Source organism: Tinamus guttatus, unplaced genomic scaffold, assembly GCF_059628265.1.
Source record: "Tinamus guttatus ecotype Peru unplaced genomic scaffold, ASM5962826v1 Tinamus_guttatus_pri_ptg000044l, whole genome shotgun sequence".
NCBI lineage: Eukaryota > Metazoa > Chordata > Aves > Tinamiformes > Tinamidae > Tinamus > Tinamus guttatus.
The window spans coordinates 3739598-3999972 of record NW_028288578.1 but is presented as its reverse complement, the minus strand read 5'-3'; the positions used below and the strand labels follow the sequence as shown (position 1 = coordinate 3999972).

At 44.3% G+C, this 260375-nt stretch overlaps 12 protein-coding genes across 15 annotated transcripts; 8 read left to right on the top strand and 4 right to left on the bottom strand.

Annotated features, from left to right (window-relative positions):
• Positions 1-3687: 3687 nt before the first annotated feature.
• On the bottom strand, positions 3688-7734 carry MRPL37 (mitochondrial ribosomal protein L37). Its single transcript, XM_088536462.1, has 7 exons — positions 7338-7734; positions 6574-6757; positions 5913-6028; positions 5264-5449; positions 4844-5001; positions 4149-4352; positions 3688-3861 (listed from the first exon to the last, which is right to left on the bottom strand). Exons 1-7 carry the CDS (start codon positions 7732-7734, stop codon positions 3784-3786), a joined length of 1323 nt encoding a protein of 440 aa, XP_088392588.1. The 3' UTR covers positions 3688-3783.
• Positions 7735-12286: 4552 nt separating this feature from the next.
• CYB5RL (cytochrome b5 reductase like) lies at positions 12287-18784 on the top strand. The gene is made up of 5 exons (XM_088537137.1): positions 12287-12294; positions 12497-12548; positions 14367-14471; positions 16371-16574; positions 18250-18784. Exons 3-5 carry the CDS (start codon positions 14385-14387, stop codon positions 18451-18453), a joined length of 495 nt encoding a protein of 164 aa, XP_088393263.1. The 5' UTR covers positions 12287-12294; positions 12497-12548; positions 14367-14384; the 3' UTR covers positions 18454-18784.
• A 2364-nt stretch (positions 18785-21148) lies between these two features.
• CDCP2 (CUB domain containing protein 2) lies at positions 21149-24516 on the top strand. Its single transcript, XM_088537130.1, has 6 exons — positions 21149-21275; positions 22078-22425; positions 22719-23060; positions 23362-23715; positions 23950-24128; positions 24205-24516. The coding sequence occupies exons 1-6, from the start codon at positions 21197-21199 to the stop codon at positions 24514-24516; spliced, it is 1614 nt and encodes a 537-aa protein (XP_088393256.1). The 5' UTR covers positions 21149-21196.
• A 1963-nt stretch (positions 24517-26479) lies between these two features.
• On the bottom strand, positions 26480-31392 carry TCEANC2 (transcription elongation factor A N-terminal and central domain containing 2). The gene is made up of 4 exons (XM_088537108.1): positions 31270-31392; positions 31057-31194; positions 28958-29151; positions 26480-27123 (listed from the first exon to the last, which is right to left on the bottom strand). The coding sequence occupies exons 1-4, from the start codon at positions 31370-31372 to the stop codon at positions 26935-26937; spliced, it is 624 nt and encodes a 207-aa protein (XP_088393234.1). The 5' UTR covers positions 31373-31392; the 3' UTR covers positions 26480-26934.
• Positions 31393-31560: 168 nt separating this feature from the next.
• TMEM59 (transmembrane protein 59) lies at positions 31561-40112 on the top strand. Of its 2 annotated transcripts, none has more exons than XM_088537098.1 (8): positions 31561-31772; positions 34084-34189; positions 36274-36368; positions 36562-36714; positions 37000-37084; positions 37408-37489; positions 38291-38399; positions 39144-40112. In XM_088537098.1, the coding sequence occupies exons 1-8, from the start codon at positions 31587-31589 to the stop codon at positions 39297-39299; spliced, it is 972 nt and encodes a 323-aa protein (XP_088393224.1). In that variant the 5' UTR covers positions 31561-31586; the 3' UTR covers positions 39300-40112. The 2 variants fall into 2 exon arrangements, with proteins under 2 accessions (XP_088393224.1, XP_088393218.1); XM_088537092.1 differs by having other exon boundaries at positions 37405-37489.
• A 3471-nt stretch (positions 40113-43583) lies between these two features.
• LDLRAD1 (low density lipoprotein receptor class A domain containing 1) lies at positions 43584-47587 on the top strand. The gene is given in 7 exon segments (XM_088536452.1): positions 43584-43764; positions 44160-44214; positions 45806-45937; positions 45940-46101; positions 46379-46516; positions 46636-46764; positions 47442-47587. Coding segments are annotated over 7 exon segments (783 nt in total). The 5' UTR covers positions 43584-43743.
• Positions 47588-49532: 1945 nt separating this feature from the next.
• Positions 49533-55703, bottom strand: LRRC42 (leucine rich repeat containing 42). The gene is made up of 8 exons (XM_088537082.1): positions 55678-55703; positions 54724-55197; positions 52979-53110; positions 51878-51996; positions 50819-50907; positions 50623-50736; positions 50390-50474; positions 49533-50016 (listed from the first exon to the last, which is right to left on the bottom strand). The coding sequence occupies exons 2-8, from the start codon at positions 55182-55184 to the stop codon at positions 49760-49762; spliced, it is 1257 nt and encodes a 418-aa protein (XP_088393208.1). The 5' UTR covers positions 55185-55197; positions 55678-55703; the 3' UTR covers positions 49533-49759.
• A 118-nt stretch (positions 55704-55821) lies between these two features.
• IFT25 (intraflagellar transport 25) lies at positions 55822-59436 on the top strand. Of its 2 annotated transcripts, XM_088537073.1 has the most exons (6): positions 55822-56004; positions 56143-56249; positions 56743-56811; positions 57694-57737; positions 58168-58281; positions 59278-59436. In XM_088537073.1, the coding sequence occupies exons 1-5, from the start codon at positions 55907-55909 to the stop codon at positions 58273-58275; spliced, it is 426 nt and encodes a 141-aa protein (XP_088393199.1). In that variant the 5' UTR covers positions 55822-55906; the 3' UTR covers positions 58276-58281; positions 59278-59436. The 2 variants fall into 2 exon arrangements, with proteins under 2 accessions (XP_088393199.1, XP_010211433.2); XM_010213131.2 differs by lacking the exon at positions 59278-59436 and having other exon boundaries at positions 55823-56004; positions 58168-58315.
• Positions 59315-63092, bottom strand: DIO1 (iodothyronine deiodinase 1). Its single transcript, XM_088537057.1, has 4 exons — positions 62761-63092; positions 61235-61378; positions 59835-60034; positions 59315-59415 (listed from the first exon to the last, which is right to left on the bottom strand). The coding sequence occupies exons 1-4, from the start codon at positions 63089-63091 to the stop codon at positions 59350-59352; spliced, it is 741 nt and encodes a 246-aa protein (XP_088393183.1). The 5' UTR covers position 63092; the 3' UTR covers positions 59315-59349.
• Positions 63093-63973: 881 nt separating this feature from the next.
• Positions 63974-68410, top strand: YIPF1 (Yip1 domain family member 1). Its single transcript, XM_088537046.1, has 8 exons — positions 63974-64025; positions 64578-64741; positions 64885-64965; positions 65075-65162; positions 65305-65421; positions 66496-66662; positions 67161-67343; positions 68316-68410. Exons 1-8 carry the CDS (start codon positions 63995-63997, stop codon positions 68403-68405), a joined length of 921 nt encoding a protein of 306 aa, XP_088393172.1. The 5' UTR covers positions 63974-63994; the 3' UTR covers positions 68406-68410.
• Positions 68411-70089: 1679 nt separating this feature from the next.
• On the top strand, positions 70090-83559 carry NDC1 (NDC1 transmembrane nucleoporin). Of its 2 annotated transcripts, none has more exons than XR_015914037.1 (18): positions 70090-70157; positions 70269-70389; positions 71685-71786; positions 72205-72379; positions 72863-73001; positions 73999-74107; positions 75217-75268; positions 75609-75741; positions 76416-76508; positions 76915-76996; positions 77891-78046; positions 78459-78713; positions 78836-78954; positions 79215-79265; positions 80280-80343; positions 81210-81310; positions 82272-82394; positions 83257-83559. XR_015914037.1 is itself a non-coding variant. In XM_088537032.1 (18 exons), the coding sequence occupies exons 1-18, from the start codon at positions 70116-70118 to the stop codon at positions 83318-83320; spliced, it is 2019 nt and encodes a 672-aa protein (XP_088393158.1). In that variant the 5' UTR covers positions 70090-70115; the 3' UTR covers positions 83321-83559. The 2 variants fall into 2 exon arrangements, 1 of the variants encoding a protein (XP_088393158.1); XM_088537032.1 differs by having other exon boundaries at positions 82234-82394.
• Positions 83560-92575: 9016 nt separating this feature from the next.
• Positions 92576-260137, top strand: GLIS1 (GLIS family zinc finger 1). Its single transcript, XM_088537118.1, has 10 exons — positions 92576-92942; positions 168318-168516; positions 174913-176014; positions 226409-226570; positions 229741-229851; positions 233572-233704; positions 238776-238926; positions 250378-250562; positions 256679-256846; positions 259497-260137. Exons 1-10 carry the CDS (start codon positions 92576-92578, stop codon positions 259631-259633), a joined length of 2715 nt encoding a protein of 904 aa, XP_088393244.1. The 3' UTR covers positions 259634-260137.
• Positions 260138-260375: the final 238 nt, after the last annotated feature.

Sequence of the window (260375 nt, the reverse complement as noted above, 5' to 3'; positions counted from 1 at the left end):
TCGATCTGTAACACAAAATAAAAGGAATTAAAGTCAAAGCCGCTTCCTTCTCGTGGGAGAGGTGGCCACGAGAAGCCATGGGGAAGCCCTGGGAAGTGGCGCCCGCCGGAGTCTGGGCATCTCTGTACATTACACTACCCCGTAGCTGCTCTTTGTTTTTCTGAATCTCCATTTCTGCTCCATGTATATCATATTATGTAAAATATTATCTCCCTGGATTGACCCTTGTGCGGATTATTGAAAGCATTGTATCTTGTTTCAGTGTTTTTTCTTACCTTGTAGTCTGGTTCTAAAATAAGAGGGGGAAAAAAAAGTAATTATTATACATTGTAGTTTGTGTACGATATTTGTTGATAATGTTTTATTAAAGGGATGTCTTTTTTCCGCACCCCTTCATTGAAATGTTTTGGGGGACATTTGGCTTGTTTTTATTATTCTGACTGCGAGACATGAGATGACAAACTTTTTTTAGTGTGTAATATGAATTTTTTTAAATGTTTGCCTTCTTTTTCCTAGGCATTTTAATTGTGCTTACCCTATAGAAAGTTGCTGGGGAGGGAGGGAGGGAGAGGGCGGGCGGGACGGGGGTCTGCGGGTGTCAGTCTCATAGTTACAGTCAGGTTCATATTTTTAAAGGAACCATAAGAAATGACCAAGCGAAGGTTTGTTGCATTGCAGATAGGCCCATGGGCTCCAGAAGGGGTCGACGATTTTCATTTTCTGCCTTCCATCTTGTTCAGTTTTTCTCTTCCTTTCTTTTTTTTTGTTCTGTGTGGGGAAGCGAAAGGACCGGTTTTAATGTATTTTAAAAAAATGAATAGCTAAATTATTGTCTTCATTGGTATGGGATGGGTTTTTTTGAATGAAACGGTTCTCCTCCCACCCCCCCGTCCCCATGCTGTAATAAATATCGCCATAAACATTTGATTTCAGTTCTCCGCAGTTTGTTGCTGGCGTTGGCCGGGATTGGGGCGCGTTGGGGGCAGCAGGAGCAGCGGGGGCACCCGAGGGCTGCAGGGCAGCTCTGCACCCTGCGGGTCTCGGGTTGTCGGGAAGCACCCGGCACCGGGACGCGCTGCCCGCAGCGCTCCTGCCCGCGCTCTTCCCCGCTCCTTTTACCTGCACGGCCTCAAGAAGCCGGGCCTGGAGGTTCCTAGCCCATTACGAGCTAATTTTATTAAACATGGCAATGAGAAATGGCCAAGCTCCCTCCTCGGGAAGTCTCCGGAGCCCAGCCTAAGGATAATCGTCTCCCACATTGTTTCCGTTAAAGCAATCGCGGGAGGAGGATACGACCGAGCCGCGGTTCCGGCTTGGGGACGGTGCGTTCTTGCTAGCGCTGTGAACGTGGCCGGGGCGCTGCGGCTGGTGGCAGGAGTGACTCAAGGCTGTGTGGCCTTCAACCTGTCACCGTGGTGTGACACTGCTGGAGGGGGCATTTGCCTCCGATCCCAATGGAGGGGAGCAAGGGGAAGCGGGAACATGTTGGGAAGGCTGATCCCTTATCAGCCCCAGGGATCAGCCGCTTCCTCCGCGCGGCTTGGAGGAGGAATTTGCCCCTGCCCCAGGGCCCCGCGTGCCCTCTGCAGCTGCGCAGCCCGGAGCCGCCCTGGGCCGGCCTTCATCACCTCGTCCCTTTGCTGTCCTTGCCGCGGGTCCCAAAGGGCCCAGCCTGGCGGCCGTGGCAGCTCTCGGGGGCTTCGGTGGGCGAGCGGCCGTCTCGGCAGCTCTGGAGCCGTCCTGTGCCCGTTGTGCTCCCGACTGCGCTCGCTCAGTGGCACTGCCTGGCTCAGCGCGGAGGTGACGCCACTCTCCACTGACACCTCTCTGTAACTTACTGACGCTGACCCAAATGTGCCTCTGCCGCCCGGCGTGCTCTCCCATCCACAGCACCGGGCTGTGCTCGTTCTGGAGGTCACGCGGGAGGACTGAGCGGGGGAACTTCCCCGCGTGCAACGCGCTTGGGGAGAGCGGAGCAACCCCGGGCATGCGGCCCTCTGCGCTGGGGACTGCTCTGCAGCAAGACCAGCCATGTCTCAAGCCAGGGCCGCGCCGCCCCGCGTGTGTCTGCAGCCCTCCTGTCTCCAGGGACCTCCTGAGGCTTCCTGGAACCAGCGCGAGCAGCTGGAGGGAGCTTGTTCCCCACCGACCATCCCTTGTCTCTGCCTTCCTGCTGCCCTCGGAGGCCGCCCGTTCGCCCTCCCGTCATCCGGCCTCTCCATGCCCAGCTCTGCGGCTGCACAGCCTTGGGCAAGCAGAACTGCAGCTTCACTTATTGCCTCCTGCTCTATTGCCTGGCCCGTGGCCCTTCCGCGCTGGAGAGGGAAAAGCATCCCGCGGGATTTGGCTCTTAGCTGTGCGACCATCCTCACAGCTTTCCCGCCTGCTCGAAGGGCCAGAGGCGGCTGGTTCCGGCAGCGCAGCCTCTCGAGCCGTGGACCTTTCCACACTTCTGCACCGACACGAGACCCTGCGCACGGGACGGCCCGGGGAGGCCCCGCGGCTCCGAGGGCAGCGCTGCCTCCCGCCCCGCGCGGAAGGGCCAAGGGCTGCTCCACACAGCCAAAACGAAACACCCCCTGCAACAGCCTCAGCAAGCGCCGAGCGGCCTCGCCCACCTCTTGGAATGTATTCCCAAATAACTAGGTGCAGATTTAAACATTTGAGTAGGCAGCTCTCGCACAGGCAGAATTAACATCACGTAGATTGATAGGACCTACTAGATTATTTCTCTCTCCTAAAAGACTTTCTCTTGGCTATTGAGTGTTTTTAATTTACAGGAGATGCATCCCAATTCACAGGGTACAATTGCTGGCTACATAAACTTGGTTTCTGAAAGCAGTGGGTAGAGCTGTTTGGTGGCTTCCGAGACTGGAGCAGGGAGCTGGGGTGTCTATTCTGACAGACTAAGATCACATAGCACAAACCAGTCTCTCATATAAGACACTAAAGCCCCACAAATTCCTTGGAAATTTCTCCTCCCCACCTCAGGATTGCTCAGGCTGCCCCCTTCCTCCCTCCTTGCTGAAGGGCAGCAGTGCAGAACCGCAAAATATTTCACATGGAGCTGGAGGCGATTTGCCCTGTGTTTACAAAAAACACACTAATCCCCCCTCTTAAAGGAACACGCTACCCGCTCAGTTAACTCCATACGCAGGAAGAAATTCTTCTGCTGTTTTGCTAGTGGCAAATAGCAGGCGCTAGGCCAGACAGCTCCCTGCCACGTGCTCCATCACTTCGCCAAAGCGAGCAGGTCTCTTCTCCAGAGCTGGGGAAGAGCTGCAGCTCTCCAGCTCCAAAAAAGCCCTCTCGCTGATTAAGCCCTTTGGGAAGCAGGAGCGTGGGCCAGCACACCTTCCAAAAACGGATAGAAAAGCAAGAGCCAGGCAGAAGGACAAAGTGTTGGACCCCCCTCTTTAAGTTTTATGGAGGATGCCCCTACGGAACAGAGGAGGCGACAGCAAACTCACAAAACGGGTGTGAGTGGAGCTCTGCAGAGCCCGTGGTGAGCAGAACCCGTGCAGGGCAGCAATGGGGGCTCTGGGCTCCTTTCCGGTCACACTGGGACAGTCCAGAAGGAAGAACGTGATGACTCTCTAGCTGCATACAAGAGATGAGCCCCTAAAATAAAAGGTTTCTTCAGGCACAATTTGATTTTTAAAAAATTTACTTTAGAGCAACAACATAATTTATTTTGGAAAGTAAATGAATCCACCTTTCTTTAGGTATGTGGTGTTCTGGCAAAGAGAAGCAGCAGGTACAGTCTTTCATTCGAGTGGAATTTCACACAGTTCCGTGCAAATACAGTGCCAGAAACTTCTTGAATGTGTCTGGCTGGAAGCCATATATTCCAGCGGGCTTCTGCAGAGGAAAGACACGGACACTCAGCTCCCAAAGTGATTAATGCAGACTAACAACAGCTAAACACGCTGCAATCAGACCTGGAACACGGCAGCCTCCACGTTGTGCTCCCCGGCCCCACGCAGGAGGCCCTGCAGCAGCTGCCTCCCTGGGCACAAATCTTAAACTGCCTGAACTCCCCTCTCAGCCCCAGCTCTGCCCCAGCTTCCCCCCCAGCACAGTAACATTTCCAGGAGCTTTTATCCCCCACCACCACCAAATTGGTCTTTTCCTTCCCGTTTCCTTACCGTAACAACTCTCTTCTTGATTTCTGGGACACACTGGGCTTTTTCATACAGCGGCTGATCAGAGTCAATCCAGACGAGATTCTTAATGCCATCACTGGAGACCAAGTCTGTTGTATTTAGCTGGAACACCATAAACTGGAAAACCTCGCCGTCCGTGCCAACGCTTTGCACCACTATCGGCTGCTCCAAAACCTTGGGATCGTTCTAGGAAAGAAGGTGGGGAGAAAGCAGGGAGGGAAGCATTTGAAAAGCCAGTTACCACTGAAATTGTACAAGTAGCTGCTGATTCTGCACCTTCTACTTGGCTCAAAGCCAAGATTTTAATAAGTTTATTGCTACCTTGCCCAGAAAATTACTCTAGTCAAACAAGTTCTGAATGTAGATTTTGTATTTTAATTAAAATTCCTCCTTTGACCAGCAATGAAGTATCAATTTAAATACTGAGATGTGGGATGGGTTAGAGTTTTCTGCCAGACCTACTCCCTGCTTCCTACCTTTTGGCATTCCAACACACACTGCACCATGAACGTGCTCACAGCTGCACTGGGAAGTCACTATTCAGCAAAGCCAGTAGGGCAGACAGCAGAACTGCTGCAACCCTCCAGGGAAAGGGAATTTTGCAGCTTTATCCACGAGCTGCAACACTCCAGGAAGACCAAGGGCCTGGTGAGCGAGCAGCAGCCGCAGTTACCTACCCCGTAGAGCATCTTGGCCTTCGCCAGCGCGTTGCCAAACGCAAACATCATCATCTTGGCCCGAAGCTGCTCTGGTCTGAACCTGTTGGTGCGAATGTTGGCTGACTCCAGGAAGTACAGGGTGTGAGGATGACAGTATGGATAACCAGCCCTAAAACCTGGACAAAAAAAAAAAAAAATCAGTAAGAGACAACACAGCCACGTTTGCTCCTGCATCTTCAGGAACTATTAAAACCATTTGCCTGAATCTAAGCTTTTCTCCACGGCAGCCTCACCACCATCCTGCGCCCAGCTCCTCTGCACCTCATCCCCACCCACCTCTCACCACAGCCCTTTGGCAGAAAGGCAAGGCCTATATGTTAACCTGAACAAAAGTTCAGTATCTCATCTAACAAAACACTGCCCAACTGCTAGACTTACCCGTATCATTGAGCTCCTTGTACACAGTCACCTCCTGAAGATCAATCGTGGGCAAGATGGGATAGAAGGTCTCCAGAGCGTGTTCTGCAGTGGCTGCGACCTCGTCCTTGGAGGCTACTGGAGGTATTGGGGCCATGGAGTTGAGGAGGATCCCGTTCAGGCCACGGACCTGAAGGAGAAATGATTCTGGGGAGGGAATGAGAGGCTGCATTCAGACACCACTGAGTAGAAGCTGGCAGATGTAGCCTCCCTCGGGGGAGCAGCAGTCCAGCAGCTCCTGTTCTGCAGGGCTCACTGCCCCGCTCACAGCACCAGCCAGCCCCAGGTAGCAACATGTCACCTGTAGGCTCTTCCACATGAAACACCTACACTGTTTGCTGGAGTTATTCCCCTAACTAAAGGCACTCAGGAGGGACAGCAGTACACGTTTTGGACACACGCTAGTTAAGCAATTGGGTCTAAGATGCAGATACAACCACCCTGTGGCAAGGATCCGTCATCCTACGCTTACAGCGCTATTTAAAACCAAAATAATTGGTTCCAGAAATTGCCTCATTTTGTCCAAGCCCCCAGCTTTCACGCTGGTGACTTTGCTGTCCCTCTCACGCTAACGAAGGGCTTAACGCTCTCCAGCCCAGCAACCACTGACCTCTTTCCCACGTAGCTGCTATCCTGTAGTCTCTGGTCAACATCCTCTTAGCCAGAGAAGGATGCTTCATCGTCATTATCCGACATAAATGCAGCAACTCTTCAAAGAGCACCGGGCTTTAGAAGGAGAGGAAAAAAAAAAGGAATAGTTACATAAAATAAAAGTGTTACCATAATGGGGGACAGATTATTCTGGGTCACAAACACTATAAAACATTATGGTGTGTAAAATATTTTATAATAGCGTAACATTTCCAAACAGTTAATACAGATTTGAGATTAATAGGCAACACACCAGCCCTGTTCCAAGTTGGCAAAGGTAGCGCTTCCCATTAGTTACTTAAAAAAATGATATTCTGCATCAGCTAGAATTAGATTTCAAACAGCAACAGGGATCTGCGAGCCAGGAGGAGTCTTTCTATAAAGAACATGTTCGGATTTGCGCTACTGTCAATACCCAGAACTGTGTGGGGTTTGGGGGGTTATCTTGATGTTGTTTTGAGGCTCACAACTTGACACACGGGCAGGGACAGCTCTGCACTGTATCTGCCAGCAGCACTTCAACGGAATAATTTCTTTTATGGCTTTAAACCCTCCGCCCTTCTCTTGCCCGCGGGACGCCCCCGGGCGCAGCGGACGGTATCCCAGGAGCGGGCGCTCACCAGTAGCTCTCCCTCTTGGGAGCCACCTCGGTGGTGTCCCAGAAGCGCGCGCGGGACACGGCGCGCTGGGCCCTCTCGTCCTGGTCGTCGAGCAGGTTGGCCGGCTCCTCGGCGATGCGCAGCACGCGGGCGGGCAGCCCCGGCACCAGCTGCGCCTTGGTGAGCCACAGCGCCTGGCGCACGCCTGCGGGCACGGGCGGCGGGTGCGCAGCGCGCCTGGGGACCCAGCGCGGCTCCCCCGGGCGCTGCTTGTCCATGTCACGCACGGGGAAATGGAGGTGCGGTGCTTAAATGTGCCTGGAACCCCCCAGGGCACTGAGGAGAGGAAAAGTAGCGGGGGGAAAAGAAGGGGGAAAGGGAGGAGGGGAAGGAGACTGCAGGGCTGAAGGGAAGGGAAAGACACGGTGACCAGACTACAGCCAAGAGGGAAAACGGGGTGAGGAGGAAAAGAGGGGGCCTCCAGGTCGAGGAGAAAATGGGAGTCCTGACTTGGGGGAGGTCCTTGGCCCAGGAGGAAAGACTTGATGGGGATGCTAGGCCAAGAGAAGGTCCCAGCCTGGAGGGATGGGGTCCTGGGGGGTCTCAGGCTGGAATCTCTGCCCGGGGCGGGGGCCTGGACGTGGGACGAAGGGTCCGGGCCCGGGGAGGAGGCCCCAGACCAGGGAGTCCGTCCTGTCCCAACTCGTGGGGTCCGGCCAAGGCCCGGGGCAGGGGGTCCCGGCCAGGAGGGGGGTCCGGCCCGGCCCGGCGGTCCCGGGCGGTACCTTCGATCATGCGGACCCACTGGTGGCAGATGTGGCAGGGCCGCTCGCGGCGCAGCGGCATGTCCTCGTAGCGCGGGCCCGGCGAGTGCCAGGGGTGCCTCCAGCCGCGCTCCCAGGGCGGGAAGCGCGGCCGGGCCAGGCCGGGCACGAAGTGCTGCCGCGCCGCGTACGTGATGCTGTCCAGCTCCACCTGCTCGCGCACGGGCCGCCGCTCCACGGCGCGCGCCAGCACCTCGGGCGGCGGCCCCCGCGTGGTCCAGGGCGTGCGCGGCGGCGGCCCGCGGCGCCGCAGGGACCCGGGCCGCGTGATGAGGCCGCGGCCGCGCGGCGGCACCGGCGCCGCCCGCCGCAGCAGCAGCAGCGACGCCGCCATCCCGGCCCCGGCGCGCGCCGCCATCTTGGCGCGGGGCTCCCCGGGAGCGCGGCCCGCCGGCGGGCGGCGGCCAATGGCGGCGCGCGGAGCGGCCGCCCTCGCCCCGCCGGGCCCGCCCCCCGGGACGCGCTGAGGGAGCGTCGCCAAAGTGCGGCCGGGGAGGGCGCGGGGTGAAGGGCGCATGGCGGTAAGTGGAGGGGTGCGGGGTTCTGTGCGACGGGGAGGGGAGTTGGGGGACGGCCCCTCACGGGGGCCGGGGGCGCTGCCCGGACCCCAGAGGGACCCGGGCGGGGGGTCCCTGTGTCCTCCAGCCCGCCCCCCGCCCCGCTCCGGTCCCGGGTCCTTAGGGGCGAGGGAAAAACGCGTGAAAAAACGCGGGCGAATCCCAGTCCCTGTGAAAAAGGCGGTGATTCCCGAGCTCTTGGCTTGGCTCTGACCTTGGCTTTGCTCAAATCTCCCCAAAATGTCTGTTAAACTGCTCTCCCGAACAGAAAACGGCCCCGAAAGCCGTGGTGTGCCTCAGGGACAAGTGTGGCCCCCAGCCTGTGTGAAACCGGGTTCCGCTTGGGCAAAACCTCCCAGGGGAAATAAGAGCACAGACACACACACACACACACACACACACACACACACAAAAAAAAAAAAAAAAAGTGTTTTTTGCCCTTTCCCACTTGTTTGAGCACTAAACCCAGCCTTGAACCCAACGATAAGGCAGAACGTTCATGGCCTGCCAGGTCACCCGTTTTGTGCTGATTTCTCTGATTTCTCACCTCACTTGGCTCTAATGGCAGGTACAGTGTCCCCGCATTGGTACGACAGTCCCACACTGGTACAATATTCCCAGACCTGTACAGTATTCCCGCACCAACACAATATTCCTGGGCCAGTACAACATTCCCGCCCTGGGAGGCCCGGATGCTTGGGCCCAGTGTAGAGTGATAAAAGGTGCTTAAGGGGTGGGAGCGTCTATGGTATGAGGGAAGACTAAGCGAGCGGGGCCTGTTTAGCCTGGAGAAGAGACTAAGAGGGGATCCGATCAGTCCTTACGAGTACCTGAGGGGAGAATGTAGGGAGGATGGGGCCAGGCTCTTCTCAGTGGTGGCTGGTGGCAGGAGAAGGGATAATGGGTACAAATTGAAACACATGCAGTTTCATCTCCATGTGAGGAAGAACTTCTTTCCTGTGAGGGTGACACAGCCCTGGCACAGGCTGCCCCTGGATGCCACCCTGTGCTCTGGGTGTCCCTGCTGGAGCAGGGGGCTGGGCTGGATGATCTCTAGGGGTCCCGTCCAACCTCAGCCATTCTGTGGTGCCCGTTCGTGTGTTGCAGGCGCCGGGCAGCGCCGAGGACGCGGCGTGGCTGGCGTTGGCACCGCAGGAGCCGGCACCGGGGCAGTGCTGCGGCGGCGGCTGCAGGCCCTGCATCCACGACACCTACGCGGCCGCCCTGGCGCGATGGCAGCGGGCCAGGGCCGCGGGCAACATGGAGCTGCTGGTAGCCCACGAGGCACAGGTTGGTTCCTCTTGGTCCCCACAATGCCGGTGCCCTGGGGGACCCTCTCCTGTGCGCGCTCCCTCCTTGTCATGAGGATCTCCCGGTGCCCCCAGGTATCCCTGGAGCTGCAGCTGCTCCTGCCAGACCCCATTCCCTGGGCACATCCCCCAGTCAGACAGAGCCAACCTCAGGGAAAACTGGGAATAGGTCACAAGGACAGTCACAATTTTCTCTGCTGCCAATATCCTTAGAGAATTTCATTTTTTTTCCTGAGATTTTCCATTTATTCTCCCTGCCCCCCCCCTTTTCTTTAAGATTCATAGTCTGAGGATGAAAAGAGTTATTATTTAATGCAGTGGAGCATCGTCTTTGCAGTGCAATTTTGGGATTGTCAGTGCCTTTCTGCATAAGATTAACAATATCGGATAAAGAAAAAATGATTAGTGGTGAAACAGCTAATGATGTTTCCTATCTAAAATGGCCATCAGTAGGTTTGGAAGTTGCCCCCAAAGCAGCGCTCAGCTCTGTGAGCCGTATTACTTTTGTTTGTTTCCAGGCATGAGAAAATGATTGTAACGAGCCATAATAGGCTGACCAGGCTGTAAGGTGTAAAAATGTAATTTAACAAAAGGGGAAAAGAAGTCAGAGCTCCCAAATCATGTACCAAAGGACCTAATAATGAATCTGCAGAGAGCTGAAATTTGTGCTGGGCCCTGGCATTTAATGCACGTTCTTCTGGAGTGCTGAGTATCTCTAGCACCAAATTAGCACACACATTTGCTTCAAAAGAAAAATGAAATAATAAAATACATCGTCTAACCGAGTAATTATTTATTGTTGTTCTTGCAGAGCAATAATTCAGAACTAAATCCAGATTCATTTACTGCATTCAGCTTGAGCTCAGTGGAGCAGCTAACAGAGGACACCTACCAGTACAGATTTGAATTACCAGGAAATAGCAGCCTGCGATTGAGTTTAGGACAACATATCGTATTAAGGTATTGTTCTCCATGCTAGTTAAACAGGCCACATTATATAACCTAATATGTAGGTTTTTGCTAATAGAAAACAGCTTCATGCCAAGGAAATCATAATTTCTATACCTCCACAATGATGCAGATGAAAGAACTCGTGAGCTCGTTAGCGTTGCTAATTCTATGGTAAAAGCCATTCCAAAGCTATATTTTTCTTTAGTATTGGTGGGTCAGAAAGAACTAGGTGGGATTAAGAAAACCCATTTGGGGAAAGAAAGCACCAAAGAATGGGTGTTTAAAAGAGTTGATTGACTCCAGCACATTGGGATGAAAGCAGTGAGCTGCTCTAAGCCCGGGGCCTGGGGATTTGGGTCCCGGATCTCAGGGTAACTCTGCACCCGGGGTGTCGCATCGAGTATCCAGGTGTTTCACAACTGATTTCTTAGCAAAACAGCTCCCTTGGGTGGTTTATGGCTTGCCAGAAAGAAGCCTCTTGGGAGAATTTTATGTCTCCCTTGACCATCTGTGGTCAGATAGAAAAGGCCGCGTCACGATGCTGTTGATCTGTATCTCTCTGTTGACGCTATTTGCACGTTAGCAGCTCATGCTTCCAGCTGGTGGAAGTGCTGGCTTCTTGATCCAGCCATTTCGTAACACAGCAGCAGGAAAGCTTGGGTCACTTCAATCAATTACCATTGCCAGCAGCGCAGCACAGGGTGCATAGGCCCTGTGGGAAGAGAAGACTTACAGTAAAGTACAGAGTGTATTCACACAACCTCAAGGCTGTGCCCAGGTTTCCTTATTTACCAGGTGCTGTCCAAACAGAGCAAGTCAGGCAGCCCAAAAGGGACAGTGAAGTCAGCAATAAAGCGTCTTCTCTTTCCTTTGCCATTCCTGCTCATTTGGCTGCTCCTTACGAAGCAGCTCAGACGTCCTTCTGCTGGTGTGTCCAACAGCCAGGGCCACCACGAGGAGAACAGAAGGTGCCTTTAGCTCTTACGTCCCACCTCGATGTTTGCTGCCCCAGGGGGGTGTTTTGCATCTGTGCACAGCCCGTGCTGCCAGGGAGAGCTCCTGCTGCCTCCCACGGACGCTGGACATGGCCACTGTCCCCAGGGAGGAGCTGAGCGCTGGCACTAACGTTGCAGGGGCTGCCTGTGTTTTTCTCCTCAGAGGAGTGGTGAACGGTTTGGAAGTCCAGAGAGCCTATACTCCAATTAGCCCGGGGAATGCAGAAGGCTACTTTGACGTCTTAATAAAAGTAAGTGAGCCCATATGATATAGATTGGTGTATATGGTGCTGGGGACTGTTTTCTTTCAGGAGCTGAGCATGCTCTCAGCACATCAAGTGAGACTCCATCAAATCCCTCATGGACTGTTTCTGAAGCAGTTGTGCTGCTTTGCTGATAAAAATTGCATTTTTCCCCTCCACAGAAGAGAAAGCAGGGGAAGGTGACACACAAACAAGTGCTCTGCAGCCCGGCCCTGCTAAGCACTTGAGCGAGCCCCTGGGGAGCCTTCCTATTGCCACCGTGGAAAGAGGCGCCCATTCCACCTCCCTGGTTTCATTTTACCTTCTCAATCTGTCATTAAAATCGCACCCAGTTGTCAGCCCAGCTAAACCACCGAGTTGGGGAAATCTCTGCCTGCTCTGCTTACCCTCCCTGTTTTGCCTAAAGCAAAAGACACCCCTTGAAGCAAAGGTTTGGGTGAAAAGCGGGGTGGCCCATGGAGCAAAGATGTAGCCTGTGGCCATGACGGGGGACATGGGGTGTCAGATCCCCATGCTGGGCAAGTGTCCTGGCCCTGCTGGATGCCACCACATAGATGAGTGTGGCTAGAAATTTTGCTTGAATGCAGCCTGCAGGACACTTATTTTGTGTGGAAAATATCAGATCTGGGAAAATTTTTCTGTTACTGTGTTTGTATGTCTTTTGGGGAGCAGACACACACGCCGGTTGAGGTGTGAATTTCAGAGTATTGGGTGTCCCAAGCAGCTTGCAGAGCCTGGCCATGCATCCTCCCCCTGCTTTCCAGGATTTCCCATTTTGAGGGTTTATTATTCATTGCACAATTAGATGCAAACCCTGTTCTTTAGAAATGTGTACAGTGCCTGTGAGTCACCTGTGGGAGGGTCATTCCACCATTCTTATGGCAATTGGTGTGTGGTAGGGGAGAGAAATGCTGCCTTTGAGGTGCATTGATAGGATACACGTGCAGGATGACTGTGAAATTCATGTATACTTGCTTATTACTCGTAGGTTTTGCATTTCAATAATAATAGTAATGATTGTAATGATACCTTTCCTTTATATAGAACCTTTCATCCCAAAGGGAGCTGTAGTTATTCTCTGGCAGTGACAAAAGAGGTTGGTAACACTAGTGTAAAGCAGCCATTTTTATAACTCACTCTGTAGGTTGTGCTATATTTCACACTATTCAGGCAATTTTGGAAAGTACTATATTATTATTATTACTATGCAATCCAAGCACTGTTCAGACCCTTCTGTCTCCTGTTATTATAGCACTGCATTTGTGATACTACAGTTAAGAGTGAGGGAGTTGCCATTTGAAGAGCATAACCCTCTTTTTGAGTGATTTTATAATGTTAGGGTTTTTTCTGTGTGTAAAGCTGGGTGTAGAAGTTTTTCCCCCAGGAGATATATTTTTTTTTCTTTTTATTTAGAAAAAAAAATCATTTAAAACCCATTCTATCACCTCTCACTTCAATTTTTGGAAATCATTTTGGTGAAAGAAAGATTGTTTTAGTTTCCAATCTACTTGATCCATTGGGAATAGGCAATAAGTGGGGCTGACTTTTCTGTTGTTGTCTTGGTTTTCCATGTGTATTTGAAGAAGGTAGGTATAAAATCCATATGTATTTGAAGAAGCTAGGTGTAAAATACTGCTGTGTGATGTCCTGTGCACTCTTTGCATAAGCCTGGGTACCTGCCCAAGGCCCTCTGAATAAGAAATATTGCTGACTAGCTCAGAGCATCTTATCTAAGGGAGGTGAGGAGCACCTATGGCTTTAATAGTTGGCACTGCTTGCAAGCACAGAAACATCCTCTCACGTGCCCTTCTCCTCGCCTCTCTGCACTTTACCAGTTTCTTTTGCCTGCAGTGCTGTTCAGTGGCCAGCCAAGGCACTGGGCTAGTGAGATGGGCCTCTATACAACATGCATTAAGTACCCCCAAAACCCTCTTCTTTAATGGGGTCAGGTTTCTTTGAAGGCTTTTATCTCACCCCATCTTCCCACCTGCAGCTGGGCTGCTCTTTTCTCGGTGTTTTCGTGGCTCTGCTGCGGGCACAGCTGCTTTGCTGCTGCTCTCTCCTCTTGTCCTGCCAACCACGCTCTGTTTCATGCTCCTTTGCTGTCACTAGCCGTAAGTGGTCCCAGCAATTAAATGCAGCAACACGGCTGCTGGGGTGGTCCCTTCATCTGGGGGCCTCTCCCTGCTCCTCCGTTTCTGGCACGCACGGACTCTTTCTCGTTAGTCACGAGTTAGGTTAGCATTCCTGCAGCAAAAGCCTGGATAATATTCTTGGTGCCTGGCAGAAAGCAAGGCAGTTTTCTGCTAATGTCTTTCTTCTGTGAGGCCAGAATACATATGTATTTTGGGGGGAAAAAATTGGAGGAATAGCTCAACATCCAGATGCTCCGTTCTGAAAACAGAGTATTATAAATGAGAAAGCTGGCTGTGGGTCACTAATTGTATCAACACAGCATCTGAGAGACTGAAATAAAGCAGCAGCTATGCAGTGTTTATACAACTATCAGTACCCAGAGGGCATTTGCAGACCCCATACTCTGAGATTTGGAGAACGCTTGAAGGCTTGGGCTGTGATTTGCATTCAAGACACTCTTCTCTGCGTGCTTTGTAAGCAAGAGCTCTGCTATGCTTTTTCCAGTTTTGGAAAATTCAGACTGCATGAGAGTGGATTATGTTTACATTATAGTCAAGCTGGAATGAATCCAATATGATTTAATTTAAATGTCTTTGTTTGGGGTATAACTTTGAATTATTTTTCAAATAGAATGATCTTTCTTTCTTTTAAAACGCATGAAATGTTTTTTTGCCCCCTTCTTGTTTAAATGTAGATAACTTTATAATTGACTTTAAGCTGGGAAACTTTCCAACAGAGTATAATTATTCTTTTCTTTTCTGCAATGTTTTTTTATTAGTGCTATGAAGCTGGGCTAATGTCACAATACATAAAAACCTGGAAAAAAGGAGACATGATCTTTTGGCGTGGGCCATTTGGAGGGTTCCCATACCAACCTAATAAGGTTAGTTCCCTAACAGACATAGGCAGCTTGCAGCAGTTGGCTTATTCCAAAGGAAAGACATCGAGTGATTACTGTTTTCATGGTTACTTTAGGGACTTCCCAGGTTGTTGCACAGTAGTACAGTTGGAAAAAAATACAAACCTTGTTGGACTGCAGAATATTTAAGAAATAAGAGGAGAAGGAGGTGGGCACTAGAAAATATTAGCAAGGATCTTTGGGCCTCACTTGCATTAGAAGTTCTTGCTGTGTTAAACTACAGGAGCTTATTTTGCTCCAGCAAGGAGTGCAGATTGGCTTTTTGCCTTGTTTGGATCCTGGTGTTTTGTAACTGAACCTGAGTGGACAAGAGGCGTTGAACTTCCAGCCTCCTGGATGTTCCCGGAGCTGCAGCAGCTCCAGGGAGGTGTCACATCACCCAGTGGCTCTGCAAGTTCTGGTCCCACCTGCTGATAGGAGGTTTGCTGCAAAGAAAGGAGATCCAGTTTCAGGGGATCGTTTCTCACACACAGTAATTTGTTTACTTAATTCTGACCTTTAAAATGGGAAGGAGAATTGAAATACTTATCATTTAATATTAAAGTGCCCTCTTCCCCCCACCTCTTTTGTTTTGTTTTTAATTAAAAATAGAACTGTAAAATCCCAGTGGCCAAACTCCCTGCAAAGTAATTGTGTTGTGATTCCTGAAATACTCTCCCTGCAGTTTTGGGCTATTGTTCCCTTCTGTTTTTAAGCCTTGAGCTACTCTTTGGGACAGAACAGAATTGCCATGCGCAGAAGCAGCTGCGTTGAGGGGCTCGCAGGTGATCCTCGTTCATGAAGTTTGTAAGTCACCTCGCAGTAGCTTGTTGTAGAAGAACTGCTTGTTGTTTATAAGCTGTAGTGGAGGTCCTGCATATGAGTTTCCTGGTAGAATTTCCCCAACAGGCTCCTGCTCATCAGGGCAGGTGGGGTGGACCTGAGCCCATCTCCTGGTGAGGGGGCCATGCTTAGGGCTTGCACATGTGGGCTTTTACAGGCTGCTAGTTCTCACTGACTCTGAATTGTTAAACCTTGGGGTAGTATAAAGGAAATCATTTCAAGCTTGGATGGATATGCACATAAAAGATGTGCTCTAGTCTCAGTGAATGTAGTAGGAGTTTGCCACGTATGTAGCAAATCCGGACATTTTTTATGCCAATAGCTCCTCTGTTGCATGTGGCTGCATCCCGATTCTGGAGACTTCTTTGACTCCAGCACTACAAGAGGTTGTATCTGACTGCATAGGGTTGGGGTTACCCAAACCTTGGCAACAATGAATAGGTACAAAATAGTTCAGGCAACGAGACCTCAGAATAGGGGTGTAATTCCCAGTTCAGGCCCTGGAATCTTGGCTGAGCTGGAGAAGGGGTATGAAGGGTATGAAATGTTGGGTATTGCTGGTAGTTCTTTGAGGAGGGTCAGACAATGCACCAGGGTGATGAACGGATTGAGGTGGGAAAGAAAGCATTCCCCCAGGGAACATTCAGGATTGTGCTTTAGAACATCCAAGATTAAGCCAGGGGTCATTTCCAATGGGAAAACAACCCGCAGTGGGTCAGCAAAGGGTGCTGCTGAATTGGAACTGAAACACAGGTGAGTGAAATCAAGGCTAAAATTTGTTAAAAAAATGTTTGTATTTGGATAAAGTCCTTTTTCATTACATTTGCTGTATAAATCCTGAAACTGTTATCTTTACCCATGGATGGGTTTTGCAGAAAGATACATTTTGAGATCTGAATGTACTGATTCATGTCCTTCAGATATCTGATATGTTTGCTCATGAGGGACCCTCTATCAGGGTGGCAGCAGGCAGGAATGGAGAATGAGGGCATTCGTGTGCAAGCAGGATGGTTCATTCAAAATCCTCTGCTTCGTTTTCAGTATGGAGAACTGCTGCTGCTGGCTTCTGGGACCGGCCTCGCACCAATGCTTCCCATCCTCCAGTCCATAACAGAAAATGAAGAGGATGAGACCTTTGTTACTCTTGTTTGCTGCTTCCGTTCGTTTGGAAACATTTACCTGAAACCTCTTCTCCAGGAGCTGGCTCGGTACTGGAACGTCAGGATATTTTATGTCCTAAGCCAGGTAAATAAACAGATAGGAAGTACATTGATGCAGGGATTCTGGGTGCTGAATGAAGCTCTGTTGCCTCTGTTTTTATGTCAGCATGATCTTATTTCTTCCCAGCCAACGAGGCAATTCTGAGATCCAGTCACTCCAGTTCTTAAATCTACATGTTTTGACATGGCTATGAATCTGGAGAATTTCATGGAAGTGATCATCATTGCTTGTTCCTTTTCCCTTGCCTTGGTCATGGTCCTCTTGGGAAGGAACCACTGATTGATATTTGCCATCGATCATGATCCTCCCCCACTGCTGCTGCACTTAGACATTTACTCAAAGAAAACTCAACTCACAGCAAACAGAGTGCTCCTTTCTTAATGCCAGTGCCTAAATCTGTCCTTATCTTTCATTCATTGCTCTTGGCTACAGCTCTGCTTCTATGTAGGTTACCACCGACTTTTCAGAAATTATTTTTCCCAGCTGACCCATTTTCAAACTTCTTAAAGTTGTGTCCCCCTCTGTAAAATTGTTTTCTATGCCAAATCCATGAGATGAGGGCATACCTCTCAATGGTCTTATACTTTGAGCAGTCTTTTTCCTTTTCATTTGGTCCCAAAGTTGCCTGTGTTCTGCACAGATTTGGTAGTTGAAAATTATTTCCCTCAGAAATGAGTGTTCATTGCAGAGAGGTTATAGAAAGAATTATTTATGCTGAGGGAATGAATCCCATTGCATTTTTAGTTTCTCAGATGAATCTTTTTTTTTTTTTTTGTATCTCTTGTGGTGGATCTGCCTCATACATTTTGTTCCATATATGGCTTTGACAAGTTGAGGATACTGGGTGTGAAGAAAAGTACTTGTGAATTGGGCAACCCCTCAGCTGATCTATAGGATCAGCTATAGATTAGTTGTCTCTGGTGAAATAGATACCCTGTTCAGGACAGAGCTGGCTCAAGAGCATAAGGAGGTCCTGAACTTCCACCCAGTGGAGAGCAAGAAGCCCATCTCACCCTTTCAGCACCGTCCTCCCCTCACTTCTATCCCTTTCCATCCCATTTCTTTTCTTAAGAGGTTTGTCGTAGCCCAGCATTGAGTTATGGATCTTCCCTTTTAGGATCACATACCTGTCTGTCCATCTGTCTTGGTGTCTCACTCTGCTGTCTGTCACCATCACATCTCACCACTATCTGCTTCTCATTAACAGCGAAGGGGGAGTCCCCACTGGATCTAGCAGCATGGGATCTAACATTTCTCCTGCCAAAGGATCAGAATGGTGTTTGGAGCAGGGTGGACTTCTTTCAGTTGTTTTATCTGTGGGAGATGAGACTGAAAAAGACTTGGGAATGGAAGAGGCGGGAGAGAGGAATAGACTTGGGACTTAGGACTTGGCATGGAAGAGGCATGGTGGGAAGTTGTTCTCAAAGGAGAAAGTTTTGCAGTGTTTCTTAGCACTAGTTACTCCCTGAGTTTGTTACATCCCCTCTGAGTGAGCAGACAGATCCCTTGGCAGAGAAGGGTTTAATCTGGGTTTTGTAATAGGAACACAGCTCTTGGGATGGGCCAGGTCTACACAGAGACCCTGATCCATGAGGGTGAAAACCTCCTCTGAAGTACTGTGAGGGGAGCTTAGAGAAGGGCCTGTGAGCCATTGGTTGTCCTTTTTACTGTGGCACCCTGCAACCTTCTGCTTTTTCAGGAAAGTTCACTGGAAAAACTTCCTTGGAGCTACCAGGAAAACACGTACACTGGTCGGTTAAATGAAGACTTGATGAGGACAATAATAAATTCCTGTCGAAGAAAGCCATTTGTATTAATATGTGGCTCCTCTGCCTTCAATGAAGATATGAGCAGATATTTGAAATCAGCGGGACTTGAAGAAAATTCGTGTTTTATCTTTTAGCAGGATATCCCTCCCATGAGAAACCTCAGACCGAGCCTTGGATGTCCTTGTTTCCCTGCAGACACTGCTTCGAATGAGCTCTCTCAATAACTAGAATTTTCTGAGCATGTACCTTCATAGACTGATGGATCAAATATTTCTTTCTAGCATTATTTCCACTCTTATGAGTGTTTTAAACATTGGGTGACATTCCAGACTGGCTGCTACAATCACCCATATCTCAGGGAACAGCATAGTAATTTTAACTGAAGTCTTCAGGTGCAATTTCAAGAGAGGGATCCCCTAAGGGTACTAAAAAGCACCCCAATAAACACTTTTGCTCTCATATGAAGGCCAGTGACGTAAGCTGAGTTCTGTGTTAATGTGCAGTGTTATTGTGCACTGTCAGGTGTCCATTAGAGACATTCAGTCCGTGGTTTGTGCGTTGCTCGGCGTGAGCAGTGTGTGCAGAGGTGATGGCTCTGATCCACGAGCTGGGAGAAAGCAGGGGTGCCTGGACAAGGCTCCCGGTGTAGCAGGGCTCCGTCTTCGCTCCACCTTGACCGAGTTTGGGACTTCTTCACTCACTGGCACAGTGAGGCTGATACTTTTCCGGCTTATATGTAGTATATGCAGGATATTGCACATATACATACGCAATATGTAATATGGTGAGAAAATACCCAGCTATGTACCCTGTCATGGTAGCATTTGTCTGTTAGTTTTTCAGGTGAGATGGAGGGTGACTGGATTCCAAGTGCCTGGAATTCATCTACTGTGGATGCAGCTTTTATTGTAACTTCACCAGAGCAAAGACTTACAAGAAGCTCTTTTCCAGGCGCAAAATGCCATTCTGGCTTTTTAACACAGAGGTACCCAGGAACAGTGCCCACAGTGGATCCGAGGCTAAACCTCAGCCCTGATTCAAGCTGTGTTTCAGCCCCCACAGCCTCTGCTCCGTGGAGGAGTTTCACGTAACATGGGGCTGACAGGTAAGGAGCTGCTTTCTCTGGGAGTGCCCCCTGCTTCGGCCCTAGTCAGGGAGATGGAGAAACTATATTCCTGGGAAATTGCACACCCTGGAAATCTTGCGTGGAAGCCTCTTGTTTGACAAAAGAAAATCTGCCTGTCTGAGATGTCACCAAAAATCCCCAGAGAACTTTTGAAAAGGCAAAACTCGCTGCTCGCTTTGGGAGAGTGGAGGATTTCCAAGGGGGATGAGGAGGATGGAGCAAGCTGCCCCTAAATACCTCCTTAATTTCATCTCATTATTTCCTGACTAAATAATTTCCCCGTTTCTCCTGGGAACCGTATTTAAACCTTTGATCTTCTCCGACGTCTCGCGGTCCTGATCGCCTCCTTTCTGTTTAAATGAATCCAGTGCCTTTCGGGCTCATGATTTATGGATCTGCCCCCGGGGGGACGGCGGGAAGGGGGAGCCCCCATGCAGCACGTCTCTAATGAACCCGCCTGGCTCTGCTCCATAATTACTGCTCCTCTCCTTCCTTCCCCGCTCCTCCCCTCTGCCCTCCAGCCAGGTCCGAACCGGAGCGAGCGCCGATCCCCTTCCCGCCGTCTCTGGAAGTTGCCCCTGTGGCTCCTGCTGGGCTGCGGGCAAGGAGGCTCCGTGTAAATATTGTTGTTGTTGTTATTATGCCCCATAAATATATGCAGGCACTTAATGACCTTGGCACGGAGTGCTTCCCGGGGATTAATGACCAGTTGGTGTTAATGGGCCTTAGCGGCACCTCGGGCCACTGGCTCCTCCCAGCCCATCATTAATCCCCAGGAAACGTCTCAGGCATCGATCCTCGTTGCTTAATTAATAAATGCAACTTGTCTCACCGGCTGAGATTTAGAGATACTTGCTGCTTCTTTGAAGGTGACTCTTTTTCCGCCCCAGTCTCTCAGGCAGCATTTCCTTTTTGAGGCCTTTGCGGGTTTTTTCACTTCCCAGTGTTCATCTCGGTGTCGGATATAGCAGCCAAAGGAGTGGTTTTGCTCTTGGGCAGGAGGCAAGGAGCTGGAAAGCTGATGGATTTGGTGCTTTTCCAGCTAACGCAGCATCTCCTGGTACCATCACCCAGCCTGGAATGACTTCAGCTGATCCCGGCCGCTTTGCGAGCGGGTGAACATCGCGACCCCCTGGGTTCTGCAGAAATTGGTGGCTTTCTGGGTGCTTTTTCCTCTGCTGCCCTCCCGCCCTCGGGCATTTGCAAGGGCTGCAGTCTGTCGGGACAGCCTGGCATCAAGCAAAAGCCCTGGACTGCAAGGCCGTCCCGGCGCCTCCGGCTTTTATCAACAGTTGGCTTTGTGCAGCGAGTGCCGCAGTATAAATCACCTGCGCTCCCGAGCTGCTTTTCCCTGCTCCGCCTGAAATTCCCATTCCAGTTCGCTGTCTCGCCTGGCGAACTAAATTATTTTCATAGCCCCTTAAGGGCATATTGTCAGCCCAGACTTACTGCCATTATACACCATATCTGAAACATTAATATCTCTTCTAAATATAGTGTATTGACAAGGTATCTGGTACAGTGTAAATCCTTGGAACATTTGATCCAGATCATTAAAACTGAGTGAAGGAAGGGAGGAATAGATCAAGTTACCTTGCCGCTCTTAATTCAAACAAGCGATGAATTATTCATCCCGCTATTAATTCTGCAGTCCTTGCGCTTTTTATTTATTCCTGTCTTTAATTTATTTATTTATCTTTCTTTCTCTCTCCAGGATAGGCAGCTCGGGAAGGACGTGGGGGTGCCGGAGGATGGGGTGCCACGGGGCAGGCTGGGTGGCCACGCTGGCCCTCCTGTGCATGGCCTGGCCCACCGCTGGCGGCAGCAGAGGTAAGAGAGGGGCAAAGCGGGGCTCCCTCCTCCTCCTCCTCTTCCTCCTGCTCCTCCTTTCGTGCTCATTTTGCTGGAGGCAGTGGTAGGAGCCGCGCTGCTAAGGCCTGGGGTCACTTTGCTGAAGCGTCTCCTCAATTCTGGAGCTGTGCATGCCCGTAAATGAAATGCAAGCATACATGCGTACACACATCTATGTGCGTGTGTGTGCATGTATGTATGTATGTGTATACATATGCATGCATATGAGTGTGTGTGGAATAACCCCACCCTGCGGATCACGTGTGCTCCGGGTTGGAGGCCGGTCGGGAACAGGCGTCCCGGCGACTCTGGAGCTCGGAGGAGCCTCTCAACCCGGTGGGTCGGCTGGCCAGGAGCCCCCTCCTCTCCCCACATGCTGCCGGGTTTTGGGGCCTGGGGCCCAGTGGTGCTGATGGGTGATGCTGGTGGGTTGTACCGATTCCTGGCCTTCCAGCTCCCTTATGTAGCCCAAAGCCTGATGCCCCCATGGGGCAGGTGTCAGCCAGCCCCCAACTCACCACCTTGTTTTGTGTCAATATACGTAGCACCTTATTTTATACCAACTATGTCTTAGTATAAAGATTTCCTTGGAAAATCGATCCATGCATGCATAACTCATAGGTAAGTGAGCTAGGCCATTGGTGCCTCTCTCAGAGCTCAGACTCAAGTGGAGAAGGGCCCTTTGGAGCCCTTTGGAATGCTTCTTCTCTGCTCCTGGAGCAGGAGCTGGGCATCCCTGGGGTCCCAACGTGCCTCCCATCCAGGCACTGTTTCCCTGCAGGCATCAAATGTGGCGGGGTGCTCTCAGTGCCCTCCGGCAACTTCTCCAGCCCCAACTTCCCTGGGCTCTACCCCTACGACACCGAGTGCACCTGGCTCATCGTGGTGGCCGAGGGCTCCTCCGTCCTGCTCACCTTCAGCCACTTCGACCTGGAGTACCACGACGCCTGTGGCTACGACTACCTGCAGGTCTACAACGGTGTCACCCGCGACCACAGCAACCTGCTGGGCACCTTCTGTGGCCACCACCCGCCTCCCTCCTTCACCTCCTCCTGGCATGTCCTGGCTGTCATCTTCCACTCGGACAAGCACGTGGCCAGCCATGGCTTTGCTGCCGCTTACCGCAGAGGTAGCCCTGGCGGGAGATGCTGCTTGGGGACATGGGGCACTGTGTCCATGGTGGGATGGGCTACGAGAAGGAATGGGGTGGTCATCACCATCACCAACGTCTCATTCCTTCCCTGGAGTGGGATGAGCACTGAGAAGAAACAGAGTGGCCACCATGGTCACCAACCCCCAGCCACAGGAAGGAACATGATGGTCACCGTGGTCGCCAACCACTCATCCTGCCCCTGGGGTGGGAGGGGCCATGAGAAGGAACAAGATAGCCATGATGGTCACCAACCCTGTTCCTCTCCACAGATGTCTGCGGCGGGGAGCTCACGGCACTCTCCGGAGAGATCACCAGCCCCGACTACCCGGAGAACTACCCCAACAACGCGGAGTGCCGCTGGAGCATCCGGGCGGCGGTGGGCACCAGCGTCCGGCTGGTCTTCGCCGACTTCCAGGTGGAGAACGACGAGGAGTGCAGCTTTGACTACGTGGCCCTCTTCGATGGCGCCACGGCGGCGGCCGCCCGCCTGGGCCGCTACTGCGGCAGCAGCAGCCCTCCCCGCACCGTCTCCTCCGGCCACGAGCTCCTCGTCGTCTTCAAGTCCGACTTCAACATCGGCGGCAGGGGCTTCAAAGCCTACTTCTACTCCGGTACGGGCACGGCGCGGGAGCGCGGGCAAGGCGGCCGCGCGGTGCCTGCTGCCTGCCCGCCGCGGAGCCGGAAGGAGGTGGCATTTAAGGGACGTTGGTTGGAGAGAGCTTATGGGTTAGTGGTAGAGGCTGCTGCCCGAGCAAGCATTTCACAGGGCACGGGCAGCGCTATGGCCATCCTGGCACGTAGCACATGCATCCACAAGGATGCAGGGATGCAAGTCCCAGGGACCCCGGGGGTCTCCAGCCAGGTGCCTTGAGATTTGCCCTGTTTTTTTTTTTTTGCTTTATTTCCAAGCAGGTGAGTGCCAGGAGGTGTACACTGCCATCAGAGGGAATTTCTCCAGCCCCCAGTACCCCAACTTCTACCCCAACAACCTCCGGTGCCAGTGGACCATCCAGCTGCCCCTGGGCTATCGAGTCAAAGTCTTCTTCTTGGACTTGGAGCTGGAGGGCCGCAGCAGCCTGACGGGGGGCTGCGACTACGACCACGTGGCCGCCTTCGACGGCGGCGCCGAGGGCGCCCCGCTGCTGGGCGAGCGGTGCGGGCGCGAGCGGCTGCCTCCCATCGTGTCCAGCGGCCACGAGCTGCTGCTGGTGCTGCGCACGGACCGCAGCATGGCCAAGCGGGGCTTCACTGCTGCCTACATCGGAGGTGAGGTGGCGCCTTCATGGAAATTGCCCCGTTTTGCGCAGCCTGACGCAGCGGTTCCTTAAAAAGGGCAGTGGGAGGAAGGGGCTCGTGAGGAGCTGCCCTAGCACAAGCGGGTCCCCATCTTCCTGACGGTGCTCATGGAGCTCCCACCGTCAGGTCCCCTTGAAAAATAACCATTTTGAGGGGGAAAGGCGAGGCGATGGTTCAATGCCCCGTTTCCCCCCATGCCAACAGTGGTGCCCATGAACGTCACCTGCACCCGGACAGACTTCCACATCCAGATCCCTGTGCAGTCGCTGGCCCCACTGGAGAGGCACCAGGTCTACCTGGGCAGCCCGTCCTGCGCCGCCCACGTGGCCGGCTCCAGCTTTAGGATACACGCCAGGTTCGACGCCTGCGGCAGCGAGGCACAGGTAGGGCCGGGCGCATCGCGGCGGGAGGGGAGGGCACCCGCGCCGCCCCGCGCATCACGCTCCCGCCGCCTTGCAGAGGCGGAACGGCACCTCCGTGATCGTTGGCGTCCTCTACCTCAACTTCTCGGCGGGCGGCCGTGAGGACGTGCACCGCTACGAGGTGCAGTGCGAGCCCAAGAGGAAGGAGGCCCGGGCCAACCTGCTGGCGGGCCCCGAGCCGCAGCAGCCCAGCCCGCGTGCGGAAAACCTTGCAGAGGGCCAGCGGCGCGAGCCGGAGCCCCCGCGCGACAGCCGGAGCCAGGACACCAGCGACGTGGTCTTCATCAGCATCTGCGTCCTCGCGGGGCTCCTCATGGTCATCGCTGTGGTGGGGCTGGTGCTGCTCTGAGGCTGCTCTGTCCCAGCCCTCCCGCGGGACACGTGCCAGGGTTTTCCTGCAGATGCCCACCTCCTCCTGGAGAAGCTCCCAGCAGTTTCTGCCTTCCCTGCTTTGCTGCCCAACATCCCTTGGTGTGTCCCTTTGGCAGCTCCCGTGTCTACGGCTCTTCCTGAACCGGCTTCCGCCTGTCCTGCTGTTGGGAGAGCAACGCGGCTCGCCCGGGGCTGTGAATCCTGCTCTTGGTTATTTTGAGCATCCGAGCTGCAACCCAATATAGCAGTATCTTCCGCAAATCTCTTCCTGCCTGGGTTTATGTGGGCACCCTGGAGCTGTGCATGAGGTGGCTGTGGGTGCTGACATCTCCCTTGGGCAAACAGGGATCTATAGCAGTTATGTGGATATTTCCAGTGGTGTTTTCCAACATCCATCTGGAATATTTGCATAGCACCTGCACACTTTTGAGCACCTGATTTGGGTTTATTTTTGCACATAATCTGTTCACCTCTCTCTCTCTACAAACTCACCTAATTGTTTTAACCCTAAAAACCCGTTTCTTTCCATCTATGCTTCCCTCCTTCCTACCCCAGCTTTCCAGCATGTCCTAGTGACCAGCATTAGCTCTGCACTGATGTCGTCCTTGCAGCCCAAAACCAGGAGCAAATTCTGCTGCAGCTTCAGGCTCCCGCGTTGCCTGCACTGAGTTTTGCATGGACAGACAGGGATGAGGCTCCTTGGGGCTGAGGTTTTTGGAGAAAGCAAAGCTTCACCATGTGTTCCTATCCCAGGGTCTCTCTGAGGAGCAGCCTCTGAGCTTCCTGCAGCATCTCACCTGTCTCGAGGATGAGCCCCTGCTGCAGCTCGAGCGAGGCCGAAGGACGGGGAGCTCAGGCCTTGGGGACAGGCTGCTGAACGAAATAAATGCCCAGCACCTGCCAAATGCCATGGCTGAGCTCAGGATTTGCCAGCCCCTGAACCGGGTTAGCAAGAACCTTGTCCAGGCATCCCCTGGGGGCTGCAGGGGAAGCTTTGCTGGGATGATGAGCACTCTGTCTGGAAGGACAGGGTCTTGCCTGCTCCCTCACTCTTTCACCAAGCAATCTCTAGCAAGATAAAGTGCCTCTTAGCTGCGCTTGCTGGTGGGGAAGGGAAAATGCTGGTGCCTTCCAAACCCAGCAGATCTGCCCTTCAGAAGCTACGGTCAAAAACCAGCTTTGGCAGGGACGATTTTCCAGGAGTCACTTCTCCTCTCTCTGCCTCTCCTAGTGCTCATCTCCCCCTCAGGCCCCCACTTCTCAACAGGTACTACTGCTAAGAGGCAAGTTCCACCCGTCCCAATATGCGTCTCTCTCTAGCCAGGTTGATCTCAGTAAATGGTTTGTGAACAGACACTGCTTTTGTTGCTTACCAGTAGGGAAGGACTATGCCTGTCACAGGCTTGGAGAACAAGATGATTTGTGGTACTAAGGAAAGCAGAGTGATAAAATGAAAGGACAGATTTCCAATGTTTAATAACTAGTTTATTTCTGGTTCTGTTTTTCGATTTGCTTAAATTTATTTACAGTCATTCTGAAGCATTTGTTCCCTTTGGAGGAAAAAAAAAAAAGCTGTTAAAAGAAGTATTTTCCTTACGAGCTCATTGTATATAGAAATTTTGCTTCAAGTGTTCTCATATTACAGTACAAACAAGCACCACATTTAAATCATGAACGAGGTATGTAAGTTTGACTGCGCTCTTCGTTAGGTAGCAAAGAGGCACTGGACAGCACCTACATTCCAGGGTGTTTCCACCCCAGAGCTTCAGAAAATGCCCACAATTGTTAGGACACTGAGGCTACGGAATGATGGATAGCAACTCACTGAAACCCATTTCATGTCCAACTTTGGGAATGGGAGCAAAGGGAAGGATAAGCAAAGGGAAACCTGGCTGGTGTGGCTAGACAGCCACCACCCGCCCCATTCAGTACCCAGCTGCAGCAGATATGGCTGATTTAGGGCTAATAAGAGCACACAGTTACCCACTGGTGCTCTCCTCCCTTAGAGGAATCACTCTGAATCCCCAGTACTTCTATTGCTACAGCACAGAGCTGCTCCTTTATGTTTACAGCTGAAGATCCACATCAGGGATGGAGCCAAACTGCAGTAAGACAAACGGTGGTAGAAGTGAGAAACATGCGAGTCAGCGAAGGTGGCTTTGTAGCAGGCAAATATACAGCACAGCAGAAGAAACTTCTCTTGCAGGAAGCCCACGTAGATTTCCCCCAGGTCAGATTTACAGCACTGCCTTCCATCGTTGTGGGCTCCTGTCGTGGTCCTGTTCACGAGGCGGTGCCCAGTGAGCTGCACTGTCAGCACTTCTGTGCTCCTGAGACAGACAGAGGGCTCCCCGCTCCACAGAGACGTGGGAACGCACAGAGCTCGCGCTCAGTGTCACTTTTTATTGCTCTGTACAAACGCAGGGACAGGGAGCGCGCCCGTCTTGACGTGCGCCCGCGTTTCGGGCTTGTGCGTTAACGAGAAGACGAGAGCCCGCACGGTCCTGCGATACGGAGCGCTGATGAGCCGGGAGCAGAGATGAAAAGCTTCCCGCTCGATATTTTCAGCCAGCGGGTGATCAATCTGAGAACAGCAAAGTATAAAATTAGATCTTTACATTTAATAAGGAGACCAACTGATTGAAAGCGGAGTTCAGTGCTTTTCTGAGTCTCTTCATTAATCAGCTGAGATTCAAGGAAATCTACTTCCCATCACAAGTGAAACAGGAATAGCAATTTAATTCTACCCTAGCAATTAAGGAACAAGGCAAGTGGTCAGTAGCAGGGAACACGCTCGTGTCTCCAGCTGGGTGGCAGTACTTTGCCATCACCACAGGAAACTAATCTGCAACTAGCTCTGGGGATCAAGTTCAACCGCAATTATCAGCTGCACCGCGCTGTCTCCATACAGCTACTTTTGATCTTGCTGATATAAGGCACCTTGGATACTATTTTAAACTCAATTCTAACAGCAACCCTAAGACATGCCAAACACTTGGCAACTCAGCCTGGTGCTATAAAGGGAAATGTGGGCTCTGTGTGTGTGGAAGGAGGTGTAATTAAGAATGCAGAAAAGGGATTTGCTAAATGTTAATTATGTAGTTATTGCTTCAACATGCTCTAAAACCTGCAATTTAGCACAGCTTAGGAAAAAAATCCCCTGCCCATCAAGAAAGGGTTCTAATTTCAGCTCTGCCTTTTTAGAATAGGAAGCTCCCATGCTTTTGGATACAGGAGATTCTAGCTTGCCAAGGAGCATTCTTACAAGTCCTTTGCCCTCTCTTACTCTCTTTTTGCTACAGCTTAATTTGTCCCTGTGCTGAGCTGCACTAGAAGCCCTTTTGTCTCCATTCAGCCCTACTCTACCTTTGTCTCAGCCTTCCTCACGTGTCCCTGCCGTCCGTTTGCTGGGCCTCGGTGGCTCCCCTGCCTATATGTGTTGTACATCCTGCTGATGTACACACTCTGTTTGCACACACGGTGGTAGCTGCGAGCCAGAGGAGCAGCTCCTCGCCCCACTTTTAGATGAGCTGTGTTCAGAGGGGATCCTGCCTGGTTCTCACCTAACACCACTCGCTTTAGGGTGACACTATATCCCTCATGTCCCATAGGGCTACACTATCACTCTTGCCTAGACACACTGCCCCAAAACTGGACTTGACCAGCAGCCTGGGATATTCCAGCTCTCCATAAAAATCATTCTGACCTTCCCACCGTTTTGCTCTGCTCAGCCCAGAAGGACTAGAAGTTGCAGAAGTTTCTTTCATTGCTAACAACACACAGGTTTTTAACCTTGCTCTGAAACTGTTGAGTGCCTACCACTTGACTTGCCATTTAAAGGATAATTAATGAATACACTAAATTATATTTATTACAGAGTTTCATAGAACAAGTGAACTGTTCATTAAGCCTTGCAGCAAATCTTGTTTGTTTATGTAAACATACCAGAGGGATCTGGTATTTAGCACCACTTCATATACTGTCAACCTTGCCTCTCTGATTTTGCAATAGTTTTCAAATTACAAGTGCTTAATTACTTAGATGTAAAAGGTCCCAGTGTTGCTGTCACAGCTGTTAAGTAGTGGAGAAAACTATGTTCTACTAATTTCCTTCTTACATAGCCTAGCTGCAGTAGATGTGCAATGTCCCATTTGCTAGACATGCAAGTGAGAGCAATACACACCTCTCCTATAACCATGTTCACTTGGTCAAGAACAACAACAACAATCTACCTTGAAAACAAAGCTCCTTAGAAAACATCCAGGGAATTACAGAAAATGAAAACAGGTCATGCAGCCTTGTCCCGAGCCTGCAGGCAGGAGACCATCTTTATAGCAACTATGTCCAAAAATGGTTTCTCTAACTTGTTCTTACAGAATGTTATTCTTTCAGAGACAAGTGGAATGAACTTGTCCTACCTCTAGATCCAGGGCTTTGCAAAGCAACTTCCGCGCGTTCTTCCTGAAAGCCTCAGTCTTGGGATCACTCCTGACTTCTATGGAGGGTTTGTTTGAATGGTCTTTGATGAAAGTTCGCCACTCCGTGTAAACTCCCTTTGCAAGGCTGGCCACATCCTGGTCTGGATGTTTGCGCATCTTATTCACTGTGTGGCCTGGAAAACAGCAACAGCTCATCCAGCTTTGGTAGGGGAACTCGTGTCTAACAGGCACAAGTGAAGCTCAAGTAGCCTCACACACATTGTAATGCAGGCAACATCAGCAAAATACCCAAGGCACAGATGTAAACATGAAATCACTAGGAGCAAACCCTGAATTCTTATTCATTGATTTCCTACACAGAACAGGTGAGGCCATCTCTGGAAAACAGTGTCCACTTCTGGCATCTCCAGTATGAGAGAGATATGGAGCTACTGGAGCAGGTCTAGCCCACGGCCCTTGAGATGGTCACAGGACATGGAACATCTGAGAAGAGGCTGAGGGACAGGGGACTGCTTAACCTGGAGAAGAGCAGGCTCAAGGGGGACCTTATCAGTGTGTATTAGTATCTGAAGGGAGGGTGTAAAGAAGATTGAGCCAGATTCTTTTGCAGCGGTGCCAGTGACAGGATAAGAGGCAACAGGCACAAACTGAAACATAAATTCCTGAATATAAGAAAAAACTTCTTTACTTTGCGGGTGACTGAGCACTGGAGCAGGCTGCCCAAGGAGGTGGTGGAGCCTCTATCCCTGAAGATATTCAAACCCCAGTGCAACACGGCCCTGGATAACCTGCTCTAGCTGACCCTGCTTGAGCAGGGGAGCAGGAGCAGGTGATCTCCAGAGCTCCTTTCCAACCTCAAAACTTCCGCAACTTTTGCCTGAAAAGGTACCAAGCAACTGAGTTATTCATATGAAAATCACTCTTTCAAGTCCCTAAAGTGTGCAGAGACACATAGTAGGGGCGTATAAACATTTCTACATGGATACTAGATTTGATGCAAATGTTGCAATATCTAAAAGGAATACTTTTTTGACTAAAAAAAAAAAAAAACTACCTTAAGGAGGCCCATGCAGCTAGTGATGTTTACAGTGCTCCATAGCATTTTAATACGAGAACACTGCAATGCCTCCAAGCAGAATCCTTCCTATTGACACGAGTAATTTGTTCTTCATACGGACACCCCAGGTAGTACTCCAGGCTCTGCCAGCACAGAGAGACTTTCCTTCGAGAGGAGGTACAAAGGATCCTTTTCCACCCAGACACTTTCCTGACCTCCTGGCTGGTCACACAAGCAGCAGAGCACACCCTGCACTAACGCTGCTGGCCGGAAGATGTCACTGTTCCTCGACTGCGACTTTCCTGCGGCCCAGCAGCGTTCAGGAGAGCGCGGAGGGAAAACTCGGGGAAAGGCTGAACAAGCTAAAGATGGCAAACTACATGGCAAGTCGAAAGTAAGAAGGAGACAGATCTCATCTCCTTTTCCACAGCAAGGAGGGCTCTTTGAGTAGAGATCCAGCTGCTCTAATGGCTAAGAAAGGTGAGAACAACCTTTTCTCGCTGCGGATGCTCTGTGCCACGTGTGATCTTTGCTGCGGTGAAAGGCAGGGTCCACGGGGTCTCACATTCTTCCTCTCCCCATGTCCCGTGCAGAGGGACAAGCGCAGGGCTGTGCTATGTGCCTGGAGCTGCCCATCTGCTGGGGACTTCTCACCGTGTGGATGCACCAAGCACTTCTGGGCCGTTAGGGGAAGGGACAACACAGGCAGGTGCCCGCGAAGCGCTCTCCAAACACTGCCGCGGGAAGAGCGATACAGTATTTGGTGACGAGCAGGCAAACTTCGTCTACTAGGAGGAACTCCTGGGTTTATTTCAGTACCAGTTATGAAAACTGCTGGACACCGGTAAGTTTTTATTCAGTGTTTGGATAAATCATTTGAGACTGCTGCTACAAAATCACTTCTATACTATTTTTGTTGTTGTTGTTAAGAAATCCACAATGATCAGGTCTCTTTGGCCTGACAACCCCAGCAGCGAGCGCTGGGGATGGCCCGCGCTCTGGAGCGGGCTACGAGACGCACCTATTTTTGTAGAAAGCAGCACCTCCTTGGACGGGATCTTCTTCTTCAGCTCCTCCAGGGCTTCCAGCAGGCTCTCCTTGGGCTGCCCCGGCAGCTCGAGCACAGACTTCCACCGTTTTATGTCCTCCACGACCACCACTCTCTGCGAAAACGGGAAAACCGTTAGAAAGGGGGGGAACAGCCTTGCGGCAGGGAGGGCCCGGACCCCGCCACGTGCCTTGAGCGACTCGAGCGTGACCTGCCGGGTGGCGGCGGCCGCGGCGGCCCCGTGGGGGCGCCCCGGGGCGCGGGCGCTCCGCACCACGAAGCGGTCCATTCCCGCCCCGCCGGAAGTCGACGCCGGAAGTCGACACCACCCCGCCCTCTCCGCCTGGTAGTTCCCGCCCGCGGCGAGGTCCCGCGCGGCGCCTGGCTGCGGACTACAGCTCCCAGCAGGCAGCGCGCCGCGAGAAGGCGGGCGGGATCTCGCGAGATGCCCAGCGACGCTCCGCCCCGCGCGGCCGGGCGTTGCGGGAGGAGGAGGAGGGAAGATGGCGGCGCGGCGGGGCCTGTTCTACCTGCCTCTGGCCGTGGCGCTCCTGGCCGCCGGCCGGGTCCGAGCGGCCGCGCCGCCGCCTCCGCCGGGCTCCTCCGAGGCTTTCGACTCCGTGCTGGGCAACACGGCGTCGTGCCACCGCGCCTGCCAGCTCACCTACTCCCTGCACACCTACCCCAAGGTAGGGGCGGCCGCGGCTCCGGCCCGCGGCCCTGCGCCCCCGCCGCGCCCGCGTCTTGGGTGCAGGGGGCAGCCGGGGGGTCCCCTTGCTGAGAGGGTCCCCGCGCCCCTTGGGAGCCGCGCTGTCCCCCTTAAATAAACAGACACAAGTCCCTGAGCAGCGTAGGACCCCGAGGAGCTCGTAGGCGGCCACTTTAGTGCTTGTCTGGGGACTGTGTCCCCCGCGGTTTGGGTATCCGGCCCCTCGCAGCAAGGAGCGCTGCGGCTCCTGCAAAGATGCTTATTTCCCCACGGGGCGCACACTGGTGGCGGTTACAGTGCATATAAGCCCTCCTTCAGAGTATGGATTAGTGCTTGTGCGACTGGGGTTCTCGTCTCTTTCCCTCTTTCCCTCTTTCTCCTTATTTATTTATTTATTTTTTCCTTCTTCTGTACCCAGAGAGGCAGCTGTAATTTGATGGGGGCTGCCCTGTGTTTTAGGGCACTAAATCAGGACAGTGCCCAAGATGGGCTGTACATCCTGAGCCAGGATACAGGTTTGGCACATGAGACACTAGAAATAACCTCTAATGGCAATGCACCTTCCTTTCCAGAGTTCATTGTTGGTTCCAAACTTTGTACTAGCTGGAAATTGGGTAATAGGGGGTTGTTTTGAACCTCTGAACTTTGTTTGTTTTTTTTTTTTTTTTTGGCTGAGTAGTTTATACTGGTATTTCCGCAGAGGGAAGTAACAGGGAGTTGTGTGGAATAAAAGTAAGCTTCATCTGCACGTATGATGTGTTTTTACGCCTTTTACAGTGATATAGAGAAGGCAAAATAGAACTTTAGGATTAAATTAGGATGAAACATCCTAAAATATTTCCTTGCTTTTTAGGAGTAATTATCTTGTTTCTGTCATAAGATCATTTCAAGTTCAAGAAAAGCTGATTATTGCTGTAGTTTTTTTTTTTTTTTTTTTTTTTTTTACAATACCCTCAAACTCTTTTTGTTGTGTTGGAGCTGTTGAATGATAGTCATCTCTCCCATTTCATTTAGTCTTTGTTCCATTAGTCACAAAGCTATCAGTTAAATTGGAGAAAATTGTCTTAACTGAAGAGCAAGACAAACATTAAGAACTGTGTGCAAGGCTACGATAGAAACATGTCTGCAAAAGTTAATTTGTTGTGATTATTAATGTATGCAATGTTTCCTGCAGCAATGTAACTATCTTAACTGTAAAAACATTGTCAAGATGACTAAATTTTTATCTATGTTCACAATTTTCTGCTTTTCTATATTCAAAAACATGCAGGCTTGTGGTTTCAGAGAAACATAATGGCCAGTTCACTTATGCAGTAAGGTGTGGTATGTTTGTCTTCTCTTTTATGAATTCAGAGTCTCTTTTTTAGCTCTGTGTGTAAAGCAACTGGCTGTGATGTTTTGAGTCACTGTAGGTAATAGGTTTAATGCATTTGGTTTTGCTGACTGGTCGCTAATAGTGTTTGGCAGTTATTAGTTCAGTGGGGTCAGGAGCACCGTGTGTGGGAAGTGCATGTCCTTCCTTTTGATCAGCTGCACTGGCCTCATCTTGATGTTTTTTATAGTTTCATAGTTCCTTAATAATAAAGAATTATTTTCCCTTTCAGTTCAATGTAATAGAAATCCATGTTTGATATTTGTGGAGCTAGTTTGGCAAGGAACCTGTTAACAGGATGTTGATACAGTAGTAAATCAGAAGATGATCTTCTATTTTAACAGCTATTTCTAACAACAGCATGGTAGATATATTGTAGCACTTTGTCAAAATATGTCTTTGTTTTGCATCTCAACTCTTGGGTTCTGATATTAAACTTCTGAGGGGAGGACTGTCAGCTTCTTGTATGATTAGATGAAGACTGTTGGAATATGTAAGGTTTTTTTTTTTTTTTTTTTGCAGCTGGTATCTTTTTTAAATCATAAGTTTTTCAGATATGCAATGCAACTTTGTTCAGAGTTATTGGAGGCTTAAATGCAGTATTGCATTGAATGCAAACCGTACAAAACAGTTTGCTCTTCAAGGTTCCACTGCAGAATAATGAACTTTCTTCCAAATGAAGAAATCAGCAGTTACTACACTGCTATAGAGCTGTGATTTGGTTTTGTTCCGTGTGATCTAGAGTGTCGCGTTTAGCTGGCTGCAGAGGATGGTGATAAGGTGATTTTCCAGAACTCTTCCTCCTGCCTGTCACCTGCCCCCTCTCCCCACAAAAAAAAAAAAAAAAAAAAAAAGTTTTTCTTGACTTTTTTTTTTCCTTGATTGGAGGAACATGAGAGATTTTTTTATGCCTTCCCAGGAAGAGGAACTGTACGCGTGCCAGCGAGGCTGCAGACTGTTTTCCATTTGTCAGTTTGTGGATGATGGCATTGATTTGAATCGGACCAAGCTGGAATGTGACTCTGGTAAGAATTCAGTACATCCTGTAGTTTATAAACAAATGAAGAGAATAGTAGGAATACTGAGGTATTGCCAAGTGGATGGGATTATTTCAGTGAGAGTTTTGTTGTTGTTTATGAAGTTGCAAAAAAAACCCAACGTTGTTTACAGGATATTTTTAAAAAAAGAAACAAACTTTTCTGAAATATTCTTCTTTGTGGGAGTTTCTCCTTAGCTGATATCTTAAATATCACTTGATGTAAATAAATCAGAAATATTTAATTTTACTTTAAAAAGCTTGTCTTAGAAGGTAAGTTATTTTGTTCGGTCTTTAAGTTAATTCTCTTCCTTCAGTTATGCCATGCAACGTCAATCCCATTTACATTCCTAGCAAACTTGGTTATAAAAGTATAAAGGTAAATAAATCAACTGGTCTAAAAATGCAGATCTTGAAGTACTGTCTTGTAATTTGTAGTCCAGGCTGTAGCTGTGGTTTGTCTTTAGCTGTGCGGTTGGGAATGAGGTATATGTTTTGTTTGAAATCGCAGTGAAATACTTGTGACTAATTTTCCCAGATTAGTTGTGTTAGAGCAAAAATCACATAGTGAAGATGAATTGTTTAGCTGTAGCCCATTTAGTTTTTTTCCTTACAGTCATATATAACTTTCTTCCAGTAATGCTGAAGCGCTTGATTAACACTTTTATTCAAAGTATAAATGGGACATAACAGCCTAAAGCGGAAAAGCTGCTGTCTCTCCCTCTGTGTTTCAAATACAATTAAGTACCAAGTCAGCATGGAAAAGAGGCTTTCACTCTCAGTAATTCATGAGAGCAAGAAGACAGGTACTAGCTCAGGGAACTGATGGAAGGTTTGTAGGTAGAAAGCCTGACGTGCAAAGATGCACTAATGTGATAGAAAGCTGCATTAAAATGCTCTAGAAATGGGCTAATGCTCTAGTCTGTCACACACTGTGTCTAGCTGTGATACAGCATGTCAATCTAGTTGTCAAACCACACATGAGAGAGTGCCGTAAAAAGGGTAACGCAGCAATAGACCAAATGTAGAGGTAATTGAACAGTTGCTTACTCTCTGGTTTAACTCTTCTTTCTGAGGCTGTTGTCTTTTGCTGGCTTATGTTCTGTAATCTGTTACATTGGTTGGTGCCCTGACTAATTATTCTGTGCTTGGCAAGATACCTCCTGGCTGGTTTGCTCAGTGCTGTCTTCTGATGTCTCTTTATGAATACGAGCTCTGCTTGGGTGGCGGTTTTACCACAGAATTGCTGCTCAGGTGCTGTGAACTGAACACTCAGATGTTTAGCTGCAGATGCCATGCTTCTCAACAGGGTTTTACATGCCTGTAGCCTTCCTGATAGTGCACTTACTCATTTCCCTTTCCCGTGGGAAGACTGGGAGAGCTGCTGTCCTCCGTTTCCACCTGAATCTTCAGTTCTTGTAGTGTTGTAATAATGTCCATGTAACTTCAGTATTTTGAGGAAGAGCTATTGCCATGTATTGTCTGCCCTCTTTTTTTTTTTTTTTTTCTATGCATAAGCTGTAGACAATTCAGTTTTCTTGTTTTTCATGGTCTCTGATGAGTGAGTGTTAAAGATATTTGTAAAACAAGAAATGAGTAGTCTTTGTTTTGGATAAAAAATGCTCAATAAGACTTTCAGTGCGGTTTCTGTACTCATCACGCTAGCAGGAGAGCACTTCCTTGTTTTGCTCTGATGCCTTAACTTCTGCTGTTGTTTCAAAGGTATTTAATGGACCAATGGCCCTTCTACTAAGTTCTTCTTAGGATATGAGCTCTGTTCTGTGAGGTGAAATTCATATTTCATGTGGTAGGTGTAGAAAAAAATATAGTAGACTATAGCTGCCTTGATTGCATTCAGATTTCAAATACACTGTCAGTCTGAGCTCTTCTCTTCACCTTCACTAGTCCAAAGAGCAAGTGCTCCACTTGGAGTGATTCCTGTATCTTTCTCTACAAGTGGGATTGCCGATTTTCAACCTGCTGCTTTGTTCCTGATCCAAGTTATACTAAAAATGTTTTTCGTAGCTAAAATACAGAAATTATCTTCTCATTTGGGGAACTTCTTCCTTGCAGCCTGTACTGAAGCATACTCCCAATCTGATGAACAATATGCTTGCCATCTTGGATGCCAGAACCAATTGCCATTTGCTGAGTTAAGACAAGAGCAAGTAAGTAGATGACATGTTTTTCAAATACCACCTACTTGTTTTCTGCTCAGTGTGTCTTCTCTCCCTCAAATTTGATCAAATGGAAGATAAATCTTTCTAAGGAGTGAAACTCAGATGTGGGGTGAGGAAGAAAATGCCTTCTGTCTTTGTCATGTAAAAACAAATGGAAAACTCCATAGTGTTGTTTTTGCAGTTGATGTCCCTGATGCCAAGAATTCATCTTCTCTTTCCTCTGACACTGGTGAGATCATTCTGGAGTGACATGATGGATTCAGCTCAGAGCTTCATAACATCCTCATGGACTTTCTACCTTCAAGCAGATGATGGCAAAATTGTCATATTCCAGGTGCTTAACTTTTTTCACTGAAATTAGTGTCCCGGATGCTAAATGTAACTGCTCCTTCCAGTCACAGAAAAGACTGTGGAGTGTTTTCAGAAGCGTGTATATATACATGTATATTTTTTGGATAGCATTTTGTTGCTTTTTTATGGCCAGTGCAGGAAAAAAAGCAAACTTAGGTGAATGGTGCATATTCTAATGTTATCTTCTGTATTAATTCTGAAAATGTGAATGATCAAGATTGGTTGAAACTTGCAAATAGGGTCTCTCTATCTCCTTATTTTGTTTCAGTCAAAGCCAGAAGTGCAGTATGTTCCACAGCTTGATCAGGAAACTGGAGATACAAGAGAATCCTTGTCACTGAGTAAAACAGCCTGTAAGTTGGGGGGGTTTTCTTGTGCTTTGGAAGAACAAATGCAAAAGTTTCATGCTGTGTGAGGGCCGGGGAGGGGTAAGTGAAGTTCCATGTCTTGAAGGCAAATGTTTTAGAAAAAGAAAATGTTTGTCATGTAGACCACCTTGTGCACACTTCCACAAAGTCTGTGGCAGAAACCAAACTGTGCTGGTAACAGAAACATGCAAGCTAGAGCCATATAGAAATCCTCCTTTTATGCTCTCTGTATAGCCAAACTACACAAACACTGGAACCTTCTTTTGTTTTGCTTTCCTGACAACCATTCTGCTGTTGTATTTCAGTAGGCCTACATCCAGGAAGTTCGCAGACGTACAGAGGACTTCTTGAAGAGCGAGAAAATGATAGCTTTTTCAAGTGTCTTTCCACGTATGTATCTTCTAGTATGTAAAAGCCTAATATGGAGGATCATAGTCCTTTGTGCATGTGTACGTGGCCTTGTTGCAAGATTTCCAAGTGCTAGGAAGTCCAGCACTCTGGTGTGGCTATTAAAGTGGTGCTTGTTATTGCTGCTTTTCCATACTAGCCCCATGTTACATGTAGGCTATGTTGCCAACTTTCATTCTCTTTTCAATTCTCTTGGACAAAATATTGATTATTTTTCTGCACTTTTTTGTTTGTTCTTTGAACTATTTGATCAGTTCTGTGTTTTGCCTGTTCTGCTCTTGGCTGTGTTTCGGAGCAAAACAATTTTTCTGTGTGCCTGGATTATCTCATATGAAAGATATTGCTTTGTCTAGGCTGAAAAATCCCTGTGTATCTTTATTGAAGCCTTGCTAAAATTCAGCATCTTGGTTTCTCTTCCTCTTCCTCAATTCTACTTAAAAGTTTATAGACATTAAGGATCAGTGAATTTCACCTTAAGTACATGACAGAAAAATCTGGTTTTAAAATTTGGACTGTGAGGAAGCTTAGGGCCCAACAAACAGTATCCAGGCAGGGTGGTTTTTTTTGTGTGTGTGTGTGTCAGTGGTTTTCACAACAGATAATAAATAGGCATTAGGAGTTACACTGATTACTCAGGAAGTAGACTGCAGTGGGTTAGTAACTGGAAAAGCTGGAGACTAGTGAGTCAGCAGGAAATGCCATGAAAATTGAGCAAAAGTTTTTAGAGAGTCCATCCTATTGTATTCAATGTATTTAAATTTACTATCATTCTTTCCATTTCAGAAATTCCAGTTGGATTTTAACTACTACACTTGTCCTCTCAGTGTTGGTGCTGCTCTGGATTTGTTGTGCAACTGTTGCTACAGCTGTAGAGCAGTATGTTCCATCAGAGGTAACTCTATTTTATAACTTACAATATTTTGCATTTATTCATTGTATTACTTACGTTACAACAGTCTAGGGAGCAAAAAAAGTCTGAAGGCGTGGAGTTTCTTTTTGAAAAGATTTTTTTTAGTTTTCAGGTGGTTTTAGAAAGATGAGTTTAAGTGATTATTGAACATGAGTTAAACAATTCTTCTCAAATTATTATTTTTTTTAAGCTGAACAACTATTACTCATTTTGCAGCAGATAGGAGGTCTGAGTCTTGTAATGTCTTTTGGTTTGTAGTGCTGTCTTCAAATACTCTTACTAGATGGAGGTGGTTTCTTGTGCCTCTGAGAGCAGAGCTATGCCAGGGGTTGTGTGGTGTAGGTGGAAGCCCCTGTGGTTTTAGTCCAAGAGAATGATCACTGGAAGTAGAAACAGCAACATGTCTGAGGGAGCACAGAATCCGGTCAGAGCTGGCTGAACTAGCAGCCCCACTGCTCAGAGACATTCCTGTACTTATGAAATAACCAAGATTCAGTGTTTTCAGCCTAAAGGAGCTGGTACTTGAGCATTGTGTTTACTGTTCTGGCAAATCTAATGCCTTTTGCTTGGACTCAAGTCTAGTTTCAAACATGAATTTCAGATATTATGAAAAGTTTAGATTAGCTTGTGCTGTGTTCCCCCTTTGAAAAAACTTACATAATGAAATACATTTTACCCCCAATTTCAAACACCTTTATCTTAAAGTAAGTTGTTTAAATATTTCAGAAGCTGAGCATTTATGGAGACTTGGAGTACATGAATGAACAAAAAATGAACAGATATCCATCCTCTGCACTTGTTGTGGTTAGATGCAAGACTGAGGAACACGAAGAAGCAGGACCTCTTCCTACAAAAGTTAATTTGGCTCAATCAGCAATCTGAATAAGTCTTCGTTGGATTAAATAGACTAATTCTAACAGTGCTAGCAACTCCTGATTGTGGTGGTTCTTCAGATAAGAAGCTTAACAGCCAGTCTTTAAATGCAAATAAAGCTACAGAATCGACTAATGTCATGGGATTTTGTTTTCAGCTAGCCGTGAAGATTCAGACATCTTGAATTTGTTTCCAGACATAATCACTTCTCACTGGTGTTGGCTCTGTGTCTTTTTGCTTACAAGATCCGTAAGCTTCTTGTACTTTTGCCATGACACTTTCAAACTTATTTGTGTGTTCTAGGGTGTAATGTGTACATTCAGAGTTAGCTTTGTAAAGATAGAAGAAATTCTAAGTAGGCAGGAGATGCATTTTTTTCAGTGTTGCACTTTCTGTTGTAGTTAAAAGAAAATATTATAAAACTATCTGCTGTTTTTTTTGTTTGTTTTGTTTTGTACTTGTTAATGTCTATGCACAAACAACCCTTTCTCCAAAAATAGAAATATACTTTTTTTCTATGGTGTGGTAATATCCAGGATGCAAAACGTTTGTGAGGTACTGTAGATTAGAACTCAGTTTGTCAAAAATGGGAACTTCTAAAACTTGTGCACATATCCTTTCACAGATATAGAACATAACATGCTTAACATGTCAGACTTTAGCCTTCAAGTCTTAAATTGCTTGTAAAGTTAGAGCTTGTGTTTCCTGAAGAAATTCTTCCTTCTGTTTTTGATTAACTCTTCTAGACTTGTAACTTCATTTGCAGAAATGGGTTGATTTCTGAGAAATGAGAACAGACAAATAAAAATGACTGTATGTAAAGTCTTGACTGTATAGCTTTTTGCTATGGTTAATTATTGGCCACAGAACACTTGCTGTGAAGGCCTGTCTGTAGCATTCCTCACATAGACAAGGTGACCTTGCTTTGCTCTGCAAGTCAGTAATATGACAAGACCTAACAGCATCCCCTCATATGCCTGCTATATTTTTTTGCAGTTTTTAAATAAGAGATGCTGGCTGCCATTGCATTCACAGTTTGGAGATTTAGATGTTTTATTGCAGTGTCACTGTAAGTGTTTGAAAGTTTACTCACATTTGTGATTCCCCAGCTCACTGTCATGGAAATATTTTGTTGGTTATAGAAAACTGCCTTAAAGGTTTGGGTGGGAACTTGCGGTAACTGTATTTTAGAGATTGTGGAGGATACAGCATATTGTTCTGCTGCTGTTAAAACTATTTCAATAATCATGCCTAGTTTGGCTGTGATGCTGATGGTTGTGTGACTGAATGATGGTTTACAGGGTTCATTGAGCAGGAATGTATATTAAGTGGTCTGTGTAGTGCTGCTAAAAACTGCACGTAGGCAGAGAGCCTACATGTACTTGAGCAGTTTTTTGTCAACAATGTTTTAAGAGTGTTGAAAAAGTTCGTTTTAACCAGTCTTATATCAAAACACAGAAATCATAATTTGGAGTCTTCAAAGGTTGTTAAATTCTGGATGTTAAATTGTTTTTCAGTGTGGCAGCATTGTGGCCCAGAAATGTGGGTGTCAGCAGCCCTTGACAGGTATCTGTGTAGGCAGCGTTACTGCTGCGACCTGAAACGTGTGTGTTGTTGGGGGGCTTGAGTGGATGGAGTTTTCAGAGCACTGTTTGCTTGCACGATGCAGTGACGAGTCTGCAAGTACTCGTTCCTGCTGCTGTCCTGCAAACGTCACTGTGTGTCACTGTACAGCCCCGTGGGACCAGGGTTCTGCTTCAAGCAGTAACAACTGCAACTTATGCAATGGATGTTCAAAGATCAGTTTGTAAGTAGGAGCTCTGTTTTGGTGATTATTCCTGGAATTTCTTCTGTGTTGCCTTTCCAGAAGAGAAATCCTCATCTAGAAAGCAATCCCCATTTTTTTTCTAACTATACTGCTAACAGTAAATGTTTTTGGAGTCTGCTGAAATATATATATATATTTTCTCTTTTTCTGTTATGTATTGTTACAGGAGTATCTTACAGCTTCCCGAAAACCTTGTTAGTTGCCTGTTTCGTAAGTGTATAGTATAGCTTCTGTTATGTTGATGATTTGACCTCCATGAATCCTTTGTTTTCCAAAACATTTGACTTAAAATACTGCTTGAATTCCTAATTTAGGAGTAAACAACAGCTGCTTTATTTGGAGTTGGATCTGCCTGTACCTTCACAACAAAGGGGTCAAGAAGCAGATCTGAAGGTTTTATGTCTTTTGTTCAGTGCAGTGACTTGTAGCTAGGTAATAAGTCCGGGGGAGGCAGTGATTCAGTGATGTGCTGTTGGGTCACAGGGAGCTGCTTGTACCCTTGTAGCAATCTGTCACTTGGAACTGCTGTTGTCAGAGTGAGCCAGAAGCTGAAGAATTCTGGAAGTTTTGTAGCCGTAAGCTCTTGTCAAACTATCTCACTTCAGTAAGATCAGATACTATTAAGTCTGTAATAATAGAACTTCTAAAGATGTCTAATCTAAACAGAGTATTTAAACTCTCTTGGCACTTGACTTCACAACTTAGATCGATCTATACATATTTTTTAAATGTTTAACTTCTTGAAATCTTCATCTTCCAAGGATGCAGTTTGGGTTAGATCCCTACCCACAGACCGCTGTTTAAATGAAGGGCCTTAAGGTTTTGGAGTTGCAGCAGGAAAGCGTTTTATATTTTCCTTAGGCATGTGGTCACTTGAACTTGTGTCATGTTTTAGGTGGAGGCATCGGGACGCGAGTGAGACGCCTGTCACAACCCATGTGCAGAGCTGAGGTTTGTCTGTTTCTTTTTGAGGCCCTGGAGCTAGTGATTCAGTTGTCCATCGTGCTGGATCTGTGTTCCCTCTTCCACGTCTCGTGTCTTAGGCAAAGATTCTGTGAAATAAACCTATGTATCACAACCGATTAGAAACTTAAACTCTGTCTTCAAAGAGAGACAGAACCGAGATTTAAGGTACGCAGCTTTTAGTCCTCAGTCTGTTCTTCTGTATTGCAGTCAGTGTGCAGAGATGGAGCTTGTTTGCTGCCCACTGTTTTCAGCCAGTGCTCCCCAGCATATTGAGGCACCTGCCTGCTCCTTTCATGGGTGAGGATGCAGTCCAGCAGATCAGAGGTGCCGTGAGGTGGGACTGCCTTCCACAAGCTGGGGTTTTATGGCATGGAGTATTTCTTTAAACCGTTCCGCTGAGTATTTTTGATATCTGGTGCCCTGGTATGTCTGTGTAGCTGATGTTCCTCCCTCTGACCATCTTCTGCAAGCTGTAATTTAGTGCTGGTCAAACCAGGGACTGTATTTTAAGCTTTTAGCCCTGGGTAATGAGTACTGTGCTGTTTGAGACTGGATCGGGGTAGGGGTTTTCAGTGCCAACTTAAAGGCAGTCCAATTGCCAACTTCTCTGCTTGCACCAAAGGTAGTTTAGCTGGTGGTCAGAAAAGAATGTGAGGCAGCAACAACTTAGAGCTACGTGAGTCCTATGGACTTTTTTTCCTGGAAGCAAGAGGAGCACAAGCTACTTGCATCTTTATTCCAATCCTTTCTCTTTCCCTGTCTGTCCCCCCTCCAATGGTAGATTGTTTTATTCTTGAAGGGGTAAAATTCCGCTCTTGTGGTGAAGCCTTCAGCAGTTTGGAAGGGTTTAATCTGTTTTTAGGTCCATATTAGTTGTCCTCAGTTTGGCTGCACTGCAGACCAGATGTGACTGCGTGACTAAAAGGGACCTGGAGAACTTGCTCTGCCTGTGCCCGTTCCTGATGGGGGAAGATACTGCAGCTGGTTGTGTTGTGCCCAGCTTTGCTGGGGCCTGATTTCCTTGCAGGAGTCTGAGCTTTCGTTGCTATGAGGCTGGCATGTTAGTCCAGTGTTGGGGATGAGGAGGAGAGAAGACTCGTGCGTGAAGATGATCTGATCTCCCTTCAACTCGCTCTGCATTTCCTTTTCAAGGAGGGCTTTTCTGACTTGTGCCAAGGTAAATACAAATAAACTTAGGAGAAAGTGAGCCCGGGCTCAGGAACATGGAGCATTCGTCTTTCTAATTGGTGTCAGGAGTAGTGAAGACCCGAGTTTCTGAATCTTCTTAGTCCTTTATCACTTACCTGATACTCCATAGCAGAACAGCCAGGGGAAATGAGCAGCTGCCTGTGGCTGGCTCTGCCTCTTGCCCCGGGCACGGCGGGAGCTGAGTGCGGGGGGCAGCGGGGGGCCGGCAGCCCAGGGCCATCGTGGCCGCGCTCAGCCAGAGCTGCAGAGAGCTCCTGGTGCTGCCTTCCCGTCGCCTCCTGCCCGCTTCCCTTACCTCTGTTTCTGTTTGTAACCAGGTAACTCTGGAGCATGCGGGGCAGTGCTGGCTCGCGTCGGAGCCTGGGTTTCCTGCCAGCCTGCTTGGATTCAAGGGTGCAGGAAACTCCCCGGGGTCCTTCTGCTGCTGTGAGGATTATAGCTCCATGAAGCATGAACAAAACTCACCCCCAGGTATCGTCCTTCCTTTTGGAAAGATCTTAATGTGCAACTGTTTGCTGAAGTGTGTGTATGCCTGCTGATGTTGTTTGTGCAACCTCTTGATCACTTGTTTCTGGGAAATTTCTAGTTGATTCTACTTAGCCTAATTTGATATAAATGCGAAGTAGTAGTAAATGCTGGAGTAGAATTAGTGCTTGTGTTAATGAACAAGTAACTGAGATTTAAAAGTTAATTTGATTGCTTTTGAATCAAATCTTTGTGCTGTTCCCAGAGAAGTGTTTTTTCTTTGTATGTAAAGAATAATGAAAGGAATCATACGTTCTTATGTAAGATGACAAACACTAGAAAGACATCAATTGTGTGATTATCATGTGCTGCTTATGTAAACTGTGTTTTATGTCTTCTAGAGAAGTGTTCATGTAGCTACTTTTGATTCAACAAAGTCTTTCTCTGAAGAAAAAGGTAATAAATGTGTAACTTAATATTTTATTATTGGAAGTGTAAAACAGTGGAAACAATCTCTCTGCTTACAAATAAATGAAATCTATTTAGGTAAGTACAGGCTCAAGTAATGATCCACTGAGACTGGGATTTGTTTTGTTTGTTTGTTTTTGTTACTTGTTGTAAAATATCCAGACTATAAAATGTATAGATTTAAGCTTCTTGTTCCCAGTCTGGAGTTAGCAGTCTTACAGTATTGTAAAGTTGCACGATATATAGTGTTTGGGTCCAGAAAAGACTCAAAGTGAACATCCAGGCTTTCTGTATGTTTGCTACATGTTTTTAATAGCCAAACTTCAGCAGATCTTGTCTGTTTTAGTAATGCGAAGGTGAGATCAAATATAGTCAGTGGCAAACCTGTATATCAAGTTGCAACAGCATTTCATCACGCCATTGTTTTTTAACTCATGTCTGTTTGCAGCTGTTCTGCTTTTTGGTCAAATATATTGTCTTGTAGGTGCAGAGATCCTGTAATTCACTCCTTTTAAGCAGAACAGTTCTGCATTTTGATTCTTGTTCAGACAAGAAGTAGAAGGGAGTGTATGGCCACTGCAGCCAGAATCATTCTGCAGCAGAGCCAAAGGCTGTGACTTTGTACAGCACAGAGCAAGTAGGTAAACAGCTAAGGCAAAAAATTACAGCCTTTTGATCAAAGCTCTTGATGTTCAAAAATACAAAGAACCCATTTGTGCATACAAGGTTATCTTAAGTAACTAGTTACGTAGTTGTGAGTGTTTCTCAGATGACAAAATTAAAATTTTCCTGTTATTTCAGAAATAGAGGAATCCAAGAAAGAGGGGGAAAAAAAAAAAGCGTGGTTTGAACACTGGTGTTGCAGGGAGCTGAGAATAGGATAGCTGATCGGCTTTGCTCTTACAAGTGCTGCCTTTGGGTTGCAGTAGCTGTGGTTTTGGTCTTTCACTTCTGGATTTTGCTTGATTTACATATGTGACTTTCTTAAGGGTAGACGCCCTGGAAAATGGCTGCCCTTTTCACCCTGTGGATATCTACAGACCTTGGGGAAGAGAAGGGCTGCTCTGCAACCAGTTCTCACCATTCTGAACTGTCAGTGGAGCCTCTGTAGGGGAGAGCATTAGACAAAACCACCAATCCAAGTCAGAGCAGACGGCCTTGGTGAAATGAAGTTCTGTCTCTTGGCACGTTTTGCCTTGGGCTCTAGGAGGGCATCCTCCCAAGCTGCCACCAACCAGCTTAATTACCTGCTCTGTTTCCTGTGCTCTCCCCTGTGAGAGCAGTGTTCTTGGCTTGCAGTGCATAGCTGGAGAGCAGTGTTCCTCTTGCTCTCGCAGTGTACTGCAGCTCACCCTCGCTGCGTTGCCTTTCCATCGTTTCAGCAGCTCAGAGGGGCCGCGGGGCAGCTCCCCTGCAGCAGGGCTCTGCAGCGCTGACCTGCTCGCCCTGCTGAGCTGGGCTGTCGTGGGGCTCTGCCTGGGTGGTGCTGCCATGAACTGGGTGCTCCCTGGCCGGGGCTCTGCCTTTGCTCTCCGTGCCCATGCCTGCCCTGATGGAGCAGCACAGGCCTGTTCTGCAGTACCGGCAGGGTGCTTTCCTGTGAGGGGGTGGTTAACATTGCCAGTCCCACACACAGAGCCCCGTGAAACGTCACCCTTGGAGTTTCCTATACTGTTCCCTCCTCAAAACACCCTGGCCCTTCGCAGTGCTCCCAGACCCCCGGCAGCCTTTCCCAGGTGTTGCTCCCTTGCCTCCTGACAGCCTGCTGCACCCGAAGGAGTGTCTGCATCTCTGCTGTGGCCCTGCTCATCCTCGCTGCCGTCGCCACTATGGTGGGCTTGGCAGTCACGCTGGGACTGCTGCTGCGTACGCCAGGTTGGGCTCCCAAGGTTCATTATTTTTTTGTTAATAAGGAGTGGGCGGAAAATCATGTTACACGTGAAGAACCATAGTCCATCTGAGCACAGATCCCTCTGGCCCCCAGTCCTGCTTCCCGCAGGCTGCTGTTCACTGTGAAGTGACTGGGGATAAGTTCTGGCCCCTGGTTATCTCCAGAATGACAAATTCCTGAATCCCCGTCCTTCTTGATCAGCTCCTACTAATGTGAACATGAAAACGTCTGAAAATGAACTATTTCTTGCTTTCTCTTCAGTGAACCGTTTCTGTGCAGCCTCTGGTAACCGGACAGGCTTCTTGTGTGATGACAGAGTGACTTGTGTCCCAGCCAGCCATGTCTGCAACAGAATCCAGGACTGCAGGAATGGAGAGGATGAGCAGGAGAAGCTCTGTGGTGAGCAGTCTTGTTGTGATCATCCTCACAGTGATGCTCTCCTGATAGTGAGGAATCTTTCAGCAGATGCATCTGTACCCTATGGAGTTTCAGCATGTTTCTTGTGCCTGGTTTTGTAGATGACCTGCCCAGTAGCCTTCCAGGATACCTGGTTTTCCACTGCAGTAACCCTAGGTACTGGATCTACAGTGATCAGAGGTGTGATGGGATGAATGACTGTGGGGACTGCTCTGATGAGATGGAGAGCTGTAAGTCTGTCTTCTGGCTACCATTACAGCAAAGGCCTCTGCTGATTGATTGAAATAGCCTTTAAAGGCCATGGGACTCATCAGTAGGGTTGGAGAATTCCCCCATGGAGTCTGGTGTCATCCTCTAATGCAGGAATTAACTAGGGTGTGAGTAAGAAGCATGTACACTCCTTCATGTCACAGAGCCATTTGATGCGTAGCTGTAGCCAGCAACAATAGTTCAGCACTAGCCATTGATTCTTGGTCAGGAGATGGGTATGTCTTGAAGGGCCAGAGAGAAGTGAATGTACCTGTGTGGTAAAATGAACAGGTACAGAGTTGTCTAGGGCATTGGGATGCACCTGTCACTGAATTGAGCATCAGATCTGTGCCTAAGTCACGCGTGGGCTTGAACCTCAGCCAAGACCTGTGTGTATCAGCAGCTTTCTCCAGAATAGCTAATCGTTCTTCCTGGTGTGGTCTATCTGCCACGTAAGTTATCATAATGTCAAGTGGGATTGTCCTGTAGAAGTAGCATCAAGTGAGGATCCTCTGTGGTGGGTTCACACATGCAAGGTTATCACCAGTGGCTGTTCTGTGTTTGCCAAAAGGATGAAACGAGACTTCTAGTGTAGGAAAGGAGGTAACTCGTTAGTGCTACTGAAACACCTATGAGCTCCATTTTTCCTCCCTCCTAGTGGCTGCCTGCCCTCCCTGTGGGTCTGAGTGGTGGAGCTGCACCCCAGTGCTCTACGAGTATTGCACCTGCATCCCAAAGAGGCTGTGCCGGGACAGCATCCAGCACTGTGCAAGCTGGTCCGATGAGTATATCTGCAAGCCATGAAGCCTTGATGCTGAGAGACACTGCATACCTCATGGCACGTTCTGCAGTGTCACCTGTAAGCCTTGTTATCCTCCCACTGGCCACCTGCTCTTGGAGCTCTAGCCTAAGCACAAGCTGATGAGCAGTTCCCCGCTCAGCACGCAGCAGCGCTGAAAGGGGCCGCAGTGCTGTGCTTTCAGTATGTGCTTGGCAGCCCTGCACGTGCTTTCTGGACACCCTCACAGGTCATGTGAAGGTGAGTCTGTTCTAATTTTAATATAGGCAGCACAAATCCAATACATTTGCTAGTTGCAGGTCTCTGTGCTGGCAGCAGCTTGTAACCAGGTCTGGCCATAAAGCACCTGGGCTGAGGTGCTTCTGTATTGAAATGCTGGTGCCTTTAAAGAGTTAGATGAAGGGACTGCCAGGGTGGGCTGAGGTATAGCCTGAACAGTAAATCAGATCAAACTGAGAGACATGAGCTTTCTTGCCCTAAGTTTAGAGTGAGAAAGAAAGGAGGGGGAAAAAAAGGCAGTGATGGTCTCAGAGCAATGAGCAGGAGCAGAGCAGTGAGCAGAGAACCATATCTGGTGCAGGGGCAGCCGTGGGGCATGGCTGGATCCATCCATTGCTGGTTTCATTCCTGTGCAAGCAGAGCAGGATCAGACAGGCAAACCTTCAAAGCAGTCTGCAGGATTAAGATACGGACATGCCATTGAAATTTAAGAAAGATGTGGTCTTTCTCTGTTCCTTCAAAAAACTCATGTATCTAAAAATCTCATGTCTGAAAAACAGATTTACTGTGAGTGCACTTAACATTCCTAGGTCCAAAATAAATTTCAGGCAATATTCTTCCTACCACTGAATCAGGTCATGTATCTTTAAACATAAAAACCAGTTCACTCATTTCCACTCTGTCCTGTGATCTGAAACTTGTCATGTCACTGTGACTTATTTGAACTGTGAATGTTTGTTCTAATTTGTAACTGGGATCCAGCTGTAGCTCTGAACGCTCTTTTAAAAATAGCTTTACTGTTTTCTGACTGATACTTTATTTCATGAGATGGCAAAATTATGCATAATAGATCAGTATGACAGGAACCTTTAAAGTGTTCTCTTCTATACCTAGCTAAGATGGGTGTCTTTTTCTGTATGTGTTAAGTAGTATTGCAGTGTGCTTAGTGCTCAAGCTCAGAAGAGAGGTTGAGTTTTGTAACATTCCTCATTTTCAACCCTTTAGTCTCAATCACATGCAAGGGATGCATGTTTTTTACTAGAAAATCCCAGTCACTTAACACTTTAACAAAGCTGATTTGGAATTGGTAAATAAAGCCTGCTGTTATAATCACTGTGTCTCTCCTGTTACCCCAAAGTATGTTCTGTGGCAGTGGATGAGGAAGAATTGCCCTTTTTTGAAGGATGAGTTCAAGAAGGGCAGATTCAGAGGCAGCATGAAGTCATTCTCTCCTCTCCCTGCCCCCAGAAGAGGTTTCACTGAAAATAGTCTGTCGCCATCATCTTGACACCTTCCCTTAAGGTATTTGTATACACTGATCTGATCCCCTCTCAGTCTTCTCTTCTGCAGGTCCAGCTCTCAGCCTTTCCTCTTGAGAGATGCTCCAGTTCCCTCATCTTCACAGCCCTATGCTCGACCTTCTCCAGCAGTTCTATGTCTTTTAAATCACCTGAGTTTCTGGACAGAAATGCAGGGCTGGAAAGTCAGCATGCCTGGTTTGTGGGTAGTCCTTTTGAGGAAATTTCAGCAATAAAGAAACAGAGTTTTTTCTCCTATCTTCATGTGCTTTTGAATTGAAGTTCCTTGGTGTGGCATCCTTGTGAATTCCCAGGAGCTGCTGCTTTTCCTGCTGCTATGACAAACAACTGTGTAAAAGGAAGATATCCTTTAAATAAGCACTAGTGGAGGAAATCCTTAGTAAACTCTGAACCTCTGTACCAGAAGAATTACTTAAGGATGACAACAAAAACTTTATTTTAAAAATTATGTATTCAAAATATACAGTAGTTTAATTATCCTTCTCTTTGACTTTAGCCTCCCCTCCCCAAGCAGAAGCAACTCGCCAGTAAATCACAGCAGCCAGATTTAACAATCCTGGTCCCCTTTGTTACTCCCTCTCTATATGGCTAAATTCTGTCATCAGCAAGCAAACAAACAAAGACCTGCTTCTTTCTGAGTCAGTAGGTATTCAACAAATCCCAGTCCTCCACAGTGAGGCACAGATGCTTCTGTTTGGAAGTCCTTTCTCTCTCTTGTTCAGCCAAAGCTCTTTTTTTATTGTTCTTTAATTCATGGCTGTCTGCAACCTCCCTTTTCAGAGGTAAAGGGCAATTTTGGTTTTCTTTCTTATAAAACTGCAAGTGTCCAGAAGCTTTTGTTTCTGTCTCCACCAACTTACATTTGACTACGTCCTCTATTCTGTGTGTCTTGCCATCTGTAGGAAATTAAAAAAAAAAAAAAAAAAAGTACGTTTAGATTTGGACAAAGAGAGTCCTGAAAAATGGATGTTCATGTTGCAAATTGCTTTGACCATGGCAGCATGAATTGAGACTACTTTATTGAAATATAAATAGGGAAAAGAATATTTCTATTTCAAACTTAGAATTTTAAGGAGAGGAAAAAAAAGTTTAAATTGTTATTGTCATGCTGTCAAAAATCTATTTGCCTATCTAACAAACAGAAAAAAACAAACATTGTGATACAGCTCCACAGATGGCTGAAGTTACACATCTGAGATGCTGTTTGCACTGACAGAAGATACATGAAGAGATTCCCTGTAGAAAATAAGCTCTCTATGCAGTACATACAGAAGTGCAGAGCTGCTGTTCTGGATCTCAGCTGTTCTTGTGGCTTCATGGCCTCCGTAATTGCCTGCTCCCACTGCAAAACAGTCTGAAACGAAATTTGACAGAATTAAAAATGCTTCTTCTAAAAAGCTTAAAGAAATACCATTGGAAACAACTCATTCTTTACTGTTCAGGGATTTCATACCACACAAGAATGATTTCTAGAGAGTAAAGCAGATCTAAAAGCCACATACCTGCTCTGCCCACCCTTCTGTTCTGCAGCTGCTGTGATCAAATTCTTTCAGAGGCACTTTTGAGTGAACAAGGCCTATGTGCATCTGGAGCCGCTTAATGACTGCATTAACGTCCTAGCAAAAAGACAAAGCAGTAAGTGGGGAGGGTCATTTGGTTATGCTTGGCCAGGAAGCTTGGAGAGAATCTCTGCTTTACCTTGAGACCTGCTCCTGAAATATCCAAACAATTCAACTTCTTGAAAGAAAGGAGGTAGCCAATTCCCACATCTGTGATATTAGGGTTACCTGTAAAGTCAAGTTAGATAAGTTGCAAATGTGCAGAAAGATGGTCACAATGCCAAGAAAGTATTTCTTCCCAAAGCTAATATTTAAACAAGGCATTTTGGGACCACTTTGTAATATGCTTCATGTTGTGAAAGCAGGTCTTTTTTTTCCCCCTCTATTGAAAACGATACGAGATTTATAACAACTTTAAGCTGTTCAAAATTATTGAACAAGTAGTAGGGGGAGTTTGTTAAATTGCAGAAATGCTAATAGTGAATACTGTGGCAAAGGTTCCAGAATGAACTGCAGGATAGGTCAGTTTTGTAGCATGGCTTTTATTAATGTTTTGACCAATATGCAAACAGACCCCCAAGCAGATTGTCCAAGGGCACTCTAGAAATAGCTATTTACACAATGTTGGAGGTTGCAAATACAGGCACCTAACAAGGGTTACTTAAATAACTTTACCTGGGAAGACTTCGTGTTGGTATCATGGTACAGTCGCTAGTTACATATGTTATTTCTGCCCCCGCACCCAAATAAATCCTGTTGCTTTCCAGGCAGATACAGTAGCAACTGTATTAAAGTTTGTGTGTCTTTATAGTCAAACAAAATACTGAACTACCATAAAATATAATTCCATCTTAAAACAGGCAGATGTAAATAATAATAATAATAATAGTTCAGTTATTAATTGAAACAGAAATGGCTAATTTCACCTCTGTTTTGGATTGCAGAGGTAATTTTTTAAAGCATTTTATTTATGCCAGCTAGGAGCCTGGCCCTGTTTCTGCTGCTTCACTGGTAAAAGATTTCAGTGGCAAGTGACTGGTACTATAGAAACAACCTGTGCCTTCTACAAGGCTGGGTCCTGGGGTTGGGTACTTGCCTCATGGGAATCACTAAATTGATTGCATTCCTTCAATATTGAGGAGAAGTTCTTCATTTGAAAGGATAGAGACAGCTTCTAATTAAACAGTGACCCACTTACAAGATAAATCTAGTATCAAAAGATTCTCAAGTCCCTTTTTCAGTACTCGTACGGGCGCTGTCATTCTGCGAAGTCCTGCATCCGATAAAGAGTTGTCTTTCAGGAGAAGCCTTTTTACACTGAGAAGAGAGAAATGCAAATCCACAGTTAACAGACACATTTTTAGATGGTTTTGCAAAGTGTCTTAGAACTCTATGTAGAAAGTATGGGCTCTTCCTGTGCCAACCTCAAGCCTACTCTTTTGTTAGTATTACTAAAAAATACAAAACAAGAAATCTGGGTTTGTAGGGCTAGCAAGGATTTTTCTATTCCCTTTACCTCCCTTTACTCAACAAAGGCAGACAAAACAATCCTAAAGCACAAATGTTGTTTATAAATTAAAGTTATTAACTCAGGGCTGCCAATTTTAAGTCAAAATGAAAAAGAAAAAAAAATTGACAATCAGAGAGGATATATTTGTAAGAGTTATGGTAGTGATATTGAAGGAGACTGAGCTATTATGACATATGAACAAATCTCAGGAAAAAAATATTTTCAGAGCACTTCAAGACAATCTTGATTCGTAACACAGCAGTCTTAATGCTAACTTAATATCTGCTAATTATCAAGCAATTATCCTGCCTATTGATTCCTGCAGTTTTCTACCTGTCAGTCTTTAGTGTGTAAAAAATTACATAATTATTCTCTGAATGTTAATTAAGAAAATATTTAACCTGGTGCTTGCAGCAATCATTTGGCACATAAAGAATTGGCTGATAAATTTCTGCCTAAAAAATAGGAAATAAAAGTCTAGAGCTGTTGAAAACTCCTAAGATGCATTTAGAATGGACAATGGAAATTATAAAAAGTTGATATGAAAGCAGAAGACAGTAGATTTGCATTTCTGTACTTGCATAGTTGTAGGACCTTTTGAGATTTGGATGTTGTAGAATAAATTCTGCACTTTATCTCAAGAACAGATTTTATGAAAGAATCTAAACCTTCAAACTTGTACATTGTTGCCTGTAAAAGTTTCCTTTACAGTTGTAGCCTGATTCTTTGAATTGCTCAGTGATGGGCGAAGAAAATATCACGCTTGATTATATGTCAGGAAATCTGTACCTAGACAGAGCTTCTTTAGTGAGATGTTCTAGCAGTTCATGCTCATCTCCAAGTTTACAACAGGAAAGATCCAAACAAGTCAGCTCCCGGAAAGACTTAATTTCTTCTAGCTTCTCAGAGATGACCAGGTATCTGTGAAATGCAAAAAGCCATTCATGTTTAGATATGTAAGAAGAGTCCTAGATGAGGATCTAGTTGTCACTAGCGTAACGGAGTCATTTCACATCAATACCTCTGTGGAAACTGCCAGAAATTAGCCAGCCAACTGCCCTTCTGTGCTGCAGTCTGTACACCATCTGAGTTCCCAGCCTTCTACCTGAACCAACATCATGGTTCTGCTCTGACTCAAACTACTGCACTGGAAATTAGATATCAAATGGCAAACACCATTTATTTCAAAATAAAGCAGGATATATATTCCAGTTTATTTCACATCAACTTCCCAAATTGCTCCTCCTTGACATCTCAATGCATAAACAGGATTATCTTAATCCAGTGTTAAAATCTACCCTAAATGTAGCAGCATTGCTTGCTAAAGGATAAAGTTTACTTTTTATACCTACATATAAAACACTTAAAATCACAAACTCGTTGAGCTCTCCTTATTTACCTGTTATGGTCACCCTGGCAACACAATCCCTGAGGACACCTAACAGCTTCAGTGCTGAAATGAGATGCCCACAGACTTGTGTCCGCAAGGAAGCTCCTCTCTGCCCATGCAAGTGAGGGGGACTTGAATATCCTCCTGCTGCAAGAACAGCCGATTAACTACCCCAGCACATCCCTTTTTCATGCAGCTCAGTTATGTGGAAGGGGCCTTACGTACAACTGGAGCGCAAGATGACAGTTCCTGATGGATAACACTAACGCAGAAGGTGTGTGAAGAGTGGGCTGTTTGGGGATTAAGATTCATCATCATCGTCATCAAAAAAAAAAAAGCCTAACTATCTCTTTTCCTGGGTTTCAAAGATTTGATACTTAATGCAGCTTCCTGTAATAGCACAAGATGCCAGAGGTAACTTCATTGCAGAATCCAGACCATAAAAAACACTTGTACTAAAGATAAAAAAAGAATAGGTTAAAGGATAAAGCAAAGGATAACTGACCTCTGATCAAACATTTCTACTCTGCTCAAAACACCCTTGGCATTTCAGATGAATATGTTTGTACTTCGATTTTAAGCTGGATAAACCATCCCTTTTTAAAAGTGTACAGATGGAAGACAGACTGGTTATATTACTGGAAAAGACTTGAATAGGATCAAAGCCTTAAAACATACCCAGTTTTAAGTTTGGCAAGTCTCTACTGTACTGAGAAAACACAGACAAGAATAAAACAGAAGAATTATGCTGGATTCTAATTAGAACAAGCCATTAAAGAGTGTTAAATAGGGGGAGAGATACCAAAATAAACTAAACTGAAACATATCCCTCTCTAAAGCCCATAACAAGCCTGTATCTTCTGCTGAACATCCCAAAATGGAATGGGACAGTCAGAGTAAACAGCTCGTCAAGGTGCATTGTATCTGCATGGTCAGCTAAGAACACTGAAATGCTTGTAAACAGCAATTACAAAAACATCCCATGAGGCAAGAAGAATGAATCAAGGCTCGGGTCACTCGATTAAAATCAGGCAGCGTCATACCTTGCACGATTAAAATTATTTTGGGGAGAAAATAATGTCAGGGAGACCTTAAACACGCTTGCACGAAGCAGGTGCTGGCGCTCACCCCTGGGCGCGCTCACCTGTTCCGCAGGCACAGCGAGCACAGCACCAGGTTTCCATACGCTTCCGTGAACTTCTGCAGCGCCCTCAGCCCCGCGACCGGCTCCGTGAACTTCTGCCGCGCTTCCGCGGCGGAGAAGAGCTTCTCCGCAATCTGCTCCGGGAAGCCGATGAGCGAGTCGACGCGATCCACGTTGTCAGAAATATAACCCAGCACGAGGCTGAAGAGCGACTTGGCGGAATAGCGGAGGTTGCCCTCCTTGGTGTAGGTGAAGATGAAGTGGTCGGTCCGCGGGCTCCTGGCGCCGTCGTCCTCCCCGTTCATGCAGAGCTCCACGGAGAAGCCCCTGGGGAAGAGCCTGAAGGGCCTGGCCGCGGGGGCGCCGCCAGCAGCCGGGCTCACCACGTGCAGCCGCCCGTTCTCGCGCACGTAGATGGGCCCCGCGTCCAGGTGGCCTTTGGAGCGGAGCCAGCTCGACATCCCTTGGCCGGCTCTGCGGAGACACGCGGGACACGGGTACGGAGCGGCCGCGGTGCTGGGAAAGGCCCCACATCCTGGCACCCTGGGGGGCAGGCCCTAAATCCCAACACCCCAGAGCGGGATAGGCCCCAAATCCCGGTACCCCAGAGCGGGACAGGCCCCAAATCCGGGCACCCCGGAGCAGGACAGGCCCCATAGTGTGGCCCGGGGTGAGCACAGGAGGATGAAGAGGAGGGTGAGGAAGGCTAATGGCCGCCTGCAGCGCGGCCTGGCAAACGGTGGGGTCCTGACGCCCCCTCCGCACCCAGCCCCGGGGTAGGGGAGTCCTGACGTCCCCTCCGCACCCAGCCCCGGGGAAGGGGAGTCCTGACGCCCTCTCTGCACCCGGCCCCGGTGGCACCGGCGCCTCCCGGGAGGGGGCAGGAGGGGTCGGGTCCCTGCGGGGGACGGTTCCGCCGGGGGGGGCCCGCGAGAGGGACCTGCCGCCACCTACCTGCGCCCGGCTCCGCTGCCACCGGGGCCGGGGCGGGGCCGCGCGGGGGCTGCCGGGAGAGGCGGCAGCGGCGGCGGGGCCGGCCCGCGGGGCGCCGCCGCCGCGAGAAGCGCCGCGGGGCGGAACGGAGCGCGCGGCCGCGCGGCGCGGGGGGACCCGTGTGCGCGTGGCGCGCGGGCGCGCCGGTTGCCTGGCAACGCGGCCGCCTCCTCCTCCTCCGCCCGCAGCCATGAAGGCCGCGGACTGGTGCCTCAGCGCGGCCGGTGCCGCCGTGGTCCTGGCCACCTCCAGCGACGAGCGGCACCCCCCCGAGAACGTGGCCGACGGGTGAGCGCGGGGCATCGCTCATCTGGTGATGTAACTTTTTGTTGGGGGTGGAGTGGGATAAATACCTCCCTCAAGGGAGTTATGAGGGGGAAAAAATGAGGGGAAAAAAAGCGTTGTGGGGTTCTGTTTCCTCCGCAGGAATCCGGAGACCTTCTGGGTAACGACAGGGATGTTCCCCCAGGAGCTGATTGTGGCGCTGCCCACGCGCGTGAGGCTCAGCAAGGTCACGGTGCAGAGCTGCCAGGGTGAGAGCCCGCGGGACGGCGCCGCCGTCCGTCCCGCACCCCGTTTCTCGCAGATGTGTTACAGCCGAGCAAGCAGTCGGTTTGAACACGTGTGTCAGGGGCCAGCTTAGCAACACAGCACCCCTCAAAGCCCGAAGTTCTTCATAAATACACGAGGAAGAAGATGGCAAATCTACCCTGTCCCTGCTTGTCTCCTGTGTTCTTTTAATAGCTTTGTATTGAGATTATTGCCAAAAGGGAGTGTTAGGAGGTCAGAGCAGAGAGGCAGCAGTTTGGCCACTAGCAGGTGTTGAGCAAAAGAAAAAAAAACTTTTATTTGCCCAACCTGGAAAATGCAGGTGATAGTTATGTTAGTCCTGACCCCTAAGTTAGTGATAGAATGAATCAGTTAACGCTGATAAAATACTTTGAGGGTGAAAACTTATGCAATAAAGATTATTGTTGACAAAGAATCAAAATCTGTATCAATATTTGAAATGTATGTGTGTTTTAGTGCGGACCTTGAGGATTGAAAGAAGCGTATCTAAAGAACCAGTAGATTTTGAACACTGCATTGAAAAAGGTAAGATGCTGCCTCTGAAGCAGCTGTGATTTTGTGGGAATTGTGGTTCACTTTGGTATTTCTGGATTTTAGAGTAACAAAGCTAGTATTAGGTAAAGCAACTAAGAAAAAGATGGGTCAAATTGTGAGAATATGAACATACTGAAGAATAGCCAGGCTTCCCATCATTTAGCTTGGTGCTACGCAACACTATTTTCCCAGCTTGCACATTGCATTTTTAGATGGCAAATGATAAACTTAAAAACAATAATGCTTTATTTTAAGGTTAAAACTTAATTTTATGTCTTTGACTATATGTATGTATATGTACACTATGGAAATATAAGGTCTAGAAGATTTAGTTAGATTCTATTGATTTGTATTGAGCTATACAAAAACTACTTTTTGATCACTATTGATATACTTTGTGTTTTGGGTGTGAGTCATTTTAACCCTTGTGTGGTTGGTCTCTTATCATGTGGGGTTTGACAATTATTTTATTATACCTTAATTGAACAGACACTTTTAAGTTTAGGAGGTCTGATCATCTCCTAGTTCTTTGGAGATGTCTAATGCTGTATTAGGGATAAAAGTATTATTTATTCATTTGATTTCATGATCCGAAAATTAAAAACAGACTTGCATATTACAATGTTATTTCCTGTTGATTTATGCCCCTTGGGTGACAGGGTGACATTTTATGAAACTGTGTAATGAGTTACATTTTTACACTGGGATACTGTAAAAAAAAATTGTCCTCTTTAATCACCTTGTGAAGAAAAATTTCTAGATGAAGTGTAAGTTCATGGCCCTTAAACTTCCATGAACTCTGAAGTTCAGTGAAAATACTTTACAGCAGTGAACATTGTTATTCATTATTTTCTGAAAAATATATATTTTTAGATTTGCAATACACAGAAGGAGAGCTTCAAACAGAAGAATTTCCAGTGAGTATTTCCAGCATATACTAGTAGTGTTTCATAGAATGGGTTGTTTAGACTAAATGGGGAGAAAGTATGAAAAAAAAAAAACTTTTTTTGTGATTATTGCTAAGTTGATGTTAGATATAGCAGTCTATAGATCATCGTATGAGTTTGTGCATGTATAAGTAGCTTAGAGCTCTTTCCAGAGGTGTGACATTCTTTCCTCTCAGTTATTGTCTTCGAGGCTGCAGTACGTTGGTGGGGAGGGAAAGCTGTTTGAATCTAAGATTCTGGCTTGATGTATTTTAGATTTTGATTTCTTATGTGTAATTTGAAAACAGACACAGACATATTTAGATAATTCTGTCTAACAAATTTCTGCAAAAGGTGTTTGGTAGTTATGGTACTACAGTGCAGTAAAGATAACGCAATAAACCATTTTCTTCTTTTTCAGCTTCCAGATTTCCAAGCCACTTACTTGCGTTTCATCATCAAATCTGCTTTCGATCATTTTGTGTCTGTGCACAGGGTGATGGCAGAGGGCACAGCAGAAGACAGTTAAGCCCAGGTTAAATTGGTACTTCAGTATGATTTGTAATGAATTTATATTTTGTTATCTGTAGCACAGAGAATATTTATTATTAAAATATTGTCTTCCCATGTTTTTGGAAGATGTCCCTTAAGAGTTTAATGCATATAATTTAGTACTCTTGCTAATTGTAGTACCAACTGCCCAGTTTTACACCTGGGAGTGTTAACACTGCTCACTGCTTGCCCCATAACACTTGAGCATTACTGAGATCATTAAAATTATTACATTTGGGCCAAGCTTTCCTAATATATGAATTAAAACTTGTTTTTCTGTGAAGTGTTTCCCTTGCGCTCTGAGTTAAACAGAAAGAATGCATAATACATAAATAGGAGATATTATTTCCTACTACAAAACAAGTCAGAAATTCTTTAGTTGTAATTTTTCTAATCGGTTAAAAACTAATAGAAATTAATAGGATCATAAATAACAAAGGGAGAAAAAAACTCAAGTCATATGATATTTTTAGTAGGTTTTAATAATTGCAGACGAATCACTTGTTTCTATAAATATTTTCTAAAATCAAGTCACAGCTGCCTCTGCTTTATGCTATGACTATCACGATAAATATTAATAGAAACAAACATTAACAGAAATTGTCCTATTCAGAAGCCTTCTGAAGCTTTTAAGAATGAACATTTGGGGAAATTGTATGTATACAGAGAGAATCATAATAACGTGAAATTGCTTGTTCTGCATGCAAGTGCACTTTCACAAATGTCACCACCCAGAATTCTTTCCTATACAGTGCTCCTTAAAAATCTAAATGGTATCCGATCTTGATAGCTCAATGGACCCAAGTAATATTAATTACTGCATGTGACAGAAACATATTAAAATGCTATAATGCAGTAGCTGGGGTTGTAATAATGAGACTGGAAAGTCTCCAGGCAAATATATGATGAATCACACTACAGATGTTCTTACTTTAGCTCACATTTTCTAGTTGTTTCCATTTTTTCTTTTAACAGTTAGTGTACAAAAGCTTATTCATTGAGCTTTTTCATCCAGGTAGTCTTCACTCTGAAGTCTTCTGGGTTTTCTTATTTACTTCATTTTTTCCAGGATGGCACGTATTTCCGGGGGGTGATAATTCCAAGGTCCTACTCCTCCCTGCAAAGGGAATAAAGTAACGCTGAAATGCACGGAGGCCCTGGAGAGCAGGAGCGCCGCGGCAGATGGTGTGTGCACAGGGCACACCCCGCTCTCACTGGGACCAGGCCAACATCCTCATCCTGCAGCTGAGACCTGTTCCGGGATCCTGCAATTTAGACATACCCCTCTTTTTTTTTTTTTTTTTTTTAAGAGCCAAAGGACAAATATTTGAGCAGGACTAAGATGTACACCTAATACGTACATTAAAAAGGCCCTGGCTGGTTTGGTTGCTAATGCTTTTCTCTGCAAATTTACAGTGAGTTGGGAAATTATTAGCCACTAAAGAGAATGGAACACTGACTGTTAAGTAAAATGAAAGATGTTCTCTATTTATTTTAAAAGTTAAAAATCTGAACATGTTGTCCTTGTTGTTTTACCTTATAGATGATCTTCCCTCCTTGAAGTAGATATAATCTTTCTGGTAATGCAGCGTATTTTGAACTGTTCGGGTTTTCCATAGGGTCTAAAACTACTGGACATAAAGGATTCTTTTCCTGGAGAAATTGTGCAGCAGCTCTTCGATCATCAAGGCTTCTGTGATTTTTAATAACAACATTGTTTTTAAAAGCCCATCCATCTAAAACAAATGAAAGGGATTTAGCAAGGAGCATTTTGAGCAGATGTTTTTAAGAATGGAAATCTAGTGTATATTTGTCTGAAAAATGTGTTAGAAGAATACTGCAATGTATTCCTATCACCAAAACTTGCCATGAAATGAATGCTCTATCTTAGAGTACAGGACCAATACAACTTTCCAAAGAAAAGGCTGTCAGATTTTTTTCCTAACTTATCCCACTTGTCCTCAATTCAGAAATAGTTCATATGTTTTAATTCCAATTTCCCCACATAAATCAAGCCTAAATAAATAGCAGGTTTGGGAGATGCATCACATCTGGATGAAGTTTATCAAGACTGCTGGCATGGAGAAGTGGATTTTAAAATGAGTAAGTAGTGCTATTAGCTCATACCCATTCAGTTAACAGTTGCAGCAACAGAACTGTGTGCTTTGCTTGTTTCTGCTCTGTAAATCTATAAAAACAAATCTTAGGTCTATGAGAACTGAAACGTATTTGGGGAAATGCTCCATCTCCTCTTTTAGAAATCTAGAAATACATATTTGTGTTCAGCTCTTCCTAGTAATAAAGAAACTAGTAAAAGTTTGTGAGAAATGACTTAACTTTTAACTATTGCTGAATTACTGAAAATGCCATAATTTTAAGAGTGCTTGAGAACAATTAATGTTAAATTTTACAAAACGAGCTTAATCTTAGTATAAAAGTCTCTGCCAATGCATTTCCTAAAATCCAGTGTATATAAAATACTCTGTATGTTTTGTTGCACTGGTTGTTTTCAAAAATGTCCTTGAGACACGTTAAAATGATTTATAACTATACTGTTTTTTTAGAATGCTTGATACATGATGTATTGTAAACTTAAACTTTTTTTTTCTTTTCCAAAAGACGTTGCTGTCCAGGACTGAGAAGCATTTTTTTGTAGATTGAAGAAGATTTTTTTGTACTTTTTTTTTTTAAAGATTTAACTATGAGCTTGCGCTTCACTTAAAACACAAGCGTCTTCAGCAGGAGGACCTCACTGCATTGAAGTCAGATGTGTAAGTAAAAAGCTTTGTTGGATGAGGGACTAGAACTGTTTCCTAAATTTGGCATTGTGGCATTTGATTTGAGCAAGGCTTCCTTTTGTTTGCATTTCCCTACATAAAGGGAATGATGTGTGCCTAGGGCCGTGATAGGTGTTAAAATTGATGTTTATACTGTACCTGCTGCATGAGCTTCTTCAATGTAGATTATAAGGAAATCTGCTATAGAGCTGAAATCTTTGACGAGCTCGTTGAACTCATCAAATTTTAACATAAATGAAGGTCAGGTGCAGCTTCCAAAATTCAGGATCAATGGTCGGTTATCTGGAAAACAAAACACATGGGATACTGAATGTGTGGTTAAGTCAGTGGTGGGAAGGAGGACTGCATTAAAACATAGAACTGAACCTCTGCTCATTAACACCTAACTTTCTGCTTAAGCAAGTTGCAATATTGTAATTAGCAAAGTAGCAAAACACCTATATCAGCAGGTTTCTGTGCAAGAAGACGTACTAAATATGACAATGCGTATGGTGACTTCAAAGGACAGTGTTGGGAAGAGCTGGGCCTCTAAGGGCAGGTTCTTAATTCTGCTTAACTTATTGGGCATATCTTGGTTTTCAGAAGTGTCCGGTCTTGCTGCAGCTCTGAGCTGCAAGCTGTTTCAGTCGTGCATAGCAGACTTTCCTGTTTTCAGTATACTTCTGCCATTTCCTTCCCAAACAGAACTCCTGTTAAATATTATCTGTTAAGCTAATATTACACACACTGGCAAAAACACCTATTCAGTAGTTTGCAGATTAACACAATAAATGCCCACATGGGTCAATTACAGTATTCCGAGGCCTCAACCTAAGAGGATGTTTAGAATTCCTAAGCACCTTTTTATTTTACGGTCATGTAAAATTTCCTGAAGTTTGTTCAAGATCTTCCTTCTGACTGGGCTTAACTTCAAAAAGTGGTGCTACCAGTTTCACATCCTAAGAATCTAATAAAATGGATATCCTCCTGTAAAATAATATTTATTTCCAAATTTTCAACTTGATTTTAGATATAAATAGATGTGTGTATATATATATATTTATATATATACATATTTTTAATTGGAAACTTAGAGGTAGAGAAAACTTCACTCCCTCTCATGGGGATGGGAGACTCTAGCTTAATGATTAATTCTACATTCTACAGAGACCTCAGTGGGAGAGGTGGGCAAAGTGCAAAGCAGCTTCCCTTTCCATTTTTATTCTTTCTTGAATCTGGAAATACACAAGATGCTTCCTGGGCTGTAGGTTGACCTAAGGAAGTGGTATGGGGACTTGAAGTATGTACACAGAGTGATAGACAGTGTTCCTGAAATGCTGCACGTGGATTCTGTGCATCCCCTTTCCCTGTAACAGATAATTATTTTGGCTTTTTGGAAAGAGGTATTTCCTGGCAGAGCCAGTTTTCATGGGAGGTTCACAAGCTTCCTGACTTGAATTCCACTGTACCAGGAAGATAAACAGCTTATTTTGGGAAACCAAGACACTGGCAGCTGCCATGAGCTTTATCTTTTCTATCAAATGAAGGCTGTTAATCTGGTTGCACAGGGAGTCTCCAGTCCTGAACCTTTATGGAGGCCACTTGTGCCTGCTCCCCTTTGCGGTGTGTTGTCCTCACTTACCGTTTTAACAAACCAAACCCATCCCTGTGGCTGATGTACTGACCTTGCATGAAATCGAGGAGCTGACGAACTTCTCCATTGGAAGTCACCACTGGTGTGTTGGGAGCAGGATGTCCCTCGTATGCTTCATCCTCCAGCCTTTTCCACCTCACTTTCAGCACAAAGAGTAAATATTTGAAGCTGAAAAAAGTCGGACCCCAGTTCTCATAGCTGAACTTCGGATTGTTGTTCATACTGCTTTTTTCGCCCAGCTTTAGGATATATCTTTTCATAGCTTCAGGGAACAGTATCAGCAGTGTTTTACCAACGACGACACACGCAGTAACGTGCAAAAGAATCAAGATTTTTTGCAGAAATACCCCGATACCGAGCATGGTGGTGGAGATCCGAGTGCTCCGAGAGGGAACGCAGCGAACAGCCTGGGCAAAGGTAGAGGGCAGGGGTGAGGCAGCCGGGCTGCTCACGTGTTGGATCCAACTTGTGTCCCGACCCTCCTCTGCACGGGCTCGAGGGTCCAGCACGAGGGGTAGCGTGAGCTGCAGCGAGTGCCTCGGGCTGCACAAAGGCGTTAATTAAAGCGGGTCTTTCTAAGTTTAACTGGGCCATTCTTATTTGCAATTCCAACTTTATGTCTTGTTTTCTGGAGATTAAATTTGAGAATTGGAGCAACGTTAAGTGTTAACGTGTCTGAAGTTGCATACATACACGTTACACAACTGTCAGGAGTTACATGTATAAACTTTACACGTCCCCGCCTCAGAAGCCACATCTATAAATACGTGACCAGCTGCTTTCACCATGGGGGCGGTCTGGGATGTTTTGCGAGGATTGGCGTGCGGGTAAGGCTCTAGTTCTCCCCGTTTTTCACCAAAACAGTGTGGAGGGGCTGGAAGGCTTCCCCCACCCCCCCGGGTAGGTCTGTGATGCCGGAGCTTCCCCGTGTTCCAGGCGGTAGGGAGGGTGGAAGGAGCGAAGCCTTCTCCCAATTCCCTCCCCAAGTGCGGCGGTCCCTTTAAGGGGGCGGGCGGGGGCGGAGCCGGGGATCTCGGCGCCTGCGATTGGCCGTTGCCGCCAACGTCGCGGGGAGGGTTCGCCTTTTCCAGAGAGGGGCGGGGCAGGGAGCCCGAGGAGCGCAGCTCCTGATTGGCCGGCGCGGCGCGGGGCCCGCGGCCCCTTTAAGGCGGCCGTTGCGCGGGGCAGAGCGGCGCGTTGCGGAGCGGGAGCGGCCGTTGGGGAGCGCCGCGGTGCCGCGCGCCGCTCCCGGGCCACGCGGCCGAATGGCGGCCGCGGACGAGCGCAAGTTCCAGGGTGAGCGCGGCTATTGAGTGCGTTATGGACAGGGAGGGCTGGGGCAGCTGGGAGACGGGCCGAATCCCGGGGGCTCGGGGTGCTCGGAGCCGCGGAGGGGGCTGTCTGCGAGAAAACCTCCCTGAGGCCTCGCAGGGAGCAGCGGGCGTAGCTGTAATCCAGCCCTGAAACTTGGGGTGTGTTTTCTGGCTTAAGTGGCCTTTTCATAAATCATTCTCAGGCCTAATGCAATGAATTTTCGATGGGACTAAAGCTGTGCCTTTCTACGCGTTTTTCTGTGTGACACCATCCCCCCGCCACCAGGGAGACGCATCGGGGGTGGGCGGCTGTGAAAGAAGCCCTTGCGCTTTATCAGTTAAGTGAACATCCCCCTTGGTGACAGTTGGGACTTGAGGAGATGCAGACCACCCTCGCTGCACCTAAACTAGTGAGACGTCCTGCTCTGTGTGCTTGTCGTAATGCAGCTTTCTGAGCTGCCTGAACCAAGGTTTTAAATTCTGATAGCTTGATCACATATATATCTATATTTTTCTATGACGCACTTATTTGCAGAATTTGACGACGCAGCGGACTTGCTTGCAGCGAATCCCGATGCAACCACAATAAGCATCGACGAGCCATCGGACATCCCCAAGAACAAGCACGGCCGCCTGCAGCAGTCGGGGAGAGAAGAGGATGATGAACTGCTGGGGACCGATGACTCCGATAAAACAGAGGTGACGAACGTGCACCCAGGGCTTGTGCTGGGTGGCCTGAGCTCGATTCTTCCCTGTCGTATTCAGTAGCAGAGAGAGGAATGTGCATCTCTGTAAGTAGAGAAATTGCATCTTTATGGTGTTTTTCTTTTCTCACCCCATAGCTGCTTGCCGGTCAGAAGAAAAGTGCCCCTTTCTGGACATTTGAGTACTACCAGACGTTCTTCGATGTGGACACCTATCAGGTTAATAATTTGCTACAGTAGAGAACTACTGTCTGAGCTATGCCTTACAGACAGTTATGTTTTTTCCCTTTTTGCATTTTTAGTCAGAAAAACCTGTCTGTTTTCATAGGTCCTGGACAGAATCAAAGGTTCGGTTTTCCCAGTGCCAGGGAAGAACTTTGTAAGGCTGTATATCCGCAGCAATCCCGACCTTTACGGTGGGTACAAGCTATGAGATGCTCTGTTCATTTGTGTTAAATGTTTTGAGCTTGTAGTCTCTTTTGCTTTAAGAAACAGGAGGGTAGAAGAACTGTTGCTGATACATATATTTTTTTCTTTCTTTTTTTTCCCCCTTTTAAGGGCCCTTTTGGATATGTGCTACACTGGTCTTTGCCATTGCTGTTAGTGGCAATCTTTCAAATTTCTTCATCCATCTGGGCAAGCCAACATACCACTATGTGCCTGAATTCAGAAAAGGTTTGTGAGTACCTGATGCAGTTCTGAAGGTTTTTAGTTTGCTAATGAAGTCACGTAAAAACAGTTGAAAAACAAGACTCTGCTTTAATCTAGCAATGCCTTTTGATTGTATTCTTCAAATTTACAGAGATTAAAAAAATGAGTCCTCAAAGGAGGATGTGGCTGGCAGAGCCCTCATCCTCAGGAACATGAAGTAGTTAAAAAGTAGTTTTAGTGGAGCAGAAAGTAATAATGAGAATAATAAATTAGACAGAAAAGTAAGACAGAAAAATAATTTAGCAATCTCTTTAAAAAAAAAATCAGTACATCCTTGTACAGAGAGCATGAGTCTAGCAATGGCCACTGCTGTGCCATTTTGTGGACACCCTTACGCATCCATTGTCCCGTAGGAGCCTTCAAGCTTCAGTCAGAAAATTACAGAATTAGATTATGACTGCATAAACTGCATTAAACTTGCCAAAAACTAAAGCTTGCTGCCTTCTGGTGAACTCCAAAATAAGCAAAAGATGCTTAATAGATAATGTGCTTAACACTGTCAAGGCAGGAGCCAATTGCTGACTTCTCTTACGTTTTGAAGGAGACTGCCGTGCCTATGGAGGAACGTAATTTTTGTTTGCTTCCAGAATCCACAGTGTACTTGGAAGAACACCGTCATTTGGGAATCCAGTCACTTTATTAATTTCAGATTTGGCACTCGTGTCTGCATTCTCTTCCTTTTTTTTTTTTTTTTTTTTCTTTCGGTAGCTAGTAGTAGCTGAATTTGTGTCTGTAGCTAAATTTTTCTTTCTCAATTGGCTTTTCTGCTCACAGTGAAACTGATACTATTTCCAATTTCTTTTTTACAACTATATATAAAATGTTAAGAGAATACTTCCTGGACTCTATTTTTAAACTAACTTGAATTGCTGATTAAGTAGTGGATGTACCTGCAATGTTCTCAGTTTATTAATAAATGGTACTTTATATTCGAAAACATCGACAAAGATAGCTTTCTAGTTTTAGGTGCAATACTTCAGCACATCTGATTATGGCTGGTATTTTAAGTAGAATGATAAATCTCTTTCATATTTCCAGTGTCCATAGCAGCGACAACAATTTATGCTTATGCTTGGCTTGTTCCCCTTGCTCTCTGGGGATTCCTGATGTGGAGGAACAGTAAAGTTATGAACATCGTCTCCTACTCATTCCTGGAGATAGTGTGTGTTTATGGCTACTCCCTCTTCATTTACATTCCCACAGCGGTATGTATGGCCTGAAGAGCATGTCTGTATTATGTGCCCTGCAAAAAAAGAAGTCGTGGATTTAAAGATTTGCTGTTTCTTGTTAATATTAGTCAAAATCTCGGGGACTGAATAAACCTTGTGCTCCTTTTTCTTAACTAGAGTCAAGTGTAAAAAGGTCTTGTGGGTACTGGAAAAACCCAGGACAAGTCATTTCTCCAGAGGCAGCAAATCCAAGCAGGGGTGTGGGCAGCTTTGGGAATGGGAATGTGCATCCCCTGGGCTATGGATGTTGGTGTGTTGGTGGCAGTGCTGATGGGCAGGCTCTGAAGAGGATTCCCTGGCAGGGACCAGCCTGCCCTGGTGTTACTCCAATGAATGTTACTCCTTCTCTGACAATAAATATGTATCAGATAAAGCATGAGTTAATTTGCTTGCAAGTCAGCTAGAGGTGATAAAATGTCACAGAAGAATGCATCAATAGGCATCTGTTCACAGATGTTTCCTCTCTCTTAATAGATTCTGTGGATCATCCCACAAAGAGTGGTGCGCTGGGTGCTGGTGGTTTTCTCTCTGTGCCTTTCGGGCTCTGTCCTCGTGATGACTTTTTGGCCGGCTGTCCGAGATGACAACCGGAGGATCGCGCTGGCCACCGTGGCGACTATTGTTCTGCTTCATGCCCTGCTGGCTGTGGGCTGTTTGGTAGGACCTGCCTTTCTTCTTTTCTAACGTGTCATTTCCTGCAGTGTGCTGCAGTCCGGGGAAGTCTGGCTAACTGCTTCCTGGAAAATGTTTTTTTCATAAAGTAACAAAAAGACACTACTACTGATACCTCTCCAGAGTAAAATCCCTGATTGTTTCAAACATAGCAAAAATTGATGCAGATCTGATTTTCATAGTACCAGTAACAAACTCAATAATGAATTGAACATCTAGCATAGAGTCACTTGCAGAACAGTCCTAATTTTATCTGGAAGTTATGATAATAGCAGCAAAGCACTGATCTTTATTGTATACAGTAACAACTCATTCTAAGAGATTATATGCTCGGTTAATTGTTTAAAAATGTTCAATGTTCAATATATCGTGTGTGCTTGTCAGTTTTATCTATGAAAACATAAACTTGCTAGGTCTTAGTAAAATATCACTATGAAAGCAGAAAACCATAATGTTTTTGAAACACGTAACAATGAGAACATTTTTTATATATTTATATACTTTGATATATATATTTGTTGTCATCTTTGCACTGAGTAGAATGATACCATCCAGGCTTCAGTTCTGACCCCTCCAGCTTCCACGGCAGATAATTTGGGGTCCCTGCAGCCCCACGTGTAGGGAAGCGCAGGGAGAACGAAGCTCTGGTGTCAGCAGGAGCCTTGCCACCGACTTGGGAGCAGCTCCTGTTACTGCCTGCAGCTTCAGCAGCTAAGCAGCAAGCAGATGCAGAGCAGGTCTTTTCAAAGGTCTTTGCTGCTAATTGTCATTTAAAAAAACACAGCTTAAAGCACCATTTTAATTGACCATTTCTAATCTTCTAAAAATACTTGAAGCAAAGGATGTTTTCCCCCCGCCCCCCATGAACAGTGGGTGGAAAAGGAAGAGCTGAGAGCTGATGAAGCAGAAATATTTGTTTCTTTGTAATCTGTCTTGTTCTCTTTTGTAATTATTCAGGCATACTTTTTTGATGCCCCTGAACTGGATTTTCCTGCACCTATTATCCCTGTTCACAATGGAACAACAGTAATAACAAAGATTCAGTAAATAAGGTAAGAATCAGATCTAAACTTTTTTTCAGTAGTTATGTAAAAGCATAATCCTGTAAATGCTAGAAGACAAACACCTTAGAACTTCCCTCCTGAATATGGTACTGTAGTTGAGTAGAAGAGGATTTAATAGAACAATTTTGCACTAAATATTTATGCCATTTATTAACTTCCCTTCCAGCTTCGAGTTTGAAATACACCCATAAAAACACAAAAGACTTTCAGGAGTCATCTTTGCTGGGGCGGGGTGTGGGAGGAAATACACAGACATTTAAATCTTCTTAGTCCTTGGTCCCATAGATCATTTGAAAGAATTGAGAGAAAATATCTTTGAAGTCTCAAAGTGTTTATTAGAATATACATACAGCACAAATAAAACTCAAAGTAATCATCAATTATACTCCTACATTTTCTTGTTTCTAATGTTAAATTAGATCTCCCCCCCACTCTGATGTTTTTGACAATGTATTTCAAAGCAGCAACTCCGTTTGCACAGGGAGATCCTTGTGCTGTCCAGTCTGGGCTGACTCAGCCCCTGAGCCATCCGTATGGACTGCATTCCATGAGGGAGCCTTTGGGGTTGTGCTTCCTGGGTGTTCCAGAGGTGGATGACATTTGAATCCTGTTCATAAGGAGGTGGAGCCGGTCCAGGGAAGGGCTAATGGCTGTGCAAAGGCCGGGCCTCTGCAAGCACAGCCTCCACAAGCATAAATCCAGAAACTAGAGTGATAGCCTCAGAATGTTTACTAACTGGACACTGTATTTTTTAAAAAGAAAATACAGTCAAATACACTTAGCACAAATGAGCATTTACCAATTTACACAGTCGAATTGTGAATCAGTGCTAGAGCCTTTCCTCCTGGAAATCAGTTTCTCATCCCTGATAGCTATTAGGATTCAAAATGAGAGTAATAACTTTCAGTATTTAGATATAAATGTGCACCTTATTGAGGAACTGCAATATTCATATCAGCTATTTGTCTCTTGCAGATTGCAATGCCTGATTCTCCGTCTGTACAGTAATGTTATTTTAGATTATTTTTTCACTGAAGGACTTGGGAATTTCAAAAATGGGGACTTTTTTTCCTTTTTTCTTTTGTACAAGAAGGGATGGTGAGGGACTGTGAACTTACAGATATCTTGGGCTCAGTAGGGAGCAAGGGCTTACACAAGCAGACTGAAACAGTGACCTGAATTCCTGTGCAGCTTTGTTTATCTTTTTCAGTTAACTGTGTCTGCACTCTCCACCGTTTTGTCTGAATAAAGTGTTTTAAAAGGACTCTGGCATTATTTCATTGATGAAACATTTAATACATGTTTCCCTAAAGCACTACGACACCCTGTTTTACTGGAGCCATGGTGACCTGCTTTGAAAAGACATGTGAAAACGGGGGGGTTAGAAACATCATTTTGCCTCGGTGCTTCAGATCTGCCGCCCGCCGCTAACGGTCATTAACGGTCACTAACGGCCACCCCTCAGCCCCCCCCCCGACGCCATCTTCTCCCGCACCCGGCGCGCGCCGCGGGGCACGCCGGGACTTGTAGTCCTCGTTGCGGCTCGCGCGCCGTCACTTCCGCTCGGGGCGCCGGGAGGGCTGTTCCCGTTGGCTGGCGGCCGCGAGGCCGGGCAGCGGCCGGCGGAAGTGGCGCGCGGCCGGCGGGGGCGGCCGTTGCGCGGCGGAGACTTTGAACGGCGGCGCGGGCGGCTATGGGCGCCGGGCCGGGCCCGCAGCAGGCGCTGCTCCGCCAGGTGGGCGCGGGTCTCGGGCCGAGCCGGGCCCGCAGCAGGCGCTGCTCCGCCACGTGAGCGCGGGGCCGCGGGCCGCGCCGCGGGGCTCGCTCTCACGCTCCGCTCCCGCAGGTGCTGGGCTGGAGGGCGGCGGCCGCCGCCGCCTGGTCCGTGCTGCTGCTGCCGCTCTGCACCGCCGCCTTCGTCGTGCTCAGCGCCGTCGAGCCCTTTCACCCGCTGCGATGGATCTCCAGTAGGTGCCCCCGCTCGGGGCTGCGGGACTGCGCGCGGGGAGCCTCCCTCGAGTCCGTACAGGGGCCGGGAGCCGGCGTTCCCACCCGGGGCCCTTCTCACTCGCTGTTGGGGAGCGCCCCCGTTAGAGACCCCGCGCTTTAACGTGGGGCTTTGCCGCGTGCCGTTCCGCGCCGAGCGCAGGGAAGGCGCGTGTTGAGCCGCGCCAGGCGGGGCGTCCCCTCCCGGGCAGCCCCCAGCACGGGAACGGCTGCCCGCGTTTCTGTTGCCTTTTAGACTCCCTTAACTCCCTGCTCGTGGCAGGCGTTGTTTTAAATACTCTCTTACAGAAAGTATGTTTGAATGTGAAGTGACCCCAGGTTAATGTTTTCAATCAATTTGTAAAAGAAAGCAGTTTTAGTTACAGTCCGTGACTGGATTTCCTTTGACTTTTTTTGTTAATTTGCAGCTCAGTGTTTGCATTTTTCCCTCTAGTGCTTTGGGCTGAGAGAAGGGGGATAATCTGATTACAGCATGATATTTCAGTTTTATTTTGTGCATTTTTAACACTCTTTGAGATGAACGTTTCTGTGTTGCTTGTAATTATGAAGCCCTAAATTTCTGTAAGTAGAAATTACTTTTGCAAGCTGACATAGTTATATTCTTCAGAGAAAAATCCATCTGTATGGCTTAGCTCAATATTTGGAAACGCTTCCCCTTTTCACCTAGGGCACCTGCTGTTTTTATAAAGTGCCAAATGCCCCTCTAGCTTCGGTGCATTGCATCGTAAATGAAACTGCAGAAGTAGCCCAAACTTTTCCTTCAGTGTTTGCACGCAGAGCAGAGAAAACAAAGAAGTGTTTTAATGGAAACGTGATAGCTGGGGTTGTTTAGCTGCCCAAGGCAGAGACTTGATTTCTTTTTCCCACTGAAAGTTTGAAACCCTGAAAAACAACCGAACCAAAACAATTTACTCTGTAGAAGGTTCCTTATCTTTTCAGTGTGTTTGGCTGCAGCTTTTATCAAATGTCACAAAGCTGTGTTAGTTCAGCTGTTGTTTTAAAAACAAAAAAGAACAAAGCTTTCAAATTGAGCTACAAAATTGTTATTGTTCATTTATGATAAACTCGGTTATAGAGTATTTTCTGTGAAATTTAAATCTGGTTTCAACCAGTAGTATTGTACAGCTGGGCTGATCTGGGATGAATTAATTAATTCAGGGTTCATTGCTAACTGCTTAAATGTTGTTCTCCCATATTTAATATATCTGTGTAATGTTCTTATGACCTTGTGATATTGTTTTTTCTTTATTTTTAGATTCTTTCAACGATTTATATACTTCCTATGTCATCTTTTGTATCCTTTTGATGTCTCTGGTGATACTAGTAATAAGTATCTTCAATGTTGAATTTTACACAGGTGGGATATGTGAATTGCTTAAGAGGCTCTGATACCTGAATTACAAATCTTTCTAAACAGTTACCCTTTTTATTTGATGTACACAACCTTCTGCATTGTGTATACTAATTTAAAAATAAATTTACCAAAGTTTATTTTTAAGCAAAGTACTTTGTCAGGGAAGCAATGGGTAAATACAGAGGGGACTGTAACTCTAGTAGATTTGTTTGTGTCAGAAGATAGTGATTTTCAAAACAGAGAACGTTCCAGATTCCTCAAGAGTGTCTTCAGACTCTTTAGCTGAGTTGCTTTATTGGTTTCTTTATCTTCTAGTGACTGATTTCTCCTCTAAAAGCTCCTTTGGTACCAATGTTAGCTCTTTAAAATGAAGCATCTCAGGTGTAGCAAATGAAAATTCACTTTGAGCTTTTATTTGCAGTTGTGCCATCAATACCATGCTCTCGATTAGCGCTGGTAGGAAAAATTATTCACCCCCAGCAAGTTATCCATTCAGTTGTTCATGCTGTCATGGGAATGCTGGTTGCTTGGTGTGCTGCAGTTATGACAAAAGGGAAGTTCCAGTTTCTTGCTGTGCCCTGCACTTCTTCAGACAGGTAATTACTTGTGGGTGTTAGAAGTGAATTATGCAAAGATCTTTTATTGTAAGATACTTTTACTACATCCTTTTTTTGAAGAAAATAGTAAGATTTGAGTACTAAGAAAAAAATGAGTTAATATCCTGTGCTAAAGGATAGGAAATAACGCTAATTTGTTTAGATTTTACAATACATTATAGAAATACTGGGTCAGAAACTCAAAAAAACTGAATTGCCATGATTGTTGATGAAAGCTGAATGATGAAAGTTTAGTTGTCCTTGAACTAGATCTTGGACTTTTGGTCAACATGGCATATTTTAAAAATACTGGTGGCGCCCTCATGCATGAATTACAAAAACAGGTGTAGGGATTCATGCTTTTTTGGGGAAAAAAAAATCTATCATAAATACTGCTCAGGATAGTAAAAACAAATTTGATTACATGAGGCTAGAATAGTTGTGTTTTTCAACTCACAATTAATGTCAAGTTCTTTATTTTAGCCCAGATGCAGCTGTTCCTCAGATATGTCTGAATGAATATCACCTCTTCTTCCTGCTATCTGGAGCTTTCATGGGATACAGTTACAGTCTCTTGTACCTTATTCACAATATGAATTATTTGCCATTTCCAATCATACAGGTAAGAAATTTAAAAGCCTTCAAAAATAAAATGTCTAAACACAACAGTGAACAAAAGCCCCTTGATTATTTATACTTTTGAATAATGCAGTAGCACCTCTCCGTTGACAAGCTTTCGCTAATTGATGAAGCGTCCATGTAGTTAGCTTCAAATGCCAGTAGTTTTCATCTTCCTCTTCCTATCGCACCCTTTCAAATAAGCCTAAAAATTGAGGATGGCAGGACTGTAAAATTTACATTCCTCTCTTAAATGAAAGAGAGGGAGAGACAGTACAAATCCAACTCATTTGGCAAAATGTCTATAAATGAGGTTGCCTCTGTTAATGTAAAATATTTAGATCATGATCATTCCACTTATTATACCCTATTTATTCTGTATTATGATTTTTTGTTTCAAGTAAACTAAGCATCGAGACATAATTGATAGTATTTTTTTTAATAATATTGTTATATATATATTTTTATTCAACCTAGCTGGTTTCATTTGCATATACTTTCAGACAGGTTTCTTTGGTCTTTTGGAAAAACGTTATTTGTGGAATTCTCTCTCTTTTTTTTTTTTTAATGGAGAAATGATGGAGCAGTGCAGTACTGCTTTTAGAATTGGTATCAGCTCACACTTGTTTGAATTTTCTGTATGTTTTAATCAAACACCTGAGTCTAAACAAAATCCAGTGGATGAAATGCTCTCCTCTTGGTTTTCTACTTATTTTGCATTAAAAAAACATTTTTATAAACAAGAAAACAAAGTATAAGTCAGTTTTCCCTGTCCATGCCGATAAAAGGAAGAAGGATGAAAACTAGAGATGGTTATAACACGACAGAAAGAGGCTGGGAGAATAAGTACTAGTTTTAACACCTGGAATTGCCTTAATCTTTTAAATTCATCTAAACTTGAAGTATACTGCATTTAAATTACCGTATCCTTTCTTATCATTTAAAATTATATATTCCGCATACAGAATGCTAAACTTTTTTTTTCTTTTTTTTTTTTTAAGCAATACAAGTACTTACGTTTCAGACGATCGTTGCCTCTTCTTGTTAAACACAGTTGCGTGGAATCGCTCTATTTGGTTAGGAACTTCTGTGTCACGTACTACTTTTTTGGTAAGGATTCCTTAAGTTGTTACTGCTGCTGACACTCGGGCACATTATTTCTCAATCTTCCAATAACTTGCTCAAAACATATAGCCTTGTTTAAAAAGTAGGCAGAGCTAACACTTCTCTCAGGTGGTGATAAAAAGCACAGAGCTTGAACCTGAGTAGTATTTGTGTAACAGCAGTTTTTGCAGCCTCACAGACCCTTGGGCAACATATAAGAAGTGTCTCTTCCCCAAAGAGATTAATACCTTTATAAGAATTCCTAGTCTGGCTGATAACGCTGCCATCGTTTTGTATTTTTCGAGGGTGAAGACAGTGGGGAACACTAGTTTCTTAATGGTAACATAAAGAGGGGTTTCAAAACCTAAAAGGATGATGTTTAACAAGTGTACATTTTCAGGGCATTGTTTAAATGTGAGTCCTGATTTGTGGCAATGTGAGAGAGTAGTGAAATTCAAAAGCTTTATTTTAGTCTGAAATTATATTTTTTCTTCTTTAAATATTCTCTCTATTATAGTAATTCCATTATAATATGCACAAGCATCTCCATGCCTTGGACTGTTCTTTCCATTGCCTGATTTTGGAGTTATAGTCTCACATAGCTGAACCTGAAATATCAACTGTGTGTGTGTGTTTTTATTATATACTAAGTATCTATCTATCTATAGATATGCTGTATATGTTAGAATATGCTAAAATCAGTTCAATTTTATTTACCTTAGGTGATAAGCGATATAGAACATGCCGCATTTTTAACTTTCGATTGATCTCTAGAAAAATCTCTACTGGTACTTGAGCTGTGCTGAAAAATGATTATTAAATTGCTATTAACCTTCTTTTGTCAGTGAATAAATACAAATAGCTCCAGTGTGCTATAAAACAAAACATAAAATTTGTAATAGGATGAACATCTTTCACAGTATAGCTGCTCATCTGAAGTCTTCCTTCATTCCCTTGTTTGAGTTTCTAAAGAAAACAAAAAGATGAATTGTTCTGTTATGTGCACATGAAAAGGCCAGTCCTCGTCTTTATACATTTATTCTACTTCTGACTTGTTCCTGTGTCTGTGTTGGCTGTGTCATATCTGCTTACAGTGTTTCTGTTTGGGCCCACAGGTTACATCCCAAGGGCGTGGATAACCACCACAATGGATCTTCATATAGACAGGTGGGCAGTATATTGTGCTGAGAACTTACAGGACAGTGTTGCCAGCAGCTCCCTCTGTTAAAAGTCTTAGTGACTTATTCTGGCTGTGCCATAGGATCTATGGTGTTCTTAATACTTTAATTGACTGAAACTGTTATCATGGTTACTTACTCATATTTCTTTAATTTTATTAATTCCTAGCTACTGAAAAATTAAAAGGAATAAATGGGATTTTTGTCATGTTTTTTTCAAATAAATGAGAAAAGAAAAATGCATCTCTGTTCTTTAAATTGCTACTATCCTAACACCTTACTATTGGCATCCTCCATAATAAAAACACATTGTCTTGTTTTATCTGCAGTAAATTGCATCCTCTTGACACTCTGAGTGGTTTATTGGATCTCTCTTTGCTCTACCATGCCTGGCTATGTGGGGTATTTCTTCTGATGACCTGGTACATTGCATGGTTACTCTTCAAAATTTATGCTACAGAGGTTAGTACTTGATGACAATGCTAAAGGCCTTTCAGCAGTGTTGCAGAGATAACACTTTTTCAAGTGTGGTTTTACTCAGAATTAGCTTAATTATAAATTCCCTGATTTTGCAAGACTGATATCTGAGAAGCCAAGAGAGTGCTAGGGGTTAAATGACCTTTCTTTTGTCTCCCCTAAATCAAGCAAGGCTGTGCTGCTCACAGAGTTAACGTGTTTGCAGCAGTGCCTTATTTCCACCTTTTCTTGTTACTTCACCTCTGTTTCTGTGTCCCCCTTTTCCTGGTCTTATGACTGATGCTGAGTCCAGGCAGATGCTCCTGGGGCCACCCTAACAGAGAACTTTGTGCAGCTTGAAGTCAGCACAATGCTCATTTAAATATATAGTTGCTCTAGAATAAAGCTGAGACCATGACTTAAGAAAATGAAATCTTACATATGAAGAATTAGAGAAGGCTCTTTTTGACTAATCTAGGTATACTCTTACCAAAATACAGAGGACATAAATTTATTACATCTTGGGAACTACAGGCTAGATTATAGGAAGCTGAAGCATCTGAGCATATGCTTTTGTAGTTGTTCATCATCCTCTGACAAATGTCATCTTGGGTTTGGTCCTTTACCAGTTTTTCTCAGGTTTTGCTCTGTGTAACACAGCTTCTGATGTTTATATTTAGACACATCATTTTCCTGTCCAGCCAACTTTTGCTGAGGAGACGGACCAGTGTCTACCTAAAATTTTAAACAGCAACCCTCCCCTCATTATAAAGGTAATGGCATCACCAAGGTGTTCCCAGCTGGATGTGTGCTGACAGCATCTTTTCCAAAGCCTCTAATCAGATCTTCTGTTCAGCAGCTACTTTAAGGTGTCTGTTCTTCTAAAACGCTTGTCAGATCAGCCAACAAGGGAGTAGCTCTTAGTGGTGAAAACTTGTTTGGTAGTGACATCTGCTGGTGCTTTCCAAGCTCTGTTACTATTACGGTGAAAAGAGACTCGTTTAGTTGGGAGTGAGATGCATTTGATTTGTCTGTAAGTGAGGTATGCTAGTGTAAAACAACATATTAGATTAATATTGAATGAACTCATTTTTTGAGGACTGCATTTGTAAAGATAACTCATTTTTATGAAGAACCGTTGGATCTTTGAATGAACTAAAACTTTTCCTTTCGCTGCAGTTTTTAGCCTTGCAAGATTTGATGTTACTTTCCCAGTACTCTCCTGTTCGTCGCCAGGAAGTCTTTAGTCTTAGTCAGCCAGGTAATTATAAACTGTTCCATAGTGATTCCCTTTTTAAAAAGTGTTAATCGAATATTTTTATAAGTTATAAATGTGAGGCATGCTAGATGAGCCAAGAGACCTTATAAATAAAAATACCCTTATGATGTTTTTTCCGAAAAGAATGCTTAATTATCTGTATTCATATTGTTTCACCCACTAAACTCTGTAACAGATAGTGGTGCCTGTTGTTTGATTTGCATGAAAGGCCTGAGGAGGAGCAGGTCTCGGGGTACTGAGAGCAGAGGGTTCTTGAAGATCACTTGGTCAAACAGTCCAAACTGAATGATCTAGAAGATGTGCATTAAAGCCTAATGTTCTGATGTGACCGAGATAGGAAATAAAGGATAAATTTATGTCACCACTAGAGCTGTGGTGACTGAAACAAACAATGCTGTGATTTCAGTTAGTATACAAGTCTCTTGCCATATGCAAAGATATGACAGAGAGAGTTGGTTGAAACTGCCTAGAGGCCTTGAGGAAGCTTTTGTTGCACTTCATCAGGCATTCCAGTGTTTTTACTACTTCAAAGCTGTTTACCATCACAGTTGACATCATTTTTGTTCATTTTGGTCGTTTAGTAGACTTCAAATCATGTTTTCTGCTTGTTTAGTGGGTTTCACTGAAGTTTGAGTCACTGGAAAATAAACTTTGTCCATGTTTTCATCTTTCCCAGAGTATTTAACTAAACAGAGTGGAAATGCACTGTGCCATTTTAATAAAGGGTATTTAATAAATATTAATAATTTAATAAAGGGACTGTACCTTTTCAAGTTTATGCTGTGGAAGCACTATCAGAATAGCTACAACAATGCACATCTTGATTAAACATGCATTTCATACTGCATTTTATGTCATTTGTGTGTGTACTGCTAGGTGGGCACCCACACAACTGGACTGCAATATCAAAGGAGTGTTTAAGTCTTCTGAGTGATCTGACCCAGAGGCTGATCCTGCAGCAGGAGGCTGCAGCAGCAAATGGGAGAGCAAAGCAGCCAGGAGGAGAACTGAAGATATCTCCACAGACTCCAGGTACGTGAGAAAGGTTCACAACTGTTCGTAAAGCTTGAAAATACCTCTAGATTATAGGCGCATTAGTCTCAGTTTAGTTGAGGGGAGAAACGAATTGCAGGTTTTCCTTCAACTAAACATATATAGATTTAAAAGTGCTACTCCCCCAACCACTGCTTCTTTTTGTGCTCTTGTTGTACAAGCACTAAAATAGCAAACAGTAAACTTGGAAAGAGTGTTATTGAGTTTGTTTACTGTGCATGATGTTTTGTTCAGTACAGTATTTTTTTCACATTTGCATGAATTAGAAAGTCTCCTAATTATGTTTTTTTTTAATGTTTTAAGTGGTAGAACCTGATGCAAGGAGAGCATCAGGTATGCTCTCTATGTATGCGCCAGCCTGTGTGTCTTCAAACAGTGTCCTTTTCATTAGGAGCCATTGCGACAGAAGACGTGTCCTTCCAGCTGCAGAAGTCTGATGTCGTTCCCAGGGCTCCCATGCCTTCCCTGGTTAAATCATCCCTGTTGCCTTTAAAGACATCACCTGGCTCTGATGTTGGTACACCTTTCAGTTCACCTGTTTTAAATTCTAAGGCGGGTATTCTGGATTTAAACTCTCCTTGGCATGGATCAGTCCAAAGTCCCCATGTTATGAGAAGAGGACCGAAGCTGTGGACATCAAATTCAGGTAGAGATTTTTGCAACTCTGCTTGTTTTTAGCCATTTAGTCGTTGGCATAGTAGACATTGGCATAGTGTCAGTAGAGTGACCGTAACCAGTTTTTCTGAAGGTGTTTCATTTCTCTTGTAGATCTGCAAATGAATGGTTCTCGCCAAGAACCCGTCCCGGTGCTCTCTGTTGTGAGGGCCGGCGGTGAGGCAGCACAGCCCAGCTTTATTTACACCTGGCTCCAGAACAAGCAAGAACAGGTAGAGTAAAAGTTGTAGTACAGATGGGTTAGAGCCAGTGCAGCTTAGGTGTTCTTCTTTCTTGAAAGGACTTTCGTTCTGTTGAATAAATACTTCCTTCTCCCGTTAGCTTGCGTAACTTAAGAAACCTTCCCCCACCCTCTCTCCAGTTCCTTTATCTGCTTTTTGTGAGAAGATGTTAAGAGTTGAGAGCCAGTTATGCATGTGCCTTGAGTTGAATAAAGGCAATGCTTTTAATAATCTGCTTTACTTCTTTCCAGATAAAAAACTTCTTATCAAAACGAGTACTGATAATGTATTTCTTCAGCAAGGTAATTCTGATCTTACGTTTTGTGGCTGTACGTGGCCTCCGAATGCATGAGCATATGGTTTCTACTGAGACACCATGTACCTTTCTATACATAGTAGTAATAGTTCGGAAACCTCTGCCTTATTCTAAGGTTTTACAACATTCCTCAGACTCCAAAACTTTATAGTTACTGTGAGTTTCAGTGAGTAGCAGTAGTATCCCATATGTTCATTAAGAAGCGATTCTAGGATCACGTCCTAGAAAAACGGAGCTGAGAGCTTAAATTCAGTTGGTTTTGTATGCTGTTTATTAGATGAAGTGGCCTTTTAGGTGAAATCAGTTAGTTTTTGTCTGGTACTGAGAGGAATTCTTTATAGTTTTTCTCCATGGGTGGAGTAGCAGGATATTGGGAATTACTCCTTACAAAATATTTATACTAATATTACTATTACCTTTCAGGTGAACTTGAACTCTTAAACTTGCTTAGTATTTACACAGAGAAAAAAAATGAGTAGTTCTCTTATAATAGAGTGCTAGCTCAGTTAAGCTTTACAGAGATTTCCCCGTCTACCTCAGATCTTTGTGGTTTTTTTGTACATTTAAATGTTTCCTGCAAGTGAGGATCATGTTTTTACATGCAGGTCTTTTCTGTGCAAGTGAGAATTGTTTGTACTTACATGTGCAGGAGGGTTTTCCAATCAATTGTAGACTGAAGATTGAGTAAGGCAGGAGGATCAAGAAACAAGCATGGGGAAATTACCTAGTCTGTGTAGCCCTTGGAGAGTAATTAGCTAAGCAATACACACTATATTTGGGAAATCCCGGCCATAGTTACAGCTTTGCAGTCTGTTCTGTTCAAAGGGATTTTTTTTTTCTTGAAAGACCAGAATTTTCTGTGTATTCTTGAAGATCTATCAGCCTTGCTCATCTTTTCTGAGGGGAAAACGTGATCTTGTTGTGTGTGTGTTACTTTGAAACCTGTAATTCTGGTGCTGTTTAACTTGAGTGCATTTGGAATTCTTTGGTTTCTTCTCAGCATCCAGAAGCCTCTATCCAAGCTGTTTTCTCTGATGCCCAAATGCACATCTGGGCATTAGAAGGTAAGAAGTTTCTCTTCTTGTGTGTTCTGCTTCTTTACTACTTGGGCTACTGTAACTAAAATGATCTAGTTGCAGATTTGGTGTCCCGCATCTGCTTTGATTAAAACGTGTGGCTGTATTTCAGATACCAACATGAATAAAGACTTAAGTCATTTGATTGCCTTGAGATCCCGTGCAAAATCTTCTCGTTTGTGTACAGTAGACATTAGGCTGCTACATCTGAAGATTCCTATATTTGTTTGTTTCCTTTGGCTTATCTCTCACATGAGTCCATGTATCACTTTTATAGTATTTTCAGTAAGAAATCTATGATGTTTTACAAAACCATTTTTCTGAGTAAAGGCTCTAAATCTTTTCCTGTGAATAATAGACAGTTCAGAGAGAAAATGATACTTTGCTTGGGATTTCAAAATCAAGAGATCCAGCTATATGATAAAGTCTCAGAGATTATGCAGATAATTTTAATGGTTCTTGCATTTTAAAAAGGCAACACAAAAGCACTTGGGTAGTAAGTTACTACCATAGCGATGACAATGTGTGGTTGTACTACAGAATTTGGACTTCTTGTTTTCAAGGTTTTTGTATTAAGTTCACAAAGTGAACTGAAGTGGAAAGAGGAGGCTTTTCAGCTTTTATTTCACATATTATCAACCTTGAGCTATTATACATGTTTCAAACCAGGGACTAATTTAGTCGTGAAGCAAGCCAAAGCTGAGGTAACTAATCTGGCTGCAGTAAGTCCTGAAGAATTCCACCACGCTAGTGAGATCTTCAAGTTAAAATAGCATCTGTCCAATTTTTCAAAGCCTCAGAAGAAATCAAGTAGAAGAATTCAGAAATTATAACAAACTTTTTTTTTTTTAAAGGTCTGTCTCGTTTGGTAGCTGCCTCATTTACTGAAGACCAATTTGGAGTTGTCCAAACCACACTGCCAGCTATTTTGAACACTTTGCTGACTCTTCAGGAGGTAAAAAACATGAATTTTTCTTTATTGAAAAACAAGCTTAGAAAGGAGAAGTCATTCTGTTGATTTTATTTTTTGCCTGTGTTGACCAATTATAAGATTGAAGTTCTCACCACTGTGAATTTTCTGATCTGTGGTTAACTTAAACTACTGATTAACAGATTAAATAGTGGTAATTAGCTAGTTACCACTGTTTTCGGCATGAAACAGCTGAATAAAGTCCTTGCCTTCGTCTATGTAGAGGAGAAAAAAAAAGATTCTTAATGGAATGTTTCATTTCAAAAATAAATGGTACTAAGTGCTCCATCCCTTACTTAAGGGGTATTGCTTAAAATATAGTATTGTAATTGCTTAGTTAGGACTTTAGTTGGCTGTATGCCTGCAACATGACACACGTGGAGACACTGCAAGTCACAGCAGATAAATCGGTGCAGCGTTTCTCTACTACTACTGTGGCGTTGCTCAAATTACTGATGTTTGAGAATGTGTATTTAAAATAAAAATTGTTTCCAGGGCCTATTCATGTCTTATTGATAGAATCATTTTATACTGCCCTAATTGAGATTCTTGGAAAGAGTTTTGAGGTTATTAAAATTCTTCAGTGCAAGTCATCTATTTCAAGAACAGGCACTGAGAAATAAAAACAAATATTTCTAAAAGGTTAGGTTTGTTCTTCTATTGCAGTGTGTTCTGGTTAGCATTTAAGACTTGTTAAAATAGAATCTTATTTCACAGAAGTTGGTTCTCTCTTCATGTTGCTGGCCAGAAAATACAAGGTTAAATTCTGTCTGCAATACACTTGTGAATATCTTGGTGGAATTTCTGAACTTGTGGTTTCTTTTTGCTTTATTTGACATAAACATGTTTTATTATGAAGTAATTGAAATGAACAGAAGAAACAGCTTATTTATGTTTTTCTCTCTCAGGTTGTAGACAGACATTTCAAACTGCCTCATGTTTCTAGCAAACCTCCCAGGATTTCAGGAAGTTTGGTGGACACATCCTACAAAACCTTACGATTTGCACTTAGAGCATCTCTGAAAACAGCACTGTACCGGATAACTACTGTCTTTGGAGAACACTTGAAGTAAGGTCTTTTTCGTAATTGTTTTCTTGCTAAACTTACTTTAAATATTTCTATAGGACCTATGAAAGGGGAAGCCTGTGCAAAAATCCATTCAGGACATTATTTTGAGATGGCATTTTAGTATTTTGATTTGTGGAACCTTCAAAATTTTGGGGTAGTATTATGGTCCCTCTTAAAAGGTCAGTTTTTCACAGATTTCTGGACAGCTTTTCTAACTGACTTTTTATGGGCACTTTAAGAACAATCCATTAAAAAATAATCACTAATAAATTTTAGCAGTTGAATAGAAAGCAAATCAACTAGAGACAATTATCTGTTCCATAGAGAGAATCCTAGGAGGAGCCCAGATAGTCGTATACCCCAGGTTCTTGGTTTTCTGGTGCTGGTTTTTTGTCTGCTGCTATCACAGCAGTGGACTTTCACATTTGGTTTCTGAACACATGGGACTGAGATGCTTCTTCAGCATCTGTCCAACTCTTTCTTTGGGGGTGAATCGTCACTTAGTTTGCAGTGCTAGATATACTATAGATTATTTTTAATGAGGATTTTTCTAACTTGAAAAAAAATCATTTTTACAAGGTAAACAATTGCTTGTGTGTGTTAAATAGTCTGTGTTTCTAGGGACAAATGTCTTTTAATAGTGGAAGGTGTTGAACAATCTTAGAAGCTGAGAAATGATGAGCAATGAGAATGAAGATAAAAATTAGTATTTCTTTTGGTCTTGAAATACAGAATTTGCATGCAACTGGATTTTCTGAATTTCAGCCTCAGTGTACCTTGGTTTCTGTGTGTGCTTGGTTGTGACATGAGGCTTTATTTTTATGGTTTATGTAAAAATCTTATGTTTTGCATTTGTTTTTAGTGCAGTACAAGTATCTGCAGAACATAAGAAAAGACTACAGCAGTTCTTGGAATACAAAGAATAATTCAGATTTTGAATTGTGTTCAGCTTGTGTTCAGCACTCTTGGTAAGAAGCAAATGGGACTAATGGGCCTTTCTATGTTGGCTGTTTGGAAAAGTATGTGGAAGTGCAAGTCACAACAAAACTCGGAATTGTACAGAACCTCTTCTGTTTTTTGAATCAGTTTCTTTTGTATAATAAAACTTTTAAATTAATTTTGCCTTTTTTAATATCACTTACAAATAAAGTCAGTTCTTACTGTATGCAAGATTCCTCTTGACATTTTCCACGATTGGAGTTAAGTGGATTTGCCACTTAAAACCTTCACTTTTTTTTTCACCCTGCTCTTTCCCTACCGTTTCCTGTTAAAGGTGTCAGTGAAGATTTGCATAGATACTTGGTGTGCCCAAGTGTTTCATAAATCTAGCTGATAGCACTTCTTGTGCAGATGCAGTATGTACTTTAAAAGTAGGAAACAGATACCCCATAAAATCAAACATGCTACTCTTAAGATGAAAATACTTTGAGTAAGATAGGGGTTCAGCAGCGCTTTGTGAAGACACAACTAGTGACAGTGTTTTATACAGCTGCTCTTGAAACCTGGCTGCTTGGGTTTTGTCTTTAAGGTGACCTTTGAAACTAAGTTCTGATCTACACCAAAACATGCAGGAAGCATTACAGTATTTAGTAAATCTCTTCCGAGTATGACCTTGTGAGTGAACTCTGAGAAGTTTGGATCAGCAGACTTCTGTTAAGGTAGATGGGGAAAAGGCTGGTTTGTAATAACGTATATTATTTTGATGAAAAATGTGACCTTTTCAAAAGCTTTAAGCGCTTCACTTGGAAGCTACCCATCCAAATTGTTTCAAAATGTGATATATATTTTTTAACCTTGCTTTAGTTATTGTCATAACTCCAGTTGAAAACATGTGAGTAACATAAAGTGTGGAAATACAGCTGCAGTACCTTGCATGAAACTTATCAAGATAAAAGTTAAACAGTCTTAGAAATGGATTTATTGTGATGAGGGGACAGCAAACCTGGATCATTTTCTTTCCATTTTACTTAGAGCTGTTCGTCCTGTGTTTCTCTGGAGTACCAAAGATCTGAAGATGGCTGTGGTGTCAGTTATGTTGGTGTGATGACTTGATCAGCTGATAAGAGTGGTTTGTAATAATTCTATAGTGGCCCTTTATGCTTTAGGAAAAGAGAGAGGAGAGAAGAGAGGAAAACCAAACAAACTGCATGTTGCTTTTGTGCCTCAAACCTGAGGCACTTAATTTTCTTGAAATTCAAGTACTGCACATGTTAGTTCTGATATCCAGACTGAGCTATACTATTCCCTTTAGACTGAGTTAACGTACAGCAAACACTGTAAGGTGATGGACAGCCTTTTATTATATTTAAAGGTTAAACCCAAAGTCTTTTAAAGTTTCCCCGGGCTTAACTTTTACAACAGATTTGACTATTACGTTCAAATCTCTTGCGTGTTGGGCTTATTAAATAATTTAATTTGCTCATGATCACATTTGCAGCGTGCACCTGGAGTTAAAATGGTGCTTTAGCTAGTACCTCAGGTGTAACCAAAATACTTTGGTTGAACATTTTAAATACTTATTTTCATGGATTTAAACAGGTGCAGAATGTTTTTTTTATTGCTGTGGCATTTTGCACAATATTCCCACAACTGTAAGCTGTGAGTTGTAATTAACAGTGTTATGGCTGTCAGCAGGAGGCTTAAAATGCAGACTTCTTTTTGACACCAAAGTGCTTGAGGTCTGTCCCTGTGTTGCAGTGGGGATTTGCACACATCTGCTTATGTGCATGTGATTCATGGCATTCTCAGCGTATGACAGAAGAGCTTTCAAAAGCTGATTGCTTTGTGGTTTCACTAAAGCTACAATTTTAAAAAAGCTGTAGCTGCCTTCTCTGTCCCCCTCCTGCCACACTTTTACTTAAAACCCAAAAGTGCATCTTCTACACCCTTATGAGTATAAGGGCACAAAAATTTGAAGTGTTGGGTGCTCTGTGAAGATGCAGTAACTGATTTACATGATTTGAACAGAAATAATAATATTGTAGTTCTGGCTTTCAGCAAAATTATACTCCTCTGTGGCAAGCAAAGGTAGTATATTGGTATTTTAACACCTCTTCCATACTTAACATGAAAATAATTTCTGTGAAACTTCAGCGAGGTATGAGAAGAGTCTCTAGTTCATCTCTGCATTCTGAGTAGTGAGGAAAGATAGTGTTTAAAAAAAAAAAAAAAAGTAAAACTTCAGTTGAATAGGGTCCCTCAAGCCTGATAATATTTCTAATCTGTTTAATCAGCTTCTCCAAACAAAGCTGCACCTTCTTACTGCGTTGCCTCCTGGATTGCACAAGCGAAACCAATAGCAGCGAGTGCTAGTCTGGTAACCCTGTGAACTACCTGTCTCCCTGCAGGTTAACTCTAATCAAGGATATCTGAAATTATCTTCAGTGCAGCTACAGGAAGGTAGGCAGTTGAGTACTTCAGTCTGTTTTTCCCTTACAGATTTGTAATGAAATAGAGGTTTTTAGTTCTCAAGTGTTGTTTTTTTTATAAAAGACATCTTTCCCGCCTCATTTTTCTGAAACATAACTGCGAAGTCAGGCTGGGGGTAGGCAAACATGGTAGCCTGCCCCAGTCCTAGCACCACCTGTGCACTGTTGTGGCTGAGGGAGCAGGGCAGGATTTGCCCCCTCAGTCTGAGCACTCTGCCCTTTTGGAGAACTGCCTGTGGCAGCTGTTGCTTGGAGCTTGAGTGCACTTCTGAGATGAAGTGACCTCTTGTCTCTGCTGTCTCTGAGCAGACCGTGTATGTAGCTTGGTGTCTTTAAGGCCTCTACTTGCCCAGGGGTTTTTGCAAGGCAGGTGTCTTGCTGCCTCCTGAGATACGTGTGTGGCTCCCAGGTCAGTGTGAGCAGCCCTGCCAGTACATGCAGCCTCAGCCTCTTGCTGATGCTTCTGCTGATACTTTTTGGACACAGCAAGTCCTGCAGTCAGTGTGTTGTGTGCTCAGCAACCCTGCCTGCAGCTGCCCCAGGTGGCCACGTGCCGAGTTCAATGCTGTGCCCGCAGCCTGATGCTTCTGACGGGACAATCCTGATGCTAGGTTCCTCTGCTCAGCAAGGGCGATGCTGTCATTGCACGTCTACTTGTTCCTGCAAATCATCCTGACTCAGGTGAGGAGGGGTGGCAGCTTGCAGAGCCAGTTCCTGGCTGCAGGGCTGCACGCTGATGGCACTGCTGCTATCACAAGCTTTCTACAGCGTTCAAACCAAAAGGTGGCCTGGGTCTACTCACCTCAGAAGTGCACGTGTGCACCTCTCCGTGTAGCCTGGTGCTTGATCATGAGTGTTGTGCCAGTGTGTTTGCTGTGGGCATACGGGGAATGGGCTTTGCCAGGCGCTTGTGTCCTAGGGGGGCATTCCCACATCAGAGTATTGCCTCCCCTCGCTGCAGCCGCAGACCTGCGGTATGGATTTGCATCTGGCACATTGGTTTTGGACAGGCGTGTAGTATAAACAAACTGCAGCCTGCTTGTGTCTGCGAAAACCAGCTGTGAGAGAAAGAGCAAAACCTCCCCTGTACTCTGATTTCAGAAGACAAAAAATGAATTAAAGATGACCTTACCTTTCTGCCCTCGCAAAAACCTCAAGACGACAGTGGAACTAGTGAGACAGGAGCTGGGTGAACGTGGTGTATCTGAAGCCTACCATGAAATCAAAAACATAAATTCAAGGGGTAATAGTTCCCTGGGTGGCCTTCTGGATATACTAGCTGATTCTTCTAATGGATGGTGATGGGGTAGATCTTTCTTTTTTCTTTTTCCTTTAAAATGTAAGCCTGAGTGAGGGTGTATTTCAGAAAAAAAGAGCAGTGGGCTACATGGCATGTGTGTGTGTTCATGTAGCGAGTACATGAGCGAATAGTGAGGTTCTCTTCCCCCAACAAGAGCGGGCTTTGCCTTTTGCCTCTTAACTGACTGAACCTGTAAACCTCTCTTAAGGCTCTAGTGCTGGGGCTGCCCGGTGTGTTTAACTGCATCTTTTCTCACAAATACAGAGATGGCCTTGAGGTGAATTTTGAAGGAAAGGGGAGCAGGATTCTGCAGCCTTCTGCAAGTGTGAAGATTGTTATATGTTACGTGCAAGGATGGTTCTCAACTCCGACTCACTGAGGTCCTGTTCTGGGCTTGTTTTGCCTAAAGGTAGCAAGTTCCAGAGCAAGAGAGGGTGCGAGCCGAGGGTCCTGCAAGCTCTGAAGCCCTGGCAGCTCGGTGAGCTGCTGGGCTCCCTGCTCGGTTGCCAGCAGAGGTCACTGCTCGAAGCGGATTCGGGACGCGCCGGGCTGCAGCCCGCGCTGGCAGCGGCGGTTTCGTTCAAGGTAGGGCTGCAGCTCAAGGGTAAGCACCGAGGGGCAGCTGCTGCTCGACCCCGCAGCAGGCAGGGCTGGGAGAGGCTCCATCAGGACGAGCTGATCGGGGAAGGGCAGGACGGGTCCTGCAGCCGGACGCTGCTGGCAGGAGCCGCGTGTCCCAGGTGTCCTTGGGGTCCTGGGTGCCGCTTGGGCTCCTCAGGGGCGGTCACTACTTGCAAGACTCATTTTCCTCACCCCGTCTGGGACATGAAGAGTTGAATTTAACCGGGGGAACTCGAACTGCACCCTAACGTATACAACGATGGGAAATGCTATATGACCTGCAGCAAGGGGAGGGAGGGAAATATAAAGGCCCAGACTTTCTTGGTCCCAAGTTTAGCACCCAAGCTCAACAGTTGCTTTTGGCTCCTGGGCTTCTGCTGTTAAGTGGGGCTTAACCTACCCAGCAGCACCTACGTATGAAGGTAACTGGCTCTTGTCTGCAAATCGCTAGGCTTCTGTAGTGATAAACATGATAGAAATGCCCTGGAGAAAGTGAATAATTCAGTATTCTGTTCCTGGTTTGGCTGGGGTGAACTAAATACATTCAACGTGTGGTCCAGACCCCATGCCAATAAAGGGAAAGCAGAAGAGCGACTAGCTGCTCACAGAGCAATCGCCATCTCCAGTGCACTGGATATATGGATCCCCAGGCAAAATGACTGTGGGGCCGTGTTGTGTGAGTGAGTGTTACAACTCATTTATAGTGGGTGTGAAGTGAGGTTGCACCAGCAGTTCTAGTTCTGGCACGTCCCGAGTGCCGAGGATTGGATTTTAAACGCAGAATGTTCCTCCCAACTTGTGCTGGCCTGTTTTTTTGTTTGTTTAGGGCTTATGTTTATTTTACCACCTGCGTCCTGTATGCACAGTGTGAGAGATTAATCTATTTATGGGCTCATACAAATAAGCAATAGAGTGTTTGAGGAAGCCGACTGCAGGTGTAAAATGCAGCCTCCTGAGGGGAGACTGGTCGAGCCCTTCTTTAGAGCTGCTCCTGGAAGTCCTCTAGAATAAACTGCCAAATAACTGGAGAGCCAGGAAGGAGAGAAATACACGTAGTTTCTGGAGATAATGGTGGTTTCTTGCAGTCTCTATACACGGTGGATTAAAGATTACCGATAGATTTCCCCCAAATATGCTAGCTATTGAAGAGGGACTTGTTTTTAGAAGATAATTTATACTGATCTGAGGAACTCCTAACTACAAGCAATATAAACAAGTCTCTTAAGTTATGAGGGAACAGTTGAGTACATCCCTAGATAATGTGTGGTCAGTTTGACCCTGCTGTCTTAATTTAGGAGGTCATTTTAAAACCACTATAAAGGAGGGCTTTGTGCTGCCTTTAAGGGATAACGGGCAATCTCTAAGAAATAGGCAGACTTACAGACACAAAACCTCTGGCTAAGTTTTTGTTGTTTCTTTCTTACTATCTGTGTTGCAGTAAATTAAAACAAAAACAAGTCTGGACTTGGCATGCTGTCGTAAATAAACTGCTGTGTGTGAATCGACAGCTCGTTTGCAGCCAGGTTATTTATGATGAAGTTTTTTATTTTTCCCACCAGAGAGGTTGCTTTGCTCTATATGAACAGAGTGCCTATGATTAACACCTCCCATCTCTGTCTATACTGAAGCAGTTACACAAAAGCCTCAATTTTAATTGTGTCCCTTTAAAAGAAAACAAATCAAGCAAAAGTTTATTTTTGTTCAGTTCATGAACTGGAGATGAATGCTTCAACTCTGCTTGTTTGCTCTGCACAACTCACCTTATGTGTATCCGTTCTGCCTCATTCCTCTCCTTCCACAGAACTACTCAGGGGAAGGGAGTTTTCAGCTTCTTAAAGAGTTTCTCAAAGATCCAGTTTGTGACAAACCCTGTTGAGGCCAGTTACAACTGTCTGGTCCTGTGAAGGTAAGGAATACACTTTAAAGACTGGATTTGGTTAACTCATGTCCTTTCCACTTAACACCTTCCCTGCTCTTGTTTCCCTTGCCTTTTACAGATCATCTCCTGTGGTTGTCCTGTGTACTCAGCTCCCAGACTGCAGCACCTCAACCCAAGGCAGCTGTTAACTTTGTTTTTGCAACAGTGATCACAGGGATTCATGCTGTGCGGTGCAGAGATGCTGCAATAGCACCTGCACACTCTGAGGAAAGCCACAGCATGGCATAACCTGATCTTGGCTGATGCGGTACCAGAATTGTTTAAACATGGGGTTTGTCCTCACTGCCTTGTGCAAGTATTTCAAGCTGGGCCTCATGGAATCCTGTGAGGTAGGATTTCACTCCAGTCTGAGTTGGCATTAGGCTACTATCCTTTTCTTCCTTCTTCAGGCACTCATTAGTAATGAATGGGCAGGTGGGCAAGTCTCTGGCCATTTATCATCTATGTCCTGTCCACCTGACCTAGAGAAAGGACATTCAGGCAAGCAGTTGTATTCTCTTGGATGGGTCTTATCCCAACTGCCATCTCACCTTCTACAACTGACTCAGAATGAAGCAACTCCCATGGACTTGATTTAGGGACTGAGAATGTCCTATCTGCGTCAACCAGGGGGTCTGCTGCCAGTGATGGGGTCTTCATGAACAGGGAGCTGAGCCAGCCCTGTGACCACTGCCATCAGCATCTAGGAATGTCAAACAACAAGGCAAATAAGGAGAATTCTCCTCACTACCCCCCAAAACCCTACTTTGCTGTCAGAGGGGAGAGAGGCTAATGCCTGATTTTCACAGGGGAAACAAGGAGAGGAGACACCCATCCAGCTCCTGGATGCAGTGACAACATTGGGCAAAACAGTATTTACTGCACCAGTCCTGCATTCAAAGTCATGGTGACCCAGTGCATAAAACAGTCTTAGCAGCAACGATTGCACTTGCTTGGCCTTTGTTCCAGAGCCGAAACATGATGTCTTCTCATTCAGCAGGGAGGGAGAGCGAACTGCTTAACTCTTTCAACGGGCGGTTGTCTCTCCCAGCCAGGCCCACAGCATTGCTAGAGGAGCCAAGTTGTTGCTTGGAAGAGCTCTGTGTCTCCAGTGTCTGTTGGGCACAGGCAGGTCCAAAAGAGGATGTCCCATCCTGCCAAATGCCTTGCTCGAAAGCTGAGGAAATCATGGTGTGAGAGAAGGTTTGAGTCCACGGGGCCTAGTTTCCTAGTACAAAGGGAAGTGTGTACCTGCAGCCTGAGGTATTTTGTGTCCATCTCCGTGTGACATCTATCATGGAGGCATTTGCCTTGCTGGGAAGCCCTTACCCAAGCCCTGTATGCTGCTGAAGTAAAGATCTGCTTTTGGCCAATCTTCAAGGGTTGACCTGGCACTGAGAGAGCAATGAACGATGACCAGATAACCAAAAGCCATGGCTAATGGCAGGTACTTCATAAGAGAAGGGAGGAATGGGGGAGATGCTGGCGCTCCACAGCATGATCTGAGTAATGGTGCCCAGGCCAACAAGAAGCAGCAGACAGCACACGCGTGCGGCCTGGGGGCCACCATCCACGCTTGTGTGCGCTAAGGAGGTCATAGTGGTCAAGGGGTTCAACCCTATCATTTTTCTTGCTTGCTGGGGTGAGATTCCCCAAACATGAAAGCAAACCCCTCTAGGAAGTCATAAAACGTATCCATTGTTGCTTGTTTTCTAAGAAAAATCCTCCACTTTAGATACACAATGGGGACTGGTATCATGCCCCTGAAGCCAGAGCAGCTGTACAATGTGCTCAGGCTGCGGCCATGTGTTTGACCCACCTCAGTCCATCCTCTGCTGGGACTGACAGCATCACCCTGGTTACACTGCCTTCTCTGGCAGTATTTCCCCCAGCAAGTTTTACTACCTCTTCCCACGTCACTGAGGTTAGACCGTTACTGCTCTGTCTGTGCACTTTAAATCACTGCCATTTCTGGTAGCGCTGCCAGGTGCTGTTGGCGTTTCTCAATGTAAGAGTATCACAGCACTGGCCAAAAGAAGTCGTGGCCTCTTGTCCTGGCCTTGGCTTTACCTCTTGCTAAATCTCTCAGGTCTGCCCCTTAGCTCTGATGGGAACAGAAACAGTTTCCCGTGTCTTCTGATTTATAACTGTATAAAGCGGGGGTGACGCTGTTCTGCTGCCGTCTCTGAGGCTGCACCTGTGGCCGGTCTCCAGCGTGGAGACACTGAGGTACAGACATGTCCCCCGTGCAGAGCTGCGCATCCCGGCTCGGCCTGGGAGCAGATCCCGGCTTGTAAACCCGGCTCCACGGCCTCCAGCGCCGCTGCCAGCGCTGTCGAGGGAGCCTGGGCCAGCGGCGGCACCTGTGCGATAGCCTGGGCCAGCGGCGGGCACCTGTGTGATAGCCTGGGCCAGCGGCGGGCACCTGTGGGCCGGGCCGGGCCGGCCGCGCCGCCGCCAGGGCCGTACCCGCCCCGTGCCCGCCGCGGAGCCGCGGCCGGAGCCCCGCGGGGCGGCCCCGGCGGCACAGCCCTCCCCCTGCCCGCCCCGAGCGGCCCGCGCCCAGCGCCGGCCCCGCCGCCCGCTCCCGCAATGGCCCAGGCCGGCGGTCCCGCGCCGGGGGAGCGCGGCTGAGCGCGGAGCCCGGCGGGGGCGGCGGGACGGGCAGCGCGTGTCCCTCCCTCCCTCCCTCCCGCCCGTCGCCGGGCAGGAGCGCGGCTGTCAGCGCCGCGCCGGGGCTGCCCGCGTCCCCCCGCGCCGCTGTCACGCCGCGCGCCCCGCCGCGTTGCCTGGAGAGGGCGGCGCGCGCCTCAGAGGCGGCCGCGCGCGCGGGCGGGCGGGCGCCGAGGTTTAAACGCCCGTCCCGCGAGCGCGGCGGCTCCCCGAGGGCCGTGGGGCTGCCCTCCGCGCCGACATGCAGTGCGAGGCGGCCGAGTGGCGCAGGGGCGGCGCGGGGCCGCCTCGCGCCCAGGTGCCCGAGCGGCGCCGCGGGGCCGCGCCGAGGGAGCCGCCGCGAGCGAGCTGCGCCGGCGGCGGCGGCGGCAGCGCCCGCGCGCTGCTCAGCCCGGCCGCCTCCTTCGCCATCGCCGTGAGCCGCGGCGCCGAGCAGCCCGCCGAGCCGCAGCAGAGCCCGCCCGACATGTCGGTGCCGCTGCTCGAGTTCGTGCCCAAGAGGCCGAGCATCTTCGAGAGGATCCCCGCGCTCCCCAGGGCGCCCGAGCTGCGCTGCGCCAAGGGCTCCAAAGAGTATTTCCAGCAGCAGAAACACCAGAGCGTGAAGGGTGAGTCTGGAAACGCACGGCCCGAACACCAGCACCTCCCAAAAATCCACCCGACAACCAAAACGTGATTTTTTTTTATTGTTTTCTCTCCTCTCTTTCCAGGTGTCTGTAATTTCTTTATTTAATGCTTTTTATCTATCTATCTATCCATCTGTCCTTTCTTTTTTCCTCTGCAACTTCCACGTGAAAAACCAGACTTTTTTTTTCTTTTTTTCAGATGGGCAGCACGAGTCTAATTTTTTTATTTTTTATTTTATTTTTTAAGAAATCCAGTGGTTTTTGGCAGCTGCCCGGCACGCTCGCCCCCGGCGCGGTGGCCCCGGCGCTGGGCGTCCCGGCCGGTTGTGCGTGCGGGGTTGGTCTCCGCCAGCCGGTTGTGCGCGCGGGTGTTTGTTTGTGCGTGTGCCCGAGCGACGCTCGGCGCCCGGCTCTCGTTCCACAGCCTCACCACGGTTGCCTGGATTTAGAGTTTGTGTTTCAGGGAGGTGTCACAAGCGCTGGGCGCAAGCGGCGAATCCTCAAGCTCGGGATTCCTGGTGCCCAAAAAGCATGGCATAAGGTCAAGTTTGGCTAGTTAACAAATGCCAGGTTTTTGTCTGTCTGCTGGTGTTGAATTTAGGCTAGGAGGTGCCCACTAAGATCTGTTACCCTTTGGAGCTGGAACTTTTTGATGAAAACTTAGATTTAAGGGAATCCCTGCAATCAATGGATGGCTTCCGAGGGGATTCGAGCATTCCTTTACGCTACAAAGCCACTTGCACAGACGTATGCATGTAGGTTACTGATACTAAAGCAGTGTCTTCCGTAGGATTTGATAGCCAATTCCTTTTTTCCCCTCAGTCCTTTCCCAGTTCCCATTTAAAAAATATATGTTTCCACTCGGAGTTTTTCAGTATATGCCCTTCTTTCCCTTCCTTTGAAAAACCAAGCAGGCTGTAATGCTCTCCTTTGTGAGCTGTTACCTAGGGCGATGGGCCCCCTCGGGCCGTAATGCCATGTTAGCGAACACCTCCGCCCGGGCTAGGTCCCACCTACAAACTTTGGGGTGTGTTTATTCATCAGCAGTCAATACAGAGCGGAGCAGCAGGTTGTAAATTAGCTTTTTTTTCATATTTTGACAGAGCTCTGTTACACAGAGTTAGATTGTTTCGGAAGGGGCAATCACGAAGGAATATGAGGGGACAGCTAAAAGCTCCTGTACCGCTGACACTCTTGGGATGTCTGAGTCCCTTGTGGCCCTGGGACTTACATTATGCCACTTAACTCATGTTTGTACCAATTTAAAAACATACCCGTGTGTTGCCCTACCCAAGCTGGCTGGTGAAGCACTAAGGCAATTTCTACTCAGTTGGGGTGTCATAGACAGACATAGATGGGCACTGGGAGAAGGGCACAAATTTGTCTCGTGTGACTGATTGATTTCCTGTTTTTGCTGCTGATGAAAAAGCCTGTATTTTCAATTTTGTTGCTGTTTTTTTGTTTAATACATTTTCCATGGAGTGTGTTACTTTGTGGTTGCTTCAATGTTTGGGTGACCTGATTTATAGGAGTAAGGAATTACGCATAGTCAGAATTAGGCTCAAATACTGAGCCTGGTGTTTTGATGGATAATATCGTGTTTTCTAAAGATGGCAGCACTATTTTTTTTTCCTCAAAGATATTTGCAGGGCAAGTTAGGGAAAATAAAATTTTGAGCTAGATTCTGGTTCAAATGTGTGGGCTGTGCCGCTCGTTCCAACCTGCAGCGTGTCAGCAAGTGCCACTCGGGCATTTTGGGGTCGTCCCACTGATTGCTGATGGCTGCCACGTCCCTGCCCAGCACCCCGGGCCCTTGAGTCAAGTGTGTCAAAACTCTTTGGGCAGAAACAGCCGAAGCTGCTCAGATCTTGCTGGATGATGTGAGCGTGAAGCTGGAGCACGTCGCTCCAAGGAAAGGAGCCGTGCTGCGGATGGGGTCTCAAGGAGTGGCAGGGAGGTGGAGGAAAGGGCCAGGGCCAGCAGCTGGATGTGGGTGGGATATAACGAGAAAGGCTGAGAAGTGGGAATGGGGAGTCCGCGGATTGACCCACTGGAAGGTTTCGAGAAGGCAACTGCTGACAACTTGATTTCACATCATCACCCAGAGCGTCCCCGGGCGCCGAGGACCTCGTACCCAGCGACTCCCTCTGCAGCCTGGGTTACATGACAGAACTGCCTCCTGCTTGGGGTTTATCCACGGTTAAAAGCTGCAAGTAGGGAAGGGGAACAATTCTCTTCACCAAGAGCAAAACCAATTTTTATAGTTGCCTGTAAAAGATATTTCTTTCTAAACACTTTTTTTTGATTTTTTTTTTCTTTTCAAAGAAGAATCAATCAAAATGATACACTGCCCTATTAATAATAAGGGCAGCTTTGAAGTAATCACAGTGGGGGGCAGAGAGTGTCCTGCTGCTGCAGTGTCTCTGCACTGTTACTCTGCCGCTTCACGGCGTTTAAGTCATGATCCCGCAAAATGCTTCCATGCCTGAGCAAATCTTTTTACCCGAAGAATCAAAAACTGAAGAGGTAGTGGTGAGATTATTTCTGGGAATCAGAGCGTTCGGATGTGAAGTTTGCAGGATGGGGCTGCTGTTTGTTTACCAAAAATATCAGTATTCTGGAAGAGTGCTTCGTATCATGTTCTGTTTGGGAGTTTTTTTTTTTATTTTAAACACCCCATTTTCCCCCAGCCTCCCTGTTCTGGCATGATTTGCTCTTGTTTCCCTGTGTGTTGCAAGGCAGAGTATTTGTACCCAAGCACTGCTGCTTAGAACCGTTAGTGGTCCAGCGGGCCCGGAATAATTGTACCAAAAGGTATGAGGTGTATTTTATAAAGTTTCCCGGGATTCTGTGGATTGTGGAGGGTTTTTGTCTTGTTTCATTGAATTTTATGCTAGGCTGTAACATTTTGAGAGCAACGCAGGACAGAATAAATATTGTCAGCAATAAAGAAACTTTGAGGTCTTGGGAAAGAAAGCTCTAGTGACAAAAGTGTAATCTACAAAAATGTCAGATCTCTCCTGCCTCTTTTATTTTATTTTTTTAATGGCATTGATTATGGTCGTTACCAGGAAACGCTTCTCATTTTCATTCTTTTCCAGATTCGCTCAGTGTATCTAATTCATGACTCAGTAGAAATGACGAGATTTATCCTGTTAGTTGTGCCACTTGGAAATCGTCCAAATGGCCCAGACCTTGCAGTAACCACTTCAGATATTAACCTACAGTGGGCAAAACAATAAGCTGTTCGGGTTGCAGTTTCCTTGTTGAGGGTATTTATTATTCAGACAAGGAGGAAGTATTTTTTTTCTTTTTTTTAATTAGAGCTGCCTTTGGCAATCACAGAACTATGAAGTAGTATAAATGTATTAATCTTATTTTGCTGTTCAGAAAGAGGTTTAAATCTTTAGTTTCAACCATGTTGTGGCTATCTCGTCGGCCAGAATGACAGAGCTTGCATAAATAACAGCTCATGGTACTGGGATCTAAAGCGTGTGGTTTTGTTGCGTGACCTATTAGACGTATTGACTGGTCTAGGGCCTGATCCTGCTGTTTTGTTTTGTACCCCTTGTCTGTATTTACCAGGGTCATCCCACCGAAGCAAACGGGACTGCCCGGTGCTTGAGTGCTGCCTGTGCTGATAAGGGGACAGGGAATGAGGCTGCCTGTGTGGTTATCTCTGAACTTCCTCAATTTTGATACAGAGCTGTAGTAATGCATCTTTTTTTCACTGTACTTCTCTTACAAACTTGTTTGTTGCTTCACAGTATTGTGCATTTGAACTCTTCTCTGCAAACAGGATTTTGAGGGTTTAATTGAATTGAAAGTTATATATATATATTTATTTCATGATCTAGATTTTTATGGTCTGCAGGGTTTTTTTTTTTTTATTTTAGGGGGAAGGAGAAAGGGAAGGAAACTGCAGATCAGAGAACATGCTCATGAAATCTTTTGGGGGTAAACTGTAACTATCTCCTCCTCCCTTAAATTAGCTAAAGGGTTTACCCATTTTACAGGGGAAAACAACGTTCGGTTACTTTCTGGTGAAGGAAGTTCTGGTGATTCACGTTGCAAAGCCAGAGTCACTGAATTGAAGATTCCCCTTTCATGCCTTTCCTCAAAAAGGAGATTAATTGTATCAGATCGTTTGTTTGTTTGTTTTATGGATTTCTAGTAGAGAATATTTGGTTAATACGAACCAGAAGAACTAGCAATCGATCTGTTTATATAAAGACACTCAGTACTTGCAGTGTAAAAGCGCAAAAGATCCCGCTTCGGGGAAAAAAAAGCTGTTGGAAAGGGGAAGATAATAGGTATTATATCTGCCTTATTATTGTGTAGAATTGTCTAGAATAGGAAATAATGTTAGATTACAGGAAATGTATCTGACAAGAAAGAGATTTTGTAAGTTATTGAATTTTGCTTGAAGGAATAAGAAATTACACAGGGATTATTATGCACTCCCAAATAGGATGAGAAGAATTTTGAATTTTCTTCTTTCATAGTAAGAAAATGACAAATTAGAACCTAAATCTTGCAGGTTACTGTGTTTCTGTGTGTAGGCTCACTGGCTATAAATACTTGGCATTTTGCATTTTCTAAATTGTCTGCTTAAAGAGCTCTAAATGCTTGTTCCTGTGTTAGAGTTCAACCCTGTAAACACATAAACTGCTAAAGCATATGCTAAAGGATTTTTAGTGGCTGTGAGATTATATTCCAAAAGCGCGGGGCAATTAGTAAAACGGCTAAAAGCAAGTGCCTGCATTCTGGGAGATTAGTACTCCATTATTACTGCAAAGTTTTCGGTTTTACTCTCAGTGAGCAAATATGCTGGGCAGATTTTAACTCTAAATTATTAAAATCAGTGGGAGTCTTGCAACTGCTTTACCTGGATCAGTATCTCAACCCTAATATTGCAGAAAAGCATGTAGAACAAATAACAAGCTAAATCCTTCTGTAAGCTAGGAAGTGGAATAACGTATAGACTATGTAGGAAGGAACATTTAGAGGATGTGAATATCACTCATGCATTCAGTCCAGTGATCACCGTTATTCTGGAAATACGGACCTCTGCCATTTGGTGATTTTAGAACTGTTAAAGGTGTCCATGTAGGATACTTGCAGCAGGAATACGGATGCAAACTGCTCCATTTTGTGCTGCAGCTTTCCATCGTGATGCGTCACCAGGCTCGAGCGAGGCGTGCAATCTAGTAATCGCCTCCCAGTGCACGAGAGCAGCTTTTAACAGGCTGCTGTTTTTGTTTGCTTTATTTCTCAGCCAGCAAACGCCGTTTCCCTGCACACTGATGCAACCCCAAGAATACTGGCTCCCAAAGCACGGGCAGCGCTCGCTAGCTGCGGAACGGCGTCATCCTGCCCCACAAATGTGCAAACAAGAGCCAAAGCACGTGTGTGGGAATACAGCTGCTCTCTGCTCCCGGGAGCAGGGAGCCTTGCAGGGACACAGACCCAAGGACCAGTTCAAACCACCCGCCCCATTTGGTTGCGTTTAAATGCGTTACAAAGCAGGGGCCATCGTTTCTGCTCAGATGAGTATCAGCTCAGGCTACTGCACTACTGCCCCTTCCGCAAAGGCTTCGAAAAACAGAGGCAAAGATTTCCCCCTTTTCCTTCCCCTCCTTTTACCTTTCTGATATCCACTGTGTGCAATCTCCAATGGACCTAGAGCTTTCTGTTCCCAGGGTCCGTGCTTCACCAGTAACCGGGAACAGGGATTTCTCTTTTTTCTTTTTTTTCCTTTTTTTTTTTCTTTTTAATACAGTGTTTTGTTTGGGTACATTAAATGGTTGTTAATCATTAAGATTATTTGCGGGAAGGAGATTATTTGAAAGGCAAAAGAGATGTTTTTCCAGAGCTGTAAAAGGAAACAGGAAATTCTGTATTTTTTATCATTTTATCATTTTGTACATGTAGGAATTGCAAGGTTGAATTCAGTCAAATCATCAAGAAGTGTTTGGGTTATCTTTTTTTTTTTTTTCTGTTGTAATGATTTAAATGTAGTAATCATGTTTGACTTTCCTATTACGTCTGAATGTCTGTGTGATTATTTTGCATAGTGAATTGGTGAGGAGTAATTGAGTACACTCTATCAAGTTTATTTTAAGGGTTAAACAAATGAAAAACATTTTAAACTGTGCTTAATTCTTGCATTTACATGTGTGATAAAAAGAGTTGGTGAATGCTGTAGAGCTGTCGGTCTTTTTAGAATGCAGGGAAAACAAATATATATGTGTATATATATATTTTCATCTTTAGCCAGAGGGAAAAATGACACTAAAGCGACATCATCAAATACTGTAAAACTAACTTTTTAATACAGATCTCCATTGTTGTTTTAAGCGCTTAAGGGGTTGGCGATTTGGTTTATTTTGGAACATTTCTCAACTATATGAAATGTGTCTCCGGGGGCCTGGTATTTTAATACCTAGTAGAAGTTTGTATAACAGTAAATGATGTATTTTGCCTGCCTTCCAACGCCGTAAATAAATTACGTATGCTGGTTTGGGAGAGAGTATCTGATGTGTAAATTATAGCCTAATATAAGAGGAAAAAAACAAGTGATATTTTGTAGCTGACTAGATTTATTTAATCATTTAACATTATCATACCTAATCTTTCTTTTATATCCTATTATAATAGCTAATGTGAGAAGCTTCCCCAAAAGAGATAGAGGGTCTAGGATTATTTAAAATAAGCGCTGTGATTCATTGCTTTTTCACAAATGACTGTGGTTAAGTAGCTTAAATACTGAAGTCAACAATGCCTCAGGCACAGAAAGATAATATAATTCTAAGGATATCATAAAAATGAAATTTGATAGTTTCCACTTTATAATCCTGTCTAAGCCTTGGTTTTAATAAAAGGAAAATACAGATATATGTGTCAACTTCGGAGCATAGTATTATATATTTTCATATATATAAGAAAGAATTTATTAATACGAATGTTTTGTTAAATACTACATGCTTAATGCAATCTCCATTCCTTTATAATAAGTTTAAATATTAATTCTTTGGAATGTCAGATGCCTAAAGCTAGATGTAAATGCTGTGCAGTTTCGGATATCTAGGAGTGGGCTTGTGAAACAGGATCTTTAACTGGGAGAGATGAGTAGCACATTTCAGAGCTACCAGGGCAGAACAACAGTGCTAGAGGATGACTTTGTTAAAAAGTTATAAAACGGCTTTATGCACATGAGATTTCAGTACCTTAGAGTGATTTGTTTGAAAGACCAGTGCAGACTTCCTATGCGGGTAGTAGGATTTGGCCTGTGTTTTTTTTTTGTTGTTGTTATTTTGTTCTTAGCTTCTTTTCACCCGCCTGCGTCTCTGCAAAGCAGCTGGATTTGATTTAACCCGAGTCCTTCACGGAGGGCAAGTGGTCAGTGCCTGAATGCTGTGCTCTTTGCTGGAACATCCCCACAGCACTGAACGCACGAGAGAGAACCAAACGGGGCAGGAAGGGCGCTCGTGTGAAGCGGCCGTTTGGGTTCAGAAGGCCCCATTTCACCCCAAAACAGATCTCCCCACTTACTACTATAGCAAATCCTGGATGTCTGCCTCCCGGCCCTCAGTTGTTGGGCAGAGAAGTTGAGATGAGACAGATAGGAGAGGAAATTCCTGTTTTGTTTCCCGGTATTTTCCAGAGAGGATTACAGCATGAGCTTTTGTAGTCCCTGCTTTGCCCTGCTGCTCGTGCTGAAGCTGCAGGCGGTTACAGTGTCAGGAGGAGGCCGGCCCTGAATCCTGGTGAAATGCCCTCCTGTTCACCACCCTGCGTGTGCCAAAGCCCAGGGAGCCTTGTCACTGTGCGGGAAGCGGGAAGGGACTGGTGAAGGCGGAGAGCGGACTGTGAAGCCACGGCTGCGCTAGCAACCGGTGCTTTGGATGAAGAGGGCTGAAGGGCTTTGACTCTCCTCTGGGCTCTGCTGCTCATTTGTGCTGCTTTGGGGCAAGTCAGGACACCTGTGTGCCAACAGGGTCCAACGGGGAGAAAACCAAGCCAGTTTTGGAGCCCAAAACAGGGCAGTTGTTCAGCGCACCGTGAGGCCCAGCTGGGTGCTAGCCCAGGGCAGAGCTCAGGGGACGTGGCTGGGCCCGGTTTGAGCTCTGCCCCGGGGACAGCTCAGGGTGCTGTGCCGCAGTGCGCGGTGGCACTTGTTTAACCAACGTTGTGGCCCAGTGGGCAGACCGGATTTCTCTTGGCCCACGGGGTACACGCCGCTTGCCCTTGCTAAGCCCTCTTGGGTGTGAGGGGTGAATGGTACAAAACACCTAGGTTTATCTTTGGCAAAACAAGCTTTCTAACTGAACATTTCAGCTGTGCTTTTTATCACACATCTGCTTTACCCTGGCAGTTGCCAGAGAGTTGCTGAGGAGCAAATTCTCCTGTTTATTTCAGTGCGTGCAGGGCTTAGGTGAGGGAAGCGTGGCTACATGAAGAGCCCCGTTTGCTGGCCACTTCTAACAGAGGTCCCCAATGATTTCCTGCTGGGAGGAAAATCTTTCCCTGGTCTGCTGGAGGAAGTGACTTCCACGGTGCCACTGCCTCCCCACACGCGCAGTCTCCTATAGCTGTTTTGGGGCAGCCTTGAGGTGCAGAAAGCTCCAACAAGGTTCCTCAGAGCGTCGTTGCTCTCACAGAGCAGATTCTGTGAGGAAAAGGCAGCGCTGAGTTCTGTTTTCGGGATATCTGATCGCTGTAACGTTCAGATTCCTTCAAGTCATCAGAGCTGGTTTATGTTCAACTAAAACTGACCGAGGTTGATTCCATTATCCCTAACTCTGGTGCAAATCTGAAGCAAGGCCATTTTAAAACTAAGAGTGGATAAAAACAAGGCAGGCTAATGCATAGAAGTTGGTCTTCTAAGTGTGGACTCAGTTCACTTGGCAAATAAGATGTCCCAAGCTTTTAGTCTGAGCAGTTTTGCTGCTTATTTTTCCTCTTGCCAGCTGACCACAAATTGGCTTATATTCTTTTCCTTGGAATTCTCGAGCAATTCGATAAAGTTTGCTGACTTGCCGTATTTTCTTGGGGACAAGCTGCATACTGTGTGTGTGTGACTGGTTCTCTTTCCAAAACAAAGATCCCCCTGCATTTTGCTGGCTCTCCGAGTTGAATGAGTGTGCAGGAAATTTAAGGGGATGTTTACCCCAAGAGCCTACTTGCTCTTTCCCAGCTCATAAGTCTCAATAATTTATTCTTTATACCCTCTCAGTCTCCTGGCCTCTGTCTTTGTGCGTGTTTTCTGATGACTTATTTTTAAGTAATTATAAAGAGATGTAAATTATTTGAATTGTGGGTTGAATATGTGGAAATAATGGCAACTTCTGTAAGATCTTTTGGACTGTTGAATGTGTAGATATTCAAAATCAGTCAGGGTGATACTGGCTAGCTCTTGTTGAAAATGTTCGTCTAAGATCTCCTTTCTCTTACTGCAGGCTGTCAGAAAGCTCTTAAGCAAAGGTTACTCAGATTGCTTTGTCAAAATTCACTTTCTTTGCTTAGAAGTTTGCCACTCCCACAGGTGTTTTTTTTTTACATGTGCCTGTACTTTGCTGGGAAACTGGAGTTGAAAGCTAAAAGGTGGAAAGTGAGAGTGAACCATTGGAATGACTAATCAACATGATGGCAATAAGTTACAAGTAGAGTTTAGTTAGGAAGTTTGGGTTAAAACACTGGGGTTTTGCAGAGGCTTGCTGTTTCAAGGGGCATTCAGTGAAGTTTCTCAAAATGGGATTAACCTGTTTTGGGGAACTTTCCTTGCCAAGAGCTGGTGGTAGTGCCAACAGTGGTGCTTTTATCAGCTGCTGAGAAGCTGTTGGGAGACATGAAAATTAAAAGCAGCAAATGTTAAAGGTGATCAAGATATTTTATGCATGGGAGAGGTGTTTGAGCTGCCAGCAGGGCCTCTGAGAGGACAGGGAGATGGTTTCAGGGACCTGAGAGGAAAGTTGGTGAAGAATAACCTAATCTTATGACAGACTGCAATTCACACAAGTGAGTTATGATGCTAACTGCCACCAAAGGAAGCGATGCAAAAGGTTGGGTACAGCTTGTGAAGTGACTGCAGCGTTTGCTAGTTGAGCAGCCTGGATTTTAAAGTATAAACTGGATATTAAAACGACCTTTTAAGTGTGGAATCTTCTAGTTCATCAGCAGCATCACCAGTATCACCTGGTCAGCTGTAGATCATGAGGCACCAACCACTTTTGTTTTCGTGGTGTGGAAGAAAACCCCTTTTCTTCAAATCATCCCTTCTCGGTAGGTTTTCCCCTTTGGTACTAAGCACTTTGTGAAACGCACCCAATATTCACTTGTATCTCTTCCACACTGGTTTATTCCTCCACGGGTATTACGTGGGCTGGATATTAGGAAAAGCTTTTACCACTGGGATACTTGGCTTTTGGCATGTGTTGTCCATGCAGGCTGTGGGATGTTTCTCAATGGAGCTTTTAAAGGCAGGCGGGATGGAAATTTTACTTTGGGATGTAACTCTTGGGGCCCTACTGTCTTTTAAGCAATGTCTTTCATTCTCATACTCAACTGCTTAGGCACCATGGAGTTAGAAGAGGTCCTATAAATTCCTTAATACTTCAGCTTTCTATTCTCCCTGACTTACGGAACAAAGTTCAAATCCCCCCATGTCTAATGTTAGTGTTTCTGGCCACTTATTTGTTTGTCAAGAAAACCCAGAGAAGTCAAGAAATGAAAACCAGACTGAGCGAAGGGCCCTACGAGCAGCAGTTGGGAAAGCCAACGGTGGGACAGCTGGGCATGGAAAATGATTGATTTTTATGTGCAAAGCAGTTGTGAAATGTTCTGTGGCATTTTGGGGACATGCCATTGCTAACACACGATTGCCTATTGGGGATAGAAAATGCCAACCATTGTTCCACAGAAGGAAATAGCCTTATTGATATTGAATTAGGCTCGGATTGAATTGTATTTATTCATTCTTGGTGCATCCTGTTTTCCAAATATAAAAATTAACTGGCCATTCTGAAGTTCTCTAGCTCTGCTGGTCTTTGCTTGTTGGTCATATCTGAACCAACAACAGAGACCACATCCCTGTGGTCCAGGTGGAATTTAGACTATTTTGGACAGAGGTGAATTGTGGCAGAGTTTTGCATTAACAAAGCAGCCGAAAGAAGCTGTCCTGTTTCTTAGGAGTTGATCTGTTCAAGCTTGGGAATGAGGCCGGTGGAGATAAATGTGTTGGTAGATTAGATTTAAGCTTCTGTGAAACATTTTAAATCATTATGTGTAATGCCCACGAATGAAAAATGTCGTGTCCTTTCAATAGATTAAAAACCGGTTTATCTATAGAAATTGAGAAACACGCTAAACATTTATCAGTGACAGTATTCGGTACGCTGCTCTGAAAGGTGGAGTTTTGATCCCAGTGTTATCTAATATTTTTACTGAAATCCATCAGAAAATAGAGAATCTCTGCCAGTAAAGTTTGTTGCTTCAGATTAATGGAATAATAAATAACAATTAGGAAGTAACTGCCACGTGACATGGATTTCTTAAGCGAAAATCAGCAATTGGACCAAAAAAAGGTTTTCATACAGTCAAACATGCCAGACTATACTTTGGAGTAGAGCATATAAACTCTTTTCCCAAATGAGGGGCTGTGTGTCCTGAAAAGAATGACACTGAAAAGGATGCAGTCTTGTATTCAATTGGTAAGAAAAGGTATTTTCTTCAGGGATACGGGGTAGCATAATTACTAACATTATTAGCAATGATAGGGAAGTGATGATGTCTGTCTCTGTAGCATTATTCTGGTTGATGGAAGACAGGTTTAATGTTCAAACTTTCCTAAATGGCTTTGAAAAATCACAGGATTCAGAGAACTAGAAGATACCAACCCAGACGTGGTACTGATAGTACTAATGTTTGTGGAAGGTAAGAGGTCTGTTCAGGAGATGCACTGGGACAAAAAGCAAAACAACAAACAAAACAACAACTCTGGTAATTAAGGGCTCTCCGATTGAACCTAAATGCAGAACAAGTTATAGTGGCTTGAAACTGAGAATGGCAAAAATGAAATAGGAAGGAAGACCCGAGGTTTTGACAGCAAGGATGACTAACCCTAGCACAAGTTAACAAAGGATGTTGCCAATCTTCTGGTACTTGGAGTTGATGAATCCAGGTTAGATGTTTTTCTTTTAAAAAAAAAAAAAGATCTTCAACCATGGACAGTTACATTCCATGACAGAGTCTCTGGCACTCAAGCTGGATCATCCTGATTGCTGCCATTTGCAATCTGTGAAAAATCTGGCCCCACGTCACCACCTGCAGCCAGGCTGCTCTTCCTGTGTGTGCCCCCTCCATTGCAATCCCTCAGCACCAAACTCCTGCATTTCATGACAAGGAGTAGGGGACAGGCTGGGAAGGATGAGCATTGCAACCACGGAATCGTACAATTTTGACAGAAACGGTGGTGAGGCGATTACTAGCAACTGTTTCCTCTAAATCCGCCCTTTTGTTTCCCCTCTTGTTGTGTGTCTCTTCAGCAAACACCACGGCTCCTTCTTGACTAGACCAGCCTCTATTCAGACATGTTCTGGTGGAACCAACTGTCTACCAGAGCCTGGGCTGCGACCAGCTAAAACGGTTGCTGGGTTTCAAAGCTAGACACCTATGGAAATGGTAACAGCTGTGTTCTCTCTCTTACCAAGTGTTGATTTTCAGCATTAATATCTTCCCTTTCTTTGGTTGTATGATTCTTTGCTTTCTGAAATGAAAACAGCTCTTAGCCTCCTTTCAGCACAGCAATGGTGACACACTAACACAGTTATTACAGCAAACGTTGTGGCCCTCTCTGGTCGTGATATTTTCTTTCTGTGGGGAGACTGAAATACTAACTCACAAATAATGTCTTTAGAAGTCATATTAGTCACACATTTTTAAGACATTCCAAAATCATACCAACCTCCTTCTGAGCCTGTCTGTTGCTACCAATGATTCAAAGTTTTGAAAACTCTCCTTTAGTTTTGATTTACATTTTGGTCTTGGGCACTTGTTATTTCTGGCAAATGCCAGTTCAGTTTCATTAAAGAAAAATCTGTTTTACAGCCATGCAGCTCAGATCTGCTGCGCTTCTAATAATTGATGGCTGGTTTCCTTATTTCCTGCATTGTAGAAAAATAAGGACCTTGTTAGACCCAAACAAGCCTGCATAAAGTCACAGTGTGAAACATCAGGTTGGGGGTGAGCAGTGCAGCTGCGGGCAGGTTTTACAACTTTGGGCCGCAGTCGATCGAGGCAGCCAAGGGAAACTGTCAGATACACGTGACCAAAAATCGGCCGAGCTCTTTGGCTCGCCGGCCTGAGATTTATATTTGTGACACCTTCCCGCTCTGTGGGTCCCCGGGCCAGACACGGCTGTTTCTGTGCGTGCGCGCAGGGCTCCGCGTGCCCGTGGGGCGGCCGCGGCGGGACGTCTCCGCAGCGTCGGAGCACGACGGCCCCTGCGCGTGTGTGCTTTGGAAGGGACCAGCTGCCCTGTGGTGGGGATGAGAAAGCAAGAGCAAACACTTCCAGAATTTCTGCAAGTGGGCAAATTAATTTCAATCCGAGCTGTCATCACAAGGGCTTTTTATTTTTTTTTTTTCCCCCCTTCCTTTGGGTGGTATCTTTGATTTATATTCCTGGATGGTGCAAGTGATTGGCCTTTAGTGCCCAATAAGAGGGTCTTCTGTTTGATGATAGTTTCTTTATTGGTTATCAGTTACAGAATCTTATCAGGTTTTCTGCTTGCATCATATTGTGGTCATATTTCTGGTCTTATTTTAAAGGCTAATAAAATTCAGTGATTCCTACGTAACTGAAAACAAACGGTGAGTTTTAGTGAGGAGCCAATGGCTGTGAGGTGCTCTTCCGTGGTGGAACAACGCTCAGGTGCTTCCCACTTTCTTTTCAGCCAAAAAGGCTTGTGGTAGAGTTGAGGTTCTGCCTTAGAGAATCAAACAGCTTGAGGACTCGCAGGAAGTGAAGCAGTAGCATCTCAACAGTGTCATAAGAGGTTGTTTTCATGCACTTATACGGCCCAGTCCATCTGTTTTGAAAACCGGGTTGTTGTTTTCAGTCAAGACAATCGCATGATGGTTTTCCTAGACCTTCCTCTGGAGGACTCGCTCCTCAGAGGTGCTAAAGCATCTGCAGGAGCTTCAGAACCCCTGAAAAAATGGAGCCTTGAAGTGTGCTCTACTAAAAGTCTGATCCTGAGGGGTATTTAGGCACCTAACTCCCATTGACGTCAGTGGAAATTCAGTGCCTAAATACCTCTGTGGATCTGGCGCTTAGTCTCTGGCATTGAGTGTTACATAGCTCATGCTTTCTATGGGTCTCCTTTTATGGCATCTTCTGCGAGTGGTGAAATAGTATTAATTTTGAATTCTTCCCATAGTGAGTTCCAGCACATGATGCAGATGGCTGCCTAGGAAATTATACCATACGATACGATAATCTACTCCTCCTCCAAGGAGTTGAGGCTGCCTAGATTAGCTGTAGAGCTACTCAGAAAAAATACACAGCCCGTTTATTAATTTAAGGGGAGGATGGGGCTGAGATTGGGATGCTTGGACTTTGTTGAGGGGGAATAAAAGTGACGTGTTTGTTTGTTTGGCTGAAAAAACAGGGAAAAGTGGGAGATTTGTGTTGCATTTCCCACATGCAATGCTGATCTTATCATGCTGGTTTAGCAGTAGAGCTCCTTTGGCTCCTTGCCATATGATGCCATTGGAGTCAGTCTGAGACATGCAAGATAAAGGATCTCAGGAAATTAGGAATATTATGACTTCCCTGTCATACAGTTCTGATGAGTGGAGTCTTCTGACCTAGAAAACTAGCTTTCTTTTAGAAATTTTATTATTGAAAGAAAAAGCAGTACAAGAGCTGGAAAGTGGATCCAGGGGCCTGAGAGCAGCTGTAACTAGTGCGAGTTTTTGGATGTGATTTATCCCTCTGCCAGCAAAGGGTCCGGGTGCTCAGCGAGGTAACGTGTAGCTGGAACCGCAGACCCTGCCCCGATTCTTTGTCTGGCACCGGAGTGTGTGAAGTGTCCTCTCACTTAGCATTTAAATAACTTATTTTGTGTTCTCCCTGTGTCTCGGGAGATGCCCTAGAGCTCTGGATTCCTGCCCAGCCATGTAGATTGGTGCTCCAAGCTCAGACTTGTGGTGGGCAGCACCAGAGGGCTGTGATGGTCTCCCTGCTGAGCGCTGGGATGATGATGGCCCTGCAGGTGCTGTCTCAGACTTGTGGTCCTGTGCAGTGCCCAGCTTTGATAGGGGCCCGTAGGTCTGGCTATACTGTTTCTGACTGATGTGAGAGTGGGGATGTCGGTGCCCCAGCAGGAATCCTCTGGAGAAACTCCCAGCAGTGGTACTCTAAGTCTATTGCGATTATTTTCGGGTAAAATTAGTAGTGATTCTCAGGAATATTGCTCAGTTTTTTCTGGAATACTTTTATGGCTCAACATGAGACACCAGCCACGTCAGACCTCCTGGTATGTGAGACTTTCTCCCTTGACTTTTATTCCTTTGCTTATACCTGCTGGGATCTTCATCCTCCTGTGTTTTCATGCCATGGACGCTTGCTCTGGCCCCCTTATCCCCCAGCCACAGCTTTGGCTGACAGACTGGTACCGTGAAGGTGAGACCCAGAGGAACGCTATCAGAGGGTACATGTCCCAGACATGGTCATGGTGCTGTGAAGATAGCAGAGGCCACAGGGTCTGCTTGCTTTCCTGTGCAGGTAAGAACAGGGAGGTGTCATAAAGCATCTTGGCATCCTTTAGTGCTAGCAGAAGTTCCAGGACAGTGAATATTCCTACAGCAAGGTCATGTCTTCCAGTAGAGTATTCAGCAAGTGAAGGTTGCTAGAGACCTGGGTAAGCAAATGTAGGAGTCTGGTAGCTGTACCAGGAGCGCTGCACACGCTTGGTGTGTGAGTACAGGTCTGTCTTCAGGAGGAGAAGTGGGACCTGCAGGGAGAAAGTGTGTGTGTTTGGTGGGGGTTGTAGGGATGAGAGTGAGCTGTGAGGAAAAAACAGTTGTTCTTTATTTTCTTGATTGGGAACTTCTTGTTCCTCAGAGCTCAGAGCACACGGGAGGAAAACACTTAGGTCTTCCTTTCCTAAGAACTCGAGGCACTCAGCCTGATTTCGCTTCGTTCTCAGGCAGCCATCAGAGCTGTTCACCATTTCCCACTTCCCGCAGAAGTCGGAGGGACCACAGAGTGCTTAAAATATGTGACTTCAGTCGGAAGCAAGTCAGGGGAGCTGCCTCACGAGCAGGCCAGCGCCAGGACACGCTGAGCAGCTTGCTGTGCAGCAAAGGTGTCGGGGACGGACAGGAGCCCTGGGGCAACGTCTGGCCCTTCCCGGCTCCTGCCGAGAAATGAGGACACCCCTGAGCTGGTGGGAGCAGGGGGTTGGGAGGGCAGCGTGAGGCATCGGATGCAGTTTGTGGCTATTGCAGGCACCCATGCAGGGAGCACCCGTTTCTCGCCACCCGCACGCCGCAAGCCACAAAGCGCTCCCCAGACAGCCGGTAACCAACTGGGATTGTTAGTGGAAAATACCAAAAGCCACAAACTGCCATGTGCAATAGAGAGCACCAGGGGTTGAAAGCATTGGCGACTCTGGAAAGGCAGGGAATTTCCTTAAAAATTCCCAAATGACCCAAGAAAGACAAACTGGGGAGAGAAACACCAAATCTGATCTTGGTTTTAATAGATGATGTGTTGGGGAGGCACCTCATATTGCTTGTTTATCCGAACAATCAGAGAAGGGGGGAAAGGGGAGCCCAAATAGTCATTACTTCTTGCACCAAGAAGTGCCCCCAACCCAGGAGCAGAGGGGAGCCCTCCCGGACCCCGCGGGCACGGGTGGCATTTGATGGTGTTCGCAGCAGCCCTGCCTCCCCGCGGCACGCAGAGCAAGGTGCCTTTTCAAAATCTCTCTCCTTTTTTAATAACTGAACCTAACGGCTCCTCTGAGCTATGGGGGAGTTTTACAGCAGAGCTGCGTGGGGAAGGGACCTGGTTTTCATTGTGCGGTTCGGGGTATCAGTTTTAACCCAGAGGCAGAGATGTTATTTAACAGGTGCCTTAAAGGCAGAGTGCTTATTTAATCACCGTCTCCATATCAACATTTATGTAAATTAAAATTGCTTAGGTACGCAATTAATTGTGAGTGTTTTAGGCATTTTTAAAGGTATAAGACAATACCTGAAGTTCCATTTTAAGAATATCCAGGTCAAAGGACACACATGTTTTTATTTTCTTATTTGAGGTATAATGTGTTCAAGGCAGATTTATGGTACAACCTTTGTTTATTGACTTGTACTTTTCCACATGAAACTAATGGGACATGACAGATGATATTTATGAGGCATGTGTTCCTGATTAAATCATGTTAGACATTAAACCTGATAAAAGAACTTATTTTAAAGGGTGGATTAATAGAAAAAGAGGCAACACTGATTGGTGATTTTACACAGAATGAGACACATTGGTCTTAGACTGAATGTTTATAGGTGAGATATGTGGTTCTAAAACTCTAGAAGCTGTGTAGAAAAAGCTTAACAAACTTTTGCTCTTTGGAAATTTTAAATTTTGTTTTTCTCCTTTTGTGAGCCACTGACCACCTCAAATTTCTGGTCTCTCAAGCAAATTTATTCAGTTCCTCTTAAGAACCTGTGAGCCTTTATGGCCTTATGCTTTTCCTTTTGGCTTTGCATGCATTTCGTGTAGGTCAGGGTTCCTGTGGTGCTGCTACCAACTGCTCTGTAAATGTGCTGAATTCTGCTTATGTGGGTGCAGACCGGGTGAATGTGCATGACTTGGATGCAGTTGCTGGTTCCTACCTTGATGTGTTGGGCTTTGCACAGAGTCCTGAGTAATATTGTTAAGGAATCAGCCCGTGTACTATTTCACATGTCAGGATTAGAGGTCTCTGAAGTATTTCCTATGGATGGCCATTGGAGGGTTTTGGTAAACGTAAGAAGGGGGAACATTAGAGATGTAGCTTCCTATGAAAAAGGGTGACTTCTATGAAATGTTGTGTGGTATAATTAAATGAAGCTGTGCTAGAGCAAGACCTTGCACCAAATGTCATTGGAGCAACTGTATCTGAAAATCTGATTGCTGAAGTACAGAGCAGCTTTCTGCTGAATCCCAAGGAAATCCTCCTTTGTGTTGAGGTCCTGTGCCAGCAGGTTGTCCTGAAAATGTCCCCATGAAGAGTTGTCTCAGCAGATGAAGACCTGCCTGCTCGAATTCACGCTGATCACGTGAAGGAAAAGGCCTGAGTCTCCTCCCCCTGAAATGGGGGAAAACACGGAAACTATCACTCATTTTTGAAGCATTAGAATTTTGAAGTATGACATAGGCAGCATGTTCTGCTCTGGATATCACAACAGCTTCTGCAAGTCTAAATCAACCGAACCTTGATCCAAGACCTGTTGGAGTTAAACTGAATATGCAACCTCCCCTTGATACCAATGGCTTTGAACTGGACCCAGTGTGACAGAAAGGATCTTTGTGATGTTCAAGGATTACATTAGAGTTGGGAATGTGATATTTTTTTCCAGTTTGCTCACTAAAATACCCTACCTACCTGAAATTTCAGCATGAGTCTTCATAATGCAGATGTTTTCCCCATAGAGAGTTCAGTCCTTCCCCAGCTGTATGGCCAGTGTGCGGCACAAACCAAAACAACAGATGTTGGAGAGTATAAAGAGGAGAACAGAAAATAACACTGGAAATAATATAATGCTCTTATATTAATATTATGCCTGTACTTGGGATTTGTGTTCATTTCCCATTTCCTAAAGGATTTAGCAGAATTTAAAAAGGCTTCAAAGAGGGGTTGAATAGACCAGAGAAATAAAATTAAAAAAAGGGAGGGGGAGTGAGACAGAAAAGAATGGATTTTTTTTGAAGAATGCAGAGGAGAAGCATAATATTTAAGGAAAAAATAAAGTATTTATTTAGAAAGGTGCTATTTTCAGTTAGGAAACAGGAGGCTGAATATGAAGAACAGGTAGAAGACACCTATGATTTATCTTAATAATGGCCCTCCTGAGCCTCATGAGGGCATCACAACTCTGTCCTCATAGCTGAGGTGTCATATTCTCCTGGAAAAACAGCACATTTCCTCACGGGTAAGAATGGCCGATGATGTTGGCTGGAAGTCAAGAGGGGATGGACATCACCTCCCCAGCCAGAATCAACTGTCCCCAGAGCACTTATTTGCTAAACCTGTTCTGACATGTCACCAAGGGTGGAGGTTCCATGTCCCTTCTCCCTAGCGCGTAGGTGTCTTCACAACTGTGGTCTCCCCTCTCCAAAGTGTCCTGTGCATTCAGCAACAGTGCAGCTCCTGGAAAGCAGCAGCAAATAATTCCACTTTAAGAAACAGCTTCGTTACATTCTTCATCTCCTCTCCACGTTCATTAGCAAACTGTTGTAACTGAGAAGGGCAAGGTTAAGGATGACAAAAAGTGGATGTTGTTCTATTTTTTTTATTTTTAAATGGAAAGGAGTTGAGGAACCTGATGCTGCATAAATGGTGACATAATGCAGTGGATATGAAAATCCTTGCATTTTAAGTACTTGAAAAAATATTTCCAGTGCAATTCTTATTTATAGAAATTATTCTGGGAAGCAGCAATTTTTGGTTCTGGAGATATCAATCCCATACTCAAGTGCATTGTCCTGTGAACTTTAGTAGTCTTGCTGCCCTCGAAGGTCTGCTTGCACAAGTGAGTGATTAGTGAGTTTGGACTGAAAGACCCAGCTTTGAGGTGTTTTGGATATATCTGACTAAGATTCTCGGGTCAGAAGGGCACCAGTGCTGCTGCTTGACTGCATGTACCAGAACTGCAGCCAGGTGACAGCACCGGTGCCTGTCTCAGCTGGGAACCAAGGACATTGCTGGGAATGTCTCATAGGCAGTGTTTGCAAGATGTAGTCTTTAATTTAGCGTTTTCATTTTGCCAGCAAAGGTGATAAATGTTGCCTGCTAATTGCAGAAAAATCTATTATGAATGTGCTGTATATAACCCAGCTGAGTGACATCTGTCTCTGGTTACTGTGTCGGATCTGTCTTCCTGGCTGTGCTGGCCTGTTCTTACAGTCTGGAGCTTCTCGGTGTCCCGCAGAACGAGGATAGGGAGGGATCCTTATCTGCTTTTACAGAGTGCCTAGCGACTACGGGGAGGACATGTGGTCCAGGAGCACAGTGTGTAAGTAAATATTGTAACCCACAAATCCTCAGAGCTCTGCTTCCGAGCAGAGTGGTCAGAAGTCGGTTTTCACTTAATGTGAAACTGATGAAGCTATTGAATGCAACAGCCCTTGAGTGCTACCAAAGCTACGGGCAGGATAAAGAAACTTCTGGTGCCCAGTTCTGCTGATGCCAACCACTACCCATGCCTTTTTTTAAAAGGTTTTGTTGTTCTCCTTTGGAATGAGGTTTTTGAATACTAAGAACTACTCAAAGCTCATAAAAAGTTGGACTTGGAGCTACAATAACAAGTGCTTCTAGGGCACACATCCATCACTGAAGCTGATGCTGGTGAGTGTGGGTGTGAGGACACGGGTGTGATTGCAAAGCCCCAGGGAGTCCCACCAGACGCAGAGCTCTCCGGAGCAAGGCTGAGCTGGGAAACGCACACACGTTTCAGGCACATACTTTAAAAGGCTGCCAACACTGGAAATCTTCATATTTTCATTAAGTTGCTGCCCTAGGGTCTGTATCCTAATGCAGCTCCTCTGAAATGGGAGGACAGAACTTTGTTGTTGTTGTTCGTGCTGTTTATACTTTCATAACTGAGTGGTTTTCACATACTTCAGAAAGGGTAGCACGCCAGCTTAAAAAAAGAAACAGAATCGAGGTTTTGGGCTTTCTTTTTTTCTTCCCCATCCCATTTTGAATTAGGACTTTTTTTTTTTTTACAGTATTGAGAAGGTCAAAGGGGCCTCCTGGCAGAAAGGGAAGGACATGGTGGCAGCCAGGAGAGACCCGGAGGAGCCGTGCGGTGACAGTGGGTGATGTGCTGGGGTTCAGGCAGAGACCGGCTTTCGAGCTACATCTTACAGGTCTTTAAAAAATACCTGATTGAGTTTGAGGGTTTCTCTGTGCCATTTATTCCACCTTAAAGCCTCCCTCTGCCTTATTCTCTTACTCTCACTTTGGAATCACCTTAAGGGACAGGCTCCTTGTCTCAAATCCCTATGCAGGATGACTTGATGTGATGGTTGTATTTCTCCTTCATGTTTTGGGGTTTCCTTCTGGTCTCTGTACAATATCCAGCTCTTCTTTGAGTGCAATCCTGCATATGTTTGTAAGCGATGTAGAGGCTTGGGAAGCTGCTGTGTTGCTCTTAGAGGCTTCTCATACAACCTGGCTGGTGGTTATATGTGCAATATGTTTAGGAAAGGGCTGCATCTGCTTACACAGCACCCAGCATGGAAAGCCTGACCTTGACCACCCCCTGAAACTTCTCTCGTAGTAGGCAAAGTGGAATCCTAGATAATGTCAAAGTTGCTGTTTTGAGGTTGTTTCTTGCTTTCCACATAGGTTATACAGGACCTGATTTAGAAATCTGACTCGGATATTTTAATACTTATGTCTAAATATTCACTGAACCCTTCCTTCCTTCTAACATCATCCCTTTCCTGTCTGCTGCTAGTACTTCTTTGTTAAAGTGGACTAGGAAGTTGTTTGGGTTTGGAAGGGAATTAAAAAAAAAAATAAAGGCAAGCTAATGTTAAAGTGCGGTTACAAAATACTGCAGCACCTTTAAATGTTGGGTACTTACTTATTTTGCAGTATTTGCTAAATGTTAAATGTAACATGAATTTGTCCATGATGTGCCATAGATTTATCAAAGCCAAATTACTCATTAAAACAATGCTGAATTGGAACCATAATGCAGTTAACCGGCATATAAATAAAAGGTTAGCAAAAAGGTAACATGATATATGAAACCATAAAAGAGATTTCAGAATTAATGAGGGAGACAATATTTCTCCTGTAGAGACTTTAAGATTTCGTTGAAACAGTGTAACAGCAACACATTATTTATTTCTCATGTTGCCTTATTCTTAGGCCCATGGGACCAGACAGGAAGGAATTAGAGAGCCCTATATTACAATTTAATTGCTTGAAGGAAAAATATTATTTTTTATTGTTACCCATTAGCTGCTTCTAGTTTTATTAAAGTCGTATACATCCCTGCTGCAGCACCAATGTTTGCAGCAGGCAGTAGGAGCAAAGAAAATAGTTCAATCTCAATAAACTCTGCTTAGAAAAAAAACCAAGTGGGGAGCTGGGGCTAGCCCGGTGACTTTTCAGGTGTTATATATTTAAGAGCTGCATTTTCTTTCATTTAGTGGAAAGCCATGCAAAACTAGTCCTGATCTTTCACTGGAGGTGCTCACATACTAAAAACACTCTTTTCATTGAGTTGAGCCGGTGGGAGCAGCTCATGCTCTTTGTTTTTCTGTTTTCTTTTCTTTGTGTTGGCCTGGGATCTTTGTTTAGTTTAATATTTTTCGGTTGCTTAAAATGTTAAATTTTGTCCACTGTTTAAAATTGTGATTTTTATCTGGCCAGAAACATCCCCGTTTAATGGAGGAATGTTGCCAAGCTTAACGGAGAAACAGGTTTATTTTTTGTGGCAAGGACAGAGCACAATGCAAGGCTGCTGCTGTGACAACTGTTGTTCATTTCTGCAAAGCAGAAATTGTCATGTGTCAGCCACACAGTGATGACTGTCCCCCACTGTGCTCTTGGCCCGCGGCAAGCGGGAGACGATGTAACGTGGTTTGTCCCGCCGTGGAGGGAAGGATTTGAGCCGAATCATCTCACACCTGCTTCAGGCTAGAAGCGCTAACGCTGCGAGCAGACGAGCGGCCCAACTGCCAGGCTGGGGTGATGCGGCCACATGGGCCGATGAGCGCGGCTGGGACGTGACTGCAAGGCACAGAGCAGCGTGGCAGCGGCACCGCTGCGCTTCGTCCTTCCATATATCCACTCAGGTCAACACGATCCCCCTCTGCCTCCTCTTAGCAGTTTTTTTCAGCTGCAGAGGCAGCAGGACCTGCTTCTCCCCATGAGTTTCCCATTCCTTGAGCCTTTGCTGAGGCTCCCAACAGCAGGAGTGTGTGCGATGCAGGGAACCTGCTGCCTTTCACAGGGCTCTCCAGGTGGGAAGAGACTGTCGTATTTCACCAACCCATTCCCCTTCAAGGTCAGTTTGGGTGATAAATGATCCGTTGCAGCTCGAAGCTGCTGCTGATGTTACTTGCTGCTGGCTTGGATTCTGTTTTAAGCCAAGGGAATCCTCCCATCCAAGGTCATCTTATATGTACCCAGATATGAACCATTGCATTCAGCAGAAGACAGCAGCAACACAGAAGACAATTTCAGGAGGTTTAGGTGACCTGCAGATGCTCTGGTCAGTAGGTGAATTGCGAGCAGCAGCTATCGACATTTCCAGCAGTAAAGCAGTGCTGTAGTGTTCACCCTGTGTATCCATGGGTGGATGTATAGCCCTCGTGGGTTCGCTGTTCCTTAAAGAGCTATTTTTCGGAAGCCCTGTGAGCTAACCCTGAAGTGGTTTAGGAAAAATGATCTGACTGATCTTGTGAAGCACTGTGGAATTTTGGAATATATTGTGGACATTGCAGCTGGCTATATTTTTTCGAAGATAGAGCTAACCTATCAATATTGGGGGCAGTTTAGCTTTTTTGTGCTCTTGCAAATACCCAGCAGAGAAGGTGCACTACTCCATGAATACTCCCTTTGTTTGCCACGGGCTCCGGGCAGTAACTCTGGCCTTACTGGGAAAGATTCCCGTTCTTTGATGCTCTGATTCTTCAGCCAGCTCCACTCTGTTGAATGTAATTTTTAATCAAGTTTTCCTTTTAACTTGTAATGTAACAAGTCCCTAAATGTGTTACTTACTATCCACCAAAGAGGGTTTCTTGGCTGGATTTCCAAGCAAAAACAAAACAAAAAAACCTCTATCCTGCCAAAATACTCTTTAACGGATAAAGCAACAATTACTTGTGGCTTTGTGAAAATAGACCATATACTGTATATATTGTGGAGCAAGAGACCACGATGTGTGTAGTGATGATTTGAGGTATCAGGAAATTAAGCAATCCATCAGTATTGATGCTTCGTGCCAAGTATTTGGTTCAATGCTCCAGTTTTCTGTGCAACTGAAAGTGGGAGTAGGCTTTTCAGGAAGAAGGGGCTAGTGCTTAGTGCACTGAGCTAGGCCTTGGGAGGTCTGGCTTTCATTCCCAACCCTCTGCGGGCTTGCTCTACAACTGTGAACATGTAACTTGAACTCTCCGTGCCTCAGTTCTCTTCTTTGCTCGCCCTCCCCTTGCCCATTTCTTCTTTCAGACTCCTCGGAGAGGACCCTTGTGCGCCCGGTCCACGCAAAGAGGACGTCTTCTCACTACGGGCCTGGAGATACTTGATGATGGGGATAGTCTTAAGTGTTCTGGCAAATACAAAGCTGTCATGTACACAGGCATGTCAGGCAGGCTCTGTTATGTATGCAGTAACAGGGGAAAAGTTAGCAAGCAGAAACGGCAACCACTGCAACTGCATGTTTGCATTTGGATATCTTGATTATGTGAATATTTGGAGCAGCTGCTCCCATTCCTTTCCTAGTTCCTAGCAGCACCGAGCCAATTTTGTGCAAGTTGGAATGAAGATGATTTTCCTTAAGAACAGAATTTTCTCAGTGTTTCTCCTCAAAAAAATCCCTCCTTCTGGATAGTTCATAAAACATTCCAAGACATAGACAAGAAGAGGCAGCTGGAAAGGACTGTAAGCCTGGGGGAGAGCGATATTCTGGACATGGTCCCGCAAGCCGTTCAGATGCGTTGCTGTCTCTAGAATACATTGGAGGTGGTGGGTTCTTCAGCAGATCTTAAGCTTTGATAGGAGCTCACAGAGGTCCTCCCTGCTCTGGTTATTGAAAGGGTTTGGTTGTATTGCCTGCAGAAAGAGGAGTAGTGAACGTCACTGCCCTTCCTCACATCTTAAATGCATTTAATAGCAAGACACGACGTCCTGCAGTAGCTGTTTCTGGGATGAGCCCTGCAGCAGTTCCCAGTGCGAGAGCATCACTTCTGCATCTGAGCTGATTTTAACTGCTGGGATAGGAAACTGAATCTGAATCAGCAAAACAGCCTAATAAGGACAAACCTCATCACTGAGCACGGGTGGCATGACAGGTTAGCAAACCACGTCAGGAATCAGTTTGTGGGTTCAAGGATAGGTTAGTCCTTTAAAATGGTGCCTTATAACTACTACTTTACAGGACAGTATTTCACCCTCAGCCAGGGGAAAGGGAAAGTAGGATCAAATGTCTTTTTTTTTTTTTTTTCTCCAGCAGGATGTTTTGTCACTGGATCTAGGCCTAAGTGAAGCAGTGATACAAGAACTGCTTATCTACAAGTAGGTTAGACCTGCATTGCAGGACATACCTATAATGTGCTACCCACAAAATTGCTGAAGAGTTTGGCAGTCTCTATAGATTATTTTCACAGGAAGTTTTGCCTGCGGAGCCTCTAGCCCAAATTACATGTGCGTGGAAGGTCTAAGATCCACCCCGGCAGACACTTGTGGAGCTACGGAGATCAGGCTGCCTGCAGCTACTTCCACTGCAGAAGAGGGTGTTTGGTTTGGTTTTGAATGACAAGGAATAAGATCTCTTTTAACTCCTGTTTCTGGAGAGCTCAGTGAGTAGCATAACAGTGACCATTTGTGAAGTTTGTGTGAAAGTATATATAAAAAAAAAAAAATCCCAACCCTGAAAATCCTAACCCAGACCTGCTGTGTAAACCAAAATTATACAGCTCTAGAGAGATCTTCATTGACCTACTACAAGGAGGACCTTTTCGATCCACTGCTGGAGTTAACCCTTCTTCCCAGAATGTAAAGAAACCTCCTGGTCTGACCCACTGAATGCTGCTTCCTCCCCTACCTCTCACTGTATAGGGCAGGATGCGAAAATTCGGTCTGTAGGGAAACAAAATGCAACAAAGAAGGGGGAAAAAACACAGATCAGTATTTCGTTGGACTTTTAATTCCTGTTGATTCCACTTAGCACTTACCTAGCGATCATCTCTGTATCTTATTCAGGCATATAAGAAAGTAGACACACAAATCAAAAGAAAGGGAGAAACAGGACACTAAGTTGCCCTAGGACTTCTTTTTAAAAGTGGAGTCTGTGTGGATTGCAGAAACTCTCCTTTCCTACCTGGTCATCATACAGGGTCCACAGTATGACTCGTTATATATATTTTAAAACAAGAACTTGCAAATAAATATTTTAAATTACTGTTGACATACAGAAGATGCAAGGAAGGATTAGAATAAATAGATGTTCTGAAAAATAAACATTTGCAAGATCTTTTTTCAGATGCAGACTCCAAATCTGCTTTTTATGTATGTATACTTCTTTTGCCAAAAAATGTCTGTAAGATTTTAGAATACAGTCAATTTTCTTTTTTAAATCTCTATGGGAGTTGTCTTGGTTTCCAGCCAGTAGGATCTTTCTGGCCCACAGACTCTTCTTGATGGATCAGAGTGCTACTGTTTGCTTGTAGTTGCTGAAAGAATTGCAGAACTGGAAAAAATATATATTTAGTGATATAACTTTTCATCTTTTCTTGTTTGAAACTCCAGTTAATGAATGTGTCGCGTCTAGCTTTCCAAAGAAATGATATGTGAAAATCTAACGCAATTGCTGCAGTCACTGAATCTTCACACCTTAGTCCTGTGCTCATACTTGGCTTTCACCAAGTTAGATCATGTAAATGCCCTAACTAGCCTTGTGTGTCTGCTCTGTTTTTATCCACATCTATTGGACTGGCAGGTGTGTAAGCATCGTGACAAGCTCTGTGTGTGACCCACAGCTTCTGGCCTTTGGAAAGCCCAGCTTTGAATCTGACCTCATACGAGCCCCGAACCACAGCCTTCCGAATGGAACACGCTTCATAGCAGAGGAGTGGCTGCTTTTTTTTGGAAAGGCTCTGGGGAGCCTTGGGCATTACCCATATTCCACATTCAAGATGATGCAAACTCATTGTACATTAGTGGCTGCAAAGCCACTAACATCAGTGTGGTTACACGCAGGACAGATGTTTCTTCGGTGGCTGAAAGCACCCGAGCTCTACCTTGGGTAATGCCTGACTTAAACACGCTCCAAACTGTGAGTTATGGCACCAACTCAGTCTGTAGCCAGGGTTGTATAGACTGGGGTTTTGGCAGGAACTGTCTAACTTTTATTTGCAGTATATAATAAGTCTTTGTAGAGTTTAAGACATATAAATCTTATCTCCTCCTCAAACTGTCTGCAGTTCATTTCTTTGGAGGAGGGCAGGAGGGCAAATGGGCAAGGAGGAATCCAGGTAGATGGAAAGACAATTAGAAGAGGAGAGAGATCCTATCTAAGCATGGAACATTGGACTTAGAGAACAAAGTTACTTCCATTCCTATTCTATTTATCATTTTAATTGCTTAAATATATTTTTTAGAAATAATCAAAATATAGACTCAGACATATTTATATTTTAGACATCCCTGCTGTTACGTTTTTTTGAATGTAAAATGGATCAGCAAAACCCATGGAGATGTTTATAGAGAAAACATAATATAATGAAAGTCTTACTGTGAATTCTGTGTTGATAGCATTTGTAATAAATCAGGGGAGTCAATTACTTTCCTCTGCTATGTGCACAGTAACTACTGTCACATTGCAGGAAAACATTGCTTATCTGCTCACTGTAAAGATGCCAACTATCTCTGGATCAAACTGTGCTGAGCTATGAAGTCAGATTTCTTGTAAGGAAGGAAGACTTGCAAATCACAGCAATATATGTGTTGGTGATAAAGTCAAAAGTTTCTGACAAACTACAATAATTTTTCTTACTCGCTTTGTGTACTGAAATGAAGGAAGGGAGCCCAAATCAATTCCTTAAAGCTGTTAATGCTGAACTAGCTCCTAGGGGACGCGGAGGGATCAGACGTTATAGATCTTAAGTATTTACTATTTGGCAAACAGAGTCAAAGCATCAGTCTAGCAGGATGTCCCACAGAGAGACAAATACTGGGTAGGTAACAGACGATCTTATTTCTAAAAGTCTGGCTTTTTCTCAAGGTTTCATCTGGTGTCAGGCTAAGCTGAGCAGGAAATGAGGAGCTCAAGACCAGTATTTTAAACAAAAATACCTTGAAAATGCATTCTGATCTCAGCTTCAAGTACTGGCTGTGACTCTAAAAATAGAAATATATGCATGTGTCTTTCCATTTTGACCAGTCTGAGCATCTGAACGCAAAATTCAGACCATCTACTAGTAACTGCAGTTATTACAAGAATGAGGAAATCCCCCTTTTGTAGCATGTTTGAACTTTTAATGCTCTAGCCATAGATCCGCAAATAATTTGAGGTTCTGGGGGCTTCTAATCCTTAAAAAGATGTCAGAATTGTAATGACAACCTAAGGTAATGCTGGGTTTGGGAAGGAACAGTGTCTGTGTGTAAAGCGGGGACCGGTCCATCGTGGCTTGAGGTAGCGGCTTGAGAGCTTGTTAATTTTGCGAGGATGTCGCTAAATTAACATATCCAGGGAAGGTGAGGAAAGGTGTAGGAAATCCTGGAAGCTGTTATTGGAGGATGGAAGAGTGTTGCATCCTTCCAGGTCATGGGACTGGGCACTTGGAGAACTGTCACCCCTCCTGTCCCCAGGAGGTGTTTTGAGGAAAGGTGTTTTTTTGATGGTTTGGTTTTGTTTTCCCTGTGTACAAGGAGCTGTTTGGGCCAGGTTGTTGCTCTGCATGTTGGAGGCCTCTGGAAGAGGAGGAATGTCGTCTCACGGACGCATGCCTGGAATAGGTGGAAGCTGGAGCATCTCCTCACAGGGCCACCCCGGCCTGCGAGGAGCCACGTGTCCGCAGCAGCGCTTTGTTGGAAGAGGACAAGAGGTTGGCTGTTAAACAAGAGTTAAAGAAGCTGTAAGCAAGACCCAAAAAAGAGTTCCAGTCAACAATATCTGCCCTCCATTTCTTGACATGAGTTCTGGAACATCTGTAGCTCCAGGTCATCCATCTCAGCCTTAAAACTATACACCAGTGCAGTAAGAAATTTCTCATCTTGGATCAAAGCTGTTTTTAATATGCTAAAGAGCACTAAAACAGCACTTGCCTACAGCCCTGGTGACTGGTACCATCAAAATTACCTTTATCAAGTGTCCTGTTCTGGAAGCCAACCATGGCTGAGCCAGCGAGGATGTTTCTGAGCTGACTACAAGGACCTTTCTGTGAGCTGACAGTTGGCTTGCAGCAGAAGAGGCTGAGTAATGGTGCAATTATGGCTGAAATCAGAATAACCACTTGAAGCCCGTCTTGTTTTTGCATTTCTGTTATGTTTGGAGTTGTTATGTGAGTCTAAAATTTTGAATCATTTTCTAAGCCTGTGCATTCAACTTGATTGAGTACTGAATGCTGTAAAAACAATTACTTCAGCACAGATATACTTACACAAAGGCTGTCTCAGTTTTGGTGACTGGGTTCAGGCACTCCGGTAATCTTTGGTGAAAAGCCACTGTTGGATGGACTTGGAAAAATAAAGTTGTAGCTTTTACCCAGGTGGGTGCCTGAAGGGAATTAATGTCTCTTTGTGTGACAGTGGCCTTCTCTTGCAAGTATACCGAGCTCTTGCAAAGCTGTGAACAAATTGGTTATTTACAGTGTCTAGGACTCACTAACCTAATGTAATACCAAGCAAGACATGAGTTTTTCCCATCTGAGCTGCTTTGCTATAAATTCCAGGATCTTTCACTGTGTTTTTTACATCCTCCCAAATTTCATAAGTGCTCAGCAGTTCTCAGAATATGAAGCCATTCCTCTTGCTGGTTAGAGGACACATGCTAGGTGATATATATTCTTGTAATATACTTCATTTTTTAAATTAAAAAATAATTCTTATTATTAAAAACACTTTCAAAAACTCTGTATAGATGGATGAATATCCTAAGTGGTGAGTACTGCTGGCTTGCAGTTTCTGTTGCAATGCTTGCTGTGCTAGCAGTGCTGTTGTAGCATTACCCATAGCGTTGGATGTCGCTTAGATCTGCACGTAATACTCTAAGTATTGATGCAACTTCACCACAAGTACAGCACGGGATGCAGAATCCAGTGAACCCTGTATGAATATTCATGTTGTCATCCGCATACTGCAGACAAAAACCACCAGCTCTCTTTTGGAGAAATCCATTGTTTCATCATTCATAACTTTACAGCACTTTCCAGAAATTTCCTCAGAAGCATCCCTCTTGAGCTTTGGAGCCGTAATTTCCATTATCTCATGTTGAGTAACTGGATTTGTGAATTTGTCTTGAGTCATTTTCAGCTACTTTGAAATACGAGGATCAGATTCCGTTTGCAAACAAGACAGTTAAGACTGATTTCAACTTTATTCTCTGCTTAAGGGTATGTTTTCAGTTTCTTTAGTTTAATGGTCTTGCAGTGGAAGTCTTTGCCAGGCAAGATAATATCTCCTACTTAGTATTTTCATAAGGATCTTCCTGTTTTCTTTTTTCTTTAGAGAGCATTGAAAACCTAGCATTTCACCCACATTCTTGTGGTCTTTTGAATGATATCAGCTGCTTTGCAGTGATCTCAAATGGGTTTTAAGATTGTTTTTCCCCCAACTGGAAAATCTGGATGGTATCATAGCTTCATCTGCGCAGTTAGTCAGAAGTTCAGTTTTTAAGTGCAATCTGCAACAGCAGAAACCGTGGATGCTATTGCCACCTTCTGAATCAGAGAACTATTTAACATCCTCAGATTATGGAGCTAAATACAGCCTCATTTGTCAAATAAAGCACTTAAGTTTTTCCTGATGATGTACTTCAGAAATGCTAACAGCATTAAGTATTCGCAGTTTTTCTCTGCCACTGCCTTCAATAGAACCAGCTGAATACCTTAGCTGGGAGAAGTTGGAAGCACTAATTGCTGAAAGACTTTTTTTTTCTTCTTCTGTAATTGAAAAACATCAAGTTATTTTCATTTTTGCACCTTGAAGTTATGCTGGTTTTTGACCTTTGTTCAGTCAATGCTAACACAGTGATACGGCACAATATTTGATTATGTTTATCAGTTCTATAATCTTGCCTGGAGAAATCACACAGTTCAATATAGCTTCTGTTGGGTACGTAGTCCTTGTAGAAAGAGAAGAACAGTCCACATTTGATGCATCTTTTACAGCAGAAAAGCAGAACGTAAGAGATTGTCTATGTAGCTCTTTGGATGTTCCTTTCACTGAAAAGACAACCTATAAGGTAGGAGCAAAAAAAACCCTCAACTTCATGGGAGAGAGATTTTAAGCTGCAAAAAGTCTAAGAAAAAATCATGTGCTCAGTGTTGGCTGGTGGTAACGCTTGAAACTTGGAGGCAGGAAAAGAAATGCTCAGAGCAGAGGCTGTTGGCTGCACTGGAACCCTGCTGTCGTGGACGGTGGGAATCTTTTTGCCCAAAGAAAGATAAGAAGTGGTTTTGAGAGAAGCAGGGCAGCAGCCTAGAAGACGTGGGAGATGTTCAGACAGGTGGGCTTCAGGCAGACCCAGAATTTCCTTCCTGAGAAAGCTCATCTTGGATTATTCTTCCAGACAGGAAAGTGAGGACACTCACTTTCCACATAAAACCAGTCACGCACCCTTGTGGCACAGGGCCACGTGGGGAGCTCCTGCAGCCCTGCTCATTCCAACAGGTTCTGAGGGCCAGCTCTAAGAACCAAGACTTAAGCACCTAATGTGCCTTTTGGGTAGAATTTAGGAGCTGATGTTAGAAGGCTTTGCTGGCTGCCCGCTCGAGTTCAGAGCTCGGAATTAGAGAAAAGCCAGGAAGAAATATGCCTTTGGAGAGCTTTGGGTGCACTTTGACTTTCTCAAAGTACATAGTATCAATAGCAGAAGTTGCTGCGTTCTTACTCAGGGCCATTGTAGGAGATTTTTCATGCCTTCAAATGGCACATGCTGATCCCAGATGTTAGGAATAATGAAAGCAATGTGAAGGCTAATAAACTTAATACCAAAAGGCACAATATAATCTGCATGATAAGTACCTTTTGAAAATGCAAGTTCAAACAAAATTTCGGGGGAAAAAACAGATTAAAAAGTATTGAGATGCCATTTCTAAACTATAATTAAAAACAAGTAGAAGTATAAGATAGAGATTTTTTAAAAAAGCAAGGAATGAGAGGTGGATTTGTTTTGTATATCCCACGGGGGGGCGGGGGGGGAAACAGCGAAGAGGTTAGATCAGATTAACTGTTAATTGATTAAAACTGTCTATGAGAAAAAATGAAGTACATGGTCACCGAGGGGAAAATGTGGAAGATGTGAGGTAATTTGAGGGAATACAAGTGCAGGAAGCGGGGGGCATGAATTGCTGGGTACGTTTTCAGTTAGACAGTAGCGATGTGCTCGGTACTGTGCAGGCCTTGCTGAGTTATCCCCACCGATATGAATGGGTGCAAGGGTTGTGAGAGGGGAGTTTGGGGGCATAGGTCTCCTTTTCTGTATGCAGAAGAGGAGAGGAAGAGCAGGTAGTTGGTAACAACGGGTGTGCTCGTCCTCGTCCAGGGAGATCTCCAGCAAAAGAAAGGGAATAGTTTACAAAGAAGGAAGAATCCTTCTGTTTGCTGTTAGTGGCCATTGGCTTTGTCAGAGCTGGAGTTCTGGCCCAGGATCTGGCAGTGAGTTTTGGACAGAGGCAACACATCCAGCACACCATCTGCTAACAGGCCACGGGCAGTTATCGTGGATAATGTCATGCAACGTGTTCGAGAGCCAAAGGAAGGAGCACGGTTGTGCTGACGCCGCCGTCTCCGCTCAGGGAACTCCACGAGACAGCAGAGGAGCTGCCCTGCGCACCCTGCAACCCTCCTCTGGGGCACGGCTCCTCCCTGGCCTTGCTATAAACAGCCCTCTTTAAGGAAATATTTAGTGGAGGTGTAGAGCCTGGGAGTTGGTGGGGAGCTTGTGTCAAATGACCCTTTACAAAAGCAGAACTGCAGGTGTCTTTGCTAACTGTACTGAAATATCCTCATACGGAGTGGTTATGTTTATGGTGCAAGAGGCAAAAGCTGGGCAGTAGCTGGGATGTCTGGTGTGTCCTACATAACTAATACCCAGGAACATACAGTGACATTGCTGCAGTTGAAAATAAATGCATATTTCCTAGATATGCCTGGCAGGATTATTTTCTAGCTGTAAATTTCATATCTGCAAAGAAAAATAATAATGCCAAACTGCTTCTTGGAAATTATAATCCATTATTAATAATGGATTTGTCTTCAGAACCTGGCTGATGTTTTTAATACTGTTTTTTTCCCATCCAATAATGTTATATTGCCCTTCCACTGGAAATTTTCATTTTTTGCCTTTTTATGTCATAAATGCAAATTTAGTTAAAAGTTTCTAATGAGGATTTTCCATCAGTCTTTACTGGCACACATAGCATTTTCTTTCTGTATCACATTATTGCATACTAAAGAGGCCTGAAGTTTGTATTGATGATGTATTACAGATATATGCAGCTAACCAAGACAGGGCTTTGGGTCCCTGTTTAAGCAGAGGCTGCGGGGATGTTTGCCTGGCACTTCTGTTCCTTTCTCTCCTAGATGTCTGTGTTGGGACCACCTTGCTGAAAAGAACTCCAGAGTCAGATTTCAGACTCTTGTTTTTCCTGCCATCCTGAAGGCAAAGATAGGCTGAAGTTGTTCAGATGCTCTCAGGCTTCTGAGAGCATCTCAAGGAGAGTCGTGGTTTACGTTGCAGATTGATTCGAGGTTGCTGCAAACCAGATCCTCCTGTTGGCTGTCCCCACGGCTGCGTGGTTCCTAACACTCTGCTTCTAGAGGAGGGCTGGAGCTGGCGTCAGTGCGGGGTTTGGGGCCGTCCCGCTCCTCAGCATGAGCGTTGGGTGCCTGTCCTGAGCACGTTACCGTGCAAATGAGGAAGGGTTGCAGGTACCGGTGTCCCGGATGTAATGCTGTTGTGCTGCAGTGTTTCCCCTAGATTTAAAAAGTGTTGATTTGCTTGTGGAGGAAAGGCAGTGGAAATTCTGGTGCTTTCCACTACAAGCCAGTAGTCCCAGTGCCCGGATTCTCCCGGCCACGTGCAGTGTGGAGCTGGCGGATTCCTTAGCTAGTACCGATGATCTTCTGCTCTATGGCCTGTCTATTTTGGACCAATTTTACCACCACGAGCTTTCCCGTTGGTAGATTTATCCCCCATTAGTAAATTTAACTGTGGTGTGTGGAGACAGCCCTCCCTATGAAAAGAATTAACCCATTTGGATTGTGTGGAAGCCACCACGCTGGTTTCACCCTCTGCTTTGTGCCTGCCGGGAATGGGTGCCGTGGTCCACAATCCATGTGCTCCACGGTGGTGTTTCACCACTCGATTGCACAACGTCCGAGGGCACGTCAGGGAAGAAAATCTGTTGTCAGTAAAGGGTAAAACTCAGTTTGTTAGAAGCAGACACACGCTTGAGTTTTATAGCATGACCTTTAGGGTGCAATGAGATAATTTTAAAAGGCTATCTTGCTTCAGGGGGGCCAAAATGTGGTGGGAAATGGGGGAATCGTTAAAAGCATGAATACAAGATTGTTTTCCTCTGTGTCAGGCTCAGTTATTTGTCCTAACATCTGGTTTCTCTACCGCTTTCATCTTAAATCTAAGCTGGATTTTCTTAGTAAACAAGCTGTAAATTTATCACTATGAGCTTTTTAAAACATATTGTAAGTTATTTTAAAGATCTTTTCAGAGTTTTATTTTAATTACACAATAAGCTTCCATTCATGACTAAAGATGTCTGCTTGGGGTGTCAGCAACCATTTTTCTTTCCAGTGTTTTGGCCGTATTCTGTGAAATTGGCCCAAAAAATTCTCTTAAATTAGATCACCAATAGGATTTGATTTTGAAAGGGAGAAAAAATAAATTATTATTCCTTCAGATACTCATACAGCTGTGAATACATATTGCTTCAATTTGTACCAAGTGCTGGGAAAACACTTTTTGAATCGTTTGAAAGCATTTAATAGTCCTGGGATGCACAGTTGATTTACAGCTGAGCGGTACTGTATTTCAGTGTCATGCGTCCGACTGTTTGAAGGTATGATAACGGAAAATTATTGCCTTCCCTGTTATTCTGAAGAACTGCAAAGGCCATTCCTTATAGAAAGGATAACTTACAATAGGAGGAACAAAAGGATTGCCAAAGGAATTTAGACCATTTCCGTATCTAGCTGAGAGCCCCGTCTTAGGCAGCGGCCAGTCCTAAATGCTTCAGAGAAGGATATCCTACAGTGGGGTATTTAGGGGATAATTTCCTTCTAAGAGAAGTTTTGTTAATCATCATCTTCTTGTCATATTATAAGGAGATTGAGAAGGAGCTATTCTTTGGTTCCATTCATTACTTGGCTTGGTCATCTTCTGCTGTCCCCGCTGTAGAGATAGACGTGTCTTGAGCGCAGAGTCTCTTTATCGGAGATGCATTTTCCACTTCTGCTCCTCTTTAGCACCTGTCTCTGAATTCCCTCTGTACAGGATCCCTTTTGGCTTGAGTGTTAACAATATTCTTGGTAAAAAGTAACTATGGATTTATTTTTATTTTTTACTATTTCAGTTTGTTCACTGCTCTAGAGGGCCCTTCCATTGAGTGCGTGGCGTTGTTGTCCTCTATCTTAGGAGATTTCTTGTGTTTCTAACATGACTGATTTTAGGTACTTGACAAATTAATGGTCATGGGGATCCCAATTTTCCCCTGATAGGAAGTGGGGTCTGCTCAGCAGTCACAGGTGTCCAAAGTCCCCAGCATGGCTTGTGGCACTGGTGCCGAGGGTGAACAGTAACATGCAAAGTACCTGCTCAGCTGCACAAGCTTTGGTATACGTATTCTCTTAACCCCTTAAACACCCTGGTATTTTCTGTTGTTGAGTGAAGAACCAAGTTGTTTCAGGTTGAAACTGCATGGAAAAGGGGAGGAAATATTTAAAATAATTGAGAAATAAAGTAGCTTAGCTAAGCTATGAATTACTGTATATGATTTCAAGTGCTGAAAGAAAATAGGCTAAACTGAGTTTTTTAAAATCACACAAACATCTGGAAGAGGAGCTTGATGTCTTCATAGGGTGTTGAGCAGCTAGTGAGGGCAGCTGGTAGTGGAAATTTGTGGACCTTGGCAGCAAGATGAGTTCTGAAAACATTGGCATTTTCTGTATCTGTCTTGGAATTCAGGTGGTTTTATGTCTGGGCAAAAAGGAATTTAAAGTGACTTAGCAATCATTTCTCAGAAAACTTGTGCACACTGACTTCTCCCCAGAGGAGTGGTTGGATCTCTGTCTGCAGCACCTAGCCTCAGGTTTGCCTCGAGCTGATGGAGGTTTCAGAGAGCGTATTCCTTGTAGTGGACCTCTCAGGCCCTTTCTCACTCCAGAGCCTTGGCCCCCAGAAGGCCAAGCACAGTCCGTTCAGCACGTATGAAATGGGGGGGACATAACAATCCGACATGTAGCAATAGTCGGTCACCTGCTCGTTTTCCATGAGAAGGGAAGGGGGCCACTCTTTTCTTACTGTGTATGCACCTTCTTGCCTGGCAGCACAGGGAGAATCAGAGAGGCCTTTCTTCTGAACAAATGAAAGATGAACTAATAATTCTTCTTCAGAGATGCATGAACTCCCAGAGGCCGTTGTTCTGCGTTGTCTTCGTTAGTTCAAGACATGGTGCCCCAGAGAACCACCTGCCTCAGCAGGATTCATGGGCCTTCTTGAAGGAGGATACAAGTGGAGTGCAGGCTCCCAAGTGAAGAAACTGGACTGCAAGGAGGTAGTTGCCTTGTGCTAAGCGATAGAAAGTGAGACAATAATGATGTTTTGAAACACGGGATGGATTCATCTGTAGACTGATGCAGAGAAGAGAAAGCCATATAGGACCAGGTAGGGACTGTCACTAGGGTATCCAAGCCGTAGGGGACTTCTCTAGTCAAGAGCAGCAAATCTGAACTTTCATGTGTGTATTTATTTTCATGTCACAATCTGTTTAAGCAAGAAAAGCACAGTCTAATTACACTCTAAACAAGGATTTCTCCTTCAGCATTTTACAGCTGTTTCTCGTATGTTTTGCCAAGCTGCTCTTGGTGAGATGTTCTAGCACACCATGGACATGAGCCCAGTGGGCGGACGTTTTTTGCTGCTTTTCCATTCACTATTTCAAGGGGCAGTTGAGAAACAGAAACTGTTTTGCTCCTTTATAATGTTTTATAATTCATGAAGCCCATTGCAGCATATGGAATAGCACATCTGGCTTAGGAGCCCTCGGGTGGCCCTAAGAAAGCATTCGTGAGGAAACAAGATGCTTTGGAGTGAACACTGCAGTCTAACTGGAGTTAATGTCATTTAAGACTGAAGAACCAGGTTATAACACAGGATAGCGGCTGGGAAGGCAGTGTGAGGAGCTGAGCTGGGCTGCAGTGTCTGTGGCAACTCAGAGCAACGTGAAATGCTGTGGGCTGTAAAGCTCTTGTATCCGGTGCTGAGGTACCAGCACAGTCGTAACGTAATGATTTGATCCTGCTCGTGTTCGAGCTGATGCTGCGGCGCGAGCGAGGAGCAGCCCCGCTCGGGGTGCTGCAGATGGGCCCTGCGCGCGGCCGGCCGCAGCGTGTGGCGCCGCCGCCTCAGCGCGGCCCGCGCGCGGATCCCATTGCGCCGCCACCCCGCTAGAGGGATTTCTGCCTCGCCGAGCGCCGGCAGGACCGCTCGCGTTGGCCTTGCTCGCGGCCCGGCGCGCGTTCCGTCGCCTGGCGTCCGCTCCCCAGCGCGGGACTCTGAGAAGTGACACCGGGTTGGCGATTTCTAAGGGAAACGCAGCAAGGTTGCACTCTGCCCTTGTTCACATGCCTGTATAAAAGGCTCGGCTTTTTAGAGAACAGCATTCCTTACATCTAGGTGCTGAAATATGAATGTAATTAAATGATGGCAACGTGTGCATTTGAAAACTGTTACCTGTTTTTATTAATAAATAGCAGTGATACTGGAGATAAAATAAGGGAAGAAGAAAGAGACACATCATAAGCTCCCTCTGCTCTAGGACATCTTACTAATCATCTTACTTAATCATCTTACTAGTGGCATCTTACTAATCTTCTTACTTAATCATGTTACTTAAGTGACATCCTATAATTTTAGACTCTTAAATTAGAACCCTCTCTGGTGGGAGGCCGGTTCAGTTGGCTTGTTCTGGGGTTAATGAAAACACAGAGATCCCTCCCAAAGGTTGATTCAGCCACCTAAGACGTGCAGTTGTCTGTGTCTCTTTGCTGACTTTTGTGCTCCCAAATTAGACAGAATGAATCCAGGACTGAATGTGAGCATGAAGCTTTGGGTAAACTGTACTAAGCTGAGTCATGGATTTGGATTCCCTTTTTAAAAGAGGGTGGAGGCAGCCTGGTACTTTTTGGCACGAAAGACCAGATGGAGATCAAGAATCTCGGGAAGGGCTGAGGTGAAATCAATATTAAGCAAAACTGTCTAGAAAATTATTTTCCTAAAGTGGAAGAGTACCAATCCCACTGACTTTCAGTGGACGACCTTGTATTTTGCTCCCTTCTGTGATCCACTGCTATTTGTAAGCAGCAGTTTCTGTATTCTTAACTGTTTTTTGGAATATCCTCTCGATCAATACACTACTGTGGGCAACATCTTGGTGAGGCTGCTGACTAAATGAGACTGTAAAGAGCGAGACAACCCATGGAGAGGGAGGGTAGACAAGGAAGAAGAGGTGCCATTTATGTTGGGAAGTGGCTTTATGTGAAGGTTCATAAACTATCTGCAGTGCTGGCCAGACTTGGCTTTCAGGTCACAACAGACTTGCTAAAGGAAAGGACGGCATACAATATTACCAAGAAAGGGGCAGAACCTGTCTGACAAGAGCAGCGCAGTGCAGGTTTTCCAGTATTCAGCACCAGATAAATGAAGGCAGAAGTGAAGTCATTATTATTTTAACAAGAAGTTCTCATCAAAATCTCGTCAGCAACACTATCCTCTGCCAGTTCCACTGGAGCATTCTTAAGAATCAGGCCCAGAGAAGACCGGAGGGAAGATCCACATCAGTGGAGTCGATCTGAATTCTAGTTTATGAATTTAAAAAAAGCCTATTTACTAAAGAAAAGATTTTCTGGCATTGCTTGTTTTCAAGTTCCCAAGCTCCAGTCTTCTACTGGAAGTTTTTTTTTTGTGTGAAACCTCCTTCTGTCTGCTCTCCTAGTATGCGCTGAATTTATTCTGGTTTCTGTTAGAGTAAAATTTAAATTTGGCCAATTGGTTGTAGAATAAAGAGGTTCTCTACTTCAGGCAAGTAAATACTTGTTTCACTTTAGATAAATACTCTCTTTTTGTCTCCTCATCTGAAAAAAAAGAAGAAAGAAGCAGCTCTCTGAAGCTGTGACTCAAACCCCAGCCCTTTTCAAAACTGGAATGTGCAGTTAACATAAGTCCAGTTCTTCTTATCTGAAACTGGGGGAGAAAAGGCTGTATTCGCTCTGGGTGCCTCTCTTGTGCAACCCAACGTTCCCTCCGAGCAGTGAGATTCCAGGCTGAGTGGAAAGCTTTTCTGTAAGACACCCTGGCCCGTGCCAGCACGGCGTGTAATGCACACCAAGCAGGCTAGCTCATGAAGAAAAACATGTTTACAGAAACTGAAATGACTCTTTGTTGTTTACTCATGAAGAGGAGACCGGCGTCAGGCGTGCTTCAAAAGGGGCTCTAGTTTTTAAGTTATGACTAAAATAGCTCAACGCTGTGAGTGGACAGAATTTTCACGCCCTGGGATGATTCTAGGTGCTGCTGAGCAGATGCCCTGTCACCCAGCTGATCTCTCAGCACAGAGAGAGGCACTGACATCTAAATGCCCGCTGCACATACCACGCTGCCCCATAACCCTGGGAGAAGTGACTCACTGCTCACCAACACCAAATGCTGCTCCAGAGCTGTGCCTGCCTCGCCTGCCCTTCCAGTCTGCTCTCCTCTTTTGGTGGCTCTAGTGATCTTTGCTGCTGTAGAGCTCCAGCATCTGCTCCACATCCTAGTCTACATGGCTCTGCTGATAGACCCTGTCCTCCTTACAGCACTATGCAGAAATCGTGCTCCCAGTTCCTGTTTCTGAAATGTCTCCAGTTACTGACTGCTTGCTTTCATCTACCCCTCTCTGGAGGTCTGGGACCGTCTCTCATACTCTTTACCTCTGACAGTTGTGCATCATCAGTATTACAGGTTTTAGCCTCTCTAGTTCAAGGTCTTTTTTATTTCCCCTTTGAACTTGAGGTTGGGATGTTTCCCAGAGTTTTTTAAAACTTCTCAGTCCCACGGCTGTGCTTTGCAGGGGTGGTACTTCTGCTTCCAAACAAGTCTTTTTTTTTTTGTTTTGTTTTTTTCTCCCTAAAGAGCAATTTGTACTTTGTGCAGAGGGAGTCTCTTTTGGCTTCTGGATGGAGATAAATTACGGACCTGTCCCAGCTATCGTGGCACTGTTTTATCTCTGCTCACCTGGGTGTGGAAGGTGATTGAATTTTGCCTATGTAAACAACCTAATTGCATATTCATAGCTTGCTTATCCCAGGGATATCTGATTATTTACCAGATTCACCAAGAGCCATGTATATGCTGGCATGATCTAGAGAAGGAAAAAAAATACATTAAAATGCAAAAAAAAAAAGAGTATAGGGGATGCCAAGCAAACTTTACCATCTCTGTTCATGGCAGAAAGCTGCCCAACAGGGTTTCCAGCGAGATCCTGGAGGAGACATTGCCATGACCAGCAACAATAATGGAAAGTATTTGTGTTGTGGATGTCTAGCCAGCACAGCCTGGGTTATTTGTGCTAGGAGCAGCACAGAAGTTTGTACCTCTTGTTTTTGCAAAGAGGAGGCAATGGGAGAGGGGGTGATTCACCCATAAGTTAGACATCACTTACTGTAAGTTTATGTCACTTAAAGCGCTTACTCAGGGAGTTGTGCAAACACCGCAGTGCTCTTATAGGACTTCATCATTTGATTTTTTTATGGTGATCTCCCCCACACCTCAGCCTTTTGCTGACAGCCTCGCCATGAAGAGGCAGCCTGAGATGGATGTCGGGCCAACATCAGGATGAACAAATAGAGTGGGGAGGGGGCACTTAGTGGGACTCGTTCTCGGCAGTGTCCTGGTTTGATGAAGTGTTGAAGAATGGGCATATAGTTCAGTCCAGCATGGTTGGGAGGGCGGTGTGTCTTGTCCAAAACATCTGAAGTCAGATTTCATTGAGGTTATAAGGTTGAGGTAATGAAGTTCCTTTTTCTTTTCTTTCATTCTTTCTTTTTTCTTTCCTTTTTTTTTTTTTTTTAAGTAATATTGCTGAAACATCTATATAAAAGAGTAAGCGCGGGCTTAGCGTATCTGATGGAGGTGAATCGAGTGGATGTCCATATGAAGTAGTTCTAGTTTATTTTAATACTTCAGATTGCAACTCTAAAACCATTGCTGGTAAAACTTCTGTGTGATTTGAAGGTTGGCTCCATGCCACATAATGACAAGGGCAGGGTAGCGCGACAGGTCATCAATCACTTGATAAGCTGAAACCTGCTGAGAGAAAATGCTGTTTAACATAGCTTCATTTCAGGCCCTGCAGCTGCTGAGGAAGAAAGGAAGGCCGTATCTGCAGGAAGGGAGCCTCGTCCTGGAGAGTCTGAACCTTCTAGGAGATCCAGCCTTTGCTGAGGGCAGTACTCGTAGTGACGTACAGCGTAACGTGCTGCTCACAGTAGGACTGATGTCAAATGGGAGAAAGTGCATGAAAGACTTGAGGGTTTAACCTTTAGCTTAACAGAAAGGTTAAGTGATGTGATGACAAGGAAACGCGGTATATTGAAGTTTGCTTAATGCAGGAGTAAAAGCACAGCAAAAGCTGGGGGCTGACTGAGATCAGACAATGAGAAAAGAGGCTCACATTTTTAATGTGAGGAGGAAATAAAGGGTTTTGGCATCCTGAAATTAAGACTGGATGCTTTTTGGCAGTTGCACTCAGCTGGAACACAAGTTTATAGGATTAATACGGAGGTAACTGAGAGAAATTTGGGCAATATCAGGTCTAGCAGTCTTGAAGTCTTTAAAATGAGTTCACCTCAGATTTCTCTAGTGCATGGTTAAGGCAGATGTTAATAATATCACATTCCTGCTAACCTTCACCAGATTTTCTTTGTCACCCTTGAAACGGTCTGAATTAGCTCAGTGGGAGGATTTCCATTGGCTTCAATGAAAATGAGCGTGAGTGAAAATAGCAGCACATTTGCTCCCTAATCAGCGCACTGATTTGATAATTTTCACTTTAAGGTGTCAAGTGCAATGATTCACTAACCTGCTCTTACACAGGCAACTCTTTTGAGTGCAGCTTTAAAGCAGGAAAATACTGGTATTTGACTGATTGTCTTTCTGAGAGCCAGTGCAGAATTAGGACATTACATTTTCCAGTGTCTGTTGGTAGCAGTTCCAGTAAATTTGATGGATTTCTACTCGTATAAAACCACTGAAAGATGAGAATCAGACTTAATTATATTTGCTAGATTCATTTGTAATTGCTTTGGTATCTTCACTCTTCTTTCCCTGGAGATCTCCTTGGTCTTTTGAGCTTGAAGAATTATATTGAAAAAGGAGGTGCAAGAAGAAGGGGGAGGATAGGAGAGAGGGAGGGAAAGAGAAAGAAAGAAAGAAAGAAAGAGAGAAAGCTTGTCTGGAAGGCAGACTTTATCCAAGCTCTCACAGCTCTATTAAAAAGTACCTGGAGACAAATAAAAAAGAGGTATTCCTAGCCCCAGCTCAGAAGTTACTCATAAAAGTGCCTAGACCCTGGTGCCTTCCAGCATATCTGGGCAGCCCTTCTTTGAGTGTTGCACCAGGTAAATATGTAACAGACCATGCACCGCGCAGCTCTCCCTGCCGAAAACAGGGGCTGCAACTGCCCATCAGGGTCCAAACTGCTGCTTTTGCTACCTGCTTCCCAGTGGCTCTGAGGAGATGGAAATTTGAATGTCTCAAAATTGGTGTTTTTTTTTTTTCTGACGGGTGCTGTGTGCGCAGGCGGCCGCAGGCAGGACGGGCCCGAAACGTGTCCCAAAGGGCAGCTCCCGTCACCGCTGTCCTGCCTTGGCAGAGCAGAGGGGGATGTAGGAGCAGAGGGGAAGGAGCTGTCCCTGTGGTGAGGAAAAACCTGTGCTGGGGTGGGATGAGAGGAGGACCTTGCGGGGACAAGGCACCCGAGCCTTGCTGCGCGGCCAAAGGAGCCCGGGTATGAGAAGAGAGTGCCAGGAAAGCTCCTTGGGCCTCCGTGGGGTCAGGGAAGCATGTAAGGCTGGGCAGATCATTTCAAGTGAATTATCTCACTGCTTGGTTTAGCCCTTTCCATGTTTTTTAATTACCTGGGATGAGAATTTATTCATAATTTTACACACATCCTGTCCAGCCATATTTTAACATATGGCATCTAGTCCTAGCATCATCTCTTCAGCAGGATCTTCCCATTTTTCCTTGTGTTGGGAGCCGCTTGGTGCCATTTCTGTTTCTTGAGTGCAAACCACAATATCCGTAACTGGAGTGCAAGCAGTTCTAGCCAAGGAGCAAATATCCACCGTGAGCTTATCCAAGTGGCTCACGGCACAAAGAATCCTCAAAATGTGCTGGAACAAAATGAGAACTGCAGTAGTCACAGAGATACAAGTCCTAGGGCTGCATAACACCACATCTCATGTTTCCCTGGTGTGTTGATCTGAGGCAAAGCAGAGAGGAAGGTACCTGTTTCATGTACCGCACGATGGAGTTTGCTGAGATGTTTTTCTGGTATCAAATCTATGTTTTTCTGTGCTCGAGTTGTCGCTGAATGCAGTGGATGTGGAGTGCAGTAGAAACCTCTCATGTGAATCAGAATCTAGTTTACTCTCGCCATCAGTTCACTTGCTAGAAATTAAATCAGGGCAAATAAAATCTCTCAGGTCAAGTTTTCTGGTACATTGGCAAAAATTCTCAGTCAGCTCTGCTAACTGCACCAAAAATATTAAAGCGCAGTAAGTTCTAGTGCAGAATTAAACCAGCTATGGACAACCTAGAATTGCATTCCTCGGTGTCAGAGCCATCCACTGGTTCCTTCAACCTATTTTTCAACCACATAAGATTTAATTGTTGCAAATGGAATACTTGTTCTACAGAAGTCCAATAAATCTGTAGTCTGTCTTCCCAGTAATCAATCACAGATTGTGAACTGCATGAGGGAAAATCTATAAGATATGTTCTTCATGTCTAGTACGTTGGGTTATTTTCATGTCTTGTGGTTTGAATTTGGCCACTGTCATTTTAGAGGAATTTCCTGCCATCTGCATTCAATTGAATTTTCTCACAGATTTGGGCTTGCTTGTAAATACTGGGATCTGGCAAAAGGAGTATCTTTGTTCTTCAGGGGCATTTTCAAAAACCGTTAACATGGTGTTGGCAACGCGCTGGGTTAGGGAAGATCCAAGAGATGAAAAAGGTATAAACTCCTCCTGAGGGTTGATGATTAGTCTGGGAAGGGAGAAGCGTGACGAGTGCATGGGTTTGTGGTGGAGTTTATCCTGAGCTCTCGTCGTATTCTGCATTTTGCTCATTAGCAGGGTGTTGGTCCCAGTGTCTGTTTGTGACCGTGTATTCGGGCACTGAACCGAGCAGCCAAAGTATTACAGCAAATTCCTGGGGGATCTCATTGTACAGTCCCAAACAGATCAGGAGTCGATTTACCACCAGCTCTAATTTGTGTTTTGGCTGCCGGTTTTGCTTTGCGAGTTGCTCTCCAAACAGTGAGCATTAGCATGTGCAGATTCTTAGAAAACACCCGGTCCTTGGGCTCGGTTGGGGCAAAGGGGCTGCTCTTGGAGGCCTTGCTGCAAAGCGTCACGACGTTCAAGGTAATCATCATCCTCAGTGGAAGCTGGAGCGAGTGCTCGGCGTTCCTTTCTGCGATGAGCGCGCATAATCAAATTAAAATAAAAAAAAGGTTGAGGATCAAGTTTAAACCAATGAAATCAGAACGATTCAGAATGGAGTTTAGTGCTGTTCTGAGCTTAGCCTCACAATAAGAAATCATAGATAAGATGGATTTACATGTGCAGTCTGCTGTGCTACTCGCTAGAGATGGAAGAGGTATCTCTGCTCATAAGGTATCTGCTTTAATTTATCTCATTTTGCAGATTTTAATCTATCGGACTTTTATGTTGCTTGGCTGTAAATCAGGGTCAGCTCTAGCACTGCTGTGAAAAGCAGGCCTGTGAAAAAATGGTAAGAGCTTCTAGATTTACCATGTTTCTGTTGCCTAGCAGTTTGTTTGGTTTGTAGACAGAAGGATGCGTTTTCTCACTGCCAGTTTCTCAAACTAACGCTGGTCTATGTGAATGATACTGGTTTATTTCCATCTTGTGTGTCACTGGGCCAGGCTGGGCCTTCCCCAGCGCCTTTGAACACGTTGTGTCCATTGAACTTGGCACAACTGCCCGGAATACAGCAGGGCCATCTGTTGATAGCGCGGCAGGAGGGATCCTGCTTCTGCTCCCTTCGTCCTGGGCAAAGGAGAAAAGTGGCCTTATGGCCACGGAAGTCCTTGGTGTGTCTTGGAGCTGTGTGGCGTTTGCTTCAGTCGCGTTTCCCCAATTCCATCAGTACCCAAGAGCAGTCTTGCCGAGGATGTAAACAGCAGGTCTGCCTGGGGAGCTAGAGAAGGACATTTGTGCATAATTTACCTTTCCGAGGAGCGCAGCGTGGGAAGCATTGCTTTGTTTCGGCGCTGCGGTTTCCTCGGCACTCGCAGCCGGTCTGGAAGCGGTCCGTGTCTCTCCAGGTCCTAGGAGAAGCCTGTCCTAGGTAGGAGCTGTGGACACACTTGCACGCCCGGGCGTGCTGAGCCCTCGCAGCAGTTTCTCTCACTGGTGTGCACAGCTGCACTTGCATTTCCACCCCTGAGTGATTCCAGGACAAGGGGGCAGGTGGAAGCTGAAGGAGGCGCAGCCAGCCTTTCGCACCAGGAACGGTGTAGGCTCTGCTCATGTGGGATGTTCGCTCCTTCAGATGAAGCCCCGCAGGTATTTGCACTTCTGCAACAAGGCCGGCAGCGGGAGGCGATGGGCACAGCTCAGCCGAAGCAGATGGGCTCGGGTGGCTCTGCCCTGGGCCTTTTGGGATGCCCAGGCACATGGACCTCTTCATTGCCCCAGAGGAACCTCTCGGGTGCAATATTATGCCAGGGTTCAGCGTGTGTCTTAGCTCACGTTTCCTCTGATTGCACAAATACTTACGGAGATTTGGATGGTTTGTCCATTTTTTTTACCCTTGTACTTATTTTTTTTCTTCTTGCTCTGTTTCTTTTTTATTGTTATTTTTGTTCATATTTACTCTTCCAATCTTAACATTGGTATAGTGATTTGTCCTTTTTTTGAGGTCATTTCCGGTGAGGTTGTTTTAATTATGTGTTTTAATTCATTCATAATATATTGGGCAGCCCCGTTCTGGCTTGATCAAGAAGCTGGGGCCACAGTTGCTTTAGGAATAAACAAATGTTTCTTCATTACTTCTGCTTTTAATATGGCATGACTATCGTAGCAAAGATTGCTTATTTGATCTTGACAGCACATCCCATGATAAAACATCTGGAAACACACCTTCCAACGGGTTTTTAGCCACAGCTCTGAAAGAGAGGCCCTTTTATTTAAGTAAAGTTTCCAAACTTCTCTGGTCACCGGTTTAATTTGCTTGTTTACCAAACAAAGGGTTGCATTTTACACAAGCCAAATGAGCCTGGCACTGCAAATAAAAAGCAGATTACATTCGTTGCCATTAGTCACTCAAACTTAAAGGGCAGCTCCTCCCTGAAAAGCAGCTCTAAAAACAGCATTGAAGATTTCCATGTTTTTTGTCCCTTAGCATTGCCAAATCATACGCGCTAAAGCAAAGCTTTTATTTTCTTCTGTCAGTCCTGTGTAATTGGAGGGTGTCATAGCTGTGATGATGCTTCGATGTCGTGATGAGAGCTTCGTTTGCTCATTTGTCCTTTTACGAGTAAAATGTTTTCATATCAGGTCAGCCTTGTTCATGCTCATTTGGGCACTCCACTCTGCCCAGATTTTGCCCCTGTTTATACTGAAGCAAGTCTGGGGCCTGCTGCAGTCTTGTTTGTAGGTGGCTGACAGGATAAATCTGTAGCATTTCCACCCACTGATTAGATCACATCTTGTCCAGAAAAAAGCCTGCTCTTTGCTTCCAAGGTTCCTCTGAATTTGGGTATAATGCTTCTTGCTTTGTCTTCAGGGAAAGCTGATAATTTTCTTTGTCCCTGATCACGAATATTTATTACTAAGCCTATTATTCCCTTGCTCCCTTTAGTGCCTTAGCACACTGGATTATTTTCCTGCTTCACCAACAACTACCTCCCCTTTCTGCTGAGTTTCCCAAACATACGCCAGGCCCTCACTGTGCTCATCCACACGATGGTGTCTTCATCGAACTCTCTACAGGAGACCAGTAAAGCCAACAGGGAATTAGCTGACAAAGACAATTGTTATTGTTATTTCCCAAGAAAATATGCTTGTGTTTTTTTTTTCTTTCCCTGAACGACTCAGTGATCTTTACAATGGTCCTCGTCTTCCTTCTTTGCCTCTCCCTGCAGTTTTTGTTTCATGGAGTTAAACTGCAGAGGGATCTTGTGGGCATCTATTGGGCTTGCTGCAGTAAGAGCTACTTTATGAGGAGACTCTAGGTCGTTCTGTATAAGCTGAACTCTGAAAAGCTATTCTCTGAGAAAGAAGAGCATCATGCTGAGGTTCTGCATGATGTTAGATGATAAGAATAGCTTGCTTCCCCCATGTCCATAGGATTGTTGTGGTCCTGCTTCCAGATGCTTGGATTTTGTTGTAGTTGTGGTGAGTCGTTTTTGTTGCTGGGCAGCTTCCTTGGATGCGCTAGTTCAATTTCATTTGGATCCTGAGCTGCATCTCAATAACAGTATAGACGAGCTCTACCAAGATGTAGTGTCTGGGTGTGACATACACATATATGTGACATCTGTGGGCAGTCTCCAGGCAGACGTTCCTGGTGCCAAGGGGAAGATGCCCTGGCAACACACAGCAAGGTAACCTGGAACCGTAATCTCCCACTGTAAGTCTCACAGCTGCAAATATTGATGTTCCCATGAAATACTCGAGAGCTACCTGCTGTGATCAGGTAAGCTGAGTGCAGTTCTACTGTTGCCCGAATGTTGCGTTTGCTCAAGCCAATCTGATGCCTATCCTGATTCTTTCAGTGGGACTTTATAGGAAGGGCTTCTGCTTTGTCGTTAACGATACAGGTGTAACTCAGTAGCCTGAGCTATAAAACCCATCACTGGAGATTGCTATGCTAAAACGCTCTGTAGATGGAGCTGAGGGTGAAAGCTACCATTCCTATTAGAGATTTCCACAGATCCTCATCAGAGGATCCTCATTAGAGCGGGCATAATCCATGTGCTTGCACCTGGCTATTGGGATACACGTTTGCATGGCCCTTAACCTGTCACATCTTCTGCAGAGGACAAATGCCTAAGTGCAAGCAGATGAGTAATTTAAAGCATCGTGGACTATGCACAATCTGGAGAGTAAACAGATCATGAGATAGTGTAAATCAGCAGCAAAGCTGTGGGGGATAAAAACAAAAAGTAAAAGCTGAAAGATCTGATCTATAATCCTTACAGTTTTCACAGGCATGCACATTTCATCCTGATACAACCATCGTAATTTAAGACAGAATTTGTCTCTGAAGTTAGTACACAGCTCTGTGAGAGAGAGGAGGCTTGGAAACACCATTGAGGAGAGTGAGAAGCTCCACAGCAGAGGATCTGTGAGGGGTGCAGGAATCTCTGACTCTGGCCTTGTTATCTTGGCCTTTTATGAGCTGTGACTTGTGCTGTGACAGATTATTAATATGTTTTTGGAAGCTACCAGAGGCACAGACACATGCAAATTCTGTGAAATAGTGTTTAAAAGCATGAGTGACATTTCCTAATTATATACATAATATTTCTTCTAATTTTTTGGCTATTGCTTTGCCCTGTGGTTCTTGATAAACAATTGGTTTTATTTAAACTGAAGGTTTCTTCTCCCCAAACCCTGAACCTCCTTGTGAGTTGGAATCACAACCCATCATTTGTGGCCTCACACTGTCACCATGGGGATGTTCAGGAATAATGTTATGGCACATCCTGCTTGGTGATAAGTAGAAAGACTAAAGAAACAGTGGGAAATAGAAGAATTGCATTCATAAAATTGTAGCTTCGTAGCCAGCACCCGTGCTCTTGGAAAGCCGAGAACCCGCCAGGAAAAGCAGCTCAAATGCTGCTAAGGCCCTGGTTTGTATCGCGAGCTCGCACGAGGCCGCGGGGAGCGCGTGGCCCCGCCGTGTTGCTGAGCTCAGGACCACAGCTCAGCTCCCTCGGAACCAGCAAGCGGGAGCCGAGACCGAGGCCGCCATCCAGCGCAGACGAGTTCTCCCTGTCAAGCCTGGGCCCAAAGCTGCTCTGGGCGAATTCCCCAGGTGATGCCGACGCTGACGGGAGGACTGGGGCTGCTCTTCCTCGGCTGCTGGTGTTAAAGCAGCGGGACGGCGGGGGACACGGAGCCGCGTCTGCCGGGAGCCGACTCGCTGCCCTCCGCTCCCCCTGTGCCCGCGGGAGGGTTCGGTGCCAGCTGCAGCATTGGGGCAACCCCGGCCTGTCCCCACGGATGGCCCTGGGCACGCAGAGCTCCTCGGGAACGCCGTGCCTACCGGGGCGTTGGATGCGAGCAGAAAGGGGGAGGAAAATTAGTATCAGGTAAAAATATACGTGTGTGCATATAAATTCCCCAGGCATTCACAGCCAGCTACTTAATAGTTTTCATTGAATTAATTTTAAAATGAGAACCTTGTTTCCTTTATTTAATAGAACAAAACGGCTTCCATATTCTTGCCTGTAACAAGCGGGGTTTATATAGCATTCTGCAAACAAAGTAAGCCTTAAAGTCCCCTCTGCCCATCTGTGGGATGAATAATTTTGTGCAAAGTATTTATTATTAGCCCACTATACACTTAAACTTTTTACTATAGTGGTGACAGATGCAGCACAGAACTGGATTGTTAAGCAGCAAGCACACCACGCTTCGATACTGTGCAAAAACTGACCAAGCTTTTGAAAGGTTTTTGGGTGCTACTTAAAATGAATCTGGCTTTTAATGTTGGAAGTGGAGCCTAAGAGGTGATGTGGGGCCTCGGTTAGGAGTGCAGAGCTTCGTGAAGGTGGTTGAAATGTTTGTGGTGGTCCCTGGGAGCGTGGCCACTGGGATGGATGCTCACATGTGCTTGGGAAGCGCCTCTGGAAAACCTGAAGATTTCCCTGTTTGTTGGTGGAAGTTGGACCTAACCCAGAGGTGACAGGTGTAAATGTGCAAGCACCACATCTAAGGTAGGCGCTTTTAGGATGATCTACCATAGGTTGCTGTAATTTATACACATGCCAGTCTTAAGATGCTGGAAATTAAAGTAGTCCCTTCCCCTTCAAGTTGCTCTTTCAACTTCCATTTAATTGCTCCTAGGTTTGCACATTTTCCCTTTTCTGGGATTCAGTTCTGCAAAATGTGAAGCACTGAATGCAGAGCAGAGCATTTAAGCTGTGTAGTGCTTAATGTGCAGCTGTCTCATAAGATCCTCTAGCCTGGATTCCCCCAAACCTCACCCTTCTCATGCAGAGGGCCAAACTCGGGGGCAGTGTCCGGTCACTGGGGCAGTTTTGTCTCCAGCAAAACCTGCCCCTCATTTGATTTCTGACATCTCAGTTGTTCCCCAGTTTTTTGCCTTTCTCTATCTACCTGCTCACATTTTCAAGTGCAGTTTTCTGTGTATCAGTATTTTAATGATAGCTGTACTGTGTTATCTGATCTCTAAGTGGTGGGAAATTTCTGACACAGAAACAAAAAATATCGTGTCCTTTATTGCCTTCATCAGGCTGCTGCAAGCTGTGAGTTTATCTGCCTCTTAAAGAGAGGTTTTGTGTCACAGGCGTTTCCTCTTGAGGACACCTCTGAGTTTTGACTTTGTGCTGGAAGATGTTCTTTGGTTTTGCTAGGATTTGGTTATATTTGCTGTGAAGAGTGTCACTGTCGTTCATCTTGTAAAAGCCTGTCATTTTTCTACAGACCTAAGCCCTGCTTATCTCCAGGCAGGCAGCGTGCGTGTCTATCCCGAAGCCGCTCTCCAGGTTTGTTTGCTGTCACTCTTTGGTGGGGACACCCCGTTATTTGCAGTTCCCAGCAGAGCCATTTAACTGGGAGGATGGTTTCTTCAAGCGTACGAGGCATTCGGGGCTCCGTTTGCGATGCGGAGGGGAGGCGTCTCACAAAACGTGCTACAAGCGGTGACGGCATCTTCTGCCTCTGCTGAGTCTTGCACCTGATCCAATGCTAGTTTTAAATTTATACTGCTTGTGTCAAAGAGAAAACCTGAAAATAAATCAAGGTTTATAGGCTTGGTAATATGGTGTCTGTTCCAGCTGATATTTTATTTCTCCAGTCCTTTGATTCTTTCCATATGAAGGCAACAAACATTTCCATCAAGTTGATCTGGTTGTTTCTTTTGATGGAAGTTGGATACCTTCAGAGTGGTTTGAGCAACTGCCTCTCTAAAATTTGCATAAATAAATCAATCTTGTACTGTGTCTTTTGTGATGATCAGTGTCTTTTTATTATTTGTTGATTATAAGTATTGCAATTTACTAATGAAGAGATGTATTTTGAAGAGCAAAGGTCAGAGCTAGATTTGAAGGCTTCCATTGCCTGAAATGTCTAAAGTAATTTTAATCAGGGAATTTCACTTGCCATCATCAAAGCACTTTTCCTTTCATGATTTGAAAAAGTCTTACTCCTGATGTTTATAATTATGGTACACCACCATCAAACCCTTCGCTCATCAAACTTCATTACAATGATTTATTTGACATGCAGTAATACTTGTAATGCAGAACAGAAACAGAACTATTGATTTACCAGCAAATTCATTAAAATTGTGTAAGTATTATTGCCAATAGATGCACAAGGAGCATAAATTATTTTATTCTGTTTTTTGACTTAGAGAGTGTCTGTCCAGGAGTTCCATATAAGGCAGTGCAGAAAGCTAACATTTCCACACATTAGCAAATATTTCTGGAACAATATTTCAAGATTATATTATATTTCAAGAGCTTGTACTGGTGTATTTTGCTTAAAGAAGTATTTTGGTAGATGCGGTTATGTCTTGCAAAGATATGTATTTTCTGACATGTAATGAAATTGAAAATGCGGCGAGTTACGTGTCAAGACTGTACTGTAGGTGCTAAATAGATATTACATAATCACAGGGGAAAATGCCCTGCTTTTGTTTCCTTTTTGCATTCCAAGGTTTTGGTTAGTCAGAAGCTGACAGAAGTCAAAATCTTAAACTTGTTTTTCTTTAGAGTGTTTCCTCAAGCGCAGAGTAGGGAATTGAGGGAATCACACAGGGAATAGCAATTTGTGTTATTTCTCCAAATTGCTCTTTGTTTTGTATCTCTTAGGTTGCCTAACATATTAAACAAGAGTCAGTCCAAAGGAAGCATGAGGAGTGCTTGATGCTTCACCCTGCCATCCACCAGAAGCTGTGGTAACTCTCATGCTGCCCTGTAAGTGCTGCCCTTAGCAAGCGCCCAGCTCGATCGCGCGCAGGGCGGACGCGCCGAGGATGCCGCTGCCTGGAGAAACGCCGAGGCCGAGCGGGACCCCCGAGCGCCTTGGTGGTCTTGGTGGGGCTCCCCCAGATACGGCCGAGTGTTTGCAGGGACTCCACGTGCACCTCAAGTGCACCGAGTCGGAGGGCACGTTTTGTTCTTGGTGTGTTTGATTGCTTTCCTTGGATTTTTCTTTTTTTTGCTTTGCAGCTTTCTGTAGGCAGCTCCATTTTGTGCTCTGCCAAATGCCTCGCTAAATAATGCACCCCTTGCCCAGTGCAGAGCATCCACTCCACTGTTGTTTGGTTTCCTTGCCTAGCCTCAGGCAGGATTTGTTTTTTTAATTACAAAGTTATTTTTTCTCTTTGGACACAACTCAAGCAGCTAGCAGTAATGCTCATATATCCCCTATGTCTATGACAGGTTTTCCATGTAAACAAAAATTGCATCTGTCCTCTGGGACTAACTTCTGTGAGTATATATCATGAAAGGTTGGCTATTTTTATAAGGTATGTAAATGAAAACGGAAAATAGTGAGAGACTGTCCTGGAACGTGAAGAGCTTATATTTCTGTCTGAACTTGGGTAAGTAAAGCTGCCCTTTCCTTTAAAAACAGTTGATTTCATTGATTTAGGGCTTCATTTCTGGCCAATTGATAGTGTGTGACCTCTCTCACCTCAGTCTGCACCTAATGAAGGCTCTATAAAAATCACAGACCTTGAGCAGCCAGGAGTTGTTTGAGACTATGCTACAAGGCGATAGAAAGTGTGAGCTAAGTTACTAGTTGGTCCTAAAACTGAGTGTTCTTGCAAAAGAAACTGGAGTCAGTTAGTGGGAAAAGAATTAGGAAATCCAAAAGCAGGCATGTTTCTGTTTTTTTTTTTTCATTTTTTTCATTTTTGTTTTTCTTTTTTTTGCTAGGAATTTGAGAACAAATTCAAGAGGATTTATTTGATAATTTTAAAAACAAAGCAAGAGGATCCTTTTCCATTTTCTTCCCCTCCACCTGTGTTTATATGGGATCTGTGATACCAAGACAATCCGTTCATTTGACAATTAAGCATTTAAGTGCAATATTTTAAGAGATTCATCTTTGCCAAACATCCTCTCTCCTCTTCTCTGGCTGTTCAGTTATTTAAGGAAACAAAAGGGAATCTTCTTCCACTGGTGTCTTATTGCTTGTGCAGAGCAAGGTACCTTAGAAAATGTGTTTCCTGCAGTCTCCTTGCCCACTCCATGCTTGGAAATTGAAAATTTGTTGGAACCTTTTCGAAGAAGCAGAACATCACAATGGATCTATTTACCCAAGGATGAACCATTCAGATTACCTAAGATGTTGTCTGCTCTTAAGTCTTTTTTCCTATCAAGTGTTAGAGCAAATCCTGTCCCCTTCAGCTACCCAGTGTGTTCCTAAACATACAGTGTAGGTCCTAGGGAGTGTAAATCCACGCAGTCCGTTCACTAAAGATACAGACTGAGGTAATGGGATTTTTGAGGATTTACCTGAGCTGAGAACCTGCCCTGTGGTCTCTTTGCAGCAGAATTTGGCTCTGTTGTGCAGGCAGGACTGTAACTGGAGGCCAAGGGGGATCTGTATTCGGATGATCCAGCAGGATTAGCAGGAACATCCTAGACAGTTCAGGCTGTCATTCACACAGCACAGCCTGAGGATGACTGGACAGTCTTTCCTTCCCTGGACTTTTTTTCTGAACTGTACAGATTTTCCAAGAATAACCCTTCTAATCGTTGCTCCTGAGGTGCATAAATGTCATTGATTATACTAGGAGAAAGATGACTGTTGTGGTGATGGTCCAGCTCTTTAAAAGAGCCCATGGGTGGGAAAGAGGTATTCGTTGTGGCAGAGGATCAGGGGGGTCAGAGTTTAGGTTTAGTTCCAGCGAGTATCCCAAAATATATAATTCTGGAGCCTGTTTGAATTATCCAGATTTCTTCCTGAAAAAGATCATGCAATCCCCTGTGCACTCTATGGCTATATTTTAAGATACTCCTAGTGGAGGCTTATATTCGGTCTTGCCAGTAAATATCTGCTATTTTGAGTTGAGGGTGGCCAGACAGTGATGTTCTATCACTAAACTCTCTATATAAGGTGAGTCTTTTTTTGTAAGAATAGTAGAATATATGTAAGATTATTCCAATCAAACACTGTAAACATACTCATTCTATCTAACTATTCTAACTTTTTGTTAGCTGGCTGTGCTCATGGTTTCTGTACCAAGGCGATCCAGTGAAACTTCAGAGGAATTTGTGATGTTTGTTCCTTGTTGCTTGAAGCTGTCTAAGCTTCAGTTTGCACAGTTGCATTTACAGAAACTGCAGTTTGCAAAACCTCTGTAGTCTGAAATCCACCAAAATAGAGGTTAAAATGATCGGACGCTTTTCCTTTACTTTTTAAGTAAAGGAGGGCAGTCCTCTGGCATCGCAGTTAGTAGCTGTTGTTAAAAAGCTGATTTGCAAAAGCAGCCCTTAGTTCCCTCGTGCGTGCACGTGCACGCAGTTTTTGTAAGCAGCCCCTGTGTTTGCTCCTTGGCTGGGGAAGCAGTATCCTAGGAGCCTGGCCGCGCTCGCAGCACCCGGCGCGGCGGCACGGCAGCGCGTCCAGGGGAATGCGCCGTTGTTACGTGTCAGCAGCACTTCCTGCAGCGCCCGAGCTTTTCCTGGACATCTCCCACCAAAAACTGTCCATGTTCAATGCCAATCCTCTTGCAGGAGACGTCAGGTTCAAGGTGTGAAGTGTGTGGCCTCGGCACTGATGCATTCATGGAAATTCTGGCTTTCGCTAAGAGCTGCGGCTATTTTTGAGAATTTTAAAAACATTCGGGGAATTAGCAGTCACTTTAATCCACACAAAGTATTTTTCTCCAGAAATATTGACAATGTTAAAAGAATTATTGGCTTCTGATGAATATGAGCTACGTTAATAAAAAATGATTATGGCTTCAGACCAATTCAAGTTTCTAAGAAGTTGGCAAGATGAAAGTCTAAGAAAAAAGATGCTATTTTCTATCAGGATGCACTCTTTTATTTTGATTTTGTTACATTTATCTATGGGATCTTTATTGCTGCTCATTTTTAATAAAAGGCAATTTTCTTACAAACTCTGATTCCTGAGTTGATCAGGCAAGTTAGTGAAAAGATTAGATCCAGGTAGAAGAATTAATCTTGCTCATAGGAATAGCCTGATAATGTGTAAGGGTTGCCTTGACAGACCGCAAACTTCCCCTCCAGCAAACTTAAACAACCTCAAGCACTGAAACAGCAGAGAGAGCACAGAATTGCTGTACCATTCATGCAGGCTTTGTCTTGGAGGATTCTTTTGCATAGTTACATTCAAAGAAACACTGGCACTTCGGCAGAGAATCATTTTAAAATTTTTGCTAGCAAAATATTCAAAAATGCCCATGGCACATTGCTCCCTCCTGGGAAGGGAGCACTCCCTGCTAAACCCTATAAACTATATGTAAAAAGTGTGTTGTTTTGTTTAAACGGGCCCAGCTGTGGCTCTGGTGTACGTCACATTGCAGTAAAACTGTGGCCTTCAGTATCTTTTGAAAGCATCACTGGAATTACACAACCGATGTAAAACGTGATGGTCGCGGAACAAGATGTAACATCCCATCGAGTGCTCAGGGCCACAGCAAGTGCCAGCTTTGGATGTCCTGCTTTCCTGGTGAGACAGTGCCATCCCTTCGCGCTACTGGGACGAGGGACGTTCATAGGTAGGACTGGGCTTATCCGTGCAGGAACAAGGCATCCTGTGGGGATATCTGCAGAGCCCGGCCTTGCTGGCCGGCTGAACCGAGACTGAAGTGGTGTTGCTGGCACGGGACCAAAACTCTGGGATGGTGGAAGTGCCAAAGGGACTATAATGGCAATTGAAATAGGCACCATCAAAATAAAATCCATGAGTGAAATCCCAATCCCTTGTTCCTGATTCAGTTATTTCTTAGGTAAAAAATTCATAAGCTTCACCCACGATTTTGGCTGAGGAGGATTTGGACCACTACTACTTTAAATTATTTTTCATAATTAGTTTCTAATCAAACTGTGGATGATTCAGACTGGGAGAGCCCAGAATTTAGGGCTTGATTCTGCATGACATTCTTGTCTTTCAGAGGGAACTTGGTCTAATTTTCCTGATAGTTTTAAAATTCATTACCAATATACATCTTGTCCCTAAATGTCTGCATATCTCTGGAACAATGCACATCTCTGAGAATATTTGGTTTTAGAAAAATCACTTTTCTCCTTGTACAATTCTGTTTGAACGAAGGCAGCTGTTCTGGGGCCCTTCAAATAAAGGAAAGCTTTTGAAGAGGGAAGGGGGCAACACAGCAGGCTGGAGATGCTGTAGCTGAATGAAGACAGAACACGCAGATGTGGCTCTGCTTTGGTGGGAACCTGCACACCTTTGTGACTCTCTCTATTTTTTATTTTTTTGAGCAAAGGATGTGTTTCAAGGAACATATTTATTTTTGTAAGTAACTGCTGTAAGTTCCTGCTCTAAGGCAGGACTCGTCTGGTGCTCTTCGTGTTTGCACATCACTAGCTTAGGAGGTTTAGCAGCTTGCAGGCGCCGTCGCGATGGGAAGAAGGAGCAAGTGCTCAGCTGCCCATGTCTTTATCCCAACGGATCGTGTCACTCCGTTGCCATGAAGAGCAGCTCCCTGTATGGCACAGAGCAAATTGGGAAAGTGGCCTCAAAACGCCTTGGTTTCTTCTGCTGAAACTCCATCCTGACAGGCCATGCTGAATTTAGAGTGCAAGGTTATTAAAAATACAGGGTTACTAAGCAACTGTGTTTGCAGAGGGAACTTGTCTTGTTCTCAGTTTTGCCTTTGACTGTTGTATCTATAAAACAGCCGAAACCAGCAGTATTGAGAAGGTTTCAGTGTTACAAGACAATTAATTTTGGTACTAATGAAATGGGGCCCTGCTGCCTCCATTTTACCGCAGTGTAGTTGCATCATTTATAGGCAAGATAGGGGAACTTGCTGTGGGTGGGTTGCTTTGAGCTCTCCCTTTGTTTTACAAACCATATTGTTTAAGGTTTTCTTTTTTTGTGAATAGCAGTTCACTTCAGTGATCCATAAAATAACATAAATTGCCTTGAAAGATAAGAACACACAAAAGAAAACCTTGCCTTGACTAAAGTCCTAGTTTTACCTCCACTATAATGTTCTGGAGAACAGAGGAATGTGGCACTTGAAACTATGGAAAATGCTGTTTTACAAAGGAAACAAGTTTTGCTTGCCTCTGTGGTGTGTATTTTTCCTTTTTTCAGCTGATTTACACAGTGACTTTCAGAAGCCTCAAGGCATTTTGTTGAATTCCAGTGGAACTTTATCCATGACAGGATTAAAACTCAGGTATCCATCATTTAAATACTAACATTGCTGGATTAGGAGGAACTGGCAGTCACTACAGGAGCCAGCGATGCTGCGTTCTGATGAGAGGTAGTGGGTGATGCTGAGTACCTTGTGCTGGGAGGGGAACCGGCACCGTGTTCCACTGGGATCAAGGCAAAGTGTGTTAAATTCATAGAAACTGCCTACATAGTGGTTTGCAATGGATGAAAGTTTCCCTGATCCACATGTCAGTACAAAGCACTTTGCTGGTGTGTGTGGAGCAGCGTCGAGCCCAGAGGAGGTTATCAAGCAGAGTCAACCTGTTTTAACTCAAAACTGTAATTTCTAAAGAGAAAACGTAAGGAAATTTAGTGATCACACCTGATTTTGTTCCACATATAAAGTTCAGAATGGAGAGAAGTGAGCACAACAATTTCCCTTTAACAGCATCCTACTTACTGGAAAAGAATTTCATGTCCTGGTATGTCTTGATTATTGTAATGGTATTAACACATATAGAGAGTGCTGAATCCATGCAGCATTCCCAAGTGCCAGTGTTTGTATTGGCCCTTAGATGCCTACAGATGTGCAGCCTTCTCCCATAGCCAGGTAGGTGGCTGCTATGGCAGCTCCTTTTGCAAACCAGGGCAAATTCTTCATTTGCTCCTTGCTAAGACCACTGTCAGGTGCCGCATTCGGGTTAACCCTTCCTCCTCCTTAGGGAGTTCATTGCCCTCCAGCTGGAGTGTTTGCCAGCAGATTGCGGAACATAATTTGTACTACAGAAAAAGGCAGGGGATGAAAGTTATGTTTTTGTGCAGAGATTTCTTAAGCCTCTATTTATTCTGTGCTCTGTAGTAACTAATTCCACCGGGACGGCTTATGTCTAGCTTTGTCCGGTTCCAGTGGGAGCGGGCTGAGCACGGAACGGCGCGCACAGCGTAGATCTAATCCAGCCGGGGCCTGGGGACTTCCCAGGGCCTTCTCGGCCTTGGCACCCACTTCTGCCCACGTGGAATCCAGGGCAAATGGGAGTCGGGTATCCCAAGGCAGCGCGGAGCTGTCGGATGCTTTAGCCAGGCTTTGCTATGTGTGTAAACAGCGTGCTGCAAAACTTGGAAAACATCTTGCTCTGCCCCCTCACTTTGTTTTGGTTTTATTTGCATGCATCATTTTAGGTATGAAGAAATTAACCCAGTGTAACTGACCAGATTGCAGGAGGTCGAATATGGTTTTACAAGCATAGTACATTTCCTTGTGTCCTTTAGCTTCTGGAACAGGATTTTAGCAAAAAGTCCACTTGAAACAGACACCGATTGGCTCATAACTAATGTTTAAAAAAAGTGAGATATTCTCTGCTTTGTGCACGTAGAGTCACACGTTATTGAAAATCTGCTAGGCTCAAATGTTTGCTTTAGACACTGATTCTGAACACTGGGACATTGTGTGTCTTACATACAAATATTAGTCTTTTATCTGTCTTCAGGACAAGCAAATATTGGGAGATGAAGTTGCTCATGCTTTCACTGCTGCTTGGGTGAAGTATTTTAGACACTGAGGTACAGCTTTGCTTTTGCAGCAAATCACAAATCATGATGGCTTGTTTTTCTGTAAATCTTGGAGATAATAAATACGGAGGAAAGATACATTCATGATTAACTTCCTAGAGACTGGTCATCTGATTTATGGCTTCAAAGTGTCTCCAGTTAATCTGTCAAAACTGGTTTTAAACTTCATTTGTCTTCTGATTTTGGCAGCACTCTCTACCTTGAATTCGACTGTTTGACATGCATTGTACCAGAGTCACATTTTAAAAACATTTACAATATGCTTCAAAAAAAAAAAAAAAAAAGGAAAGAAAAAAACCCCTTCAATTTGGCACATCTGCTTTCAATATCATGCATCTCTAAAAGTGAAAACATTTTGAGAGTTGGCATTGCAAATGTTCTCATTGTAGCTGTGAGCACAGCACTTAGGTAACTTTTATAAGAACAGAGGAATAATTACAGAAGAGGAATTGTCACTGAATAAAAATGTCCCGTGATTACCACCAATTACAGTTAACAGTGCTGGTGGCCTGCTGATTAGATGCAGAACACGATTTCCCAAACTGAAAGATAGGCTGATTCTCAAAAGATTTTTTTTTTGTTATTTTTTTTTAAATTAATTTCAGAGGGCGGCTGCATTCCTGACCACGAGGCGTTAACAGCCCCTTGGGGCTTTGCACAAACCCTTCGGAGTGCGACTTGCCGCGTCCGGGAGCGTCTCCGGAGCTGCAAACGCTCTTGCTCTCCCTTTGCCATGAGGAGGCAGAGCCTCGTCCATGCACAAGGAGCCTCGTCCTTCTCAGCAGGGGAACGTGGCGTGGTGTAAGATCACGTAAGAGGGACCTTAGTTAGGAACAGGGACACAGGACAGCAGGGAGATGGCTGAAAGTGCTGGTGTACACGTAGACAGCAAGGGCATTGCCTTAGGAATATGCAGGAAAGAATTTACAAAACTTGGAGGTAAAATGAGGGTGGAGTCAGAGATGAAGTCTGTGTAATACCAAGAAAGAACTCATGGCTGGGCTGTGCAAAATACATGTAAAAGGAGGTAGACTGAAGATTCAAGGGTCTGTTTTAGCTGCTTGAAGCTATATATGATGACTTAGATCCAGAAAGAGAAGCGAGAGACTGAATTTTTAGTTAAGACAGAAAGTAGTCGGCAGAGGCAGAATAGTCACATTTGGTTTTGCATTTGAGATTCCTGTTGTGAAGAGGGTGGAAACAGAGAAAGGACTAAGCTCTGGAAATTACGAAATGAGGCAGGTCCTTGCGCTGGGGAGTTCGGTGAAGCGACTGCCTTCCTGTGTGCGCCACAGGGGCTGGCGATGGCTCCCGCGAGCTGGGACAGAGGGTTGGGGTGTCCAGGTTTGTGTTTTCCTGCACGTGCCTGATGTTGAGTTTGGGGCTTTTATTCTCTCAGTTCTGCTTCATAGCGCTTGGAATGGTTAGCAGGGCCCAGGCGCTGATAGGTAGAAAAACGAGCAGCAGAAACCCACACTGGAACCACCACACGCTGGGGTTTGTCGGGGTGTTTGGTAAGAAGACACAGGCTCTGGCTGGGGGTCCCTATCCCCACAGGCCACTTCTCTCCATATAAAATATTTGACCGTGGTTGAAGCAACTGATTCGCTGTTGCTTCCCTCATGGAAAGGGCCCCAAATCTCCAACGGGTCTGCAGGCCATCGTGTCACCTCTGGAGACGTTGCTCTGGGCTGGCCTTGGGCTGTAGAAGGGCAGAGGGACACAAGGCCACCACAAGATAGTCTGTTTGGAAGGGCGGACTTTTCTTCCTTTTCTAAAGGTGCTGATATGAAAGTGTTGGGGTTCCCTAAGCCCTGGACACAGGTTGCTGGGGTAGAACCTGCTAGTTGAGATAGATAGATAGATAGATCAGCTCCTTCCTTGTCTCTTCTTTAGCCTCCCAGCTTTCTCTCCTACCACCTTGTCCTCACTCCCCCAACCTTCATCTGGTGCTGCAGTTATTTGTACTGTGTGTCAAGAGGTTGACGTGCTTGGCCCATGATGCAGCCTCTCTTCATCTTTGAGGCCTGAACTTCCTGAAATAGGAGTCGATCTGTGGCCATTCCTGAGGAGAATGAAGTGCAATGGGATTGTAATCCCCTGTACTGCAGCAATATGAATAATAAATAACAAGACTTGCTGGGTAAGTGATGGAAGGAAGGAAAAGAAGCCGCAGGGAGTACCGAGCAGCCCGCAGTAATTAACTCTGGTGCTCCGGCCTCTGCCGGGTGGATGCTCTGCAGCAAAGAAGGTTAAATATCAGTGGTATTAAAGAGAAAGCAAAACCAGGCCAAAGCAGTACATGCCCCCAACAGTGGCTCTGTTTCATAGCACTCTGAGCATGAAGGGTCTGAGTCCAAAAGGCAGGTCAAGAGGGATTCCTACCAAAGTCAGTAATTGTTTTCTTTTTTAGCTTGTTTATTTTAGATGCAGTTAGCAAAACGTGACTCCTCATTACGTGTGGTGTAAGCAGTCATTAGCTGTATATACATGGCTGGGATTCAGTTACAGAGAAACAAGATACGTCGCTTGCGAGCGCTGGCCGCGGCGAGGGAAAGGCAGTGACATGCAGGGGACGTAGACGTGAGCTTGGGAGGCCACTCGTGCCGTGCCGGCCGCCGGCCACATGTGCTCCCCTTCCTGTAGATCCCAGGGCTTTCTGGGCACAAAGTCTGGGCCCAACAGCTGCCAGCTGGGCCTTAGAACCAGGCTGGGCTGTTCTGCCAGCCCGGCGCTTGGACCAGGCTAGGGAACCCTCTGGGGACAGGCCTTCTTGCTGGGGGTGAGAAGTGTCTTTGCATGGCCTTACCCGCAGCGCTGGACTCGTCAGCCTGGCCATGCCAGCTCAGACATCTCTCACCGTGTTCTGAGATGGCCCAGATTTGCTCAAGCCAGAGCCTTCTTCCCTTGCCTTTTTTTTTTTTTTTTTGAAAATTACACTGACTATTTCTGGTACAAGAAATGCATGATACTTGCTTCTATCGTATTACAAGTATTGACTTTGGAGTGATGCTGCTCTCTTCCCTCTTGCTGGCTGCCAGCATCCTTGCAGATGAAGGGCAATGATAAGGAGAAGGAAAAATCCTTTTCTACTTAATTTCCTTTCTACTTATTTTTTTTTTCTGTTTTCAGGAGCTTCCAGAGGTGGCTCTCTACACTTCTCATCTTCCCATCCATGCAAAAGCTGATTTCTCAGTCAGCGTGCTCAGGACCGCATGGATTTCTGCCTAGTAAATACAGATTTCTGTGAGCCATACTCTGCTCTGTCAGCAATCACTTTAGCTCCAAAGGGCTATGGCTTAGCATGAGGCTTAAACAACACACTTAACATTCAGCTTCCAGCTTCTTTATTTTTTATATGGCTTCAACAACACCCACTCTTCAGCCTTTTGCAAACCAGGGTTTAGACACACTTTGCAGAACTTGTGCTAAACCGAACAAGGCAAACCTAAGAGAGGCTTAATTGAAACAACAGAAATCTCACGTTTGCCCTCTCTATTGCTGGAGCCATTTTTGCCTGTAAACAGAAAACTCAAATGGGCTGATTTTTTCCCCCCTCAGTTTCATAAGTGGTTACTGAGCTTCTGCAGTTGCTACATTCCTTAAAAAGTTGTTATTTCTTTTTTGGTCACACACTGGGGGACTCCATTGTTTTCAGTGGAGCCTATTGAGTTAGGCGCATCGGCAGCAGAACTCATTCTGGGTCATTAAGTTTGGAGGCACAGTAGTATAATTTGGTGACTTTATTCTAGTTCAAAGCAGAGGTTTGCATTAAAGTCACGAACGCGCAAATCCCAAATAACCATCCTTTTCCCCCTAGACTCTGAGAGCATTCAAGGACCAGACAAGGCAGCCACAGGTAAAACATTAAGAGTTTGCTGGCTGAACAAGAGCTTCTATTTTGATGCTATAGCAAAAGAATAAAAAAGCATATTTTGAAAGCCACGTTTATGCGTACATCAGGCAGAAATAGGGAAATGATATTGCTATCTTATAAGTTGTTAGTGATTCTAGTACTGTGCTCTTCTGTTGTTGAAAATTTAACAAAGTTCTTTAGAAAAAAATGACTGGGATTGAGAGAAGATTCATGTGAATGATTCATGATCTGGCGAAAATACTGTGCCATGGGAAGCTGACAAAGGCCAGTTAGTCATTGAAGAAAAGGTAGGAGCAAAATCTGAAGTTACCTACAGAGGGAGAAAGCAGCAGATATTTTTGTGTTTTGATCTAGCACACAAAGGTGTAGTGCCTGAAAAAGTCAAAAAAGTTCAAGTTACAGAAGCGATTCTCTGTCACATAAAGATTCCACTTTGAGATCTGATGTCTTTCTGAAAGACACCCCCTAGATACCACAGCATGTTGTGAAACTAAATGCAGAAAAATACAATTCAACTTAGAGTCTTTCTGGGTTCAATCTGTAAATGCATGGACTTGGGAGGTTGCTCACTATTCCTGTAGCCTCCTACTCATCAAAAGTGTCACCTCCCTGTGGGGTCTCCAGTTCCCACTTGGAAGTAGTTCTGGCAGGACACACGTCTAGCCCTTTGTCCCTGACATTTAGAGAACCTTCAACACCTTCTGCCCACCCCTTACCTGCTATGGAAAGATTCCAGTCTCCACAGCTCCTAACCTGGCATTTTCTCCACCACTAAATTCACATCAAAAGGGATATTCTAGATATAAGTCTTTGTCCCTTATTATCAAGGCTAGCAGTGTGCCACAGTGATGGGAAGGAGGAAGGGACTGGGATGTCTGCCCAGGGTTGTAACAAATCAGTCATCCTCAGTCTAAAGGCTCTTAAATCTAGTGTGCCTGGAATAAGATCATTCTGCCTGTGGCTCTCTGCAGTTTTAGGGAGTTGCCACGATTTTCTGAATTGCTAGCTGCTGTGTTTGTGTATCTGTTTGAGTACTGAAATATTTTATTAAAAAAAAAAAGAGATATTAAAAACTGGCGCCTCCTGTATGTACCTTTAGGTACTTAGCTCTGGAAGCCCTCATAGTTTCAGTCTTAATCTTTGTGGTTTTATAGTACTGTTATTTCATTGGCTATGGCAGTGACTTCCCGTTTAAACCAGGCAAGAACAGAACTGGACTCTGAGAGAATATGATTAATGAATTACTCTCCAAGCTTCACTGGATCAATTAGATCAGCATGTTGGAATGATTTTATAACCTTCATGTATTTTTGCGGGTTGGGATGGTCAGAAGAAAAAGCACTGTAAATCTGTAAAGTAGCTTTAATGGGAGTTTTAGAATGCCTTAGCACTGGAATCTGGACAATGTGCAAGTATGTGAACTTTAATATGAGTCCTTATTTGCTGTTTTATTCTACCAAGTTGAATTATGGAGTGATAGGACCATGGTGGAGGCAACCTTTGCTGCTGTGAGAATGTGTTTGATTAACTCTTCTATATTGAGTTTTATGGGCATCTTTCAGGGAACAATTTAATATGACAATAAGAACTCCAGAACAGGTACACGGGATTAGACCAAAGGTTCATTAATCCTATTACTCTGTATCTTAAACAAGAAGTAAGATAAAAGAAGGAAAAAAGTGCAGCATAAAGTGCAGGTAAAGAACTCAATGGGGAAAAAAAGGTTCATAATAGAGAACCTTAATACAGTTTGGGGATGAAGCAGAACAACAGAGCTCTAGAAAACGTGATTTATGAGAAGGGACTGAAAAAATCAGGGCTGAGTAGCACAGACAGGAGAAGACTGAATGGAGACACTGCAGCCTTTGAAGACGTAAAGGTTGCTGTATGCTCAAGGGAACCCACTGTTTTCCATGTCCAGTTGGGATAGAGCTTTAGCAGCCGCAGGGAAAGTCCTTGCTCTCAGACTCCCTTGGATTCGTGCTGTGAGTCATTTTCTGTCTCCTTTGCTTAGCCTCCAAACACATGTGTCAGAATCAGGTCCCCCAAACTAGATGCTACACACCTCGTTTTTACTAATCCTTTTTTTCCATCTAACTTGCATTAAAAAGAACGAAGTGCTTTTGAGTTAACAATGTGTCCCTTTATTTGAAGTTTACCACTTATGCATAACCCTGTGCGATCCATGGCCATTTTGTCTTTGGAGAAGTTAGCTCTTCCATGGCTTTTACTGCCTTGGAGACACTCCCAGGCCCCTAAATCCTTGACTCCAGCAATAGAACATCCTGAAGGAAATACTTTTTGTTGTGCTCTGCTGGAAGGATAGGTGCAGGGTATTTTTGTTACGCACAGTGCACTGCCAAGCTAGGCAGACATAAAACTACTTCTTGGGATTTGGAGTCTATATGTTTACAGAGACACGTGCAAGGTGCCATATGGCAGAGCCCCAGGTTTCCTTCCCTGCACATCCGTGTGTTTCTGATGTTTGGGAGAGCATATACCCCAGTGGAGTCTTTACTTGGTCTGCTGGCTAGAACTTCCTTGGAAAAGAGAGGCTAAATGAACTAAGTAAAATATAGGGGAGTGGAAATCAGAGAGTTTAAAAGTTCAGAGTTTAATAAGTAAATGGGAAAGCAATAACCCACATACAATTCACAGGAGGCATCCGCTGGCTATTAGTGAATTAAATGACTTGAGGGGAAAAAACAAAAGGAAATAAATCGACTCTAACCATGCCTGCATGGAAAGATCCTGTCTTCTCAAAGGAGTTGTGTTCAGTTTTGATGAAAGCATGTTTACAATAGAAACATTCAAGTGCCCTCCCCACAAAATGTGTGAACTTCTGTTTTGAAGGAGTCACTCTGGAGTTCTTCTAACCTACAGGGCCATCCAGCAACAGGCTGCTGTGAAAACCCTGGTGGTGTCCATTTAGAGCAGCAAAAAAGCCAAACCAAAGGGCAGGTGAGTGTGTACCAAACCCTACAGAGTTGTCTTACACCTTACACAAATGTGCACAGTGACGTTTATGCAGAGTCTGTGGTTTAACTCATCATAGTGCAGCTGGACTGTGAGAGCATGAGGTCTTGGTCAGTCTGATCCATGTGGATCAAATGCACTGGCAGCAGCTTGGGATCGTTAGACCTGTTGTTGGCATTGAGAAGCACAACTGTCTGGTACCCAGAGAGTGTGATCAGCCTCAGGGGGGTTGAAACCCATCTCTGTAGCACAGTGCATGTGACGTGCTGGCCCTGTGGAGCTCAGCAGCTGCCCTTGTGTCTGTGGCATCCTTCCTTGTAGGGGAAGGTGGAGAGAAGGAAGGGATTCAAACAGAGCTTTGAAGTGCAGGGGAAATGGCGATGAGTGGAGCAGTGAGAAAGGAGGTTGGGGGCAAGGGCTATAGCTTGGTTTACTTTTAATATGTTTGTTCTTAAGAGGTCTGTGTTTGACAAAACAAGGAAAAGCCTAATGATATAGCCTGCCTATCAGAAATATTGAGAACTAGGCCTGTTCCACTCATAGTCTCCTTCAAAAAAGGAAAAAGAAATACATCAAATTTCATTACATTGAGCTTATATCCTCCAAGTGCCCATTAGAAACCGTTTAGGATTTCCTTTTTAATTAAAATAATGGTTATTGAGCTTAGTATTTTCCTAAAGCATTTATTTTAATGTCTTTTCCCGCTGTTCCTAAAAACCATGCTGCAAGGAGGGATGGCTGACCCCAGGAAAGGCCAGATGAGCAACAATATTTGTCAGATTGCCTGGCAACAGGCAAAGGTGCTTCCAGGATGCGGCGTTCCTGGGCGCAGGGACCAGCCACGTGCCGCGTTGGCTGGAGAAGACCTTCCCCAGGTTGCCCAGAGGGTGCAGTGGCCGTTTTCCCTCTGCGCCGCGCTCTGCCCAGGGGCTTGATTTAGAGATCTGAGATCCAAATAGGAAGCCAAGAGTGCTGAGGTCCAAAACGGAGCGTAGCGAAACTCTCCTCTACTACTTGGTAGTAGGCAGTTGTTTAACTTCCCTGAGGATCACTTTGCTGTTGCCTAAAATGGTGATATTCGTACACTTGAGAGGCTGACATCGGCTAAGGCTGGGAAGTCGCTGAATCCTAAGCGCATAGCATGAGTTTTCCTGAGTCTGGGCCATGCTCCTGACTTCAACAAGTGTTGTGAGGGTCTGGAAAGCTGAGTTATATAACATGGCAAAACATTTCAGCGGTAAAAGATATCTTGTATCATTATTGCATTTTTGCTTACCTGTGTTGGGCTCTAAGATTATCTTTAAAGTATCAGGACAAAATGAAATATGGCTATATCTGTGTCCACATACATAAAAAAGAAAAACTGCAGATGTCTAAACTATTGAAATGCTTTCAAGTTAAGTTCGACTGATATAAAATCAACCTTTCTTTGGCTACACTTCCTTTGCTCGGGAATGCCAACCCTACTCCATGACTCTTTTAAAATATTTGGTGGCGTATGCAAAAAGAAATTTCACAGAATGGAAATAAAATGCAATCCAAATAATTGTTTTTAAAAATAAATTGAACATGAAATAACAAATATAGATGTAGCCAACACTTAGGATCCAGCATTTACTTAAAAGACACATGGGTTATATTTATCTTTCACAAGTTTTTAACAGGTTGATGCTCTACAATTTATTTCACTGGCTGGATTGTTTTAGTTTACAAGAATTTTCTTAGTCCTTTTGTGTTCACTCATGCATCATCGTGAAAGTAGAGAGATAAATATTTCTGTTACGGGATTCTACAGGATAATTCAAAAAACTAAGAGTAACACAATCCTCCTGTCTAATCTTATTGAATGTTGTTGGTTTTAAGCTTACAGCATTCCCCTGAAATCTTTTATAGATTCGTATCCCCCGTATCTGTTTTCAGACAGGCAGAAATATCAGCTCTGTTCTGATACACAGCTGTAGGACAGTTTGGGTCTTCCCCTGACTCTCACATACAGTATGATCTGTTCCGCAATAAATGAAAGAATGTTGGCTCTCGCTTACTATGTTTTTATTAAGGCATTGTACAAGCATTATCATAAAAAAGTGAAGCTAAGGTTCTACCAGTTGTATTAAATAGACCTTTAAATGGGAACAGCGTGTAACTGATACAGAGTGAACCTGGAATGTGGTGTGAGCTGCTCCATTCATCACGGTGAGATATGAACGCTTGTGTGCAGCTATGATCATTCAATGCTGTTATTGTTAACCACTTCAGTCGGCAGGTAGGAACCAACAGCAACCAAAGAGACGCAGAGAGCTCCTATCTTGATGGCCTTGGAGAAAAGAATCGTCTTCTTTTGCCGTCTGAAGAATCAAAGGGGCTGTGAATAACAAATGGTCAGGCTGAAAGCTCCTATCTTTGACCCCATGGGCTGCCCAGTGGACCCAGTGAGCTGCCCATTTATGTCTGAACAGTTCTAGTGATTTTTCTCTGTGGTGTGGATTTTGTTTAATAGTCACGATCCATTTAACTGCCTTCTCAGCTCCGTGCTAAGATCTTGCGTGTGCTACCTGCCCATCACAGCAGACCTGAATGATTTGTAGGTAATTCCCAGAACTAGGAGGGGATTCTGCCCATTAACACACTTCACTGGGGCTGACCCCATCCCTAGGGGGTCTCTTGCCTTCTTCTGCCCCAGGAGAAAGCTAATGGTGCACGTTGTTGGTATCAGCACAGAAATGAAGTCAAAACACAGGGAGTTTCCAAAATATACTGGGTAAAAAGTACAACTTGTGATAAAAAGATAGGATTTGCAAAGCTTTGTGAGAAAGACTGTAACCGTATACATTTCCCTCCATAAAGAAACACGATCATGCAATTTGGGACCACTTCATGTGATTGATATAAAATGTTAACGTGATTTAGAAGAAATCTTTCAAAGTCGTGTGTTAATGAAAGTCTTATACTGAAATAGAAATCATTGCAAAGGTCTCTTAAAGTGCAGAACTTTTCCCCCTGAAGGACTGAGAAGACCAAATGCCTGGTGTAGCAGATGGTGTAGATGAGCACAGAGAGGTCAGTAAGAGATCACGGCATCCTCTCTTTTGCCTCTCCAGATCAAGAGCGGAAAGTTTGTCATTTGGGCAGGGTCTGCCTAAGGCTGTGATACGATACATGGCTGAGCTCACCAGCTTACTTGTAAGGGGATTTTCCTTCTCTTGAGCTGTGTCCACAGTTGAAAAATATAGGCCCAAATTCACACCCATTCTATTAAAGGAAGGATCGTGGTTTTCACAAGGCCTAAGAAATCTGTACTCCTTCCACAGTCGTATGGCTGGATTTGCCTCCCAGCAGTTTGAAGAAGAGCTATTGTTTCTATCTGCCAGTCTCTACAGTGACACGGCTCCCCCAGACTCCGTGTTATTGTAGGAATTAGGCGCTCCCATTCACAACACAGAGCGGCATAATATGCATAAAAGACATCAGGAGAGTGACGAAAATAGTCCTTTTGTTTGGAAAGTTTTGAAAATGTTGTATTTTCATGAGTCATTTTGAAGATTCTGTTCTTTGAAGTTTTCAGTTGATGAATTAGAGCCTTCAAGCAGGCAGCAAAATGCTATACCTCCCTACTTATGCTCTTAATTTACTAAGCATATAGGACTATGCATACTTGTAGCAGTAGCTCTGGCCTTGCAGTAATGAAGATGATTCAGCACTGGAGATGCTGAGGGGGATGCGGAATAGCTGTGCGGTACCTGCTCTGCAATCCCACGTTTTGCTGTACTGGCACTTTTTAAGTTAATAATTTTCTCTTTGTGGAGGCCTTTGGTGGCCTCTTCCAGCATGGATGGTTTTCACTTGTTAGAGAAAATCTGGTAGAGAAAAGTTGGTCTTTCACTAGTTTCACGTGATTCATCCGGCTGCCAATAATAACGTTCCATTTCTCAGTGCAGTTGTGGTAAATTTTGGACATTGCATCCAAACAAAACCGAGAATGGCAAAATATTTTTAAAAAAGAAGTAATTAAAGAGAATGGAGCAGTAAGAGAAAAAAAAAGCAAATGACCTAGTTTGGTTGTCGCCACAAAACCCACAATGCTCAAGGGATATCTAAATATGCTAGGCAAATATTTCAAATCTATCTCTATTTTGAATGTGAGTCATTTCAGTTATACATCATTTCAGTTATTTGTTCATTGTCCTTTATTAGGTAAACTCCAAAGCACTGCAGCATATGTTTGTTGTTGAGTAATTACCCTTTCCATAAGCCCTTGCCCTTCTCTATCTCCAGCCTTAATGGTCAATGTTACCAGTAGGAATGAAACCTTCCTGAGCAGTAAACAAGATGTTCCCGGCGGAAGGAGAAAAATATATTGCCCTTTAGTAGAATTGGGTTTAATACTGATTTTGTTGTTACTTGGACAGGTTTCTATAAGTGTGAGTAGGTTTTTGGCGGGATGGTGTTTACCCCTAGCGAGGAATGCAGGGCTGGCTCTGCAGGCCCTGCCTGGTTGGTCCTTCCTGAGGTGTGCAACCCTACGGCAGTCAACGGGCCTGATTCTCACTTAACTATATAAAGAAATCAAGAAATAAATCAGGAGAACTCCCTCCAAGTCGCCCACCCCAGAATGAAAGCTGCAAGATATCGAGAGCTGAATGAACTTGATTACTCATATGGAAGGAATTGCCTGATTGCAGCCTTCGCACACTACTGTGTCAGCCTCATCGGTTCGCTTCGTAAGCGTTTAAAGATACAAATCAAAACTGCTGGACAGAAAAAGAGAAGGACAAAAGTTACACTGATGGATTCCACTTCATGAGATCCTTCTGGAAACCATTCCACTTTTATTAGATTTAATTTCCGTAAATTAGGATTAGGTTTTGTATATGGATTTATGAAATAACAAGGGTTTTCCTGAAGGCCGAGTGAAGGCTGGGATGGAGGGGGGCTCCTTTCATCTGTTGCTGGTAACTTGGAGTGCACAGGTTACAGGACCCTAGATACCGGTGAGGAGGAGATCTAATTCCAGACATGGAAAATGCTGAAGTCTCCTGTATGCCAGCAAGAGATATTAATATTGTACAAAAAAAAGCTTGTTGTCAAAGGGCCACATTCTGGTCTCAGTTACACTGGGGTAAACCATGCCTTTTTAACCTGTTTTGTTTTGAAGGCAGTGGATTTGTGGTCACTTGAACAGCTGAATGTAGGCTCTCCTTGTCTGTGTTTGGAGATGATCTCTTGCTCCTTATTTCAGTTTGCTCTGGGGGAAAAGGGAGACCCGGATGATGGTACTTGCATCTGAAGAGTAGGTTCACATGAGGTGTTTAGTGCCTTTGTGGATAGAAAGTGCATTTTCTGATCTGACAGCTACAAGAAAAGATAATCGTTCTTGACAGCACAGGGATAATGTTTGTGTTATTCTAGGAAATCTCTGTCTTCAAACAGGTAGCCATGTGCACTGCTGTTGATATTGCTGAACTTTGAGCGGAAGCTTAAAGTTTCTATGTTTTTATAATGTGATAAAATTGATAAAATGTATATTTAAAAAGACTGGAATTAATTTCATGCTTGTATCATTTGAGAAATGAAAGGAAAAAAAAAGATAAGTGTTTTTACTACTGGTTCAGTATAGACATAAAGCATTTTTAAAAATTTAACAGCGCTCTGGAGGGAAGATAGACCTTGAATATTGGCTAATTGACATTGCTGATAGAAAAAGTGAGGAACCGTGAATTGGGTCCTGTAGGTATGACTGATTTACTGGCACCTCTCAGTGTTGTGGTCTATACCAGTGTACAGAACTTTTTTTCTTTGAATAGCTGAAGAGTGTATTTTCAATGGTCACCTTTACATGTGACTATTATACTGTTTTGCTAAGGCAGATATTAGCACTGAAGTGAGTTAAATTATCAGGGTTAAAGCCAGAATAGGAATGGAATAAAACCCTCTGGAGTCGTGGACTCCATAGCATATAATATTTATGTCATAATTACAACCAGGACCGCGCCGATCATCACCAACACCCGCTGTGAGCTGAAAACCATCCAACATGATATTCTTAAACACTTACATCCAAAACCACCAAATACAATTGACTGCCTTGAGCTGGCCAGAGGATGCTGCGCGTTTACACAGCTTCTTTGTGTCTTCAGGGCCTTCCAGAACAGTCGCAGAGATCTGTGGATTGAGGTCTCAGAATATTAATCTGAAATAATGAAGACGTACATTAATTGCCATGAAAAAGGCTAATGGCCTATTTTGTATGGTTTAGTACACATTTGTATTTCTCATTAAACTCTCATATATAATTCCTAAAAATCTTACAAGATCTCTTTATGTATATGAAATAATACTGGCCTGCACTTCATAGGGCTTATGACAAATCTTAGTATTGTGATTGGGGCTTGGTAAAAAAACACATAAATGTGTTGTTTTTTGAGTTTTTGAGATTCTGGCTTCTTAAACAAAAATCAGGAGATGTAATGCATAAGCCCAACACTGAAAACTTAGCTGGAAACAGGGAATTCTATTCTAGAAATGTCACAATGGCACCTCATGAGGCTAGTAATTTGGGCGTCCCATGTCCCTGCTCTTTTCCATGGCTCTGGATCCTTGCCTGGACTGTGTCTTCGTGTGCCGTGGGCTTCCTTGCTGCTGGGGAACCTGCTGGGGAGGCCGTGGAGCCCAGCGAGAGGAGGAGAATGGCCTTGGTGCAGTGAGAGCCCTTCCCCAATTCCTCCAGTTACCGAGGGCTTATTCTGGGCTTTCTTCCACGGTCACCAGTTTTTCCTTATGCATATTCACCCCAAACCTGCCTGCGGTTGTCATCGCTTTCAAAGCACTCCTTGGTGGTACTGGTGGAGGACCACAGCAGCTCAGGGATTCCCATTTGCCTTTTGTCAGCCACGGGGTTAGCTTTGCATAAGAGGAAAAGGGGGTTCGTGTTAAAGACGTCTCTGCTCTGAGAAGCTGTGCTAAAGCAATGGCTTAGTCTTATGTCATGAAAATATCATTAACTGAATACAGTGATACTTATGCAATTATGTAGTAGTATACCAACTTCAATATCTACAAGTTCTGCGTAGTATCACAAATGATAAAGGTAAAACGATAGCAGTTGTGCCCGGCGTGGGAGGGCCAGAGCTGAGGGCAGTGTGATGAGGTGTGATATTTTGTGATGAGGATGTTGGTAAATCATATGGCTGCTCAGTGGGATTAATTTCACCAAACTACTGCTGACTGGAAGTGAGATGCCTGATTTAATCATCTTGGTGCCTTCTGTAGTCAAGGGAAAGAGGAAGGCATGTCCCAAAGGTGGTTAACCCCGTTTTAGATACCTGTTGTCAGGTGCCTTGCCTGAAGGGCCTAGGCCTTGCCTGCCAAACAGGCAGTAAAACCTCAGTGAAATGAATCCCGCCTCCTAACACCCTAGTGAAGAACAAGCCTTGGTGCTAGTGAGAATCAGCGATTTGCATAAAACTGGGCATAGGCTTCCTCTTCGGTCACTTTGTCATCACTTTGTTTTCTTCCCTGTGCGACAGTAGGTGCCTCCACAGCAGGTGGGACAAGTCAGAGCCACCCAGCTCTGCCACGGCCAGCAGCAGCCCCGCGTGCGAGGGCGCAGGGGTGGCTTTCCTGGGCCCTCTGTGCATGCTGAGCAAATGTGCTTGCCGTTAGCTTCTGGAACCATCGCGTTTTGTCACCATGAGAGAAAACAGACTGGGGGAGAGCTAGTATTTTGAAAGCATGACTCAGATCCAGTAAGGAAAATGTTGGTAAATAACTACTGTGACTCTTCTTGTTAACCTTTGAAGGCTGAATGGCTTACAAATACTTTTATACGTGCTCATCTCTGAGGATTTGAGTGGTTCCCTAAAGACAATGAAATAACCAAATTAAATGGAATTGTTAGTGTTTCACCAACACAGATACAAATTCACAACTCCAACTTTGTTCTCTCTTTTAAGCTCAATTATCCTATGCTGGATGTAAATGTAAGAATACTGATGTAGCACTGCTCTGTTTTGCCAAATCTGGTAAAATTTAATATTCACCGGTGTTATACAGTGCAGAATCCATTATTACATTATTAGCATCATCACTGCTATCGTCATTTATAATAATAGCCTATTTGGAGAATGCAGTTAAATGTATACGTTGAAACAAAAATAGTTCTTTTTTTTTCTCACATTGTTGACCTGACAGTAATGTTAAAACATGCCCACCTAAAGTCATAATCACCAAAATGATAATCTGTGAAGAAAAACGTGACTTATGTCATGGTTTTCAGACTTCCTCTCACTGAAAATAAAGACTTCTAAAAAATAATCTTCTAAAATGTCCTTCCTCAAAATCTAGCACAAGCAAGGCTCTACCACAAAAATACACAGAAGGAAAGGAAGCTATTACATTAATTTTTTTTTTTTAGTTAGAGTATGGAGTGCAAAACAGTTCCATAACTTGGAGAGAGAAATAAACAGCCATAACTCACAGACGCAGATTCTTTTGGAATTAATTTTTGCTTCATTGTGAAACTTTTCATTTCCAGTGCCATGTCGTTTACAAGAATTTTACAAGGAGATCCGAAGCAAGCAGCCTACAAAGTAGTAATGAACATAGACGGTTCTGGATTAGAGGCTTATTGTAATTTCCTCTATTTTTTTGACAGTGAACGGTGGCTACAGTCATTGTAATCTGATCTCAGAGAAGAAGAACGTGATGGACGTGGAGGTGACGAACAGCTCGGTGCCCGTCTGCAGACAAGGTCTGTTCATCCACGCGGGGAGCCCGCTGGTGCGAGACCACCCGCTGTCCTGTGAGAGGCTGCTGCATGTTGGGCAGCTCAACTTGGCACACTCGGACATCAGGTACCTTGCAAGCTTTACAGCCTCATACACTTGGCCCTTCGGGATTGCTTCCCTGTTGCAATCATTTCCCAGTAGCACCACTCTGGGTATAAACCTGTGTTTTCCCTTTCCCTGGGTTTTATCTTGGGACCAGATGGAGGTGCTGCATTTGGAAGAGATTTGGGGGGTTTTACTTCACTTTGGATGTCCTTCTAAGATGCTCACTGAGCCACAAGGCTCATTTGCAGGTTCTCATTGCAGGGAGGGAAGTGCAGCCATTGGGCTCGTGTACCCAGCCCGTTGTCGCAGCAGTGCCAGGGGAGGGTCTCCAAAATGAGCTGCAGCCTCCTGCCCTGGAGCTGTGATACAGCTTCTCCACGGGGACTGCTCCAGCACTCTCAGAAGTCACTGAGAGCTTTGCCAGGGACTTAAGTAGGATCAGCCTTGCCTCCTCTGTACCTCCACCAGCCAGCCCAATGCCCTGTTGTTTCCAAATAGTAGCCTGCAAGGCAGGGATGCTACTCCCAAACCAATGGCTCCCATATGGCACTTTGGCATGCCCCCATCAAACTTACAGGAAGCCAGTGCCACTTTTATTTCTACAGCATTTCCTTTAATGAAGGACTCTCAATGTTCCCATGCAGCCACATCCTTGGTATTTGCTTTTAAGGCCATAATGTGAAAATTTGGTCTCTGGTTTTGATATACATACTGTATTTGGATCTGCTATGAACAGAATCTCTATTTAAACATTTGCTATAAATTAATTATATGAAAACATAGAACTCCATTATTTTTTGTTGTTGTTACAAATTTAACATTACCAGATTTTAAACAAATACCCTAAACAGACATCCATTGTGAATAGAAGCCTGCTCCAAATTAAAACCTGTCCATCTATTTTAATTACATTGCTTTTTGGCAAGGAATACAATATGGAATGATCTTGACCTTTTTGAAGAGCTGTAGAAAAGAAAAACCTCAATAAAGTTACAGCCTTTATCTTAGATACTTGGAATAATTGGCAAGCTCTGCCTAGAACTATCAAGCCTGAATTTCCCTAGTCACAGCAAGAGGAAATGTGGACTATGGAAATTTGGGCTTGGAATTCTGGCTGTTTCTGATTTTATTATACATATTTGTGCCTTGTTTACCCTATTCCATTTATTGTGGTGTAAATGCACAGATGCAAACATCTGCATTTTCAGAAAGAGAATGCACAGCAATGTAGCAAGGAAGTGGAAGGAGCTTTGGGTTTGTTTGTTTGTTTGTTTGAAAGGATGCGTTATGCCACATAACAAAATATTCTGCTGTTGCTGCAAAGGTAGGTGGATGCTGTTACTGCTGCATTTAAGTCTGCTCCCTCCCAGCCCCTTTATGGCTTAATATGGGACTAGCAGTTATCACCCTTTTTTTTATTCTGTCAGTGAGGACAATTATGAGACAAAGATAATTAGGGCAGGAGCAAACAAAAGGAGGAAGAGAGTAACCTGCTTAGATCTTTTTGAACCTTTTTGTAAAATCTATAATGAGGAAATGACAGATACCTGCCTACCAGGGATCACAGTACCCACCCTCCGAAATATGAACCTCTTCCAGCCCCCATTCCCAGAACAACATAAAGGATTGTCTGCTGCAGAACATGAGAGCCACTGGTATGAAAAAGTAGCAGGTGATAGGCTTAATTCCTTTCCTTTTGCTGGATAACACAGTCTAAATCCTTGAGGCTCTGCTACTTCCTAAGTAATTGTTTGGAAATATTGGGGAAATATTCAGAAGATACAGGATAGGTCCCTTCTGTGGCTTGTTTGTGTGTCGCACAGGTCATGCTCTGCTTATGTATCCACCTGGCTAATATTCTTTTCATCCCATCATCATGGGATTTACAGGGTAATGTCAATGCCCAGCTCTACTCTATGGACCAGCCAGGCACAGTGTCTAATGTTAGCACTGTGTTGCTCTGGACATATGGTCCAGAGCCAAAACCTTAGCACGGGAGAGAAGGTGGTCAGTAGCTGGAATGATTTCTGTTCAGGGAGTTTGTGATGCCAGAAGTTCATGACAAGCAAGTAACAGAAAACATGGTCTTTGCCTGAATATTTGGGAACACGAGATATAACTGAGGAGGGCTGAATGTGAAGTCACTGGCAGCCAAGGGTGCTCTTTGCCTCCCTAGATTTCAGCTTTTGTTAGAAGATGTGTGAGTGAAGGAGGGCTGCACTGGACGACAGACACCTGAGCACGATGGGGTGGAAAGTGCAGGCTCTGCTTGGCACATGGTTCTACCAGGAACCAGACAGAAATAAAAGGAGGTGTCAATTCCAGCAAGCCCTCTGAGTTGAGCTTTGAAGCACTTCGCATTTCTAGGATGTGCAGCATCCAAAGAAAACCCAAACAAACCAAACAGCTCCCCCAGCCATTGCAGAACTCCCTCAGGATTTGGGGTTACGGTTGGCTTTGTGCTTTTATCCCTCAGTGGACTAAAACTTGTAATCCCCTCAGCGTCTCTGAATCACTTTCTCTCAGAAACTGTATTTCAGGGATGACTGCCTTAATCCAAGAATCATGACCCGGCTTCTTCCCGTCCCGTTTTCCCCTCTCAGTTAATAGCTTCTGAGTTTTGCAACGAGACTACCACTACATGCTGTCTGCGAATGAGATGTGTGTGGGACTGGAGAAGTCCTAATCCCTCCTTTACCACAACGGGAGTCAGCCCACAGCTCACGTTGGCCTTCAGTCAAACAATCCATTATCGGGCCCGGCCCGGCCGCCCACGCGGAGCTGCACAAAGCGCGCGCAAGGCGGCGGAGCGGTTAGATAATGTTGCACAGGGTCCCTAGATGTGCAGCCGAGCAATCTCCTCCAGCTTCTTAAAACTGCCAGTTGTCACAAATTGCTCATTTACAGGGGTGATGGCAGGCGCGTACGGTTGTTTTGTAAATAGTGTGGAGATTTCAGATACGGGGCCCGTTTCCTCTGAGGGCTGTTGGGAACTGCAGCATTCTGGCATGGTGCTGCTGGCCTCGTGCTCTGGCTCCAATTACCACGTAAGGGAGCCGCTTTGGAAACGCTGTTTTCATGTCCTCGGAGGGGCTGCCGTTTCCGGGCGCGGATTCCGATCCCGCTGTGGAGCACTGCTGCTTCCGACGGTCCGTCCCCAGTGCATGGGATGCATCCCATGGGGACCCAGCAGAGCTGCCCTGCAGGTGAGCACGTCCCCCGGCGTCCCCGCACTGCTGGGCCATCCTCTGTTCTGCCTCTTCCATACGTGTCTGGCTCCTGTCTAGAGCCTGGAAATCTGTAGGGCAAGGAGAGCCCACATGCAGCAGATCTCTGGCTGCGGCAGCGAGGCACCGTGACAGGGGACAGAGCCAGTGGGTGCGGGGGGAGCCGCTCAAAGCTGCTCGCCAGCACCTGCTCTCTCTTGCATCAGTTTTGTCCCTGTTCCCAAGGATCTGGGAAGAACCAGCAGGGTTTTCCCTAGAACAGGGAAGACAACACTGTGCTAGGAATTCAGAAAGTTTGCATTAATGCAACCTTGAGGTTCAGCACAACAAAATAAAAGCAGGAAATTAAAAGAAAGCTGAATTCTCCCAGCCGAGCTAACTATCGTTGGAAAGACAAGCTGCAGGAAAGCTGGATCTCTCAGGAAGGACTCACTTTGCACATCTGCACAAGCAACCTGCACTCACAATTACACAGGCACAGCTGGGATAAGACCTGTGGATAGGAAGTATGAATTCAGTGCCTCAACTCTTCTGTTTCTGAACTAAGGCATTCTAGCTTGCCTTTTGTTCAAAAGTCCACTCTTTTATGCATCTCATATTCCACACGGCACTGGCATCTCAGCAATACTGTCCTCATTCCTAGAAAGATCTTGTGCTTGAAATAAAGATCGATGTTGCTGGGAGTTTTGGGAGCGCAGGATTTCTCAGGATTGGGATGTGTGTGCCCTCCTGCCAGTACTCTGCACTGACTTCACTTGAACTCCACGTGTGGATTAGGAACAGGATAGGAGCCTTGCTTAAGGCTTAATTATTGACTCCAATTATCACAGGCCGAAATGTAAGGATTTGGTTAGCTTTATGTGATACAAGAAATGTGTTGTATTTAATTTAGCCTAAGGCTTTGTGACCACTAAGCTATGGTACAACCTGAATTATTTAGAAGAGTTCTCATATCGAAAAAAATTAAATAATAGGAGATGGCTTGGTATCTGTGAAACCTTTTGCAGAATGAGTTTGGAACAACATGCTTTCTCCTGAGCAGTGAAGCTACAAGAAAGCAAGCCGGACTTTTCCAAAGATGTGCAATAAAAGGTTTTTACTTTGTTTTTGCTTATGCCATATATTTTACAGACATATGGTTCTGGAAATGTTAAAAAATAAAGTATGAGTACTGTTGTGTGTGTGTGTTTTTTTTACTCACCATCTGCAAAACCAGGTGCTTTAAGTTTACTCTGAGACCAACTGCACAAACCCAAAGGGAGAAATTATAACTAATGGATTATGGAAACCTCTAAAATTATTAAATATAATGTTTTAAAAATTTCAGTGGCAAAATGCAAGATCTTATTCTATATCAATGAGCGGTGGGGAATTTCAGTTCTCTTGTGGCATTAAAGTTCTTTATATTGAGTCTTTCTGGCCTTGAAAAGTTGGAGCTTAGAAATCTGTCCCTAGTGACTGCAGTGTTGCCAGTTGTGTGCCTCAAATAGGTGTAATTTTTTGAGTATCCTCATTTCCTGGGGAGAGTCTTTTTGAGAGTTTCTGTGGTTGTTCTGCTTTGTTTTATTTTATTCTAATCGGTAGTTCTTCGAGAGCGGTTATAAGGGAAGTCCTAGAAGCTGTACAACTTCTGATGTTAGTGGTAGATTAATGCAAATTATAGAAGTGAAATCATCCAAGCCATAAAATAAGTGCAGTTTATTCCGCAGCTCTGCAGTTTATTGCCTGGGTACATCCACATTATTTTATACACTTGGGTTTCATGCTTTGAAAGGTGCCTGGTTCGTCTTTGCTATGTTGTCATGTAAGACCTGCCAAATGGCCAGACTTTTTCCGGCTTTTGTGGAGGTAGCATCAAAGAAAAAAAAAAAATTGTATCAGTGTAAGACCTCTGGAAAACCTCTCTAGAGAGTTTGTTGGCTCAGGTAGAGCTGCCTTGCGCACAACTGTGCTTTTGGTGTTCCCAGGCTGGCAAACCACTGTGTGGGGAAGCACGGCTCAAGCCTTGCTGTGCTTCAGGAAGATGTGAGGATCACCTACTGGTCCTGAGACATGTTGGGTCGTCCACAATAAATGTGTTTCAGATAAAATGTTTCATTTTAAAGGCATAAACCAAACTCTAACTGCTTGGATGAAAATATTAGCAAGAAAGGCTCCTAAATGCAGTGTTTTTTTTCTGAGATGGCAATGGGAGTGGTTCATCCAAGTCCTGCTTCCAAGTGCCAGGATTCAGCACATGTTTGGAGGCAGGATAGCCTGCATAGGGTCATTCCTTGTCCATGTCTTGGTGCCCCTAACTCCATCAATGATACCCTCATGAGGAGACAGTTGTCAAGGTGTCCAGGTTGAGAATCTCACATCTAAAGGCTACTTTGGCACTTGTTTGTTTGCTCATGTTCATTTGCTGCTTTTCACAGTTGCCAGGAGTTCTGCATAAGTGATTTTTAACCTTTGCTGATTTGCAGACCCATGTAGGTTTTCATGAGGGAAATACAAGTGGGGAAACATGGACTACCAGTTTCAATGTACGGATTGTGGGCTTTCCATGGTTTTCCTGCATAGATCTGTAAGAAGTAAACAGGCATGCTGACCTCTCATCAACTATGGACCACTGGTTGAAAATGCCGTGTTGTTTCTATGTACTCCTTTTTTCCTCACTGCTCATTCTCCTTTAACTGAGGGAAGGACAGCATCTCTCCAAAGTGTAAGCAAAACTCAGCTGGCCTTTTCTGATTAGCATGAACGAGAATGCTGAGGCGTTTTCCCAGTGTGCTCGGAGGAAAACGCCGATATTTGAATAATTCAAAAATGCCCAAAGCTCTCAAACTTCGTTCTCAGCTATTGTTTTGCCCAATCTATTATGCATTGAAAACCTAGATTGTGATTGATGAATTGCTCGTAGCAGTGGAAGAGAGATTGTCTCTCTTGTGTGTAACCCACTGTGTAAAATTAATCCTGTGTAAAATGATGCTGCCTTTACAAGGGTTGTAGGGGAAGCGTTGCAGAATTTTTTGATGTAATTGCTGCATTAGGCAGGCAACATTCAGCAGAGAGCCTCCATTTTCAAAGGCTTAACAAACATTGTGTCCTGTACCAAAATCTTTTTCCAAGGCTTAACAAACATTGTGTCTTGTACAAAAATCATCAGTCCTGTGGCAGTTAGTGATGCTCAATGAAAACTGTGTTGCAGGTCGCCCAGGTTTCCGGAGTCGGGAGATGCTGCTGCTCCATGCCTGAATGGAAGCCACCCGGCTCAGCACATCAAACAGGAGTGCCTGAGCGATTATAAGGTTGTGTCTGAGGCTTCTCCACACAGGAGGATTACGGAGGGGATGGAGCTGCGAGCCCCCGGTAGCCTGCATCCGGACATAGACCTAGTGAATAATAGCTTTACAAATTCGCTTTCAACGTACTTGTTCAATAACGAACATAGCTCCTCCCTGGGTCCCTTGTCGCTCGGCACCCCTCAGCACTCGGGCAGGCTGCAGTCGAGCAGCCTGAAGAAGAGATGCATTTCTGTGGTGCCGTCCTCAGGCGAAGGAATCGATATTACAGCTATCATCCGCACGTCGCAGACGTCACTGGTCACCTGTGTGAACGGGCTGCGGACTAACTCGGCTGGCATTTCCTCTCATCCTGTGGAGAGCAGTCATCACGGCGCTCAAAAATCCTCTCGGCCCCAATCTTGCTCTCAGCCCGGAAACCCTTGCAGCATCCCCTCCCCTCCAGCATGTCTTGTGCCTGTTGCTGCTGACTGCGACAGAGGCGACTGTGAGCAGATGCCAATGCAGCAAGTGGAGGAGAATGGAGCCCTCAGCCTTATGATGAACGGCACGAGCGTTCCCCATCAGAGCGCCCCGCACAGCACCCAGAAGGTGAGTTTCTTAAAACAAGAACCGGCCGATGATTACTCCTCCGCTTCTGGCCTTTTCCGGCATCACCAGGGGTTGCCTCCCCCCTACCATCTCCACCAGCAGCTCAACCAGACCCCCGGGCCGCTGCCTCACTTGCACCCCGCCGTGTCCCCCAAGTCCCTTCAGCCCAGCGAGGGCGACGAGCAGGACCTCAGCAGTGGCAAGCAGGTCTGTCGCTGGATTGACTGCAGTGCCACGTACGACCAGCAAGACGAACTGGTCAGGCACATAGAAAAGACGCACATTGACCAGCGGAAAGGAGAGGACTTCACTTGCTTCTGGGCAGGCTGCGTCCGCCGGTATAAACCCTTCAATGCTCGCTACAAACTGCTGATTCATATGAGGGTTCATTCCGGAGAAAAACCAAACAAGTGCATGGTAAGTCTGGAATATATTTGCTTGAGTAGAAACATACTGCTTTGCTCTCTTTCTTGTTCCCTCTTCAATATTATTCCAATATAATTATTGTGCTTTCCTGTAATTTGGGCTGCAGCAGGGTAATGGAGAACTGCAGAAAGACCTTAATCTAGAAGGAAATGTTTGAGTAAGAAATACTGTAGTTCTTGGAAAAGAGATTCAGTTTCTGTATATGAGAGCTTAGTGCTTTATTTTTTTTAATATTCATTAAAGAATTAATAGAGTGATGATCAAAGCATGCAGCAGCCATTTAACGTAAAACAAGTCACTGAGCCTCGGGTGACATTTTTAATCAAGAAACACAAAACACATCTAATGAAATTCTTTTCATTCCTTCAGCTGAACAATAACCCATAGAATTGTGAGTGCAAAAATTTCAAATGGTAGTTTAGAAATGAAAAAGAATCTTGCTAAGGTTTTTAAATAGTTAAAAAAAAGAGTAACTTTAATTGGATTTTCAAAGGTTTCTAGGGGCTTTTTTAATTTGCAAAACAGAGCTTTAAAAATAAGTGAAAACCATTGTTCTTGCCTGTTCAAGAAGATGTAAACAACATCAGCGTTCCAAAAAGAGGATCTTGGGAATAGCACCATCGCTGCGTCTGCCCACCATGATGACAATATGGCCAAACTAAAATAAAAGTTAATGACTTCCATTAAGCTTTCCACATGCTGGAAACAGCGATGATATAAGACCATGACTGAAACACATGAAGCAAAACAAGTTTGACATAAGCTTCCAAATTGGGCCATGAAATGTAAAAAGTCGTATTTGCAGCGCACACGCGCGCCGTGAGCGTGTGCGCACACAGGCACCCCCACAGAAAGCAAACAAAAAGAAAAGGCTGTGGCAGCGCCTCGTGTTTCTAGATAGGCTGCATTTTCAGCTATACATCTATTTTGTTGTTTTGATCGGAGAATGATTTAATGGAAAACTGTCGTAAGAAAGTTAGATCAAGACAAACTTTTCCATGGCAAGCTGTGGCTTTCTATGGAGGAACAGCAAAATGTGTTTATATGAAAAGCTTGCTGTTTTTTCGTTTGTTTGAGGAAATGCTTGTTGGCCTGCAACAGGGGAGAAAGCAAGAAAAAATAATATTCAGAATGTTTTACAGAGAAAAATATTGTCTGCAAGCGATCACCAATTATCTTCTTACTTCTCTTGGATAAATTACTAATGTTACCTTAATATCAGTGGGTATTCCCTAAAATAATGCTGGAGTACACAGTACAGTTACTTAGAGATTGTCATTTAGGTGCCCAAGATAAAATGGAAAGTCTCTAAGATTTACCTGAATCTCTTCTCTTTGAGCAGGAGAACTGGCTTGCTCATTTGCAGAAAATGCTCAATCCTGCGGGGTAAAAATGTAAACGAGTTTGAACTACTTATGAATATCTTTTGTCATAAATCATCAAAGGATAATGGAAGTTAGTTGCTTCTTTCCAAAGAAAAGTATAAATAAGCTGTGAAAGCATATAGATTTTATTTCAGCCTGCTTTCTGTTTTTAATGTTTTTAATCTACTACCAAGAGATCAGTCTTCTCCCTGCTTTCATCTCCCAGTTTTTAAAGAAAACATTTAAAATAGTCTAGCTGGTTCCATTTGCCAGGACGATGAGACGGTCCTTAGACTCCGCAGATGGGGGAACTTTTGTCTTTTCTGTTGGAGGGTATTTAACAGTTTTTGTAGCAGGTTTGTATTGTTACATTTCCACTCGCACTGGAAACTGCACAGGCAGAGGAGTTAAACTGTGTGACATCTTAGCAAATGCTAAAAATTCCCTCCTTCGGGTTGCTGTGTTTGTAAGAGAAGATTGGTGTGCTCGAGGTTTAGCGTTGTGCCTCTGCAGGCGGCCTGGGCTTGCGAGTCCATAAAGGTCCGTTTGGTCCCAGCTGATACTGTAGTTGTTGCAGTCCTTGGGAGGACAACGTGCTCGGATTTAGGAGCTTCACAGGGCAGCACGGGCAGTTAACCCCTTCATCTCCAGCACAACACCCTGCTATGGGCAGCCGAGGCGTCCGCGTTACACCCGGGTGTCACTGCCGGGAATCCTGCGCTGGAATAAACCTGGATCCAAGAGAGCCCTTGAAAAATGCGTCCCCTTTACAACCTTAGTTTTCTGCCCTGCAAAAACCTTGATGCTGCAGCACCGAGAGCTGAAGCTGCAACACAGCTCCTTAAAGTTATTAATATCAAGTGGGGATTATTTGCCCAGCGAATTCCATTTTACTTTGAACCGGGGTTGCTGTGCAGGGCTTCATTGTGCTCCCATGTCATGTCATTTTAAATGATGGCTTCGCTTTTGATGTGGTAATAATTGTGCTGTTACTCCTGCAAATTAAGAAGGCAATTCATTCCGTGTCTATTGAGGGCTGAGATTTTGTTTCATTTTCGCTGCAGCCCCGCTAAAGTAACTTTACATCTCTTGGTATTTGTAGTGGAGATTTTCTTTCGCTGTTCACAATTACCCATTGTACTTCCTTTTTAAGCCGTTGATTTTGTGCCCCTCTGTAAGATTACTAGCGGACTAGGTATTGAACTGCTCCGGAGAGGCGAGCAGCAAGCAGCACCCTGCCCTCCGACATAAAAGCACTTTTCCATGTAAAATTATTAATTTCTTAAGACAGGCTTTGCTACTATGTACTGTAATAGACAAAGGAATTTTGGAATTCAAGCTACTTGAGAACAGGAAATACATGAGACATTTTGATTGAAAAGTAAATGGTTCACTAAAACTGCAGTTAATCCTTTTATTATCTTTCCAACAGCAGTTTCCACAATACTTTCATGAGGTAAGCTTCCTCCAGTCCAACTGTAACACTCTCATCATTCCAGCTGGTTTAAATTTAGCCAGCCTGCTTCTTTCTGTGCTACAGACAGTCGACAGGCAAAACAGTATCTGGTGGAGAGAACTCCTGAGGTCTTGGGGACATATTCTGCTCCCTGCATTTCCCTGCCAAAAGCTGCGCTCTGCATACTCTGTTTTCATATTCTGTTAAATATTCTAATTAAGTGGTGCCTTCTCGTCATTGTGTCCCTGCATTTGCTTTTTCCTTGGGCTCTGCAAGTAGTCTAAAGGAAACTACCTAATCTCTTTGCAATATCCTGTTATGTTTCATACTTAACTCATGTTATTTTAGTTTTATTAAATTTGGGGTTCATCTGCATTATAATCAAAAATATATCCAACAAAAATAATGATGCAATGCCTTTAAGACTTTAACTTCTGAAGATTAATTTCATGCTTTTTTAGATTTGATGTCCCAGACAATTGGAATTCTGATTGTCTGAGACAGCAAAAATTAGCAAGCTTAAATAGTTTTTTTTTTTTTTCAAAGAAAGAGAAGTTTCTCAAAGCTTTTTTTGCCTCAGCCTTTTTATCAGCAAAAGTGCCTTTTGCTGTATTTCGGTACTTTGCTGGGTAGAACCCTGCCGATGTCCAAATATTGTATCCTCAGCTTAAGCCTCTGTTTGCAAATGTAAATACAGAGCTGCTCATTTAGGTGTCTAGAACTGTTTGATTTGGACAAGGCCGTACTTGGCTCGCCGGTGCGTCCTCTGAACCTCTCGTGGCTTCACAAGGAGCAGAAAACGAAGCTCCCAACGCTGTGCGTGTGTGCACAGGGGGCTGTGCTGCCACCCTCCACAGACATGAGCACAGGTAAGGGTGTTTGTGTGATTTCCACGTGTGCAAATTTGTGTTAGCAGGAATCGAGTGTCATAACTTGTGTGACACCCATGAAAGGACATGGCCAGTGGTAACACCTGTTTTAAGTAGCTCTGGTTTCATATATTTTAAAGGAACAAACGCCTCCTGAATGTGTTTAAGACCTGCTTGTCACGTCATGCTCCTGCTTAGATAGTTAAGACTGGAGCAGATTTTTTTTTTTTCTTGCATGTATGCAAAATACTGAGTTTGGGAGCTGTCTTGATGCAGTGACTTGGGTGCCACCATTGTACACAGATCCCTAAGGGGATCATACTACAGGTACCCTGTTGGACAGGGGGAAATTGAGACGCAGAGAAGATAAGTAACTTGCCTAAGGGCATCACGAGGCAATTGCAGCATTCCAGGCCCAGATCTTATGTTCAAATCACAACATCACACACGCTACCCATTGGCCATTCTACCTATGAAATGGATTTTTGTACAGATCACATAAAAGATAGTGGTCCTGTGGAACTTTCTGTTATTTTTATGTGCATCTCTGACGTAGGTGGTTGTAGGTGGCTTGGCATGTCATAAACCTGCAAAAACTTTCCTCTGAGCACCAGAAGGCCCCTCTACATTCGTAACACATCATGGGCAGCAACCCACTATTAAATTTATGGGCAAAAAAGGGCCTAGTGGGCAGATTAGTGTTATGGCTACTGCTACTAAGGAAACCAGCGTGGAATCTCTGTCCTCTGTCCTCACAGCGAGTGAGTAACGCGCTGCCCGCAGGCCGGGGGCAGCCTGTGTTTGGTGGCGCGCGGTGAGCAATGAGCGCGCTCGGGATCAACGGATGAGGCCGAGGGACAATTCTGGATCTGCAGGGAAAACAGGTGTCGATACCTTCAGGTACTTTACCTAAGCAATAGGCTCCCTCGCCCGACTCGCGGGGAGGCCGCGAGGGCCTGCCAAGTGTTATCAGCTTCCCGACGGGAGGGTGTTGCGCACTGGTGCCAGAGGAGTGCTGTAAGAAACCCATTAATACCAGCCTGCCTTTCTTTGAAGTCAATAGTAGGAAATACCCATTCTGTCAGAGCTGCTTTTCCAGGGATTTCTATATTACGTCTCTCTGATGGCATTTCCCGATACTGTCAAGGAATTGGAGCATTAAAAGCACTGGCTGATGAGAGGAGGAGGAGACGGCAGGTCATTGGTCTGGTGGAGACGCAGCGTGTGTTGGTTTGTGAAAACCACTGCAGATCTGTGGCAGGAGGGCCCAGCACGCGGGGACAGGCTGGGATCCATGGGCGGCTCCGATCCGTGGTGGGAAGAGCCCATGGGAGAGCTCCCGACCAGCAGACCCAGCCAAGCAGGTGCTGATAAACATGCATGGATAAAGGCATGCGGCTTCCATGGAGGGCCATGTAATACACACCCTTTTTATCCTATCCTTTTAATTCCATGAGGTGTTATTTCATTTGACTTGGCAAATTATTCAGTAATTGGGGACCTGGTTAAAATATTATCATTCTGTTTGTCTACATTTTTTTTTCTGGCGTATTTATACAGAACTAGCCACCAAAGCGTGTAGATTTGGTGGTCACTCAGTCCTCGGAGAAATTAAATGGGGTAAGTAATATCACCACAACATTTCCTCACCCTGTGAAACACACTACCATAGGATATAATCATATTACTTAATTTTATTGTGTTTTTTAGTACTGGGTAATTTCCTCTAATAATGCCTAGTATCTACTTGTGCTAAAATGAGGGGAATAAGTAGACACAGTGGTTAAGGGAATGCGTAGCCTTGTGGCAAAAGGTTTATTTTTGCATTCAATATTAGAAATGTTACTAGGTGTTCTAGGTTAGTTTCTTCAAATAGTTATTGAAAACAGAGTTTGAGAAAAATAGTGAATGAGGGTCACATTCAATTATAGGTAGATTTGGCAAATGAAATGATGGACAAACAGGGGATTGGACTAGAGGATTTTGTTGTTGTTGACATTTGCTAAAGTGTAGCATTTTGGAGATAATGAAATATTTCTATATTTTAATCCAGCCTTTTTGAGTTTCTGTTTCAGAATGAAAAAGAGAAAAAGGCTTCTTCTGGGGGGAGGAGGTATGCGTAAAATTTCTCCCAATTTAATTTATTCTGTGTTTTTATTTTGCCAGAGCAGTTTCCAAACAATTCTTTTTCAGCTCATCCTGGAGTGATTTGTCCCTTCTTCAGTGGTTTGATTTGACTACTGAAAAATAGTTTATTTACATAACTCCAACTGTGGCATGATGATCTGAGTAGAGGGGAAACGGTCCATTTTCCTCTGAAGCAGCAAATATTTGTCAGAATCCTAGATACTTTGCGCTATTGAAAAATACCCAGCAATGATCTGATCTGCAAGGAAGATCTTAAATTTTTGTCTTAAAAATTGTCCCCTGCAGTGACTGTGCTGCTTGGCACCCTACTGTCCAAAAAAGAGGCAGTTGCATCCAAACTCTTTACCAAGCAAAGTCATTCATGTTCTTTGTCAAATAATGTAGCCTAAAGTATGTCCAGCTTAAAAATTTGAAATTTATGAGTTGTGACCTGCAATGTCTGGCTGCCAGAAACCAAAATTCTAGGCATTGCTCCCAGGTCTTTTTGGAAAATTTCTCCTAGGCCCCTTCTCCTTCCCTTTGCCCAGCTTGCACACAGAAATGACATCTCGTTACTGTGTTTTTAGCTTTATCCCCTTGTCACAGAGAACTCAATAAGCAGTGATTCTTTCTTCTTTTAAGACAGGGAGAATTATTTCCAGCTCTGTTGTGGCCTGGCTGTGGATGATAGTCCACGTGCAGATTTAGTCAAACCCCAGGCTCAGCGCAGACCCATAAGCCTCTCGTGGGGCATCACCTTTTGAAGATAACTTGCGAGCAGCCGCTAACTCCCAATTCGTTCCAGCTGCACAAGATCACTTTCCTTGCCAGGCAGATCAATGAGTTGTATCAAATAATCACATGTGAGGATGCAAAAAGGGAAAGGCTTCCCAGCCTCCCCGCAGCGGCCTCGCAGTAACTCTTCAGGATTGCCCTGTCGCGCCGTTCCCCATGTAGCACACGGGACAGGTTTCCTCTCTCACCATGCACCGTGTCTGGGGCTGCACCACCCGTCACTTCCACTGTAGGAATCTGCCCAGGAGCAAAGCTGAAGCGATTCACCCGCAGCCGGGCGGATGCGCTCCCTGTCCAGCCGTAAGTTTTGCTGGGCACTGAATGCAGCCGTGAGCTTCCTGCAGAAATATCTTAATAGTGTGTCTCGAAGATGTGCCCAGTGTTTGGATCCTATGACTGTAATTCTCCAGGGTCCCAAATCATTTCAGTAGCGTGAGTGCTCTCCAGGAGGGCTGGCTGAGAAGGCTGCTCTAGGCAGTGTGCAGTAACCAAGCACAGGAGCAAGGACAGGATTTATTTTCATTAGAATTTTATCTTTTTTATTATGCATCTGAATATTATCAGCCTTATCATTTAAAAGGCAGGGAGCTTTAAAGTTCCAAAATTTTAAACCAAGTCCTTGCGACTTGTGTTCTTGAGGTTAAGTGCTCGGCTTTATTTTATTTCTGTGTATGTGTTCTGTGGGGATTATTAAAATGGCATGGAATTGTTCTGCACTCTCTGTGATTGAGCCTTTCTGAGCACCAATTAACCTCAAGAAAGGAAAATTGTTTGAATCACCTGGTGGAGAGTTTGGTCAAATTAAAAAGCAGTAAAATTAAATATTGTTTAAAAACAGTGCCAACGATATACTCATTAATGTCTCTTATTTGGCCAATACATTTTAATGCTCTGTATTAGTGAAACATGTGTCATTTAATAAAAATGTTAATCTGCATTTGGAGGCAGCACAAAGGCTGCATAGCATAGTCTCAGGGGAGAAGGAGGAATTTAGCGCACATTAAAAACTTTATGCAGTCATTTATGCAGTGGGATCTCAATACAAAATGTGATGCATTTGCTTGTTGCTGCAGGGCAAACCAGCAACAGTTCGACTTTAACAATCGGATGAGAAATAAAAAGCCAGAGTTCCCTAAAGCAGGGGTTGGTATCAACTTGGGCTTCAGAGCAGGCCAGGGGCTGAAACCTTCCCTTGCTTGGTGGCCAAGTAGTCCAGTGGTGCCACTGGGTGCCTAGCTGGCTACTCTGCTGCTGTCCGTTCCTGTTGGTGTGATTTTGGAGAAACCCTGAATGTTCACCAGGGTACAGGAGCCCTGAAGTCGCATCTTGAGACCCTAGCAGAAAAGGAGCTAGAAAAGGAAAACAGCTGCTGCTTCATTAAGTGTTTGCTCTTCCACCTATTTCCTAAAGCTGGTGTGAGGCCTGAGACTCTGCACCTCCACTGACAAACAGTGCTGTCCACGTCAGGGTGTTGCTGATGGCAATAAGGGTTTGCAAGACTGAGATCTTACTCAGCTGTACAGTGGCTTTCAAAGAAAACGCTGCCACTGCAGAGTGCTCAGCACTCTGTGTTTAATCTCCAGGACACTTGTATTTTCTGTTTTTGGATAACTCAAAAGGGGCTTCATTTCCAATAGTTGTGCATTTACATCACTGACATCTGTCATTGCCTGACTTCTCTATTCATGTCCCTGGGCTGATTGTGGAATCAAGGAACAATATGATTTTTATTCCTAAATCTGCTTTTGTTGTCTCCTGTAATGTCTTCCCTTCATCTTCTCCTTTTATTGTTGTGTACAGATAACATATGTGTGAAGGGATCCTACACTCAGGTATGGTGTAGCTGCAATGTTAAATAATTGATCTTGATCTTTCTTTTGAAATCTCATCCAAGCCATTTAAAAGTGGGAAATGGAAAAAGCATGTTCTCATAATCCAGCTCAGTAAAGTTTGCACAACTGCTCTTTGTTTCATCATCCCTACAATAAATCTTTCATTTTTGCCAGTTGAGAATGCCTACTAAATCTGCAAATGATTACTTCCCTGAATTGTGTTGGGATTCTTGCAATACATTTTTCTTACATGGGTAATGATAAAATAAGAGTCCATCAAAAATATTTTATTGCCTGGCAGAGAGCCTTTTATGAAATGGTTTTGATTCAAGGAGATTCTTCCAAGTGTTTCAGAACCGTTGCTTACAACTTTCCTTTAACCCTTGCATGGAGGGCTGCCAGGCCCTGGGAACGACAGAAACAAAGTCAAGGCAATCAGCAACTGGTAGAAGGCAGGACGTGGGTATCAGTTTAACCTGCAGCCCTTGGCCTCGCAGCGAGAGCACGCTGCTTCAGCATGTGCTTGTAAAGGGTATTATGTTACTATTAGATTAGAAAGCTGATGAATGTCAGACTGGTGGGAACCTTGTAAAACTAATCTGCTGTGTCCATGTTGATATGATTTCACTCTCCGTTTTAGAGAGACAGAAAGATGGATTTTTTTTTTTTTGAAAAAAAAAAAAAAGAAATATAAGGAAAAATGGCCTTCAGGGTCACTGAATCCAGCCTCTGCGATCCTGAGTATCATGTCACATTACTTAATGCCATCAGTACATACCGAGGGACAGAAAAGCCGTCTGTGCCGCTGAGAAAGATGTGATGTCAACACCTTGACAGGCAACTCACGATCTTTCACAGTCACGTGAAGCAAATTCTGCCTTGTTTTTTCCAGTTTCCAAAGGGGCACAGCTACAGCTGTCTGCCCTTGTGCAGTAACTAACTGGTTGCAAGCTTTGCTTTGCTTTTCCTTATAAAGAGACACAGTCTCAATGCAACTCCCCATGGATCTCAAGCACACTGTCTCCACATAAAACAAGGCCCGTGGGGCTGCTCCTGGCATGGCACAGTCCTCGTGCATGGAAACACTCTCTAGTGCTGCAGGGAGCCGGGGCCTGGCAGCAGATCTATCTACCTTGCGGTATTCGCCTGCGCTCGCACACACCAGCAGCAGACCTGACTCAGCGTGGGATGTTCTCCGCAAAACCACATCTGATGTTTGACAAGCTGCCCACTTGCCTCTATGCAATAAATTCTCTCGCCAGACAAGACATGGGGTCTTACTAATGCAGCGCTGAAAAAGCAGAATATGTGAAAAGGTATAAAGCTATCGCAGTTATTCACAGACTTTCATCCTCCTGCACATCCTCAAACATTATGACATTTTGAATTGCATGGTCATGGGGATCTCAGAGTTCACTGTTTACAATGCTTTGGTCTAGCTAAACATTTCTAGCTTGTGTTTTGTCATCAAGAAGTGAAGAGCTGACAACAAACACCATGAAACCTCACACGTATCAGATGCACAGAGCACATCAGCTTAGTCAGTGTAAGTCTTCCAGTCAGGTGGATGCCGAGCAGCATCCCTTCCATTTCAAACGACAAGTCGTCCTCTTAGGTCTCTCTTACTCTGGGGCTAACGTATTATCTTGGATTATTATTAACTTTTTTTTTTTTTTAATTTGAGAGGAGAAGAATAGAAGGGCTTCCCAGTAAGAAGAGGCTCTGCTGGATTTAGAGCGAGAGGTATCGGAGGGATGCAGGGAGCAGACACCCTGAAAGGTCAGGTGTGGGATTCTGTATCATCTCTGCTCACAGCTAGATATTGGAAAGCTGCAAACTTAGTGCTTCTTAAAGGAAAAGCACAGAGCAAAGTGGAGTGATGGGAATAGAAGGAAGCCTTGTGGATCAAGGGTATCTTGTAACTGGACTGCACTATCCCATACCATCTGTTGTCTGCTCTTAGACAACTTGTAGCTGGGCCACTGGAATGACAACATATTAAAACATGAGTACATGTAGTAGCATTACTTCATTTCCAGTACTGTAAGAATACCATTCACACAGTGGGGTAGAGGCCTGCAAGTTCTCATGATTTTAGCTGTGTTGGAGTTACAGGAGTTCTGTTCCTCCATGGCAAATGTCCATCTCTCATTTTAGCATCTTTGGCACTTGCCTAAAGGATAGGAAATTAAAAAATGATTAAGGGGACAGAGAGAGTCTTTTAAGGAAAGACTAAAGGAATTAGGGAAGGGCTTGGGGGGAAAACAAGAGGAAAGGGAGGTATTCTTTAGGCAAGGGGAGAGAATATAAGTAGGGATAATCTGACAGAATCAAGCGAAGGAAAAATGCAAGCTAATCTTTCAGTAAAAGATTCCCAATACTAGGTGTAGTTTAGAGTGGAACAGTTTCACAGTGGAAATAGTGGATGCCCAGTTGTATGAATAGTTTAAGCTAGATTGCGATCAACTGGAAGATACAGAGTATCATCCTGAATGTAAACTGGATTACTCCTGGTTTCTGCCATTACGTGCAAATCACTGATTGAGTCACTAGGCACAAGATAAGGGCCTGTATAAAGAGCAAAGGAGAACAGTTTCAAGCCTTCACGTGTCTGCACTCTTACGATGCCACTTGCTTATTTTGTCCTCCAGATGAGGTAGCAGGGGATAGCCCCAAGGCAGGGGATGCTCATGTTCCCTAGGGATTGGGCCACACTGTCCTTCCATGCGTCCCCCAGCCAGAGTATCTCACAAATGGGTGCTTCCCTTGCACACTGGGAACTACGAAATCAGGGTGGCTGACTACAGCAGTTGGTTTACCAAGAAAAATGCCTTCTGTTTTGCCGTGCCCTTACCAGACTTGACGTTTATAGAACAAAATGTTTCTTCTCACCATTCTTCGCTTTGCTTCTCATTCCAGTGATTGCTGCGGTGGCGCCAAGACCATTGTGCCACAAATGACTGTGCCATGACATATGGATATTTTATTCTGCTGTGAAACCGGGCAGATAAAGACTGGAGGTTGAGCACAGCAGCTTGACCTGCAAATTCCTGGTCCAACTTCTGAAATGTCAGCAGTAAAATCCAGGTTTGGGTGTAAGCGTGACATTCCCGGGTGCACTGCTTGGTGTCCCAGGGCCCGGGGGTGACCTGTGTTTTGGCTGGGGAAGGGCCCTGGGCACAGCTGCACTGTGGACATGGGGGATCAGTGTTAAGCATAAAAACAAAGTAAAACCTGATGGCACAGGGTGAGGATCAGCTCCTTCCTAAACACCTCCCTTAAGGAATCTGTACCTGGGCCTGCATTTATCAGTTCATCTGCATCTCCGAGATGTGGCAGAAAAGGAAGGTAGAGAAAAGCAGGAGGATGCGACGTGTTCGGCATGGCCTGAGGTTCCTTGCACGGCGATTTGCCGACCGGGAAGTACGGAGCACACGGCTCTGTGTTTGCTTTCAGTTTTGCCCCAGCCGTTTGGAACAAGTTGTTTGTGTAATGGATGTACTTAGGTAACAAAGGACTATTTTTGCAAAACACCAGAGGTGCAAACTTAGAAGGCAGCTCGAGCTTGTTTGAGTAGTTCAGCTCGTTAGCTATAGGCTCTGTGCGTGGAAGTAGCTTTAGAAAAAGCTGTGTTGAAACACATCTCTGAATGGCCAGAGAGAAAAAAAAAGGGTATTGCAGTCATCCCAAATACTTTCAGTTTTGATTGTTTATAGCAACGCTGACAGAAACTAACACTATACACAAAACTGGTTTTGAAACTACCCTTTTTTTTTTCAGAGTTAATGACCCACAGGCTAATGGAAATTTGCCAGTTTTTACCAGCTGGGATCTGGCCTGATTTTGCTGGGAATGAAAAGTGCAAGGCAAAGAAACAGTCAGGATTTTTGAAAGTGTGTGATGGTTGTCTTCTTTCATTATAAAGCCTTTGCTCTCCTTGTATGTGGTGTTTGTGAGCGACCTGCGCTTAGCAGGAATGCCTGCTCTGTCCATGGACAATATAATGCACTTAGCCAGTACTTCCCTTTGATAACTGCTGTGAAAACCCAGACTGATCTGTGCCAATTCGAGAAGTCTTCTGTGAGAGCTTGATCTTTACGGATCCCCTGGAAGCTCCAGTCTAACTCCATCCAGAGGAGGGTACTCGTATGGATTTTATCTCATGCTCCCGCTCTGTTGCGCTGGGATCGTTCGGAGCCAGGCCTTGGCATTCCCACGTTACAGGCACAGCCGGTTTGGCTCACATGCTTCACCTGGAAAAGGCAGACTCTGTACCTGACTGCGTTTGTTCCTAAAATCAACAAAAGAGAGTGTGCAAGCCATTTATACCAATTATATTAAACAAAAAAATCCCCTGAAGGCAAGACTATATACCATGCATTATACTCAGGCAAGTGTGGGATCATTAGTGTCACTCACAGTAATTCAATTTACCCCCATGGCTTCAAACAATGCATGGCTCATAGCCTTGTGAATTGGTGTGCATTAAGAATTACATGGCAGCCCTACATTTTTAGAAGGAAAACTCTCATGTTTTTTACTAGGAAGGTTTTATTGTTGTAGAAGTTTTTTTTTTTTACAAAGATAGATGTTGCTTCAGTTCACACTAAACAAATTGACTCTGGAGTTTTCAGTCTCAGATTTCCAGAGACAAATTGTGAAAGCATCTAATTGTAGCCTAAACAAAACCATATTTTTCATAAAAACATGGCAATATGTCATTCTAAGTCTATGGTGCTGTGCTCAGGAACCATTTCAAGTACAAAAATCCAGCGTGCAAAATAGCAACCCTAGACAAAACACACTAAAAAAACAGTGTGTCAGACTGAGGGCTTCTTATTGCAATGTTGCACTGAAAATGTTGCTGTTCTTTAACTCTCTGTCCCTTCATGCAGTCAAAGAAGACCAAAGTGCACCTTGGAAAATGCTAAATGCAGAATAGTGTCAAATTTAACTTAAATACAGTTACTGATGAAATACTGTAAAACAGCTGTCTAGTCGAGGATTAATTGCAGCCAGTATTAATTTAGATTATGAAAGGTGAAGAACATAGGGCCTTAAAACCCCAATTTCCAGTTCTTTCCTACATTTGTGAGTATACAGTGGCTATGCTCATGGCTTGAATGCGGTTCTAAATTTGGATAAATGTTTCATAATGTTATTATGGAAATGGACACATCATCTAGCTATCGGTTCGCCCAGCGGCAAACTCCAACCGTCTGGCAGTTCCCGAAGGCAAATTGAAAGCAGGGCTAAAAGTCCCACTGGCTGCAAATACAAATTGATTAATCCAGCCCCAGGTCACTGGGAGCCGGAGAGGTGGGTGACGGTCCCTGTCCCTCAGGGTCCTGCAGGGCCTCTCTCTGTAAGTGCCCTGACACACTCAGAAACAGGGTGATTTGATCTGGGAGGCTTAGAAATCCGCAGCTCAGCTTTAGGGAAGGCACGTGACATGAATCATGCAGGAACTCTGTTTTTCAGTGAATTTGGTGGTAATTGCACACTGCAGTAATGCTTAGTGCCGAGCAGGATGAGATGTTCATTACGGCGAGTCACATCCCACGGAAGTCCAAGTGTTTCTCCAGGATAAGCAGACAACTCATGCTTGGTTGGCGTTAGGGTGGGTGGGTGGATGTCTGACTTGCACCTATCAATAAGGAGTCCTAGGAGAAAAAAGGGACATGGCTTCTTTCTTCTCTCTTCCTCTGTGAAATTGGCCCTCTCTTACTGTGCTTGGTTTGGGCTTTAGCAGTCCTAGGCAGTGGTTATGTTAGGAATGGACTTCCTAAATTTGTTCCTGTTCTCTTCAAGGAGTGCAAAAGTCTAGCTCTTTTTTTTGTTATCAAAATAAATACAGTCTTTGGGACCAGTTGTGGTCGCATGTGGACTATATAGGCTGTGTTATTTAAGTATTTGCTCATAGCACTACCCCACTGCTGCCTTATTAAGCCTTCTAGAGCACCAGCTCCAATGAGGAATTTAATTCACTTGGAAGGAAAAGCATTTCTCCTTCAGTTCCAAAGCTACCCAGCACATGTTTGGAAAGATAAATAGGAAGAGAACACAGACAAAATGTGAAGAATATGTATACGAGCTATTGGGCTTAGAACAGGAAAAAATAAGAAATCAGAGGTTACGTCATATTATTGTAAGAATACATTATTTTGTTTTCAAAACTGTTATTCAACAGCAGGATGAATCCTTGAGTCATCTAGTGTTTGAACTTCCAAAACAGCTTGTGGTTGTTCCATTATTTTTCTCACATGATCCCAAAAGACACAAAAGTTAGAGGCAGTGATTAATCTTTCTGCATTAATGGCCTCATCCAGCATTCACTGATGTCAAGAGAAAGCTCCTTGTGTGCTTCAACAGACTTTGGAGCTGGCCTGTGATTTTTCATAATTACACACAAGCAGCAGGTGAAAAGAAAGTTGGGAAAATCTTTCCAAGCCCTGAAGAGCCGATATAAGAAAAACTGCTGTATTCTGCTATATTTATATCTAAAAACCTTGCCATGCACTTAGAAGTACACAAACACATGGCTTATAATTTACTGTGATCACTTCCTGTCTTTGATACTTTGCTTTGTTTAACATAAGTTGTATGTATGTGCATACATTAGAGTAAACACTCTAATCCTAACTGAAGATATACATATAGACATATAAGAAAATGGATTGCTTATTTAACACTATAAAAAAGAGTATAGCATTTGTGTGTAAATTATATTTCTACATAAATTTCCTGCAGCATATATGGCCAATGTAAATAAATTTTTGTCATGGTAGTGGGTTTTATCTATATATTTGCCTATATAAACTAGCAGGTAGTAATTTAATTCAAAAGGTCCTTCCAAAAATGCAATTAATGTCTTTTGTTATCGTTTCCCTGGGTTTAATAATCCCTTCTTCCAGATTTACATTGGTTTCTGGAAAGTAATACTTATTAGAGTGTTTTTCCAAATTGGCCACAATAATCCAGTGCAATCTGCCAGCTGAATCATTGCTATGCTTGTGAAACTGCCAGCACTGCCTGACAGGGGTAGCAGGGGAGGGAGCGGGAACCAAAGTTTCATAATATGTCACTGTTATTGATACCTTGGCTATGGGTCCTATATTTGGAGTTTAGTGTTTACCAAGTTCTTTATGAAAGATTGAATGCTGCTGATAGACTGGCAGTGGGGCTATAATGGAGACGAGAATTTAATAATTTCATTAGGCAATTGTATTTCATTCTGGGCATATTTTAAAGCATATAAATATATATGTATGTGTGAGCGTGTGTACATGAGTTCATATATAAAAATATACGTATGTATGTATGCATTTCCCTCCCCATACTCCTCCCCAGCCTGATTCTTGGAGAAACAGGGTTTTGGGAGCTGCTATTGCCCTGCTCAAGTATTGCAGCACCAAAGTCCTCCTGATGCAAGGCATAAAAGTCATTCTGTCTTGGATTTTTCTTTTTTTAAATATATATTCTTGCAGTCAAAGCCCTTTTATCGGGGAAGGTTTTGCCTTTCGTTGCATACCATGAGCTGAAATAGGCGGCACTCGCTTCAGTACAGCCAGAGAAAGAACAGATTCTGAAACTCTTCATTCATTCCATAACATGGGCTTAACTTTTCCTGGTGACAGCGGCAACTTTCTAGGTCCTGGCCAGTGCAGGAGGACGTGGCCTGGGCCGTGTCCTCCCACCCCTTCCCCTCCGTGCGTTGCCGTTTGCAGGAGCGGGCGCTCGGCCGGCTCCGACAGCAGCACGTGAGGAAGCTGTTTACACCCCAACAGCCCATCCCGCCGGCAGCGCGAGCCGGCTGCCCCGCACGAACAGTCGTCTTCAGTTTTTATAGCCTTATAATTTGCAAGACAGTTTTTATTACTGTGATTGGAACAGCGATGATGTTTGCAGTGCCTGTTTATGCCGTTTCAAACTTGAACATAAATCTCATTTTTTAAGGGGATTTTGTGGTTTTCTTGGCTTTATGTTTTTTTTTTTTTTAATCCTTCTTTTATGCATTCTGCTAAATTAAACCAAAATAAACCCGAGTAAAAAAAAGTGTTTCTTTACAGCAAATTCATTTCTCGTATCCCTTCTTTGGACAGGAATTTTCGTGGGGAGACAAGGATAGAACGTTCTATTCGGGCTTCGCCCGCTGCTTTACACCGCCCTCGTTGTAAGAGCCGTAACGATGGCCAATAAGTAGGAACAGGAACTGCGAGGAACAGCTCTGTAACACATCGTCGCTCCCCTTTTCACCAACAGCTTTGTTGGTGGTCCCGAAAATGAGGTGGTCCAAAATGTGTTAGATGATTCTTGGAGAGGAGGATGCAGCTCCTTTTGTTTTAGCACAGCCCAGGCCTACGAGGGTATCGAGTATATTGTGCTGTGACTCCTAGCTGCACTGAGCTCACTGCAGAAAGCAGCAGATTGAGAAACGGTAGCTGTTATTTTTCCTACAAAGCAGACCTTGGATTCTGGTGGGGTTATTTATAGGGGATTCTTCAAACTATGGATACTGACAAAACGGGATTCTGTTGTAGTAGGGATGACTTTTAAGACCAGGAGTGCATGCGCAACAGTGGGGGCATGCAAATCTGATTAAATGTTAAAAGAAACCAGAGATGTGTGATAAACCCGTCAGTGGTTTGCTCTGAGTATGTGTTGATGCCGACAGCATTGTTCTACATGTATAAGCAGATTTAAAAGGTAGCAAGTGCTATCCAGCTGCCTATCTGATGCTAAACTATGAGCTTATTATTGTGAAGCAGTCAGAATCCGTTGTCACTTGAAATTTGAGCTTCACACTGTCATTCACCTGGTCACATTCTGCGTTTTCCTTAGATAAGGGAGCGCATTGTTTGGCTTTAAAGAGCAAGCCTTTGCCAGCAGGTACCAGTGAGCAGCGGCTGAAATGTGACTTCTTTTTCCAACATTTGTATATAGAAAACGACTGTGGTAATAGGGTGGTATCTGCTAGCACATACCAACTTGTTAATGTTTCCCAGTCTAAGTGGTTGATGTTTTATCAGGATTGCTGAAGATTTGGGATTTTTTTTTTCAATTATTTTATCTGATCTTTCTTATGGCACTGTGTGGTTTAGGGAGGTTCTTTACTTATGGCTGCCTGGAGTTATATGGTGTATGAGGGAAAGTTGGTTGTGTTGCCAGTCTAAGAGTGTGTGTAGAGCATTTAGGGATTTTTGTTCAGATTAAGATTTTTCCCATCGCAAAGGGCGATGTTGACATACAGACCTGACCGCAGGAGAATTGCACTTGTTAAATGTTTAGATGAAAAAAATAACATTTGCAATTAAAAAAAAAAACTTCTTACATGGAAATTTTAGGCAAAAGAAATGTTTATGCTAAAGGGGGCGTTCATCTCTGGCTCCCCATTCAGAACATGTCTAGCAAAATCTGTGATATTTGCAAGCGAGATCCGAATGTGGCCCCTCCGTGACTGATACCCAGCCTTTGATTGACTGGGCAATGCAAGCGACACATGCAGCATCCAGTTGTTTTAGCAACTAATATTTGACAATTTTAAAATGTTTTCTTTTAGGCTGAGTTTTATGTAAAGCTGTTTACATTAAAGTGACATCCAATTAAAGTGTATCATGTAACCCACATCACAGTTCAGCACACATTTTATGTTTTAGCTGACATATGGCCCCATTTATGAAAATAAAAATCATCATGTTTTGATGATATGTTCACATAATTTATGTGGAAAAGCAGGGGGAGAGAGGCAGGGAGAGGAGATGCTTTTACTGTGTAAGCTATTATTTTCTGTGATTCATTAAAAGTCTTTTAACCCATGTGCACACAAGCAAATCCTCCTCCCTTCTCTCGGCTTCCCCTTCCTCCCTCCACCATTCTCCATGCTGGACAAGAGGAATTAATATCATCTATGGGCCAAGACAGCAGTGAGGAGGAGACAAGTTACTCAAAAACGAGTCACTGTGTGAGCAGCAGAGCCAAGGAAGTTCCTTTGGTTGTCCCAGGGCCTGTGAGGCTTCTCTGATGTCTGTAAAACAGGTAAGCTCCCGCTGAGGTCTCTTCTTCAGTCACTTCCCCACCCAGCTGTCAATTTTCATACACCAGGTACAACCTTAGTATCTATAGCCAGCAGCTGCAGTCAAATTTGCCTGAAATTGTCCATATAGAAAGAGCTTTCTCTCCTGCACACCTAAGGGTGACTAGACAATTTGAAGCAGGTTGCTTTCCTTAGGGTTAATCTATTGGTAAGAAAATACTTTGCTTTATTGAGTGCTTGTGAATCAGGCAACACGTCAGGATGCACCGTCAGCATGAAGTTGGTATCGCAGGGTACCTACAGCCGCAGGGTACCTACAGCCGAGGCTGGAGGTCGGCTGTTTGGGTGTACCCTCCGACCCTCGCTGACGCCGACTGTACTGACTCACCGTGAAACAGAGGCAGATTTTACTGCAAACTGGAAGCAGCATAACTATAGTGAATCATTTGTTTACCTGCTGTTCAGCGACCTTATATCACTGCTAAAACTGTAGCTGTTGTTGCACGGTGGAGCTCAAGCTGTGGAGCTGGAGCGTATAAATCAATTTGCCCTCTTCTCCTTGCCAGGGGAAACTTGAGTGTACACCTGGAAACTAGTTATTTATAGGCTGAGACTGACAAGTGAAACAGCCTGTGTGATTTTGGTCGGTAGATGTTTGCCCACAGTGTGAGATAGAATCATGTTCTCTACGAGTGGGTCCTACAAAACAGCTCTGAAGAGGGACATCACCCCAATCAATGAGCTCTTACATCTGGGCTCTTGTGCTTCTTCCTCTGTGACTGGGAAGCCCCATCAACATTTCTTCCTTGTTGGAGGAGGAACCAGGCCCGGTCAGCTATAAGGAATTATACTGTAATCACCCTCATTTTCTGCGCTCTAATGACTTCTTAGAATCATCATTCTTGACATAAGTCAATGCAAAAAGGAAAAAAAAATACCCACTTGTCTCTAACAACTGAAAAACCTAATAAACTTAACCGGTTACCTTCTAGAGTGGGATCTAAACTGCTGCTGCTAATATAAATTTCTGAGAAACGGAAAAGTTCTAATCAAATGCGGCAATCTCTGGCAGAACCTCCCTTTTCTAATGAAAAATGCTGTATTATGTATAGTTGGATGGTGATCCTAATCAGGGTACTGAGATCTGTGCTCTCTGGTTTTGATCATTATTACCGAGATTAAATAGGCGTCGAGCCAAGACGTTGCAGTGTAATAACCTAGGAGGAGGAGGGAGTGGAGTGGCAAGGGTTTATTTATTGTTTGGATAAATGAGGGTTAGCAATTATTGAATGTTACAGAGACTCGTTTTCCTGAGGTCAATGACCATTTCAACAATGGACCCTGTGAATGAAGAGCGCCCATCATCTAGAAACCGGAAAACGTGTGAGTGAAGGGCAAGACCAAAATCAGGCTCTCTTACTCCAAAGTATTTCTCAGTTTCCAAAATCCTAAGAAGATGGTTGAGTAGAAATACAGATTTTTGGATAGCAAATCTATGTTCACTAATAGGCTTTAGCAATTGCCTTGTTTTATGGCACTGTTACATATAGTTGACCTCAACCAGTTCGCCACTGCTTTTTTCATTGCTTAGATGGCTGCAGGCTTGTGCATAAGAATTATTCAGCAATAGGCAAAAAAAAAAAAATCTCTAGGTTTTTGGAACCCAGAAATACATTGCGTTTGCTCCTAAGCTTCACTTTCACCAAGGTTGTTAAACACAAATAGAAATTCCCTTCCCAGTGCAGAATTGTGCTGTTTCCCATCAACTCATCACCTTGGAGTGAGGCATTCAGGTAGAGTAAAGCTGCAACTGTGACGTCTGCTGCTGTTCTGTAACTTGACTCCTAGAGTTTGGCAGTTTCTTTAAGGAAAATAATTTTACAGAGTTGGGGGAGGAGGTGGCTTTTTGTTTTGGTTTGGTTTTAATTTAAAAAGTCTGAGCTTTCATCAGAGAAGTTTCTGTATCCGTCCAAGGGAGCGGGGGGAAAAAACTCCAAACTGTCCTAAAAATTGTTCTAATAAAAATTAAGGAACGGTTAGAAGGAACAGAGGTTAATCTGCTTAAGTTTCTGGCATACTCTGATGTAGAAGTTAACAAAAGCTAATGGGAATGTCATGTGTAACTTGGGGAGAGTCTAAAACCCGTGCATACAGCATGCACGTGGGAAATCTAATAGCTGGCTTTAAAGTGCTCTTAGCAGCCCGATTCCCGGTGTTTGGGAAGCAGAGCCAGCGGTCAGCGTTCCCGGAACATCCTGCACACACGAGACGCTCTTCTGCCTGCCCCCAGGAGCTGCTCCTGCAATTCCTGTGCCCGGGCCCTGCACGAGTGCTCACCGCTTTCACCTGCCCCTTCGGAAGCATCTCTTTGCCCAGTTGAACTGGAGCCAAACATCACTGCAGGGCTTCAACAGGAGAACAAACAGGAGAACAAACGTGTTGGTTCAAACAGGGAAAACACTAATTTCTTTGCCCCCCAAAACTGTTAAGAAACAATCATGTGTCAGAGCTAAGGATGGAGAAGAGGGATTTTGGCTTGAAAGCAAAGAATTTCAGGTTGTCTGAAACACACTACCAGCTTAAAGCAAGGGGAAAACAGTGTCTAAGAAAGAAACACTTTGATTTTCCAGGGGCGCCAAGTAGTCACACCTCTAAAGCCAGACTATTCACACAGGTATTTAAGTAAGGTTTTAGGTGAAAAAAGTTGGTCTGGTTTCAATTGAAATTAAAGATTCACTGCATGTTGTGAAAGTAGCATTAAACAGAAACATCAGGCATTACAGCATGGCTGAATAGAAATAAAGCTGCAAAATGCCATTACCTGAAAGCTTTTTAAAACACGGTTTGGGTGAAGGCATGATAGTGCAGTCTGTGGCTATCTAAGCCTGTTTTTTTAGGACAACACTTCTTTCCAAATCTTACTCTCTGTGGAAAGGTTATTTGCTAGGAATGGTAAACGTCCCTTCCACTGGAGAGATGAGAGCTTCTCGGAGAGTCTTTCCTGATGCCCTTTAGAGACAAGGTGGCTGCAGTTGGCCCTCCCCGAGGTCTGATCGACCTACGCTTGCCTCCCGTTCCGTAAGTGCTGCGTCTCGGGGGGTTACGAAGCTCCTGTGCTTTGCGGCCTCCTAAGAACGTGTTTGTGCTTGGAGTTGGTGAACGCGGTAATAGGGACTCAGAGTGAGGACTAGAGTTATCCCTAGGGAGATGAAGGACTAAAGTTATCCCTAGGAAGGTGAGACGTGTCCTTCTCACAGAGAAACTCCCCCTTGGTCTCTGCCTGTCAGTGTGGTTGGATTCTGTCTGGCTTCAGCTTTTGTCATCCTAGATGCACAGGTTTTGGACACAGCTTGGCTGCTGTTTGGTGGTAGGAAGAAGGTGCCAAGCCAGCCTCTCTGACCAAGGTGCTTACAGCACCTTAAACATATTCAAAGCATATACTGGAACACCGAAACTATGTCCTTAAACATGTATTGGAAGATTGAACCTAGGTTAAAGCCTGTAGTGGATGGAGAAGATTGTGATTGAACTTGCTACAGAAAATGTTTTCAGGCCTTGCATACACAAAGAGCAACAAGCCAAGCTGGAGCTTGCAGTCTTCTGCTCCCAAGCAGACCACTCATGTTTGTCAGGAGCATTCACAGTTGTGACTTGAGGTTATTGAATTTATGGGAAGGGAATTAAGGTGGTCATAAAACAGGACTTACCTGTACTTACCCATCTGCAGCAGTCTAAGCACACTGTTTCTGTGCTTTCTTTGGAGTAGAGTTCACTGAACTTACCTTAATACCCCGGCCAGGATGGAAGGTTAAATACATATACTCTGTAGAGTGCTTTAGGGACTTGTTTGGTCTAGGTGGGATCCATAGGCCAGCCGAGCCTGTTGAAGACCTCTGATGCTCTGACTGGCAGTTATAAGACACCAAATTTACTAGGTAGCCTGGTGAAATGTAGCACAGCCATTCCCCAAAGAAGAAGAGGTGGAAACATGCTGAACAGATTAGAAGGCTTGTCTGACAGCGAGTCCTTGCTGAATGGTATATCAAAAAGTGAATACAGCTTTTAAATCTGGAACACATGGCCTCTGCCTTGATGCTATCCAGGCTGACATTTGAATAGCATCATGATGGCTGAGTCTATATTGCATATTGTTTTAAATGTATATAATGTAGTTAAAAATCAAAAGGAGAAATCAAAAGGATTTCCAGAGATTTGTAGTATATTTTTGTCTTTACAACAGACTAAGAAAAAAGAGGGCTGAGGGAAGCTGAATTTCCTTTTAGTGGGGAGCCAGTGAAGGACTTCGAGCTTGGTGTTGTTGAGGTACCTGGGCCACATTCCATGCTCCAAGGGGCCCAGATTTCCAAGTTGCCTCATTTTCCTACCTTTTAACAGGAGGGACTTTCACTCCGCTCGTCATTCACGTAAGCAGCCTATCTCTAAGGCTATGTTGAACAACCAGCGTGCTGACATCCTTGGCCAAGTTCACAACCTCCTTCCCTGCACTTTGCCGGCAGGCCTGGGACGTGGCCTGGCTGCTGCTCCTGCCGAGAACGCAGCTGCCATTGGACATCCACACACATTCCGATAGGAAGTTGAGACGTTGCCGTTTTTCCCCAGCCCATCAGCGTTTGTGAGCGTGTTGGTCTATGTTGCTGTTTGTCACTCGCCTCTCGGCTCAGAGCCCATCTCTCCTGCCACAGGTGCGGGAAGAGAGGATCAAGGCATGTGGAGGAAAAGCAGTTTGGAAGAAATAACTTCAAAAATAGCCTTGCATAACAGCTCTGGATTCAGGATCTTAACAACTTCATAAAAGCTTGTTGCTGGTGTTGTAAAAGTCTAATACACAAGTTCATTCCACATAAGAACACGGCTGTAAGTTTTTAGCTCCAGATGCCAAAGAGTGAGCCCAGCCTGTTTAAAATGTGTTAAGCTGCAACATGCTACATAAGTTAATACCAGCCTCCTGCTTTTTACCTGTTCTGCTTGGGGCCGTGCCAGTGCCAGTCACTTACATACCCCTCTACCCAGATTCACTGTCGGAGATGCGAATGCCAAGGCAGATATTTACCTTGGGAACACACATTCTTATCCTGTAAAATTTCATCAGCCACAGCTAAAGAAAAGATTTATGGACTTTGCAACACTAAGATTATTTAAGGCACTTGTTAGCCAAAAATAATGTAAAGACCACTGCTTGTTTCAAAAAAGTTTGTAATTAGGAGCCCATACTTTGCTCTGATTTACAATGTAAGCTTGGTATCCAATTAGCAATAATAGCGTTCTTTTAACTAAAACACATATCCTTCCAGGATTATGCAGACTTTCCAATTACTGCGCTATGATGAAATTATAGCTAGAGACTCATAAAGCTGGGCATAGTTTATAAATGCAATATATTCTTAACTACCTTGCCGTACACTATATACTAGCAAGGCTCATATGTTCTCTGTGTTATGGAGGCTTGTTAAAAAGCACATATAAGGTTATTGAAAAAGTATGTCAAATAATATTTATGTATTTTCAACCTCTCTGATAGGCTGTAATTGTTCATTCTGATGAACGTTTCTGGTCAGGTACACCATGATGATGTGGCTCAAAGTAATCTCCCAAATTCAGGAATCCATGTAGAAACTTGTCTTCAACTGGGAAATTTAAACCCTTGAGGTTTCAATTTTGTTTGATTTCTTTCTTTTCCAGCTTCTATTATCCCTTATTTTGCATTAAATGGGAACTTTTTTCCTCTCTTTTCTAAAAGCAAATCTGTATGCAGATGAAGGGCAGTGCCTCTGCAGCTTGTACCCATCCTTCTCTTCTTGCTTTCTTGCAGTGTGGCCAAAGACAGAGCTCCTGTCATTGTCACTGCTGTGGGAGGAGGTGCTAATAGGAGATGATCAAATGATGCCTTATAGTTGCAGTCAGCACCAGAAGAGGCTTGTGAGGCCCAGAAGGAGCTGTGGTTGCTGTCGGCTGGTTTGAGAGGACAGAGCTCCTTGCTCCTTGCTCCGCTCAGAGCCATCCCACTCTGGCAGTTTTGCAGAAGGTTATTGATGAGAAAACCATGCCTTTTACAGGACAGGGTGAATGACTAAGGCCTGCTCAACACTATGAAAGTGTTAGTTGCATATAATAAGATGACTAAGCAGACTGCTGCAGGGGTTTTGCAATTTATTTATTTTTACTTGTTGCTCAGCGTTTGCTGAGCAGTGTTAGCTGCAGAATGAAGCTCTATTCAGCCCGCAGACAGTGTGCCGGGGTAAATGGCCCACCCAAAGAGGCTAACAAGAGCATCTGCATGGCATGATCTCCTAGAAATAGGATGTGAATTTGTGTTAGCATTAGTAGACTAGCTTGGGTTTGCTCCCTGACACTGTTTGTTGAAAATGATTTCAACTTTGCCAAAACTTGTGAGCACTTTGAGGTAAGAGGACAGAAAAGGAGAAGTTTCAGTGGAGGTGACTCACTCTGTCATCATCCTCGGTCATCCTGTGACTTGTCCTGTCTCACCCTCCTCTTCCCTAGTCTCTTCCCGGATGCTGCTGGTGGGGAATATACTGTCTCAATTCTTCTCATCTAACAAACAAGGCTTCTTCAGTGCGAGTCATATGGAGGGACTGTTTGTTTCTGAGGGTTTTAAGGGTGTTTTAGATATTCTGGCTGTTCATTGCCTGCATTTGCTTTGTTTCATGTGCTTTGGTTTTCTTTCTTGCTTTGAGTTCTATATAAAAGTACTCAGCTGTATAAATTATGGCTCAAGATACCTCAGGGGACTTGGTGGTGAGTTACAGCCAGCCTACAGTGTCTTGGTGGCTACGACTGACTGCTCCAAGTGGAAGGAGGCTGAGAGTCGTTCCAGCTCGAGGAGCACTTGATTGCTGATGGCCTCAGTGCGTTCGGTTGGTAAATCTGGCCTCTGAGGACAGGTCTTCATGCTGCCAAGCTGCTCTGGTGCTCCCACATGAGACCTAGGGTTGGTGGACGTGGATTTGATTGCAATATTTCCAGGTAACCTGAAGGATCTTCTCTTCCCTTGAGCCTGTTCCAACATCTTGCTTGGGCCCTGCTAGTTCCCAGTGCTTATCCAGTGAAACTTCTAGAAATGGCAGCCAAAGTGCTAGTTGTTACCAGTGTTACTCACTGCTACCCTGGCATCTCTGCGTGTTTGGCTCTACCAAGAAGAGGTACTAAAGCAAAAGCAGCACGGCGGGTCATGTCCACTGTAATGGCAGCTGGCCTCTAACCTCCCTTGTGCTTGATTCTCCCATCTGGTGAAGCCAGCAGAGCACAGGAGGACGGGAGGAGAGGCAGGATGGGATGTACGAGGGGAGCAGCCAGAACAGGGCGAAGCAGCGGGAGGAGGTGGGGTGCAGGCCGCACCGACAGACGTGGCCACGAGCTATGGGAAACAACAACAGCTTCACAAGAGAGAGATTTGCGGGGAGATGGCGTGTGCAAATTGGGCTACCAGAACGGGATTGGTTTCTAGTCAACTATGCGTTGAAAACCTGAGCAAAGCAAGACGGCCCCCCACTTCTGAGGGCTCCCTTGAGCCTGAGGAGCTGTGCTCCATGGCCAGGATCTGGGAGACCGGAGAAGCCACTCTCGTGGCTGGCAGCGTGTCTGCAGCTGACCGGATGGAAGCACTTTGGGTTCGTGTGTTGCAAATGTTTACACATTAAGTCATGGCAATTAGGAGTGATTAGAGAGGAATGTACCTTGTGTGCGCAAACATGGGGTTTATTTCGGCGTGGACCCGATGGTGTAGGACACAGCGCCTGTAGCGCTGCCGCTGCCTGTGCCGCGCTCCAGCACGCGGCGCGGGGGCCGGTGGTGGTGGGAACCCGCATGGCGGATTGGGCAGTGCAGTGTAGCCCCGTGTTGTGTTTTAGGCCCCAACTGAGAGGCCTCCCTCCACCTGCTGCTCTTCAGCTTCACACGCAGGGCTGAAAAGGGGGTGGTTCTGGTCTGAAAAGCTCGGGGATCTGGCTATGGGTACCCCAGAAGAGCCTTTAAGACCATCTTGGCTCTCGGCAGGCTGCAATTCCTCACGTTCGGCCCCAGGCACAGGCAGAGAGTGCCCTCTGGAGCCTCGGGGCCCCAGGCAGCTTGTCCTGCTGAGCCGCACAGCCACGCGGCCGAGCGGTGCTGCCTCTGATCTGCTCTACGATCTCGTGGTGATGGGCATGGCATGAACTCAGGTTAGGCAGGATCATCCTTTGTACAGCTTGTCTCGCTCCCAGCAGAAATGGTGGCTGGCAAGACTGTATCATCAAGTACAGTTTATGGTGTATTCCTGGGCCTGTTCAGGTGTATGTGGTACCCTTAAGTACATATGTTACTGGCAGTTGTAGCACTGGGAATCCCTAATCTTCAGCTCTCATAGGAAAAGGTGACTTTAGGGACAGAGTCTGTGACATTCCCAATAGATCTGCCCTTCCTGCTTGGGTAATTGGTGAGAATTGACCCTGGGCAAGTGAGCTGGTTAGAGGCACCTCTCACCATGGTGTCTGGGGGTTGAAGGTTGAGTAGAGAAGCCAGTGTTTCTCTCATAGTCCTAAAAATTTTGCCTCAGAGGTTAGTGAACTTCTCCAAACATAACTACTTTTATAATGCTATCAATGAAAAAGTAACTTCCAAAGCAAGGAGGAAAAATCAGTGTCCATCCACTAATTAGGTTGTTATCCCATATCGGAAAGACAGTCTTGAGTTGATGGGTGGTGCTATACTGCGTGAAACAGATCCAGTGAAATTGGCTTGGTAGGTGATTCCTGTTCTTTGCTCTTCCCTTGATATTTGTGGGCTAACATCTGAACTTTGTCTTCGTATTTAATTAAATTAATATTGTAATCAAAGTTGCTGTTTAATTTTTCTGTCTTATTAAAAACAATTTATGGAGTAATGTCAAATATTGCCTTCCAGCTACCTGGGAGCAAGATTTGCCTGCTCACAGAAACACAGAGCAGCTGCTCCCCTGCCCTGCCCGCTGGTCCCCCCAGCCTTGCTAGGAGAAGAAGGGCTGTTAACACTGAAAATCAGTCTTTGTTAAGAAAAAAAATGTTTTGTTGGGAACGACAAGGGTTAGCAAGGGGTCCAAGGAACTAGAGAGACTAGTTCTTTACATGCACCCACGTTTATATAGCATTTGAACCATTCTGTTGTAGAAAACATAACCCCAAATCCTGCTAGGCATATTTGGAAATTGGACTGCTGTGTGAGGAGGGGATGTAACTGTAAAACAAACCCGAGCTGTAGAGACTGTTGACATCTCTCGCAGCCAGGAAAAACGCTGGGCTGCTTTTCTTTTGTCCGTGCAATGCCAGTATTTCAGTGTTGCGAGGCATCACTATTTGACATTCATAAATGTGGTGATTAAAAACAACAGAGCACATAAACTGCTTTATAATGCTGTTGTACTTATCCCAAACTATTTTGGTGATTATATAACTTTGCATTATGTTATTGCTTCACCTTCCCTGGCACATAGTGGGCTGGAAAGCAGCTCTGCGCCACCGCTTCGGGGCTCTCCTCTTCCTCCTTTTTCTCTCGTGTCTGCTGTGTCTGTGCGTGGCTGGTGGCCTCTGCTTTTGGTCCCCGTGGGGACGGGATGACGCTGGGGAGGGAGGCACAAACACATATCGCCCACCCAGGCAAGGGACAGGCACCAAAGCCAGTGTGAAGTAAAGGCTGAAAAGTGCTGTTCGGGCTTGAGGAACGTATTGCCAACTCCTCTTAATATTAGGTGTCTTTTGAAATCGAACAGCGATGCGAGCGGAATGCATAGTTTTAAAGTGAATCCAGTCTTCAGAGATAGTTGAAATCTCCAGCTACCATGAAATACGTTGTCACTTCAATTACAACTGCAAGTACCTCTCTTTTGTTTGTTTCCTGTAATATCAGACAGACTAGGTAAATATATATCTTTTTTAATGAAGCACGATATAGTTTTTAAATGGTTTATATCAAGTTGTTTCCAGTTCCTTATAAACTCCTGATTTTTAAATATCCCATTATTTGTTCCATATGTTTCGCTGAAGTCATTGTTACCAGTACAACAGAAAATACATAAATAATCTGGTAATTTAACATAAGTTTGTGATTTTTCTTAAGTTACTGTCAATCAAATATAATTAGTGTAAACTGAAATCAAAGCAGAGCCAAAATCTGTAATTAAATCATGGACAATGTACTGAAATGATGAGAAAATAGGGAGTACTTGTGCACACTGTGCTGTGTACGATTGTCATTGGGTTTAGTTAGCAAGGACACCACAGAAGACTTGAAAGAGAGAATTTTTTTACCACAACCACTATGCGTTTGTCAAACAGGTTACAGAGCACAATAATAGTGGTTGGCATTAATCCATTAGCACAAGTTAAATCTTCCATGTTTTATGAGGGAGTAAAAACAGCTCCTTGTGGTGGCAAAACAGGAAAAATGTTCGTGAAAGATGCTCCCAACCTGCTCCTGAACTTGGTGAGAACAGGGTGATGTGCTAGAAAGCCTCCATTGTATGAAAAACAAGGTGCTGGCAAGGCTCAAGCTTCGTTTCATGAAAACTTCATCATTGCCTAACCAAAAAAAATCCCGATTGCCCAATGCAAAATACAGCTTTTTGTCATTTTGTCTCCTCTCAATCCCTTTCCAGTAATGAAAAAAGGAAAAGGAGAAAGGGCACACGGGAAGAATAAGAAAACAGAAGAGAAAAAGAGGAAAGGAAAGCAAAACAGAAGTGCTTTGAAAGTGAGTGGGAATCCTTTTAAAAAAAGACTTAGAAAAAAAATTAATATGAAAATTTTCAGATTAGGGTCATTTTCTAATCAGAGATGGGAAAGCAAAAAGCAAACCATTCTCCTAAAAACTCCATGTCTGTAATTAGAGTAAGAATGAGGAGAATTATTTGAGACCAGTGTTGCTTTTTTCCTATTAGGTAGGAATTGTGCATCAGTGTTGATTAATACTGCGTAGCTTGGTCTGGTGTGGTATGGGTATTTTCTACCCATATTGTCTATTACCAAATAATTATCAGCATGGCACTTCTGAGTCAGATCTCCAATTCCAGCTGCCTTCAGATCTGTGCAGTTCCTCATCAATCTGTGCTGTTGCCCTTGGGATTGCCTTTGATTTAGATTGTTTTAGAGTTGCGTCCATTATGTAAGCAGAGCTAATCCTAATGAAGTCAACTGGGTTGCCTTTAGTCTGTGTCCAAATCCCCACTGTACCCTCCCTGTTCTTTCAGAGGATGTTTGCGATGAGGAGATTTTCCACTCAACTCAGGTGAAAATCCTCTTGGGCGAAGGTAGGATCTTCCCATCATAGTTTTCCTACGGACAAGTTCAGCAAGCAGCTGGTTTAGCAACCTTCATCTGCTATTTGGTTATTCTCTGCCATGCTTTCCTACTTTTTGGAATTCCCTCTCTGTGACGAATCTCCACTTTCAGTCCTAGACCCGGATATGAAGGCGCTAGGCCCAAATGAGCCCTCTAAGCAGTCACTGGTGCATGAAATAGCCCGATTTCCCTCCAACCAGAACTCCATTTCCTCTGCCAAGGTGGGAAGCGAGAGGCCAACAGTGGGTGTTCGCCTCACAGTGCAAAGCCACAAATCCGACAGGGAGACGTTCTCTGCGGACAAGCCGCGGGAGCCGGAGAGCGGACGCGTGGCACGGCCGAGTTTACCGATGACGACGTTGAACATCGGTGTAGGAAGACCAGGCTGTTTCGGGGTGCTCAGAGTGAGCCCTGAGGCTCCGTAGAGCTGCCCCACCACACATGAGGCCTGGTGACATCCCGGCCACCCTGGAAGGCCACAGCAGAGCTGACCAGGAGGAAGGATGAGGCAAGAGCAAGCCGAAAACGTTAGCGCGTCCGCAGTGATGGCTCTTCGGTGTTCTGCTCCAAGCTGCCTTTTGCAGGGGTTTATAACTTGCTCATAAAAATTTACTGCAAGCTGTAATTTGGCTCGCAGGGCTCCAGCCTGAGAACATACTGCTTTTCTTATTTAAACGGCATCCAGTTTATTGACATGCCTGTTTTCAGATTGCAAAAGAGTGACGAGTGAAATAGAAATCTAATTGTTTCAGAAACTTTTTTATTTTTTTTTCCATTCTTAATGCTCTGTAGCCCCAAAACAGCTTTAAATATCTACTGGTGCCTTTGAGCATTACAAAGAATTAAAACTAGTTAAGAAAGTTGTGTTTAAATAGTGGCTACTGTTCATATTGAGTAATTAAATTTACAGCATATAGCATCTTTCAGCCTGAACGATCCCCATGCAGCTTTCCAGCTTTATAGATACAGAAATGTGTTTCCTCAGAGTTGAAACAGAGACATCAAGTAGAATAAAAAGAAGTGTTTGGGGGCATATGGCCCTGTAGAGCAGAACTGGATGGGATTTGGGCCAGACTGTTCAATTTAATGCATCTGGTCTGGCAGCAGAGATGCTGTGGATCACGTTTTCAGGCACTGCCTCTCTCTCCTGGAGAACACAGGTAAGGCCAGGAGCAATTTTGCAGTTACCGTCTAAGTCACTGCTATTTTAAAGCTCCTGATTTGAAAGCCTCGTCATGGATATGTGGTTTATAGAGCCAGTGCTGTGGGCAAATGTTTCCGATCTGGTGGATCACAGCGTGGGAGAGATGTCCAGCTCTGGCCCAGGTCTCAGCCCAGCCCTTCGGAGGGGCCAGAAGAAATGTTTAAGTTGAAGAGCACTCAGAAGCTGAAAAAGACCTTGGTGAAAAGCTCTGGCCTGCTCTTGTGTGTCATTTTGCAGCCTGGAAATGCATGAGCTCATGCCATTATTAATAAATAATGGTAAATTGACTTACATTTTCATCAAATCATTTTTTTTTTGGTTATGCAGAATGGATTTCTAGCCATAATGACAATTTTCTCTTAAAATTGTTCAAGGATTTTGAAGTACTTTTACTTTGTTTCTTTTACCTTTTTTTGTATGAAAAAGTCTACATATTCTAACAGTTTTGCTGATAAACTTGTGTTGAGGTCATGTTTTTGGATTCTAGTTTTATTGTGAAAGAATCACAGAAAATACTGATATTTACTTTGTGCAAAACACTTTGCATTTTTAGCCAGCTTTATTTAATCCTATTAAGTAAAAATATGCTAAATATGTGTCCAGGTTTGCAGTCGATCCTTGTGAGAACTTAGACCGTACAGAAGAGCAGAATTTCCTACCATGTTTGAGCACACGTTTTGGATGTAAGCAACAGAAAGTGTTTGATGTTTGTTTGCTTTTTCAATATCTAAGCTCTTTTACTGTTTGGTAGCGTGAAGTAGGAAGGAAGACTGGCATTTGATGAGTTCAACTTCTTGGACCTTCTCGGCATTTTACTGGACTCACCAAATTCTCTCCATGCTGTTGAGAACTGGTTGTATCTTTTCCTTTTGTAAGGTAGATCCTGACTCAGGTTCTTTAGCTAATTCCTATTTCAGGCCTGAATTCTGGGTGTGGAACGTCACAAAATTGAAGGACTTTAGCAAGGTGCCAGGTCTGCGTTAGAGGGTGAGAGGCCATTTCAACATGCCCAAAACCTGGTATTGGCCGTATGTCCTGAAACACTATGTCATTTTTGTGATCTAAATTTGGAGCTGTTCAGAGAAGAGTTTTCTCTTTTTATTCCTCTCACCCAGAAAAATGAATTTTACAAACTCGAAAGGTGTTTATACTGTGGCAGGATATTTGTACATGCATGAAGCTTGAAGCCACACTTCTTCTACCTCCCACCCTGACTGATCTCACTCTTTCAAGATTTGTTTTGGCTAATTCAATGTCCTACAGCACCTAGGGAGAAACAACTCTGAATACATTATTAAAGAAAAAGTTTGGCAGGATAGGTACATCCAAAAAAAAAAAAAGCCAAGCAAAGGTGTTTTCACACTGTGTGTGGTCACAGCACTTCAGCAAAGCAAGGGCTAAGTGGCTAAGCACCACTTTCTCTACTGCCATATCTGCTTCTCATGGCAAAAGGCTGTGTTTTGGGGTCGTGCTGGAAGTGCCTTCCCTTGGTTGCGTTCACATGTTCTTGTGCAGGTTCTGCAAGTGCAGAAGGGTTTGCTGCGCTGATCTGCATGGCTAGCATTAGAGGGGCTCTTCTTGAAAGGTCCTGTCATCTCTATGGACGCGTTTGGGCATGGATGTTCAGCCCATGGATGTTACTTCATCCACTTGGGCAAAAAGCTTCTGCAGAAAGATCGTGTTGACTGATGAGGAGCAGGAGGAGGGATGCTGGTCCTGATAGGGACCGGTGGTGGGACCTGGTGTGACCTGCAGCCCTCCTTGCCAAGAGCTTGAGGGAATGCAGAGTGAGTGATGAGAAATTACTGTATTAAAATCAGGGCAATCAAATGGTTGAGGGTGCCTGGTGGCTCAAAGTGACCATGCTGGAGGGGCGCGCTGGTGTGCACCATTTTCTGTTTCAGAATTTGAATTTTGGTCCTCCTGACCTTCTTTTCCCTTGTTTGACAGAAATCTGGGGTTGCTCTTCAGGCAATGCTGAGATGAGAGCATTAACAGAGATTTTATAGTTAAATATTAGGGATTCACAGCATGTACTTCAGCTGCACAGGTTTAAGTTCATGTAATGAAATATTTTATCTCCTTCTATGTTACTGTATGAAATAATAAACATTATAAAGACAAAGATTTTTTAAAATTCAGCAGACATTTTTTCATTTGCAGCTAGCCTATGTGTTATTTATTTTAAAATACATACAATTTTAAAAGCAAATGAATTGCTTATTTCTATCAAATTGCTTTGCTTTATAATGCGTAGGGTTTTTGTGTTTTTTTGATTGCTTGTTTTTATGGTTTACTTTTTTCTTTCTGTGCAATTACAGAGGATTTAAGAAAGCAAATGCATTCAACTGTGTTACCGGTGGTAGAAAAGCCCACATGCAGACTATTGTAGGTATAGATAAACAGTGGGCATTGTGATTTAAAGGTTGAATTCAAGATTTATTGTCACTATTTCTTAAAAAGCCAATTTTAAAGGTTGCTCATGAATGCCTATGAAAATGCCAGCTCTTGAAAATGAATGGAAATTGTAGCAGTAATAGTCACTCGCAATTGTATTTCAACCAGTCTGAGGTTGTTTCGCCGAGGCTGGGGTCGGGTGCCTCTCCCGGGCGCTGCGCGGCAGCTTCCCGCAGCGGAGCCAAGAAGGGTCGGGGAGAGGTGAGGGGCTGCAGCTCCCCTGCAGCACTCGGGTTTGCTGCAGGGGTTTGGAGGAGCGTTTCTGTTCCTCTGAGAAGTGTCCCGTAGCATTGGCTGGGCTGGTCCCGCAGTTCTTCCAGTGCGGTTTCCCAGCACATCGGCTTCAACAGCAGCCGGCGTTTAGGATGTTCCTGCTTGGTTCCTGCAGCGGGGTTTGGAGGCTGCTGCACCTTCTTTCCGCTCCTCGCGTTTGTGCTCTCTGCAACTTGAACTGAGCTGACGCTGATCAGAATCAGTGGGCCGCTGGTTTTGCCTCGGTTCGAGTCCCTGGTCTGGGTCACGCCTGGCTCTGCAGCCACATGCGAAACCCGGCAGGAGCGGGAGCAACAGCGGCAAAACCTGCGGGATCGGTGTGGATGTTCACCTTGCTTTCCCTTCAAATAAGAGCTGCGTTATTTGGGAAAAACAGAAATGTTGTGTAGTTGATGCTCTGAAGTTTTCGCATCATCTAGAAGGGAAATGGAAAGAGATCTGTATTGGTATGTCTTCTTGTTTCTTAAATTGTGATATTTACACAAAGTTTTTGCATGCCACTAAATCTCAACAATCCTAGAAGAGTGTTGGGGTGCAGCTCGGTGTTTTGATGATATCTCAAGTAACCATTCTGATGTTCAGTATTTAATGAAAAGCAGAAACCTCGATGCAATTAAAAGACAGGAATTTAAAGCCTTAGGAATGGTGGCCAGCCTGGTACTTCTGCTGTACCAACTGACGAATCTTGCTTTACAGCTGCATCTGGGACCAGTCTTTGTATGTCCTTTATCTCTTTAATTCCTCTTGCATGGAACAAAACAAATTGGAAATGAAAAACACTGGCTTATTGTATTCATCTGAGGACATGCTAATTGAAAATGATTGCTTCATACTGGGCTGGATTCAAAAATATGTACATCTCTCTTTTCCTCTTCTACACATAAATCCATGAAGTATTTGTGTTGAAACAGGAATTACTAGGCCAGAGGGAGAGAGATAAGTAAAACAGAGACAGGCATTTGGGAGGAATCCGTACAATGGACCCGATTCCCATGCCAGCTCCGAGGTCGTTGGGCACAGAACTGATTGCCAGAACCTACATTTTCGTTGAAATGTAGAAGTAAAGCAAAGTTTTAGGCCCACAAAGATAGCTTGGATCTGAAGTCTGAAGGGATTTTATCTAACATTTTCTTGATTCCATCACCTGAAAACCTTAGTAAAAAGACCTTCAAATTGCTGGGAGCTTGGGGGGGTTGTTTGTTTGTTTGTTTGCTTTTCTGATACCAGGTGAAATGTGTGCGATGTCTGTGCTGCATGCTGGCCGTGTCCATTTGAGGGATTAAAGAAAAATAAGAGGCCAGTTAATATTATAAACGAGGCAGTGTGCTGCGGCGCACAGACTGTATGGTCCCTGTGTTACGAGAGCACACACTTTTCCAGTTAGGAGCGCCGTGCGCACAAGCCAAGTATAAAGTCCCATACACAACAGTAGATCAAAGAATAGCAGTAAATGGGTGTTTCAGCTGAGAACTGTTTCTGACAGATCACAGATGCACAGCTATAAGCTCCTTCATTGCTAAATTACCAGTTATTGAACAGTGGCCAACAGCAAGATGTGGGCCATAATGACATTTCTTTATTGCACAAAATGACGTATTTTTGTTATCTTGTTTATCATTGCCATTATTATGGTGCCATTTTCCTCCTAGGCCGCTTACACAGCATTGGAAGGGCATGAATTCGGGCCAGCCTCATGTTGTGCACAAGGTGTAGAATTTACCAGGTTTTCATAACTCTGCAGCTGACATTAAAAGCAACAACAAAAAAAAGTTTTGACTTACTGTGGTCCCTGACTCGAGGTCCCCTTCCCTCCCTCAAATGCTGGCATATATTTGGAGCTGGATTGTTGTGTTTGGTATAAAAACCTTCTAGTTTTATTTGTTCATTTGTTGTCAGTTAAGGATAGGAGATGCAGAGCCAGCGGGGTTGCGTCCAGGACAGACGGGTCACGTTTTCACATAGAGCCCGGCCCCACACGCTAAGAGAATATCCCAGGAGAAGCCGTGCGAGCCCAGCCTTGCTGAAATAGTGGATTTTTTGCTTATGTTTGCAGCACTGCTCCTGTGCTGGGCTGTGTGGTAGGGGGTTACACCTGGCACCCCTTGGCCCTTGTCTGTCTACATGGGAACCGGGTAACTTGATTGAGCAAGAAAGGTCTCATAGCACTCGTTGTGCCCTAAGAAGTGACTCTTCAAAGCAACCTGCATATGGATTCAGCAATCCCATGCTCTTGGTAAAAGCAGAATCCACAGAGCGAGCAGGTCGGTCTCACAGTGAATACTCAGTCCGGGACGGCAGGAAGAGGTGCACGGCTGTGGTGCCCAAGGAGAAGAGCCTGGGAACAAGACGCTGCCGTGTCCGCGCTGTCCGTCCCGGAGCAGACGCGCGGCTCTCCAGAAGAAGGTCAGTGTTACGTGCGCTGCCTTGTCGGAGCTGGCGCTGCTGCCGGCCCCTCGGAATAGCTCCGCAGTCGCCCTGGGGGGAATAGCTTCCTCTCTCCTCACTTGCCCCCACAGCATTTTTCCTTCGCATGTCTGCAGAAGTGAAGCTCTCCAGCAAAGATCTGCGCTCCACTCAGTGTCTCACATACCTTGGGCCCCTGCCACTGGATGCCTTGCGGGAGAAGGAGCCGTGACCCGCACAGCAGGGACGATTCCGATGGATACAGCGATCCCCAGCGGCAAACAGAGGGCAGGTTAATGCCACTGCAGGCAGGATGGATGGCCCGAAATGCCCAAATGTCTGGCATTTTTGTGGTTCCCTTTGAGAGGCCACAGCTAAAGCTGTGACGGGCCCATCAGGTTGGCACAGTGTTTCCATGGCAACTAAAGATAATACCAAATATTCCTTGTGGATGCTGCTGTGGGAAAGTAACCTTCCAGCCATCACCACATGAATATGCTTTTTTTTCTATTTTTTTCTGCCTTATGCCAAAAATGTTTTATCAGATGAGAAAACTGAATTTAATGGAGAGAAAGGACTCTAAAAAACAGTTGCAAGGGCTTGAATCCACTGATCTGATTCCTTTGCCTTGCAATGTGGTCTTGCAGCTGATTTGCAGAGAAGACCAGCCGGTGGGAGAAGGTGATTTTACCCAGTGCCGGTGGTGATTTTTCTCCTCAGCTGGCCAAACCTTTCCTGTGCCCTGGTGCAAGCACATTTCCTATTCTCATGGATGTTGTTTGCCAAAATCTGGTGCGTGTAGCTTTTAAGGGTGAAGGCACGATGTGTCTGTGGTAATCTGCTGGCGTAATCCTCTATGGTGGGGTATGTCCTCCGTGCGGTTGTAGTGCCAGGGTTTGCTTTAACTTGGAGAGCCTGCGGGCTGTACTCTTACATTTAAGAGCTGTGATTTTGTCATGGTATGTTTTGAGGGAAAATTGTGTGTTAGTCATGGTAAAAAATGTCAATGGAGAAGCAAAGAAAATAATGAAAAGTTGGGGCGTGTTTTGTGGCAGCCTGAAAGGGGGTGGTTAGGTATGCGGACTTGGTTGATCTTAAGCAGAACTGGATTCATATGTCAAAATTAGTAACACACTCTTCATTATAAACAAGATTTAGAGGTGGTGAGAGCATCCTGAACCCTTTATATTATTTCTTTGGCCCTCATCTGGGGCTCTAATTTTAAAATGTTTTCTGCTAAGTGGGCACGGCCTGTCCTGTTGGAGCTCAGCATTTGATCTCCTTACCCCTCCGTGCTTTTCTGTGCTGCTCTCTTTTATTTCTTAAGGGTACCCCAGAAAGAAAGCAAGATAAGGGAGTACATTTGACTGTTGAAACCTGACTGCACTATCTGCTTTCTTGAAGTCACTGGATTTTATTTTTCCACACTGGCTTCCCCTGCCCTACAACCTGATCAGGCTTTGGCCTTGGCCTCCCAGAAGTCATCTTTCTCTTCTTTGTCCTTCTAGACCTTTTCTCCACAAGTTTGAGCTCAAAATCTCTGCTGCCTCCAGTTCTTCAGCTGGGAGGTGCCACAGGATTTAGCGTAGCACCTAATTAGCCTGGTTAGGCCATATGCTGCCTTTTGGGCCTTACTTTCTTGGCAGCTCACTTCATTGTAGCCAGCTAAATCTAAGCTGCTTCTCTTTGGATCCCCAAATGGTTAATGGGAAGAGCGTGATGACAGTGTGTCCCAGCTGTCTGGGATACCTGTGCGAGGATGGAATGACTCACTCTTCTTCTTCTGGATAGCCTCTGCTTTTCTGCATTATCTGTAGGAGAGTCTCAATGACTCTTTGATGCCCGGAGATAAGAGGCATCACCACAGAATGTCCAACTACTGTGACACAACATGTGGAGGAGACAGTCATCTTTAAAACATTAAAGCTGTCTCCTACCAATGGTGGGTAAGGAAGCTGCTAGTACAGCCCAGAGGCACAAGATGAACCTGTACCAACAGTGGCCAGTGTCAGCTGCCTCAGGAATGGGTAAGAAAACTGGAATAGTCAAATGTGGAATGACCTTCCCATCATGTAGGAGTCACCTTGATTGCTAAAGGTTAGAGAATGATGTTTTCTACAGGCTAGAGAATGCTATAAAGCCCAGAATCAGGGATTTTAATATCCTTTCCAAATGGTTGGAATGCTGTTTGAAATCTGACAGCTCTCAATAACGTTGCTGTGCACAAGTTTCCTAAGTCTCCTAACTCACTAACAGGAAAGACTACAAGACCCACCGCTTGTGCCCTTTTTATTTCCTTCACATATATTTTTCAAATGCACACTCTCCCTCTTTGATTTTTAGCTTCTCCGTAATTAGGAGCTAATTAGAAATGCAGCAGCCTCTAAGATAAAGTTTAAAGAGGTATTATTTCACAAGCTCCCTTTTGGCAGGGAAAAAGCTCAGAATGAGGTTTTGTGAGGTCTCCACATCTATCCAGGATCCTATCTTTAGACCCTGGCTCCAATTCTTTATCTTCAGTCTGGAGAGAGTTTTACATCCCAAGAAGGGCTTTTCTGCTAAAAGCCTGTCAATTTTTTTTTCCCAGTTGTATTAGTGGGTCTAATAAAAGATACTATTTCTGCTTGCAAAACTTGCTTCACTGTCATAAATTGTGTACTTATTTGCATATGGAAAGTTGATATTGTTTGGGCTTTCTTCTCACAAAGGAGAGAAGGATACAGCATTTAAAAATTGATAGTAGCTATTGGAAATATGCAAATCATACATTAAATACAAAAACTTATTTCTCTTCTCAGAGGTTGCACTGTGGCCACATAGATCACCATTTAATCAAAGCAAGTTCACTTGCAAACTAATGTCTTAAACAGATTAAACTGCTCATCTTGGATTTTTTGTTCAGTATTAAGATGACTGGAGAATAATTGAAGAGTGAAGGTAGAGATTTTAAAAAACATGTAGTTTAGTCCTGTGTAAGCAGCTTGCCTTATTCATATGGAGTTATAGTTTGCAAAAGTATAACTGAAGTGATTATCAGCATTTTACGTGCAGACTAGTGAAAATTAGTCCATTCTAGTGTGCTGTATGAAGAGCAAAGCTCAGAGAATGTTCTTGCTTGTGGAAAGCATGCTCAGTAGAAAGAGCTCAACATGTTGTAGAGAATTAAAAAGCAAAGAATCACAGCTAGGAACAACCCAAAGAGATATAAGTATATTCCTATGTCCGTTTTGTAGGTGATTAATGAGTCATGGAGCAGATGAGTGTTTAGAGCCTTTTGCTTTACATTTGGAAATGCGTCACTGTACGCATGCAGGTTGGAGGCTGTACTTGCCTATGCCCTTGAAATAACCTTATTCATCTGCACCTGGAAGTTGTTCTCCATCCACAAAATCTACTGGGACTATTTAAAGCCAGTTCACAGGTGTCTGAAATTTTACATATAGAGGTGTGAGACTATTTAAAACATGTGTGCAGGTGTTTACATTGCAAAGTGCAGGAGCAAGTCTGTGCACATCCAATTTAGGTCTGATGTTGAAAGACGGGGCTACCTTAAAGGAAGTCCAGGAACAGGTGGCAAGGTTGGCGTGTTCCCAAGTGCGTAAGAAAGGAGATAAACCATACAATAAAGGGATTATTTGCCTGCTATATGAAGTAAATTCTGTTTGCTATTTTGTTTCAAACACTTACCGGAGTCTTTGAAAGCTCAAGGGTGCCTTGGCATGCTGCTAGAACATGGCTTTATGTCTGACATTCTCTCCCACTTGTGGTTATTGATCTTCTGCAGATAGGAGGGCCTGATTTTTCCAGAGCTTTGCTCTTGACACGGTCCTTTATCCCCATAACCGCTGAAGTTGATGGACTCCTAAAGCAGAAGGCCACCAAGAGTGCCAACAAGCAGGAGTTGCCATGCACTTTGTTACTTCCAAGTGAAAATGGAACGGGGCTCTGTGAGTCTGACAGCAAATGCAAGCGGGCTTAGCTGTGCTTCACAGAAACCCATGGGATTGCCAAGATGAAGTGATTCACTTAGGGTGAAAGCTCAGTGGCAGAGCTAGGAGAGCCACATCTCCCCAGCCCGTGTCCTTCATGCCGCACCGTTTTCCCGTTGGGCACTTCCTGGACACCCAGTTGTCCCAGTGCACACTGGAGTCTTCTCATCTCCCTGGCCTTTTGCCTGAGGTGAGGGCCGTCCTGCCGCCCAGCTCAGACCTCCTATGAGTTGAGTAGCTTCAGCAGCAGCATCCGGGAGGAGCTCAGCACGTTGTAAGAGGGGCCCCACAGGGGCTTGAAGTCATCCAGCACCTTAAACACATCAACCCTGGATGCTCTCCAGAGCCAGAAAGTGCAGAGTCAGCACGCATGTATCAAACTGGAACACATCCAGGCCCTGGGAGGTTTGGGCTGGCTGTTCTCTGAGTTCTGCCTACAGTTTGGGGTCACTTCCTCTTGTTTTACCTGAACTGCTTTGGTCCAAACTTGGTCTTGGTTTCCTCAATCTGCACTTCTAATGCGGGACACGGCAACGAGGTTCAAGACAAGATGTTCTGTCTGGTGCTGCTTGCATAGATGTTATCGTGGAGTGTTGGGGGTTCCAGTTGTAATGATAGGAGGCATAAACAACTTGAAACACAAAGTAAACTCCTGCTATCAGAGTCACAAGGTGAGCTGTCCAACACAACATTGCTCACTGATTTTATATTTAATTTTAGAAGCTGAAACTAAACGTTTTAATTTTATATTATTCTCAACATAATGCTAATTTGCTCCATATGTCCACTCAGAGCTGAACGCTGCCATTTTGCATAAAAAGCATGTGTGTCAGTGATTTATTCCAAATAGCTTCTATTTTACTGCATTTCGTTTTATTCTCAATGAAGTACTTAACAACATGTTTCTCTTTAAGAATCTTACTTAATCATATGGATATAATTTTTTCAATTTACGTTTTCAGTTCTTTAGTGTGGTGGCCACAGGGTGTTTCTTAACCTAACAAGATTAAATGCACATGTTGGAAGCTGCTCATATTTGATTTTGAAGCACTTTCATTTCAAAGTCCTCCACATAAGGTACAGAAGTGATTGTGGTTTCCTGCTAGGTTAGGGGATGGAGGTAGAAGTCTCAGGAAAACCTTGGAGATACCTTCTAAACATTGGATAATCACACATGACAATAACACAATCTCATCTCTTTCAGAATTGTGGTCTACAGAGAGTGTTTAAGACTTTTTATTGGGGTTCAGAAAAAAAAAAAAACAGATTTAATTTTCTTGTCATGTCTGGGCTACAGTTCAACATTTCAATTTAAAACCTATTTCCGCTGAGTTCCATTTCCAGTTTTCCCTCAAAATATTATCTTGGAAAGCGTCTTTTATTCTCTTATTCATTTATTTATTTAGCAGCATATTAAAAATTATGCGAGACAGCTCACTGTGAAAGCCTTGTTATTCGAGCCGGCCTCGCGGAGCTGTTCCTGCGCACAGGCTGCTATTGGTCAAGTATGCCAGGAATGTCCCTTGGCAGCGCTCTCGGCGGCTACGTCATGCGGGGACGGCGGTGCCTGCAGAGGAGCCGGCGCGGACGCGGGAGGCCGGGCTGAACCGCGGAGGCAGAGTCCGGAGGAGATCCTGGCTCCCGTCGTTGTCAGGGTCGCAGCTGGGCCTGGCCTTGGGCGCTGTTGTAGGCTAGGCCTTTCCACAGCGGTCGTGCCCCCACAGCGTAACGCTCCGGTTTCCTCAGGCATCAGACCTGCTCTTGTGCCTTTTAAGAAATCATTTCATCCATCCAAACGCCTCTTCTCTAGATGGCAACCTCCAGCCACAGTCACTTCATGGTCCCTGAGGTCGCTTCACTTGTAAGGCTGCTGTTCCCACCTGGAACAGTGTTCGTCTGTACTCCTTTACGTCTTCTGTTGCCCTCTCTTCTTTTTATGTTATACTTAGCTTTTCATTTTTTTTTTCATAACTAACCTTGCTGTTATTTTACAATTGTATTAGTTTATTGCACTGAAATGTTGACACAGCTGGTAGGGAGCTAAGTGCTGTGGTTTCACACAATAAAATTTCAGACAATATGTGTAGCACTTCTTTTTCATACATATCATTTGAAAGCCACATGATTCACCAATATGTGTTATTGTTATCCACCCATGTGGGATACAATCTATTTTAAATTAGTGAAGTGACTTGCTAAACTCCCTGTAAACAATAAGACTGTGGGAAAGCATTAAGTGCTATTCAAAAAAGAACATTGCTATACTGCCTTTTATGCAAAAGGATCCCACAGTGCTATGGAGAATGGAGGGACCTGGCACTGCTGCCGTGGTGCCTGCTCTTCAGCAGAAAGCTACTCTTCACAATAGACTTCAGAAGGAAACTTGAGCACTTAAAGTTAGAGCAGGGTTTGAGGAAGATCCTAACTACCCTTGCTAGAACATCAGCGCGCTAGTGTGAAGCAGGGAGGCATCGCAGGACCTCAGCGAGGAAAAGGGGAGTCTGTTTGAGTGTGGAAATCCCCCTTGAGTTGTCTTTTTCCTTGCAGAGAAGAACCTTGGAGAAATCTTTATGCTGAGGATCATCCATGCAGCTCCTTCTTACCATAGTGGGTAAAGCACCACCTAGCAATTTCCAAGTGTAGATCCATGCGTGCCCACAGAATACTTCTCTGGTGGACCTGTCCTGGACAGCAGTTACTTACTTCATTAGATGTGAGGGTGTCTAACAGAGAAGCTGTAACTGTCAGTAATGTGTTTATTTATTGCCTTGGCAAAGATATGAACAGGACAGAAAGGCCAGCCTGTCGCAAAGGCAGACTGGGCTGTGTACAGATGTGTGTCTCTGTATTAGTGCATTAAAAAAGGGAAAAGTGCAGAAAAAAAGAGGGAAGTTTTTCATTTCATTCTTCTATAAAAATCTTTGCTAGATAATACATTCAAAACAGTTAAATTAAGGCTGATTATCAAGTCTGAAGCCAATATAACAACTTAAAATTGTTTGTTTAATTCCTGAATGCGTGCATTGTTTTATAGCAAACATTTTTAATTTGTGTGCTGGTCCTGCCTCTCTTCAAATCTCTTACTGGATTTGTAGTTTGCAAACCAGGAGAGGCAGTTTCCCTGCCGTTCTCTTTGCAGATCTCTCTCAAAGAATCAGAAGTGAAAAGTGCCCCTACAGCAGGCACAAAAGAGTTGATGAAATCCCAAGCGTGCATGAATATCCTATGCTGAAAGAGAGCGTTCAACACGTTACAGGAACAGCTAACAGAAGCAGGGTGTGTAATTTTTAATAACTGGGATAGAAACCTTCAGTGACATCTTTAAAATATAAATGCCTTTTCTTGTTTCTTTTATTTCTTTCCTCCCTTATTTTGCCTTTTCATCTCTACTCCTTTCAGTTCCATTAAGCTTCATTGTACAATAATGTATCGCTGTAGACTTTTTCCAATTAAGTTTTTGATTTTTTTCCTGCTTGTTACTATAAAACTCCAGATGTTTTTAGACTTCATGGTTCTCTGGATATTTTTTCCTTTATTTTAATCTTCTTTTGTAACATGCCACACATGTGGTATTTTGGCCTTTTAAGATGCTGCGCTATGCTAATCAGCCATAAGTTCTGGGGTGGGTTTTTTTGTTTTGTTTTGTAATGACTTTTTTTTTCCTTTCTTACTATTGTCCTCCTTAGAATTTTTTTTTTAATTGCAACTAGTTAATCCACATACACAATAACTGATTCTCCTCTTGTCCCAGGGCCACACTTGTTTTATTAGGCAAGTAGCTCTTCAGTCCAAACTTGCAGACTCTTATACCTGTAAGTAAATTATGAAAGCCTATCCCATCTCCCATGTACTCAAGTGCTTGAGGTGTAGAAGGATCCTCCTCCATGGAAAGCACAGTCTCTTATTCAAATATGTGACTAAATGTGGGCCAGAAGATAAATAAATAGGCAAAACTTAGCACAGAACCTCAGTAAAGTTTCAACCGAGATGGATGTAAATAGGTGACGCATTTAGATGCAAACTTGAATTGAAATGTTTTCTTGTAAAGCTGGGTAAGACAAGGACTCGTTGACACAGAGGACTAGATTTTTGAAGTGCTTGTAGTAAACTATATTTTTTGGTTAAATATCCCAAACAACTGGAGAGAATTATTTTAATTTTATTTGTGGTTCTTTGCTGGCACAGCTGGAGAGGGGTTTTAATTGATTCTGTTTAATCTTAATTTTGTCTCTAAAACAGGCAGATCTGGCTACAGATATTGGAGCAGAAAACCTTGGATTGTGTGGTGTCCTTTAATTTCAAATAGCTTGCAAGCTATTCAAAAAATACCAAACATATAATAATTTTCCAATTACATGTAAGCATATAAAGAGACTGATGTGTAGTTTTCAGGAGTGGCTGTCTTCTTGGCTTTTTACATGAGCATATGAATTTTACGTGCTATTTTTTTAAAAATGTTGCTCCATGCAGTGTTTTTTTTTGCCTGCGAGCCATAATACTGCATTCAGTCCAACTGTAATGAGGTTTCAGAAAATTGTTTGGTTTCCAAATGACATATTTAGCAAAACCTTATGGCAAAATTTGTGGCTGTCATGCTGCTGATAGTAAGATATCCCCAGATTCCCTGTTTCATTCCCGTACTTTGCAGCAAATTAATGCATGCAACCCTTCTTCTGACAAATGTTTATCCACCTACCTGACTAGAGACCAGCTACGAGATCTTGTGAAAATGCCAGGAAGCTTTCATATTTTCCCAGATATTTGGGATTTTGCTGGAAAGCATACGGAAAGCTCTGTCAGCTCACGGACGTGCCTGATATGTGACCTTCTGGTACTAAAGGAAATAAATCTAGAAGTAGTTCAAGGTTCAGAACAACGTTCCCCCCGTTTCCTGACAGAGGGAGATTTGCAGTGACGTGAGCGAGGCGTTTGAGAGCCCCAACACGCTGGTGCTCCGCGGACACGGGCTGGGATGGAGGATCCGGGGGAGCTGCTGCTCTGCCCCGCGCCACGGCAAGGACGTGGCCACGCGCCCGCGGTGCCCGGGATCGGCAGCAAAACCCCCTCGGGATCATCAGCAAAACTGGGCTTAGCAGGCAGGCCCCGACACGGAGCCCGTTCTCCCTCCTCCGTTAGGGGAGAATTCAGTGGCAGATGCCAATCGAACACCTCTTTCAGGATTTTCAGGGTTTTCGTCTTGCCCAGTTTTGTGTAAATTAGGAAATGTGCAGCTGAATTGCATAAGGAAAGTGGACTCCCAGTCTGCAGGGTGTTGAGATCAAGTGTCTGGCTCTAATTGCCCTGAAACACAACAAAACAGAACATCCTTTGCATTTATACTTCATCTGCTTTTCCCAGATTTTTGTTTTTCCCGTCCCCAACCACTTCACCTTTTCTTTTCCTATAACCAACAACTGCACAGTAATTTGCCTGAGGCCCTAAATGCTCTTTTACAATACACATAATAAAACAAATACAAGCAATACTCTTAGGACTCAAATGCAATATTGTGTAGAGGTGCCACTGTGCAAATACAAATTGCTCAAAGCTTCACAAAATAACATGGAAATTGGCCGCCCTTTGTGGGTTGCAGGTATCTGCCATCCTTATGGGGCTACAAGGGGAGAAAAAAACAGCCTCTGCCAACTTGAATCTGTAAATTTGCTATATGAAGTGGGATCTGGGGAGGTTGAGAGCTCGCTCCTGTGGGCTACTTTTTACGCACACAAAGAGTCCTGTTGAGTTCAATAAAATTCCTTGCACGAGTCATGTTACTCACGCGCGAGTATTTGCAGGATCAGGGCTTTCCATCGCTGCTGCCGCAAAGAATTTGAAATTAATCCAATCAGCAGTTAGCTAGAAAAGGAACAAAGCACCAGAACAAACATTTTTGTTTCTAGCGTTCAGTGGGGGGACTCACGTGCTTGGAATTACCTTCCCTACAGCTTGGAGCCCTGTGCGCCTCCTGCCATGTCCCCAGCGCTGGGCGCAGGGTGCTCTCAATCCTCAATGATTCACGTGCTGATTTCCTCCCTTCCAGAAGGGACACACGTCCCCGTGGATACTTTCATTTTTTCCCCCTAATGTGTTTTTCAATAAAATTCTCCCAATTTTGCAATCAATGGGGAAGAAAGACCATTTCACAGCGTTCAGAAGGCTTGTAGATGTTTTGACGAGACATCAGGTTTCCTATTGATAGTATTAACTGCTTTGGAATGAAATGTTTGGGGTTTTCCATCTGTAGGCTGTCTGAGATGTCAGCAGCCAATATGACCCGCTCTTTCCCTTTTAGGCCCATAAATAAAAGGCAGCTTGTTTAACTGATCTCGCAGCAGAGAGCAGAGGTGTATATTAATGAGCTTTCTCTAATGGCACACTGGACCTATTTAGCACTACAACTGTGAAGGCTTCTCTTTTTCAGTCATAACTCATTTCCTAAGAAAATGTCAGTTATTGCTTCACCTTATGGTCTGAGCTGTTTAGTTTACAGTTTATTTCTTCTGATCTGTACCACTGACAGATATTCTAGACATGGCTGTGATTAAATGAGTTTATAAAAATGGCAAAAATTTGATAATATAGACTCTCTTGGGAATATGTCGCTATTTCTGCGCGGCAGCATTCTCAGGTGCATCCAGAGTATAAAGTGGAAGCAAAGAAAAACATTTTAAGCAATTACAGTTATTAGATTAAATTGTTTTCTTAAGAAAATTATGATGTGTTTAGATCACTGAGAGATACTTTAATGTTTTCATAAATATGCCTTTTACATACATGATATTCTTGCAGTCACACTGCGGTGAGACTGTGGCTTGAAATAAAGATAATATACATATTTCCATATGGTAGTGGGCTAATTTAGCCCCAAGTTCTAAAGCACATTTTTCCCCATGGAAGCTTTATTATAAAAGCAGCATTAGTTATAAAATCAGATAATTGTGTCATGCTGTTTACTGTAATCCTGTGATGTTGTTTTGTGTCTGCGCTCAGGTGTGTGCAGGATGGCAGTGCTGGAAGCACCCGTTACCCATCTCGGAAAAAAAGACAAAAGTGCTATTGCAGTATGAGTATTGCTTTTGATAAACTTGTTTAAAAGTTCGGTGACTTTTACAGAATTTGAGGATTATGCAGCATTTGTTACGGTTATCCCAGCAAAATATCTAACGTTGTAGGATCAAGCATTGACAGGTTGAGGCCAGATGCCTGGGAGACACTGTAGGAAGCCTTCTTAGTTGATCAAATAGCTTTTTCCATCCTGAAGCCTTTGGAAATGGAGCATTTGTTCTTCGTAGTTGAAGCTGAGACACTGCTTGGGTTGCTGGCTCTTCCTAGCAGTCATTTGAAGGGAGAAAAAGCACCGCATTTCTCCAGGGATGGTTTTATGTGGTGTATGTATCTGCAGGGGTGGTGGGCAGGGATACCAACGTTATTCAGTAGTGGATCAGTAGTCCAGGAGTTACCTTGATTATCTCATCCTAGAGCGATATCCACAGAGGCCCAGGTGAAGTTACCTTGCAGCCAGGTTCTCACCCCTACTCCTTTTCCAGTCATTTTCTTGCTATTTAGCCATAGCTAATCCTGCCTTTAGCAATTCAACGTCCTCAAAAATACATGAGTTGCAGCCATATCCTTCTTTTTGCTGTTGTGTTCTCCCACCTCACCTGTTTAGACTGAATTTATCCCAGGTTTGGGACCATCCCACTATATATTATCCACTGTAGTGGAGCTCTAGTCTTGGCTTATGTTTAGGCCCTACTATAGAAAACATGATAAATAACAAAAGCCCTTAGAGTCCAGGCATATGCAGTGAAGTCTTGCTGCCAATGGTGTTAGGCTTTTGGATGATGCATTAACACCAAGAAGGCTCTTGACCACAATAAAAGTATAATAAACCCATATTTGTTTGAGTGTTGCTGCTTACATTGTAGCTCTGAGCATTCATGGAGGATCTGTTTCTTCTTTCCTGAAATGCTGATCCAGCAGAAGTCCTAAACATGTGTTTTCGTATGTTTAAGCCTGTCTTTAGGTTTTTTAGGACATTTGCCATTGGAATTTCTACTACTGACATCAATGGGAATGGAGCTGTACCTTCAATTAGTTTGGATTGTTGTGCATATTTTTCTACTTCACACTGGTCCATAGATACCGGAGCTGAAGACTGATAATCCATTAGAAAAACAATCTGAGAGTCAGAATTCCTGGATTCATGACTGAATAGCTGTGAACAGACTTTTGTGATCTGAAAGGGCTTTCCAGTTCTGAGCCAACAGGGAGACAAGGAAGATGAGGTTGTGGTGTGTCACTGCAGTGATGCTGGTGCCTACAGAACATCGATGTTCCAAGGGCCCCCTGATGGGGAACTTTGTTTTATAATATCCTTCTGGGATAGATCTTTTGATGGCCGTATGTCAGACCAATAGGTCTTTTTAGAGAGGGGAGGGTGGTCTGTGGAAGAGACTGCTGCTAGGGTCACAAAAATGGAAGAGCATCAGCAACGGAACAGAACAGCTTGATGATGCTGCTCACTTGTGATTCACTTGTGACTGCAGAGCTGAGCTGCAAAGTAGCTTTGTGTGGGAAACCAGTGAGATGAGCAGGCAACAGCCTAGAGGCCCCCACAGCCTCTGCTCCACCCAGGATTCCTCTACCTTCTCCTAGGGGTCTTCCCAGGTGATCCTTATATCCTCACCTCTCTACCTTTACCACCACCTTCCCACGTGCTGCTTATATCTCACCAAGTGTTCCTTGTTAACCTCTAATGGTTGGCCTCAGAAAATCCTTTTATCCATCAAGCAATCAGCATTATTATTTTTCCTCTTATTCCTACAGCTTTGCACACTCAGGATCTGGTTATGTTACCATCTGGTCCTATGTCAGTGCGTAAAGCTTTGGAAGAGCTGACTCTTGAGTTGGAAATAAAAGGATAACGGTTTGAAGGGGGAAGTTACAAAAAGGCAAATATAAGGCTGCAACCAGAGGAGACTGAAGAAAGGTAGGAGTAGAAAAGGTAGGAATAGGAACAATCATAAACCAGTCAATATTTAGGACCTCAAAACCTTTGCTGTGTTTGCCAGATACTGGCTTTATAGGATGTGTGATGAGAGCCATGGGCTTTCCAAACACTGCTTTATTTGTCATGGAATTAGCATATCTGCACATTTCAGACTGCTTCATTCTGAGTGCTCTCCAAATTTTTAGTGATGATTGCAGAGAATTATTTTTTTCTTTTTAAACCTTGGTGACCTGGCCACTTTGGAATCTCCCCTACCTCCTTTAACAGCTCACATGCTGTAAAGGAAGTCCAGACTAACTGAACTTTGGAAGTCACAGGTTGCATATGTCTGCAGATGACTCTGCAGAGCTTTCATGACTGTTGCAATAGCAAAAGATGAAAATCTTGCTGTATACCAGGTAGTTGTCCATGCATGTAGACCTGAATATATCCTGCTCCCGTGCATGCCTGTGTTTGTGCTTCTCTGGGTTAGTTTCCCAAGTCCCTCCTGGAGGCAGTACTGCCTCTGCAGTCAGCTACTGTCTGTAACACTGAAACTTGGATTGATAGCGGCCACTTTTCATTATTTATTTATTCTAATTTGATTTGAAACAGTTACTTATGAGTGCTTTACAGCATTGTAGTCGTGAAGTTTCTTAATTAAACAAATGCTTAAGCAGTCAGAATTGCTCAAGCTACTGGGTCTATAAAAGCTGAGAACAGACCTGCAAGATCTGGCTAGTGAAGAAGAGGGTGCAGGACAGCAGCAGAGTTCCCTTGGATTGATCTTGAGATGGATCCGGTCTCCTTGTAACAGTCCGTGTTCATCTGCTCCACTGTATAGTGTTTCAGCCACCTGAAACCAGCCTCTTTCCTGCCACAAATAGCCTCTTGTGGCATCTCCAGCAGCTCATCGTTACAGCCCACAGCGGTTCTTGCACCAGTTAAAACCTAGGAGGACTCATCAGAACACTAGTTCTTGCTTTAAATTCACTTTACTGACACCATTCCTTTAACTGCTCGGTACTTCAGACAGAACATGTGAGATATTTATAACCCATGTATTATTGAGCTACACACCATGTCTTCAGTGACAGATTAAATGAACAGCACAAAATGTTGTATTTTGTCCATAAATTTCAACGGATGTCTGAATGTTGGTTGATTTATTACATGTCCAACTTGGATCTTACACTGTTCTCATTGTGGCTGCACATGGTTTATGTAGTAGTGCTTTACAACGATTTTTTATGGCTTTTTTCAGTTTGAAGGGTGCAACAAGGCGTTTTCTAGGCTTGAGAACCTTAAGATTCACCTCCGGAGTCACACCGGGGAGAAGCCATATCTGTGTCAGCATCCCGGCTGCCAGAAAGCTTTCAGCAACTCCAGCGACCGGGCAAAGCACCAGCGAACACACCTGGATACTGTAAGCATGATTTCATACTGGGAGGTGCACTGAGCTTTTTCAGTGGTCCTTGTGCATGATCGGTGCTCACACCGGAGTAGGACTTTGCCTTTCCATGAGGAGGTCTCAGAAAAGGCAGCCGTAAGCAACCGTACTTTATTTTCAGTTGTGTGTGCTTTGAGAAATGAAAAAAGGCTTGAAAAGCCCATTCCACTGTCTTACTCATGCTGAGGAATAACTTGCTCAGGACTTAGTTACTCACCAAGTCTCCCATCGTAACCAGGGCAGTGAGAGGAGGTACCTGGAGAATGAGGCATAGTGTGAGTGAAAGCAGAGTCATTGCTGCTCTACTAAATATGTCATCGTCTCGTTTCCTACCATGTGTTGCTTCGGTAGGGTCTGATGTGAACGAAAAACAGTTCAGACATCTCAGTGGAAGGTGAACACCTCTCAGTCTGGATGCAATTCTGTAAAGGTAGAAATACATCTGTGTTATTACTGTGTAATTCATTAAGTACCCATCATCAGAAATAACTGTAAAAAATGAACCAAATTCATTTCTTATATTCATTTCATATAGCTGGCAGATTCTGGCTCAACTCCTTAAGTCTTTTTACTTGACACTCAGAGAAGATGGGAGCCTCTCTAGTGTGTTAGGCTGTGATGAAATTAAGTCACCATGTTACAAGGAAAGAAAGCAAGTAGACGACTGTGTAGACCTGTTAAGTCCTCAGCATAAAGCTTGTAAAGAATAACAGCCAGAGTTGTTCCTTTGTCTTTTTCAAAGAAATGAATATATATGGCTTAATGTTTGGCCAAATGTTTATGGGGCAGAACTTTTGAGCTTAATTGATATTTACTTTTTAAGCAGTTACACATTTCAGACAGTGCAGCATTAAGGAATGTCTAATGTACATTATGCCTTGCAAAAACAAACAAGTAAGAGAAGCAAGTCAGTCACATTTTCCAAACCAAGGCACACTTACAATAACAATGTTTTATTTATTTGAAAGTCAACCTGAGATATTTGAATTTGTAATTAGTTCTAAAATGCATCTCTCTTGAAACTGAATATACTAAATTGTGTGCACAGTTTTGAAATTTAACTGCTTGAATCTAATAGATATTTTTATAAGCCAGATTCACAGATGGAATGCCATTTATTAGACTTTTTGAAAGATAATTCAAATTGTTTAACAAAGTAAGCAAAAAATCTTATATCTGTTGATCTGTGCATTATTGAAAACAAGTCTCTTAACTTTCTGTTCTTTTTTCTTCTTCTTTTCTCTCTGTCTTTAATATCTGAAATGCTCATAAATCAGCAAAAAGGTACAGTAATCATTTTCTACTAACTTTCTAAAATGTCTAAAAATATCATCCATGCTATTTTGTTGCAGGTAGTTTAAAACTGTTTTTGTAGCACCACACCATAGTAACTGGCTTCCACTTAACCTGTTTAATTATAGACCCACGGTCTCAGTGTATTGTGTGCTTTAAAATGTGGATGCAAAAAATAACAAGGAACTACAGGACGGTGTTACAGTGGAGACTGGATTTTGCACCAGCTCAAAGAACAAGATAACTGCCTGGAAAGTCAAAGCAAGCAGCCATGAACCTTTCCAAGGGGAGGTGGATTTTCCTCTAGTTCCCCTATAATTAGGGCTACCGATGACGAGAAAAGTGATCTGCCAGTTTGTCTGCTAAAGGGTTTCTTTATGGTTTCCATGATCTTTCCTCAGGTGTCAGGTCTCTGTGTGTTCCAGACACTCTCCATAAATCTGCCTTGCCCAGTTACTTGCTGGGTAGCTGCTGCGCTAGCCGGCAAGGCCCTGAATTGGTGAATGATTCTATTATTCCTTAGAAATTTCCTGCTGGCTGGACAGAGCAGCAATACGTATCCTCTGGAGGTGCTTACAAAGAAAAGAGGTTTATACGCACGGCTTGTTTCTTATCGAGTGCATTTGGAATTGGTTTTAAGGATTCCTTAGGTAGGTCAGTCCATCATTTATCTTCTCCAAAAGCAGAATCTGTGAATAATTTCAGAGACTTGCTGGTGTTTGCTAGTTTGATCAGATCTCCACTAAATCATCTGGAAATAGGCCTTTCTCCTAGGGAAAAGCAGAGCAAGCGGAAGGTATCTGTCCTTGCAGCATAAAGGGCACATCATCACTCCTGCAGGGCAGAGCCACCCGTGTAAAGGGCCTCACAGTCACTTCTCCCAACACTGGTGATTTTTTTTTTTGCTCTTTCTGAAACCAAAGGGGCTGAGAAAAAGTGACACTGAGGTCTTGACAAACAAGTTTTCTAGCTACATGAAGGCACCAAAGACAGTTATTGGTCCAAGTGAGAAGGCCAAGATAATGTTGGCAGATTAGAGGCAAGAAAAAAAGAGACAAAGAAACATATGGCTCCGCTTTAAGACTTAGAGAGGTTTGATGTGTGTCACTATGTTGTTATCATTTGAGTCAATGGTTATTTAATAAATCACCAAAAGCAGCTGGACAGGTCTCCCCAACAAGACCAACAATACTGCATATTTTTTTGGCTTGTATTGATTTGCTTGGATGTTAGTTTGATGCAGTTTGTTTGGTTAGGAGTTGCAAAAAGAAGGGCATTGTTTTTATTATTTAAAACAGGAACAAGATACGAAGGACACCAAATATGTTCGATGCTTCAAGTTTTGCTTTGCTGCATATGGAACAGAGTTTTTGTAAAACAAGTGGTAAATCAGAATTAAAATCCAAATAGAATCAGAATTAGAAACCAAATATTTTCTGTTTACATTAGAAACCAAATATTTGTGCTGAGTGATCTCAGAATCATTTTATATTACTGTAAATGCTAGAAAAAAAGGTGTTCTCAAAACCCATCTAATTGCATTTCATTAGCATTTCATTCAGCCCAGTAATCAGTGCCCCAAAGTACCAGAGGTGCCAGTTGCTCTCAGCACCTACATGGAGAGCAAAACCAGAGCTGTGGGCGCTGCTGTTGCGTTTGCGCCGTGTCTCACTTGTGTGCACAGACAGGGGCTTGCAAGCCTGGAAGCAGCGAGCAGAGCAAAGAGCTCAGGCTTAGCACCACGTCCCACAGAAACGACTGTCCTTCAGCGCGCCCGTGGCTCGGGGCAGCCTTCGGGTAGGAGAGGAGGTGCAGGTGAAGACACAATCTTTTCCCTGTCCCCACCTTTGCAGAAACCGTACGCCTGTCAGATCCCTGGCTGCTCCAAGCGCTACACCGACCCCAGCTCGCTGCGCAAACACGTGAAAGCTCATTCAGCCAAAGAACAGCAGGTGCGTAAGAAGGTAAGAGCCACGAGGCAGCGTGACACGTCACCACATCTCCTCAATATGCTTGTTTTAAATTTACTGTTAGTTTATATATTTTGAAATCGTTTTCTTTGAGGTGCTGCTAAAAGAAAAGTCGAGTTAGTTTTCCTGTAGGATTTTGGTCCCATTTGTTACCCAGCTCATGTTGTATTTTTTTGCTTTTAATGCTGCTACGGTGTAATTTCACTACGCCCCAGGCTTTTACTCCAAGCATTTCTGTCTTGTTTGTCTTTATACCCACATACTGCTGTCATTCACACGTCCATACATTTAGCATCTCTATTCGCGTAGTAAATACATGGTAGCAGACCATTTAAAACAGAAAGAAAGTTAAGAATAGTATGGAAATTTTGATTTTTAATAAGTAAAAATAAAATCTCCCACTTCTATCTGGATTACTATAGTTGTTTTTAAAATGCGTTTCTAAATCTTTCCAAACAGATTGTTAATTATGTGTCACTAATACTAGATCCAAATAAGTATTTTGAAAAGGCTCTTATGGGCTAAAACTTGAACTCTTTATTAAATGGGGATCCTTAAAGGCACCAGCCCAGGGTTAGAGTCTTTTTTATTGCTCATTTTGACACACAGTATGTAAAAATATAGCGAAGACCTCACAAAACTGGTGTGTGACGGGCCAGACCATGTACATACATGAGGCCCAGGAAGGAAAGGGAGTCCTAGCTGTAGCAAGCAGTTCAATAAGCAGCAATGGTGTCTTCCCCCAGCCACCTTGGCCCTGCCGAGAGCATCACAGATGAGACAGCAAGGCATGTTGAAAGGATGGAGGACAGAGCAGAAAGGACAGCATGGCCAGATAGAGCTAGGGAGCAGCTAGTTTGGAAAAATGTCTAAGGTAAGCGCTAGAAGCCCTGGAGAGCATGGAGAAAGGAGGCACGAGCAGAACAGGGATGGTCTTAGCTGCAGAATTTGAGGTGGGCCATGGAGGAATGAGATGGGTGTCAAGAAGGCCTGAATTTCCTGCCTGAATAGGTCTGTGATGAGTTCATACTGATTCACACAGAGTTCAGCCAGGCCCTCTGTCTTGTACTGCTCCCCTCTTGCTGCTTATCAGCATGTGTTATATCCCCTGCCAGTCTCAGCTCGGTTAGATTCATCATTTTCACTTCTGGTCTCCTTTGCAGGACAGGTTGTCCATCTCCCAGTCTGCCTCTAACTCTCCTCTGCACTAGGTGCAGGCTGGGTAACTGTTTCTAGAACATCAGTGACCAAAGTTGTACATGCTGTTGGAGATGAGGTCAAGAAACACTCACTGCTTATGCCCTATGCCCGCCCATGCCTAGCACACATCCAAATGTCCACAGGATCAAATATGTTGTTTATGCAGCTAGCAAATTCAGGCAGAACTTCTATTTAGCAACACAGCACTGGAAGGGATCACCTTGTCTGCCAGTCCAGTTTGGTGTCAGGTAATGCGGGTCCTTTAGCACTTTAGTACATTAGAAGTAGCATGTTAGGGGGTTCCACCAAATGTCCTGCACATCCCTCGCACACCACACGGTATGAAGCACTTCCCAAGAGCCAAGGTTTAACTAGGAGTGAGACCAAAAGCCAGGAACAGGTTGACTGTATCGCCCGTGTCTTTCACGGTGTCTTTGTGACAGGCAGGATTTCATTACATGAAATTCTCAGCTGATCCTCGAGAGCAACCCTGCTCCATTCCAAAGGAGAGAACCCCTATCCTGTTTTCCTGTGGTTGCTGATATATCTCTTGGGGGAAGGAAGGAGAGATTTACTTCCTAACACCAAACATGGATCTCAGTATATTCACCTGTCATACTTTGGGTCTGGACAAAGAAGTAGTCCTCAGTGCCCCATCTCCAGCTGAGATATCCAGCTCCAAATTCCAGTTTTCCATTGGAAGATGGGGGAAAAAAACCTAAATCCAAACAGGTATTAAGGGGCAAAAAGTAATTCCTGGATAACCAGTGGGAGGCCTGAGTCATAGAATCAATACAGGGTGAATGCAGCACATACAAGTCACAAGCTTGAGCTGCTTGGATATACCAAGACATCAAATATCCAGGGTTCATATCTCTTAATCTCATAGGTTCAGGAATTTTCCTACTAACATATACAAACTCTTGCATAGACTTATCAAGTCCATCTTAAAATAATGTTGTTTTTTTGCCTCCCACACTTATTTGGTAGCCCATTCTAAATCTGCTCTCCTCCAGTGGTTAGAAATCATCTTCAGATTTCCTGTCTCATTTATGCGTGATAAGCTGATGAATATTTGATCCTGTGTCTTTTTCACTTTAACCTACTAGGCCTCTTAAAAAAAGAGCAGGAGATTTAAAGTGCATTTTGATCAGTCACTGTTAAAAGCCACCAAAACTAATCTGATTCATAAAGAAATAATAAACAAAACAAATATTTCACTTAAACATATTACAGGAGAAGAAAAACTTTCACAACTAAGTAAAAGTCAGTGTTATTGAAACAGCAACAGTCTACTTTGACTTTCAGATTTAGGAAAAAGGGGGATAGACTGTTTACATTTGCTTGGTCATTTTTGGTTATGACTCTGAGCAGGAGCCGTCTCTTGGTATCAGCTTCCCTGGAGTTCTGAGTGGAAGTGGCTTAGCCAAGAAAGAAAAATTAGCAGGCTGCTGTACCCACATGGCTCAGCTGGGACATGCTACCAAAATGTGCCATCTTTGATATAAAATAAAATGCTCTGAGCTGAGACTTGCATCAAAAGAGCCCTGAATAGTTCGTACCTTAGAAGAAGCCTGCAGTGGTAATATTTGGTTGTTCCCAAAGGCTTTACAAAAACAAAATATGAGAAAGTTAGCTGTTAATTTAGTAGTAGTTTAAGTTTAATTGGCTGCAGATGCACTTTGAGATCCAAATGTTAGATGTTTATCTTGAACAAACAAATGGCTGTATAGCAGAATTCTAAATAGGTTTGCCTGGACCTTTTATTTAGAGTAACCAAACCCAGGGGAGATTGGTATGCAAAACTGTAAACTTCAAGACAATAACTATTTATTAATGGCTATAGAATATGATAGCTGTTTGTGTAATGTGAGCTCTCTATTATGACAAAAGCTTGGCAACATCAGCATGTTTGAAAGAGAATTAGAAATGCTTTTCTTTCTTAATTCTCCTCTCCTGCTGTTTTTAATATGATCGACATTGCGGTTTTCAAGAGTTTGCTTCACACACTTTTGCCAGCACTTTAATTTACATGGGGAACAGCTGACATATCAGTGATACCTCTTACACATTACTGACAGCACATTATTCCACCAGTTCTAATCTGATAAGCACAAATGCTTTTCCTTCCCTATCAAATGTCTTTCCAAGTGTCACAGTTACAACATGATGCAATCCTTTTGCCACAGAACCCAAGGAACTACTGAAAGCCTAAAAATATGCAGATAAATTGCTCAGTACGATTTGAAGAAACACAGGGTACATTATTTTCTGAAGCAAACTGTTGTTGATTTAAGATTAGCACACTTAACTTGGGTGCTTAAGAAAACCAAAATTATCTCTAATTAGAAATACCAAGTAATAGATATATCCTTAATTACACTAAGCTCCTAAGAATGACATTTTGTTCCTTCCTTCTACACATAATCTTTAAGCAAACAAGCCACATGAATTTAATTAAAGGTAATTTGGTTTACTTTGAAATAAAATGTTTGTTTTATCCTCCTTTTATAGCTGAATTCATGTACTGATATTGAACAAGATGTACTAAGTGAATGCTTGGCTATACAACAGCTCCACACATCTTCACAGCACATTTTGGATGGGAAATGCGGTAGATCTGTAGGTCATCATGATTTAATTACAGGTAAGAATATTTCTAATACGTGTGGTGCTAAATGTGTCATATAATACATTTGTCTGAACATTTTGTCCGAAGAGAAAAAGCTACTTTTAAACTTGGTCTTTATTTAGAAAACTTTCAGCGATATTAAAATCCCAAATCATTCTTAAAATGATTTAGCTTAAAGCCAAGTTAATCTGTCTTGATTTGAGTTGCACTTGATCCTATTTCAGTTCCACTAAAGAAGAGGTTTGCCTTGCTACTGCTAAATATGTTCTTATATTGATTTAGTAACTCAGCACAAGCCTTCCAGACAAACCCTAGCTTGTTTCTGCTGAGGCTTAGAGAAAACCCACGGTGAAATGGGATTAGAATACAAGACTGTCTGGGCCCAGTTCCCCTGTACCAAGAAGAGAGCTGGTGCCCTGTTATTGATATATTTTACTTGATAAGAGTAAATCACTAAAGTAAGAATATCCTGCCTTTTTTTTTTTTTCTCACTATAAACCTTAAATAAACAAACGGAAGTTCATCCATCCCCAATTCCCATTATATTATACTAAAACGTAGCGTTTTAGCCAATGAATGGGATGTAGAGGGAGAGGGATATAACCCAACAGCTGACATGGTGGTGCTGGCAGTCCGTGCTCGCTGTGGTTCCTCAGAAAGCTGGAGGGGCCTGGAGAGTCACTTCAGCCCTAGGGCTCCGGCATCTGCATCCGCAGACCTGTGAGGCACCCGCAGACCTGTGAGGCACCCGCAGGGCCTCTGCTGTGAGGCCGGGGCCTTGCGGCATGGCCGAAGCCCGGCCCTCTGCTTCCACGCAGGACTGGGAAGAGCCAGGACATTCCCCTCGCAACAGGCTCCAGTTACTAACCTGGGAATAGCCTCAGATTTCAAGTGGCGACAGTAAAACAGGAAAATGTTACTAGCTCACAGACAAACAGGCCACCCCAGTCCTCTCAGTGTCCGTTCGGAGAACCTCTTGTGGAGTCACAGATCGTATCTATCAATAACACCAGCTTGTCTCCAGTTTAATTTCTTTGTTGTATCAATCCTCACCAGGGTGTTGTAAAAAATCTAGTAAATTTTCCCCCAAACTTCCATGGGGTCACCCCATATGAGACCCCATCACATGCACAGCATGGGAAGGAGCCAGGGGGAATAAATCAAGATTTGAGAGGCTGTTTTACAGGGAAACAGGAGTTGTTTCACATTACGCACAGTACAATTCCACAGGCAAAACTGTTCCTCTGCCATTGCTTAGGGCACAGAAGCTAAAGTGCTGATGCTTATGTGGTTAAAGCATAAGGACATTCCTGCTGCCATCTATAGTTTGCAGTGATCGTGTTTGTACTGTCAAGTAAGTAAGGGTGGTATTTCTGGGCAAATTATCTTTAACACTCTCTATATAGACTACCGCATGGATAAATACAGTATATTATGCCTCTTTGATTACACTCAAAAAATACAAAAATGCTCATGGTTTGGGTCTTTTGGGTTTTGTTTTTTGGTTTTTGTTTTTGTTTTTTTGTGTTTTTTTTTGGTTTTATTTTGTTTTGTTTTGTTTTCCAAGAAACCACACTATTAATGTGCAGAGCTCTAGGCTTTAGGGATCCCTTGAATTCCTGGAGAGCTTCAGTTTTGTCCTTCTCCAAGTTAAAACACATTTTAAACATGTCAGGGATGAAAGCCAATTATGCAAAAATGAAATATTTAAAAAAGCTCCCCTCCCTTGTGCCCAACTTCAAAGCAGGTTTGTGCTTAGGACTAAGACAGCGAGCAAAAGGAATATCTTGCCACTAGAGAGGAGGAACCCATTGGAGGTTGCTCAGCTCTTCCTCCTTTCTCCCTCTCCTAGCTAATAGCTGAACTGCTTCATGACTGCACACACTGCCCTGCAGTTATGCCTGAGGCCTCACGTCACTCTCTCTGCAATGGAGGTGACTCCATGTAGGTAGATCCACACAGGCATTTCTCTATTTTGTTATTTTCTGGCCTCTCTTGGCATAAAGCTGTAAAAAAAAAGAAAAAAAAGAAAGAAAGAAAAGCCCTTGCTAGCCGCAGATGCTCAGAGCACTGTTTTGGCAACAGATGTTAAGGTTAAAGGCCAAGCCATTTAAAATATTGATTGATGACCTGTATTTACAAGCCGAGATGGTCAATGCGTGAAGAGGCCCGAGGTGCACAGGCCTGAGCTGGGCGGCGCTTACAGGAGTCATTTATAACAACTCCAGAGGCTTCTGTGGTGCCTCGTGTACCAAAAGTGGTATAGTTCACTGCTGGAGAAAAGGAAGAAGAAACTGGAAAGTAAGAGAAATTTTAAATGTATTGAAAAAGAAATAAATCTTAGTCCATTCTGGGAGATGAGATGTATCGGATAGCAATGAGAGCAGGACTGCAGTGTAGTTACGTATTGTCACAGCCCTTGTTTGCACCAAGTAGAAGAAGAAACCTACTGCCTGGCTCCTCATTGCGGGCAGCGCCGGTGAGCAGCGAGGTGGCGCGGTGTAGGCCTCGATTCGCACGGTGGAACGAGGGCCAGGGGGCCTTGGGGACAGGAGACACCACACGTCAAACCAAGCTGGAGTGGAGGTGTTGTGGTAAAGAAAGTTCACTGGTATATTGACTCCCCACCCTGACAAGCCTTGAGCACACGAATGCTCCGGAATAGATGGGTGCTTGGGTGCATTTTTCTGCATTTTCTTACTTTTCTCCCATGCTGATTGTGATTTTTTTATTCTCACTGTCTTTTTAACAAATTAATTAAAAGCGATAAACTGAATGGGAGCTGAGAGTGAGATATTCTGCTGCCACAACCAGTGGGAGAGATCTCTGTCTTCTGCATCCACCACAAGCAAGGATCAAAACTGTGCTCAGCGCCCATTACAGTAAGGGAGTTCCCAGGATGGCCTTTTAAACTTTCATGAATTCTTTTGGACTGGAATTGTAAGATAAAATATTTGAATGTATTTGGTGGCCACTGCACTGCTCCAACTATATCTTTAGAGTGCTTTGAGCTTTTGGAGTGAGGTATCGACAAGGGCCAGTAATAGTCTGGTACAGAAAGAAAAACATTTTTCTTTAGATACAGCGTTTTGCTCCAGATTGTATTGCCAAAGTACCTGGACTGTGTGTGGTAGGAGATCCGGGGAAGTGTGAGCTGATACTGTGTAGTCAGGATCCAACTGGTGTTTGACTCATCTTCCAAGCCTGCCAGTGACTGTGTGAATAACAAGGATTTTGGGAAGTGGAAATGATTGCATTATAAAACAGGCTGAAAACACCAGTAGAAATAGTGACATTCTCATAAAGTGCTTTCTAGCTACTAACTTACCATTATCACAAGAGGCTTTGACAAATAAATCCTAATGTCACCTGGGCACATCTGACTTCTTAAAGCCCCTTCTGTCTGGCATTCAGAGCAGAAAGCAAGTTGGTTTTCCTGGCTGGTTGACAAATGTTCTGTGTAGCAGGAGACAAGGATGATGCGGTTCCTTTCTGTTCCTTTAGATCTGTCAACAGCTGAGGACTCACTGTTCATGAGGGTTTTGACTCATCTGAAGCCCCTGACAAAGGTGGCTGGACTTGTGCCTTAGTGGTTCTTCTTTTCAGGCAAACAGAAGCAGATGCTGACGTTGAGCAGTGGCTCACGCTCCCGGAGGCCTGCCGTGCATTCCCTGCGGCTCCCAGAGCTCACGCGCGTCCTGCTGTCGTGTGTCACCGAGGGGGTTCGGGCAGACTGTCATCCCGAGCCGTGGCAGTGACACAGATGAGGCAACGCGGAGCTGGCTCTCAGCTCTCTGTTTGCCTGAGCGTGTAGCTCTGCTCTCTGGGGGTGCCAAAGGCAAACGCTGCAGGAGGACGTGAGGCCTCAGCGGGGAGGTGAACTTGTGTGCTCCAGCTGGGCTCTCCTGGAGGTGACAAACTTCATTTACCCCCTCACCTCTGCGAGGATGATGTTGCTGCGTGCCCTGCTCCCTGGTAGCGTACGGATCCCTGGGAGGAACCTGCTGCTCCGTAACTCTGGGAGGTGGATTGCAGGCAAGCTTGCTAGAAGAGGAGGAGATGGGCACAGAAGATGAGAAAAGAAGGGCCATCCTAAGAACGGCACTTTGTAGGAGTCAGTCCTACTTTTTGTAATGGAACTATAAGAAAAAAAGAATAATTCCAGCATCTTAATCCCGCAGTCCTGGGTTTATATAATTCTTCAGCAGAATAGATGTGTAAGGACATGACAGACACTTCTAGTGCCTGACTGCCATGACCAGCGGAGAGTCCTAAAAAAAAATGGAACAGCATCAACCAACACTCCTTTAGTATCTCTGTGCACTTGTAGACCTTTTGGTTTACTGGTCAGATTGAAAATACCTGATCACTGCTCTTCACATACAATTTGTTGGGTTTTTATTTGCATCAAGATGTGAAAGTTTTTATTGATAAAGGATGTCCAGGACCACACTGGTTGACAGTCATTCCCAAGTTAAAGTGCTTGAGCTGAACATCAACAAGAAAAAGTCATCCAAATTCTCATGGAAAGGTCTGGTAAGGGCAGGGAGGGAGTCCTGCTAAGTCTGTCAGGACAAGAGCTGGTAGCTCTGCAGGCACAGCAGGGAGACAGAACACATAAGTGCCAAAATATCTTGATATCATTTTAAGCATCATCCCAAGCACAGTCATATTCACTAACATATTGGTTCATTGAGGAGGTGTTTGCAAACTCATGTACCTGGAAATGACTTAGTGCAGCTTGTCCTACAGCCATCTCTTACCTTCTGCCTGTGGATGGGAAGATTTGAGGTCTCCACAGCACCAAAGAGGCTGAATCACTCCAGACCAGAGCACTCTCTCTCTTAGTCTCAGTGCCAGCTCCATGTAGCTTTCACCTATATAAAAATATGGAAAAGTCTCAACGATTTCCATGGGCTACTTTAGGGATGTCACAAGAAGAGGATGAGGTTCCTCCTTGGCAGTATTATTCCCCTGCCACAGGTGCTGCTAGCAGGACTGGGCAGGGAAGGAGTCGGGCTGTTGGGGATCAGATATTCCTTACTTTGCTTGTTTTGGTTTCAAAATGTTGCTCGTTTGTTCCCAGGCATGTACAGCGGTTCCAGTGCTACCCATAACGGTCCCTCACCGGGCGTCCTGCCGCCTCCTCACGACATCCCTTCCAGACACCATCCACTCGATTCCGCCCTTGCCAGTCCACATCACCATCAGTCACCGCTGGAGAGTGCCAGGGAAGGGTATGTGTGTGAAACATGCTTGGCCTGTCCAGCATGATGATGAAGGATTCATTGTTTGTTTTACTTTGCAGGGACACTGTATGATTAAAAATCCCCCAAACTAAGCAATTTTCTTGTTTTAGAGTCACTGAGTAATTTATGTTGGAAAGAAGCTCAGAAGGTCACTTCACCCAACTACCACTTAAAGCACGACAAACTTAGACATTATGTCAGGTTGCTTATAGCCTTGTCCTTAAAAAAAAAAAAAGAGAAAAACAAAGTTTTTTCTCATACAGTGCAATTGCACTCGGGTTTTATCATTTCTCTTTGAATTCTTCCATGATGACTTGTCTTAAGTTTGGGTATGTGGAGAGAACTTCTCTCAGCTAAAATGAGAAATCCATCAAAGACTCAGAAATCAGACTGTGACTCACTGAAAAGTAAGGTGGAGTTTGCTTTAGTCAGAGTGGTTAGTTAGTGAGACAGTTTGTGTCTTTCACTTTCTTGCTTTATTAGGATTTTCTGTAATACACATCTGCAGCAAGCATTAACCAACAAGAGTCAGTGAAGGCTACATGATGACATGAATTGCATAGATTGCTTTAAGAAATTTCTGTAGTATCTGATTATTTCTCTTAGCCTTAAGGATCTCAAAACATCTTCTAAACAGTAAAGCATCTCTAAAATTCTGCTCTGATCATTCTGTTCAGAAGCTTTTACAGTGCCTACACTCATGCAAATTAAACATCAGGTTTGTATTAAATGTTTTACCCTCCCAGCACTGTGGACAGGGAGGAAACTGTGATTTTACTTTACTGAGGGAAACCTGGCATAGAGAAAGATCGAAGGATATTTTTTCCTGAAATCATGTTGGGAACCTCTAGCAAAGCCAAGAGCTGAATGTAAACTTCATCCATCCTAGTCCAGTGACTGCCCTATCCCTTCTTAAAACAGAGGGGAAGAACAGCATAGAAATACAGTGTGTATTTGTACTCTTTAACGAAAGTGATAGAAGGTGGGATGTTTGTGGCACGGAAAGGGGTAGGGAAAATTATTCTGAGAGTAACTGAAGAAAAATCCAGTTGAGAAGATGCAACAAGATAAAAATTAAGTTGACCTTAATCAGGGTAGAGATGCTGCAGCAAGATGAGCTTCTCTGCCCTGCTCTTCCCGGAGCCATCTCTTGGAGCCAGTGCCAGCAGCAGGGCCCAGTGTGCCCCCGTGTACCAGGCATCATCTCCCCGAACAGGAACAGGCCTGCTCTGTCCCTAAATGATACTGGAAAGGTCCCACAAGGTATCTGTGAGCCTTTTTCCTCCCTGCCCGGCCCAGCAGTTTTCTGATCTTGTGTTTCCTATTGGCAGACTCATGCCCTACCAAGGGGATTTGAGTGCAAACAGGAGGAGGGCAGCCGGGAGTCCCAGGAGCAGGTAACCACAGGCTGGTTTGGCTGCAGAGCAGGAGGTGAGGCAGGTGCCTCCCGCTCACAGCATCCACAGGGCTCTGCTGACTCCCCGAGCGGCTTCACAGGGGAGTTACAGGGAGAGTCCCAACCAAGAAAGGAATAATCAGGCCTCACAAGTGCTCTAAGGAGGATTTAACAGGCTGCCAGGAGAGGTGGCTTTGTTTCCAAGGTACTTCTCCTTTTGGAACTATTAATAAGACATGAAAATAAAGGCTTTACCAGGATGAGGGCAATAGGCAGTTTGCACCTGGAGGGCTCCGAGGCCCCCTCGCTAGTTCTCCCCGCTGTCCCTCGTGTCTCCGGCCGAGCGCGGCACTTCTCTTTCCACAGAAACGCAGCTCTGCAGGGACCAGGTTTCGTGCTGAGCTCCTCCTTCAGACATTCTGGTCGTTTGCCTGGGCACAAGTTTTACATCCAAAAGGTCTCTGCTGTTTTCACTTTCAGCAGAACAGCTCTTCTTTCTTGGAGGAGACGACTATGCTGAGTAATTATCTCAGTGCTTATATACTTAGGTAATGCAAAACTGTTGCTGAAACACCACAGTTGATTTTTTTGTGACAAAATGTAAGGCTTGGATGATAACGGGATTCTAACTATGACCCAAACATCAGGAAACTGAAAGTAGAATGTATTTGTGAAAGGTTATTTTAAAACAGGGTATCTAGTTTCATGACATAATGACTTGGAATTTTTCAGCATCTCAAATATCATTTTCTAAACTCAAAATAACCTTCATTCAGCATTACCCTACCTAGTCCAAGATTTTTTTTTCTGTATTTTAATTGTTCATGGTTACATTAGTCCTGCTGAAATAAAGTCCATAACTGACATTTTAATTGCAAATGCAGAAAGTTTAGTGTGAAGTAATAGTCTTCGAATTTCACTTAGCAGTTTTTGTGGATAGCATTCATCCACTTTACAGGGCAAAATCACTTAATAACCTAATGCTTGGAACCACTGTATTACAGAACTGTTACACCTTTGCCAGTTCATGCCATTACTCACATGATGTATATACGGTTTACAATAGGAAAAGAAACACCTAACACTGCCTTTCTTCATATTAACTGCTCTAGCTTTCTGGCTCTCATACAATGTTTTGCCTCATTTGTCAGCTGTCGCAGCATTCATGTTTAAATAAATGCAAAGAATTTCTATTCTGTGAATCAGTATGATGACAAGACTGGATTGCGTAGTTTAAGTCTACGGAATGAACCAAATGATTACTATCAAGAAATCTAATTACTGAGTCATCAAATATGCGAGATGCCAAAAACTGCATGAGGCAGAGTACAAATAGTCTACTCAAGTTTGACAGAAGACTCAGAATTTGATTTAAAAGCTTTTTTTTTTAATAAAAAAAAATGTGTTATACATTCTTTTGCCAAAGTCAATACCAAGTGCAGCAGTCAGTTTTCCCAAATGGTTTGCTAAGACATTTAAATAGTTTGACAAAATTATCTAATTCACTTGAAAATGTTCTAACAAAATCTGACTTCATTACCAAATGTATTTACACTGGCTTTATGCAATATAGAGAGTATTTTTTCAAATCTACTATGGAGTGCAGGATAGACTAAATAATTTTAACTGTTAATAGTATTAACTTATATTGATATTAATTAACCTAAAAGTGTATGACAGAAGTATTTTGGCATTCAGAGATTGGCTCATCATGATCCAGTTTAAATATATATATTATATATATATATATATATATATATTATTTCGGGTAGTGAAGTGTTATTTTAGCATTTCTGGTAGCATTTGTCATGCATAATGTCTAACTCAGTTTCATTTTTCCCAGTGCAAAAATAGTAGCTTTTGATTTGTAGCAGTATGAATATTGAAACACAAATTTTAGTATTGAATTCTAGATGCAGCTAAAAATGTACCTAGTTTCATTTATTAACCAGCTGTGCAGATCCACTTATCCCAATTTAACATATTTAGTGTGATAAATTATCAGCTTAAATGAAACTGATAGGACCAAAGTTAAATGTGTTTGAGTGGTGGCACCAAACTAGGGATTTGCACCAAATTAGCTTAATGACTTAACAAGGTCACTTTGTAGGATCTGAACAGAGTCCTTCTCTATGTGACTGTGAGGCCCTCAGTCGCAGGGGTCGTCGGTAACACACAGCACTTATGCTCTCCAGAAAGGCTGGGGTACTGACGAATGATAACTTCACCTGGAAGATGATGTGTCTCCAAGGAGAAGGAAAGGAAAACTAGATTTTATGTTTCCGCGGTAAGTTAGGGCATTTCTGCTATGTAAACACATTGGTAAATAATGAACTAGTGACATTAAGACACTGATGATGTTTGTAGGTGATGACTGATGAGAACTCTGAATCCAGACTTATAATTATGGTGAGTCTTTAACGTAAAGGATTAAGAAAGCAAGGTTAGAGGAAAAAGCTCACATAGGCTCTTTCCTGGCCCAGGCTTCTCACCAGCCTGCAAACTGTTCAAAGTGTTTTCCAGGCCCCATGAAGAGCCACTTATCCATATACAATCACAAGCAACAGGACTTAAAAACAATCAAATGAAAAGAGACATTTTAATGAGGCTGCTCAGACATCAGGATTTTTGTTTGCTTGCTTGTTAGCACCTGTTAATACAAATACCACAGAAATACTTCTCTGTGAAGAGATCTCTGTTTAGCCCTTCACATAGAGCCTCCCTTCTAGCTCAGCCAGGGAACACCAGATTTGAAACTGCTGATATTTTTAAAGTAGAAACCAATATGCAGGATAAAATCTTGTGTGCTGATTCTTATTCTTAGAGCGTGAGATGGGACTAGACTCATCTTGTAGCTTTTATGAGTTTCACTGTTGCTTGCACGTGGGTAGGCTTCTGGAGCATGACTGTTTCGTGGGATAATATTTAAGAAATTGGCCCAAATCCAATGAAAGAGTTGTGACAGTTTGCTAAGAATAGATTATACTATCTCCTTGAATAAGAGTCCCTGTCCAGATTTAGGCATAATCTTTTGTACCAGTTCTTATTACTCTTGAGTATTTTGTTCATCTTGAAGATCTTGAGGTTTGTGAGTGAATTGAATAGGCCTCCTGCTAGGATATTTGTAGGAAACTAAATTCTACTCTCTAGAAGCACTCTGGAGAAATCAATACCTCCAGAGTTTTAATAGCAGTTCTTGGGACCAAAAAGATACATCCTTCATTCACTGTGGCTTCCACAGGAGAGGACTCTTCATTTATAACAGAACACACAAGTCAGAGTTTTTAGTCTTTCTTTCAAAAGCTCTAAAACCAATAACAAGAAACAGATATCTCTGACAGCTGAAAACATTTTCAATGGAGGAAGCCAAGAACCCATCATAATTTATCTCAGTGTTACGGATCTGAGCACGCAAAAGGGGCATCAGTACATCTGTCCAGAGAAAGAACAATGTACAGGTGTGGAGCTGGGGCTCATGTAACAAAGAAAAGCAGTAATTAAAAACATCTGGCTTCAAATCCCAAGTCATTTATCTCATTGTAGAAAATGTGATCAGAATTCATTTATAATCACGTCCAGATAGGCCTATACATTTTTTTTTCTCTTAAAGCAAAATTAACGTTAGAATGGGCTTATTTCAACAATACACAGTTAAAAATAATGTAATTTTTTTTATAGGTAGAATTTTGTTTACTTGATCATTAGCAGAAAGAGGTGGACATGCATTTCACTTGTGCTTCTGAAAGGGCTAGACTGACATTCCTGAGAGCCTCCAGCAGCACCTCTCCTGCCCGCCCAGGAGGGACAGCATAAGCAACACTATTTTGGAATAAGAAATGAGAGTGTGTGAGGAGAACATGGGAGGTTAGATGAGTTGCTCAGAGTAGCTCAGGAAGCATTTCAGAGGCATTCAACCACAGCTCTTCTGCAGCCTATTAACAATTTTAGCTGTTACTGCTTTTGTCTGTTGCTAAGTTGTACACTTAACATCTGTAAACCTGATATTTTTGTAGCGCTTTTCATTTGGTTTTGTTTTTAAGCAAAGCTTCTGAGGTGAGGTTAGCATATATGCTGAACACACAATAATTTGTCATGGTATAAGAAATGATTATGATGATATTTTGTCATCTGCCACTATTTGGTGCAGTGCCTTTTATATAATAAACCCCAAGAAAGCTGCATTAGCTACCTGTAAAGAATCTACCTACGCCTGGAAGCCTCTGCGCTACATCCCTGCCAGACATCAGTGACCTTAAATGACTAAAGTTGAGGGCACATTCAAGCTTAAATGCCAGCTAATACCAGGGAGACATTCTCTGTATTTGATTGCATATCTTTGTTTTGGTATTTCTTTGAGCATACTAATGAGGATTTTTTTTACTTACTTTTATAATATATTTTCCTGCTACTTGTTAGAGTGATTTTACTTTCAAATTTCTGTTACACGTAGCACCTCCCACTGTAGTGACTCATCAACTTCTTTTCAAAGAAAATTATTGAATGAACCCTTATGAATAAGAATGTCTTGGCTGGCGGAGTTCCAGGAGCGATATATTAAGATTTAACTGCTCTGCAGAAATTGCACACGTCAATTTGGAACAGTTGTTGAGATACTTAATGTAGAAAAAAAAATCCATTTTTGTGTATATGTGTGTGTGTGAGTCTGTGCAGGTAATTACATGTGTTATAAAATATTGAGTTATGCTTTACCCCCAGCTATGAGAAGAGCGGTATATTTGTTAGAAAGGTTGTGCACGTTTCAGTCAGTCTCTATCAAAAAGAAGGCCCCTACCAAATGGCTTTGAGTTGACCAAGAAGAGAGAGGCTCCTTTGGCTTCAGTGTAATTTTTAACCTGCAGCTGTTTTCATGTAGTTGCTAGATGGTATTAAAAATATTCTACTAAATGAGCTGAAAGGGAAAGGCACTTCTAAGGGTCCTTTAGCAGGTGCTCTGCACAAAGATGCTAAACCCGTGTCGCTGCTCCCAGGTAACGAGCTCCGGTTGCGCCCTGCCTGTTGACACCGCTCCGAGTGTTGGGCATCAGAAGGTGCAGAACAGATTGAAATAACCCAAGGCAGTAGGAAAAGTAGCACTTTGCTCTTATCTAGAGCCTAGGCAAAGGCCATTCCCTGATTCCTGCTGTAAGGATGGTGCCCACAGTGCTGTGTCTCACGGAGAGCAGGGTCCGGAGGAGCCCGAGTCTCCCAAGAGCCGGCACCTCCAGCCACAAGCCCCACGTGGGGCTGCGGACGGGAGCCCTTGTCCGACGGGCGGCGCGTTACAGCCCGGTGACTTGTTTGCTCCTTGTTTATAGAAAAGGGTAGTAAAACGCAATGGTGCCCAGCAAGGTGATCTGCAGTGAAGGATTTATTATATATCAGGGAGAGGGGGGAAGAGGAGAAAGAAAGAAAGAGGGAGAGAAAGCAAAGATTCCTGGCATTCCAGCAGGCCAGCCAGAGGCACCTGGCAGTGATTAGTGCAAAGGTTCACCAGCTTCAGATAGAGTCCGTCTAAAAAAAAGAAAAAGAAAAAGTGAACGGTATAACTGTTTCCTGAGCATGTGCTGACAGAAATTCCCGTAGGGCAAGACCCAGAACAGAAACACGTGGCAAGAGATTGGGCGCTATCCAGAGACCAGATTAGCAGAGCTTTACACATCATTTTTAATATTATGGGAAGAGATGAAAATCAGTGTTAACTTTTTTTTTTTCCATTAAAAAAAAAAAAAATCTCCTGGTCCTGGAACTGAACTGGACTGCCTCACAGTATAACTAAGTGTAATGCTTGGGGGAGAAATCTTATGAATGAACTGGATGGCATGCTGGATTTTATGGCATGGAAGCATCTTAGTTTTTATAACAAGGTGCAATACTGTACTAATCACTTAAGATAAAACACAGAGCAACTCTCTCACCCTGGTGCCCTATTTTATACACTTGTCTTCATATTAATATGGGCTGAACATACTTCTCCTAGTCAAGCTTGCGTGATGCAGCAATGTGCTACACATGAGAACTGGATTACAGCACAGCCTTGTAACCCAAAATATACAAAAATGTATTTGAGATAAAGGACAGATGTTTTTCACTCCGAACTTGGTCCTGTTTCCACTGAACTCAATGGGATATGGTTTGAGGTTCTTTGTCTAGCTGAGGAATCTGCCAATCAAGCCATCACATCATTAAAAAAAAAAAAGTCAAGAAAAAGACACTTCTCGTATTGGAAACATCCCTATCTTAGATATTTCTGTCTTGCGGTTACACTGCATTCTCAGTTATTATTCAGGAATCTTAGTTTGAATTTCTCTTTATTATTTTTCAAGTTTTCATTCCCTTCAAGTAGTTACTAATTAAGTATTCTGTGTATTTTTTTTGGCAGTTAAGAGATCATGAAGTAGATCATGTAAAAGCTCATTTTAAAACAGCTAAAAAGTAGCTTTATCATCCGTTGCTCTGTGTAATTTGTCCAGGAATCGCTGTTGAGCAGAATAGGTCTAAAGCAAAGTAGAAAACTATTTTTTATTCTATCAAATAGTATGTGGATGAATATACAAAACATACTGTTTGACTAAAATCTTTGAAAAGTCAGTGTTGCTATTTATTTTTGGTTCCTTATGTTGCAGTGAGATTAGAACAAGGCAGTTGGTGTGTATTGAGTAAACACACAGATCTATATGTGTGTGTATATATATATATATATGTATATGTATATATATCACTGCCCACCTGCGAGACAGGCACTGGGAACAGAAGAAATAATTTTGAAACAAAACAACAGCACTTGCATCTACTGGTATAGACTATTTTATACTGGTCAGTGTTAACTCACAGGATGCCTAAGTGGTTCTTTCAAATAAGCTGTACTTATAATTTGATATGAATTTTCATGAAGTGCGTTATGTGCAAGCTTGGTTAGGAGAAAATTTAGTGAAAGTTTTATGGGCATTCTTTTTGAGATTCTTAAAGGTATGTAACTTGTTCATAAAATGAGAGGGAAAATATTAATATCTACGATGTTTTGGCTTTAAAATTTCTTCAAAAAAGCCCTTCTGCTAATACCTACATTTGCACAAGTTCCCATTGATATAAATGAGAGATGCTCTGCAGTTGAGGTGAGGAGGAGTCTCCCCATCTGCCCAACATGCAGTTCAGGGGCCAGTTCACACACTCGGGTTAGGGGCCAGCCCATGGTCCTCCTGGATTGCATCTTCTCCAACTTCCCATAAGAGTTGACTGAGGAAGGGCCGCAAAGCCGGGTATTTGGGGCAGTGCAGACATGCATGTGGTGTCACTGGCAGGGCACGTCACTCTGGGTAGGTTCTTCCGGTAGTTTTTTGTCTGTTGTGTGGAGAAAGGTACTACATAAACAAGATTTTTCTCATTAGTTCCTTCACTTCTTAATTATCTACTGATGCCTCCTCCAGGGAGGAATTGCTTTGCAATTCCACCTGAAATCATAGGTCCCTCAAGACTATATTATGTCTTCAGCACCATCCTACACGTGGTGCTTCAAAGGGAAGCTGAAAAGCCCTCAATACCTGGGCAGTTGTGTGATGTGGTGTGATGAGTGAAGACCGAGGAGAATTCCTCTCGGGCTTCTGGGGGCGATCGGTTTACATCCTAAAGCACAAGATTTGATTACTCCTTGCTTAGCATGGAAATGTTGCTCTTGGCCATTAAGTTGTTCAGTCCCTTTATAAAAACCCTGCTGGAGTGTCTGATTCTGGGATTCCCGTGGCTGTGAGCTCCACAGGGCCAGCCCTGCTGTGCCAGGAGAAGGGACCTTTTGTCAGGACGTGACCTGCCTGTCGCTGCACTGACCGCCCTGCTGCTCCTGCACCTGGATGGGCAGGGAGGAAGGTGGCTCCTCCACTGCACCCTTCTAAAGGAAAATACTTCCTATGTTCTCTCCCTTCAGTGGCAAACTTCTGGTCTTGGCAGTTTTACCCCCTAGGAAAACCCTGTCTTACTACTCTAGCAAAGCTTCACAAGGTTTTAGTCTATGCTGTGATTTAACACATCAAAACTGAATATAGCTTTTGCAGTTTTACCACTAGGTTGTTATGGCATCCCACTGTATAATTTCCTATTATTATCATTACTGTTCAACAAAACTATACATTATTCTTACAGGACTGCTTTTCCCAAAAGATAGTGTAATTCTGGAGCTAGCAACTTGTATAAATAATGTAGACCTATTTGCTATATACCTCTCATTTCTCCAAATTCAGTTTCATTTGGAGGCCTGTAGTCCAGATTCCCAGTATACTCAGCTCCACTCTGTGTTTCCTCAGAGCATCCAAGTAGCTTATCAAGGAGACATAAATATTGTCAGCGAATGGTGACCATTTCCCCCAAATCAAATCACCAATAAATGTTCCCATTAGCACGTATGAGGAAAAAGGTTTATCATGCTGAAAAGAAATATTCAATATAGCCAGGAGGCTTCAGGTTTAATGAATTAGGGAAGGGTATGAACTTTTTAATGTATATCACTATATAGAGGTACAAATATACTATGAGGCCCCAAAAGGCCTTCCAAATTTGTTGAATTATGTGAGTTAAAAATCAAGTAAAATATACAGCACATATTTATTATGAATATCCAAAACAAAGCAAACTGTGGTTGTAGAACAGTATTAACAGGAAATGTCCAGGCTGTTAGTTAGTGAAACATATACAGCTGAGCTACTGCCTGGGCATTTTTAATGCATCCCGCTGCCCTCATCCTCTCTCACCCCTGAATCCCTAGTTTCAGTAGCTTAAGGTTTCTTCTTCCATACAGAAGAAATCTCTTTTTAAACTGTTCTGTCGCTAATGCATAATCTGCTTATTCTGCATCAGACACCCTTAACAGTCTGGGTATCACAGCAACCTGATCAGTAGGCAAATACTTGGGAAAGAATTAAAAACAGGGCCCTGGGGACTGGACAATCTAAAGCCTGCCAGAACACGTGAATGGGCACACATGCAAAGTAGTATTTTAAGCACCAGCTTGAGCTGTGGGCACCATCATGGATATTTTTAAAGAGCCAAATCCCCACGTTGGCTGCTTTTTCTAATGCAGCCTCATTTTCCAGTGACCAGAGCTCAGTCCTAGCTGAAAAACTGCCTTAGCAGAGTCATGCTGAGCTCGCTGCCTGGGAGCAACCGCGCCAAATCCGGGCGATTTAGTGGCTCCCTGTGATGGGGAGGTTCATGCAGAGGCTCTGTCCATCCTCGAGCCTGGCCTGCTCGGCACTTCCAGCCCCTGAGGGCATTTTCTGCCGGGTGCTCCGTGTCGTCCCGTCCCCTCCGCACGGCAGCTACTGACCCAGACCCTTTCCTCACAGCTGGAATCGGGGCCTTCCCCCCTCTGCACTGGCTTCTTCATCCGCACTTGAAACCCAAAGCAAACAAGATCCTCTCTTTGGCTCTTCAGGTTGTGCTTTAGGCCTTTTTATTTATTTTACATATTGCTGCTCGTTGTTTATAGAGGAGCAGTTATCGTTCCCAAAAAAGGTTTGTTTTCGGTTACTTAAATATTTGGCTTGAGTGCATCCTTGGCGTGGCCCGTTTAGCATTAGTGGTTTACTTCTTCCGTTTCGTTTTGGATTATTGAGACTCCCTGTGGTCTGTATTATATGCCTGATTTCCCTGGTTTGGGAGGAGGGGGTTATTTCGTCATGGGATGAGCTCTGGCTGCTTGATTTATTCCAACCCCTCTTAGCAGAGTGTCGCTGTGACCCTCCATCCCCGCGGCCGCCTTTGGCAGCGCTCCCGGCCCGCCGCGTTGCGTTTGGTTACGCTGTTGTCACACTGTTGTCACCGCTGTTTCACAGTTCATCTAAATTTACCTCTCGGAGCAGCCGCCGTGCCGCGCACGCGGACGCCGAGAGCAGCCGCTGGAGGCCGAGCTCCGCCTGCTCCCGGGAGCAGGTGTAACTTACACTCGCAAAATAAATGTTCCCCCCGTCGTGGAGCATGGAAATAGGAGCCCTTCAAGTGTTTCATTCTCCCACCCGTGTGCCGTGATAAAGCTTTCCTGTCTTTTCTCTCCCCAGGCTTGCCTCCAACATCATCCCTCCGCTCGTCAGCCCGCTCAAAGCGCTCGTGCCCCCGTCCCTGCTGCAGAAACACGGCTCCCCGGCGCCGCACAGCCAGTCGCCCAACGGGCAGCACTTTCCTGCAGCACCAAATAAACCCTACGCCCCGTTTCAAAACCAGCCTGTACCACAGGGATCGCAAGGTGACTCTTTTCTTCTCTTTTTTTTTTTTTAAGTTTTTCCCAACTCCTGGCTGCCATTGTTGCACTTTCTGCCACTGCCGCTTTATTAGGAGACTGAGAGCGTTTCAGTGGGAACTCCCAGTTTTAGCATGTTTAACTTATATAGGAGATTTATAATTTTGATTAAAATTTTCAGACCACTTTGTACTGTCATATTGTATGAGAGTGTGGGAAGCTATCACAGCAACAGATTCATTGCTTTTTTAGGACATGACTTCAAAGATCCTTATGAGAATAAATTATGCCTCCAAAGAGCTCTGTGATTTAATGATACAGTGAAATATTTAACCCGGCCTCACTCTTTGAGCATCAGGAAAGGATTCCTGCCTCCACTTGGGAGCTGTCAACTAGCTGTGCACCTTGTCTGACCACTCAGCAGTCTCTGGCTGGTTTCGAGAGGGTGACACAGCCAAAGCAAGTGTCATCTAGCCCTAAAATAGATGGATGCAGCACATCCTGGTGCTCTCCTGCTCCATCCACTGCTAGGGACATGCTGGGCCATGAGCTGAGGCTAAAACAAGTTACTTTGCTATTTAGTATTTGAATTGTAGCTTATGTGTTGCTCCATATAGTAATCTGTACTCTGTCAAACTATAGAGTGATGTAGTGTGATTCGAGGACAGGAAAGGTAGCAGCTATTTCACTGCTTAATTTAGGACATTTTTCTACATCCTGAATTGCCTGGCCTTGTTAGTAGAGAGCTTATTTTCCTACCCTGGAGTTTGGCTGCAACAACTAATTAATTTTGCTACAATTTTTGAGGTAGAAATTAGCTAGTGATACTATTATCACAGATTTTTCCAGTAACGAGAACTTGCATATTTATGAAATGTGTTATATAATCCAGATGGCAGGTTGTTTAAGTGTGGTAAATACTCGCAATGAAGAAGTGTGCAGGACGTCTGTCTGGTCTCTGGTGCAACCAAGAATATAAGTTTGTACAGGCAGATAATCGGTTTTTTGAAACTCATTTCACAGTTGTTGTATTATTTCTATAAAGTCATTTTTGGCTGGGCAAAATATGACATGTGACCAATTTACCAGTGGGCAAATGGGAGCTTTGCTTTCCCTGAAAACGCTCTAAGGCTTGATTTGAAATTCAGGATTTCAGCACAAACCCAGTGGCAGTGCATGGCTGTAATGGGGTTCAGTGTCCCAGCAGTGCCCTTTGGTCTCCAAGGGGTATTTTACCTCTAGTTTGGGTCAAATAACATAAATAATCTTAAGGTTGTTTGCTTAATTTTGCCCTTTGGTTGGACTGACTTTGGCTGTAAAGCTAAAGCATATTATATTAAATGATTTGTGTCGAAGGAAAAACTAACTCAACCTGATGCTCAACAGATTATTCAATTTAAAAAGATTAACTCTGTGAGGGAAAAGTGGCAGATTTATGATAGCATATAATGATATATGATTATGCTACCATAATGAGCTAAATAACTACAAACCACAAGAGGAAAGTTTAGCAGCTCATTATTATGGCAGAAACAAATGCATAGACAGAACAAGTTTTGAACCACTTAAATAAATTGACTTTATTCCTTAAGAAAACCACATTTCCTTTTGCATGAATTGTTGCTTTCTAAGTGTTATGTCGTGCGGTTTTGAAAAAGCAATAATTTTCCACGTTGGCCAAATGTTGAAGTATTATTATAAATTCATTATGGAAATGGTCATTCCAAAATCAATTTTGATTAGCAGCCTTTGAAATGAACTGATCTGCAACTTGTACCTACCTGTACTTGCTCTAAGCCTTTTTTGCATCCCAATTCATTAATAGCAAACTTTTCTGATGGAATCTGAAGTAACGTGGGGAGTCAATCTTTTTTCCAAAAAGAGGAATACTGTGTAACTCTAGCTCTAGAACTAGGCAGCTCTAGAGAAGCATATAAATATTACGATTTTGTATTTTTTTTTTAAATAGCAAGCATCAGCAAACTGGTAGCAGGAATATTGATAATGAAAGAATAATAAACTGACATTATTTATATGTTTAAAGCTAGTCATGGTAAGATCACATGGAAATTATTATATGCTGAAAGAATTTGGCAGGCAGAGGAATCCTGCAGTTATTTATACCTGACGTGGTTTCATGTCAGAAATTTTATGGAATTTGCAGTGCTTGGATTTATTTGCACATACATGTAAATGACATGACATAACAACCTGGCATTTAGCAGACATATTCCAATTATTTGCTCATTACATCATTCATTTTAAAACTGCTTGAAGTTTTCTAGGTTGTGCCTTAAAGAGAGGCAGCCAGTGCACTGTGTGAAGCGGCTAACTGCAGCTTTTCTGCCACAAATTATTTCAAAGCAAAATTGTAGCTAAATGTTATGCTTGGAACCCAGTTTATTCCTTTATTAACTGTTATATTTCTAGATCTACTGCACATAAAACATTTAATAGTGATCATTTAAACTGACAGGACTTTTAGTCAATTCTTCATTTGAAAATTAACTTCAGAAAAACTGATTTAAATCAAACAAGCTGAAGGAAAACCTGAAATCCATTTGGAAAAAAAAATATCAGTGAAGCACTAGGTGCCAAGCTGGTGCTGCTACACTCACGCTCTCCTAGAAGGAGCAGCAGTGTTTGTACCAGACAAACCTTCCTGCTTACTTCATATTTTAACTGCTGAAGGGGTTTTTTTTGAAGAACTTGTAAAAAATGTTTCGTATTTAGCTTTCTTGGTTGTTAATTGAATCCTTAGTTATGGGATTTTAGTTGTATCTTAATGTCTGCTTCTTTCTGTGCTGTGTATAGCAGAGGGTGGTCTGTGTAGGACAGCGTTTTGGAAAAGCTGAACTAAACAGAGTGAAGCAAAAGCACCTTCCTTTCCTGCAGCACCGATACACTGCAGGAAAGGGCTGCCTTGTATTGCATACACAAATCAAATACTACATTGCCTGCAAGCTGGAGCTTTCATCTCCCGTGGTCGTGTGAGTGAAACTTTACCTGGCAGGAGCAACTGTCGCTGCAAAGGTCCTTGTGGCAGCTTCAGCTCCTGGGCCTTTGCGTCCTCTGTCCTGCTCCTGATAGGGTCACACTGACTCTGCCTTTCTAGAAATCTAATGAAAAGGAAGGGAACTTTCAATACATTACTCAGGTCAAAAGGATTAAGTCACATCTTTGGTGTCATGGCTTGCTTTACCTGACCAAGTTTCTTGTTGTGACCTTTCCCTTCCTTCTTCCATCCTTTTTCTTTAGTTTGCTACCAGCCTTTCTCACGTCCTCAGGCGCACAGGGACAAGAACAGGGCATTTTTCTTGTACTTTCTTTGGTTAGAGCTTTGCAGAAATTTGGGCCTGGTGAGTGCAATAGTGCAATATTGGTAGTATTTACTTCCAAGGTCCCTCCGCAGCAGACAGTTCCCATATCACTTTCTGTGCGCTGCCTTTTCTGATGGTCACTCAGTGGTGTTCAGGAGTAGACACTGCTGCTTAAAGGAGAATTCAGTCACTTACAACAACTCTTTTCCGGACTTGCGATTTTGAGGCAATTCTTTTCTGCCTCAGCTGTTTTTCCTGAACAGCTATGGAGTATAATTTAAAGCCCTTAAAAGAAGCCTTACCCATAGGTCTTAAGAAGCCCCCGTATCCAGCTAGTTTCAATCCAGTTCTGTCATGCTTGGCTATTCTCTGCTCTTCTGAGCCCCTGTGCCAGCCCTGTGGATCATATTTAATTGATTTAACAAAGGCAGACTTGGGAACATGACGAAAGGGCAGCAATTACAGAGACAGAAAAAATACACGTCATGCCTTCCCTACAAGTGATGTGTATAGCAGACATTCTGGAAAGGGTTCAGCTCTTTCTCTAGCAAGGCATATAAAGTGCTCTGTGCAACCAGTTATACCTCATTTGAAGCCCAGTCTCCCATGTTTTTTTCACTGTTCATCTTAAAAGGGTATATATAATATTCTTAGAAGGCTTACAGCCAGGAGCTCATGTTTTGTAAACAGAAAAGTCAGGATAATTATCAAAAGCCAATCAATAAAGCACTGTACCTAAAACCACATCTAAAGATGGCCTTGCTACCTCTCGCAAGAGGTTTTTTTGAGCCAGACTGTCCAGGCATGAAATAGAGGTGCTGTCTATTTATTCCAAGGAAGGACATGCATCGTTTAACATCCAGCGTTCCAACTTTCTAGGCCTTTTTCTACACAGCAGCGGATGCGGACAGCTCTGGTACAGTGTGCACAGTGTCTTTATCTGATACAGTCATCCATTAGTACTTCACCAATCATGGGTATCAACAGTTTCGTTTTTTGTGGTGGAGGGTCATAGGTTCTGGAGAAACGAATCAACTAATCCTTGCACTTTCAGCCAAAACACATATAAAATTGTGAAACTTCAGAGCAAATCTTTCACCACTAGATGAGTTCATTGCATTTCTGTTACAGAACTGCCTCACTTAGCCTGATTTACTACCACTTTAAAATATGACTAGAATTAACAGTGAGACCCTGAGCTTTACCCAATATTATCTACTTGATCAAACTTCGGTTCTAAAGAGAGAATGCAGAAAAAGACAGGTTTTTTTGATCAGGGAAAAGCTTATACATTGAGTGATTTGCCAAGGAGCTAATTCTGCCCTTTTCTGTGGTGATAGGCACGGGCATTAGTTACATTACTACATAAACAGGCTAAAGAGCTGCACAAGTGGCCCAGCAAGCCAGGCCCTGCAGCGGGCGAGTGCAGCTGTGGTGGCTTCGGGCAGCCCAGTTTGAGCCCTGCTGGCTGAATGACTTGGAGCCTTCGTGGTGCTTCCTCGGGAAGGGTCAGTCCAACTGGATGAGACTGGAGAAGAAAAAAACGGCCTCAGCCTTTTCCTGCCAATCAGAGAAAAATCCTGATGGCATTTTCTGCTAAGCTTTAAGCTTGACTTGGTTTACTTAAGTCACCTGTAAGGGAAGGAGCATCGTTTCAGAAGGGACCTTGAGAGAAGCAAGAGGGATAGTTAATCTGAACGTGCAATTAATGTGAGATGCACCTGGAATCCTAATCAGGAAGAGGTTACTGGGGCAAGAGGAAGGAGAAGAATTAAATCAGACCATGTTAGGTACTAAATCTTGCGCAGTGCTTTGAGATCAACCTTGTGGGAGCAAAAAATGTCTTCTTTTAGGATGTTGGCACAAACTTGCAAGTTGTAAAGTTCCTTTCTTGGCGTTAGATTTGTCCTTTACTGCTAAATATGTTTTGCTTTGTCCAGTTCATCCACAGCTTCTGCCAGCGATATCCAAACTGCTGGTCTGCTGGTAATTATATATATATATTCATATATACAAAGCAGGAGATGAGAAATGCAGGGAATGTAGAGCAGAAAAAGTCAAACATGCCCCTAAAGTAGCATGGCTGAGGCAGCCAGAGACCATAGAGACTTCTCTTGGCACCTTTTGGAAACAAGAAGAGCCTCTAACCGAATCCAAAGTCTTCACCTGGCATCCATGTGGCATCAGGCCTGCACCTCTGCTTCACTTCTCCTTGCAGAGTCTGGCCCTGTGTTCAGTGGAGAGTTTTCATGTGAAGTAAGAGCGCACCGAGAAAGGAGAGGTTTAAGGTACCCTTAAAGGTGTTTGGAATAAACAGTGCTGTGTCCAGCAGTGAATTATGCATGGGAATGATGGGAAAAGGCTTTACTTCACTGCAAACAAAGCAGTGTTTTTCATTAAAATACCACCTTATTGTATTAAAATTAGCAGTAATTCATTATAGCTGCATTCCCTTAGGAACTGAGCATCCTGGACCTGATCCAGTGAAGTACTTACTGCTTAGCTTTGAATACAAGTGGGCTGTTGACTTCATTCAGTCAACGTCTTCAATTGCTTGAAATTAAGCACATCCTTGAGATTTTGGCTTGATGGGGATCACAGTGCACAGCACCTCGTGGGACAGAGCCTGATGGAGGTTTTGTATTATTGCACCTTATAGAGTAGCATGATCATTTTTCCATAGTTAAAACTGAGTAACTAAAAAAAAAAAAAACCCCGACAATAGTAATAAAATAGTCTGGCAGAAATGGAGCTAATACCACAGCAGTAGTGCTAAAAGGAGTGTGCAATCTCTGTTTTCAGGTTACCAAGGCAGCTTTCACTCCATACAGAACTGTTTCCACTACGGCGACTGCTACCGAGGGGTGGAGCAGCCCGCGGCGGGCGACGCGCTCCCGGGGGACTCGCACTGCTTCGCTCCCCTGAGGCAGAACGGCTACCACCTGCTCAATGCACCTTTAGCTGCCACAGGTAATTTATTCTGCCTATAAAGAATTGCCCTTACAATATCTTTAGGGGGGGGAAAAAAACTTGCATTTTTATGGCAGCATTATTATGAAAATCCGTTTACGTTAAAAGCTCAGTTGCTGAAATTCATTTGCATCTATAAAAATGCCGCAAGGAAACCAAGCTTGTTTTCTTTACTCCTTCTGTGTCCAGCTGATGGACAAATTCTCCTTTTATTCTAATGCTGCATGTCACAGGGAATACTCACCCACGGCATAGCTGCCAAGCCGACCCTTCTTACCCTGCATGGGCTCTGCGGTGTTCATCCCCATAGGACAGCTCAGGCAGGCTCTTACAGAAAGATCCAAGTCGAGACAACAGTGAACAAAATTCTGGAGAAAATATTGGCATCAGGGACTTCTACCCACCTAAGAATAAAAAGATGGGCTTTGTTTTGCAAAACTGATGTTGACAAAATGGAAAGTTGCTGCTTTGAGAAATGTGGCTAAAAATATTAATTTGTTCTTTTGTGTTTGGGAGCATGCTGCTACACATTTATGGCAACTATGTTTTTCCATTTAGCTATATAATGTAAATTTTGCAACGGGTTATTATAGCTAGATGACTAAAACACTTAAATACATAAGTACTCATTTTTATAGGGGAGTTTTTTTTTTTTTTTTCTATCTTTAAAACCGCAACTAAGAATTGGTAGAATTACCAAACCAAACATAACGTTCTCCAAGGCCTGGCGGAGCCATGAAATGCCACCATTGCCACAGTCTGTACTTTGCATCTCAGAGAGTTTTTTTTTTTTTTTTTTTTTGTTCACGTCTGGATTCAGGAGGGCACCTCGGTTAAGGACAATACTGACAAAATATGTTTCAGTGCTTTTTGAAGCGGTGCCTGAGTCTGACCACAAAATTAGAGACGACTTTCCTGTTTGTTTTGTATGAAAGGCAATTGTGCTGAGATGTGCATGCATTCGCATGCTAGAAATTGTATGCATCGGTCACCAACACAAGGGAAATGCTGAAGCTGGTGTTTCGACTTCAGCTTCGAATGCTTTTGTGTTATTCATAAGTTTGATGTTACTATACGTAGGGGTTTCTTCATGGTAACATCAAATTTCAAGTTTGGACTGACAGATTGCAATATTTAAAGAACAGACTAAATAAACTTTCCAAAAAAAATTGTAGGCACAAAGAATAATGCTATGGCATGACACCAACTTCAACAACAGTTGATTTTTTTTTTTTTCTGTCTAGAGCTAAGTTATTAGGAAATGTTTCTGTGTAATATTCTTGTTTTTAGAGTAGTTATTGAGGTATGCAAATACTTAAAATCTGAAACATAAATATATATGAAATATATAAATCTTATCTCATCTCTTTGTGTGTAAAATAGAGCCATTCAAGTTTGTGAGATTCATCAAGGTGATGCATTAATTTTTTTTTCCAGGATTTTATAGTGCCATTAATATTAAATGAGATCTCATCTCACAGGAATGCCAAATGTGACTGGCAAACAGCTGTTCCATGAATCACATTAACAGTCAATAAATTTTTATTTTCTGTTCAGGGCTTTGGATAGTTTACTCTATCTGGAATCTAATAATGGTTTCTGGGGTGAATGCTTGTCTTGGGCTTTGCCCATGCATCCCCCCCCGCTCTGTATACAGGCTCATCAAACAGAAATTAGCATAACATAAACAGTCACAAACGGAGCAAACCCTGGTCACTTTGCTGGGAGCAACACCCAGCGCCGGCAGTGCGACTGTTGGAGATGCTGGCTCTGTGCTGCCTGCCTGGCAGCAGATTTGGAGCCATAAGTTAAGGGTAAATCACTATGTCAGAAGCAAATGCAGAAAGAGAATGAAGTGCAGAATTTGCTCTTTCGTGCTACAGACGTGCGTGATCCCTTGCATTAGGCTGACTGGGCCCGTGGTGCTTGGGGCTGCGCGAGGCCACCGGGTCAGTGTGTCACTGCGGCTGCCTCAGCCTGGCCACACACACCCCACTTGCCCTCAGGACTAGACAGAAACCCAGGAGAAGAGGAGAAACATTAGCCTCAGTTTGCCGAGGGGACACTTTCCAGCGGGGCCTTTCCAGGGGCCTGCGGTCAGGAAGGGCTGTGGCTGCTGGGGGAAGTTTTCTGTTGCAGAAGGATGGAGAGTTTTCTCCTCGCACCCATAAGGGCTCGCAGGCTCCACAGGGAGCTTTAGTGGCCCCTCGGCCTCGTGGACGGTCCTTTTGTCCCCTTTGAGGGGGGCCAGCACTGGGCCCGTCCTCGAGCAGCCTCGGGACACGTGTGTGCACCTGAGCCCCAGCACTCGCAGCCACCAGCCCCGGGTTGCTCCTCCGCAGCGGCTGGGAGACGCTCGGGCTGCTTCCCTGAGGGCCGCCAAGGGGCAAAGCCCATGGCAGCGGTGGCACTTGCGGCCGGGCTCCCTGCCCGCCCATTGTCCCTGCGGATAAACAGCCACCGCGTCCCCGGGGAGGGAGCCGCGGCCGATGCCCGCGCGGCGCTCACAGCCCTCCCCGGAGCCGCGCGCAGCCTCGGCGCCCGCAGAGGGGCCTGCGCCTCTCCCGGGCGGCGCTTTGGAGGGAAGTTATTGTCTCTGCATTGGCGCCGCGGCACTAAATCGTGTCCCTGCCCCCTGTCACGTTCGCAGGCTACGAGGCGGTTTCCGAAGCGCCGTGCGCGGCTGAAGACATGGTCTCCAACGGGACGGATGAGAACGGCTTCTTCCAGAACGGCGCCTTTGATCACTGCTTGAATCACATTCCCTCCATCTATACAGACACCTAAGAACAGACCGGCCTCGTTTCCTTTATTATACCTATAACTGTATATGTAATAACAAAGATGTTGTTCAAGTACTTTTATTTAGTCTGTATCCCTATATGTGCTCATTTAAATAAACACCTCACATTTACCAAACCATTTTATACACGAATAGTCTGTGTAAGGTACTATTGGAAGCTGTTCCTTTGCTGTGGCACTTTGAAATTCAGGCTTTAAGGGAAGGAGGAACAGTTGAAGCAGCTTGTTTTGTAAGTCCTCTCAGTAAAGTGTAAATGTAAGTTATATAATAAACTTGTAAAGAAGGTTTGTTTTTTCTGAAAAGTATGTTTTCAATTTGAGAATGTTGGTCCCTTTAATCAGTTTTCATTTAATTTGTTGGTCTTTTTTTTTTTCTTGGTACTAAAAGGATTTTTTTAATCACAGACCTCATGTATATAAAGATCTCCATTTGCTCGGCTGGTTTTATATTTTCGGTTTTACAAGAAAGCATTAAAAACTGGAAACAAGTGTCCTGTCATTTCTGAACATCATCAATCTGCCCAGCAAACCTTAGTATTACATCCTTAAGATGCCCAACATCATCAATCTGCCCAGCAAACCTTAGTATTACATCCTTAAGATGCCCAACAATGATTGAAACCAAATGGGGACACTTTGGGCACTGCAAAGTTAATCAGCTCAAGGACCGAGGGCTGGCGGTACATGTGACACAGAGGCTTGACCCATCGGACCACCCTCTGCTGAA

Coding starts and splice junctions, on each gene's coding strand:
- MRPL37 (XM_088536462.1), bottom strand. CDS start 7,734: ATGGCGGCGCGCGCCGGGGCCGGGATGGCGGCGTCGCTGCTGCTGCTG. Junction 6,758..7,337: donor GTGGGTCCGCATGATCGAAG/GTACCGCCCGGG, acceptor CCGTGCCCGCAG/GCGTGCGCCAGGCGCTGTGG. Junction 3,862..4,148: donor TCAAGAAGAGAGTTGTTACG/GTAAGGAAACGG, acceptor TTTCCTCTGCAG/AAGCCCGCTGGAATATATGG.
- CYB5RL (XM_088537137.1), top strand. CDS start 14,385: ATGTCACAATACATAAAAACCTGGAAAAAAGGAGACATGATCTTTTGG. Junction 14,472..16,370: donor TCCCATACCAACCTAATAAG/GTTAGTTCCCTA, acceptor CTTCGTTTTCAG/TATGGAGAACTGCTGCTGCT. Junction 16,575..18,249: donor TATTTTATGTCCTAAGCCAG/GTAAATAAACAG, acceptor CTGCTTTTTCAG/GAAAGTTCACTGGAAAAACT.
- CDCP2 (XM_088537130.1), top strand. CDS start 21,197: ATGGGGTGCCACGGGGCAGGCTGGGTGGCCACGCTGGCCCTCCTGTGC. Junction 21,276..22,077: donor CACCGCTGGCGGCAGCAGAG/GTAAGAGAGGGG, acceptor GTTTCCCTGCAG/GCATCAAATGTGGCGGGGTG. Junction 24,129..24,204: donor CCTGCGGCAGCGAGGCACAG/GTAGGGCCGGGC, acceptor GCCGCCTTGCAG/AGGCGGAACGGCACCTCCGT.
- TCEANC2 (XM_088537108.1), bottom strand. CDS start 31,372: ATGGACCGCTTCGTGGTGCGGAGCGCCCGCGCCCCGGGGCGCCCCCAC. Junction 29,152..31,056: donor GCTGCTTTCTACAAAAATAG/GTGCGTCTCGTA, acceptor GCTGTTTTCCAG/GCCACACAGTGAATAAGATG. Junction 27,124..28,957: donor GCAAAGCCCTGGATCTAGAG/GTAGGACAAGTT, acceptor TGCTGTTCTCAG/ATTGATCACCCGCTGGCTGA.
- TMEM59 (XM_088537092.1), top strand. CDS start 31,587: ATGGCGGCGCGGCGGGGCCTGTTCTACCTGCCTCTGGCCGTGGCGCTC. Junction 31,773..34,083: donor CCCTGCACACCTACCCCAAG/GTAGGGGCGGCC, acceptor ATGCCTTCCCAG/GAAGAGGAACTGTACGCGTG. Junction 34,190..36,273: donor CAAGCTGGAATGTGACTCTG/GTAAGAATTCAG, acceptor TCTTCCTTGCAG/CCTGTACTGAAGCATACTCC.
- LRRC42 (XM_088537082.1), bottom strand. CDS start 55,184: ATGTCGAGCTGGCTCCGCTCCAAAGGCCACCTGGACGCGGGGCCCATC. Junction 50,908..51,877: donor TTTGATACTAGATTTATCTT/GTAAGTGGGTCA, acceptor TTGACTTTACAG/GTAACCCTAATATCACAGAT. Junction 50,737..50,818: donor TTTCAGGAGCAGGTCTCAAG/GTAAAGCAGAGA, acceptor TCTTTTTGCTAG/GACGTTAATGCAGTCATTAA.
- IFT25 (XM_088537073.1), top strand. CDS start 55,907: ATGAAGGCCGCGGACTGGTGCCTCAGCGCGGCCGGTGCCGCCGTGGTC. Junction 56,250..56,742: donor CACGGTGCAGAGCTGCCAGG/GTGAGAGCCCGC, acceptor TGTGTGTTTTAG/TGCGGACCTTGAGGATTGAA. Junction 57,738..58,167: donor TTCAAACAGAAGAATTTCCA/GTGAGTATTTCC, acceptor CTTCTTTTTCAG/CTTCCAGATTTCCAAGCCAC.
- YIPF1 (XM_088537046.1), top strand. CDS start 63,995: ATGGCGGCCGCGGACGAGCGCAAGTTCCAGG. Junction 65,163..65,304: donor CAGCAATCCCGACCTTTACG/GTGGGTACAAGC, acceptor CCCCCTTTTAAG/GGCCCTTTTGGATATGTGCT. Junction 66,663..67,160: donor TCATTTACATTCCCACAGCG/GTATGTATGGCC, acceptor CTCTCTTAATAG/ATTCTGTGGATCATCCCACA.
- NDC1 (XM_088537032.1), top strand. CDS start 70,116: ATGGGCGCCGGGCCGGGCCCGCAGCAGGCGCTGCTCCGCCAG. Junction 78,047..78,458: donor GATATCTCCACAGACTCCAG/GTACGTGAGAAA, acceptor CCTTTTCATTAG/GAGCCATTGCGACAGAAGAC. Junction 82,395..83,256: donor GTCTTTGGAGAACACTTGAA/GTAAGGTCTTTT, acceptor ATTTGTTTTTAG/TGCAGTACAAGTATCTGCAG.
- GLIS1 (XM_088537118.1), top strand. CDS start 92,576: ATGCAGTGCGAGGCGGCCGAGTGGCGCAGGGGCGGCGCGGGGCCGCCT. Junction 238,927..250,377: donor CTGGAGAGTGCCAGGGAAGG/GTATGTGTGTGA, acceptor TTCTCTCCCCAG/GCTTGCCTCCAACATCATCC. Junction 250,563..256,678: donor TGTACCACAGGGATCGCAAG/GTGACTCTTTTC, acceptor CTCTGTTTTCAG/GTTACCAAGGCAGCTTTCAC.